This window comes from Schistocerca americana, chromosome 1 (genome assembly GCF_021461395.2).
Source record: "Schistocerca americana isolate TAMUIC-IGC-003095 chromosome 1, iqSchAmer2.1, whole genome shotgun sequence".
Lineage (NCBI taxonomy): Eukaryota > Metazoa > Arthropoda > Insecta > Orthoptera > Acrididae > Schistocerca > Schistocerca americana.
The window spans coordinates 192844393-193106815 of NC_060119.1; the positions used below are offsets into that span (position 1 = coordinate 192844393).

At 40.3% G+C, this 262423-nt stretch overlaps 1 protein-coding gene across 1 annotated transcript; it reads right to left on the reverse strand.

Moving 5' to 3' along the window:
* Nucleotides 1–85627: 85627 nt before the first annotated feature.
* Nucleotides 85628–222192, reverse strand: LOC124616675 (lysosomal alpha-mannosidase-like). Its single transcript, XM_047145044.1, has 33 exons — nt 222080–222192; nt 183837–183939; nt 182636–182717; nt 177459–177648; nt 175980–176181; nt 169797–169933; nt 169026–169161; nt 167967–168044; nt 167691–167806; nt 167518–167632; nt 167274–167455; nt 163817–163982; nt 162136–162288; nt 152271–152296; nt 152025–152169; nt 151841–151916; nt 151229–151400; nt 150779–150823; nt 150514–150693; nt 150291–150446; nt 149698–149810; nt 147819–147945; nt 144045–144178; nt 135330–135549; nt 135015–135214; nt 134684–134874; nt 108328–108533; nt 108034–108250; nt 100197–100314; nt 99837–100113; nt 92103–92354; nt 91619–91768; nt 85628–85852 (listed from the first exon to the last, which is right to left on the reverse strand). The coding sequence occupies exons 1-33, from the start codon at nt 222167–222169 to the stop codon at nt 85628–85630; spliced, it is 4980 nt and encodes a 1659-aa protein (XP_047001000.1). The 5' UTR covers nt 222170–222192.
* Between the last annotated feature and the right edge of the window lie 40231 nt (nt 222193–262423).

The window sequence follows — 262423 nt, forward strand, 5'->3', positions numbered from 1 at the left end:
TCCGCAAAACCAGTAACGAAGCCGTCTCGTTGTGGCCACTGTTGACACTTCCAAAAATCTACTTTACGATGCAACAATACGCTAACGGTTAAGGAAATTGCAACACCTGTAGTGATGCATCTGACTGTACGACACGCACAATATAACCTGGCACTTTTCTGTGACAGTTGGATGCCTTCCGACACTGTTACCGCTGACATTTTTAACTTCGTGCCACAGATTTGGTGAAAACTATAACTTGGCACGCAGACTCCCTAGGTTTGCCCGGCCGCTGTGACCGAGCGGTTCTAGGCGCGTCAGTCCGGAACCGCGCTGCCGCTACGGTCACAGGTTCGAATCCTGCCTCGCGCATGGATGTGTGTGATGTCCTTACGTTAGTTAGGTTTAAGTAGTTCTAAGTCTAGGGAACTGATGATCTCAGATGTTAAGTGGCTGTGAGCACTATGGGACTCAACTGCTGAGGTCATTAGTCCCCTAGAACTTAGAACTAGTTAAACCTAACTAACCTAAGGACATCACAAACATCCATGCCCGAGGCAGGATTCGAACCTGTGACCGTAGCGGTCTTGCGGTTCCAGACTGCAGCGCCTTTAACCGCACGGCCACTTCGGCCGGCTCAGATGTTAAGTCCCATAGTGCTTAGAGCCACTTGAATCCCTAGGTTTGATCGGTAGCAGTCGGTACACACAAAAACTGGTGTACCGATACACAGAAATAAGAGACCGAGAACAACAGGCACGCTTAAATGCTTTAACGAACAGTATTTCAAAAACAACATATGAAGAGTACCTGAGGACACGACATAACAAACATGCCTACATGGAGCGTAACAACAATCTCCGGAGAGTGGACAAGGGCACCCACACCACTGACAGCGACAACAGTGACACTGAAAAGGACCAGGAGGAGGAGGAGGAGGAGGAGGAGGAGGAAGACGAGATGGAACAGTAAATACGACACCTTGAATTATGAATCAGACATAAATTCCAAAATCCACTGACAAATTGTATATATCAGCCAAATAATAGTTAAGGATAGCGAATACTAGAGTAAATGTGACTGGATTCGTGATTTCCTGTCAGAAATGTCACAGTTCGTAGTAATAGACGGAAAGTCATCGAGTAAAACAGAAGTAATATCCGGCGTTCCCCAAGGAAGTGTTATAGGCCCTCTATTGTTCCTGATCCATATTAACGACATAGGAGACAATCTGAGTAGCCGTCTTAGTAGCCGTCTTAGATTGTTTGCTGATGATGCTGTCATTTACCGTCTTGCAAAGTCATCAGATGGTCAAAACGACTTGTAAAATGATTTAGATATCTGTATGTTGCAAAAAAATGGCAATTGACTCTGAATAAGGCAAAGTGTGAAGTTATTCACATGAGTACTAAAAGAAATCAGCTAAATTTCGATGACGCGATAAGTCACACAAAGCTGAAGGCTGTAAATTCAACTAAATACTTCGGGATTACAATTACAAATAACCTAAATTGGAACGATCACATAGATAATATTGTGGGTAGAGCAAACCAAAGACTGCGATTCATTGGCAGAACACTTAAAAGGTCCAACAGGTCTACTAAAGAGACTGCTTACACCACGTTTGTCCCCCCTATTCTGGAGTACTGCTGTGCGGTGTGGGGTCCAAATGGTTCAAATGGCTCTTGAGCACTATGGGACTCAACATATGAGGTCATCAGTCCCCTAGAACTTACAACTACTTAAGCCTAACTAACCTAAGGACATCACACACATCCATGTCCGAGGCAGGATTCGAACCTGCGACCGTAGTAGTCGCGGGCGGTTCCGGACTGAAGCGCCTAGAACCGCTCGGCCACACCGGCCGGCGTGTGGGATCCGCATCACGTTGGACTGACGGATGACATCGAAAAAGTACAAAGAAGGGCAGCTCGTTTTGTATTATCGCGAAGTAGGGGATATAGTGTCACAGACATGATACGTGAATTGGAGTGGCAATCATTAAAACAAAAGCGTTTTTCGTTGCGACGGGATCTTCTCATGAAATTTCGATCACCAGTTTTCTCCTCCGATTGCGAAAACATTCTGTTGGCACCCACCCACACAGGGAGAAATGATCATCACGATAAAATAAGAGAAATCAGGGCTCTCACAGAAAAATTGAAGAGCTCGTTTTTCCCGCGTGCCGCTCGAGAGTGGAACGGTAGAGAGACAGCTTGAAGGTGGTTCATTGAACCATCTGCCAGGCACTTTATTGTGAATAGCAGAGTAATCACGTAGACGTAGAATGTAGTATTAGGTGCTGGCAATCTAGCTAAGAAAGCACCGAGTCTTGTACAAGGATGTAGCATGTACCTAATGTAGTGTAGTGTCACAGACCGCTAGCGTTTATTGTTACTCTGTTACTAATGCATAGTGGTGGGGTAGGAGATTACAGCGCAGTGCAATTATTCTTTCCCGACGCTGCCTTGATTTCCATTGTCATTAGCCGCTTGAATATGTCGTGGACTTACACCATTGCTGCTTCTTTCGTGATATCGGTCTCTGAGACCACAACTGGGACTTTGCGTTATGGATACAGTGGCCAGGTCAGCGTCTACTGTTCGTGTTACGGACCCTGACTTTGAGGATGCTGTTTAAAATGGTTTGAGACAGTTTAGGAAGCGATGTTGGATCACATAGTGATAACGAAATTGAACGTGAATATAATACCGCCTAGGAACAGTGCGAAATGAGGACGAATTTATTTTGTCACCTGCGAATTCTTTGAATGAAACAAGTGATGAAGACAGAAGAAAAATCGTTGGTCGTCGAAGCCTCTTCCAACGATGGCCGGTGGCATTGTTTTTCCGCGTGTTAGACATAAGTGTGGTGAATGCATTTGTCCTTCACAATTCCTACAGAGACAATACTCATGTGAACTGCTTTAATTGTTGAAGAAACTTGTAACTTCGTTGGTGACACCGCAGATAAAAAGCGAGACAACAAGTATCACATACCCTGCGAACTTCGAACATCCTTTACCGTGTTTTGAGTTTAGCAGAACCAAGTGTACAAATACATGTTCGGCTTGTGACCTAAAAAGAAGATACAGATATCTTATATTTGCCATTGTTGCAAAGAAGCCAATCTGCCTTAAAATGTGCCCGAAAATTTCCAGCGAATGCAAAAAAAAAAAAAAAAAAAAAAAAAACTCTGAGAATGAACTTGAACACTAAAAAAGTACTAGTGTAATTTTCATTTTTTCAATGTTTTGTTTGCGCTTCTTGTGTTTTTATTATTACAAGAATAATAAACAATAAACATATAGCAAAAATTAAGTTTGGATGATTGACACTAACTCGTATTTGAGTTTCCATAGCGTTAACATTATCATGTAATATTATATTCATTTTGTACAGTTTTCTGTTCAAATGCGTTTTTTTTCTTAACAATTAAATTTAAAATTTATTGGAACACATTTTTTGTGTGGTATTAATGCATGTTTTTACGTAAAGTCTGAACTGTTCCACTGAAATTACTGAATACAATTTTTATGGCTATTTAAATTTAGCGGTCACTCAGACCGCACTTGCGACAGTGTGACAAAAAATGACCAATGCTTAGGATTGGCAATATACCTTCTCTACTGCTAACTATGAACTGGCGGTCTACTGTTCGAAGAAACGATTCCAAGGTATTCAACGCCAGTCACAATCGGTAATGACACTAACAAAACTCTCCTCTATCGTATTATCACCTACATTCTCCTTAAGACGACGACATTTTTTTATATTTAAAACTCTAATTATTTGTTATTTTAAAAAGAAATGAAAAAAATTTAAGCCAACAACATTCTCATAAAAACAATTCTAGGATATTCAGCCAAAAAAATTAAAGTAAAACCACCTGCACCATATTCAATATTAAAACCTGAAACCAATTCAGACTCGTCCTCAACAAAATCATTGAGTCCGATTAGTCTCAGCCAAACAAGAAGCAAAACAAGCCAAAGCTAAATTAAAATAAATAATGAAATAAATGTCAGTGTCAAATTCTGCAGATAAATACAAAACAAAGAACTTCAAAAAAAGATGGCAAACGAAAACTGTAATATGTATGATCTGTTTTAATATGTCAGGTAAGAGGTCTTTAAATTTGCGATGGTAAATAAATACTATTACCCGGTGTCAACTGCACTGTCATCTAATTTGCCGTTGTGGGACCCACCTTCTGCTCCAATCTGCAAAAGTGAGCTGGTTATCAGGAACTCGCGAAGGCTCAACACAGGCTTGTGTTGCATTCACTGCATACCTTTAGTGTTCACCTATCACCAAACCCCGCTCTCATCATTTGCCGGATGGCAAGTTATACGTTTAGCGAGAGTACCGCAAAACAGATGTGGCTAGAGTTTACAAATAGTACACGATCTCTAATTCTGATAATTCAGTATAATGTGAAGTTCTGACATGCCACAAAAAGAGCCACTAAATATTTTCTCTTATCCAGCTTAATACTAAAGGGGTATATGAAGATGTTACACACTCACTTTTCCGATGTTGTTTATTTTAATCAGTGCTTCTAATTTGTTGATACACTTGACAAGATCCGACTGGAAGATAGGGTCACTCTTGTTGAAACCCGTGAGCTGAAACATTTCTGGAAGTCTATTATCTGTTACATTTACGGTTTCATTTTTACATTTTCCAGTCTGCTGCTCTTCCGTGCACGGTAGCAACACCGCCTGAACTTCTGTATTGCCGTCCGTCGTATTTAGCTTCTTAAACGTACAACTCTTTGTCTTTCCGGAAGCAGCAGAATCATGCAATGCAAACAAAATTAATATGAAGACGAAATCGATTCTTCCCATGTCACGCAATCTGGTTTTACATATCACTTAATCACTAAACCTTCTCAAACAAAAATACCTATTAAACAATCTATTCGCGTCAGTGAAACGTTTCATCCTTGCATTCGACCAAAGATATTTCAACAAGTGACTGTCAAAGACAATCAAAGTAACATCTGTCACTTTATTTCATTCGTTAGTAACACAATCTACAAGGCCCCCTACGAGCTACGAATCGACGCATTCCGACGCTAAGTCGCGCGATCAGCCCCTGGATCGCACTTGTAATATGCAGATCGCAGCGATCGATCGCTGATCGCAAGTAATTCCCGAGCCGCCCGACGAATGTGGCAATATGGCTCTTGCTGGCTGTGAGCCATTTGTCTGGTTGAACGAGGTTTTGTAGTCAGTTTTGTTCCGTCTGCCTGTGGTCACCAGGAGTAAGGACTTCACTGTAAAAATTATATAGACATATTCAGGGGCAAGATTTTGCAGTGATCAGCCTTATAAAGCCTGCTCATCGCAGAACTAAAATCGCAATATGCAAGGCTCTAGCAGATTTTTGTGGGTATGCTTATTCATGAAACAACCTGACGCTCTATCTAATTTTACAGTTTTAAGCAGAATGACGTAAAATTAAGTGCGTATTTCAATTTACATATCTTTGGGGCATATCCATTCTAGCGCTCTACCAAAGTTTTTCATGTACGATAATCTCTCTCTCTCATTCAGTTTACGAGTGTAGTCGGAACCAGCAGCGCCGTCACTGATAGCATTTTACAGGACGTCGAGATTGCAAACCCATAGTGTAATTAAGCTGTATTGTAGTTACACTACAATACTAACTAATGAGAAAGAAAATGACGTGTATTTCCGAAATACATTCTGGAAGGATGCAGACAACAGACTTGGGCGTCAACTATTAAACTGTGGTATCAATGAAAAAAGCCGTTTATTCCATGACATATCCTACGCTTTGCAAGAAAAGCGACCCTCCAAAACAAGTGCATTGAATTTCTTTCCGGTTTCTTTACTACTTTTTTTACAAGTTCTAGTTGACATATAGGCATCAATGGAGGGGTATCTGTTGAGAGGCCAGACAAACGTGTGGTTCCGGAAGAGGGGCAGCAGCCTTTTCAGTAGTTGCAGGGGCAACAGTCTGGATGATTGACTAATCTGGCCTTGTAACGCTAACCAAAACGGCCTTGCTGCGCTGGTACTGCGAACGGCTGAAAACAAGGGGAAACTACAGCCGTAATTGTTCCCGAGGGCATGCAGCCTTACTGTATGGTTAAATGATGATGGCGTCCTCTTGGGTGAAAGATTTCGGAGGTAAAATAGTCCCCCATTCGGATCTCCGGGCGGGGACTACTCAGGAGGAAGTTGTTATCAGGAGATAGAAAACTGGCCTTCTACGGATCGGAGCGTGGAATGTCAGATCCCTGAATCGTAGGTTAGAAAATTTAAAAAGGGAAATCGGTAGGTTAAAGTTAGATATAGTGGGAATTAGTGAAGTTCGGTGGCAGGAGGAACAAGGCTTTTGGTCAGGTGAATACAGGGTTATAAATAAAAAATCAAGTAGGGGTAATGCAGGAGTACGTTTAACAATTAATAAAAAATAGGAATGCGGGTAAGCTACTATAAACAGCATAGTGAACGCATTATTGTGGCCAAGATAGATACGAAGCCCACGCCAACCACAGTAGTACAAGTTTATATGCCAACTGGTTCAGCAGATGACGAAGAGATTGATGAAATGTGTGATGAGATAAAAGAAATTATTCAGATAGTGAATGAAGACGAAAATTTAATGATGACGGGTGACTGGAATTCGATAGTTGGAAAAGAAAGAGAAGGAAACGTAGTAGGTGAATATGGAATGGGGGTAAGGAATGAAAGAGGAGGCCACCTGGTAGAATTTTGCACAGAGTATAACTTAATCATAGCTAACACTTGGTTCAAGAATCATGAAAGAAGGTTGTACGCGTGGAACAAGCCTGGGGGTACTGGAAGGTTTCAGATAGATTATATAATGGTAAGACAGAGATTTAGGAATCAGGATTTAAATTGTAAGACATTTCCGGGGGCAGATGTGGACTCTGACCACAATTTATTGGTTATGAACTGTAGATTAAAACTGAAGAAACTGCAAAAAGGTGGGAATTTAAGGAGATGGGACCTGGATAAATTGAAAGAATCAGAGGTTGTACAGAGTTTCAGGGAGAGCATAAGGGAACAATTGACAGGAATGGGGGAAAGAAATACAGTAGAAGAAGAATGGGTAGCTTTGAGGAATGAAATAGTGAAGGCAGCAGAGAATCAAGTAGATAAAAAGAAGAGGGCTAGTAGAAATCCTTGGGTAACAGAAGAGATACTGAATGTAATTGATGAAAGGAGAAAATACAAAAATGCAGTAAGTGAAGCAGGCAAAAAGGAATACAAACGTCTCAAAAATGATATCGACAGGAAGTGCAAAATGGCTAAGCAGGGATGGCTAGAGGACAAATGTAAGGATGTAGAGGCTTATCTCACTAGGGGTAAGATAGATACTGGCCACAGGAAAATTAAAAAGACCTTTGGAGAAAAGAGAAACACTTGTTTGAATATCAAGAGCTTAGATGAAAACCCAGTTCTAAGCAAAGAAGGGAAAGCAGAAAGTTGGAAGGAGTATATAGAGAGTCTATACAAGGGCGATGAACTTGAGAACAGTATTATGGAAATGGAAGAGGACGTAGATGAAGATGAAATGGGAGATATGATACTGCGTGAAGAGTTTGACAGAGCACTGAAAGATCTAAGTCGAAACAAGGCCCCGGGAGTAGACATCATTCCATTAGAACTACTGATAGCCTTGGGAGAGCCAGTCCTGACAAAACTCTACCATCTGGTGAGCAAGATGTATGAGACAGGCGAAATACCCTCAGACTTCAAGAAGAATATAATAATTCCAATCCCAAAGAAAGCGCGTGTTGGCAGATGTGGAAATTACCGAACTGTAAGTTTAATAAGTCACGGCTGCAAAATACTAACACCAATTCCTTACAGACGAATGGAAAAACTGGTAGAAGCTGACCTCGGAGAAGATCAGTTTGGATTCCGTAGAAATGTTGGAACACGTGAGGCAATACTGACCCTACGACTTATCTTAGAAGAAAGATTAAGGAAAGGCAAACCTACGTTTCTAGCATTTGTAGACTTAGAGAAAGCTTTTGACAATGTTGACTGGAATACTCTCTTTCAAACTCTGAAGGTGGCAGGGGTAAAATACAGGGAGCGAAAGGCTATTTACAATTTGTACAGAAACCAGATGGCAGTTATAAGAGTCGAAGGGCATGAAAGGGAAGCAGTGGTTGGGAAGGGAGTAAGACAGGGTTGTAGCCTATCCTCGATGTTATTCAATCTGTATATTGAGCAAGCAGTAAAGGAAACAAAAGAAAAATTCGGAGTAGGTATTAAAATCCATGGAGAAGAAATAAAAACTTTGAGGTTCGCCGATGACATTGTAATTCTGTCAGAGACAGCAAGGGACTTGGAAGAGCAGTTGAACGGAATGGACAGTGTCTTGAAAGGAGGGTATCAGATGAAAATCAACAAAAGCAAAACGAGGACAATGGAATGTAGTCGAATTAAGTCGGGTGATGCTGAGGGAATTAGATTAGGAAATGAGACACTTAAAGTAGTAAAGGAGTTTTGCTATTTGGGGAGCAAAATAACTGATGATGGTCGAAGTAGAGAGGATATAAAATGTAGACTGGCAATGGCAAGGAAAGCGTTTCTGAAGAAGAAAAATTTGTTAACATCGAGTATAGATTTAAATGCCAGGAAGCCGTTTCTTAAAGTGTTTGTGTGGAGTGTAGCCATGTATGGAAGTGAAACGTGGACAATAAATTGTTTAGACAAGAAGAGAATCTACAGAAGAATGCTGAAGATTAGATGGGTAGATCACATAACTAATGAGGAGGTATTGAATAGAATTGGGGAGAAGAGAAATTTCAAAAATGACTCTGAACACTATGGGACTTTTACTTCTGAGGTCATCAGTCCCCTATAACTTAGAACTACTTAAACCTAACTAATCTAAGAACATCACACACATCCATGCCCGAGGCAGGATTCGAACCTGCGACCGTAGCAGTCGCGCGGTTTCGTAATGAAGTGCCTAGAACCGCTCGGCCACCGCGGCCGGCAAGAGAAATTTGTGGCACAACTTGACTAGAACAAGGGATCGGTTGGTAGGACATATTCTGAGGCAACAAGGGGTCAACAATTTAGTATTGGAGGGCAGCGTGGAGGGTAAAAATCGTAGAGGGAGACCAAGAGATGAATACACTAAACAGATTCAAAAGGATGTAGGTTGCAGTAGGTACTGGGAGATGAAGAAGCTTGCACGGGATAGAGTAGCATGGAGAGCAGCATCAAACCAGTGTCTGGACTGAAGACCACAACAACAACAACAATATAGGCATCATGTGCCACATCTGCTGAATAGAATCTAACGATACTGGCGTTCTAGATATTACTTGGGGAATCGCTCGTGTGGGGGGGGGGGTGGTCAAAGAGAGTCACCAATTGCAGGCGATACCGGTGCCAAGATTGCCAGCGGTTTACCACTACTGTTTCTGGAGGGAGAGCGTTATACCACAGTCTAACATAACAGTCGCGACACTTCGCCTCGATTTTGTTGGCTACAGCGCTAGCAGCGCCCCAAGCGGTCGGTAGGTTGAACTGTGAGTTCGGCGTGATCGTGAAAGCGAATAGTGATTATTTATTTTGATTTATACAATGGTTTTTACCATCGGGAGCGTTTGTAGCGCAATAAATTGCAGCAACAACAGGAAGAAGACACCACAGCTGTCTTTTTTTAGGTTTCCTAAGGATCCTGAGAGGTATATACCATCATGTTACTAAACTGTATCGTCAGGATTTACTTGCAAACTATATGTGAATAAATGATGAATGTTTCGTTTTAGGAGCAGAAAATGGCTAGTTAATAGCAGACGAGAAGACCTTATGAAGAAAGACCCAGTTTACCTGTACAATAATATTAGGTTTTGTCCGCTACATTTCGAACAAAACCAATTCGTGAACGCAGGCAATAACAAACTCTGTGGAATGCAGTACCCACACTGTTTGACATTCCAAATAAACCACCGCAACTGACGATGAAGAGGAAACTGCCACAAAGATTCGACAGTCAATCTAAAGCTGTAAAACAGTCCTATGACACAGAAGCAGCCAGTTCAACCCTCCATGTATCAGTGCCAGATTCGTGTGAACATCAACACAGACATGCTTTGGCGATGAAGTGGTTAGATTAAGTGCAGCTGTTCGTGTCTTACAAAAGCGTGTGAAGTGTCAGAATGCGCAGATCGAGCGAAACTATTACGGGACAAGCAAAGTGCCTACAGACAGATTGTTTGAAAATTATTCAAATATGTGATTTTTCGTGAAATGTAATGTAATCAGCTAATTATAATATTTTCAGCTTATTTCTCCCACTATTTGGCAGTTGCTTGTCCCACTTAGAATAATATAGAGGTGAAGGTCGTACTTGTGGCAACAGGCGGCAATGACACACACAGTAGGCCTACGGAACGATAAACGAGCTGTCGATCGCTTTTGCATGTAGAGGTACATGTCTGTGCTTCTTAAATGTGAATCTGTGTGTTTATATTCTTTTGATATCAACGTGGTAAGCTGCAATTCTGTCCAATGTCACAAGTGTTTCTTCACGAATGTGTTGTAGCTTGCCAGTCTATTCATGGTTTTTGTCCATACTTGCGCTTATTTTAGAATCACTTTTAGAAACATATATGCCTCCTGATACTACACAAACTCTTGTAGGCAAGAAAATAACTCGAATAATTCGGAAATTACGTAGGAAATGGATGTAAACAAACATTATGCTTACGACGCGTCTGACGGTCACCTTACCTGCCACTTGAGCGCTAGTGTCGTTCCATCTGTCAAACGGCAACAATTTTTACAGCAGTGAGTGTCGCGACTGTTATGTTAGACTGTGGTTATACTAGAGACAGCGGTATTCATGTTGATTTATTGTTTTTTTGTTTTTTTTTGTTCCAGGAGCATTTGTTACGGTGCCTGTGTCATAGCAAATAAACAACGTGCATACAGAATATCAGCACAGATATGCAATTATTCTGAAGTCTTCTCGCTTCCAGAAATGTAAGTATGCCGTTCTTAATGGGTTAGTTAGTGTGTAAGCTCCGTACCGAACGAAACGAGTCCATATTGGGACGGGAGTTGTGGGATTCCGACCAACGCGAGCAATCATGTCGCGGAACGATAAACAGCAGTTTCGCCGGGCCACAATTCTGCCGCCCTCCTATTTCAGCGCGACTTACTGGCAGGCATTTGTTCGTGGCAACACACACACACACACACACACACACACACACACACACACACACAAGAGTTACGCTGAAATGTTAATCAAATGCATATCCAAGCACAGCCAATTTTGTGGCAGTTTAATGTTTGTTTCATACCGTGTTATGACCTGCATGACGGATATATCCTTCCAAACCTACTAATTCACAGTGAGTTCAACGGAATATAGCCGCCCACTTCGTTATGCGACTAGTAGCTAGTGGGAATGACGAGTTTATCGGCCTGCCGTTGAAACTGTGGTATTAGTTGAGCTTCGTTCACAATAGAGGTGGCAAAAAATAACGTAACTGATAGAAATAACCGGTTACTGAGAAGTAACGGTTACTGCGATAACCGTTCCTCTGATTCTGGCAGTTATTTCAATAACTGTTTAGTGTCAACAATGCCTCGCGCCATCTGTTGACCGAAGATCGTACTGCGCATTTGGAAGGCGTTCTATAGACCATGGGAATAACTGTGAGACTGCGCGCCATCTGTTGATAAGAACTGTGTACTATTTCGTGGGCCTTCGTTACTTTTAGAATAAACAATTAAATAAAGTTAATGTCCGAGCCGTGGCTGATAGGAGCTGCAGTACAGGCATTAACAAGTACGGTCGTTCCCTTAAGCCACCGCCTTACGTGTTAATTTAGCTTGGACGGGTAGTACAAGGAAAGTTACTAAGGAATTCGAGCGACTATGGAAATAACTGTCAGAGCCGGTATTCTCCTCTGGCAGTTATCGTTATTGGCTCGTAGTTCTAGTTCTCTGGTAGTTATCGGGCTACCACCACAGATAACCTGGAAGCTGGTAACGGAATAACTGTGTGTCTAGACGTTCCTGACTCGGTGACTCCAGTTAAAGGTCGTAGTTCCAGGTGATATTTCCAGAGAGGATAGTAACTGGAGCGAACAAATATTTTCGTACTGCTACGGAAATAGCCGCTGGCCATCGCGAATGACAAATAACATGTCAGAAAGTATAACATAATACAGTGGAATATAATAATTATTATCCTCATCATTTGTCAGGAGATTGTCAAAATACGTGAATATATCATAGTAACTGCTAATATTTACAGAATTGGTACACTGACAGAATAAAACACAGTTACGTACTTTTAATAAATTTATCGTACACAGAATACCCGATCTTGACTGTTGCAACCAAGTGCTGTCAAAACTGAAATATAGCAGAATTTTTACCTGAGCTGGTCTATCAGTCTCTGTTACGATATTCATCTACAGAGTAGAAGGAGGGGTCACTGGAAGCGTCTGATTCCACCCGTCTGCTTCGACGTAAAGGTGTTGTGGTGTGTGAATGTCATTACGGCACGGTGTTTATGAGTTGGTTTTTGTGTGTGTGTGGGGGGGGGGGCTGTCGATCTAGGTTGCAGTGCCGGAATTTGCTGGTGGTAATTAATTTTTTTTTTTTTTTTTTTTCTAGCTGTGATGTTTTGTGTATTTATGAAGTATTGAATGTGATTTAATTTATGTAGGGATGATTGATTTGTGGACTTTTGGGATTGTGGTTTTATTTTTCGCAGTTGTAGGTGTTGGTTTTTTGGCATCAGTAGCTGTGGTGGACCTATATAGGTCACCGGATAATGACCGATTCCCATTTTCATAATTGTGTGTGTTGATGTTTTAGTATCGTCATCTGAGGTTGACCTATGTAGGTCAAGGGAAATGTCTGATTCCAATTTTCGTACTTTTAGTTATGGGTATTGGTGTTTTGGTATGGTCACCTATAGTTGACCTATATTGTTCAAGGGAAGTGTCCGATTCCTGCAGATTTTTGTTGGTGTAGCAGAATGCTGTATTTTTTTTCTTTTTGTTCTTCATTTTGTGTTTTGGGATCATGGTGTGTTTTTTTTACTAGCTTGTCCTCACCCTAAAACCCCCAACTTCCCGCAGTTGTCCCATTGGTTTGATTGTATTTTTGGTGGGAAATGTTATTGTATTATTTATACGTATCTTCGTGTTTGTTGCCATGTGTATGTAGTGACGTCATAGACACACTTAAAATAGACATTTCCGGCATATTGATGATGGGTGGAATCAGACACTTATGTATCAAATAGTCATTCAAACACACTGTAAACCGTGCCTTATCTGAAACCAAGTTTTTAATGGTTGCTGACTTGCTGGCAGCTTATTGAAAATGCATGTTCCTGAATATTAGACCCCTTTTGGACCAAGGTAACTAATTTTAGGTCTTTATGTAGATTGCTGTTCCCATTTCTAGTACTGATATTGTGTATTAAGCTATTGGTTGGAAATACTTGTAACAAATTTCATTAAGGAATAAATATACTAGGAAGCAGTGGTTAGAATACAAAGTTCCTTGAACAGGTTCCTACATGATGTTCTTGAATTGATACCACAAACGATTTTTATTACACGCTTTTACATGCGAAAAACTTTTGCTACGTTTGATGAGTTACCACAGAATATGTTCCCTTATGAAATAATAGAATGAAGAAATGTGGTATGCCCTTCCCAACTGAATTTATTATCGAGTTGTAATCCCAGAAATGTAACACTGTCAACCTTTTCGATCTGCATGTCTTCATATGTTATAAACATGCTGTCGCTGGAGAAATCGAGCAGTTTGCAAATCTGACATAAAACTTGGATTAGCGTACTCACACTTTCCCCAATAGGACTAGCTTTTACAGCACAGGAGTAAAAGAATCTGTCACATTACGTATATTTTGTTGTATTACAAGGCTGTACACTTTATTCTATTATGTGACCAGCACAAGAAATTAAGCTTCGAATTTAACCTACAGTACTCAGTTTACATATTACTTCATACTTAAAAACGCACGTTGTTAACATTTTACTTAAACAGTGCTTTGGCGAAGTTCCGCGTACTTTCTGCCGCAGCTGCGAAGATAATATTTCTAATAGCGACCGATAACCTACAAACATAAAATCTGAAACACTAATAATCGTTCTAACATCAACTAAAATGTACCCGGAGTTAATAAGCTGAGGTTATGACACGATTCATACGACATTCCTGCTATTTCACACTACTCGCAGTTATACTGATAACTAAACTGATGGATTCCCACTACGTCGTTATTTAACTGTCGGAGTTATCGGTATTCGCTAGCGAAAAATAACTTGGCAGTTATTAATAACCGTTAACAATAACGGTTATCAAAGAATAACTGGAACTGTGATAACGGTTACTCCAGAATAACCGTTTGGCCCACCTCTAGTTCACAAGATGGCAGCTCTCGTCAAGCAGCACAGCGTGTTTTAGGCTAGTTATAACATTGTCTACTTGAGCGCGCGTCGACAGATGCGTCCAGCGAAGCAGCCGCAAAAGCGGACCTTTTTCGTCTGTGTTTACCGCCGCGTTAGTGAGTGATCTTCTGCAGTGCCGGAAAGATGTTTATCGGAGTCCGAGATTGAGCAGCTGCTTTTAGAAAGTGACGGTAATTTCAGTGACAGTTCTGAAAGTTTTCAAGATACGGATATTGAGGCTAGTGAAAGTGACTTCAAATGGTTCAGATGGCTCTGAGCACTATGGGACCTAACTTCTGAGGTCATCAGTACCCTAGAACTTAGAACTACTTTAATCTAACTAACCTAAGAACATCACACACATCCGTGCCCGAGGCAGGATTCGAACCTGCGGCCGTAGCGGTCGCGCGGTCCCAGACTGTAGCGCCTAGAACCGCTCGGCCACTCTGGCCGGCTAAAGTGACTTCGATTCAGAAACATCTGACGACAAGACACTACTGCAGCAGGCAAAACCTAGTGCATTTGTGAGTGCAAGTTCAGTTCGTAATCAATATTTGTTCCATGATAGTAGCGGTGTGGATATGCCTGTTAAACAATATGATGTGATAACTTGTTTTATGTGTTTTGTGGATGATTCTTTCTGCACAATAATAGCTGAACAGACGAACTTATATGCAGAACAGTTCCTAGCTTCTCATCCCAATTTAGCAGCACACTCCAGGGTTTGCAGTTGGTAGGATACTACAAGTGACGAGGTAAAAACACTTATTGGAATGCTTATACTTCAAGGAATTCTTCACAAAGCAGACCACAAGACGTACTTTTTAAACAGGAAATCAGTTGACACACCTTTCTTCATGAAACTGATGAGTGAAAAGCGGTTTCATCTTTTATTGAAATTCCTCTACTTTGCTGACAATACCTCGCATGACCCACTAGGCACTATCAGCAGAAAACTATTCAAAATTCACCCCATTCTGGAGCATCTGCAGCGTAAATACGTTCCAGAAAAGAGCATCACCGTCTGGAATCTGTTGCTCCGGAAAGGACGGCTTGGATGGAGGCAATATATTCCATCAAAGCATAGCAGATTTTATTGTTTACACTTGAAACGATACTAATTATGGTAGCCACTATCCAGACGAAAAAATAACCTCTCGAATTATTTTGGAGCTTGCACACGATCTACTCTACATCTATATATATACTCCGCTAGCCACCAAGCGGTGTGTGGCGGAGGGCACTATTCGCGCCAAAGCCATATTTCCCCCCTCCGCTTCTGTTCCACTCTGCGGATCGCGTGAGGGAAAAAAACAGCTGTCTGAACTCCTCAGTACGAGTTTCCCTTATCTTTGACTGGTGATCATTGCGTGATTTGAAAGTTTGTGGTAATACTATATGCTCTAAATCCTTGGCGAAGATCGGATTTTGGAATTTAGTGAGCAGCCCCTTCCGTTTAGCGCGTCGTCCATCTGCAAGTGTGTCCCACTTCAAACTTTCTAGGAGATTTGTAACGCTCTCGTGATGGCTAAATGTACGAGTCACGAATATTGTCGCTCTTCTTTGGACCTTCTGAATTTCTTAAATCAGACCCAACTGGTAAGGGACCCATACAGACGAACAATACTCTTAAGACTGGACTAACTAAAGTATTCTAAGTAATGTCGTTTGTTGAAGGACTGCATCACTTCAGGATTCTACCAATAAACCGCAATCTAGAGTTCGCCTTACCCGTTACTAGTGTAATCTGATCGTTCCATTTGAGATCATTTCGAATAGTCACACCCAGATTCTTGACCAGTGGCGGCTCTAGAAGTCGGTGAAGGGGGGTGGGGGGTGGAGAGGGTTTGGGGGAATGTGATACCGCATAACAAAAGGAGAGCTGGGGTCCTCACTGACAAACTGGTAAAATTTGGTGTTGCTTAAAGTAGTTTTTGGTAACTGTTTTAGAGTTCAGGGTAAAAATGTGTCTACAGAAGCGGTATGTGTGACCGGAAAAATAATACGATTTGACAGATATGTCCGGCAATTTGGAAGTTTTTGTCTGGGGTCAGCAGTTTAAGTGTTGGTAGGCATACCCGCATATTTAGCTTTCTTGATTATTGTAAGTGTTCCTTGAACATTAATATACATCCAATGTATATTAATAAATAATCAGATGCCCATTTTAAGTTAGATGATATTCATTGGTTTAGGTAGTAAGCTATTTGCCTCTCTTATTCTTTTGTTAAAATGTGTTTGAAATACATTGCAACCTATATTGCCACATAATTATAAAAAATGATTGAATCTGTTGTTATATATTCACTTATTTCTGAAGTCATTTTATCCAGTGTAATATGATACTTCATTGGGGAGGGGGGGAGCTATAGCCCCCAGAGGCACCCCCCCCCCCCTTGCCACCGCTCCTGTACTTGACAGATGTTACCGCTTCCAAAGACTGGGCATTTATTTTGTACTCATAGATTAATGGGGATATTCGCTTTGTTATATGCGGTAAGTTACACTTACAAATATTGAGAGATAACTGCCAGTCATTACACCACACATTTATTTTTTTGCAAATCCTCATTGATTTGTTCACAACTGTCGTGTGATACTACTTTTCTGTAGAGTAAAGCATCATCGGCAAACAGTCTCTTGCCGCTGTCAATACCATCAACCAGACCGTTTATGTAAATCATAAAAAGCAGCGGACCTATTAAACTGCCATGGGGCACACCTGATCTTACGAAAGACCACCGCATTTATCTTGACAACTGGAACACCAGTTCAGATTTGGTAGATGAACTAATCAGCAATAACACCTATGTTGTCGTCACAATGCGGCAAGGCAAGAAGGGGTTCCCAGACTTCATAAAAAAAGGAAAAACTAAAGAAAGGGGAGTACATAACAGGGTGCAGAGACAAGCAGATGGTAATGAAATGGAAAGACAAAAGGGGTGTTGTTATGGTCAGCACCTTCCATGATGATACGTTTTTAAATATAAAGTCAGCCCCCGGTAGCTGAGTGGTCACACTGTCACAATACATAGAGTTCGCACGGGATGTCTGCACGGACAGTCCGCCTTCTGTGAGACCGAGCCTACACAATTTAAACTTCTTAATAATTTCACATAATTTACACTGATTGTTGATATTCTGTAAAATAAAATGGAAAAATGTCAGATTTGATCTAACTTAGTTTATAACAGCTTTACGAAAAGTATCCCGAGGCCTAAGTAAAGGAAAGGAGAAAAATTGATTTGAAGTTTTGATCTAACTTAGTTTATAACAGCTTTATCGTCCACCCCCCCTCTTTTCCAAAGACCCCATCTTTTGCCCCAATCCCAAATTCAATCATGCAGGACTTATCAAAGACCTTCTCTCCTTTTCCTGGTCCCTACAGTGGAACCACTTTTTCACCACGAACCCTACCAATCAGACATAACCTATGACCCTGGACCCTGTCTGACTCAGTTCACTCCTACATACAATTGTGATCCACTCCCACTGCCCACAAATGACCCCTTGTTAACTTCCTAGGATTTTTAGCCTTGAACCTTGTGTCACCATCATTCCCCAAATCCCACAATATGCGAGCTAACTTTATGTCCACAGAAAGAACTGCAATCCACCATCTACAAACTGAACCTGACCTGGTATTCCTACCTGTTGAAAAAGGCTCCACTATTGTTGTTTCGAACCGCAAGGATGACCTGGCAGAAGGACTCCACCAGATGTCAGATTCATCAGCCTACAAAGCCTGCCAAAGTGACTCCATTCCAGAAACCCAGCAGGATCTGCAGTCTCTCCTCAAATCCTTAGGCCCATCCCAGAACCTCTCCCCTATCTCCTAACCCCTTCCACTCCCTGCACTCCCACTTTCCATATGCTTCCTAAAGTCCATAAACACAACTACCCAGGACACACTATTGTGGCTGGTTACTGTGTTCCCACTTAGAGGATCTCTCTTCTCATAGACCAACACCTTCAGCCTGTTACCCACAACCTATCCTCCTGTATAAGAGATACCTACCATTTTCTCCCCCGACATTCCACAGTTCCTGTTCCTTTACCACATGGTGCCCTGATCGTCACTATTGATGCCACCTTCTTTTACACTAACATCCATAATACCCATGTCCTTGCCACTACTAAACATTACCTTTCCCTTCCTAGTCACAATGACCAACTATAGCCTCACCTACAATTATTTCTCCTTTGAAGGCATCACCTGCAAACAAATCTAGGGTTTGGCTATGGGCACCCGCATGGCACCATCCTATGCCAACATACTCATGGGCCATCTAGAGGAAACCTTTCTAACCGCCCAGAATCCCAAACCCCTCGCCTGGTTCAGAATCACTGATGACATCTTTATGATCTGGAATGAGAGGGAGGGCACCCTATCTACTTTCTTCCAGAACCTCAACATCATCTTCCCCATTTGCTTCATGTGGTCCTCCTCAATCCAACAACCCACCTTGCCCGATGTCGACCTCCACCTCAAAGATGGCTAAAACAGTACTTTGATCCACATCAAACCCACCAACCACCAGCAGTACCTCCACTTCAACAGCTGCCACCTATTCCATACCTTTCCATACGGCTTAGTCACCCATGGCTGTTGCATCTGTAATGATGAGCAGCCCTCTCAAAATATACCAAGGGTCTCACTGAGCCCTTCCCAGACTGTAATTACCCTCTCAAACTTGTACGAAAACATATCTCACGTGCCTTATCTTTTCAGTCACCCACCACCTCGTAAAGTCAGACCGTCTAGCCACAGAGGAGCATTCCCTTGTGATTCATGACTGGAGCAACAGAACTGTATTCTCCACCTCAATTTTGACTACCTCTCGTGCTCTCAAATGAGGAATGTCCTACTCAGTATCCTTCCCACACCTCCCCCAGATGTATTCCACCACCCACTGAACTTACAGAATATCCTTAGCCATCCCTACAAATCCCTGCTCCCAACCCCTTGCCTCATGGCTAATATTGCTGTAATAGGTCTAGAAGCGAGACCTGCCCCATACATCCTCCCACCAGCATCTACCCCAGTCAAGTCATAAGCATCATCTACTCCATCAAAGGCCAGTGAAACCAATCGTGATCTACAAGCTAAGCTGCAACCAATGTGGGCATGACAAACAACAAGTTCTTTCCACATGAAAGGCCACCGACAAACTGACCATGAAATAGTTGGATCAGCCAGTTGCTGAGCATGCTGCCCAATACGATGTTCTTCGTTTCAGTGACTGTTTCACAGCCTGTGCCAACTGGATCCTTCCATGAACACCAGCTTTTCCAAATTGTGCAGGTGGGAACCCTCCCTACAATATATCCTATGTTCCCAAAACCCTCCTGGCCTGAACCTTCGTTAGTCGTTGTCCTTTACCCACATATCCTCTTCCCTGTTCCCATTTCCCATTCCAACACTACACAGCCTTCTGTTTCACCAATACACCCACAGTCTTCTTACTTCTCTCCTTCTCCACTGCCTCCCCCCCCCCCTCCATGCCCTCTGTCTAACCTCCAGACTGCACATAGCTGCCCTACTCTCTCTCTCTACCTCGCCCCTGTATGCTCCAACAACCGGGACTTCACCATCCACCACTCCTATCCTGCTATCCATCCTCTTTCCTGCTCCAACCTTCTCCTTATGCTCATTACCCAGTTTGCTTCCCCCATCATGCACTGCTGCTCACAGTCTGGCCTTGGCAACCAGAGACTGTGGTCATGTGTGTCTGGTTGCATTTGCTTGAGTGTTCATATGTATGTGTCTAATTATGTTGAAGACCTGTTTGGCCAAAAGCTTTGTTTGATAGTCTTTTTGTTGTCGCCACTTGTGACTCAGCATCTCCGTTATGGTGAGTAGCAGCTATCCTTTTCATAACATTGGCATTATTCCATCCTGGATTTTCCATTGTATCATTTTACAATTGTATCATTTACTGTTATGCTATCTGCTCCTCTAGTTCTGCCAGTCTCCTCTTATCACTATATTGCATAGTTACCTGATACAATTAACTATATTTAGTAACACATGTGCTTTGATGTTTGTATTACTTTCTTCAACATTTTGCAGTTTGCCGTGCAATGAGTGAAATCATTATCATCAGAGATGTATCTGACAAATACAATTTCCATGTTATCCTACACAATACTTTATACCTCAAGTAGTGTATAGCATTTTTTTATTTTTATTTTTGTAGACTTTGGTCTAATTGGGTTAGTTTTAGGGAAAACAGTTTTCATCTGTAAATTAATTTATTAATAAATAACTAAAACACATTATTAATAGTGTTGTGTTTTTCATTTTTGTCAGGAGTACTGCACTCCTGTGAATGTATGTGAGTTTCCTAAAATAATCAGTCAACTACAGCACTTAAAATGAGAACAAACAAATGTAAACATGGATGAATGTTTCTTTTATGGCATATGTCAAATCCAAATTATGTAAGTACTCAGTATGTACGTATAGATCTTCAACTGTAGTGTTGTAGTGGATATATTTAGAAATGATACGTACACATCTCATATAAAACTTCTGTTATTAACTGCTATGCTTGGACTTCGTACCATTGGCTCCTGTCAGTTCCTTCTCTATAGAATGTGTTTGAAATTTTGTTACAGGCAATATATAATATTCTTACTTTGTTCATCGTTCTACATCCAGGTGACGTATGATGTGGGCAGTGAGACTAGAGTGTTGCTCCTGAGTACAGAATAAATGAGGAAAAAGATTCAGTATTGATCAATTTAATTAACAATACATTTTATTTTTACGTGTTCCAGAGAAATTTCCTCAAAGCTGTGTATGGTGTGTCTTTTGATGATCAATTTCTATTACAAATGTGCGTATTTCCATGGGCTCCAGTGTCACATTAGGTATGTCTTCCTTGGACTGTCTAGTGGTTGATGCAGTACCCTCCTTGTCGACCCATATCAACCGTGTGTTGTCCTCCAGCCACTGATTTCCACCCAGCATTGTTTCTCTAATTGATGAGATACTGAATGGTGCAAATAGGGCCTGAAACAGATAAAAGTATGTCTCAAATTTCATGTGAGATGTTGAAGAAATGGAGTTTGCAGAAAGTTACATCAGACAATAATTACATTACAGTTGTGCACACTTCTTTACCATTGTGAAACATACAACTTTTTCTCTGTGTTTCAGAGTTGAAACTCTTATACCATAATTTACAGTTACATATCATATGGTTTCATTCTTTGGGTAAAAAATATAAGGTAAGAATTTTTAATTGCAACAGAAGAGAGGAGTGTTTCTATAAAATACTACACCAGGGTGGTCACAATACAAGACAAAGAAATAATTTTCATGAAATTGCTCCTCCTTGTTTATAGTTCAGAGTGGAGTTACATACACTATGGTCAAAGGTATTCAATAAGCTCCCATCTAACATAAAGAAAGAAGCAAATAATTCTTACCAATTAAAAAGAAAATTGCAAAAATACCACATCAACCACTCTCTCTGTGAATTATGTGGGTACCTGTATTCAAGTGTTGAAATGCTTATTAGCTACATAGTAAGTAACAATGTTCATTGTAAATCTGTATGACAAGTAGTAGTGTATTTGTCATAACCTTTAATCACCACTTAGAAACAATAGCTGGTTACATGATAACAACTCAGTATCTCTTATTCGACTGCCATGCCGTGACATGCGGCTGGTGCCGTTCGTAGCTAGGTGGCGCTCCCGCGCTCAGCCGAGTTGCGGAGCGCCTCTATCGCTGTTTGCGCGTACTGTTGTGGCACTGTCACAACACTTTTCCCCCCTTGAAAAAAAAAGCACTCACTTCCTTGGAGACATTGACAGTGCGGAGACATCCATGGCCTCTTGTGAGGCCCCGAGAAGATCTCGCAGAGAGACACGAGAGTATGGTCGAAAATGCACAGGACGGAAGCTTGTGCGTGGAACGTGCCTCCTGGATGAGATGATGGGTGAAAGCTCTGGAGCAGCATCCATAGGTATCGTGGACCTGGGGGTGTGCTCCAGCGAGATGGGTCCTGGAGAAGGCAGCTTTGCAACTGGGGCTGGTTCCGGCGTACTCGGAAGCGGTAGCGACGTCGGCTGCATCAACACGTACGGTAGATCGGCAGCAGTGACAGGACTGGCTTCTCGGGCTGGTGGAGGCGAAGGAAAGGGCAGTGGCACCGGTGTGGCCACCACTTGTGGGCGCATCTGGTCATAATGGCAAACAACCATGCCGTCGTCCATACGTATTTCACAAAGCCGGCGGCCGCGAAGAGCCTTGACCACCCCTGGAATCCATTTAGGGCGAGATCCATACCCTCGTGCCCACACGTCGGCGCCCACCGAGTATTTTCCCACACTAGGGGACACAGCACAAGGCCTGACAGGGTGAAGCAGGTGCAGTAGAGTGCATGGTTGGTGGCCATGCAAGAGTTCAGCAGGGCTGCGATCACCCAGAGGCGTGAAGCGATAAGAACTCAGAAATTGCAGCAGAGCGTCAACTGTGGAAAAATTACTAAGGAATTTTTTCATCTGGCTTTTGAAAGTGCGGACAAGGTGCTCGACCTCCCCATTCGATTGCAGGTGGAAAGGCAGTGCTGTAACATGATGAATCCCTTGTCCAGAACAAAACTCACGGAAGGCCTGCGAAGAGAACTGAGGGCCATTGTCCGTGACGATCGTGGATGGAAGACCTTCTAGCGCCAAGATTTTGGACAAAGCCAGCGTCGTTGCCGCAGTGGTGGGCGACGGACATCGAACAACAAACGGAAACTTCGAGAAGGCGTCAATCAACCGTAGCCAATATGTACCGAGGAAGGGGCCGGCAAAGTCAGCGTGCACCCGTTCCCATGGCTGCACCGGATCAGGCCACGGAGAGGGCATTGTACGAGGTGCAGCCAGTTGTTGAGCACACTGACCACACACAGCAACCATGTGGTCGATGTCCGAATCAATACTGGGCCAATAAACGTGCCTGGGGGCCAGGGACTTAGTCCGAGACATACCCCAATGGCCTTCATGCAACAGTTTGAGAACAACTTTGCAAAGAGAGGCTGGCACCACGACCCGTGGAGATGCGCCATCCGTGGCCAGAAGAACAACACCATCACGAACAGACAGACGAAGGCGCAACGCATGGTAGTTGTGAAGGGGATCCGATGCCCGGCCCTTGGTCCCGTCCGGCCAACCCCGTAGAACAAAACCGATCACCTGACGCAGGACTGGGTCCCGCGCAGTAGCTGACGCGACCTGCGAACCTGTAAGTGGAAAACCCTCGACCGCACGATGTTCTTCCTCATCAGTGTGGAAACAGAGTAGTTCATCATGATCGAAAATCGGGTCGGGGCCCATCGGCAATAGCGACAATGCATCAGCGTTGGCGTGCTGGGCCATGGGGCGATAGTGAATCTCATAGTGAAAACAAGACAAGTATAAGGCCCAACGTTGCAGGCGGTGAGCTGCCTTATCTGGAAGCAACGCCGATGCGCTGAACAGAGAGACCAGCGGCTTGTGGTCGGTGATGAGGTGAAACTTAGAACCATACAAAAAAACGCTGAACTTTTTTAGAGCATAAATGATAGCGAGCGCCTCCTTTTTGATTTGAGAGTAACGCCATTGCGCATCGTTGAGGGTCTTGGAAGCATAGGCGATGGGTCGTTCCGACCCATCCTCATACCGATGGCCGAGAACAGCCCCTAGGCCATACTGTGACGCGTCAGTCGCCAGAACCAAGTGCTGACCCGGACGGAATGTGGCAAGACAAGACGCAGACTGCAAATGAGCCTTCAGGTGGACAAAAGCCTGCTCACACTCGTCGGACCAACAGAAAGGGACGTTTTTACGTAACAGCTGATGCAGAGGATGAGCTACCGCCGCCGCAGATGGAATGAATTTGTGATAATAAGCAATCTTGCCTAGAAATGCCTGAAGTTCTTTGACCGTAGACGTCCGGGGTAGAGCGTTAATGGCCGCAACGTGCTGACGTAGAGGACGTACACCCTCATGGGACAAGTGGAAACCAAGATACACAATGGAGGGTTGGAAGAACTGTGACTTGCCCAGATTGACCTTAACCCATTCGAATGAGAAACCCGAAACAGTGAACGCAAATTGCGTAGGTGCTCCCCAGTGGAGGCCCCTGTGACAACAATGTCATCCAGATAGTTTATGCAGCCGGGAACGGAAGCCGTGAGCTGTTCCAAAAACCGCTGAAAAATGGCCGGCGCACTAGCTACGCCAAATGGTAACCGCTGGTACTGATACAACCCACAAGGAGTGTTGATGACGAGAAATTCCTTGGAAGAAACATCCAACGGCATCTGATGGTACGCCTCCGATAAGTCAAGTTTGGAAAAGAACTGGCCCCCGGCGAGCTTGGTAAATAACTCCTCAGGACGGGGAAGAGGATAAGTGTCAGTGAGGCTCTGAGCATTGACAGTGGCTTTAAAATCACCACACAATCGCGGACTCCCGTTTGGTTTAGAAACCACCACGATTGGCGATGCCCATTCGCTGGAGGTAACAGGAAGGAGAATCCCTGAAGCTGTTAACCTGTCTATCTCAGCCTTGACAGGTGCACGCAACGCCACCGGAATAGGGCGTGCCCGGAAAAACTTAGGGCGAGCTGTAGGTTTAAGTGGGCTTCAAAATCCTTGGCACGACCCAGACCAGCAGAGAACACGGACGAAAATTCAGAACACAATCCATCCAGCTGTTGATACGGAATATCCTCAGATATGAGGTGTACATCATCATCATCAATGGAGAACCCGAACAACTGGAAAGCATCATAACCGAACAGGTTCTCAGTGCCTGCATGATCCACCATATAAAACATGAGGGGCCTAACAACAGACTTGTAGGCAGTGGAAGCATCAAACTGGCCAATGATAGGGATTTTCTGTGTATTATAAGTTCTCAGATTTCGCGTAACTGGAGGCAAGGGAGGGGAGCCCAACTCCAAATACGTGCGAGAATTAATGAGAGTTACTGCAGAGCCAGTGTGCACTTGCATGCGAATGTCTTTATCCAGAACACGAACAGTAACAAACAACTTATTTGTTTGAGAAAGCACACAGTTAACATCCATGTCCGATGCCTCGTCCTCGTTGACAGGAACTTTAGAGGACTGACACACAGAAGCAATGTGGCCTTTTTTCCTACATGAATTACATGTGGCCCAACGCTTTGGACACGCAGCCCTGTCATGCTGTACGAAACAACGTGGACAAGAAGGAAGTGCGGAACGAACCTGCTTCTGTGGTTGCTGTTTTCGCTGCGAGCGTTGCGGCCCAACGCGACGTTGTTTACGCAAGTGAACTGCCGCCACATCTTCGTTCTCCTGTGAAACAGGCAAATTGTCCGTGTCGAAAGTTGACTGTACAGCGCCTACATCACACCACGCGTCTATTTGCGCGCCAGCAGCGTGAGACACTTCAAAGGATTGAGCGATGCTTAGAACTTCCGACAACAGCGGGTTTGGCAGTTGTAGGGCACGTTGCCAAACTTCTTTATCAGGAGAAAGCCATAGAATAGCACCCCTAACCATTGAATCAGCATAAGACTCATGATGAGTGTCCGTGACAAACTGACATTTCCTACTCAGACCGTGTAGTTCCCCCGCCCAAGCCCGGTAAGATTGATGGGGCTGTTTATGACACCGGTAGAATGCCACGTGGGCAGCAACGACGTGGGTGTTTTTTCGGTAATAGTTAGACAATAAGTCACACATTTCTTGGAAGGACAGAGAGGCAGGTTCCCACAGAGGGGCTAACTGAAATAGCAGCTGATAGATCCGTGGGGAAATCCAAGACAGAAATAACGACTTACACATAGGAGCGTCGACTACGCCGAAAGCCAAGAACTGTTGCCGCAAACGCTTCTCATAATCCTCCCAGTCTTCAGTGGCCTCATCGTAAGGAGGGAATGGAGGCAGAGAAGAGGAAGACAGACGATGAGTAAGCGATGTCGACAACGCCTGAATAGCAGCCGTCAGCTGTGTTTGTTGTTCAATGAGCGCTTGCATAAGCTGTTCCATGTCTGCCCCATCACGAACACACAAATCCACAATGCAGTGAAAATATCCCATCCTCGTCACCAAAAAGTGTTATAACCTTTAATCACCAATAATTGCGTGGATATTCAAACACACTCACTTAGAAACAATAGCTGGTTACATGATAACAACTCAGTATCTCTTATTCGACTGCCGTGCCGTGACTTGCGGCCGGCGCCGTTCGTAGCTAGGTGGCGCTCCCGCGCTCGGCCGAGTTGCGGAACGCCTCTATCGCCGTTTGCGCGTACTGTCATGGCACTGTCACAACAGTATTGTTGACTGACTTCTGTTGTTACTGATGTAACAGCAGCTGTTTATGATAACTGAGCTAGCAGCAGCAGCTTATTCCCAATTAAAGGCTGTTGTTCTAAATTTTAGTTACACTTACCCGTCATTTATAAATGAATGAAACTTGAAGACAATATTATGGAAAGGGGAGAGGAGTGGATGATGATAGGATGAGGGATGTCACACAGCGAGAAGAATTTGATGGAACACTGAAAGGTCTAAGTCAGAACATGGAGCCCTGAGTAGACAATACCACCATAGAATTATTAAGATCTTTGGGAGATCTAACCATGACAAAAGTGTTCTCCTTGGTGTGTTGGATATTTGAGACAGGCATTCAAGAGGAATGTAACAATCCCAATAACATGAGTGGCAGTTGATGATAGGTATGAATAATACCAGACCAGCAATTTGGTTGCAAAATACTAACAACTTATCCACAGAAGAATGAAACGTCTAGTTGAATTTGAAATTTGGAGGAAATCAATTTGAGTTCTAGAGAAATGTAGGAAAAACTGAGGGCAAAATTTATAGCATGTATTGATTTATAAAAAAAATATTTTACAGTGTTGACTGGAATACACTCTTAGATATTCTCTAGGTATCAGGTTACGATGTGAGGAATGGAAGGTTATCTGCAATGTTTACAAAAACCAGGCTGCAGTTATAGGAATCAAAGGGTGTGAAAGGAGTCAGTAGATGAACATGGAATGAGACCAGATTTAGCCTATCCATCATGTTATTCAGTCTGCTCATAGAGCAAGTTGTAAAAAACAGCAAGCAGAACTTTGAAAAAGGAATTAAAGTTCAGGGAGAAGAAATAAAAACCTTACAGATTGCCAATAACATTGTAATTCAGTCAGAGATCAGTCGAACAAAATGGATAGTCTCTTGAAAACAAATTATGCAATGAACATCAACAGTATTAAAACAAAGATAATGAAGTCTAGCCAGTTAAATCAGGTAACACTGTATAGATTCGTGCAGAAAGGTGCATTGAATCAGTCTTCAGATTGGAGATTACAACAACAACAGCAAACACAGACAAATAATATTAAGGAGTGATATGTTAGTGTTAATATAATAATACAATGTACAGATTAGTCAAGTGCTGTTTTCAATACATTACTGCTTGTAGTGGAGCTTTAGAATGAACTCTGCTAGCAATGATGATGTAACTGACAGGAATTGACAATTCCTGATGCCATATTGCTACAGAAGAATGCTGAAGATTAGATGGGTAGATCACATAACTAATGAGGAAGTATTGAATAGGATTGGGGAGAAGAGAAGTTTGTGGCACAACTTGACCAGAAGAAGGGATCGGTTGGTAGGACATGTTCTGAGGCATCAAGGGATCACCAATTTAGTATTGGAGGGCAGCGTGGAGGGTAAAAGTCGTAGAGGGAGACCAAGAGATGAATACACTAAGCAGATTCAGAAGGATGTAGGTTGCAGTAGGTACTGGGAGATGAAGAAGCTTGCACAGGATAGAGTAGCATGGAGAGCTGCATCAAACCAGTCTCAGGACTGAAGACCACACCAACCAACCAACCGATGCCATATAATAAGATAATTTGTAGAAGTAGTGCCTAATGAGATTTGTTTCTAATTTTCTACTGAACTGATAAGACTTCCCAATTTCTTGCTTTATATTAGATGGAAGCTTGTTGAACGGCTTTGTATCAGAGTACATACTCCACACTGAAGCCTAAAGAAGCAGCCAAAATAAATACTACTTCTACTACTATTACTACTACTAGCACTACTACTACTACTACTACTACTACTACTACTAGGCTGTCCTCTGTAGTGTAACATGGAGTTCTACAGGATAAGATGTTATACTTTTATCCTCTTAGCCTGGTGAAAGATGTTCATGCAGGATGCAAGCTTAGTGTTAGAAAGTTGTTAAGGGTGGGACATTGCATTATGCGTGCTCTGGTTTTATGAAAGTGCAGGTGAAGTGTAAGTCAAGTCAGCTCTGGACACTTCCAGAGTGCTACAGCACGTAAATACCTCCATCTAGTGTGGCAAAGTGCTTGTTCTTTGGTGTTGTGGCTTGACAATTACTTGGAGATCAAGGAGCAAAGCAACACATGCAACAATATAAATCGTTAAAACCAAGTTCAAAGTTTGTTGCACAAAAATGTCATTCACTGACTGAATGGACTTGATAGCTGATATCAAAGCTAGTCACATATATGTTGTAATCTGTACACTGGGCTACGAAGTTAGATAAATCTGTTCATCTGCTACCATAACTGAAACATACAAGAATAATATTGTGCGCAAAATACAGGAGAGTTGACACTAAATTGTTTAAGTCATTTGGCAGTTTGGACAGATTATAGCGCTCTTCCAGCACCAAGGTAAGGAAGTCAAACAACGTGGCTCTGTGACACTGCATGGCAGGATCACAAAAGTGATTAACCACAAGATTGGTAAACAAATTTATTCAAGAGGTAAAGTGAACATACATGCTCCTGGGTGGCAGATTCTTCATGAAATGCTAAGTTTCATTAACCCAACACTAATAAACACCTCATCACACAATCTGTGATCAGTTTTTGGCTTTGTCAATCAGCCTCCCCATCTTCTGTGGTCCATGTATTCTTCTTCAGCTAGTACGAAGGTAATCCCAAAAGTAAGGTCTCCTATTTTTTATAAGTACATAGACCTGTTTATTTCTGCAATGGTTTACATCAGTTTACAGCTTGAACATTTAGCTATTTTTTGACATAATCACCATTTCTGTCAATGCATATTTGTAGATGCTGTGGCAGTTATTGTATGCCATGCTGTTTAGAAAGTTATGAACCTCTTCTTTCACCTTGTCGTCAGAGCTGAATAGCTCTCATGCCAAATGTTCTTTTAATCTAGGGAACAGGTGATAGTTACAGGGCGCCAAGTCAGGACTATAGGGTGGGTGGGTGATTATGTTCCACTGAAACTGTTGCAGGAGGGCAACGGTTTGCCGAGCGATGTGTGGGTGAGCATTGTCATGGAGAATGTGTACATCCTTGCTCAACATTCCTCTTCTCCGGTTCTGAATTGCCTGTTTGAGTTTTTTCAGAGTCTCACAATACATGTCAGCATTAATTGTGGTCCCAGCAATTCAGCTCCGACGACAAGGTGAAACAAGAGGTTCATAACTTTCTAAACAACGTGGCGGCGAGCTGGTATGACAGGGGCATACAAAAACTGCCACAGCATCTACGAAAATGCATTGACAGAAATGGTGATTATGCTGAAAACTAGCTAAATGTTCATGCTGTAAACTGATGTAAACCATTGTAGAAATAAACAGGTCTATGTACTTATAAAAAAAATAGGAGACCTTACTTTGGGGATTACCCTTGTACCATCATACTTGTATCCTCTCTGATCTCATCAATCCATCTCAGCCATGGTTTTTCTATCGCTCTGCTCTTCTTCCACCACCTACCTGGTGATTGGGCCTTCTTGATGCATTACATGCCCATATCATCTCAGGCCCCTCTCTTTAATCACAGCCACAATATCCAGCAATTTGTACCACTCCTCCTATTCATTGTTTTTCCTTTTTCTCCATAGCCTGGTCCCAAAATCTGTCTGAGAACATAATTCTTGAATGTCAAGAGTTTTCTTTCTGTGGTTTGTGTCAGAGTTCAGGTCTCTGCTCCATACAGGATGACAGGTTGTATTACTGTCCATAGATCCTAGTCTTCATGGATATCAATAGTACCTGGGCATGAGCAGCTTTCAGAGTGCAAACCTTGACCTGTTTCCTGCTTGAATTCTTGTCATTACTTCCTAGTCTACCTCATTCTTTCCACTGAGTACTGCCCCTAGATATCTGAATTTTTTTACCGTTTCAACAACATGAAAAATATTTTTTTGTTTTAAACTCTGCTTATGCAAAGCGCAGTTGAACTGACACTGATTTTTACTATGAGAAACAAAATCACTGATGACTAAATGTACTGGGAACTTAGTGTAGGAATTCAAAGGCCCCTAAAGAAACCTGTGCAAGATGTGTGATTTATCTATTTAAATCAATATTCTTACTGCTCACTTCTGCTGAATAAACACTTTCACTACCTTATTAACTTTTTAAGGTTGATTGCCCCAAAAAATAATTCCATGAAACAAACGCATAACAAGTGAACATATACAAAGCAAGGCAACAGATTTGTATTAAGGCCCACACAGTGTGATATACTGCTAAGAGCAAAACTTTACTATCTGAGCTACTTTATTAGATCTGTATGTGGACTCCATTTTAAGTTGCAGTGCAGCTGGACACAATTTACTCACATTGTTTCAGTTAGTGTATGATCATTAACATTTACCTGTGATTCTAGAGTGGGCCTCTCCACAGTGATTAAAAGTGCACTTATGGTGTCGGTGGCCGTTGAACTGCTCGCCAATGTTATTAAAAACTTATATTATTAATAACAGGAGCTGAATGCAATGAATCAGGAGTCTGTTGTTGGTAGTGAATCAGAATATTCATTCACAATTTCCTGTTGTTCATAAATAAAGTGATTTTTTATTGTTCATAAATAAAGTTAGCTTGTATCTTGTTCTATTAGGTTAGAGTGTAATCACAGTGTCACAATTTTTGGCAAACTTGGAAATTAGACATACAAGTAGGTTACTTCCATGACAAACATATACCTTAGCTACACTACATATCATTCTATTACGACAATTGTATCACAGCTCTGAGAGTCTTTGGCTGCACTAATTCACAAGTTATGGCTACTGTATTACAGTGCTGAGATACTTCAGCTGCACTAATTTACACGTTTCAACATAACCTAACTCTCGGGCTATGTTACAAGTCAGTCTGTCAGAATATCTAGTTTTATTCCATTCACATTCATTGGCTTTGCCAGCTTGCAACCAAATATCACAGTCCAACCTAATCTAGGTCACTACAGGTCAGTCTGGCAGCAAATCTCGTTTTTTCCCCTTCACCAAATAAAAACAAAAACCAACTGTAAAATTCATAATAATCAGACAAGTAAAAGTTATTCTGGCATTTGGTATCAGAAAGAAATGTGATCAATTCATACGAGGGTAACTCCAAAAGAAATGCACACTATTTTCTTTTTAATCCATATTTTATTCTACATGTTTGAAAGTTTTACAGTGTGTAGATACATCCTTTAGGAACAATATTTTCATTTCTCCACATAATTTCCATCCCTCTCAACTGCCTTACGCCATCTTGGAACCAGCGCCTGTATACCCACATGGTAAAATTCTGGACCAATCTGTTGGAGCCACTGTTTGGCAGTGTGCGCAAGGGAGTCATCATCTTCAAACCTTGTTCCATGAAGAGAGTCTTTCAGTTTCCCAAAGAGATGATAGTCACATGGAGCCAGGTCAGGACTGCAAGGCGGGTGTTTCAGTGTCGTCCATCCAAGTTTTGTGATCGCTTCCATGGTTTTTTGACTGACATGTAGCCGTGCATTGTCGTGCAACAGCAAAACATCCTGCTTTTGCCGATGTGGTTGAACACGACTCAGACGAGCTTGAAGTTTCTTCAGTGTCGTCACATATGCAGCAGAATTTATGGTGTTCCACTTGGCATGATGTCCACAAGCGAGAGTCCTTCGGAACTGAAAAACACCGTAGCCATAACTTTTGCAGCAGAAGGTGTAGTTTTGAATTTTTATTTCTTGGGTGAATTTTCATGATGCAACTCCATTGATTGCCTCTTCACCTCTGGTGAAAACTGATGGAGCCATGTTTCATCACCTGTCACAATTCTTCCAAGAAATTCATCTCCACCATTCTTGTACTGTTCCAAAAGTTCACTGCATACCGTTTTTCTTGTTTCTTTGTAAGTCACTGTTAACATCCTGGGAATCCACATGGCACAAACCTTTTTTAACGTCAACTCTTTCAGTATTCTGCAAACACTTCCTTCCTCTATCCCAACGTAGCATGACAATTCGTTCAGTGTGATGCGTCTGTCAGCAGTCACCAATTCGTTAACTCTCTGCACATTGTCTGGCGTGTGTGCAGTACGAGGCCTGCTGCTGCGAGGACAATCCTCAATATTGCCGTGCCCGCTTTCATTACGTAACCTGCTTGCCCACTGACTAACTGTATTGCAATTGACAGCAGCATCTCCATACACTTTTTTCAACCTCTTGTGGATGTTTCGCACCGTCTCATTTTCACAGCACAGGAATTCTATGCCAGCACGTTGCTTCTGACTAACGTCAAGTGTAGCAGCCATCTTGAAGACATGCTGTGATGGCGCCACTCACAGGAACAGGTTGAACTACGTTTGAAAACAAGTGGGATGTATCTACACACTGTAAAACTTTCACACATGCAGAATGAAAACAGTATTTTTGCAAAAATAGTGTGCATTTCTTTTGGAGTGACCCACATATTTTATGCTAAATAAAGTCATTAGATTCAGTGATTCTCACTGGATGCCAAATACTATCACCTGACTGGCTTCAAGCAACATCGAGAAATTCCCAACTTCAATGTGCAACACAAGATCTGCTGATACTATACACACCCTTTAGCACAGCTGCCTCCCTCCAGCCTTATACACCTGAAATGTGTTCCTAATGACTTTATTGCCAAGTTGACAGGAACCCCTTTCCTTTGGTTGCAACAACAGTGACTGTATATGGATAGTTACTGACTTCTTCTGTTACTGTCTCCCTAACATCAGGAATCACAAAGCTTATGGTATACGTTCTCACTCTGCAGGGTGAATGGTGGAGGGTCATTAAAATGTAATAAGTCCACAGGTGCAAACCTAGAATTAGATCCTGTGAGACTCCACTGATAATTTTTCCCCTGTCACTAAATATTCAAGTTCTTCCTGGATTGCTGCATTGACACAACCTTCACTTGTTAGCTACAGTTTCTCACTTCCAGGTTTATTGTAGCAGGCTGAGATAAATTTGTGTCTTCTTCCTTTTCCAGCATATGGTCCAAGCGCAGTAGCAGTGAGGTGTCTTTCCATGGTTCCAATGTTAATATCTTCACATTTTGGGGAAGTTCTTGTCTCCCACCTGAGAACTAGTTTAAAATCACACAGGAATCATTTATTGAGTTAACAAAAAATGTCTTACACGAATGTCTTCAAAAATGATTAGTTATTGTTATAGTAAATGTATCAAAAATTAGTAGTGATTGTTATATGTCTTTCTTAAGAGATATATACAGCTCAGGCGTACATAGTTATTACATTAAATGGCCCCATTAACTCAAGTGAAACAAGAGATTATATAAAAGATGAATATACATTAATGTGTCACTGAGAAATAGGTATTTTTAATTTATTTTAAAACCTTGTATGTGAAAAGCATATCCATGACATATTACACCCTGTACAAACCTGAGTTTCATGTGAATTTGTCCATTCTGTGAATGGTGTATTGCCAGCGTTACTAAGCAGAACCCAAGGAGACAAGAGTTTCTTCTCAGCCAGTTTATATTCTTGACATGACAGACTACATCCATCACTTCCTGTTATGTTGCCCACTAACAGCCAGTGCTTACCTCTGGCAACTAAACCCCTGCTAAATGCTTCTTCTTGTAACGCTTCTGCAACTACCATACCATCATCACAGAGTAGCCTACGATGGACCTGAGTTTGGTGATCAATATGCAGAACATTATGTTACAGATAAAGGATGAGATAAGAAAATGATTTAACTTTGAAATAAAGTTATAATGCAGAAAATAATGAAAACAAAATCTTATATCAAAGCAGCATGCATGTTCCTGTAGCTTTTCAAGTTGGAGACAGGCACAATTAAAAGACACTTGATTGTGCCTCTTTCTAACTTGACATGTCTTCTTTATGGTAAGCAGCAATCTGTCTTTTCCTACATTATTGATATTCCTACCAGTAGTTTCCATTGTTTGATTCCTGCAGCATCTGTCATACTAGTTAATTTAAATGTGAAATAGAATCAAAATATTCATTATAACCCTTTTACAGTGCAATAATGTTGTTGTTGTTGTAGTCTTCAGTCCTGAGACTGGTTTGATGCAGCTCTCCATGCTACTCTATCCTGTGCAAGCTTTTTCATCTCCCAGTACCTATTGCAACCTACATCCTTCTGAATTTGCTTAGTGTATTCATCTCTTGGTCTCCCTCTGATTTTTACCCTCCACGCTGCCCTCCAATGCTAAATATGTGATGCCTTGATGCCTCAGAACATGTCCTACCAACCAGTCCCTTCTTCTTGTCAAGTTGTGCCACAAACTCCTCTTCTCCCCAATTCTATTCAATACCTCCTCATTACTTATGTGATCTACCCATCTAATCTTCAGCATTTTCTGTAGCACCACATTTCGAAAGCTTCTATTCTCTTCTTGTCCAAACTATTTATCATCCACATTTCACTTCCATACATGGCTACACTCCATACAAATACTTTCAGAAACGACTTCCTGACACTTAAATCTATACTCGATGTTAACAAATTTCTCTTCTTCAGAAACGCTTTCCTTGCCATTGCCAGTCTACATTTTATATCCTCTCTACTTTTATATCCTCTCTCCTCAAATAGCAAAACTCCTTTACTACTTTAAGTGTCTCATTTCCTGATCTAATTCCCTCAGCATCACCCGACTCAATTAGACTACATTCCATTATCCTTGTTTTGCTTTTGTTGATGTTCATCTTATATCTTCCTTTCAAGACATTCTCCATTCCGTTCAACTGCTCTTCCAAGTCCTTTGCTGTCTCTGACAGAATTACACTGTCATAGGCGAACCTCAAAGTTTTTATTTCTTTTCCATGGATTTTAATACCTACTCTGAATTTTTCTTTTGTTTCCTTTACTGCTTGCTCAATATACAGATTGAATAACATTGGGGAGAGGCTACAACCCTGTGTCACTCCCTTCACAACGACTACTTCCCTTTCGTGCCCCTCGACTCTTATAACTGCCATCTGGTTTCGGTACACATTGTAAATAGCCTTTCGCTCCCAGTATTTTACCTCTACCACCTTTAGAATTTGAAAGAGAGTATTCCAGTCAACATTGTCAAAAGCTTTCTGTAAGTCTACAAATGATAGAAATGTTATTAGGAAGTGTAAATTAATGTATTAAAATAGCTAAGAAGAACTGAAGTCTTAAATTCCAGAAATAAAATTCCATTTTTCAATGAATCCATAATTAAATTTTATGATATTCAATCCTTTCATTCCAGAGATATCATTGAAAGCTAATTAACAGTGTTCCAGTATTTCATCATGTTTTTGAGGGTGCAAATTTGAGCCATTTTCAAACAGTTCCTGCAAACTAAAAGTTAATCTATGTGAGGTTGAGCATCAATTAGCATGAAATAGGCTTTGAATGTGCCTTGATAAAATATTAAATTCTTTCTATTTTTCAAACTCTGAAGTGAAGAGATGACTGTAGCTTTAGTTGCAATGTAATACTTTCATAGTTGGTACTCATAGTGAAGTGTTACCACGAAAGTTCAATCTGATATCAATGAAATTCAGCCCTTTAATTGGAGAAAAAATTCTGGTGATTGATATCATAAAGCACAAAAAGACAATAATCAGTGAGTAAAGGTCCAGTGAATTAGGACTGGGAGTAGCAGTGAAATAAAGATATGTAATGTAATAATCCACTGTTTCATAGACAGATAAAAAGTGTCATACTTAGTTTTATCCATAAGATGTTGAAAATCAGATCTCATATGGTGTACTAAAAGAGTTCCTAAAAAACTGGCAAATGATTCTGTCCTAGAAAACTATTTAATTTAAAACTTTGAACATAGCTGCTAAGGTTCAGTGACCGTGTCAGAAGTATATTAGAACAAATAAGCCCTCAGTCACAAATATTAAGTCAAAATTGACCTGGTCAATTTTGACTTAATATTTGTGACCGAGGGCTTATTTGTTCTAATATAACTATTTAATTTTTTTGAAGATAATTCATGGGTAGACAGAAATACTTGATGCCTCAACGAGTGTTCTAGCAACCTATCTATTGTCTCAGTCAAGTTCTGCCAAAATTTCTCTTTCTCCAGTCTGACTCAGCAGGTCTTTAAAAATTTTCAAATCTATCCATCTGATCTTCAGAATTCTTCTGTAGTGTCACAGTTCAAAAGCTCCTATTCTTGTCTATACTGTCTGTTGTCCACATGTGACTACATAAGCCCACACTCTGGAAAAGAATTCTTAACTCTTAAATATATAAAAGATATTAACATAATTTTCTATTTAAGAAGTGGTTTCCTAGGTATTGCCAGTCTCCATTTTATATCCTCATTATTTCCAATGTCATCAGTTATTTTGCTGCCCAAATAGCAATATTGCCAACAGCCTTGCCTCAGTGGTAACACTGGTTCCCATCAGATCACTGAAGTTAAGTGCTGTCGGGCTGTGCTAGCACCTGGATGGGTGACCATCCAGTCTGCCAAGCACTGTTGGCAAGTGTACTTGTGAGGCAAACTGAGGAGCTACTTGATTGAGAAGTAGTGGCTCCAGTCTCGTAAACTGACATATGGCTAGGAAAGCAGTGTGCTGACCACATGTCCTCCATATCCGCATCCAGTGATGCCTGTGGGCTGAAGATGAGATGGTGGCTGGTCGGTACCATTGGGCCTTCATGGCCTTTATGAGCAGAGTTTTAGTTTTAAAAAAGCAATATTCATATACTATTTTCAGTGTCTCATTTCCCATTCAAATTGCCTCAGGATCACCTCATTTAATTGTATTACATTTCATTACCCTAGTTTTACTTTTGTTTACATCTGTTTTGTTCAACTAATCTTCCAAGTTCTTTACAATCTCTGACAAATTTCAATGTCATTGGCTACATTAAAATTTCTTTTCTTGTCTCCAAACTTTAGCCCCTTCTCCAAATTTCTCTTTTGTTTCCTTTACTTCTGATCAGTGTACAAATTAAATAACAGGGGGATAGGATAAAAGTATATCTCACTTCCACTTCTGTTTTTCATTTCCTGCCTCCCTCTCATGTTCTTCAATTCTTGTAACTGCAGTCTGGTTTCTGTATGAGTTGTAGAAAACCTTTCACTTCCTGTGTTTGGTAACATCTGTGATAACCAAAAGTTACAATACAAATAATATGAATGTCAAAGAATGAAAACAAGAAAAAAATGGTTTGGTGTCTTCTTAATGGTAATAACATTAATATTGACGGAGATATGGGTGCCAGCACTGTTTAAGATTTCATATTGTGGCTATTGAGCCCTTATTGTTCAAATTAGATAAGCAAACAGAACTAGTATATTCATTCTAAAACTATCTGAGTTTATTGTGTACTTGTTTTTGAAAATAATTTTTCTCATATCTTACCATTAGTTTGACTTCACCATTTTGAAGGCTGTGTTGGAATTATGTAATACATTTATATCGGATATGAGAAAGTTCCAGAACATCGTTCTAGAATAAGTTATATCGAGTATGTTCGAGAAGTATCGATTGTGGTGACAGCTATGTTTGTGTATATATGCGTGAGTGATGAGGCGCAATAGATAGTCTTTCTGTGTGTTTTGTAAAGTGAACATATGTATATTTTAATAAAGTATTTTATAAGTAAAAGTGTGAACGTGATTCAAAACATGGTAGCAGAGCGTGGTTCTTGAAAAGAAAAGTAGAAGTTAAATATTGTATTGTGGCCGTCGCGTGTTATTCAGAAAGTTCGACATGGCTGATATAACTATTCCTGTATTTGATGGCGAGGACTATGGGAACTGGAAGCAGCGGATAATCATGTACCTAAAAATGAAGAAATGCCATACAGTGACTATGAGGGCAAAAGTGAGCTCAGAAAACGAAACGTGGGATGAAGAGGACTTGAAGGCTATCAACTATATTTATGGTGCAATCACAAATAAACAACTAGAATTCGTGAGTGACAGAGAAAGTGCTTTCGAGATCATGAAGAAATTTGATGAATTATATTCGAAAGAGTCTACAGCCCTTCAAATATTATGCAGAAACAAGTTGGGCAAATTGAGGTTAAGTGATTACAGTGATACGGGGACATTTTTCAGTGCATTTGAAAAAACTGTAAATGAGCTGAAATCTGCAGGCGCTAAAGTAACGGAAAAGGAGAAGTTAAATTATATGCTGCAAACGTTACCAGAGTCAATGAGCTATATTGGGGACTTAGTGGACGTCTTGAAGGAAGGGGACCAGACAGTTGAATACGTTAAAAGTAAGATTCAATTATTGAATGCAAAAACTGGAAATGAAGAGGTAAAATCAAATGCATTTCACACAGAAAGAAAACTGAATTCAAGAAATCAGGAGCAAGTATGTTATCGATGCGGCAAAGCGGGTCACTTCAAATGTGATTGTAACCAGGGAAGAACAAGTAACAGAGGCACATGGCATCATGGAGTACATTTTCAAAGTAGCGACAGAGGTAATGGAAATATCCAGCGTGGAGGCTATAGCAATGTACAGCGTGGAAATTACGGCAACATGCAGCATGGAGGTTATGGCAGCAGGCAACGTGGTCGAGGAGAGCAGCATGGTTTTAGCAGCGGTCGGCATCACAGCAAGCAAAGTTACCATCAGAGTGATCATGGTATGAGTAGTTTTATAACAGAGGTTAATTCTATGATAGGTCAAAATAGAACAGTAGAGTCAAGTAACAACAATCAAATTCAAATCAATTGCTTATTAGACAGTGGCTTTACTGATCATGTTATTAATAATGAGGAATATTTTTCTAAGAGTATAACTTTAAAACAACCTATAAATGTAAAAATTGCTGATGGAAAAATTTTGCAAGCTACTAAAGTTGGTAATGTAATTAGTAATTTTCCTGTCTATGATCAAATGGTTCCAATTAATATGCGAGATGTTTTCTTTGTAAAAGACATAGACAAAAACTTAATCAGTTATGCCAAAATTACAGATAATCACAAAATTGTATCGGTAGGGAATAATGCTAAAATTTTTGATTAAGCTAATGGATTGATTGCGATTTCATGGAAAGAGAGTCGGTTGTATAAAATGAGTAGTACTATTAATAAAGGAGAAGTTAATATTAATGTTATGAGTAAAGACAATAATATGACAACAAAGGAAAAATGGCACCGCATTTTGGGACATGTTAATTTCAATTATCTAAATACTTTATGTAAACATCAATTGTTAGATGGGGTTCCTTCAGAACTAGAATCAGAATTTATGAAATGTAAAATCTGTATCGAAAACAAAATGCATAATGTTCCTTTTAAAAATAATAGAACCAAAGCAAAAGAAATCTTAGAAATTGTTCACACAGATCTAAATGGGCCTCACTCAACTACTGGAATGCATGGGGAAAGATATTTTCTTTCTTTCATTGATGATTACAGTAAGGCAGCTAGTGTTTACACCATAAAATCTAAAGATCAAGTATACAATTGTTTTGTAGAGTATATTAATGAAGTTGAGAATCTCACTGGGAAAACTGTTAAAAAGATAAGATGTGACAATGGGAAGGAATATTTAAATGAAAATGTCTATGAATTTGTGAGACAAAAAGGAATTGTATTGAATGCTTGTCCACCTTATGTGCGTGAGCTTAATGGTACTGCTGAAAGGTATAACAGATCCATCATGGACATGTCTCGGTGTCTGCTAGCCGAAGCGCGAGTAGACACAAGATTTTGGCCTGAAGTGGTTTGTGCAGCAGCGTACCTCAAAAACAGAACTTTAGCTAACACCATTGAAAAGAAAACTCCTTATGAGATATTACTGGGGAAAAGACCTAATGTTAATCATTTGAAGTTGTATGGGAGTAGAGTTTTTGCAAGAGTACCTGAGCAACTGAGGAAGTCGAAATGGGATAGGAAAGCCGATTTGGGGGTTTCAATGGGTTATTGTGAAGTAGGCTACAGAGTGCTAATAAATAATAAGATAGTTGTTGCTCGACATGTGGACATTGTTGAAAGTGGTGTTAAATGTATTGGGTTTAAAGATTATGTTTCAGTAAGTGAATATTCTAGTGATTCTGAACACGAAAGTATAGAAAATGAAACTGAACTAATAGAAAAACAGAAGGAAATTGAGAAAAATGAAAAGCTTTCTGATAATCATGAACCAGAGAAAGTACTTGAGTTGAGGAGACCATCTAGAGAAAGAAAACAAAAAATATTAAATGATTATGTTTACAGCAATTTTATTTATGTAAACTTTTGCAGTGCAAATAGTCCGGAAAGCTTTGAGGAGGCGATTAACAGCGCCGAATCAAATTATTGGGAAAAAGCGATGAATAAGGAAATTGATTGTTTGAACAAAAACAAAACATGGGAATTAGTAGATAAACCAGTTGATAAAGAAGCCATTGATGTAAAGTGGGTTTTCACAAAGAAATCAGAAAGTGTTTACAAAGCAAGATTAGTTGTCAGGGGGTTTCAACAAAAAGAAGTTGTTGAGGATATTTATTCTCCAGTAACCAATACGCAAACATTAAAGATTTTGTTGTCATACTGTTGTCAAGAAGGTTTGGTTATAGAACAAATGGACGTAGAGACTGCGTTTCTAAATTGTAAAGTTTTATCTGAAGTTTATGTAAAGCAGCCAAGAGGATATGATGATGGTACGGATAGAGTCTGTAAATTGTATAAAGCATTGTATGGTTTGCGAGAAAGCTCACGAGCTTGGTACAATTGTCTTGACGAGTTTTTAAGAAGTTTAGGTTTTAGAAGGAGTAAATATGATTATTGTCTTTATGTATTGCGAGATGGAGATGTCTTGATTTATTTGATTATTTTTGTTGACGATTTGCTCAATTGCTGTGTGAGAAAAGAAAAAATTGTTAAGATTAAGAACTTATTGTCAAAACGATTTAATATGAAAGATTTAGGTGAGGTAAAAAGATATCTTGGCATCGATATTAATTATGATTGTGAAACAAGAGTTATGAGTTTGAGTCAAGAAAAATATATTGATTCGTTAGCTGCGAAATATAAAATTGAAGATTCGATCTTGTACAAAACTCCAATGGAAGTAAATTTAAAGTTAGAACCAGCGTATGAAGATTGTAATGACGTTAGATATAGAAACTTGATAGGTGCACTCTTGTACGTAAGTTCAGGTACTAGACCAGATATTAGCTATAGTGTGAATTACTTGAGCAGATTCCAAAGTTGTTACAGTAGTACTCATTTTAAATATGCTTTGAGAATTTTGAAATATTTATATTTAACTAAAGATTTGTAATTAAACTATTGTAGGAATGAAAGTGCTGAGATATTAGATTGTTTTGTGGATTCAGAATGGGCAGGTGATAGTGTGGATAGAAAGTCAACTCCTGGTTATGTAATTAGATTATTTGGTAATGTTGTATTTTGGAAGTCAAGAAAACAAGCGAGTGTTACAAAGGCTTCAACTTTCGCAGAATATGTAGCATTGTCTGAAGCTGTAAGCGAGGTGAAACTTGTACATGATATTTTAGACATTTTTAATGTTAAATTTGAAAAACCTATTGTCATATATGAAGATAATTCAGGAGCATTAAATATAGCGAAGTTCGGTAATTTTACAAAGAATTCAAAATACATAGAAGTGCATTACCATTTTGTGAATGAGTATTATTTACAGGGACTCATTGATATTGTTAAAGTAGATTCAAATGAAAATGTTGCAGATATATTCACAAAGTCGTTATGTAAAGAAAAATTCATTAAAATTAGGAATATGTTAAACATCGCGATATAAATGTAAGGAGATGTGTTGGAATTATGTAATACATTTATATCGGATATGAGAAAGTTCCAGAACATCATTCTAGAATAAGTTATATCGAGTATGTTCAAGAAGTATCGATTGTGGTGACAGCTATGTTTGTGTATATATGCGTGAGTGATGAGGCGCAATAGATAGTCTTCGTGTGTCTTTTGTAAAGCGAACATATGTATATTTTAATAAAGTATTTTATAAGTAAAAGTGTGAACGTGATTCAAAACAGGCTGGAACCGCCCTGTGCTCTGTCATTCAGAATTGCCATTTCTAGGCCCTTGTTCTCATCCTTTATTACTATTTTGGATGTTATAGGATAATAATTTCCTGAGACAGGTTCTTCTACAACGTAATCCCATGTTGATTGGTAATTAACTCACCTCTTTATCATTTCTCGCCCATTCGAGTCAGTGTAAAATGTTTCATTATTGACCAGGTTTGTATTAAAACGGGAAATTATTTCTTTTCCTTTCATATCCCTGTAAGCAGATGAAGAATTATATACTAAGTTAGTCTCAGTAACAGAAAATACATTAACATTCAAAATCAGAACAATACGTACTCAGTGGGAATGGATCCAACCAGCCATTCAAATTCAATGTGTTTTTCGGTTTTATATGCCCTGATAACTTGGCTGATCCAGTCACTAAGGGTTTGATGCACTTCTTCCACAAGATCACCTGTTTCAATTGAAATTAAATGTTAAGTAAATGATTCAATATTTGCTATCTTATTATTACCTGATCAATGCATGACAGGACAAACAAATAAGAATGAGTATAGGTAAACATCTTGTCATTTGGAAACTTATTACATATTATGCATTAAATTAGACTGGACAACAATTCAAAAGGAAATGAGCTTTGGCTTTGTTGAGGAAATGTTCCAATATTCACTTCAAGTGGTTTAGGGAAGGCACAGGAAACCTAAACCACATAAACTGGAATTTATGTGGTCCTTCTCTTTAGAAGCTGTTCATTTTTACATTTAGACTGCTGATTCTGTCTTTAAAAACAAAATAATAGTTCATTGTACTTCTCTGTGTTTTGATGAACAGTCTGAGTGTTTGCTTTATTGAACCACATTAAAGCCACAGTAAATTACACAAAAGCAAAAGTAATTGTTTTTACTGTAATGCTGGACTCAAGAATTGGTATGTAGCCAGATAAATACCTATTAGTCCTTCGAATTAATATTTTTAGCAACACTGTACTCTCCTTGAAGTTTGTACAGTACCAGAGCTATAAAAAAAGAACAGGACTAACAGGATTGTATTAACTTAACCAACAAGAAACTTCACAGCTAATGTTCACTTCCAGTTTGCTCTAGATCATAATCCTTCTTCCAGCAAAGTGCCCACACATTAAATGGTGACAACAGTGTCCAAATATTAATGAAATATTGAAATAATTTCTGAGCCATATAATTTTTATAACAAATAAAATATGGTCTAACACTGTACAGTGGGTAGTATACTGTGAAGGAATAGTTGTACTTTTACATTGAGTAAACAATAAACACCAAAAGTGGAACCTATTTGTTAGAGCATACTTTAAGTACAATTTATTCACAAAGGCCTCTACTTCCACTTTTATGCTCTGAATATAGAAATTTAGTAAATACGTAACATTCGTACATCAACATTTTGAGTAAAACAAAATGCATTTCAGTAATTAGCAAGATTGGGCTATAAAACTATTAAATAACATTTTGAAAGCTACTGAGTTCCATAGAGTTCAAAATGTGTGAAATACAGCAAGCTCCTAATTATCTGAGTTAATGTGGACCCAAGATTGAACACATGACCGGAAATCACAGATAATTCAAAATTAGTGTTTGCTTCAGCCAGAAACATTAAAGCTGGTGTGGACATTCCCTCCCAGTGCACTCCACCTTCATCAGTATTTTACATCTGTTTTGGAAGAAAACTGTTCTGTTCAATATCACCAAAGAATTCGTTGCAAAAAGCATCAGCTACGTCTTTATTACTACTCAGTTTCTTGCCCTAGACAACAAATTCTCTAATCCTGTAGCAATGTTTAAATTGAGTCAACTATCCTGATGAAGCATTATACTTTCCTTCAATCTTCAGAGCTTCAAGTAACTTTCCTGGTTTAACTATTTGCTTCAGACACCTGACAGGGAACATCTTCACCTAACTTGTCTTGGAAACACAAGTTCAGTACCTTATCTAGTTTAGTTTTCAGACACTTACATAATGACACTCTGGTTTGGTTGTCAGATTTGCTTGCAAAATTTAAAAGCTCTCCTTTAAGTCTCTCACTGTTTGCATGCTTATTCAATAGCCCCAATAAAATTTTACTGAAGATTTCTCCTCTTCTAACTTTTCTATAACTTCTAATTTCTTTTTGATCTGAGAGCATGTTTGCATCTTCCATCTTCCTAGACCATATTAGTCATCTGGAATTTCAGCAATAAATTGATATAGGTCAACATCCATTGCCAATGATCCACTGTAGAAGCTACAGTATCATTGAGATCTGTCAGCAATTAGGGATGAGTGATCAACAATGCATTCATCCTGCCAATATGTAACATTATGCTTTCATTTCATATTAACACAGAGTAAGAATTCTGAAAGAAATTGTCCCTGAAAGAAACCTAATTTTTTTTTCAGACACAGAAATATTGCAAGGTCAGAGTCTCCACATTTACCTAAGCTGGACTGGGAAACAATGGAGAAATATTTCAGGTGTGTCCGATGATGGAACTTGTCTTCTGGCCATAAAACATAAATCACATAAATAATACTGCATTCCAAACTAATACAGTCATTCTAATTATATAAAAACACTTCAGGTTTCATTTCCTAACATTCACCAAACTATGCACGGATAATTTGTTCTGAGATAATTGGGACCATACTATGTTAGATGAAAAGAGAAAAAGAAATTTTGGTATGTCAGTATAATTTATGTGCTAGTAGATTTAGCTCTGATGCATCAAGGTGGACCTGGGTTTGAGCCCTGCCAGTTCTGAATACAAATGCATTATCTCAAACAGAGGACTATTCTTGCCGTGTTTTGGGCAAAATGTACACAAAAAAATTTATTCAACAATACTGTGAAGAAAAGCTAAAATAACTGCTGATGACTGTAGTATCTTGCTGAAGTACAATAAATCATGAACTGAAGAAACATGGAACATAGCATGGTTATGAGACTGACTATGTATTAACTTCATATTTATCTGAGCCTCTCAAAAGTATTCTGACAACCTTACAGATTTTACAGCTAACCTTTGTATATTTTGACTGTTGCAGTTCCAGACACCATGGTTGCTTCGGATCCTATTGGTCGGAAAATGTAAGCACCAGATGATCTGTCATCAGTTCCAGCATTAGTTCCTGCCCATCCTTCATAGTAATAAAAATTTTGGCTAAGTGGCAACTCTGTTCCATTGTTTATTACAGACTTTACAGTCCCTTGAGTTTCATGTAAAATTACCTGCAAGTACTACAAAAACATACTACATTAGATCATTTTAAACCATAGGTACCATTTCTGTTCATTCAATATTTTGAAAAACCTTACATTATTTCCAATGGATGTTGCATTTTCTGACACAGTGTTTAAATAACTTCTTTCTTGTCTTGTACTAGACACATAGTATGAGTGATACCCCAGTGCTGGAACATCAGTGGCTTGAAAGAAAATTTCTTGTGTTGCATTACTGTCTCTTCCAGGAACTTTGTAAATAGCATCTGGTATTGGCACCAACAGTATTATCTGCTCATTACCTGCAGTAAAATAGTATTTGAAATTAGATACGTTAATGACAGACTCATTAAGCAAGAAATTCATAAAAGAGAATATAATTAACTATCTGATTTCATGGTTATCAAAGATATGGGTCAATTTCCTAACAACTACATTACATTTTGTATGAAAAGAAAAATTCACAAGAGAAAATTGTAAAAATACAAGGAGACACAATGACTGCCCAGTCCTTATCTTCAGGAGGCTAAATTCCAAGTACTACCAACAGTCACAGGTAACAGAACAAAAACAGAGACAGTAGACACTCTCTGATGCCACTAAATTCATCAGTTGTACATATGTGTTACAGTTCCCTAACTCTGTCCATTTCTCCCTTGGACTCAGACTGCTGTGTGGATAACTTCCAAGTTACAACATTCTCTTTGCATTGATGTGGTCATGTCTTAAAAGCAGAAAATAAGGGTTCACTCAGAAAAAACAAAAACTAAATCCCTAGTGAGGAGTCATTAAATTTGGTGTCTCACAACATTCAGTAATTGGCTTGCTCCTGTCCTTGACCTACATTAATGATTTACCCAGAGCATTGTTGGGTTCCTGAAGAACTGTAGGTCTATAGCCGACACAAGTATACTAATAAAGGGCCCAAATATATCCACACCAGTTACAGCCAGGAGATAATGGGACAGGCTCACAACTGCTTCACAGCAAAGAGCTTAATGGTTGATCTTACAAACATTCATATTACACAACTCAAAATGAATGAAGAGATCAACATGCATATATTGCATGAGGCTCTATGAATGAAGTTATTAGAAATCTAGATAGATAACAAACTGAGATGGCATTAGCACATGGATAAATTAAGCAAAAAGCCGAGTTCTGCTGTTTTGCACTAATGGGATTAACTGTAAAATTCACAACTGAAATACTAGAAGTAAGAATGATTTCCATACAGATTATGCGTCCATTTTCAGACTTCAGAAGGGCATTTTAAGTTCTGGTGCAATAGGAAAGTCTATAAGAGGTTGTCAGTAGACATTGGAGAGGAATTCATAAATTCCTAGATGTTTGAGAACAAAGTAAAACAGTACTTTATGAGATACTCTTCCTATAATTTAACAGAAAAAAATGTTTCAGTGGTTGATAGAAAGCACAGGTTGCTCCTGCTACAAGAAGAACAGCAGTTTCACAAAATTTCTGTGCGTTCTCATTGATGTCAGTCTGTTGTAGAATCATATAACATATTCAGAGTTCAAATTTAATGAGTTATCTCACATGAAATGATATCTTCCCTGCCAACCAAAATGGATTCCAAAAATAAGTCACACGAAGCCCAATTTATGCTTTTCTCATATGATATCCTAAGAAGAATGGATCAAGGTGACCAGCTAGATGCAGTATTTTTTGACATCTTAAAAGCATTTGACATGGTGCCACTCCAGCATTTATTTACAAGAGAATGACAATATACGGTATTAAACTAAATTTGTGACTGGATTGACAGTCTATTGGTAAGGAGAACACGTTGTGTTATCTTTGATGGAGAGTCTTTGACAGGAGCAGAAGTAGCTTTAGGCATACCCCTGGGAAGTATGATGGGACCCCTGCTGTTCATGTTGCGTATTAACAACTGGGCAGACTTTTGCAGATGATGCAGTAATATATAATGAAGCAGTGTGTGATGAAAGCTGCAAAAATATTCAGCTTGATACTGATAAGATTTCAGAGCAATGTAAGATTGGCAACATGCTTTAAATGTGCAGAGATGTAAAACTGTGCACTCCACGAAACACCTGGATGCAGTATCAGGGAATCATTGTTGGAATAAGTCAATTCATACAAATATCTGAGTGAATCAATTTGATAAGCTATGAAATAGAATGACCATATATGTCCAATTATAGGTAACACAGGTTGCAGAACTCAGTTCATTGGCAGAAAAGTGGGCAAATGCTGTCATTTAGCAAAGGACACTGCTTCTCTGCACACTAATAAATGAAAGGATTGTCTTCTTTTGGGAACTGCATGCAGTATAACAACTTTTACACTCAGGAAACGACTTCAAAAAATTTTCTGTCTGCTTGGTAAGTGTATTTCAAATACAGCCCTACTAAATCCAAACTGCATTAAATGAACTTCATTCAGAAGAAGACACTTACCATTTGTCAGTTCTAAATACCCTGTGCAACAAATCACTTTAACAACGTGATATGTTACGCTATACTACACACCACTGGCAAGTGTGTAAATGATTGAGAGTGGCAGTTCTCTGTGACAGATAGAATGGTCACCAGAATTCGTTACTGTTGTTTATATTTAGAGTTGTTACCAGGCCTGGCAGGGTATATAAGTTGTGTGAACAGTTTCAAATGCTGATGATCTCTGCGAAGGCTATGGAGGTGCCACATACTCGTATGAGATGGCATTATCACAACTGGCAGAGTTTGAAAGGGGTCTCATTGTGGGTCTCCATTTGGCCAGTTGGCAGAATCATGCAGTATCCAGATTTGTGGGGCATTCAGATGTGACTGTGGCCTGATGTTGGACTGCATGGGAATATGAAGTCAGGCATACTTGTTGTTAAGCTTCCAGTTGACCACTACTGACCAACACAATGGAGGATTACCAATTTTTGTACCAAGCACATCATAACCCATTAACATCTGTGGTTCATAGCCAATTCACTGTAATTAAACTTTGAAAAGACCCACTATATGCATTTCAGAACTTCCAAGAGATTTCCTTTTGGTGTGCGTATAAAATATGATGACATGGAAATAGGAGAAGTTGAGAGTGTAAAATTCTTGGGGTTACAACTTGATAATAAATTCAGTTGGGAGCAACATACTAACGAACTGCTAAAGCACCTAAACAAGTCTGTGTTTGCAATGTGAATGATGTCAGACATCGGAGATATAAATATAAAAAAACTGGCATATTTTGCTTATTTTCACTCCATTATGTCATATGGTATCATATTTCTGGGTAACTCCACAAACAGAGAAAAATTTTTTAGAGTACAGAAGCGTATAATAAGTGTAATGAGTAGTGTAGATCCAAGAACATCATGTCAAAACCTATTCAAAGAATTGGGCATAGTAACCACAGCTTCTCATTATATTTATTCCTTAATGAAGTTTGTTGTAAATGATACATCTCTTTTTCCAACTAACTGCTTAGTACACAGTATCAATACTAGGAATAAGAACAATATACATAAAGATTTAAAATCACTTACTCTTGCCCAGAAAGGAGTCCAGTATTCAGCAACGCATATTTTCAATAAGTTACCGGAAACCATTAAGAGTTTAGTTTCAGACAAGGCACAATTTAAACATAATTTAAAAGAATTTTTGGTGGCCAACTCCTTCTATTCCATCCATGAGTTTCTCAACAAGTGCAGTAGACCATTCTAATGAAAATTTATTATACTTTAATTTTTGATAATTTTTGGTTGTAACAGCCAAGTAACTACCTTCTGTGTGAATGACAGATGTATGGAAAGCAGATATAAATCTTAATTCTGTAAATAGTGGAAGTTTAATTTTAAATCTTGTACATAATCTGACTGTTATTAACTGAGGATCACTGAAATGAATAATTTACTTTAATTTTTGACAATACTTGGTTGTAATAGCCAAGAAACAAGCAAATGTCTGAATTATGGATTTAATGAAAGCAGATGTAAGTATTAAACCTGTAAATATTTAATTCATGTACGTAATTTTACTGTTTATTGACTGAGAATCATTAAAATTAATGAAACTCAAGTTTTTCTAATTACATTTTTGTAAGGTGTTTATCTAACATGTTCCACACCCAGGAGGATTCCCTTTTTTATGGGTCTATGGAATGAATAATTAATATAACTAATCCTGCTGCCAGAGGGCAAGTAATGGACTCCCTGCAACACTGTGTCTCATCCCATACCAATAGTTCGTGGCCAGCAGCAGCCAAAGTAGGGTGTTACTGTCTCATGCATAGGCTATCATTAACACTACAAGACAAATGGTTGCCTTAGGAGTGGTGTCCTGTTGGGGAACCATGGACTACTGATGAATAACGTCACACCATATTCTATTATGGATTGCTGCTCTGCATTACTCTGGGTGACCATTATTGGTGAGTATGGTCGTTACCTGGGGATAGATCTCATTCTTCCAATGTTTCAGAGAGGCACAGTGGCATTACTCCTGGTGTCATGGTGTGGGGAGCCATTGGGTATGACTTAAGTTCATGGCTGGTACTGATAGAGGGAACTCTAATGGCACAACGGTATGACATGGACATCCTGCAACCTCATGTGTTCCTCTTGTGCGATGGTATCGTGGTGCCATTTTCCAATAGGACAATGCTTGTCAATACATGGCACATATCTCTATGAACTGTCTGCATGATGCTGAGGTACACCCATGGCCAGTAAGATCTCTGTCTCTTATGGAACTTGCATGGCACCAACAAGGGTGTAATTCTTTCATAGTGTGTGTATCCAAGATATCAAGGACCAGCTACGAGAGCTGTGGTCAAGCTTGCCTCAAAAGTATATACAATGTTTTTACAACGTACTTCCAAACTGGATCAGTGCATGCATCCAGGACATAGGGGTTGCAACGTCATACTGAAAAGCAGGCTCATACTACCAAGTTCTTCGTAACTTTGACTCAATTTTGTTATCACTGAAATAACAACATATACCCCCTCAATCCTCAAGTTTAGTTTTGTTTCCTCTTTCCTTTCTTAGTGTCTCATTTTTGTTTTATTAGGCAGTGTAATTCAGGAGATTACATGGAGTTGGATGAAATACTAGGTTTTATTGAAAAGGACCTGTTTTATACATGGGAGTTTGAGTCTTTAAAGAGTGAGGAGTGACAGTTATTGGTACTCTACTATCTAGACATGATACATGATCTGTCTCATAGAAAACTAACATTAAGAACTGACTGGTTTTGTGATATTAATCATGGGTATTTGCTGTACTTTGTGTGTACTTATGTAAACTATCAATAGAACTAGATTGTGGAAGGAAAGAAGTATACCTGTTTCTACACCTACACAGTCCAGTTGTTGTTTGTTTATTGGTGGGTAAGTATGTGGGACTACAGGAAAATAATTGTTTCTTCTCTGTACAGGTGAGAATGGGAGGAGATCAGGCTTTAATATCTCATTGATGATGAAATAATTAGAAACAGAGCACAAGCTCGGATTCAGAAAGAGTGGGAAAGAGAATGTCCTTTTCACAGAAATCACCCAGAATTTGCCTTAAATGGTTTAGGGGAGCCACAGAAAACCTATTTGTTATTTATTTATTTATTTTTGAGTTCCATGGATTCTTGACATGAATGTATCACTTGGATGTAGAACGTGTCCAATTATTACAGTAATAACCACATTTAGTCATCAGGCTTACAATTTAAATCACGTGTAAATATGTACATGAGGTTCAAGAGTTCAGATAACAACACTGATTCTAGTAGTAGCAATGATTAGACAAACAAATTGTAAGGTTTACATTATAATTCACATAAAAACATTCTGTCAACAATTGATATACCAGTGATGTATAGCCATTTCTAATAGAAATGCTTAATATTAAACACATTTCGCTAATTATTATACTTTCTCTAAAAATTCCTGTAAAGAATAGAAACAACTACTCAAAATATTAAGTTTTAGCTGTTTTTTGAATTTAATCTTGTCCCTAATGACTGATCTAACATGAAGTGAAAGTCTGTTGTACCCTGTTATGCTTGAATAATGAACTCCTTTCTGTACCGTGCTGAGATTTCTTATATATTTTTGAAGATCACGTTTACTTCTTGCATATTGATAATGAACAGAACAAGAACAGTAGTAGATATGATAGTGGTGTGATATAATAGCAGATGGTTAAGAAGATGAAGAAACAGCTGGTTTTTACGTATGATGGAGGTCCAGACGGATGGAGTTCGAAGCATTTTACGTAAATCAACTACACTGTCAATTCTAAAGTATTGTTCTAGTGTCTGCGATCATTACCAGGACGGTATTGATAAGAGAGAACACAAACACACACACTCCTAAGACTACACAGTTCTGCACTTAAAATGGGCTATAATGTTAGATCTTGCACGTTTCTCTACGATAAACCATAGTAGCAAACTGTAAAATGAAAAGAATACTTCCTTAAAACATCTATTCTGTGTGATACATGCATAATATAGCTCTCCAGAGACGTATAGTGTCCACTGCTTACATGCGACCACAGTTCAGAAATTATACCATGCTCATATCAGTCCTTTATAAAATGATCATTAGTAACAGAGACAACCTCTTTCAAGGAAACAGATACACCCATAGCGTAGGTGTCTGACTTGTGAAATTACACACCATGCTGCCACTAAGTCGCTAAACAGGACATCTGCCAAGCACATGTGTACACAGGGATTGTGGTGCTTTACAGAACCCTGTCGCTTACTTAGATTCACATTAGTTATGAAACTGAAGTCTCGATTTTATGCCCAAGATGCGACAGGGGAATGGAGAACGTCACATAAATCTTCCTTCGTGAAGAGGAACGTCTCGAAACAGGGTGCTCACATTTCATCACACATGAGATGGAAGTTCTCTGATGACAAAGAGGTTTGCTGTTAATAATCGTAAGTAGACTGTGCTATAAGTCACACACAGAACACGCAACTGTATACGAGTCAAACAAATGTTATGTCACACAACGCATCCTGATGGAACAACGGAAAAATGGTTAAATGACCTGCAGCAACATCTCCCTCACTCTCTAGAATGCATCATCAGCCTAAGATGGTTTAAATGGCTATGAGCACTATGGGACTTAACATCTGAGGTCATCAGTCCCCTAGAACTTAGAACTACTTAAACCTAACTAACCAAAGGACATCACACACAATCATGCCTGAAGCAGGATTCGAACCTGCGGCCGTAGCGGTCGCGCGGTTCCAGACTGAAGCGCCTGGAATCGCTCGGCCACAACGGCCGGCCCATCATCAGTCGACCATTAAATCGTACCTCATTTCACTTCCATCTTAACTGATCACTGCATCCCCTCTCTGTCGTCCTTTAATGCAGATGCATGTAAATTTAGAGGCAGATGGTTCTCTGTTTTTCTGGTAAGCGTCAAATACAGTAGTCAAATCGCGTGTATCACCGTTAGCTCAATAGATATACAGTAGAATGTTCCCTTGACGGAAAAAAAAAGTGACTGTTTCCCTACTTTGCGGCGCTTTGACATCAAAGTTTTCTCGTATGTCTCTTGCTGTCGCATACTCGTTCCCATGTACAAGAATTGTTCTGGGCGAACCAGAAGAAACGCAAGTACTTCCTCTATTTCCCTGCATTTTGGTGTATTTTCCCTCAATTTATACTTATTTTCCGTCGTTTTTCGTAATTCTATCGATTTTATATCACTTCTACCCATGTGATCAAGACATCACTGCTCGTTCCGTTTTCTAAAATTGCTTGTAAATGTAGTACAGCTGCCAACACCTGGCGCAAATGCACTATTTTTTCTGGTCAGGCGGCATAATATAGCACTGAACTCAAATGCATCCAGTCACCAGTGCAGTGCATTTGCTCTGTTTTCTGTTTGTCTTTGTGAGTGGATGTATCGCGGATGGCTTCCAGGACCTGCAGTAGACCCGAGTTAGTGTAGAGTGTGGATCCGTCGTGCGTCATATCCAGAGCGATGGTGGGATGCGGATCCACAGTATGCCGTGTCCGTGGTAGGGTTTGAAGGTGGATCCGCCACAAGCAATGTCCGGAGTGATGCTTGGATGCAGATCCACAATATACCACACCTGGATCTGCCACGCATTATATCCAGAGCGACGTTCAGAGGCGGATCTACCACATCTCACATCTGGGATAGGGCTTGAAGGTGAACCAACAACGCGTTACGTCCGAAAATGTGTTCTATGTTGGAAATTGGGTCCACCAGAAGGAGGACCAGGTCCTGGGAGCTGTCTGTGACACATGCACATACACAGACATACAGAAAACAGAGAAAATGCGCTGCAAATGTAGAATATGTGGATGGAGGCGACTGGATGCATTCGAGTATACTGCTAAACTGTTCTAACATATTGATAAGCGCCGAGATGAAGATGAGCAACGCAAGAGTAGAGAAGGCGGTAAGACGTCGTCAGCCAATAGCTCGCTGAGTAGGAGTACACCATACAGGAGCGGCCTCTACAAGAAGAGAATATAAGCGCCGCTGCTGCCAGTATCAGCCGCACAGTATTAGGATAGTACAAGACCAGCACTGTTAGCAGACTGGCACAGTACTGGCCCGGCCCTAGAAGAGAGCACTACGATAGCCGTTGTTAGTAATCCACAAACTGTGTGACAAACTTGCTGTATATAGCAGAGGACTCTGACTTGTTTGCATGTCACACGTCGCTTGCGAGACTGTTGTAAATTCAAAGTTAAGTATTGTCAATATTACTTTATTGTAACAAAAACTGTTAATGTGATTTGCTTGAATTGTTGTATAGCTACCCAAGAAAGCAGCATCCTGCAGATGACAGTCGCCACATTTGGCGACGAGTATCCGCCGAACCCCGCATCTGACGGTCATGGAATTTTTTGTTCGCTGGCGCATTAATTCTCTCTTGTATTTACTTTGCAGGGGCGCTTATTTGCTTTAACAGTTTCTTGTCGTTTTTGCTAATCAGTGTTTTCAGGTGGGCGTTTCAGAAGATTTCTTTGTTGAAATAAGCAGTTCACATAATATGGAAAAAACTGGTGATTTCTCAAACTGGAGAACAATCAAGAATGTGGTGCCGCAAGGTTCGGTCTTGGGTCCTTTGCTGTTCTTAATATACATTAATGACCTACCATTCTATATTCACGAAGATGCAAAGCTGGTACTTTTTGCCGATGATACAAGTATAGCTATCACACCCAACAGACAAGAATTAACTGGTGAAATTGTAAACGATGTTTTTCAGAAAAACATTAAGTGGTTCTCTGCAAATGGGCTCTCATTAAACTTTGACAAAACACAGTATATACAGTTCCACACAGTAAGTGGAATGACACCATTAATAAATATAGACTTCGATCAGAAATCAGTAGCTAAGGTAGAATAATCAAAATTTCTGGGTGTATGCATTGATGAGGGGTTGAACTGGAAAAAAACACACTGAGGATCTGCTGAAACCTTTGAGTTCAGCTACTTATGCTGTTAGGGTCATTGCAAATTTTGGCGATATACACCTCAGTAAATTAGCTTACCACGCCTATTTTCATTCCCTGCTTTCGTACGGCATCATATTCTGGAGTAACTCATCATTGAGTAAAAGAGTGTTCATTGCACAAAAGCGTGTAATCAGAATAATTCCTGGAGCTCATCACAGATCATCCTGCAGACACTTATTTAAAGAGCTACAGATCTTCACTGTAGCCTCACAGTATATATATTCACGTATGAAATTTGTTATTAACACTCGGAACGAATTCAAAAGTAATAGCAGTGTACATGGCTACTACAACACTAGGAGAAAGGATGATCTTCACTACTCAAGGTTAAATCTAACTTTGCCTCAGAAGGTGGTAAATTATGCTGCCACAAAAGCCTTTGGTCACTTACCTAATAGCATCAAAAGTCTGACAGATAGCCATATAGCTTTTAAAAGGAAATTGAAAGAATTTCTTAATGGCAACTCCTTATACTCATTAGATGAATTTATGGATATAGTAAATGGGTAATTTCTCCAACTCCCACCAAAAAAAATTAAACGTATTACGTGTCATGTAATATTTTGTGTAATGTAATATCTTGTATAGACACGTTCCACAGCATTACGAAGTGTCGTATTCATGATCTGTGGAACAAGTACTATCTAATCTAATCTCTTTGTACATATTTTGCTTGCATGTCTTGTCTGTTTGTTGCATTTGTGTCTTCCAAAATGCCCACCCCGCCCATCCCGCTCCATGTTCAGGTGCCACAGCCGCAAGTGTTAAATGCTACACAGCTAATGCAGATGTTTCATTTCCAGACGCAACAAATCTCTATGTTCCTCAAAATGGTGCAGCAGCTACTGACCAACGCTGCGCACACATTGGAACAAGCACCACCTACGGCAACACTACTGCTATGCTGCCTTTTCGACAGTTTTGAGAACAAGACGAGGAAAGGCTCGAGGGATTGTTCCAGTTTGAAGCGCTCATCATCGTTCACAATGTACCAGATACAGTGGAACTTCCATATCTGTTATCGACAGTAGCAAGTGCAATGTTTAGGCTCCTATAAAAACTTTTTCCCAACACCACTCCAAGTGACCTGTGTTATGACTAAGTACTTGTTTCGCTAATGAACTACACTACTGGCCATTAAAATTGCTACACCACGAAGATCACTGTGCTATAGACGCGAAATTTAACCGACAGGAAGAAGATGCTGTGATATGCAAATGATTAGCTTTTCAGAGCATTCACACAAGGTTGGCGCCGGTGGCGACACCTACAACGTGCTGACATGGGAAAAGTTTCCAACAGATTTCTCATACACAAACAGCAGTCGACGGGCATTGCCTAGTGAAACGTTGTTGTGATGACTCCTGTAAGGAGGATAAATGCGTACCACCACGTTTCCGACTTTGATAAAGGTCGGATTGTAGCCTATCGCGATTGCAGTTTATCGTATCGCGACATTGCTGCTCGCATTGGCCGAGATCCAATGACTGTTAGCAGAATATGGAATCGGTGGGTTCAGGAGGGTAATAGGGAACGCCGTGCTGGATCCCATCGGCCTCGTATCACTAGCAGTCGAGATGACAGTCATCTTATCTTCATGGCTGTAACGGATCGTGCAGCCACGTCTCGATCCCTGAGTCAACAGTTGGGGACGTTTGCAGGACAACAACCATCTGCACGAACAGCTCGACGACGTTTGCAGCAGCATGGACTATCAGCTCGGAGACCATGACTGCGGTTACTCTTCACGCTACATCACAGACAGGAGCGCCTGCGATGGTGTACTCAACGACGAACCTGGATGCACGAATGGCAAAACGTCATTTTTTCAGATGAATCCAGGTTCTGTGTACAGCATCATCATGGTCACATCCGTGTTTGGCGACATCGCGGTGAACGCACATTGGAAGCGTGTATTCGTCATCACCCCGCGTGATGGTATGGGGTGCCATTGGTTACATGTCTCGGTAACCTCTTTGCATTGACAGCACTCTGAACAGTGGACGTTACATTTCAGATGTGTTACGACCCGTGGCTCTACCCTTCATTCGATCCCTGCGAAACCCTATATTTCAGCAGGATAATGCACGACCGCATGTTGCAGGTTCTGTACGGGCCTTTCTGGAGACTGAAATGTTCGACTGCTGCCCTGGCCAGCACATTCTCCAGATCTCTCACCAATTGAAAACGTCTGGTCAATGGTGGCCGAGCAACTGACTCGTCACAATACGCCAGTCACTACTCTTGATGAACTGTGGCATCGTGTTAAAGCTGCATGGGCAGCTGTACCTGTGCACGCCATCCGATCTCTGTTTGACTCAATGCCCAGGCGTATCAAGGCCGTTATTACGGCCATAGGTGGTTGTTCTGGGTACTGATTTCTCAGAATCTATGCACCCAAATTGCGTGAAAATGTAATCACATGTCAGTTCTAGTATAATATATTTGTCCAATGAATACCCGTTCCCAGCGACCGCTACGGTCGCAGGTTCGAATCCTACCTCGGGCATTGATGTTTGTGATGTCCTTAGGTTAGTTATGTTTAATTAGTTCTAAATTCTAGGTGACTGATGACCATAGAAGTTGAGTCGCATAGTGCTCAGAGCCATTTGAACCATTTGAATACCCGTTTATCATCTGCATTTATTCTTGGAGTAGCAATTTTAATGGGCAGTAGTGTATTATGACCAACAAGTGAATGTGATAGCAGCTCGGTATCAATTTTTTTAATTCCAAAATACAGTCAGAACAAACTCATCTCGAATGGGTCACAGAGTTTCAGAGTATGACACGAAAATGCAAATTCAAATGTGCTTGCGGTACTTTATATTTAGATGTTATGTTGCGTGATGCAATCGTGTACAGTGTACCTGATGTCAGACTCAGAGAACAGATTTTGAAACTGTCTGATCCATCATTTCAGCAGGTAGTGCAAATACTAGGCCAATACGCTCCGGTGCCCTTTTGGCTCTTAAATTTGAGCGACCAGCTATTTGTCAGGTGGAGTCCCTTCGTTGCGTTCGTTCCATTCGGTGGTGGCAGCAGCTCGCCACCCCGAGTAAACAACCTTCCACTTCGCATAAGCAGTTCGCTAAACAGGCAGCTATACAGGCAAACAGAAATAAGTCTTGCCCTCGGCGTTATTCGTGGTACAAACGCCAAGACTGCCCTCCTGACAGACTCAGTGCTACACTTGTGGTAGGAAACGACATGTACAATCCATATGTTTGTAATGGAACAAACATAAGAATTCGGCCCCCTCACAAAAATCTAGTCACAAAGCCAATGTCATTAATGCGGAGTGCTTACACGACAATAACATCCCTGTAAAGGACTGGCCTGCGCAGAGTCCTGACCTGAGTCCTATAGAAAACCTTTGGGTTGTTTTGGAATGCCGACATCGTGCCAGGACTCACCGGCCGACATCGATGCCTCTCATCAGTGCAGCACTCTGTCAAAAATGGGCTGCCATTCCCCAAAACAACCTTCCAGCACCTGATTGAACGTATGCCTGCAAGAGTGGAAGCTGTCGTCCAGGCTAAGGGTGGGCCAACACCATACTGAATTCCAGCATTACCGGGAGGGCGCCACGAACTTGGAAGTCATTTTCAGCTAGATGTCCGGATACTTTTGATCACATAGTGTACTTTGCCTGCTATATGTCGCTCGCATACGCGAACAGTGACTTTTACAGAGCTACAATCACGCAAGTGTGAGAACATATTTGCACTTGATTCTTTTGATTTGTTTGGCTTTAACATTCAGGACAATGTGTTGTCTGTCTCTGCATTCAATGCAAAAGACAGTGAAATTAGCTTGCTAAAAGAATTTCTGGAACCTTTTTCTGAAGCTAAAAATTTTGTTGCACATATTACGCTGAAAGACAATGCTCAGCAAAAAATTATGCCGGGCCAGAACTGTTCCCATCACATTATGGGACGAAGTTGCTGCTGAACTTATAGAATTGCAAGATAATGGAGTTCTTGCTCCCATAGCAGCTAGTCAGTGGGCAAGTCCACTGGTTTTGCTCCCCAAACCTCCAGGTCGCATTTGCCTCTGTGTTGACTTAAGTCTACAGTCAAGCCACAGACTGTGATTGATACTAATCCATTGCCACGCCCAGAGGATTTCATGGACAGATTAGGCGCTGGACGCTATTTTTCAAAAATTGATTTGCACGGCACGTATCTCCAAATACCACTTGATGGAAAATCTGAAAAAGTGTGTATATTAATACTCATTTGGGCGTGTTTAAATATTTGCGTTTGTGTTTTGGCAGTGCTTCCGCACACTGTATTTTCCGACAGTTTTTGGAACAGCTGACTGCGCAAGTGCCAAACTGTTAAAACAATTTGGACGATATTGTCATAGCAGATTCTACACCTGAAGAACATATTGCAAATCTACGTTACTTGTTTCATGTGTTGTCTGATGCAGGACTAAAGTGTAGACTGGACAAGTGCGATTTTTTAAACCTGAGTTGCAGTATCTTGGTCTTGTCATCAACAGTCAATATGTACATCTTCTGCAGTCGCATTTGTTAGCCATGCGAGATTTGCGAGTTCTTCGCAATATCACAGAATTGCAGTCCATCTATTGTATTCGGTTCAAATCGAACGCTGCACAAATCGCAGCTCCATTGCATCTCATTCGTCGCAAGAATGTCCCCTTTGTTTGGACAGATGAGTGCCAAGAAGCTTTTCAAAAACTTAAAGAGGCATTGCTCAGTGATCGATGCTTAGTGCACTTTGATCCTGACAAACCAGTTGTACTGCAGGTTGGCGCCCCCTCTTACGGAATCGGTGGAGTGCTTTCACACTGAATTGGTGATAAAGACAGGCCTAATGCTTTCGCATCAGAAGTGTTGTCCAAAGCTCCGTGTAACTATTCACAAATTGAAAAAGAGGCTTTGGCTATTGTGTATGGTGTCACCATATTCCACCACTATTTGTATGGCAGAAAATTTTACTTAGTAACGGATCACAAGCCTTTGCAGTCCTCGTTTCATCCGGCGAAACCGGTTTCTGTACGAACTGCTCTAAATTACAAAGATCGGCTTTGTTGTTGTCTCAATACCAGTACGAGACTGTGTGTCGTCCGACAGCTCAACATGGTAATGCGGACGCACTTTCGCGTCTTTAGATTGGCCCTGATACAGACTTTGATGCTTCTGCTGCACTTATCGTCACATAGATGCTCAGAATTCTGAATTGTTTCAGTCTATTCTGCTGAACTTTAAGAAAATGGCACAGGCCACGGAAGTTGATTCCGATTTGAATATTTTGCTAAAATACACTCCTGGAAATGGAAAAAAGAACACATTGACACCGGTGTGTCAGACCCACCATACTTGATCCGGACACTGCGAGAGGGCTGTACAAGCAATGATCACACGCACGGCACAGCGGACACACCGGGAACCGCGGTGTTGGCCGTCGAATGGCGCTAGCTGCGCAGCATTTGTGCACCGCCGCCGTCAGTGTCAGCCAGTTTGCCGTGGCATACGGAGCTCCATCGCAGTCTTTAACACTGGTAGCATGTCGCGACAGCGTGGACGTGAACCGTATGTGCAGTTGACGGACTTTGAGCGAGGGCGTATAGTGGGCATGCGGGAGGCCGGGTGGACGTACCGCCGAATTGCTCAACACGTGGGGCGTGAGGTCTCCACAGTACATCGATGTTGTCGCCAGTGGTCGGCGGAAGGTGCACATGCCCGTCGACCTGGGACCGGACCGCAGCGACGCACGGATGCACGCCAAGACCGTAGGATCCTACGCAGTGCCGTAGGGGACCGCACCGCCACTTCCCAGCAAATTAGGGACACTGTTGCTCCTGGGGTATCGGCGAGGACCATTCGCAACCGTCTCCATGAAGCTGGGCTACGGTCCCGCACACCGTTAGGCCGTCTTCCGCTCACGCCCCAACATCGTGCAGCCCGCCTCCAGTGGTGTCGCGACAGGCGTGAATGGAGGGACGAATGGAGACGTGTCGTCTTCAGCGATGAGAGTCGCTTCTGCCTTGGTGCCAATGATGGTCGTATGCGTGTTTGGCGCCGTGCAGGTGAGCGCCACAATCAGGACTGCATACGACCGAGGCACACAGGGCCAACACCCGGCATCATGGTGTGGGGAGCGATCTCCTACACTGGCCGTACACCACTGGTGATCGTCGAGGGGACACTGAATAGTGCACGGTACATCCAAACCGTCATCGAACCCATCGTTCTACCATTCCTAGACCGGCAAGGGAACTTGCTGTTCCAACAGGACAATGCACGTCCGCATGTATCCCGTGCCACCCAACGTGCTCTAGAAGGTGTAAGTCAACTACCCTGGCCAGCAAGATCTCCGGATGTGTCCCCCATTGAGCATGTTTGGGACTGGATGAAGCGTCGTCTCACGCGGTCTGCACGTCCAGCACGAACGCTGGTCCAACTGAGGCGCCAGGTGGAAATGGCATGGCAAGCCGTTCCACAGGACTACATCCAGCATCTCTACGATCGTCTCCATGGGAGAATAGCAGCCTGCATTGCTGCGAAAGGTGGATATACACTGTACTAGTGCCGACATTGTGCATGCTCTGTTGCCTGTGTCTATGTGCCTGTGGTTCTGTCAGTGTGATCATGTGATGTATCTGACCCCAGGAATGTGTCAATACAGTTTCCCCTTCCTGGGACAATGAATTCACGGTGTTCTTATTTCAATTTCCAGGAGTGTATATTCGCACATCTTGGCCTTGTTCCTTGCATAGCGTACAGAACTCTGTAGTGCGTCGAAACTTTGCCCGTCAGCATAGCCTTGCTGTACAGAAAGGTGTAATTCTTGTTCAAAATGACAGTGAATAGTCACGTGTGTTGATCTCTAAAGCTTTGCAAAAAGAAGTGTTGCAGTTACTCCACCAAGAACACTGGGGGACTGTTCGTACGAAACAGTTAGAGCATCAACACTGTACTTTGCAGGGTATGGACTCCCCTAACACAACAGATGACGCCACAGTGTCACACATGAGCTGAAAATCGGTCGGCTCCGCTACAAAATTTCTTTGCTTGGCCTAAGTTGCAGTCACCATGGCAACGTGTGCAGATAGACTTTGCGGCACCTTTTTGGCATACTCAATGGTTGATTGTGGTTGTCTCATATAGCAAGTTTCCTTTTGCTGTGCCAATGAACTCGACAACGTCAAGTAGCAAAATTCAGTTGTTGCCATCGATATTTGCCTAGAAGGTTTACCTGAAATGATAGTGTCAGACAACGGCCCTCAGTTCACGTCAAATGAGTTTGAAAGATTCTGTGAACGCAATGGCATACAGTATCTGACTAGTGCACCGTTCCATCCACGGTCAAACGGCGAAGTGGAACGTTTTGTCAGAACCTTCAAACAGCAGATCGCCAAACTTCGCTCTGCACACACCAGGGGTCAAGCATTGCTCCTGTTTCTCGTCTCATATCATTCGCACTCGAGATGGACCTTCGCCGGCGGAATTGCTTCACGGACGCCGACATCGAACACTGCTCCACCTGCTTCACCCTCCTCAGCATCCGGTACCGAAGAAAGGCCGCAAGTATCGCTTCGTGTGGCATGTTATTGTCTTTCACATTTTAGCGGCAACACACAATGGGCGCGAGGCAAGATCGTCCGTCGACTTGGCGTTTGCATGTGCACTACTGGCCATTAAAACTGCTACACCAAGAAGAAATGCAGATGACAAACGGGTATTCATTGGATAAATATATTATACTAGAACTGACATGTGATTACATTTTCACGCAAATTGGGTGCATAGAGCCTGAGAAATCAGTACCCAGAACAACCACCTCTGGACGTAATAACGGCCTTGATACACCTGGGCATTGAGTCAAACAGAGCTTGGATGGCGTGTACAGGTACAGCTGCCCATGCAGCTTCAACACGATACCACAGTTCATCAAGAGTAGTGACTGGCGTATTGTGTCGAACCAGTTGCTCGGCCACCATTGACCAGACGTTTTCCATTGGTGAGAGATCTGGAGAATGTGCTGGCCAGGGCAGCAGTCGAATATTTTCTGTCTCCAGAAAGGCCCGTACAGGACCTCCAACATGCGGTCGTGCATTATCCTGCTGAAATGTAGGGTTTCGCAGGGATCGAATGACAGGTAAAGCCACGGATCGTAACACATCTGAAATGTAACGTCCACTGTTCAAAGTGCCGTCAGTGCGAACAAGAGGTGACCGAGACGTGTAATCAGTGGCACCCCATACCATCACGCCGGGTGATACGCCAGTATGGCGATGACGAATACACGCTTACAATGTACGTTCACCGTAATGTCGCCAAACACGGATGCGACCATCATGATGCTGTAAACAGAACCTGCATTCATCCGAAAAAATGTCGTTTTGCCATTCTTGCACCCAGGTTCGTGGTTGAGTACACCATCGCAGGTGCTCCTGTCTGTGATGCAGCGTCAAGGGTAACCGCAGCCATGGTCTGCGAGCTGATAGTCCATGCTGCTGCAAACGTCGTCGAACTGTTGACTCAGGGATCGAGACGTGACTGCACGATCCGTTACAGTCTTGCGGATAAGGTGCCTGTCATCTCGACTGCTAGTGATACGAGGCCGTTGGAATCCAGCACAGCGTTCCGTATTACTCTCCTGAACCCACCGATTCCATATTCTGGATTGGATCTCGACCATCGCGTGCAGCAATGGCGCGATACAATAAACCGCAATCGCCATAAGCTACAATCCGACCTTTATCAAAGTCGGAAACGTGATGGTACGCATGTCTCCTCCTTACACGAGGCATCACAACAACGTTTCACCAGGCCACGCCTGTCAACTGCTGTTTGTGTACGAGAAATCGGTTGCAAACTTTCCTCATGTCAGCACGTTGTAGGTGTCACCACCGGCGCCAACCTTGTGTGAATGCTCTGAAAAGCTAATCATTTGCATATCACAGCATGTTCTTCCCGTCGGTTAAATTTCGCGTCTGTAGCACGTCATCTTCGCGGTGTAGCAATTTTAATGGCCAGTAGTGTATCTTATTTCAGGCCCACATGGCTTGCAGTGCCGCCATCAAAATCAACTTCGTCTCTGTCACGTGCATGATGATCGTTCAGTGTCTCTTCCCCCAGATTCGCGGATCCAGCGGACAGCGCGGCCACAGCAGCCGCCAGAGGGTCTCATCACGATACTGCCGGACGAAGTGTCGGAAGTTCCATGCGGCTATTCGCGGATGATGCTGTAGTATACAGAGATGTTGCAGCATTAGAAAATTGCAGCGAAATGCAGGAAGATTTGCAGCGGATAGGCACTTGGTGCGGGGAGTGGCAACTGACCCTTAACATAGACAAATGTAAAGTATTGCGAATACATAGAAAGAAGGATCCTTTATTCTATGATTATATGATAGCGGAACAAACACTGGTAGCAGTTACTTCTGTAAAATGTCTGGGAGTATGCGTGCAGAACGATTTGAAGTGGAATGATCATATAAAATTAATTGTTGGTAAGGCGGGTGCCAGGTTGAGATTCATTGGGAGAGTCCTTAGAAAATGTAGTCCATCAACAAAGGAGGTGGCTTACAAAACACTCGTTCGACTCATACTTGAGCATTGTTCATCAGTGTGGGATCCGTACCAGGCCGGGTTGACAGAGGAGATAGAGAAGATCCAAAGAAGAGTCACAGGGTTATTTGGTAATCGTGATAGCGTTACGGAGATGTTTAGCAAACTCAAGTGACAGACTCTGCAAGAGAGGCGCTCTGCATCGCGGTGTAGCTTGCTGTCCAGGTTTCTAGAGGGTGCGTTTCTGGATGAGGTATCGAACATATTGCTACCCCCTACTTATACCTCCAGAGGAGATCACGAATGTAAAATTAGAGAGATTCTAGCGCGCGCAGAGGCTTTCCGGCAGTCGTTCTTCCCGCGAACCATACGCGGCTGGAACAGGAAAGGGAGGTAATGACAGTGGCACGTAAAGTGCCCTCCGCCACACACCGTTGGGTGGCTTCCGAAGTATAAATGTAGATGTAGATGTAGACCCCATGGAGGCGGAACCTTCGCCTCTCGTTCCACCGATGGAGCTGGACCTGCCCGCACCACAGCAGCCGCTGCCTTCTTCATCTGGTTCATAGCAGCAGAAGGTGGACGCATACCAATCTGCTCGTTTCCCAAGAAACGTTTCCACCGGAGTGAAGGCCAGATTGCGGGGTACGGCTGGAAGCTTGATGTTCCCTGCAGCCACAGCTTCCAGCCCAGCGATGCGCCCACGCTGCTGCCTCCCCGGCTGTAGTCTCACTCCCTACACGACGACGGTCCGTCGCTTTGAGGGAGAGGAATATTCCGGCATATCGGCAAGTGCCGGCACTAAGTTGAAGTACAAAAGAGTAGAGAAGGCAGTGAGACGACATCAGCCAATAGCTCACTGACTAGGACTGCACCATGACAGCAGCAGCTGCCAGCGACGGCCGCACAGTATCAGGACAGTACAAGATTGGCACTGTTAGCAGACCGGCACAGTAGTAGCCCAGCCCTAGAAGAGAGCACTATGATAGCCATTATTAGTGATCCACAAACTGTGTGACAAACTTGCATGATCATTGTATACAGCAAAGGACTCTCACCTGATTGCATGTCGCCCATCACGTGCAACACCGCTGCAAATTCTAAGTATTGTCAATCGAACTTTATTGTAACAAAAACTGTTAATGTGATTTGTTTCAATTTTTGTATAGCTACCCGAGAAAGCAGCATCCTTTAGGCACCCTATAAGCGACAAGTGGGAAGGATCCCACATACAGGGTGAAAAGTATTTAAACCGACAACCTCTGGGAGGTTGTAGGGGACATCAAAACAAATATTTTTCCCGAATGTCATTTTTTCCTATGAGGATTATTTAAACCGGTGGAGGTTGTATTACGCTCTTCAGTTGTTAGAGGGCGTATTACGCTCTTCAGTTGTAGGCAGCTGCTGTCCACCAGTGTAGTAGTGCATTGTCTCTGTTTACTAATGGAGCAATACACATGGAGTGAGTTCACTGATATGGTTGGTGCGTACTACGTACCGCACCACAACGGACGAGCTGCACAGCGGGTTTACCAACAACAATATTCTAATCGCCGTGTCCCGCATCATACGACCTTTGCTTCTGTGTACCAAAGTCTGCGTGAGACCGGGTCATTTAGCAGATTACCTGGACAGGGACGCCGTCGCACGCTAAGAGCGCTGCAATTTGAGGAAGCTGTCTTGCAGCATGTGGAGCGGGATCCTTCAATCAGCACTCGTGCAATTGCACGCAACATGGGGACGAATCAGACGAGTGTAAGAACAGTCCTTCGAGAGCAATTGTTACGTCCATTTCACTTACAGCATGTTCACAACCTGGAACCAGTTGATTATCCACCCAGAGCACAGTTTTCCCAGTGGTACCTGGAACAGTGTGAAATGCGCCCTACATTTCCATCCTGTGTGTTGTTTACCGATGAAGCAACTTTGGGCGTGATGGAGTCTTCAACATGCAAAATTCGCATGTTTAGAGTGAGGATAACCCACATGCCACAGTTAGTAGCGACATCGAGTGCGGTTCTTCGTTAATGTGTGGGTCGGTATTGTTGCGGACTGTTTAATTGGGCCGTATCTGCTACCTATGCATTAAATGGGAGGCACTATTACAATTTTCTCGCCAGAGCATTGCCAGAATTGCTGGAAGACGTCCCGCTTCCTCCAAGACAACTCATGCGGTTCCAACATGACGGGGCGCCGGCACATTTCAGTCGTCGTGTGCGTCGATTCCTCGACCGACGGTTCCCAGAAACGTGGATTGGCAGAGGTGGTCCTGCACCAGGGCCTGCTCGATCCTCAGATATGTCCCCTCCGGACTTTTTTGTTACAACTGTTGTTTACGCAACTCCTGTTGCCTCAGAAGAGGATCTGGTTGCCTGGAGAGTAGCAGCAGCAGGAACAATTCAGGATACTCTTGGGGTTTTTTCCCGTGTCAAACAGAACATGATCCGACGGTGTAACCTTTGTTTACGTGTCAATGGAGGCACTTTTGAAAATCTACTGTAATTGAAATTGGGTTGTGTTAATGTGTTGTCTCTGGTCATAAAAAAAATGGAAAAGTGTTTGTTGCCGCCAGACAAATCTTCCTCTACCGGTTAAAATATTCCTCATGGGAAAAAATGACATGAGGGGAAAAATATTTGTTTTGATGTCCCCTACAACCTCCCAGAGTTTGTTGGTTTAAATACTTTTCACCCTGTATACTATGCCACCTGACCAGAAAAATAGTGCATTTGCACTAGGTGTTGGCAGCTGTACTACATTTACAAGCAATTTTACAACACGGAACGAGAAGTGATGTCATGCTCAAACAACGACACAGGGAACCTCTTTTGCTACTGATAATAAGTCTGTGGGATGTGGTCTTCCTCCTCCTATTGTACGGCGCTGACACTTTACACTGGTTTGTGCAAGCGACTTCGATCACTGGCTGCCTGCTGCTGAGGATCAATACCTGTATATTTAATAGGATCCCCACATGTGCTTGATACTGACACATAGACTGCATTTGTTTTCGATATATCGGAAGAGAGACAGAGATGTGCTAAAAATCTTATCGAGTTCTATATCTGATGAAGTTATCGGAGCTTTTATAGTTTGTAATTTTTCTCTGTTGGATGGTACAGAATAACGATGATAGAATATTGGGGTGATAGACGTGAATGGACCCTGAGGGATGCAGATCTGCTTCGGACTGCAGTACCTGTATGATGTTAAAGTCTTCCTAATTTTCCCGATAAGAAACACCCCCGTAATTGTTCGTACTGTCTTTATACTACGTCATGTTGCACGAGCAGGCTTCGTTTGGTGCTGACCTTACACATCGTACACGGTTGGCAGAGCTACGACAACATGTTCGCATTTTCATTAAATAGTCAAAACACAGCCCTTTCGCACTAACTCAGCTTAGCCTGTTTCTACTTGGGCTGCAGAATGTGGTAGATAAACCCCTCTCTAATTCCTGCTCAGTTCGACTTAAATTGGAACGTTCACATGTGCATAGCTGACAGGGTGGTAGGACAGAGTCTGAGGAGCAGTTGGAAGATGCACAGGGCCTATCTAAAACCACGTTGGAAGTTTATTGTAGCAGATAGGCTCGAAAAAGGTGACTCGTTTCGAGATATGCGAGTGCCAGAAATATGATTCAGTAGTGGCTATAATCATTAAAAGACTTTTCCATAGAATCCAACGCGGGTATGTGGTTGAATGGAAACACTTGACTCCAAATTGCAGACAGCATTTCTACTGGAAAACGTAGCACTAGAGATCTCTAAAGCCTGTGTACATTTCTTATGACCTCAATCAGCACACCATCTACTGTTTGTGATCATTCTCGATGAACTGTCGCCTATAACCCAGTCGATATATCGCAGAACTTCTGACATGGCATCGAGACAGAATGCATTACAAATACTGGAGCAACATCTAACAGCATCATGAAGGAGTTGCAAATACCGGCTTCAAGCTGCGTTCCTTAGCTGAACCATTTTCTGAATTCGGTGACTGTGTTACGAGCTTACGCCGCCGGCGACGTGTAGCTAAAGCTGCACTGTTTGTCTGGTAATATACACTCCAGCGATCGCTACCGATATTCAGTGTCACGGTATTTGTCTGGAAAAGCCACTTCATTCGGAGGTAATGTCATACCTCTACTTATAAGGCTTGTATAGTTTTTAATATGGATGTTGTTAGCGATTCTTGTTAGCGCCTGTAGAACCAAGATCGAATGTGATAGTAACATGGTTGTTGCGATCGTGATTTAAACATCATATTATGTATATAATCTTTCACTTTCTTGTAGAACTTCAACATACATAGGATAAGCTGGCATATCCATTCCACTATATCGTCGCTAGGCAATGAAAACATCGTAACTCCATCTGACAATGAAATCCACGTAACTCCATTACCAAATGTAGACAATTATGCCACATAGCCTGTTGAAACCTTCCTTCTTTGAGTTGAGCGGTGTCACCATCTAGCGGCAACTATGAAAAACTCACATCTCCAGCGATATGTAGTTTGTGCTGTAAACCTCGCATCTCCAGTAATCGCCATTGTTAGTGCGCAGGGCGAACACATGCTTCGAGATTAAAACGTTTTTTGATGTGATAGTAACCTTTTTCACTGACAGACCCAACACTGCTTTATTGCTACAGGTACGTGTTGGTATTTCTATGTATTCATGTATTGTATTTTAATATACAGAATTAATTATGACCTCGTTAAATACAATGTTGACTTACGTGTTTTTCATCGTGCGGAAAGCAGACTGTACTCAGTACATACGAGGTTCTAATTTTAGAACTTAACAGAATCCTATACATTCTACAGTAACTACTTTGTTTTCAGCTATGGGTAAAAAGAGTAAATTCACTCTTCACCTTGTCAAAAAATCCGACAGCGGATCATATCGCATAAAATCACCGGAAGAAGATTCTAGTCAGGTTCCTCCTTGTCCTACCCCAAAAGAAAGAGTAGACCTACAAAATGAAGGTGAACCGTAGTTCATATTGTTGTAACTTCAAGTAAGATCCTTGTTTAAAAGATGAGGTGATTAAATTATTTAAATATTATTGATGACATTATTGTTTACACTACAGATAATGCGGAAAAAGAAGCCAATACAGAGGCGAATTCCACTTCTGAGTTTGAAAGTCTTTTCGAACACAGCAGCGAGGATGATATCTCCAGTGGCAGTCGTGATGTGTATGATCCAGATAAAAACAAAAATGACCATAGCAGTAACAACAGCACGGAAGACGACGATGACGAAATTGATGAGGGAGTAAAAAGTACTAAACAGCGCCGTAAAAGGAAAAGCAATCAATCACTTCAAAGTTTGCAGAAAGAAAAACGTATGAGGGGACAGGATTATTTAGGAATGCAAAAAGATGAGTTTGGCAAAAAGAGACAACAATGAGCAGAAGTAGGAGGGAAATGAAACCACGATGTACTTGTAAACATTCTTCCTTAAATCGGAACAGGAATTGCAAGGATAAAGAGCAGAGACAGCTAATATTTAATCATTTCTGGCAGCATATGTCTTGGGGTGAAAGAAAAATTTCTGTTAGAAGCCATGTCTACTACGTTCCAGTTAAAAGACGCAGAAATAATTCACAATCTAATCAACAGTGGTTCTAAAACACTAATTACAATTTTGTAATAGAAGAACAGAGAAAAACTGTCTGCAAGACTATGTTTCTGAATACTTTGTGCTTAGGCGAATGGAGTGTCAGACCATGGGCATCTAGTGCATCAGGAAGAACACTTGCAGAAGGGCCTCAAATGCAGGAGAGACCAACGACAGTTTCAGGTGAATGACAATCAGCATCAGATTTTTTTGCAGAGTTGCCGAAACTGGAATCGCATTACTGCCGTCGTTCTTCCACAAAACTCTACTTGGAACCTAACTGGCAGAGTAAATCAGAACTACATACGGAATATATAGAATTTTGCAACAAAAGAGGACAAATCCCAGCTGCTTACAAACAGTTCTGCGAGATATTCGATGAAATTGATCTTAACTTATTTTCTCCTAAAAAGGACCAGTGCAATCTTTGTTGTTCACACCAGACAGGGAATCTCTCAGACAATATTCTTTGCTTATGGCCCGAAAAACTGAGGCAAGGCAAGGGAAGCGCAAAATAGTGATAAATTAGAACCAGCTAGAGTGTTTACAATGGCCCTTCAAGCACTTCTGCTTTCTCCCAGACTAACAGCATCTGCACTGTAGTATAAAAGCAAACTAAAGGTCCACAACTTTACCATCTATGATTTAAGAAGTAACGATGGTTATTGTTATCTTCGGCACGAGAGTGAAGGTGGACTGACAGCTTCGGAATATGCCAGTATACTCGTGCATTTTATAGAAACGTACGTCCAAAATGATTCAGAAGCTATTTTCTATAGCGACGGATGCACGTACCAGAATCGAAACTCAGTCATGAGTAATGCACTGGCTCATCTCGCCAATCAGAAAGGCATTACAATAGTGCAAAAATTTCTGGAGAAAGGTCACACTCAAATGGAGTGTGATTCTATGCACTCCACCATAGAAAGGAAGTTAAAAAACAGACACATTTATGCTCCTGCTGGCTATGTAGAAGTTTGTGCTACCTGCAAGACAAAGTCCTAGACCTTATGTTGTCAATTATTTGGACCACACGTTTTTCAAGTCCTACGATAAACTCTCGTTGTATTCGTATATTTGGCCAGGATTCAAAATTGAGGCTCCAACAGTGACTGATATCCGGTGTCTAAAGTATGATCCCTCCAGAAAAATGGAATATAAATTGAAATTCAGCGATAGATGGAAGCCACTTCCAAGAAGGATTTCAAACATACCCAGCTCACTTACAGTGCCCCCTCTCTAAAGTTCACCACTAAAGATCAGTGCAGAAAAGTTTACGCATTTGCAACAGCTAAAGCTGGTCCTTCCTAAGGATGTGCATTCATTTTATGACACACTGCGTCACATTTGTAATGAGAGAACATATCCATGCTTAAAAAAATGCAGCTGAAAATAAACTTGTTTACAGCCACCTATGACGGTGATAGTAGCAGTAATAGTAACAATAATAAATGTTAATAAACTGCACAAATGTTTACAGTAATAAAAGTTTAATTAAAGCTAACGACATTGTTTCTATGTTTTTAAACACTGTACCTTATCAACATCCAGATTCCAATATTTTGATCAATGTGAAATTATTCATTTCACTTTATATCTGTAACAACGTATCCTTACAGATGTTTCATAATACACAAATAATGCGAAGTTTAAGTAAGTATTTTTTAAAACATTAAACATTCATTCATTTCAATTCTTAACCGTGCACTCATTACATGCCTCTTATCTCCATCACTACCAAAAAAATTACCGTGAAAACCTCGTAGCTCCAAAAACCGGCAGGCAATTTGAAGTGCATAATAAAGTCTTATGTACCAATGACCGGATCCATATTCTATAGCAGAAACCACTACATTTGACTAATCAGGTCCGCATGCAATTTCTATAATTAGTTTTTTGTTTCTCCTGTAAAATTTGACCAATTTGAGTTACGAGGTTTTCATTGCCTAGCGATGATATAAAAGAGAAGCCGACAAATAAAGGGCATCGACCCCCGTCTGCAAATGTAAATGTAAACATGTACATGCAAAAACGCTGTATGTCTCCACACCATGTCATGGTACAGTGTGGGGGCAATTGTGTAGGTACATGGTGAATGAGCCCCCGGTTATGGTAAAGTCAAAATTTATTTTTAAAAAAATGAAACAGCAATCAACCATAAGTGTTGGCAAAGACATTAATTATGAATGCGCGGTAAGGCGTAAACAAATAAAAAAAACCATCATTCATATTTCTTTGTACAGGATTTTGTTTCACTCTCTCGTATGTAGAAGGATGGTTAAGATGTATAGCTCTAAGTATGAAGTATTACGAGTGTTATGTATTACATGTGAGTCTGAATAAGAGAAGACTTAACAATAGTATTAAGTATTTTTGTTGAAGTGAAGGATTTTCTTCATTTTTTGACTTGCACTAGTGTCCTTGAAATCGGTTACCTGCATCTACAATTGAAATGTAAAAGAGGAAGTCCCAACAGCGTAAATTCGTACACATGGAACATTTCTAATAATGCAATTGTACTATACTTTAAATTTCTTTCCATTTATTTATTTATTTGATTATAACACAGTGGTAAGGGCTAGCAGTGCACACCATAATCCGTTCACATTGCTTATCAAATCCGTATGTATTTGGGTCGTAAGGCAATTACGTCACGCCAGTTACGCATGTGCAGAAGCTCCTTAAAATGTGCACAAGTGAAGGCGTGCTCGCGACCCTTATGCCAAGTTTCACCGAATCTAGAGCAGCAATATGTAGCACAGTGGTAGATTTAGCGCCATGTATTTCGGATTACCGCATCTACATTACAAGATGTCAAAAGTTAGGGTGTTCAAGTGCTCTTAGCAGCCACCACTGACTGCATCAGCAGCTTTATTTATTTTACACAGACTCCATTTCCTTTGATCAACCCATCCTATTGCCCTTATCGAATCAGCAAGACAATAAACGTGTATACTAATACAGGAAGACTTTAAAAAAGTAAGGAGGTCCAGTTCATATGACTAAAGCCAACGTTTGGTAGCAGAATAATTTTGAACCCAACATCTAATTCAAAACGTAACAAGGTTTGATACAATGACGTCTTAGAAGTACAATAGATACGCCATGTGTGAATACCGTCGAAGTACAATAGATATGCTGTGTGTGAATACTGTATCAAACTTTACGATGAGAAATACCAATTTTCCATGTAGTGTTATGCATTTACACTCTGTGCAAAATAAGTGCACTTCATATAATTTATTTGGCGCCCATTTGATAGTATTCACGAAGTACGGCGTGTTTTTACCACTGCACTGCAAATCGAGGTGATATGAGTGAACCTTTGTTGTGAAAGGTACGTAATTAATTTATGTCATGTATGTGTCATAAGTCTCTGAGCTCAATATTGATTGTTCTTAGTAGTTCTTGACAAACATACGTGGAATTATACTCCCACATTTCTAGTGGGACTTTCATGGGAAGGGGGAGCTGTAGCGTACACTTAAGTTATTTACAAAAAGATGTCAGTTATTTCCGACACAGTGGAAATGCTTTTGAGTTGATGGGGGAACCAAATCTCAATGCAAAAGCGACAAAACAGTGCCTGGATCTACACTAGAGTATTCAGAACTCGCTTCACTATCCGTATCAGTGGCAAACAGGTCAGCCCCAAGGATTCAAGCAGGAAAAAGCGAAGAAATATTCCAGAAACAATTAACAACCCTCGGTGAGTAGGCATTCCCTACCACTACATAAAAGCAATAGAGGTTCAATCAACAAAAGTTGGTAATCACTACGTAACAATATAATTTAAACTCCTACAGAAAGGTGCAAACTATATACATATAACATCGTATCGAGAACTAAGATGACATCATTCTTGTAAATTGCAAGAAAACTAGTATTTGGACACACGCGTTTAAGATAGACATAGTATTGCAAGAATCCCTCCATAACCCATTGCAGCTTGTCCTGAAATTAGACAACAGTGTAGTCAGTTTATCCTTTTATTCCGCAACAAGAGAAAGTCCACTGCTGTTGCAGGATCAGAAAAGTGAGATATATTCCGTAAGATTACTGTACAGCAAGTTATGACACACACCAATATGAAAATTCTACTAGTTACAAATATCCCATAGGACTACATAATACATACATGATTTGACACGCTGCTTTGTTTATGGACCACATTTCTCATAGTCAACCTTGAGATAGTAGTTAAGCAATGCTTAGATAATGTCTTTAATGCTAAAACCAGCCATCAGTTTACTAAAGCTTCATATATAATTTTATCCAGAGTCTAGTATGCACTGATTTATTGTCTAGACTCATTATCGCTATTCGTTATTCCTGACCCATAGACGCGGTATTATTGTTGCGGACTATTTGTGTAAAACTCATTCACGAGTGGAACAAGGAAAGCAGCCAATGACAGGGTACACTGCGCCACACAGCACAAGATGGGTTGTGGAATACAGCTGTAGATGTAGAATCTTACAGTCTGCAGTGAGCTATGTGGCAGTGCCAGATCAGGGCATGAACCAGGAACCTTCCTTTTGTAGGCTATACTCGTACATACCAACTGGGATGAGCAAGTCGGTGATTTGTTCTTTTGCTGTTGTCAGAAACTAAGCTTTCTTTATCACTTTGTAACTGTGTACAAAAGTTAGTGTTAAAGTGTGTGAAAGCTGTGAGATAACAAAAGACAATAATGAAGATAATGGCATTCTGGATGTCATTTCAGATGAGATGTATGAAGCTATTTCAGAAATGAAGAATAGAAATAGAAGATGATGGTGTTTCAATAGAAATGATTCAAGCCGGAGGAAAAGTTGTAAAAAAAAAAAAAAAAAAAAAAAAAAAAAAAAAAAAAAAGACTTTCAAACTAATGACCCTACAACTTATGTTAGAAGAAAGACATTCTCATTATTTTGTCACATAAACTTCACTGTTGGATTTCATCTTTTATACAATAAAAACAAGTTAGTGTGCATGTTTTTAAGCTTTATGGGGATTTCAGATTAAATTAAATTAGATGCACATTTTGTTCTGTAGATCCATGGTGGAGAAACCCTCAAGAGTGTAGAAAATGGGGTCTAGTGTAGCAGGGGATACAACCCGTCGGCTTTGGACAATGTCACAAGTCGCCAGAGAGCAGTTTACCATTTTCGCTTTTGCTGTTATGTTTCAGTTTCGTTTTTTTACTAATTGCTTAATAAAGTGGATCTGTTTATTCTATCTCGTGAGATTTTTTTTTAAAAAGCCAAAAAACACTTATCAGCTACTGAAGGGAGTTACAACACTAAGAAGAATCGCTTCTCGTTTGGCGACTTGTGACGTCATTGTCCAAAGCCAACGGGTTGTATCCCCTGCTACACTAGTCCCAGAAAATGTCATAGAACAAGAATAAAAACTATATTTACAGTAAGAAATAGGCAGCGCTCTCCCAATAACTTGTGTGTGAAATATCTGGTTTGCAGATTATTCATGAATTAAAAAATGAAAAATAAAAATGGTAAATACAAACTCAGTTTTCTGATGTTAATCTACATATAAGAGTGTCAATGTAGAAATTTAAAAGAAATTTGTAAAAGAGATGATGAGAAATGAAAGAAAAAAATGTTGGCATTAAAACAAAAATTAGAATTAACTGAAAGATTTGAGAAGGGGGAAACTGCTGCAGAACGAAGTGCTGATTATGGTACTGGAATTCAGACTGTTTGGGACATTAAAAAGAAAAAACAGAAAATATAGGATTTTGTCAGAAAATGTGATTCCAGTTCTGGACCATCTGCTTGAAAAAGTGCAAAGAGCTCTACATTCGATGGATTACATGCTGGTATTTTGCAATGTTTTATCCAAAAATGAGCAGAAGGTTTCATTATTTTCAGGCACAATGTGTGCCAAGAAGACTAATTTTTTTTCATGAAGCTCTTAGGTTGGAGGGAGAATTTAAGCTCTAAGGTTGGAGGAGAATTTAAGCTCTAAGGTTGGAAGGAGAATTTAATGCTACACCTGGATGGATAACCAGATTCAAACAATCTAATGGCATTTGCAAACTTACTGTGCAAGGAGAGTGGCTTAATTCAAATGTTGCAGCAGCTGATTCCTTCTGAGAAGAGTTCCAAAACTTTGTGAAAGAAGAGAATTTCATACCAGGCCAAATTTATATATAATGCAGACAAAAGTGGTCTGCAATGGAAATGTCTGCCAACCAGAACCCTTGCTTTTAAGAGCAATGTTAAGAAGTGTGAACAGGCAGTGAAACTTTCAAAATCTGGTTCCACACACATTTTGTACCACAAGTCCAGCGATTTCTGGAAGCGAAAGGATTGCCACAGAAGACTGTTCTATTGTTTGATACTGCCCCTTCACATCCTGATTAGAGGTGATGGTCCCATAATAACTAAGTTTTTACCTCATAACATGACTGTCATTGTAAATCCAGTTGATCAAGGCAGAATTGCATTGGTAAAATGGTGCTACTAGGTTGGTCTACTGAGAATGTTAGTTGATTAGGATAATTTGGTGGCATTCTGGAATAAGCTGATAATTTTGGATGCCATTCATGGGATTTCTGGTGCCTAGCAGGAAGTCCATCCAGTTACACTAGTTTGATCATGGAGAAAAATTCTTCCAGATATTGAAGAAAGTGATTTTCAAGGTTTCAGTAATAAAGAAATAACAACTGTACAAATTATGAATCGGGCAACAAGTTACAATGGTTTTGAATATGTTGATGAAGAAAAATTGAATAAGAGGCTGAAAATTGATTAATGTGAACCGCAGGGGCCATTGTTATTTAATGTGTTTGTTAATGATATAGGTGTTGAGGAGGAAGAAAAGAAAATATTGTATGCTGATGACATGACAATACTAAATTGTGACCAAAATATGGAACAGCTTGAGAGAAGAGCATACATATCTGCAAATGTCACAGCTCAATGGCTGTTGGAAAATGAACTGGTTATAAATCTAAAAAAGGCTATGTATGCAGTGTTTAAAAACAAGGAAAAGGCTGTAGACATGGATTTAGAGGTTGATGGAACAGGGCTGGAAGAAGTAGAATCTGCTAGATTCTTAGGTATTCTTGTGGATAATGAACTGAAATGGGAAAAAACATATTAATATTGTCTGTAAGAAACTGAGCTCTGTCACTCTGTCATATTCTTAATGATGCAGCTATCACAATATTCAGACGAGAACCTTCTGTGTACAGTGTATCATGGACTTTTCGAACTATACTTACAGTATGGAGTGACTGTGTGGGGAAATTCAAACAAACAAGAGACAAAACAAGTGTTCACATTACAAAAAAAAGCAATTAGGACCATTTTAAGAAGAAAGATCTCTGAAACGTGCAGAAACTGTTTCAAGAATTTAGGTATCTTAACTTTTTCATCGTTGTATATATATACAAAACAATAATGTACATCACAAAAGGTAGTGAGGATTGGATAACAAATGCTAGTGTACACACCCACAATACAAGGAAGAATGAAGTATGGGGCATACCTCACCGACTGGCAATGCTAGAAAAAGGACCCCAGTACTCTGGTATCAGACTACTAAGAAGTCTGCCTAAAAACCTGCAAGATTGTGTACTTCACAATGACTTTCCAAAGAAATTTAAAGACTATCTCATTGAAAAAGAGTTTTACAGTGTTGCAGAATACTTATGCCATTAAATTTGTATATATTGTTATTCATTATCAATGATGTAAAAATGTAAGCTAAAGGTATAGAAAAATAAGTGATAATGAACAGTAATACTTTGACATGTCCTATATTACATTTACATTTACTGTACACAATGTAATATTACATGATCAAATAAAATTCAATTCAATTCAATGGCTTCCAGTACAGGAGTGGTGCCAAAATTGTGACCACTCCTTCATAATAAAACAGACAAGAGGACTGTGAATGTGAAAGTGAGGTTGAAGACAGTGACCTTGTTAGTCATAACACTGCATTCCAGTGTGTTGATACTCTTTTGAATTGTAAGGGCCAGAGGGAGTTTCAATGCCCATGACTTCATTCTACTTTTGAACAAAGAAAACATGTTTGAAAATATCTCAGTTATTCATGTTTTTTGTTTGTTTGTGCCCCTTCTCCCCCATATTACCCAAATAATCAGAAGTGTACTGTAGTAATGTTTTTTCCCCAGAACCTAAGTTAAATGGTTCCCATGGATGTGGAATAATTGGGAAAAAATGTGATTCCTTATGCTCCTTTTGAACCAAATTTTATTAATACTTACACTTTTTATGGCTGTTGATGACTTATTGAAAATATGTATTCCTGAACAATGAAAGCATTTCCAGACTGAAGTAGCCTAAGTGACTTCTGGTGTAGTTAGTGCCATTTTCATACAGGTGAAGTTACTCAGAATGGTAATCTTAGACATTCCATGGCAAAATCTACTGAACTTGACAAGCCTGTCATTTCAGTAAGAATTATGAAAGATTGTCAAAAAGTTCTGTAACACTGCACACATGTTACCAATGTTTCATTTACTCTTAAACTATCTGCCACTCTTCAGCTCCAGTTCTGCCTGTCTCCTCCTTCACTATATTGCGTATAACTACTTGATGTAATTATCTGTCTCTAGTAATACGTATAGTTTGATGTCTGCATTACCAGGCTGTGCCTTTGAATTTTTTATTCTTTTCTCAATATCAGTGGAGGTTTTACATGTCATACAAATTTCTTAGGAGACTTTCCCACTTTGCTGAAGCAAGTTACAACCATATGCTGCTAGAAGGCTCTGAACTGTAGCATGTAACATGGCAGTATGTGTAATGTAACTTGTCAGTGCATGAAAAACAAATCCTCAAAAAACCAAAGGTATGAATTCAAAGACTACATCTACACATGGAACACCCTCTGCTTCAGCATGACAGTCCCATACTACACATGAGTGCAGGGACATCAACAGCAATTCCATGCCTCAGAGCACTGGCATCAGTCATCCTCCATACAGTCCCAATTTGTCCCCATCTGTTTTTCATCTGTTTACAAAACTGAAAGAATACCTCAAATAGTGATGAAATGGTGCAAGCAGAGATGAGGTTGTGGCTCTGTCAACAAAGACAAACATTGTACAGTGATGGTATGAATAAACTGTTCTCTTGTTGGGAGAAACATGTTTCATCACCAGAATGATTATGTTGAGAAATAAATATGTAGACATGAAGAATAAAGATGTATAATGGGTGTTAGTAAGGCTTTTTTTATTTAAAAAACTTTAATAATTTTCACACAAAAAGTTCAAAGGCGTTACTTTTCAGCACACCGTAGTACCTACTTAAATACACTGAAGTGCCAAAGAAACTGATATAGGCATTGCATATTCGAATACAGAGATATGCAAACAGGCAGCAATGCCTATGCAAGATGACAAGTTTCTGGCACAGTTGTTAGGATGTTTACTGCTGCTACAATTGCAGGTTAGCAAGATTTAAGTGAGTTTGAATGTGGTGTTATAGTCAGTGCATGAGCGATGGGACACAGCATCTCCGAGGAAGCGATGAAGTGGGGACTTTACGACCATTTCATGAGAGTACCATGAATATCAGGAAACTGGTAAAACACCAAATCTCTGACATTGCTGCAGCGGGAAAAAGATCCTACAAGAATGGGACCAACTTTGATTGAAGAGAATTGTTCAGTGTGACAAAAGTGCAACCTTCCACAAATTCTACATCTACATCTACATCCATACTTTGCAAGCCAACTGACGGTGTGTGGTGAAGGGTACTTTGAGTACCTCTATCGGTTCTCCCTTCTATTTCAGTCTCGTATTGTTCGTGGAAAGAAAGATTGTCAGTACGCCTCTGTGTGGGCTCTAATCTCTCTGATTTTATCCTCATGGTCTACATCTACATGATTACTCTGCAATTCACATTTAAGTGCTTGGTAGAGGGTTCATCGAACCACAATCATACTATCTCTCTACCATTCCACTCCCGAACAGCGTGCGGGAAAAACGAACACCTAAACCTTTCTGTTCGAGCTCTGATTTCTCATATTTCATTTTGATGATCATTCCTACCTATGTAGGTTGGGTCAACAACATATTTTCGCATTCGGAAGAGAAAGTTGGTGACTGAAATTTCGTAAATAGATCTCGCCGCGACGAAAAACGTCGTTGCTTTAGTGACTTCCATGCCAACTCGCGTATCATATCTGCCACACTCTCTCCCCTATTATGTGATAATACAAAATGAGCTGCCCTTTTTTTGCAGCCTTTTGATGTCCTCCATCAATCCCACCTGGTAAGGATCCCACACCGTGCAGCAATATTCTAACAGAGGACGAACGAGTATAGTGTAAGCTGTCTCTTTAGTGGACTTGTTGCATCTTCTAAGTGTCCTGCCAATGAAATGCAACCTTTGGCTCGCCTTCCTCACAATATTATCTATGTGGTCTTTCCAACTGAAGTTGTTCGTAATTTTAACACCCAGGTACTTAGTTGAATTGACAGCCTTGAGAATTGTACTATTTATCGAGTAATCGAATTCCAATGGATTTCTTTTGGAACTCATGTGGCTCACCTCACACTTTTCATTATTTAGCGTCAACTGCCACCTGCCACACCATACAGCAATCTTTTCTAAATCACTTTGCAACTGATACTGGTCTTCGGATGACCTTACTAGACGGTAAATTACAGCATCATCTGCGAACAACCTAAGAGAACTGCTCAGATTATCACCCAGGTCATTTATATAGATCAGGAACAGCAGAGGTTCCAGGACGCTTCCCTGGGGAACACCTGATATCACTTCAGTTTTACTCGACGATCTGCCATCTATTACTACGAACTGCGACCTTCCTGACAGGAAATCACGAATCCAGTCGCGCAACTAAGACGATACCCCATAGGCGTGCAGCTTGATCAGAAGTCGCTTGTGAGGAATGGTGTCAAAAGCTTTCCAGAAATCTAGAAATACGGAATCAACTTGAGATCCCCTGTCGATAGCGGCCATTACTTCGTGCGAATAAAGAGCTAGCTGCGTTGCACAAGAACGATGTTTTCTGAAACCATGCTGATTATGTATCAATAGATCGTTCCCTATGAGGTGATTCATAATGTTTGAATACAGTATATGCTCCAAAACCCTACTGCAAACCGACGTCAATGATATAGGTCTGTAGTTCGATGGATTACTACTACTACCTTTCTTAAACACTGGTGCGACCTGTGCAATTTTCCAATCTGTAGGTACAGATCTATCGGTGAGCAAGCGGTTGTATATGATTGCTAAGTAGGGAGCTATTGTATCAGCGTAATCTGAAAGAAACCTGATCGGTATACAATCTGGACCTGAAGACTTGCCCGTATCAAGCGATTTAAGTTGCTTCGCAACCCCTAAGGTATCTACTTCTAAGAAACTCATGCTAGCAGCTGTTCATGTTTCAAATTTTGGAATATTCCATTCGTCTTCCCTGGTGAAGGAATTTCGGAAAACTGCGTTCAATAACTCCGCTTTAGCGGCACAGTCATCGGTAACAGTACCATCGGCACTGCGCAGGGAAGGTATTGACTGCGTCTTGCTGCTTGTGTACTTTACATACGACCAGAATTTCTTCGGATTTTCTACCAAATTTCGAGACAATGTTTCGTTGTGGAACTATTAAAGACATCTTGCATTGAAGTCTGTGCCAAATTTCGCGTGTCTGTAAATTTTAGCCAATCTTCGGGATTTCGCGTTCTTCTGAACTTTGCATGCTTTTTCCGTTGCCTCTGCAACAGCGTTCGGACCTGTTTTGTGTACCACGGGGGATCAATTCCATCTCTTACCAATTTATGAGGTATGAATCCCTCAATTGCTGTTGCTACTATATCTTTGAATTTGAGCCAAATCTCGTCTACATTTGCGTAGTCAGTTCGGAAGGAATGGAGATTGTCTCTTAGGAAGGCTTCTAGTGACACTTTATCCGCTTTTTTTAAGTAAAATTATTTTACGTTTGTTTCTGGTGGATTTAGAAGGAATGGTATTGAGCCTAGCTACAACGACCTTGTGATCACTAATCCCTGTATCAGTCATGATGCTCTCTATTAGCTCTGGATTGTTTGTGGTTAAGAGTTCAAGTGTGTTTTTGCAACCATTTACAATTCACGTGGGTTTGTGGACTAACTACTCGAAAGCATTTAGGACAATCTCGGAAGATGTTTTCTGCCTACCGCCGGTTTCGAACAAGTATTTTCGCCAACATATCGAGGGAAGGTTGAAGTTCCCACCAACTATAACCATATGAGTGGGATATTTATTTGTTACGAGACTCAAATTTTCTCTGAACTGTTCAGCAACTATATCATCGGAGTCTGGGGGTCGGTAGAAGGAGCCAATTATTAACTTAGTTCGGCAGTTAAGTATAACCTCCCCCCGTACCAATTCGCACAGAGATCTACTTTGACTTCACTACAAGATAAACCACTACTGACAGACACAAACACTCCACCACCAATTCTGCCTAATCTATCTTTCCTGAACACCGTCTGAGACTTCTTAAAAATTTCTGCAGAACTTATTTCAGGCCTTAGCCAGCTTTCTGTACTTATAACAATTTCAGCTTCTGTGGTTTCTATTAGCGCTTGAAGGCCAGGGACTTTCCCAGCACAACTATAACAATTTACAACTACAATTCTGACTGTTCCTTGATCCAAGCACATCCTGTATTTGCCATGCACCCTTTGAGATTGCAGCCCACCCTGTACTTTCCCGAGGCCTTCTAACCTAAAAAAACCGCCCAGTCCATGCCACACAGCCTTCGCTACCCATGTAGCCGCCAGCTGAGTGTGAAGGTATGTTCTCGAAACTTCAACAAAAGCCCATACAGAGCTACTGAGCGTCTCTCCTGCAAAGTCTTCCACTGGAGTTTATCTATCATCTCCGTAACACTTTTGCGATTACTAAATGATCCTGTAACGAAGCACGCTGCTCTCCGTTGGATCCTCTCTACCTCTTCTATCAACCCTATCTGGTACGGATCCCACACAGCTGAGCAGTATTCAAGCAGTGGGCGATAAAGTGTACTGCTGCAGATTTCAGTGCTGAGCCATCAACAAGTGTCAGCATGCAAACCATTCAATGAAACATCATTGATATGGGCTTTCGGAGCTGAAGGCCCACTCATGCACGCTTGACTGCATGACACAAAGTCTTATGCCTCACCTGGGCCCATCAACACTGACATTGGACTATTGATCATTGGAAACATGTTTCCTGGTCAGACGAGTCTCGTTTCATATTGTATCAAGCAGATGGACGTGTAGAGGTATGGAGACAACCTCATGAATACATGGAACCTGCATGTCAGCAGGGGACTGTTCCAGCTGGTGGAGGCTCTGTAATGGTGTGGTGCAAGTGCAGTTAGAGTGCTATGGGACCCCTGATAAGTCTAGATATGACTCTGACAGGTGACACACACATAAGCATCCTGTGTGATCACTTACATCCATTCATGTCCATTGTGTATTCCGACAGACTTGGGCAATTCCAGCAGGACAATACAACACTCCATATGCCCAGAATTTCTAGAGAGTGGCTCCAGGAACACTCTTCTGAGTTTAAACACTTCCGGTGGCCGCCAAACTCCCCAGACATGTACATTATTGAGCATATCTGGAATGCCTTGCAACATGCTGTTCAGAAGAGACATCCACTCCGTCATGCTCTTACAGATTTATGGACAACCCTGCAGGATCATTGTGTCAGTTCCCTCCAACACTACTTCAAATGTTAGCTGAGTCTAAGCGATGTCATGTTGTGTCACTTATGCTTGCTTGCAGGGGACCTACACGATATTAGGCAGGTGTACCAGTTTCTTTGACTCTTCAGTGTATTTTGCAGTATACCTTCTAGTGAGTGACATCATTACCATTAGAGATGTTTCAGACTGACAAGTACAGTTTCCTTGTTGTCCTACAAGATACTTTTATGCTTCAAGTATTCCATGGCTTTTTTGTGGACTTTGGTCTAATCAGTTTAGTTTTGGGGGGAAACAGTTTTCAGATAAGGTAAGGACTTCATTAATAAATGTACTGCATTTTTATTCATTTTATGAGCATTCATTTTATGAGCACTGTATACATCACTCCAGTTAGTCTATTTGAATTTCCCAGGAGAGTGTGGACTGGGCTAAATACAATAAGAGTAAACCACAGACATTGTGAGGGCTCCATGTATAAATGGCAGATGGTTACTTTTACTGAGTGTGATTGCAGCGCTGAAAGACAAAAAATTCAACACATCATTGAGGTATACTGTATTAGAAAGTACCACAGTGAGAGTTTGGATTTCCTGAATGGGACCAAAGAGGCCACTGATTATAGTAGCAATTTGAACATATGTTTGTGATGGGTATCTTGTTTTCTTATACAGAGATTAAGACTTTTGTGTCTTTGTATGTATATTTATATCTTTATTCATATTTATAGATATATTTTTCTTTGCATATTTGTGATCTGTCTGTAACTTTTGTTTGTATTCTTCTTCCACATTTACAAATTTATGTACCTTCCTGGTGTCCGTTATAAACTGTGATTCGTGCTATGAGCTAAATAAATAAATTTGAGTTCTCTAAAATAATCAGATATGTAGGGCACATTAAATGGGCACAAATGAAGGTAAATTTTGATGAATGTTTCACTTATGGTGTATGTCAGACTCAAATGATGCAGGTACTCAGCTTGTACATGTACGTCTTTAACTGGAATGCTATAGTGGGCATATTTAAAAATGATACTTACACACCTCATAAAATACTCCTGTTGTTAACTGCTTTGCTTGAAATTTGTATTATTGGCTTCTGTCATTTCTTTCTGTATGAAATGTTTGTGAAATATTGTTACACCCATTATATAACATTCTTATTTGTGTTTATAGTTCTACAGTCAGGTGATACTTGATGTGTATATTCAGACTGAGTGGTACTGCTGGGCACAGATTAGTTGAGATTGATTTCAGTATTAATCAGTTTAATTAAGAACAAACTTTATTTTAGTCTCCCCAAAGAAATTTACTCAGTGTTTATTATGGTGTGCTTTCTGATAATCAATTTCTATTACAAATGTGCGTATTTCCATGGGCTCCAGTGTCACATTAGGTATGTCTTCCTTGGACTGCCTGGTGGTTGATGGAGTACCCTCCTCATCAACCCATATCAGCCGTGTGTTGTCCTCCAGCCACTGGTTTCCACCCAGTGTTGTCTCTCTAATAGATGAGATACTGAATGGTGTGAATAGAGCCTGAAAGAGATGACAGTATGAGTCTCAAATTTGATGCGAGATGTTGAAGAAATGGAAGTTGCAGAATGATACATCTGACAAAAATTATAATACAAACAATGGGAAGTCCAGGATGGAACAACAATAATATGAAAAGGATAAATTGTTACTCGCCATATAGAGGAGACATTGAGTCACAGACAAGCACAATAAAAAGACTGCTGTATGTATGCACAGATATATAGCAGTGTTTTCTTTGTGCCTGTGTGCCACTCAGTGTCTTATCTACATGGTACATAGCCATCTATCATTTTCATATTGCTTTAAAATTTATGTTACCATTGTGCTAGTTTCTTTGCTTTATGAAACATATGACTTTTCCTCTGTGTTTGAGTTGAAACACCTGGTTTTACCATAATTACATATCATATGATTTCATTCTGTCAGTAAAATAATATGAAGTAAGAATTATTAATTGCAGCAGAAGAGAGGAAGAGTTCTTTAAGTACTACACCAAGACAGTCACAGTACAAGACACAGAAATAATTTTCATGTAGATATCTTGTCCTTGTCTATGGTCCAGAGTGGAGTTATGTAGGCTATGGCCAAAGGTATTCAACAAACTCCCATCTGACATAAAGCAAGAAACTGAGAATTCTCACCAATTAAATAGAAAATTGCAAGCAAACCTTACTAACCACAGAGTCCAAAAATTATGTGGATGCCTGTATTCAAAGGTTGAAAATTCCTGTTACTTACACAGTAAATAACAACGTTTATTATAAATTTGCTTGACAATTAGTAGTGCATTGTAAACTAGCTTCTGATGTTACCGATCTAAGTAACTACTTCTTTTGAAAAATATTAATATTAAGCTACCAATTAGGAGATAAACAGCAGCTGTTCAATATAACTGAGTTAACATAAGCTTATGAAATTTGTTGTTAGTAATCCAACCCAGAGAGGTTAAACTGGAAGCAATACATTGATGGACTGCTGAAACGTCTGAGTTCAGCTACGTATGCTATTAGGATTATTGCAAATTTTGGTGATAAGAATCTCAGTAAATTAGCTTACTATGCCTGCTTGCATTCACTGCTTTCGTATGGGATCATATTCTGGGGTAATTCATCGTCGAGTAGAAAAGTATTCATTGCTCAAAAACGTGTAATCAGAATAATTGCTGGAGCCCACCTATGGTCATCCTGAAGACATCTATTTAAGGATCTAGGGATCCTCACAGTATATATATTCGCTTATGAAATTTGTTGTTAATAATCCAACCCAGTTCAAAAGTAATAGCAGTGTGCATAGCTATAACACCAGGAGAAAGGATGATCTTCACTATACAGGGTTAAATCTGACTTTGGCACAGAAAGGGGTAAATTATGCTGCCACAAAAGTCTTTGGTCACCTACCAAATAGCACCAAAAGCCTGACAGATAGCCAACTAACATTTAAATTAAAAATAAATTAAAAGAATTTCTAGATGACAACTCCTTCTACTCATTGGCTGAATTTTTAGATATAAATTAAGGGAAAAAACTTAAACATTAGTGTCATGCAATATTTTGTGTAATGTAATATCTTGTACTGACATCTTTTATTAACCTGACACGTTCCACATCATTACGAATTGTCGTATTCATGATCTATGGAACAAGTATTAATCTAATCTAATCTTACTTAAAAATAACGGCTGTTATTCTAAATTTTAAGTTACATTTAATTGCCATTTATAAAGGAATGAAACTTGGAGACAATATTATGGAAAGGGAAGAGGAAATGGGATAATGGTGAGATGGGGAAAGCCATACTGCAAGATGAATTTGACAGAGCACTGAAAGGTCTAATATAAGTCAAAACAAGACATCTTGAGTAGACAACATCACCTTAGAATTATTAAAATATGTGAGAGAATTAGCCAAAATAAAATTGTTCTCCTTGGTATGTAGGATGTATGTGACAGGCCAAATGTCTTCAGCCTTCAATAGAAATGTAATAATTGCAAAGACAAGAAAGTGAGTTGTTGACTTGTGTCGGTATTACCAAACCATTAGTTTAATAAGCCAAGCGTGTAAAATACTAACAAATTATCTACAGAAGAATTAAACAACTAGTCAAAGCTGATGTGGTAGAAAATCAATTTCATTTCTATAGAAATGTAAGAAAAGATAGGGGCAACTATTTCCCCTATGACTTACTTTAGAGTGTAGACTGAAGAATGCCAAACCTACATGTATTGATTCAGAAAAATCATTTGACAATATTGACAGGAAAACACTCTTAGAAATTCTGTAGTTATCAGGGATACAATTTGAGAAGTGGGATGTTATCATCAGTGTACACAGAAATCAGACTGTAGCTATAAGAGTCAAAGTGTATGAAAGGAGTCAGTAGTTGAAAAGAAGTGTGACAGGATTGTAGTGATTGTAGCCTATCCCCCATGTTTTTCAATATGTTGATAGGGAAAGTTGTAAAGGAAACCAAGAAGAACTTTAAAAAAGAAATTAAAGTTCAGGTGAAGAAATAAAAATCTTACAGTTTGCTAATAACATTGTAATTCTATCAGAGATGACAAAGGACTTGGAAGATCAGGTGAATGAAGTGGATGTCTTGGAAAGAGATTATACAACAAACTTCAACAGTATTAAAACGAAGATAACAGAGAGTAGCCAGTTAAACCAGGTGATGCTGTATATTAGATTAAGAAATGAGACTCTGATGGTAATATAGGAGTTTTGCTATTTGAGCAGCAAAATAATTAACCATTTCAGAAGTAAAGAGGATTTAAACTGCAGACTGGCAATAACAAGAAAACTTTTCTGTGTAAGAGAAACATTCTACCATTAAATATGAAGTTCAAGGTAGGAAGTGTTTTCTGAAAGTATTTGGAGCATAGCCATGTATGGAAGTGAAATATGGACAATAAATAAATTCAGGCAATAAGAGAATAGAATCTTTGGATATATGGTGCTTCAGAAGAAAAATGTAGGGTAGACTGGTAGTACATTTTGACTAACAGGAAAGATAATTTGATAGGTTAAACTTGAAGCATCAAGGAATACTTAATTTGGTGGTGATTGGAAGCTGAGGGGAGGCAGGAGGTGGTGAAAGGGGGGGGGGGGGGGGGGGGGTTTACAGACGAAATCCTGTGGTCTGACTACAATAAGAAAGTTCAAGTGGATGTAAGTTACTGTTTCTGAGGTAAAGAAAGTTGCACAGGACAGATTAGTACAGAGAGGTGCATCGAATCAGTCTTTGGATTAGAGATGACAACAACAACAACAAAAACAGAAAAATAATCTTAAGGAATGTTAATGCAATGTACAGATTAAGTTTCTGTAATATAGAACAAGTCGAGGGCTGTTTACAGTGCATTACTACTTGTAATGCAACTTTACAGTGAACTATGTTAACTACCATGTTGTTGACACAAATGTGCAATCCTTGATTTTATGAAATAAGATAATTTCTGGAAGAAGTGGCTAATGATATATGTTTTTAATTTTCTATTAAATTGATTGGACTTCCCAACTTCTTGCTTTAGATGGAAGCTTGTTGAGTGGATTTGTACCAGAGTACACAACTCCACACTGAAGCCTACTACTACTACTACTACTACTACTGGGATGGCCACACAAACTGCAGTCAGTCTTTGACCTCACCCGTAACCCTCCTCCATTCCTTCAGCCCATGTATTCTCTTCCAGCTAGTCCTATTGTACTCATATCCCCTGTCTGCTGCCTCTGATGTCTTCTTCCATGACCGGCCTGGTGATCTGGCCTTCTCTATGCATTACATGCTCATATCACTTCAGTCTTCTCTCTGTATTCACAGTCACAATGCCCCACAATTTGTACAACTCATGCAATTTGTGTTCTTTCCCCTCCCTCCAGTTGTGTCCATCGTTCATTGCTCCAGAGATCTGTCTCAGAACAGTATTCTCAAATGCCAGAAGTTTTCTCTCTACCTTTTGTGTTAAGAACCCAGGCCTATGCTTTGTAAAGGATCACAGGTTGTATTTCTGTCCTGTAGATCCTAATCTTCATGGATCTCAACAGGAACTGGGACTTGAGCAGTTTTCTGAGTGCAAACCTTTTCCTGTTTCTTGCTTGAATTCTTGCCATTATTTCCTTGTCTGTCTCATTCCTTTCACTGAGTACTACTTCAAAATATTTGAACTCTTTTACCCTCTCAAAATATGAAAGTTATTTTTGTTTTAAATTGTGACTGCACAAATCGTGGTTGAATTGAAACTGATTTTTACTATGAGAAACAAAATCACTGAGAACTAGATCTCTGCAATATTCTTACTGCTCACTTGTCCTCAATAAACATTTTAACTACTTTATTAACTTCTTTAGGTGCACTGCCTCAAGAAATAATTCCATAAAACAACAGCAAATGGCCATATTGAACATATGCAAAATAAGGCAACAGTCTTGTCTTTAGATCCACACAATGAAAGGTACTTCTAAGAGCAAAATATGGCAGTCTGAGTGTCATTATTAGTTTGTCTATGTATTTGACCCATTTTAAGTTGTTGTTCAGTTGGACACATTTTACACTCAGTTACTTCATGACCTTGTGATTCTAAAGTGATCCTCTCCTTCACCAAGCAAAAGTGCATTTATGGTGTCAGGAGCAGTTGTGTTGCGTGACAATGTTGATAACAACTTGCATGATGACTGGTGGACACTGTATACAATGAATCATGCTTCTGTTGTTGATAGAGAATCAGAATGCTCATTCTTAATTCTTACTATTCTTAAGTAAAATAATTTTCTATTGTTCACAAATAAAATAATTTTCTATTGTTTGTTAATAAAGTTAGCTGCTATTTTGTATTATTGGCTTAGAATGTAATCACATAGTCATATGTTTGGCAAAATTATAAATGAGACATAAAAGTAGGCTATTTTCATAATGAACGGATATCTCAGGCTATGCTACACATCAATTATGGCAATTGTATTGTCGTGTTGAGTTTCATTGGCTTCATCATGCCACAAGCTAGTTGTCACATTCCAATATTATGTGGCCACAGCCTACACTACAGGTCATTCTGTCAGGATACCTAGTTTTCTTCCATTTGCTTTTATTGGGTTTTCCAATTCACAACCAAAGTACCACATACCTACTTAATCTAGGCCTTTGATTTGGCTGCAGGTCAATCTGTCAGCACATATATTTTTTTCCATTCACCAAATAAATATAAAATATAAAATTCATGGTAACTAGATGAGTAAAAATTATTCTGGCATTCTCCACACCAAAAAGAAAAGCAATCAATTGATATTTTCTGCTGAAAGAAATCATCAGATTCAGCAAATACAGTTGGATATATATAATATCACCTGATTGGATGCAACCAGTCTCAACTTAAGTATACAAGGGCTACTGATACTGTAAGTGCCCTGTAGCATCCCCCTCCCCCCCCCCCCCCCCCCCCCCGCCCCCCGGACTTCCATAACTGAAGTACGGCAGTGGCCCTAATGATCCTGTTACCAGATTGATAGGAATCCCTTTCCTCTGGCTGCAACAACAAAGGCTTTATATGAATAGGTACTGATTTCTTCTTTTATTGTCTCCCTAATATCAGTAATTACAAAACTTGTGTTATTGTAGTTACTCTGCTTGACATATGTTAAATGGAAGACCATTAAAATAAAATATTTTCACAGATGTATGCCTAAAGTTAGACCATTTGAGACTCCATTGATAATTTTTCCCCAGGCAGCAAATATTTTAATCCTTGCTGGATTGTCAACTGTAGTTTCTAACCTCCAAATTTACTGTAGCAGGCTGAGATAAATTTGTGTCTTCTTCGTTTTCCAGTATGTGCTCCAAGCGTAGTAGCAATGAGTTATCTTTCCATGGTTCCAATGTTAATATCTTTATATTTTGTGGAAGTTCTTGTCTCAGACCTGAAAACTAGATGATAATACACAGTTAAGAATTACACAGGAATCATTTATCAAGTTAATAAAAAACACATTAAAAGTAGGTGTTCAAAAAGCAGGTAGTTATTGTTACCTCAAATGTTCCAAAAATACATAGTGATTGTTAAGTGCATTTCTAAGAGAAGTATGCAGCTGAGTCATATAAAGTTATCCCATTAAATGGTCCCATTAATCCAAGGGAAACAAGTGACTACATGAAAGATTAGTTTGTATTAATGTGTCCCTGAGAAATAAGTACTTTTCTATTTATTTTAAAATCTGATATGTGAGAAGCATATCCATTACATATTTTTTTGCATACAAACCTGAGTTTCATGTGAATTTGTCCATTCTGTGAAAGCAACATTGTCAGCATTACTGAGCAGAACCCAAGGGGACAGGAGTTTCTTCTGTGCCAGAAAACGTTCTTGACTTGCCAGACTCCATCCATCACCTTCTGTTATGTTGCCCATTAACAGCCAGTGCTTACCTCTGACAACTAAACCCTTGCCAAATGCTTGTTCTCGTAATGGTTCTGCAACTCCCATTCCATCATCATAGAGCAGTCTACGATGGATCTAAGGTTCATAATCAAAATGCAAAATATAATTCTGAGATAAAGTTATAACTCAGTAAACAATTAAAATGCAATCGTATATAAAATGGCACACTGATTCCTACAGATTTTGTTTAATATTCATTGAAATATGAAACAAAATGGAAAATATTCATCATAACCTGTAGTGTGGACACACTTGCCACACTTTCTTGGTTTTGACTGTGCTAATATAAAAAGGTTTATGAAAATTTTAATTGTTGCTGTTACAGTGCTGTAATGGAATTTGTGAAACAATATGTGAAAAGAGCTAAGAAGAAGTGAAATGTTAAATTCCACAAATAAGACTCCCTTCTACAAAGAATGCATGATTGAATTTTAATAGTGTAAGGAAAATATAGATTGCTACTTATTGTAAAGATGAAACATCAAGTTGCAGGCAGAATATGGTCTGAGATGTTGGAGTTGGTGGTCATGTGTGCTGATGTGTTGCTTGCTTGTGTGAATGAGTGGTATGTGTTTCTGGCAAAGGCTGTCTGTGGCCAGAAACTAATGCACAAGTGTCTTTTAATTGTGCCTTTCTGCAACTTCATGTGTCATCTTTATGGTATCAGTCTATATATTTCTTACAGTGTTGATATTCCAACCTGGAGTTTCCATTGTTTAATTGAATTTTTCAATACTTTCATTGCAGAGATAGCTCTAAAAGCTAGGTAGAAACATTCCAGTATTTCATTACGTTTTTGAGGATGCAAATGTGAGTCATTTTCAAGCAATGCCTGAAGACTGAATGTTTAATCAATGTTAGGTTGGTCATCAGTAAGCACAAATGTGCATGGTTAAAATAGCAAATTCTTTCTATTTTTCAGACTATATAGTGAGGCTATAACTGTAACAGTAGCTACAATGTAACAGTTTCATAGCTGGTACTCTATCTATTGTCAAGTATTATCACAAAATTTCAGTCTGATCTAAATGATTTTTAGTGAAAACCAGGAAGAGGAGGAAGCTTACAAGAGAAACAGAGATATAGCCTTATTTAAGATGGGAAAGCAGAGAAATCTACAAAATTAAAATAATCCACCAGAATGTACAAGGCCTGAGCAATAAATATATACAGTTAGACGTGTTTGTAAATGAAACTATGCCTGATGTGCATTCTATTAGTGAACATTGGTTACCTGATGCCAAATTAGAACTTTTTAAACCTCTAAACGTGGTACTAGCTAATAAGTTTTGCAGATCTTCCATCAGAGGGTGTGTGTGTCAATGTATGTAAAAAGCACATTTGATTTTAATTCTGTAAATGTAAGTAAATATTCATTAGATGGGGCTATTGAATTATGTGCAGCACATATAAAGATACCAAGTGATAAAATTTATGTTATATGTTTATATAGACTGCCAGATAGAAACTTTGAAGTTTTCTTAACAAAGTTTTGTGACATGATAGAGAATGTTTTTATATCACACCTGAATAAGTTAGTAATTATAGGAGATTTCAACATAAATGTATAGTCTAGTGTGTAACTTATCTGCTAAGTTACACACTAGACTATTCAAATATACTCAGCTTGAATATAATGTAAAATACCTGATAAACACTGCAACCAGTGAGACTGAAACATGCCAGTCTGCAACAGAGAACATAATCACTGGTATTCATCTTTATGGTCTTACATCTTCTGCTATTATAAGTGCTTTGTCAGAACACCATGCAGTAGAATTAGGAGTGAACATAAAAAAGGTTCCTACATACAGTCACCATAGATATGTTCAGATGAATACAGACCAAAATATAACTCATTTGAATAACATGCTAAGTAATGCTGATTGGAACAATATTCTAATGACACATTACAGTTATGGCAAATCCTCAAGTGAAGTATACTACATTCTCAACAGAGCCTGCCCATTAATAAAAAAGAGTCCAGTCACACGCTGTAATCCAAAACTGGATATCAAGTTCAGTCACTGAGGCTAGAGACAAACTAAGATTGTATGAGTATGCTATGTGAAATGACTTAAAAGAAGGGTTCAGAATGTATCATAAATACTATACAGACCTCCTAATCTCTGAAGAAAGTATCAGAAGTGCTATGTAGACCTCCTAATCTCTGTAAATCAAGAACACTTTGAAAGAGTCATTCAAAATTCAAATAATATTTCCAAAACATCATGGTCACTAGTATACAGAGAAATTGGTAAATCCGGGAAACATACAACTGAAAATCACTTGCTGATAAATGGTGCAATAGAAACTGATCATAATAAGGTAGCAGATCTCTTTAACAATTACTTTGCTTTGTTGGCTCCAGCATAAACAATCAGCTTAAAAATCATAAATACAAATTCAGAGGAACACCAGTGTCAGGAAGTATATTTTGACACCAACAAGTGAAGAAAAAATAATTAAAATTGCATCACTTTTATCAGCAATAATCAAATTTCATATGGAAGTTGGTCTATTTCAAGATGAGATGAAAATAGCCCGAGTTGTGCCTATTTTTAAAAAAGTAAACAGAAATCTAGTAGAAAACTTTCAACCCATATCTATTCTTCAATAATATCCGAAATATTTGAGAAAGTAATATACATAAGAATCTAGAAATTCCTGGTAAGCAAAAAAATGATTTCTAAGGGGCAGCATGGGTTTGTCAAGGGGTCATCCACCATTACACCAGCATCCAACTTAATCGAAAATGTCACTCAAGCAATAGGCAATAAAGAACATGTATGTGGAATGTTTCTAGACTTGCAGAAAACATTTGATTGTTTTGATATGATCATATTGCTTGACAAACAGTGGAACTATGGCATTCAAGGTGCAGTCCATAATTCGATTAGATCGTACATGACAAATAGGAAGCAGGTTGTGTCTATTAGCACTACTGAGGGAGCATACAAATCAAACACCACTGACATTAACTTTGGTATTCCACAGGGGTCAATATTAGGACCATTTACTTTTATTATTTATGATAATGATATTCTGTCTATAACAAACCACATTAATATGCAGCAGTCTAAGCCATTCACAGCTTGAAGTGGAATCCAATACTGCAGCAGGCATAATTCTGCAGTATTATAATGAAAACAAACTAAAATTAAATCCAAATAAATCTGTCTATATTGAATTTGATTTTGGAAGCCTAAAAAAGAATACTCAGCCAAATTTCTTGACCTGATAGTTGATGCAGAGTTAAACTGGTCTGATCATGTCAATGATTTCTGCAAAAAGCTGTCTACTACCATATATGCCCTAAGCAAACTGACACCTTTTTATAACATTACCACTCTGAGGCAAATCTATTTTGCACTATTTGAATCCAATCTAACCTATGAGAGAGAGGTATAGAGATCCAGCAGTAAAGGTAATATGAAAAGTGTGTTTATCCTACAGAAGAAGGCACTTAGAATTATGGGAAAGAAAGTCCTGCAGAAATTTGTTTAAAGAATTAAAATACTAACTATTCATAATCTAGATATAGTTAATATAGTCATTATGGCAGTAAACAGTAACAAAACGCTCAATAAAGAAATACACGATCACAACACTAGAGGTAGAGAGAGACCCCACAATATCTCTCGTAGAACAACACTTTATGAGAAAAACCCTCACTATGCTGGCATAAAAGTATGGAATTGCTTCCAGCCTAAAGTCTAAAAACTTCCCATTACAGAACAAAAAAAGAAATTAAAATTATGGCTCCTAAACAATTCTGTGTAATCAATACATAAAAAAATGTGTGTGAAATCTTATGGGACTTAACTGCTACGATCATCAGTCCCTAAGCTTACACACTACTTAACCTAAATTATCCTAAGAACAAACACACACACCCATGCCCGAGGGAGGACTTGAACCTCCGACGGGACCAGCCGCACAGTCCGTGACTGCACCAATAGATGAGTTTCTAGATTTAGTACATTTGTATGATGGAAGACCATCTATCTACAGATATAAGAAACTCAGATCTTAGACTGTTCGACAAACTGTAAACATCTGAATCTCAGATCTGAAGACTGTATCGCAAACAGTAAATTTCTTAATCTATGTATTTCAATAGCAAATTGATTTATAAGCGATTTATTGCAGCAAAATAGCCATTATAGTTATACATTAGATTACAATCATTTGAGAGTGAATTACAAGGATGTATTGAGTGTCTGCATAATTCTTAGTAGTAGATTACATTCAGTGCAGGTATTATAACAGATTATCATTTGGACCATGTATTGCATAGTCTCTAATTGATCTGGTCCTCTTGTTGCATATTTTTATATGGTATCCCTCACAAGACTGTCCACATAGTGTACACTTGCAAAGGTTTGACGGTTTGTGGTATGTTGTATTTGCACAAATTTCATGGTTGAATCCGTGTACTGCAAGTCTTGTAAGTATATGTCTCATCTCAAAATTTGCTGCTGTCCAAGTGCGGTCGATCATGGCCCCGGATCCATAGAATTCCGTTGGTACTTCCTCTCTTTTCTTGAGTAGTGATCTTAGTAGGTTCTCCAATGCTGTTGGGAAGTAAGAACCTTGTGCGTAGATCCTCTATGAGGAAAGATTCTCGGGCAAGAAGGTAGACTAATCTTGATCTTGTGGTTTTTGCTACCCCTAATGCTCTTTTGATATAGGTTGCTTTTACTCTTTCCAATGTTTCTAAGTTCTTTTCATTGAGGTTTATCCATATGATTTCTATACCATAAGCCAGTATCGGTATTATTTTTGATTTGAAGAGTGCCATAGCTGTGTCTAGATTTAGTGTTCTGATGGAACTTATTTCGTTTATCGCTCTGATGGCTTGTGTTGCTTTCTCTGTTGTGTGTTTAGTGAAGCACTTTGGGGACGGCTGGAGTGTTATCCCTAGGTATTTGTAATCTTTTGTGATAGATATTTGCTTTCCTTGTAGTGCAATTCTTGTCGTTTTTGGAATTTCCCCGCCTGGTCTGAATACCATCATTTCCGTCTTGTCGGTGTTGATTACCAACTTCTGTTTTGTGCACCATTTTTCCACCTCTTCTATAGTCTCCTGTAGTTTCTTTAAGGTTTTTAAGTCTATCACAATGTCGTCTGCGTAGGCATATGCTTCGACATCTTCGTCTTGAGCGATTTCCGCAATGTCCTTTGCTGCCAGAATGAACAGGAGCGGGCTTAGTGGGTCTCCTTGGAGTACTCCAATTGTTTGCCTTATTGGTTCAGACAGGTCGGGGTTGTCCGAGATCCTTATCTCGTTCCATTCATTTATGGAGTTTATGATCCTTGTCCAGACGCTGTCTCTTCCCAAGGTTCGTCAAGCATCCTTTTTACTAATGATCGATCAAGAAGGTCGAAGGCCTTTCTGAAATCTATGAATACAGCATAATATTTTTGCTTCTTATTGATGGTTTCCCATATGTTTCTTAAAAGCAGCTCCACTGCTGTGATAGTGGATCTGTTTTCCCTGAACTCGAATTGAGATTCTGGGAGGTGGTCTTCCAAAGTGTGTCTTATTCTTCCTGTGATTAGTTTTGTGAATACCTTAAAAGGGTTGTTTTCTAAGGCTATTCCTCTGTATTTGTTTGTGTCCTTTGGGTCGCCCTTCCCTTTGTACATTACCCTTACTATTGATTTTCTCCAGTGGCCTAGGATTTTTGCTGTTTCAATTCATTTGTTATAAAGTTTTGTCCAGGTTGGTGCTAGCAGATGGGCTGTGTCTTTAAGGTATTCATTGTAAAGCATGTCCGGTCCCGCTGCTTTCTTCCTTTTTGTTGCTCAATGATGTTTCGGACCTCATTTGGAGTGAGTGGGGACCAGTCTGGCATCTCTTGTGGTGTGAGCTCTTGACTTGCTACCTGTGCTCCTTCTCTACCACCTTTGTTGAGAATGTCTTTGAAATGTCTCATCTATTCTTCCATGCTTTTATGGAATTGCAACGAATGGGTCTCTCCTGGCTTCTTCAGCTCGTCTTCTTCCCTCTTCTTCCCTGTGTGCCATTCTCTTCTCCCTTGTTAGTGTTTTGTAGGATCTTCTTTTCTCAGCATATGTTTGTAGTAGTGAGTAATTATCTGTGTATGTTTTTAGTCGGTGTAAAGCTTGGAGTACTTCTTTCCTTTGCTGATAACAAATAGATTTATGTAGTACCTATATGTAACATTGTTCTCTCAACTAAATTTAGAAAAAGTTGTGTAGTTAATAACGCCAGGCAATAATATTTAATTCTAGTAAGGAAGGCTCTGACTTGACCAGAAGACTGGTACAAAAAGACTTGCTTTTGTAATCAGTTAATGTTGGAGCAAAATAAAGAAATAAAGAAATACTGAAATTAAGCTCTTTAATTGGAGAAAAATTTCAAGTGATGGATATCGTAAAGTATAAACAGATAATAATGAGTGAGTAAAGGTCCTCCCATTTAAGACTGGAAATAATAGTGAAATAAGATAAATCAGCAAGTGTTCTAGCAACCTATCTCTTTCTTTAGTCAAGTTCTGCCAAAATTTCTTTTCTCCCAGTCTGATTCAGAAGCTCTTTATAAGTTATCCAATAAACCCATCTGATGTTCAGCATTCTTTTGTAGTGTCTCATTTCAAAACTTTCTACTCTTTTACTGTCCGCATATGACTCTATAAAAGGCCACATTCGGGAAAAGAATTCTCAACACTTAAATTTGTTTGAAATATTAACATATTTCTCTATTTCTGAATTGGTTTCTTGCTATTGCCAGTCTGCGTTTTATATCCTCTTTATTTTTTCTGTCATCGGTTATTTTGCTGCCCAAGTAGCAAAACTCACCTATTATTTTCAGTATATCATTTCTCAGTTGAATTCCCTTAGCCACACCTTATTTAATTGGATTAAATTTCATTACTCTTGTTTTAATTTTGTTTATATCCATTCTGTTCAATTAACCTTCCAAGTTTCTTACACTCTCTAACAGATTTCAGTGACGCTGTCTACCTTAATGATTTGATTTCTTGTCCCTGAACTCTAAAGTCCTTTTCAAAATTTTCCCTCTTTTTTTATTTATTTTTTTATTTTTATTTTATTTTCTTTAGTTTGTGGTCAATGTACAAATTGAGCAATGGGGGCACAGGATACAATAATGTCTCACTTCTTTTTTCATTTGCTACCTTCCTTTCATGTTCAATTCTTATAATTGCAGTCTGGTTTCTGTACAAGTTGTAGATAAACTTTCACTTCTTGTGTTTGATGACTAAGAGAGGAAACATCACAGCTGTAGCAATGGAAAGTTATACTACAAATAGTATGCTTGTAAAAGAATGAAAACAAGACATTACAATTGTTTGGTGTGTTTTTAATTAGAACAACATGAATACTCAAATAATATCATTAATACTCACGGAAACAGTAGCAGTAGCCAGTGCAGTTTAAGGCTTCATATTGTGGCTATTGATTCCTTATTTGTTAAATTAGTAAGCAAATAGAAGTAGTACATTCATTCTAAAACTTTCTGAGTTCGTTACACACTTGGTTTTGAAAATTGCTATTCTTGCATCTTACCATTAGTTCAACTTCACCATTTCGAAGGCTGGAACCTCCCTGTGCTCGATCATTCAGAACTGCCATTTCTAGGCCTTTATTCTCATCCTTTATTACTATTTTGGATGTTATAGGATAATAATTTCCTGAGACAGGTTCCTCTACAACATAATCCCATGTCGGTCGGTAATTGACTCGCCTCTGTATCATTTCCCTGCCATTTGAATCAGTGTAAAATGTTTCATTGTTGACCAGGTTTGTATTAAAACGGGAAATTATTTCTTTCCCTACCCTATCCCTGTAAGCAGATGATGAATTATATAATAAATTAGTCTCAGTGAAGTAGGTTCTATTAGCATTTAGGATCAAAGCAATACATACTCGGTGGGAATGGGTCCAACCAGCCATTCAAATTCAATGTGTTTTTCAGTTTTATATATCCTAATAACTTGACTGATCCAGTCACTAAAGGTTTGATGCACTTCTTCCACAACATCACCTGTTTTAATTTAAATTAAATATAATATAAATATTAAACATTTGATATCATATTATTACCTAACTAGCGCATGACAGGATACACAAATAACAAAGAGCATAGGTATAGATCTTTTCAGTTGCATACTAATTAGATATGATGCATTAAGTTAGATTGCCAAGGATGGGAAAGAAAATGAGCCTTGGGCTTGCTGAGGAACTGTCCCAATATTCACCTCAAGTGATTTAGGGTTGTTGTTGTTGTTGTTGTGGTCTTCAGTCCTGAGACTGGTTTGATGCAGCTCTCCATGCTACTCTATCCTGTGCAAGCTTCTTCATCTCCCAGTACCTACTGCAACCTACATCCTTCTGAATCTGCTTAGTGTATTCATCTCTTGGTCTCCCCCTACGATTTTTACCCTCCACGCTGCCCTCCAATACTAAATTGGTGATCCCTTGATGCCTCAGAACATGTCCTACCAACCGATCCCTTCTTCTGGTCAAGTTGTGCCACGAACTCCTCTTCTCCCCAATCCTATTCAGTACCTCCTCATTAGTTATGTGATCTACCCATCTAATCTTCAGCATTCTTCTGTAGCACCACATTTCGAAAGCTTCTATTCTCTTCTTGTCCAAACTATTTACCGTCCATGTTTCACATCCATACATGGCTACACTCCATACAAATACTTTCAGAAATGACTTCCTGACACTTAAATCTATACTTGATGTTAACAAATTTCTCTTCTTCAGAAACGCTTTCCTTGCCATTGCGTCTACATTTTATATCCTCTGTACTTCGACCATCATCAGTTATTTTGCTCCCCAAATAGCAAAACTCCTTTACTACTTTAAGTGTCTCATTTCCTAATCTAATACCCTCAACATCACCCGACTTAATTCGACTACATTCCATTATCCTCATTTTGCTTTTGTTGGTGTTCATCTTATATCCTCCCTTCAAGACACCATCCATTCCGTTCAACTGCTCTTCCAAGTCATTTGCTGTCTCTGACAGAATTACAATGTCATCGGTGAACCTCAAAGTTTTTATTTCTTCTCCATGGATTTTAAAACCTACTCCAAATTTTTCTTTTGTTTCCTTTACTGCTTGCTCAATATACAGATTGAATAACATTGGGGAGAGGCTACAACCCTGTCTTACTCCCTTCCCAACCACTGCTTCCCTTTCATGTCCCTCAACTCTTATAACTGCCATCTGGTTTCTGTACAAATTGTAAATAGCCTTTCGCTCCCTGTATTTTACCCCTGCCACCTTTAGAATTTGAAAGAGAGTATTCCAGTCAATATTGTCAAAAGCTTTCTCTAAGTCTACAAATGCTAGAAATGTAGGTTTGCCTTTCCTTAATCTTTCTTCTAAGATAAGTCGTAAGGTCAGTATTGCCTCACGTGTTCCAGTATTTCTACGGAATCCAAACTGATCTTCCCCGAGGTCGGCTTCTACTAGTTTTTCCATTCGTCTGTAAAGAATTCGTGTTAGTATTTTGCAGCTGTGGCTTATTAAACTGATTGTTCGGTAATTCTCACATCTGTCAACACCTGCTTTCTTTGGGATTGGAATTATTATATTCTTCTTGAAGTCTGAGGGTATTTCGCCTGTTTCATACATCTTGCTCACCAGATGGTAGAGTTTTGTCAGGACTGGCTCTCCCAAGGCCGTCAGTAATTCCAATGGAATGTTGTCTACTCCGGGGGCCTTGTTTTGACTCAGGTCTTTCAGTGCTCTGTCAAACTCTTCGTGCAGTATCGTATCTCCCATTTCATCTTCATCTACATCCTCTTCCATTTCCATAATATTGTCCTCAAGTACATCGCCCTTGTATAGACCCTCTATATACTCCTTCCACCTTTCTGCTTTCCTTTCTTTGCTTAGAACTGGGTTTCCATCTGATCTCTTGATGTTCATACAAGTGGTTCTCTTATCTCCAAAGGTCTCTTTAATTTTCCTGTAGGCAGTATCTATCTTACCCCTAGTGAGATAAGCCTCTACATCCTTACATTTGTCCTCTAGCCATCCCTGCTTAGCCATTTTGCACTTCCTGTCGATCTCATTTTTGAGACGTTTGTATTCCTTTTTGCCTGCTTCATTTACTGCATTTTTATATTTTCTCCTTTCATCAATTAAATTCAATATTTCTTCTGTTACCCAAGGATTTCTACTAGCCCTCGTCTTTTTACCTACTTGATCCTCTGCTGCCTTCACTACTTCATCCCTCAAAGCTACCTATTCTTCTTCTACTGTATTTCTTTCCCCCATTCCTGTCAATTGTTCCCTTATGCTCTCCCTGAAACTCTGTACAACCTCTGGTTCTTTCAGTTTATCCAGGTCCCATCTCCTTAAATTCCCACCTTTTTGCAGTTTCTTCAGTTTTAATCTACAGGTCATAACCAATAGATTGTGGTCAGAGTCCGCATCTGCCCCTGGAAATGTCTTACAATTTAAAACCTGGTTCCTAAATCTGTGTCTTACCATTATATAATCTATCTGATACCTTTTAGTATCTCCAGGGTTCTTCTATGTATACAACCTTCTATCATGATTTAGGGATGCCACAGAAAATCTAAATCACATAATTTGAAATTTATGTGGCCCTTCTATCTATAAGCTCTTCATTTTTGGTTTTGGACTGCCTATTCTTTTCTAAAACTAAATAATAGTTCATCTGATTCAGTGATAGGCTACTTGTATTTCTCTGAGTTATGGTGAACAGGCTGAGTGTTTGACTCATTTAATGACATTTAAAACAAACAGTGTGGTGAAGTCACATTTACATCTGTAAAAAGTTACACTAACAAGTGGAACTTCCAGTCTCGGAAATTGTTTGGGATGAGACTTCACAGGTTGGTAGTATATCTCATGGGCAACCACTCATAGAAGTCTTAAAGCACACTACCAAGAAAATTCTGAGAAAAAGGGCTCTAAAATTTTCAGCATAGCTCATACGCAAGTCATACGGTCAGAAGTACTGTTCAACCATATAGGTGACATAGCTCAGTCAGCAGTGTGCTAGAACATCATATGGCTTATCTGGATTTGATCCTACATGCAGACTCGATTTTATTTTGTTTTCTTAATTGTTATAAATATTATAGTAATAGTAGTAGTAGTAGTAGTAGTAGTAGTAGTAATAGTAATAGTAATAGTAGTTTATTCATCCATATACAATTTACATTGCATGGATTTCATCAGAAAATACAACAAACACACACACACACACACACACACACACACACACACACACACACACACATATGTACAGTATCCTACAAATACAAGGGTGCATAGTACCCCACACAGTTTTACAGCTGACACAACTTTGATTAATTACATAAAAGATATTTTTTCATGGATTACTTAGTTAAGATTTAAGTAAAAACATTTTAATTATAACATTTCTATTCAAAATTCTAATTCAGTTCATAGTAATTATTTGACTGAAAATACTATTAACATTGATTATGGCATGCAGTATCAAAATACACTACTGGCCATTAAAATTGCTACACCATGAAGATGATGTGCTACAGATGCAAAATTTACCGACAGGAAGAAGATGCTGTGATATGCAAATGATTAGCTTTTCAGAGCATTCACACAAGGTTGGTGCCGGTGGCGACACCTACAACGTGCTGACATGAGGAAAGTTTGCAACCGATTTCTCATACACAAACAGCAGTTGACCGGTGTTGCCTGGTGAAACGTTGTTGTGATGCCTCATGTAAGGAGGAGAAATGCGTACCATCACATTTCCGACTTTGAGAAAGGTTGGATTGTAGCCTATCATGATTGCGGTTTATCGTATCATGACATTGCTGCTTGCGTTGGACGAGATTTAATGACTGTTAGCAGAAAATGGAATTGGAGGGTTCAGGAGGGTAATACGGAACGCCGTGCAGGATCCCAAGGTCTCGTATCACTAGCATTCGAGATGACAGGCATCTTATCCGCATGGCTGTAATGGATCATGCAGCCACGTCTTGATCCCTGAGTCATCAAGACAACAACCATCTGCACGAACAGTTCGACGATGTATGCAGCAGCATGGACTATCAGCTCGGAGACCATGGGTGCAGTTACCCTTGACACTGCATCACAGGCAGGAGTGCCTGCGATGGTATAGTTGTTGGTGTACTCAATGACGAACCTGGGTGCACAAATGGCAAAATGTCATTTTTTTGGATGAATCCAGGTTCTGATGGATGCATCCGTGTCTGGCGACATTACGGTGAATGCACATTGGAAGCATGTATTCGTCATCACCATACTGGCATATCACCCGGCGTGATGGTATGGGGTGCCATTGGTTTCTCGTCTTGGTCATGTCTTGTTCACATTGACGGCACTTTGAACAGTGGACATTACATTTCAGATGTGTTACAACCTGTGGCTCTACCCTTCAGGTCCTGTACGGGCCTTTCTGGATACAGGAAATGTTCGACTGCTGCCCTGGCCAGCACATTTTCCAGATTTCTCACCAATTGAAAATGTCTTTTCAGTGGTGGCCAAGCAGCTGGCTTGTCACAATACGCCAGTCACTACTCTTGATGAACTGTGGTATCGTGTTGAAGCTGCATGGGCAGTTGTACCTGTACACGCCATCCTAGCTCTGACTCAATGCTTGGGCGTATCAAGGCCATTATTATGGCCAGAAGTGGTTGTTCTGGGTACTGATTTCTCAGGAGATATGCACCCAAATTGTGTGAAAATGTAATCACATGTCAGTTCTAGTATAATATATTCGTCCAATGAATACCCGTTTATCATCTGCATTTCTTCTTGGTGTAGTAATTTTAATGGCCAGTAGTGTAGTACTTGAGTATAATTACTTTTAAATAAAGTTAATGACTGAAGGCATTATCAACTAAATCATAAATAATTTTATTTTGTTTATGAAATGAAATGGGTGTCACTGGCTACTCAGAGGCTGAATTATACTCATCAATACTTTCTTTTTAAAAATTTGAATAACTTAAAATGCATTTTTAATGGAGGTAAATTAAAGCATTAATTACTGTCATTACAATCTTATTACAAAATTGTGCAATATTATAAGCAGTGGAAAGGTTGTAAATATTCACTGTAAATTTGAGGAACTAGTGTCTTCATGGAAAAGTGAAGTATAGCTGTTGCCCTGTTGTGTATAAAACAGGCTAATGGTTAGGAATTGCTAAGACTGGCATGGAACTAATTGAGCAATGGGTCTTACCTGCAACAGTGCCTTTTCATTCCTGACTTTTGCAGAGATTGGAGTGTTCTGCACTGTGAAACATTATTGTAATTTTTACAATATTGTGAATTAAAAATGTCTGTCAATGAAGACATCACAAAAGTATCAGAAGCTGCAAATTCATTATGCAGTGAAGTGCCAAAGATGACGTTAAAAGATGCAGTTGTTTATTACAAAAGCCTGCTTGCTGCATATAATTTGATTACATTGGAATATTCAATGACGCCTTCTCGTGAAGCAATGTCGATGGTGAAGAAATTTACAGATGTACTATGGACATGTTGGCTGAAAAAATACTTGTGACTTGTGATGAACTTATTCATGAAAATGAGAGCTGTGAAGGCAAACCTTTTGAAAAGCCGAAGACACATCTCATTGGATGAATATGAACCAGAAGAAAAGAATTCAAGAGAAGTAGATCATCTTTCTTCGAATTACAAAATTATCTTTCTTAATATCATAAAGGCTCATCCCATATGGAAACTGCAAACATTACAAAACAAAAAGGTGCAGCTGGTTAAGAAAGAAGGAATATATACCCCAATGGGAAGAAGACATAAAAAAAGAGGCAATCAATTCAATAAATACACAGCAATCAGTTCCCAGATGTATGATTGTCCTGTTGACGCCCAAGAGAATCATCAGCAAGTAACTACACAGAATTTACAACAGTGGGGTTCAGCAGCAGTACTGCAGTTTACAGATTTTGAATTTAAAGCTTCTGACGAATGGGTTCATAGATTCATAAATAAGCACAGAATTTTTCACTGAAAAGTGACAAGATTTGTTTGAAGAAAAGAAACAAAGACAATCTAAGAAACCTCGGCTGCTGCACCCAGATATTAAAATTGATATTAAATTTCAACAAAGATTTTGTTGTTTACACTGTCAAGGTAGGTATTTATTGCAGGATATTTAAAAATTCATTTTGCTCTGTATTTTTATGATTTCTTTTTTCCAGGAAGTCAGTGTCACTCAATGTACAACAGGACTCTGACTGTCAATGGAAGCAAAACTACATTTGTCAAAATACACTACATGAATAAAGTGATGTGTGTTACTACCAAGCTACTTGCTCTGAATGACAAATTCTCTAATCCTATAGCAATGTTTAAATTGAGTCAGTCATTCTGATGAAGCTTTTATTTTTCTTCAATCTTCAGAGTTTCAGGTAACTTTCGTACTTTAACTATTTACTTCTGACCTGATAGGGAACTTCTTCTGCTGGAACCACAAGTGCAGTGCCTTATCTAGTTTAGTGTGAGTTGAAATTTTTAGACACTTATACATTGACACTCTAGCATGGCTCTCACATTTGGTTACAGAATTTAACAGCTTGTCTTTGAATCTCTCACTGTTTTTACACCAATCCCACAGTCCTGAGAAACATTTGTGAAGATTTCCTCTTTTTTCTGACTTTTCTATAATTTCTAATTCAATTTTGATTTATAGAACAATATGTTTGCATCTATTATCTACCTTGAACATATAAGTTGTGTGGAACTTAAGCAATAAATGTGATAGGTGTTAACACTTGTTGTCAATGATCCACTTTAGAGAAGCTATAGTATTATTGAGATCTGTCAGCAATTAGAAAAGTGCAGTTAACAGTGCATTCTTCATGGCAATGTTTAATGATATGCTTTCATTTCATATTAACACAGAGTAATAATTCTGAGAGAAATTACTCCTGAAGAAAACATAAATCGTTTTCCTTTACTCTTGGCTTTAAGCGAGTGGTAAGTTATCGATCTTTATCTCCAAGGGAGAGGCTAGGTGAACATATGGACAGAAAATTGGCCACAGACCTATCCCAAGGGCAGAGTCACCACATTTACCTAAGCTTAAAGGGGAAAAAATGGAAAAATAGTTCAAGGATGTCTGACTGGTGGAACTTGTCTTCTGGTTGTAACACATGAATTACACAAATAATACTGCATTCCAAACAAATATATTCATTCTAATTATAACAGAATACAACAGAAATCATTTTCTTTTCCCTAGAATCACTGAACTATGCATGGATAATCTACAGTCAGATAATCTGGAGCTTACTGCATTACATAAAACCAGAAAAAGAAATTGTAATATGCCAATCCAAGCTATATCAAAATTATTGCAAACATGCTAGTAGATTCAGCCTGCTTCATTTCAAGCTGAACAGGAATCTCTACCCAGCCAGTCCTGTATACGATTTCAGTGGCTCAACCGGTGGACATATCTTGCAGTATATTGTGCATAATGTGAGCAAAAAACTTTCAGTTTTCCTACAACAATAATACAAAGAAAAGCTACAATAATTGCTGATGACTGAAATATATTACTGAAGTACAATAAATCATGGACTGAAGGAACATGGAATACAGTATGGTTACAAGACCGGCTATGTAAGAACTTCATATTTAACTGGACCTTTCAAAAGTAATTGACAAGTTTACTAATAAGTTAACAAAAATAATTTTGAAGTTTTGTTATTACATTTTAGAGCTAACCTTTGTATATTTTGACTGTCGCAGTTCCAGACACCATGGTTGCTTCAGATCCTACTGGTCGGAAAATGTAAGCACCAGATGATCTCTCATCAGGTCCTGCATTAGTTCCTGCCCATCCTTCATAGTAATAAAAATTTTGGCTAAGTGGTAACTCTGTTCCATTGATTATTACAGACTTTACAGTCCCTTGAGTTTCATGCAAAATTACCTGCAAGTACTACAAAAACATACTACATTAGATCGTTTTCAGCCAAAATGATCATTTCTGTACATTCAGTGTTTTGAAAACCTTACATTATTTCCAATGTATGCTGCATTTTCTGATATAATGTTTGAATAACTTCTCTCTTGTTTTGTACTAGACACATAGTATGAGTAATAGCCCAATGCTGGAACATCAGTGGCTTGAAAGACAATTTCTTGTGTTGCATTACTGTCTCTTCCAGGAACATTGTAAATAGCATCTGGTAGTGGTACCAACTGTATTATCTGCTCATTACCTGCAGTAAAATAGAATTTGAAATTAAATACATTAATGATAGAATTATTAAGTACAAAATTCATAAAAGAGAACAATATATGCAATTATTTTAATAACTGTCTGATTTCATTGCTGTAAAAAATATTGGGCAATTCACTAACTACTACATTACATTTTGTATGAAAAGAAAAATTCACAAGAGAAAATTGTGAAATCACAAAGAGACACAATGACTGGCCAGTTCTTATTTTCTTGAGGCAAAATTCCAAGTACTAACAGCAGTCACATTTAATAGTACTAAAAGAGAGACAATAGACACACTCTGATGCTATCCGTTTCATCTTGGTCACTCCTCTTCCTCACAGCAGATAGGTCCCTCACAACCTGGAGTCTGTGAGACCCGTCCTTATTTTCCATCCTTCCCCAACCCATTCCACATTCTTCTCTGAGGAAGGAACTAAGTGCTCTGTGGGTAGTATGTAACATTTCACCTCCTGAACATCTTTGATATCCTTATAAAGTTATCTTGTTACATTCCAGTGCATTGACGTAAAAGTGAATAAGAAGGTTTAATAACAGACCAACTTATGCAAGACATTGTGGGATTCCTGAAGAACTGTAAGGTCCACTGATGACACAAGCATACTAATAAAGGGCCCAAACATATCCACACCAGTTGCAGCAAGGTGAATAATGAAATAGGCTCACAACTGATTCACAGCAAACAGCTTAACCCTTAATCTTAATAAACCTCATATTAAACAACTCAAAACAAATAAAAGTGACTTACAAGTCCAGAAGTAGAGATCAATGAATGTTTACTGTTGAGGCTCCATGGGTGAAGTTCTTAGAAATCTAGATGGATTGTAAACTGAGACGGCTCCAGCACATGGCTAAGTTAATGAAGAAGACAATTTCTACCTGCTGTCCACTGAGTAATCTCATCCATCATGTTGACCTACAGTCAGGATTGCTAGCATACTTTCACCTAGTACTGTCCTATGGCATAATTTTCTGGGCCAATGCAGCACACTTCTACAGAAGCATGCGGTAAGAATATTGTGAAGAGTCCCTCTTCAGAGACGTTGAAACACGTATGTAACGCAGCAGCGATGGCGAGGCATTGTAGCATCTGTGACCAGAGAGTATGCGCTTGACCGCGCGAGTGTTGCGAGCGGTTCTCAGTCAGTAGTAGTCGTTGCGAGTCTGTCGAGCAGTCGTTGCGAGTCTGTAGCTCTGTCTAGTTGAGAGCAGTACTCAGTCTGTAGTCGTCATGCAGAGCGGTCGGTCAGTAGTAGCAGCCCAGTGCGGTTGTGTGATGTAGGCGGTCGGCAACAATGGTCAAGATGAGGAATAAGGTATACTGTTAATTAATATAATCATTAGATAATGAAAAATTTTATTTATTGTAATTATTCTCCAACAAGTCTCCCAATAATAATTTTTTATTTCAAAAGCATTTTTTCAAAAGTTTAATTTTTTTTGAACTAAAGATCTCGTTGCACTTCCCATTTCATTCCACTTCTTTTTGAAGAAAAATTTCACTAGAATTACAAAAAAAAAGGAGAATATTATTATTCGCAATGCAGTTCCTCCAAGTGGTGCGCAACAACAAGAGCAGATATGTGACATCCATTTATTCTGAGGTAAGACTTTAATTCTGATTGTTTTTACACAGGGCCAAAGACCGATATTTCGGTTTAATTGAATTTTCTTGTCACTGAATGGACTTTAATTTTTTGAAGGATTTATAATTGAGTCAGATTGCGAATTTCACATTTGTTGCCATTGTCAGTACATTTGATTGTGGGCAGGTTACGCATAGAGCCATGTCCATCAGCATTTCTAATTAGTATCGTCCTTTTTCTTTTAAAATTTTTGTAGGGAGGTTACACTCGGCTCCCATTTGTATTGAGTATTGTCCTTTTTTCTTTCTTAGAAAATTGCGGTGGGGAGGTTACACTTGGCGACACCCAGTCCAGGATCGAATTTCGTTGAGAGTCTTTTGAGCGACAGTCAGATATCTGCTCTTGTTTGCTTAGATATAATTAGGATTTAGCGCAACGCTTTTAATAATATTGTGACTTTCTCTCTACAGGTCAACGGCAATTTGTTGCTTTGTTGTATTTGTGTGTTGCTTTTGCATTGTGTTGATTTGTTTTGTGAAAAATTTTGACTATTGTAAAAATGCCGCGAAAGACTGTGAATAGTGTATCGCGAGGTATTACGAACGAAACTACCGATTTAAACAATTTTACCGATAGGACATGTGACACGCAGTGTAATCATGACATTCCTGCGTTCACTAACAATCAATGCATTACAACCACTAATGATGACTTTTACCTTGATAATGAACAAACGAACTCAATTGTCTCGTCTGTTAACTTGACGACAATTGATGACGCGGGACGCTCTATTGTAATGAGCGCTGTCGAGCTTAACACACCCGATTCAGAAAATCCAAGTAATGTACAGACAAATTTGTCTAATGAAAATGAACAGGATACACAAAGTACGACGGATTTATTTAATTCCGAAATAATGTCTGACCGTGTACATCCGACTGACAAACCTTTTTCTAAATTACAGAATGACCAAATGGTCACGGAAAGCGAGAGAGTTCTAGATCCACCACTGAACAGCACAGAGAATATAAACGCTAATTTTGACTTGGTACGAATTATGACAAGTTTGATACAACAGCAAAGTGAGAAAATGGAGAACAATTTCAAACAACAGAACGAAAAACTTGACAAGAATGACGAAAATCTCAAACAACTTAGGGAAGATAACAAACAACAGAATGAAAACCTCAAGCAACTTAGTGAACAGGTCAGACAACAAAATGAAAAATTTGACGACAATTCGAGGCAGCTTAGTGAACAAATTAAAGCTGTTGCCGCGCAGTGTCATGACACTAAGGAACAGTTGCGCGCGGAAATTGAGGCGTGTTCACAAAAAAATAGCGAAGAAATTAAATCTGTTGCGCAAGAATTAAGAGAAATGCAAACAGTCGCAACAGAAACACTCAGAGACGAAATTAGCGGAGTCGCTAAACAATGCTCTGAAAAAGCTGCTCAATTACGGGACGAGTTTAAAGCAATGACGGTAGAACTTTCGCGCACTATGGACGCAAAGATAGACGCGAAATTCGAACAGCAGAACACTCAGATTAACGAGCGCTTTAGTCAGCACATACAGAACAGTAATACGCGTTTCCGCAGATTTATTCAAGATCAAAACAAAGTAAAACGACAAGTCATGGAAACAATCACTGCACAGAGACAAGAGGACAAACGTAAAATATTCGCGAAAGCGAAGACGTATGTAGACAATAATATTACTACAGTGTCCGACAAAATTAATACCATAGAACAATTGAACGCGGAATTACGGGATGAAATTTCTGATCTTAAAGCAAAAACGGATACACACACAGTAAATATTCAAACAGTGACAGATAGATTCGAACAACTAGATCTAACACAGGATTGCGATGTCATCAAAGCTGATGTTAAAAAACTGAGCGAAACTACGCGCAAGTTGCAAAAACAGATTAATGCGTCTGATTGTAAAACCGATGATCAGGTTAAAATACTGACTGAAAAATGTGATGAATTGGCCAGTCGTATTGATGTTATCGAAAATACTAATGACAATAAATCAGACGATACTGCACCGGTTTCTTTTATCCAAACACCTGAATTTCAAAATTTACAGCTGACAATTAATGAAATCGATTCATCTAACAACACGTTACGTCGGAAGTTATCAAATTTACAACAAGAAGTAACAGAGATGAAAAACATGTCAGTTAATAACATACCACAACAGACGCCACTTTATGAACATGTGTCAGACTCACGCAGCGCGTATAATTTGGGTAATCTACAGAGAGTACGGGACTTAGATTCCGATCAACCGCAGTTCAATAGATTCTCTTACGATCCTGAACCTGTTTCATTACACAGAGATGATAATTTCGACTATAAACATTTTCTGTCAGTAAGAAAGTTCAAAATATTTAAAAACGATAGAACGCAGATTCACCCACTGGATTGGATTCAACAGTTTAGCTTTGCTCTTCCACCGACTTGGCCTGTAACACATAAACTTGAATTTATTTGCAGTTTTTTGGAAGGCGAACCGGCAACTCGTATGAGACCGATCGCGAGACAGTGTTACTCGGTAGAGGAATTTCAGAATGCTTTTCTGTCAGCGTACTGGTCGAAGACGACACAGCGCGGAGTTAAAGATCAACTAATTAGTTTGCCAAACTATGAAAACTCAAATTTTCCCAGTGTAACGCAATTCTTTGAGCACATGGTACAACAAAACCAGTACCTAAGTGAACCGTACAGTGAATCCGCACTTATACAACTATGCATCTCTAAATTACCACGGTCATTACGAGTGTCACTTCTAACGGGCCAGCAAAAAGAAAACATTTCAGCATTCAGAGATCTTTTACAGCTCTTGGAAGTACAGCAATCCGATTATTCTTTTGTAAACAAAAACTTTTCGAGTAACAACCAAGGTCAACAACAGTACTGCAATTATGATCAGGGACGTAATTTCAATCGGAAAGATAACAGACGCTTTAGGAACGATAACTACCAGAAATTTAATAACAGGCAAAATTCTAATTATCAATACCGTCAAAATTTTCAGCAACAGGAACAACACTTTAGTAACAATAGAGGTGTTTCACAACAACAACATCAAAACCAGCCGGTTAGGATACCTAACCAACAATGGAATACACAAGGTCAACCAGGCTTTAATGTTTCGCCGCGTGGACGCATAGTCCCTGGTCCAACAAATAGTAACGTACGTCAGCAAGGAAACAACTACGTACAAAGAAGACAGTATTTCAATTCCTATCGTAATGCACCGTATAGGAATGACTATTACGACAGACGTAAAAATAATGAAGACAATTTTCAGCGAACATCTAACAACAGTCGGTCATACCAACAGCAAAATCATACGCAAGAACATATTCTCATGAATGAACCCGACAGTAGGTACCATCCAGAGCGTAACACGCCTGGAAGAAGTAATAGGACAGTTCAAATAGTCGAAATGCCACAGAATCCTCCTAATAATAATAACACGTCAGATAGAATCTGACTAGATAATGTACAGGACGCATCTTGCAATAATACAAGCACTACCTTAGACACGCAAAATGTTGTTCACGAAAATGTAATTACTTTTGACGACATCAGAGACACTCTTTTACAGGAAAGACCAGTTATTCAGAAAACCATTTCACATCCTGTTATCGAAATTAAAATTGGTTCATCGAAATTCTCAGCAGTAATTGATTCCGGATCACCTATATCAGTAATAAATGAGGAGACTTTTAATGAGTGCAACAAAGAGAATACTTATCCGACGTTACCTTTAGGCAAAACAAAAGTGAAAGGAGCAGTATCGAGTAAAGGAGTAGACGTTAAATTACAGACACATTTATCATTTTGTATCGCAGGTCACACGTTTCACTCTAATTTTTGGATTGTTCCTTTATTGACAACAGACGTTATTTTAGGCACGAATTTTCTGGTACAACACGAAGCAGTCATTGATTTTCAGAATTCTTATTTAATGTTAAAGGATGAAAATGTACAACTTGCTTTAGAATTTCAGCACTCATTATCTGCGGAAGAACAAACAATTAACCGCACAGAGGTCATTTCCGCAACACGTGACATAGACTGTAATCCCACATTGTTAACGGATACGTACGTACACAACTATAATACTCCAGACGAAATGGACTACGACGTAATACAAATGATTTCCGATAAAGTTAAAGAGAGTAGTGCAATTACAGACGACGAACGAACGCAATTACACAAAATTCTTTTACAGCAAGCTCCAGTTTTTGACAACATTCCTGGTACTATGTCCGGCTTTATGTATGAATTTCAAGTCAAACCGCATGACACATTTAAAGCAAAGCATTATCCTATTCCATACATTCACAGAGAACAGGTTAAAAAAGAATTGCAGGATATGCTCGACCAAGGAATTATAGAACCAGCAGTTAGTCCGTACATAAACCCGCTACATATTGTTAAGAAAAAAGATGGCTCACTTCGCCTTGTACTTGATTCACGTCACATTAATGACATTATTATTAATGAAACAGATCGACCACAGACATTAGAGGAACTTTTACAGAAATTTCACGGTACAGCTATTTATTCCACATTAGATTTGAAATCGGGATTTTGGCAAATTCAACTTCATCCGAATTGTAGAAAATATACAGCTTTTCTCTGTTTCGGCGACTGTTATCAATTTTGCAAACTACCGTTCGGCTTAACTATTTCTTCTGCAGCTTTTATTCGCGGTTTGAACACAATACTTCCGACAGAACTTAAAGACAGAATTACGACGTATGTAGACGATATTCTTATCGCAGAAGCTAACTGGTCTGAACACAATATGATTCTTGAACAACTGTTACAAACTTTTCATGCACAAGGACTCACAGTTAACCTCAGTAAATCGCACTTTGGCAAAACTTCTATAAAATTTCTTGGACACGTAATTTCAGCAGAAGGCATTGCACCTGATCCGGAAAAACTTCAAGCTCTACGTGACATTACTGTTCCTACAACAAAAAAGCAATTACGCAGTTTTTTGGGCTTAATTAACTTTTTTCGTAAATTTATTCATCACTCTGCTTTAGACACGCCTAGATTATGCCAATTAACAGGTAAAAACAGTATTTGGTCTTGGGATAAGCAAGCACACTCTGAATTCATGAACCTGAAACATGCTCTGTTGAATGCTCCACTGTTATCGCACCCCGATCTTACTAGAAATTTTTCCATTGCTACCGACAGTTCCAACACCGCCTTAGGCGTACACATTTTCCAGGAAATAGAAGAAGATGGTTCTACAGTAATTAAAAACATCGCATTTGCAAGTCGCATTTTGTCACCTGCTGAACGAAATTATTCCGTCACAGAACTTGAAACATTATGTGTTGTATGGGCTTTCACGAGATTTAGGCACTTTCTTTACGGCAGACATACCACCGTCTACACAGACCATAGAGCGATACAATTTTTACTTTCAGCTAAATTCACTCACGACAGGTTAAGCAGATGGAAACTATATTTACAGGAATTTAATTTTACAATAGTTCACATTCCGGTACGCAAAATGTTATAGCAGACGCACTATCGCGTTCTCTCAGTAACAATCAGCAAGACGTAGCAACCAACTTCTGCAAAGCAAATTTCAGTGTCATGTACATTCAGCAGGTTGCATTTGAAAATTTTATTTCATCGTCATTACAGGACATAGCACAAGAACAAAATAAGGACAATGTGTGGAAAGAAATTAAACACCTTTGGCAAGATAGGAAAAATGTTACGATTAGGAACCACTACACTGTACGCAATGACATTCTGTTTCGCCGCTCTCATCCTGACAGCAACATTTGGTTATTATGCATTCCTGACGAACTGGTTAACAAACTAATTTGGTACACTCATTTAAGTTACGCACATTACGGAGCACGAAAATGTTTTCTTATACTGAGACAGAACTGTTATTTTACCAACATGGAAAAACGTATACGACGAGTTTTAGCGTCTTGTAAAATTTGCCAGAAAGCTAAATCAGACACCACTTCACATATTCCTCCTTTATATCCCATTATACCTGTGAAATTAAGACACATGGCCGCAGTAGATATTTTTGGTCCGATTCCCAGAACTAACAGAGGTTTTTGCTACATATTTGTCGCTGTTGAGCTCACTTCAAAATTTGTTACTTTCACTCCGTTACGCAAAGCTACTGCTAAAACTGTTTCGAAAGCATTTGTAAAACATTTTCTATTTCATGTAGGGCATGTAATGAAAGTAATTTCTGACAATGGATCTCAATTTCGTAGTAGTGTATGGACACGCATGTTACGAGCTAGAAACATTTCTCCGATCTATATATCCAAGTACCACGCTTCTTCGAACCCTTGTGAAAGATTAATGAAGGAAATTGGTAAGCTGTGCAGAATATACTGCCACAAAAGACATATTGATTGGGATACACACATACTCTCATTCCAAGATGTAATTAATTCCATTCCAAATGAATCCACTATGCTATCTCCGACTGTTATACTGAAAAACGTTGAACCACCGAACAAAATTAAAGAATTAATAGAATTCCCCAAAAATCGTCGCCTACGACACCACGAAATAATTGACATTGCGCTGAACAACATCAAACGTGCCGCAGAGCGCCGGAGAAGACAGCAAAAACAGGTTTGTACACGCCGCGTCTTTCACGTTGGACAGAAGATACTAGTACGTACACACTATTTATCCAGCAAATTAAAAGGTAAGTGCAGTAAATTTGAACTTCTATACGCAGGTCCGTATCGGATTCGCAGCATCCCTCACCCCAATGTTGTACACGTCGAAACTTTGAGAACCAGAAAATCGAAAGGCAATCACCATATCTCAAACATTAAACCGTTTATTGAGTGAAACCACTGTATGATTCAACACACTATGATGCCATTTACTAATGCAATTAATTCACCTGACTAATTATTGATGATTATCGTATTTTTTCTTGGCAAGTGCCCGGCAAGGTAAGGTTAGCAGGTCGCTTTTCTTGTCGTCACACATCAGACCATGCATATTTTCCAGATGAATTTACACATTTACGACTATTTCTGCAATTATATTTATGTGACTACTTATTGATGATTATCGTATTTTTTTTTCTTGGCAAGTGCCCGGCAAGGTAAGGTTAGCAGGTCGCTTTTCTTGTCGTTACACATCAGACCGTGCACATTTTTCATTTTTTTGTGTATATGACTGTACTCCAGTTTTGTTTGTATGCACTATGAAATAGTTAAGATATAACACACACCAGTCGACTTTGACATTTTTTTTTTGCCTTATGACATCTCAACATCGTGACTGTTTCACATTTTTTTTGCTACTGCATTGTATTATTCTGTGTACATTTTTTCGCATCCGAACACTGTCAATGTCTTGGACATATTACGTTTTCTGTCATGTTATGCTGTATGGTTAATTGTGTCACCATAAACCAGTCATTATTTAGTGGGTATAGGATTTAAATGCAAGACATTAATCTTTGTTCATCAATTTCAGAAAGGAATGATGGTTCTAAGAAATAAATTTAACATAAATGGGAATTTCACCTACGGAATAAACGAAAGGAGATGCAATAACTTTATGAGGAAGAGTAAATGGATCAGGATTAACAAACATTAACAAGAATATACTATACTCATCGAAGAATAGCAGTCTTAACTAATTTTTTCTTTCAGAATACAAGGTGATTGATGCAGGCTGTCAGAGAGAACTACACATCTTAGTTTAGTGATGAAATATGCTAGAGATAAGGAATAGTTATGTAATGAGTAATGAAGTGATTTTTTGCAGATGATAATGAATACTGATGAATAATGATGAAGGATATGATGTTATGAATAATGAAGTTTTTCTTTACAGGTGATGATAATGGTGAAGTTATGATGATATGGATAATGAAGTTTTTTTTTCTTTACAGATGAGAATAATGTTGAAGTAATGTATTTATGCTACGTAGTTATTTAAGTATTTGTTGCAGTTTGCTTTGACAGCAGGTGTTACATTGCATAGTAGGATGACGGAAAGTTTTGGAAAGGACAGCTATGGAACACATTTTATACACATTTCACTACTTGTTAATTCGAAGTTCACTACTTTTCAGCATAGTGTGCGTTTCTTCTTTCAGGTCAATAATCCGTTTTTGTATTTTTTCCAGGAGAAGTTTTTCATGACACTTACTAAACCTGTTACTTATTATACCTGTTCTAGTACTTGCATTTTTATATTTTTTACCCATTTGTGTTTATCATTTATAAATGTGATCACATGTACTGCCTTGTTACATAATCTTGCTACAGCTGACTCATGACGAATGACGTTACCTATCCTCATTTGCAGCAATAGGTCAAAAGCAAAAAGTATTATGCCTCAGCAATTAATTATCGATCCCAACGCAATGCATTGCTACCAAAAAAATGTATTACCAGTCCCACATAATGTCACTAGTTTATGATAATTCTGAATAATACTGATCAACTCTGAATAGCATGTCACTCGAGTAATGACCTCTTAATGAGACTATATTCAAAATAATGCTTTGTCACTAGCTAATAACTGCCACTGTTTATTGTAATGCCTGTGATTACTAATGATTTGACTGTAATTAACTGATTTTTAATAATGACTTTGTAATGATCTGAATAATACTGAATGATGAACTATGTTTTATTCTATTCAATACTTGATGGCCACTGAGTGCCAATAATTAATGTCAATCAACGAAATTGTTATTAATTATGCCATTAATTAACTCTTGTTTTCAATGTTCATACTTTGTAATTGGAAATAAATGTGACTGTTTCATAATGCTTTGTAATTAGGAAAAGACTAATGATTCTTAATAGATTGGAATGACACATAATTAATTAACTATGGTACTGTTTAATAATGCTTTGTAATTAATTAAGGCTACAAATGATTAATTAATTAACTGTAATTAGACAAATGATTAATTAACGACAAATAATTAATTAACTGTAATTAGACAAATGATTAATTAACGACAAATGATTAATTAACTGTAATTATACAAATGATTAATTAACTGTAATTAGACAAATGATTAATTAATGACAAATGATTAATTAACTGTAATTAGGAGAAGGTTAATGATTCTTAATTATACTCTGTAACTGAAAAGGATGCGATTATTTCATAATGCCTTGTAACCAGGAAAAGAAGGCTACTGATTCTATGTAAAACAATTAATGAACATTTTTCTGTAATACTACATACTTGGTACAGAAATGTTCAATAACTGGGCTATGAATGCCACGAACTATCAATGAAGACTGTAATTGTCAATATTATGTGACTTGATGTCCTTCACCTCATAAGCTGACTACCCTGAATTACTGCAATGTCCATTTGTCCTGTTTATCCCAGTGATCATGGAGCACTATATTTGGTTTTGCACTAATTCTACGTTGGTGTGCCTTGGAAGAGTGTGGTGTTGACACGACATGCTGTCCACCACCATGAGCGATGAAGACATTATTATGGTCCCACTGTTTGGTGTACCTAATGTACTGCCAAAATGAAAACATGGAACATTACTACGACAGTTCAGTGTCTTGGCTACACTGATAAATTCTGATGGGAAAGGAACTTCAAGTTGTGTCACTTGGTGTTGTACTACTGTGGAAAGATATGGACTTTCAGAGCAGCTGTGTGTAATCTAAAGTGCTACAACCATGATGCAATCCTTCCCTTCCTATCCTGATTCTTGTCACATAAAGAAAAAATTTTTTTTTTGGTAACATCATTTATGTTCATAGGTTATACATTTTTCGATTCGCTAAACTCCAGTGTGAGTACACTTATGTCACTGGTCGACATGATGTTTGCCATTATGTTTATTTGTTGTGAAAATACTAAAGACATTTTTCAGTGCATGTGCACTTTGGACATGATTTTTTTTTGCCATTATGTTTATTTGTTGTGAAAATGCTAAAGACATTTTTCAGTGCATGTACACTTGTCAACATAATATTTTTTGCCAGTCTGTTTATTTGTTCTGAATATGCTAAAGAATTTTTTCAGTGCCTGTGCACTTTGTTATCTGTCAAATAATTTGTATATACTTTTCTGATTTGCTACTATGTTTTGTACTCACATTTTGTCTTTGTCTGATATATTTTGTACTTAGTGCGTGTGCACAACATTTACTTTATGTACTACATCTAATTATTCTTGCCAGTCTGTTTATTTGTTCTGCATATGCTAAAGAATTTTTCAGTGCCTGTGCACTTTATCTGTCAAAAAGTTTGTATATACTTTTTTCTGATTTGCTACTATGTTTAGTATTCACATTTTGTCCTTGTCTGATATATTTTGTACTTAGTGCGTGTGCACAACATTTAAATATTCTGTAAGTTGTAGGATTTTGTTAATTAAAGAAAAATTTTGCCGCGCTTGGCAAGTCCAAATGACTCACCATCGCTGCCAAATTTTTGCCCCCCGAGTGGAGGGTTATGAAACACGTATGTAACGCAGCAGCGATGGCGAGGCATTGTAGCATCTGTGACCAGAGAGTATGCGCTTGACCGCGCGAGTGTTGCGAGCGGTTCTCAGTCAGTAGTAGTCGTTGCGAGTCTGTCGAGCAGTCGTTGCGAGTCTGTAGCTCTGTCTAGTTGAGAGCAGTACTCAGTCTGTAGTCGTCATGCAGAGCGGTCGGTCAGTAGTAGCAGCCCAGTGCGGTTGTGTGATGTAGGCGGTCGGCAACAATGGTCAAGATGAGGAATAAGGTATACTGTTAATTAATATAATCATTAGATAATGAAAAATTTTATTTATTGTAATTATTCTCCAACAAGTCTCCCAATAATAATTTTTTATTTCAAAAGCATTTTTTCAAAAGTTTAATTTTTTTTGAACTAAAGATCTCGTTGCACTTCCCATTTCATTCCACTTCTTTTTGAAGAAAAATTTCACTAGAATTACAAAAAAAAAGGAGAATATTATTATTCGCAATGCAGTTCCTCCAAGTGGTGCGCAACAACAAGAGCAGATATGTGACATCCATTTATTCTGAGGTAAGACTTTAATTCTGATTGTTTTTACACAGGGCCAAAGACCGATATTTCGGTTTAATTGAATTTTCTTGTCACTGAATGGACTTTAATTTTTTGAAGGATTTATAATTGAGTCAGATTGCGAATTTCACATTTGTTGCCATTGTCAGTACATTTGATTGTGGGCAGGTTACGCATAGAGCCATGTCCATCAGCATTTCTAATTAGTATCGTCCTTTTTCTTTTAAAATTTTTGTAGGGAGGTTACACTCGGCTCCCATTTGTATTGAGTATTGTCCTTTTTTCTTTCTTAGAAAATTGCGGTGGGGAGGTTACAACGTCATGGTTCTTAATACATATGTGTCAATATATGAACTTTCTAATAGCACATATGGCTAATAATAAAATTTAATTAAGGATGATGTGTAAAATTCAAAATTGTAATGCTAGAGGTAAAAAAGATTTCCTTACAGATTATGCATCCCCGTCCGGGGTTCAGAATGGAGTTTTAAGTTCTTGTCTGTAAGTTAAGTCTATAAGATGGTGTCTGTAAAGATTGGAAAGGAATTCAGAAATTTCCAGATGTTCAAAAACAAAGTAAAAGAGTACTTTATGAGATACTCCTCCCACAATTTATCAGAATAAAGCTGTACCACTGAAGGCAACAGAAGTGTTCCACAAAGCTACCGTCCAATCTCATTGATGTTAATATATCAATATAATAGAAGGAAACATTCCACGTGGGAAAAATTATATATAAAATCGAAGATGAGGTGACTTACCGAACGAAAGCGCTGGCAGGTCGATAGACACACAAACAAACACAAACATACACACAAAATTCAAGCTTTCGCAACAAACTGTTGCCTCATCAGGAAAGAGGGAAGGAGAGGGGAAGACGAAAGGAAGTGGGTTTTAAGGGAGAGGGTAAGGAGTCATTCCAATCCCGGGAGCGGAAAGACTTACCTTAGGGGGAAAAAAGGACAGGTATACACTCGCACACACGCACATATCCATCCACAGATACAGACACAAGCAGACATTTTTAAATATGTCTGCTTGTGTCTGTATGTGTGGATGGATATGTGCGTGTGTGCGAGTGTATACCTGTCCTTTTTTCCCCCTAAGGTAAGTCTTTCCGCTCCCGGGATTGGAATGACTCCTTACCCTCTCCCTTAAAACCCACTTCCTTTTGTCTTCCCCTCTCCTTCCCTCTTTCCTGATGAGGCAACAGTTTGTTGCGAAAGCTTGAATTTTGTGTGTATGTTTGTGTTTGTTTGTGTGTCTATCGACCTGCCAGCGCTTTCGTTCGGTAAGTCACCTCATCTTTGATTTTATATATAATGATGTTAATATATTGTAGAATTGGAAAATATATTATGAGTTCAAGCTTAATGAGGTATCTCTATGCCAATCAAAGCTGATTCTGAAAACAACGTTCACATGAGACCCAATTAGCACTTTTCTCATATGACATCCTGAAAGTCATGGATTAAGATAACCAAGTGGATGCAGTATTTCTTGACATCTGAACAGCATTTGACTTGATGCCACTGCAGCATATATTTATGAGAGTACCACCATATGGGGCAATGGCACCTAGTTAGAAAACATGTAGTTTATGGAGATGGATTAGGACTTGCAACCACAGGACCCAGATTTTTATGACATAAAATACCACAAAAAGTATCACTAAAATGCCCCAAAAATATCAATAAAATGATGTAAAGATGATATAAAAACATATGTAATATGAGTTATAAAATAAGAGTACTGAAAAACTTTGTATGAAGAATAATTTATTTAAAATTGCTATGTTTTTCTTTAAGAAATCTCATTCTTTGAAGATGTATGAAAACTGTTTTAGAACCATCTCAGAGCTATCACAGTATATGACAGTAGCATGCAGAGGTTCTTGAAAGTGAGGAAAAGTATGTTGTCAGACAAGGAAGTTAGCTGAAAACACATTACTGGCTCCAAAAGTAGCACAAAAAAAGAAGAAATGTTTCAACAATACATGCAAAATGGCAGTAGAAGCTAGCGTCACAGCCAGCAAGGAATGGCTACAGAATAGCATAAACCAAGAACTAGAACAGGGCCACAGGTGGGCACAGATGGAAACAAGCAAGACCCTATGAAGAGACAAAAGGTTGTACCTCGAACTCACTCTACAGACTATTCAGAAGGACCAGAAAACATCCACAAATTATATGGCACCATAAATAACATAAGCAGGGGTACAACTGGACTGCAGCTATTCATGATATCAATGGTAACATTATGAGTGAATCAGATGATATAGTACAGGCTTGGAAAGAATATTTTGATGACTCACTGAACTGTCCTGAAACAATAGCTAAACTCGAGCAAAGTTTCTTGCCAACTGCTGAATCTTCTGTTAATGACAACACAAGAACATATAATTAGTAATTTGAAAAAAATTAAAAAAACACAAAGCAGCTTAATCTGCCAGACCCTAGTGGAGTGATCATAAACTCCATGAGAAATTGTTTCGTATTATTCTTAAAATTTGGCAAGATAGTAAAATACCAGATGACTGGAAGGAATCAATCTCTGTCCCTACAACAAGAAAGGAGATAAATGAAACCGAAGAAATTACAGAGGAATTTCCCTACTAGACACAGCATAGAAAGTACTGTCACATATAATATTGCAAAGACTCAACACTCTATACCAAGGACAGAATGGGAGACTACCAGAATGCTTTTTGCAGAAATAGATCAACACTATTTTGCATCAAGACCATAAATGAAAAAATATGGGAACATAACTAGAATATCTATTAGCTGTCCATTTTGTTTCAGAAGGCAGCAACAGAGTGCTCATTGAAACTGAATGTGGATCTAGACTGAAAATAGAGTCTCTACTAAGCTCATCAGCCTGGTCAAAATGTGTATGGAGATGGCAGTGAGCAGGCTGATATATTGTAGGTCATTACTAAACTGTTTTGAGAAGAAAACTGGACAGAAGCCAGGTGAGGTGAGATCCTCACTTAGTTTCAACCTTGTAATGGAGAAAGTAGTAAGAGAAACCAAACAAGCAACAAATGGAAACATCACAGATAACCATCAAATATAACTACCTACATAGATGACATAGTTTTAACAGGAAGTAACAGTGGTGAAACTGAAACACTGTTTAAGATATTAAATGAAATGTCACAAAAATATGTTTAAAAATTAATGAAGAAAATTAAAACACATAATCATACAAAGGGAAAAACATGACTACAAGACAATGTTGGTCTTTAAATATGTCTGCTTGTGTCTGTATATGTGTGGATGGATGTGTGTGTGTGTGTGTGTGTGTGCGAGTGTATACCCGTCCTTTTTTCCCCCTAAGGTAAGTCTTTCCGCTCCCGGGATTGGAATGACTCCTTACCCTCTCCCTTAAAACCCACATCCTTTCGTCTTTTCCCCTCTCCTTCCCTCTTTCCTGATGAGGCAACAGTTTGTTGCGAAAGCTTGAATTTTGTGTGTATGTTTGTGTTTGTTTGTGTGTCTGTCGACCTGCCAGCACTTTCATTTGGTAAGTCACATCATCTTTGTTTTTAGACAATGTTAAGACTTTCACATAGAAAACTAGGCTTTCAAGAACACTCCCAACATCAAATATCTTAATGTAAATGATTGCAATAGAACACATCTTGATACCAAATTAGATTACAGAACACAGACAAAGTTTACTTTTACTGTCAAACACTTCTGCCCTCCAAACTCATGACCAGGAAAAGCAAGCTGAAACACTACAACACAGTCATTAACCCAGTGCTGCTGTGTGGAGGGAAACATGGAGCATGAATAAAAGAGAAGAGCGCCATCTCTCAGACTTAGAAAATAAAGTGCACAGAAAGTGAAAAGTTTGTGGGCCAACACTTGACCAAGCAACAAAAAGATCTGTTTGGAGATCCAATGAAAAACTAGCTAAGCTGGCTGAGCAACCCTTGGTAGTGAACATCAACAAAGTAAGACGTTTACAATGAGGAGGCCATATTGTCAGAATGGACCCTGACAGAATTGTCCATCAGATATATAACAAGAAGATGGAAACTCAAAACCCCTGGGACTACCAAGAAGCAGATGGCAAGATGAGATGACCCCAGACTGCAGAGTGAAGGGTATCACTGAATGTAAGGATATGGTGCCAAACTGGAAGAACTGGATAAATGAAGAAGGAAGGAATATTGGGTTTAACATCCCATGAACATCAAGGTCATTAGAGAAGGAGCACACTCTGATTGTGTCAAGGATGGGTGAGGGAATTGGCTGTACTCTTTCAAAATAACCATCCTGCGATATGCACAGAGCGAATTAGGGAAATAATAGAAAACCTGAATGTGGATGGGTGCATGCAAGTTTGAACCATCATCTTGCTGAATGCGAGTCCAGTGTGCAAACCAATGCACCATTTTGCTTGGTAGGAAGAACCGGATGCAGATAGTGGAGTGGCACAGGATCACCAAGACCCAAAGATTCTACCGGGGTGACTGGTAGTATAAATTGCCCATGTACTAAAAGTGCACTTTAGAAACTAATATTAGAAAACAATGAGCAGATAACAATGTCCTCAAAATTTCTAAACGTTATGTATGGAGAAAATGTTTTGCCCCTGCTGAGATGAAAACCTGCTGGCATCCCTTTGCTAGTAGTGGTACAAGATAACCTACACCATGCACCATACGGTGGCTTGTGAAGTATGTCTGCAGTTGTTGAGGTAGCTAGTGTGGTAAACTGATTGTTGCACAACATCTACAGTATCATGAATGATGATCTCCACCTAGGAAAGTATTCTGTATTCCTGGTGTGTTTTACAATCTCTGTGGCCTCTCTGCATAGCCTTTCTTGGTATCCACTTCTGGCCACCAGTGCTTGACTCTTATCAACCACCACATTCATTTTGAGAGGACTCAAGTACTGGCAGCCTCAAGTGGATAACATGAAAGGCTATACATAGAGACCATAGAAATTGTAAAATATACCAGGAATTTCAAGAGGAAAGAGAAGGACATGGAAGTAAATGACATTTCAGTCTCTGTGATGAATAAAGATGTGTACCAGTCTTCCACCATAGGGCGACAGCACAACGGATGAGGGCAATCAACAATGTCTAATTGTGCTTGAGTATTCAAAATACGTGGCTCATCCTGCTGCATGGGAACATGTGTAAATGAAATTTTGCTGCAGTCAGCAATGAGCCAGGGTGTGAATCAGACATATGAAGAGGCCAAGATGCTCCTTGAAAATCCCTCCAGAGGTGGGGATGAAACATTGGGTCTAAATGTGAAATCCATTAGACCATGACATTGTACTGATCACATGTAATCCCGCAGTTCATGTCAAAGGCAAACATCATATGAATTGTTTGCTTATTGTAACTAGTGGATAAATATGATAATAGAGGAGATACTGAGTTACAGATAGACACAACAAAAAGACCTTCACACTTAAAGCTTTCATCCAATGGCCTTCATCAACAACACACACACACACACACACACACACACACACACACACACACACACACACAACTCACATACACAACTGCAGTCTCAAGCAAATGAAACCACACTGCATTTCCATCCTGCATTTTCCATTCTTTGATTTATATGATAATAAGTAGTTTTTAATAATTTAGTAAAAAGTTGAAGTAGTAGATAAGTACCTTCAGATTTTCTGGACAGATACAGTTGCATCGGAGAAGAAGTCTTCCTTCAGAAGAACTACATGGTTTAGTAGAATGGCAATTCAAGAGATATTGGTTCACAATTTAAGATCATTGTAGATCATAAGCCAAACTCATATCCATTTCCTCAAATAACAAGACCCTTCAATAGGCTTAGATTTAGGTAATTTAATTCGCAATTTCAGTACATTGTAAACATACTGAGAAAATGCAGTCAATCAGCAAAGGAACTTGCTCACAAAACACTTCTGTGTACCATCTTGCAATGTTGCTCACTTGTGCAGAACGTATAGCAAACAGAACAAATGGGGAATAACAAACATACTCAAAGATGGGAGCCACAGATAGTCACAGGTTTGTTTGATTCCAGGAGAGCATCACAGAAATGTTAAAAAACAGGCACTTGAAGATAGATGCAGATTATCCTGGTAACCTCTAATTGTACTTACAAAGATTCAAGAACCAGTATTAAGTGAACAATCTAGAAATATATTTCAGCTCTATACATATTGTTTCATAGGGACTACAAGTACAAGATAAGACTAATTATAGTGTGCACGGAAGTCAGGGGCAGCAAAGATTTCAGCTTGGAGGCCATGCCCTGGACCCAAGTGCCAAAGCACTCAGCCTTGTTTGACATTTCTCCCACACCGCATCATGCCGTTCAAGTGTGAGGAGGGGGAAGAGGGAAAACTGCAAACTTGCTGCATTTAAGTGGGACTGCGGTTGCACCGCATACTACTTTGTTTCATATTTGGTCATTTTTCAACAACATATGTCAAAACAGAACTAATTTTCAGTATCATTTAATTATTTTCAGTGCACTGAAGATATAACATAATTTTTACCTGGTACAAACTGTCGGCATATGGACAGATACAGACAGTTTTAGAGTTTCACCCTCAAGTTGCCATGTAATCATGGCTTATTTAGGTTTATAATCAAAAAAAGGTTTTTCACACAAATATATCAATCAAATTATTGCAGTGCTTTTGCAATCTTGTTATGGAGACTTGGAAACTCTACTAGAGGAAAGCAATGTAGATGTCTTGGGAAGTTTTAATGTAAAAAGATTTGCCATTAAAAAGGAGGTACCTCATTGGTCATTCAGTTACATCTGCACATGCACAGAAAAACTTTCAACTGAAATGGCAAATGATCTTGAAAACAGCTCAGTAACAGATGAAAGATTGACAGTGTCCTCAAAATCTTTATGAAACTATCCTTACAATTCTTTCAAGGACACAATGAATTCTTGAAACCTCATGTTTTCTTTAACACCAGTGAGCTTAGGGAACTGGACTGTCTTTGTCAGAATGTGTCCCTTCGACAATGTGATTTTCTTTTTCAAAGCATCACCTATCAAATCAAAAAGAGGCTACCTTGCAATGTCTTACTGTGGGCAGTGTGCAGTCAAGTCTGCTTCAAATGCAAAGTCTGCACTCCATTCCAGATGTTCTACTTTTTGTTCCTGCACTACTTTTTCCTTCATAAATTCAACATTAGTGAGTTTGAAATCAAAAAATTCCAGGTATTCTCCTTGACTTAATCAAAGTCTTTTGCAGTAATATATGAGGTCTCCACAGTCTTTGTTCAGTTCCATTGAAAACTGTTGCAACTGACAATGGAATAACATATGCGATTTCGGAAATTTCACTATTTATACCATCAGTTTCTTCATGTGCTCCAAGCCTGCAAATGTAGCACTAAGGCTCTTCAATGTATAGAATAATGAACCCCATCTATCAAGTATCGTAATTATTTGCTCTTTCATTGTCAACTAAATCTTTAAATTCTTTCTGCTTGATCTTGTAATGTCCTCTCACAGCAAACAAATACACAGTATCTGTCTCTTAAGTGAACTGAGGAATCTCATTGCTCTCTTCTGTCATTCCCAGCATTGTAAGGGATTGCAATGATAGATTGTTAGATTGTCTGTTTTTGTGTGGACAGCCATGGACCAGTCAACACTCTTTCATACTATGAACAAATAGCAAGCTTTAAATAGTGCAGAGAGCGCAATTCTGCTGAACTCAGAGAGTAGTGCCAACTGAAAAATGCCACACCAGAATACTAAATGAAATATCATGCTGTAACAGTTACTTCTGGGAGGGATCGTGCAAAGCCAAGTGACAGTCCTGGCCTTGACCCACCCGCAACCCATACAGTGCATGCATGGAGTTTCGCATGCCGTGGCTGGCTGATGTAAGTAGTCATTCTTCTGCCCTCCATACACAACTGGAATAGAAAGGAATACCAACAGGTGGCACAATGCTAAGTTCACTTCAGAGTGGCTTCCAGTGTATGTATGTAGCTCTGCTCTTTTCTCATTTGCTTTATATAATTTTTCTATTGTTCTCTTTTTCTCTGACTATTTAGCAGATTATTTATTTATGTTTTACATGGATCATAACTGCAACTTCCCTCAATGGTGTGGAAGAGCCGAATCTTTGCAATTATGGTACACATTCTTCAGTAAAATTAATTTTGTGTGATGCCTTCTTTAAATCTGTATGTTTATTAACCATGAACATTTAGGTATCTTCGTAAGATGTATAAAATATATATATCAAATATGAACATTTTAAATGAGTCAGCTGTGTGGGTTCAGCATGTGAAGTGTGTTGATGAAGATTTAGATGACACTGGTTGAGAGTATTTTTCCAGCATTTTTCAAAATGTTGTTTGTCATGGATCTCTGTAAGCAATACAATAAAATATTGGTATTTAACACTGGATTTAACATTTTTGAAAGAACTTAAATGATCTGAGCATTAAATGATGTGTTCACTGTTAGTTGCAGTATTAATAAGCATGAGAAACTATGTTAGAGGGTGGGAGGAGATCATTAGGCTTTAATATCACATTGATGATTGAGCAACTAGAAATGCAGCACCAGATCAGATTGGGAAAGGATGAGAAAGAGAATTGGTCATGTCCTTTTCAAAGAAATCATACTAACATTTGCCTTAAACAGTTTAGGGGAGCCACAGAAAATCTATGTCTGGGTGACATTTATTTATTTATTGTTCTGTGGGACCAAATTAAGGAGAAGTCTCCATGGTCATGGAACAAGACAATACATGAAATTATAACACGATAGTAGAAACAGATAAAATGAAATATAAGAAACATATTCAGGTGACAATTCGTAAGTTTAAATAAAGAAAATCAACAATGTAACACTGGAATTTGCTTAATTTTTCAACTCTTTGAGGAGCTCCTTGACAGAATAGAAGGAGTGAGCCATGAGGAAACTCTTCAGTTTACACTTAAAAGTGTTTGGCTACTGCTAAGGTTTTTGAGTTCTTGTGGTAGTTTATTGAAAATGGATACAGCAGAATACTGCAATCCTTTCTGCACAAGAGTCAAGGAAGTGCATTCCACATGCAGATTTGATATCTGCCTAGTAGTAACTGAGTGAAAGCTGCTAACTCTTGGGAATAAGCTAATATTGCTAACAACAAATGACATTAAAGAAAATATATACTGTGAGGGCAATGTGAGAATTCCCAGACTATTGAATAGGGGTCGACAAGAGGTTCTCGAACTTACACTACACATAGCTTGAACAGTCTGTTTTTGAGCCAAAAATACCCTTCTTGAACCAGAAGAATTATCCCAAAAAATAATACCTTATGACATAAGCGTATGAAAATATCTGAAGTAGACTACTTTTCATGTTGAACTGTCACTTATTTCAGATACTGTTATAATGGTAAATAAAGCAGCATTTAGTTTCTGAACAAGATCCTGAACATGGGCTTTCCACAACAGCTTACTATCTATCCGAACGCCTAGGAACTTGAACTGTTCCATCTCGCTTATAACATACCCATTCTGTCTGATAAAAATATCAGTTCTTGTTGAATTGTGAGTTAGAAACTGTAAAAACTGAGTCTTACTGTGATTTAGCATCAAATTATTTTCCACAAGCCACAAACTTATTTTATGAACTACATTATTTGACACTGTTTCAGTATTACACACAAGATCCTTCACTACCAAGTTGGTGTCATCAGCAAACAGATATATTTTTGAATCACCTGAAATATTAGAAGACATATCATTTATATAAATAAGAAGCAGCAGTGGCCCCAGCACCGACCCTTGGGGAATGCCCCACTTAACAGTGCCCCATTGGGACTGAACATCACTACCACTCTCAATATTGCGGAGAATTACCTTCTGCTTTCTGTTCTTAAAGTAAGAGGTGAACCAATTGTAAGCTACTCCCCTTATTCCATAGTGGTCCAACTTCTACAATAATATTTTGTGGTCAACACAGTCAAAAGCCTTCATTAAATCAAAGAAAACACCTAGTGTTCGTGACCTTTTATTTAATCCTCACAGAGAAAAGAGAATATAGCATTTTCAGTTGTTAAACCGTTTCTAAAACCAAACTGTACATTTGACAGCAAATTATGTGAATTTAAATGCTTCAGTAACCTTATATATACAACCCTCTCAATAACTTTAGCAGACACCGATGGCATAGAAATAGGGCTATAATTGTCAACATTATCCCTGTCTCCCTTTTTTTTAAGTGGCTTCACTACCGAGTACTTAAAACGGTCATGAAACCGACCACTCCTAAAGGAAAAGTTACAGATATGGCTAAGTACTGGGCTAACATACATAGAACAATACTTCAGTATTCTGCTAGATACCCCATCATATCCATGAGAGCTCTTGGTCTTTAGTGATTTAATTATTAACTCAATCTCCCTCTTGTCAGTATCATGGAGGAGCATTTCAGATAACAGTCTCAAAAGACTTTTTTCTACGAGTGCTATATGATTCCCTGTTGGGACTAGGTTTCTATTTAGTTCACCTGCTATAATCAGAAAGTGATTATTAAATACTGTACATATATGCGATTTATCAGTAACACGGACGTTCCCACTACGCACTAATTCTATATCCTCGACCTGTCTCTGCAGACCAGCCACTTCCTTTACGACTGACCATACGGTTTTAACTTTATCTTGAGACTTAGCTATTCTATCTGCATACCACATACTTTTTGCCTTCCTAATAACATTTTTAAGCACCTTAGAGTACTGTTTGTATTGGGCTGCTGAATTTAGATTTTGACTGTTTCTAACGTTTTGATATAATTGCCACTTTGTTCTACAGGATATTCTTATCCCTCTAGTCAGCCACCCAGGCTGCCTGTTTGAGCTAGTACCCTGTTTTGAATGTTCTAACAGAAAGCAATTTTCAAAGAGCACGAGAAAGGTCTTGAGGAAAGCATTATATTTATCGTTTACTGTATCAGCACTATAAACATCTTGCCACTCTTGTTCCTTGATAAGGTTTACAAAGGTCTCTACAGCAACTGGATCAGCTTTCCTAAGAAGTTGATAACTATATGTAAAATGTGTTGCAACACAAAAATCTTTTAGAGTTAAAATTTGTGCATCATGATCTGAAAGGCCATTCACCTTTTTGCTAACAGAATGCCCTTCTAGTAATGAGGAATGAACAAAAATGTTGTCTATGGTTGTTCTACTGTTCCCTTGCACTCTCGTTGGAAAGAATACGGTTTGCATAAGATTATATGAATTAAGGAGGTCTACCAGCATCCTTTTTCTTGCACAATCACTTATACAATTAATACTGAAGTCACCACATATAACTAACTTTTTGTATTTCCTATAAAGTGAACCAAGAACCTCCTCTAGCTGTAGCAAAAATGTTGTGAAATCGGAGTCTGGGGATCTATAAATAACAACAGTTAGAAGTTTAGCTCCACTAAATTTAACTACACCTGCACAACATTCAAACACCTTTCAGTACAGTACTTTGAAACATCAATTGACTCAAATGGGATACCATTTTTCACATACATGGCTACTCCCCCACACTGCAAAGAGCTCCTAGAAAAGTTGCCAGCCAACCTGTATCCTGGTAAAGGAAGCCTCTGAATTATCTCCTTCTTTAACAAGTGTTCAGATATACCAATAATTTCAGAGTCAACATCTATAAGCAGTTCACTAACTTTATCTCTAATACCTTGTATATTTTGATGAAATATATGAATTCCCTCATTACTCGGATACCTAAGCTTTGTCGAAAGTGGTTCCTTTGTTAGAGAGACTTCCCTTAAGCAGGAATACCTATCAGCTGACTTCAGTCTAAAATAGGTACAGCTCAAAGACCCACTACTACAGGAATTTTCCCATGAGTGATCCCACCAACCCCACCTATGCTGTCACCTATAAGCTTTGCCAACCTCCCCTTTCCATACCTGTTGAGGTGCAGGCGATGTCTAGTGAAACCTGTCTTGCTGATAGACTCCACCGACACCACTGAAATGTGTCTCATGCCTTCTGTCATCAGCGCACCCCAAAGTCTCATGTTATTATGCCTGATGGCTGTATTAAGATGAGGCTGATTGTGACGCTGAAACAGTTCCATGAAATGCACATTCGTGTTGCCAGTCTGAGTGGCTATCTTTTCCAGGTCACCATCTATGTCATACTCCCCATCCCTATCAATAGTATTGCCAGCCCCACCCACAATCACTACCTGATCTTCTTTAGTAAAATCCCTACTTAACCCCCCTATGTTAACAGTCACCTGAGCCAATCCTGTGTTAGGCTTCACAATGCTGGTGACCTGGTACTCACTTCCCAACACTTCCTGCAACTGCTGGCCTACACCTCTACCATGAGAACTACCTAACAGCAGAACCTTCTTCTTTCTCTTAGACTTTGCAACTGTCCTAGCCACTGTAACTGCTGAGGTCTGTTGCATACTTCCTACATCTATAGCTACTAGAGATTCCTCTCCACTAGATTCTGACAGTTGGTCATATCTATTGCAAACACCAATAGTAAAACTATCTGAAAAATAGTAAAACTATCTGAAAATCTCCATAAGACATACATAACAAAGATTTCTTAAGTGCAACAGCCACAACTTTTGGGACCTTCCAAGATGACAAACCAGTAATAGACACGGACCTTCATTCATTATTTCACATATATTCCACAAACAGTGAAAAGTGTGGTAACACGCTGACCATTTACATGATTTTTATTCATACCAATTTATAGTTAATTATGTTCAGTCTATCTCCATCTAACTCCCCTCCCCACCTGCACCCTGCTCTCTCTCTCTCTCTCTCTCTCTCTCTCCCCTCTCTCTCTCTCTCTCTCTCTCTCTCCCAGTTGCACACACACCATATTATTAAACATTCTGAAATTCTTCTTCAGTGTAGAAGGATTAAATTAGTCCAGTAACACATTAACAGGCAGAAGCAACCACTGTTGGCTATTTCTGTGAAGTATACTAACAACAAATTATGAGCAGTGCTAATCAACTCACACTCATAAATATTGGAAGTACTCCTCTCTTAGTTTATATGTGTATATCAATAGAAAAGTAATGGCCTTAAAAAAAGCTCTACCCCTCCACTTACTCCTCTTACATCTTTTGTTTAATGCTTCAGACAAAGTGTTTATGTAAATTTAAACAGGCCAATAGCAGTTGCTTATATTCTGGTAAAATTAAATAGAAACATTAAAGTCGTGTGGAATTTACACCCCTGATCCACATATTCTGGAAATTGTTGGAATGTCTAATGTGCTGGTGGTGGTTGGAAGTGGGGGTGGGGGATGACCAGGGGACCTGTATAAAGAAGAAAATGTCAGAAAGCAAATGAAATTTATAATTGTGCCCCATTTGGTTTATCAGTGAAATAATAATAATAATAATAATAATAATAATAATAATAGACTACCACCATTGCTGCTTAATAATAATAGAATAATCCTATTGTTACTTACCATTTGCATCTGTCACAGAGTATGTGCCATCCTGCACAGGAATACGGACATAATAGGATGTTGCTTGGCTTAAAGGATTATACACAGTCACTACAAAATTCGATGAACTCTCAGATATATCACACTGGCTTATGTTGCTGAGGAGGCATGATGAGAATGAAAGTGTGGAGACACCACCTGCAGATATCTTACTGTAAACAGAAATGTACTTACATAATAACAAAGGCCCAAGTTGTTCTATGTTTATTGTAATGTTACTTCCAGATTATATATTTTCTTCCAAAATCATTCACTGTTTGAACAATGAATTTCAAACAATTGCATTACTTACTTCAATGCCCTATCGACAATTTTTCCACAATGCTGAAATCCATCATAAAGCATGAGATTGTAGTCATCACACACATTCTGTTTTTCTGTCCCTGTAATGGCATCATGATGTTGATAAATTCCCATAATATCTTGTAATTTTTCTAAGTCCTCACTGTATGTGCCCTCAACATCTGCTAATGCATACAGCTGTTTGCATACCTGAAATAATTTAGTTTTCATGTAAGACATATTTCCTTATGAACAATGTTACTACAATATTTAAAAAAACTAATGTAATTATCAGAATTATCCTTCAAGCTGTACTTGTAATTACCTGAAGAAAATTATTTCCTTGTCTCTCAAAATATTTGCTAGTTGCTCTTGATGTGAAATATCCTGTCCAGTACTCATGAGCATCACCAGCATATGGAAAGAAATCATCTTCTTTCAGTTCCCATTTTATGTTTGCATCATTCACAGCTTTCAGGTAGCATGATGGTGTTGAGTATAATGCATGCAGTTTACTTCCTTCTGTCTGCCGTTCATTCACATACCTAAAAGCAATATTTTCACATGTGCATTTTTCTTCAGAAATGTTTTCCTGTTGCTCTCACATTTTCTGTGCACAAAAAACAATTTTGTTTCCTGATTCATATGCCTTAAATGTACGTTAAAAAACATTACATTACACAAATCGTATTCCCTGAAGAGAATTCTCTGAAAAATGGAAGAAATATGTTTTATTCAAGAGCAGTACTAATGATGTACTTTGTGTGATTTGAGACTGATATAGCTAAAAAAATGTACAAGATGGTTACTGAGTTACTCAAAGGCAGTGTTCCCAGTCTGTGTAAATTAATTAATACATTACTGTGAGAAAGAAAGCTGCTTCTCACCATATAGTGGAGATGCCAAGTCACAGATAGGCACAACAAAAAGACTCTCACAATTATAATACATTCCATCCTGGATTGTCCATATTTTAATTAATACATTAGTTTCAACAAGTCTTCTGAAGGAAGTAAGCCAACATAGAATTCCTTAATGCACTTAATCTCCACTATTACACCTAAAAGTGATGTCACACATTGAGATACAGTGTTGAATAGATACACATGCATGTGTCTAACTCCATATGTACAGACATTAAATTCTTGAAGTGTTTATGGGGATAAATTGTGGGCCATGTGATCCTCAAAAGTAAGCTGCAACCACGTTGCCACTATCTACATGGGCAAGGCAACTAACAAGCTATCTGTCCTCATGAGCAGCCACTGCCAAACTGCAGCTGTACCACCCACCTGCTGAACGCACTGCCCAGCATTATGTGCTTCACTTCAAGGACTGCATCACAGACTGCATCAAGTGGATTCTTCCTACCATAGCAACTTTTTTGAATTGTGCATGTATTGACTCTGCCTGCAATATATCCTTCATTCATGTAACATTTATGGCCTCAGCCTTTGCTAGTCCCTGTCCTCCACCTACCTATGCCCTTCGCTGCTTCCACTCCAGCAGTACACATGCCCTCTATCTCACCAATGCACTACTGCACTACTAGTCTTTTCCCCTTCTCTACTTCTCTCTTCCCCCCCCCCCCCCCCCCCCCCCCCCCTCCCTCAAGCATAGCATTCTCCCCCACTCCTACCTGTTATCCCTCCCCCTCCCTGAACTATGCCTCCTCCTTACCCCCCATCCCCCCCAAAACACCAACCAGCCACCCCAAATTGCTGATAGTGTCAGACACAGTCACAGTTCAGTCACGCCCCAGTGCCCGTAGACTGACTGTGTGTGTGTGAGTTGTGCTTGTCTGAATGTGTGTTTTCTGTTTCAGTAGGAGGACTTTTTTGTCCAAAAGCATAAATGTTTAGCATCTTTTCATTGAGTTTGTCTGCAACAAAATGCCTCCTCTATATGTTGATTAGCAGTCTATCCTTTTCATAGTATTGTTATTTTATCCTGGGCTTTCCATTGTTTGAAAATTTTTCTAAAAGTTAATCTTTTCTCATTAGTGAATGAAGATATGTACAATAAAGAAATACAATCATTGTCGCTTATCAATAGTAGCTGTCATATATACAAAGGACATTCAAAAATGTTTGCACAGTCTCTAGTTTTTTTATTTTTTGCAGGAGGATAATGAAATTTTTGTGAACGTACTTGGAACATTTAGCTATAAGTTGTTGTATAAAAGTAGTTTATTTTATTTACAGGTGAGCCATAATGGCTCGTGAAGTAGATGTCGGGTTGCGACAACGTTCGGTGATGGGGTTCCTCTTCAAGACTGGCAATGACTCTGCCACATCGATCCACAGGAAGTTGCTCCCTGTTTATGGGGAGGACACAGTGGATCACAGCAGTATTCAGCGGTGGTTTCAAAGGTTTAAACATGGTGATTTCCCTCTACTGGACAATCCATGATGCAGTAGGCCATCGACAGCAATGAGTGATGTGAATAAGGAGACTATTGATCAAATCATCCAAAATGACAGATGTGTGATGACACGACAGCTTGCTGAAATGACTCGTTTGTCATGGGTAGTGTGTTTGTCATGGGCAGTGTGTTTGTCATGGGTAGTGTGGTATCATTGGTACAGTTACTAGGGTACAGAAAAATCTGTGCACTTGGGTGCCTAGACTATTGACAAGAGAAATGAAAATGATAAGGATGACCTTTACTGAAGAGTGAAAATAGTGTTTTGACGGCGTCATTACTGAGGATGAAATGTGGTTGTTTTGTCCAAACCTGAGAGCAAAACCCAATCTATGGAGTAGTGTCATCCGGGTTCCCCTCAGAAGAAGAAACCAAGACTTTCATGAACAGCAGGCTGAAAGGTGATGGCCTCCTTCTTCTGGGATCAGTGTGGTGTCATTTTCATTAACATTTTGGAACCTGGCTCCACAATTAACTGGGACTGTTACTGTTTGTCATTGGACAAGCTGCAAACTGCCATCAACACCCATCAATACACAGCTTCAGGGTTAGCTCTTGGACTACAACATGACAATGCCAAATCCCATACAGCCCTAATGACGTACGAGAAAATCAGGAAAATGGGTTGGAAAATTGTTCCTCATTCTCCCTACAGTCCGGACTTGGCTCCGTCTGATATTTACCTCTTTGGTCATTTGAAGGCCCATCTGCATGGTAAAACATTTGATAGTGAGAAAGACCTTATTTCCTGTGTAAAGCGATGGTGTAAAAGTCAATTTGCAGAATTTTACCAATGTGCATTTACATCATGGAAAGAACATTGGGCCAGTTGTGTCACAGCTGATGGAGGCTACATTGAGTAGGCTCAATGTATAGCTTAATGTTCCAAGTATGTTTACAAAAAATTTCATTCTCCTCCTGCAAAAAATAAAAAAATTAGACGAGTTTGCAAAACTTTTTGAACGCCCTTTGTACTGCAAATGAAGCTGAACCAAGTTGCTTCATGACTTGTAGATCACAGGTGTTTCAATTCAATATGTGTAGTCCTTAAAACTGAACACTGTCTTTTTTTGTAATTCATTATTTAAGTGGATTAAATTTTTAGCTTCTGGCCCTCTGTGTAATTACTGAACTGAATTTATTGTCATTCCAAAATCTGTCTATAGTCATTTTGTCTAGAAACAAATGATAATATTTTGAAATATTTATTAGTTGCCCTTGCATTAAGGGGTCTAACTCTGTTTCTTATATGTATACTTGTCTCATCTGCAAAAGATGTATGGCATTGCAAGTGACAGATCAAAAATGTATATCAAGGAACAACAAAAGACCAAATACAGAATTTCTTAAAACAATATGTCTGAGGCTTCAAACTGAGAACACCCACTGCAATGTAATGATCATGAAAGTGGTAAACTCTGCTTTCTGTCATGCAGATAAGATATAGAAAATGTGTAGGCAATGTCTGGTATCAATTATGCATTGTTATATTTAGTACTAACTGTTTGCCATTGCCTAGTTACTACCAATCCCAATTTTTTATTAGATAGCATAAGAAATAAAACACACAAAAAGGCAAGGATCAATATGGCACAAAATAATTAGATAATGGAGGCTAATTAATAAGGGATCAGAAATTAGCTGACTACATAAGTAACTTATTTGTAATCATTCTAGCAACTACTCAAACATTGCACCCAAAAAGGCAGTAAATTGACTACACGAATGATCAATGTTATTTTTATTTTGCTATATCGATGACACCCTTATTTTTTTCAAAATCTCAGGAGTAACACAAATCTCATTTACAGCAAGTTTTTCATGACTCCCAGAAGCTGGCTTGATGATCAGTTTAGACAAGTGTGTTTTTTTTGACAGAATGAAGTAAAGTTCCTCGGTTTTATGATACCAGCAGATGAGTTAACTTTAATGATGGAGTGTGTGTCAGCCATACAACAGATTCTGCTTCCAGCAACATTTGTGGACTTCAGGCAGTTTCTGAAATTCTTAATTGTTATTGCCAGAATCTGTTCCAGGCAGCAACACTGTTGGAACCATTAAAAAAACTGCTCAAGGGCAAATACGTGGTTGGTATAAAAATGGTTCCTTGGGGCAACAGGCTGTTAGCAGTATTTGACAGACTAAAGGAGTATGCTGTGAGGGTAGTACTGCTCACAAGTCCTCAGATTAATGTGCCACTAACCATTATGGTGGACACCAGCCAGTGTGGGGACAATACTTAAGCAACTTGTTGACAGCACTTGGCGGCCTCTCAGCTTATTGCTTGTTGCTTACACCTGCACAAAAGGCTTGGAATACTATATAGAGGGAACTTTTTGAGGCACACGCAGCTATCTATCACTTCAGAGATTTAACACATGGCTGCACTTTCGCTATTCATGCAGATGATGCACCAATAACGTCTATCCTCAGCAAGGGAACTTCAAAAGATTCGCCGAGACTCCTCAGACATGCCAGTTTTATTTCACAATTCACCAAGAATGTCTGTCACATTTGCAGTAGCAAAAACATTGTGACCGATTGCTTATAATGGTGTTGTGCAAGTGTAAAAACAGTGAACTGGAACCACATGGCCCAAGCACAAACTCTTCAGCAGAATTATGTGAATTATGAGCAAATGGACAATTTTGTCTGACACTCAAGCATTAAAAATGTCAGTAGGATATTTAACATTGTGGTGTAATGTCACACATAGTATAACACATATGTTCATTCCCAGAAATTTCCACCAAACAGATTTATAGGTATTCCTGGCCCTTCACACCAGGGAGTGAGAGCTATGATGCAACTGCTGATGAGGATGGTGGTGTGCCCAGGAATGAAACAGAAAACCCCAAGTATGCAGAACAATGTGAGAGATGTCAACAATTAAAAGTGGTGCGACACATCACCAGCCCCACATGAAACATCATCATGCCCTCAGCAAGATCTGGTAGGGGCCCCACCTTACTCAGATGGCTATTTAGTTACTGTAGTAGATCATTTTACAATATAGCTGGAGCCATGTCCAGTCACAGACATCGCTGACACAACAGCTGCCATGACAGTACTCAGTGGATGGATTACAAGATTTGATGCACAGTAAAGTATTGCAACTGACAGGGCAGACAACATGCAACAGCATTATTGCAGGAACTTCTTCATATCTGTGAGTGCAACTTCATCCATACAACTAATTATCACCCTTCCAGCAACAGAATGTTGGAAAGATTTTGCTGTACTGTGAAGGTGACACTGATGTGCACTATTGATACAGGAGCAGACACCCAACTGCTGGTCCTGCTAGGACTGAAGTCAACGCTCAAGGAGGACTGGGGCACACTCCTGCTCAATGAGTCTATGACAAAATGTTGCAGCTACCAGCAGAATTGCTGTTGGACATACCAATGGACTTCTGTGTGACAGTGGCGTTTTCAGAGTTTAGGTGCCACATATGTGAAACTATGGCACTTCTCCATCTGACACTACCCAAGCTGCTAGAGGATAAAGCCATTTTTATGGATAAGGACTTGTTCAACAATTCCCATGTGTGGCTTCAAGATGAGTGAGACCATCCTCCATCTACACGGTGTTATTTGGGTCCGTTTCCAGTTAAGCAATGTGGCCCCCACAGCTTCAAGATATGGGGCAATAACTGGGATTAAGTGGTCTCCATTGAGAATCTTAAACTGGCACTCCCGCAAGTGGCCAAGACAAACACGACTACCAGTCCACATCCTCACTGCTTGTTGGTCACTGCACGCGAATCCTTCTGCCAGTCCATGCATGACCGACTGCCAACAACAGCAGCAGCCCAAGCAGCAAATACCAGCCATAGCTGCTGGAAGTACCAATATTGAGGACTTGTGCAGGGTGAGTGGTAAAACACCAGTTCCCTGACGTTTAAGGGGCTCCGGATTTTTGAAAAATGGTTGGAAACCAAACAATCAACTATAATAAATGCCTTCAACTAGGAAATGTGTCATCTCTTTTATACTTTTAATCTTTGATGTTATTTTGGGTTTAAGCGCCTATTTCTGTTAGTATTCTGATTTTGTGCTTTTGCAGTTGTGATTGTTATAAAGGTGTACAACACTATCTACGGTGTTTGCATCCAGCTTACTGTCACACCAAGCATTCCTACATATTTTGCAGCAATGAAAACTTTCATCTGTAAAGATGATTCACCATTGAACATTATTCCATGTCACACCACTGCATAAAAATATGCAAAATATACCAGCTTTGGCCGAGTGGTTCTAGGCGCTTCAGTCTGGAACCGCGAGACCGCTACAGTCGCACGTTAGAATCCTGCGTCGGGCATGGATGTGTCTGATGTCCTTAGCTTCGTTAGGTTTAAGTAGTTCTAAGTTCTAGGGGACTGATGACCTCAGATGTTAAGTCCCATAGTGCTCAGAGCCATTTGAACCATTTTTTTTATGCCAGCTTGCTGATTTGTCTTTTATCAATATTTACCATGATTCAAAGTACAAACGTGGCTGAACTAAGTTGTTTTACGAGTTCTAAAGTGTGTTTTTTTCAGTTTAAATTCTCATTAATATTAGCATGAATAATTTTGATGTTCCCACCTTAGTTATTGTTTCCTCACTGTAAGCTACATGTACCCTTGGTGTAGTACCTCTAAGAGGTGCAGAATGGAATACGTTGCATCATTTTGAAATTGCAAGTGAGACCATTTGCAGAAGCCCACTCAATAATACTTTTAGAATCTTGTTGGCTATTTCTTCTGTTGATGTACATATATTTGGATTGATTCCAGTACTAGTGTCACCCACAGAAAAATTAATTCTGCATGTTGCATGTTAGATGGGAGGACATTTACATACATGAAAATAACCATGGACCACATCTGAACTTTGCGGAGCCCCATAAATGATTTATACACTTAAAAGACTCTCCCTTGCTTCATTGGTTAAATTGTTATGTATAACTTTCTGAGTTCTTTTGGTTAGATATGACATTATCCATTGGTTGGCTATAACATCAAGTTCTATAAAACCTCATTTTTTCTACAAGTATATTGTGAGTCACATAGTACCTTGTAAATTCCACTTGACCTAGAGTTCTGAGAGACATTTATGCCCATTTTTTTATTTTCAGTGGTTTTACATAGATTCATCAGTTTTTGGATCCAGAAGTTCAATATCCACTTAGATAGATCACAGAAAGTACCTACCATTACTAGTTAATGATTTAAGGTTTGTAAAATTTTGTGAAAGAATGCATAAATGGCATTCTGAGTTAGTAAATCTTCTGAAATCCAAACTATGACTTACTGAAGATATTATAGTTTCTGAGGTCAGATACTATTCTAGAATGAATCAACTCTTCAAAAATTTTGGAAACTGATTTTAATAGTGAAACAGATAACTAGTTATTCTGTATACCCTGTTGTGTTTATTATATTGTAATATATCATTATTAAGTCAAATTATTGTATCTTAATGTATAGGTCTATACTGAAATATAGCTCAATAATCTTAATGTACTGTAGGTTCTTAACTGTATCAAATTACATGTACATTTGATGACATCCCTATGATACTGCAGTGTATATGAATGACCAAATGAGATAAAGTTATAGGAAAAGGAATGAATCTGCCTAGGCTTATAGTGTAAAAATGAATTGAGTTTAATTACATGTTTTAAAAACTATGGATTCAGCAGTTATGCCATTAATTTTTGATCCATTTTATCTGGCATCCCCTTCACAGCTGCACCTCAACCCTAGATGTGCTAGGAGCATTTTATGTCCACAGTGCATTTTGTCAGACATTAAGCCGCATATGTATTATTTTGGTTGGAATTTCTTCATGTGTTGCAAAATTATGCATACATGAGAATTACAAGAATTATTGCGTTGATCAAAAAGCTATCAATAAAACTAAATAGAAAAAGAAAAGCAAACTGAATGCATTCTAAAATAATTAACAAATCCATGCATGTGAATCTCTTTATTAATAAAATGTACTACATTATCAGAAATAAATGGACATGTCCATTCAGATGACACAATGACCACACATCTGCTGAAAAGTGTATCACACAGCAGGAAAACTGTCTTAAGAAGCCTATCAATTCTCAGGTATTCAACCAATAAAAGTCCACAAGCGAGTCTGCAGGCCAGCATGATTATCCAAAGATGACTACCAACTATGTTGTCCAACAACAAAATTACTGTATAAATGGTTACATAACTAAATAAAGAGACATGTTTCAAGTGGATATTTATCTGAAAAACTATCTGTAATGAATGATAGGACTGTAGTTGTTTTTCATATTAACATCATAATATACAACTGCAGATAAAATTGTTTAATAAGCTCATTATCATCTTTTCTAATTTTTTGTTTTAAATTGTATTTCATAGCCTTCATATTAAGAATGTGTGTAATCAAATGAGATTTTATAGCAACCAATTTTTGTGCTTTAAGAATGTACTACTGTAGCATGAAATTTGCTTTTCAATAACCTAAAGAACTCTTTAATTTGTGTAGATGAACACTAGATCCTATTCTGAATTTTTTATTGTAGTAAATATTTTATCTTAGTTAAGAATCATCAAATTTTGTTTGACATATAATTGTGGCTTACTTTATTAACTTGTCGAGGTTGACAAACCAAGATGCAGCTTCCTGATAATGGAAATCTCCTCCCATTGTGACAAGGACGTGATCAGTCTTCATATAAGATGCCTGTTCCTCTATATATGCAATGAATTCTGTTACCTGTCATAAATAAGATAATGTCATTAATTTTGCAACAGTATCAGCAACAGCTTCACACTGAAACTTTAAGCATTTTAATGAAGAATAGTGTTTCATATTTCTCTTTGTTTCAGTATGAGTAGCCAATGTGTTCAACACACAATTTTATTTTTGATCTTGAGATTATGGTGCTATTTTCAGATTTATTAAACAACTGCAGTGAATTGCTCGATATATTTGTAATATGAAGTAAATATTATGGGGAATAGTTTTCTTGACCAGGCTAATGTAAACAGAAATGCTGCGCCTTTTTGATCTGAATGCTGTATGGATAGTGAGCGTCATGACACCCCTCCAATACAAATTTTTGGAATGAAGGAGAATTGTCCACTGTAATTTACTGTATGAATTGGCAAAAATATGACACATTTAGTGCATATCATTGTTTTATGGATACCGTAGCTGAAATAAGGGAATAAAACTGCATCCAAATCTTTTCTGTATCATGGTATTATTTTCATTATCTCCTCTACCTTGTAAATTCCACTTGACCTAGAGTTCTGAGTGTCATTTATGTCCATTTTTTTATTTTAAGTGGTTTTACATAGATTCATCAATTTCTGGATCCAGAAGTTCAATATTCACTGGAAGTTTCTTTATTATTGCTGTATAACTAAAACATTCTAATTATATGCAAGATAAACTTATGGGAGATCAGTTTAAGTAAAAAGAAATAGGGGTGGCAAAGAGAAATGGGCTGTCTTAGAAAGACAAACCAGTACAAAAGATATTATCACATCTCAATCCTGTTACAACAGCGAGAGCTATTATTTAGTAAAGTAGTTTCCACTTATCAGCTCAGAAACTGTGTTACAGGGAGAAAAATTCAGAATGACTGTAGCAGTGAGCGAAACAATCCTGCACACATGCTGCTAAAATAATCTGTTGTTTATTGCATTTACAGATGATCTATAATACGTATTCTTTTTCTTATGAATCCACTAGTACTAATGCTAGTGTAGTTTGTTGGCTGCAGAATGCTTCTACGTGGGATACAAGCTAACAACTTTCTCTTAATCAGAGGTATACAACAATGACTTCCTGAGAAATACACTCCTGGAAATGGAAAAAAGAACACATTGACACCGGTGTGTCATACCCACCATACTTGCTCCGGACACTGCGAGAGGGCTGTACAAGCAATGATCACACGCACGGCACAGCGGGCACACCAGGAACCGCGGTGTTGGCCGTCGAATGGCGCTAGCTGCGCAGCATTTGTGCACCGCCGCCATCAGTGTCAGCCAGTTTGCCGTGGCATACGGAGCTCCATCGCAGTCTTTAACACTGGTAGCATGCCGCGACAGCGTGGACGTGAACCGTATGTGCAGTTGACGGACTTTGAGTGAGGGCGTATAGTGGGCATGCGGGAGGCCGGGTGGACGTACCGCCGAATTGCTCAACACGTGGGGCGTGAGGTCTCCACAGTACATCGATGTTGTCGCCAGTGGTCGGCGGAAGGTGCACGTGCCCGTCGACCTGGGACCGGACCGCAGCGGCGCACGGATGCACGCCAAGACCATAGGATCTTACGCAGTGCCGTAGGGGACCGCACCGCCACTTCCCAGCAAATTAGGGACACTGTTGCTCCTGGGGTATCGGCGAGGACCATTCGCAACCGTCTCCATGAAGCTGGGCTACGGTCCCGCACACCGTTAGGCCGTCTTCCGCTCACGCCCCAACATCGTGCAGCCCGCCTCCAGTGGTGTCGCGACAGGCGTGAATGGAGGGACGAATGGAGACGTGTCGTCTTCAGCGATGAGAGTCGCTTCTGCCTTGGTGCCAATGATGGTCGTATGCGCGTTTGGCGCCGTGCAGGTGAGCGCCACAATCAGGACTGCATACGACCGAGGCACACAGGGCCAACACCCGGCATCATGGTGTGGGGAGCAATCTCCTACACTGGCCGTACACCACTGGTGATCGTCGAGGGGACACTGAATAGTGCACGGTACATCCAAACTGTCATCGAACCCATCGTTCTACCATTCCTAGACCGGCAAGGGAACTTGCTGTTCCAACAGGACAATGCACGTCCGCATGTATCCCGTGCCACCCAACGTGCTCTAGAAGGTGTAAGTCAACTACCCTGGCCAGCAAGATCTCCGGATCTGTTCCCCATTGAGCATGTTTGGGACTGGATGAAGCGTCGTCTCACCCGGTCTGCACGTCCAGCACGAACGCTGGTCCAACTGAGGCGCCAGGTGGAAATGGCATGGCAAGCCGTTCCACAGGACTACATCCAGCATCTCTACAATCGTCTCCATGGGAGAATAGCAGCCTGCATTGCTGCGAAAGGTGGATATACACTGTACTAGTGCCGACATTGTGCATGCTCTGTTGGCTGTGTCTATGTGCCTGTGGTTCTGTCAGTGTGATCATGTGATGTATCTGACCCCAGGAATGTGTCAATAAAGTTTCCCCTTCCTGGGACAATGAATTCACGGTGTTCTTATTTCAATTTCCAGGAGTGTAGTTTCAAATTGTACCAGCCATCTGGATGGAAAGAAAAAAGCGAAACATTAATGGTTCTGCATGGTAGTTGTGGAAACAGAATACAATATTGGTACACAACTGTACTGATAATTGAAAGTAAACATGTTAGAGAGCAAGTTCGAACCAATTTTTTAGTTTTTGTATCACTCCTGGCAGTGCAATAATTGTTCTTCATTTGATTTTATTTCATGATTAACACGCATAGAACTGTCACACAAATTAGCTACTTTATTATATCAAGCATGGCTTCATTAACTTTTATAAATCATGGTGTAATTTCCCAATTACTGATGACAATTGTCTAATTATTTTATCTGAAAAATATTTCATAGCGAAATTACATGATTTAAGATTTGTAAGTAACACATGGAGGTGAAGTTCTTAATGGGCAAATGGATGTTTGTTGTTAAAGTGATCACCACATCTGAAAGCACTCAATTTCCTATTCTCTCATAAATCTTACTTTCTCTAATACCAACTTATTATAAAAATTATTCATAATCAAAGCCCTCATGTTCCAGAAAGTTTGAACCTTAAGTGATGCTTATTTCTAAAATACAGCATGATAGTTTTCTAGCCATGATTTTTATGGTTTTAAAAATGCCCACTTTTTATAGATGCCATTGTTAAGTTACTAACTATTTGATATAGAAAATTTCTTTGTTATCTATTTTTGGTGAGCTCTGTGAACTCCCGTGGAAGTATGAATAATATCTATAAAATAATACTCATAATTTTACCTTTTTTCTAAATATCTAGTTCATAGTTAAACAGACTTGCTGTTTTGCTTACTATATTTGTGTGTCCTATAATTTGCTTCCTTTTCTGGTAATATTAAAAGTACAATAATAGATTTAGGATTTTATTCATATGGTATCAGTCATGACTAATGCATTAACCACAGTTCCTAGTTGTAAGTCCCCCTTCACTCTGGCTTTTATAAAGTATTTTTAAAAAAATTTACCACTTTCTCATCCTAGATAGGACCATACATTAGACTGTGTTTTATGTATTTTTCCCATGCAGAGATTCTGAAGATGCCTCAAAAAAGTGACACACATCAGTACAGCTTCCGCTGTCACTTCAGCATGACTGTTTTTATTACTGAAAGAATATCACCAAGGTTGCTCCACAATGGCCTCAGCATGTGAGAATTTATATATCCAATAGTTAAACTGTACAATACTATGTGTAAGATGTAAAGATTTATTGTGTGGGTTGGCCTGCGTAAGCTTCACATAATTAGTTATATTGTGTACAAACAATACAGACTAAACAGTGACTAAGTGCAGTTGCTGTGTAAGTAGTAACTGATTTAAACACAAAATTAAAATCCTTTCTATAGAAAAATGATTAAATTCACTCCACAAATTTTAAAACACTGACTGCAACATGAACCAGTAGCATATCAGTCGTAATGTAATGTGTACAAAATGTGTATGAGAAGCATCAACTGCTATATGTAACATATGTTGTAAGTATAATAGAGGGAAACATTCCACGTGGGAAAAATATATCTAAAAACAAAGATGATGTGACTTACCAAACGAAAGCGCTGGCATGTCGATAGACACACAAACAAACACAAATATACACACAAAATTCTAGCTTTCGCAACCAACGGTTGCTTCGTCAGGAAAGAGGGAAGGAGAGGGAAAGACAAAAGAATGTGGGTTTTAAAGGAGAGGGTAAGGAGTCATTCCAATCCCGGGAGCGGAAAGACTTACCTTAGGGGGAAAAAAAGGACAGGTATACGCTCGCACACACACACACACACACACATATCCATCCACACATATACAGACACAAGCAGACATATTAAAAGGCAAAGAGTTCCCTCTTTCCTGACGAAGCAACTGTTGGTTGCGAAAGCTAGAATTTTGTGTGTATATTTGTGTTTGTTTGTGTGTCTATTGACGTGCCAGCGCTTTCGTTTGGTAAGTCACATCATCTTTGTTTTTAGATATATATGTTGTAAGTATAATTATTATGATACAATTATTTCTAATGCTTGCAAAAGCCATCACTGTGATGGCTCCATGCAAAGACAATGCAAATAAATAAACTGAAATCTATGTCTTGTTGTTTGATTGATGTATCTTCACAGTGAAAGAGTACTATAAAATGTTGCCACTCTGGCACTACATTTGCATTGTTGGTGCTCTACTGTGATATATGAACTGTTAAAATTATTTATTGCATTCTGATCATCTTTAAATGACTGAGGTTGATAAATGTGAAAAGATCACAACTTATACAGCAATTTCAGAATGAAACAACTTGGCTGGGAAAGAGAAAGGCTCAGTCAGTAGACCACTTGGACGTGAAAGGAAAAGTTCCTGAGTCTGACTCTTGGTCCGGCACACAGTTTTAATATACCAGGAAGTCTCATATACAGTATTGTGTTCATCATTTAACAAACTGATCACTGAACCAAATTACTGCAAGAGCCAAGACACTCATGAATAACAGTGCTACTACCGAGGTAAAATCCGGGTCAGTAACTTAACATCTGGTGCCTGTTGGATGAGGATCACAAAAAGACATTATCCACAATAGTAGTGAAAATATATGGACAGTGACATCAGTCTTTTATGCAGATTCAGTTATACATATTGAAGCAAGCAACTACTATTTATTAAACAAAGTGACTACATACTGTGGTAGGATTGAAGAGTGCATGGACAAATACAGTAAATGGAAATAAGTGTAAGTTTTATGGTTTGCAGGCAAACTGTACAAGCTTTGCAAAAACAGACATAATGTCTTATGGGATAACAGCAATCAGTGATTTTATAATGTTACTTAAAATCCATCTTGATTGCAAATTTTTCATTCATATTACCAGTTTCGGTTCATTCAGAACCATCTTCAGATCTGATAAATATCAGATCTGAAGATGGTTCTGAATGAACTGAAACTGGTCATATGAATTAAAAATTTACAATCAAGATGGATTTTGAGTAACATTAGAAAAACTGTACAAGGATGGTGGCATGTTTAAAATCAGCCATTGGACAACTGAGGAGGTGGCAGCCATAGCTGAAGCAATCAGCCAATTGAAACTTGGATATGTCACTGTAATATTAGAATAGACCTTAGCCAATAGGGAACCAAATTGATATTAACAAACCTGCTTGGTTGTATGAGTTGAAATCATTATCATAGCAGCAAACAACAGAAAAAAAGTGTTTATGTTATTAAGTGTGTAAGGACACAATCAGCTACATAGAGTACGCATACATGGAACACCAGTGTAAAAAATTCCACTATATTGTACATAGCCACAAAATACATGTGTGTGTAAACATTAGCAAACAAAACAGAACAGGAAGCAAAAAAGAGCAATGAACATGAGAATATAAAGACACACTGCACTTTTCAAGGTATTGATTATGTCTGGGTTGCCTTCCACCCCTGTCAAGTGTGGAGAATTTGGTATGAAGGGGAATTTGAACCTGACCCAGCAGCCAGCCTCTGTTTGGATGGTTGGGCATGATGGACACATAACTGAAGTAGATGACACAGCTCTGGTTCTGTGGAATGGTGGTGGGATGGAGTGTCATCGGTAGGAGACAGAAGGAGGAGTGGCAGCATTAGTGTGAGGTGTTATTTCCTCTGATGTCATCATGATCACGTTGCCATCAGAAGTTGGTGGTAAAGTCCGGGTGGGCTTAAGTTTTCCAATCAAAACTTTGGTCTTGTATAGTTGTTCTGGCACAGTCCAACAGACCTATGATGGAACCACCATACTAAGGTTGGCATGAGTATGTCACACATCATTGTGTGAGTGGCCATGCCCCGTAGCTTGACAATCCACTGTGTTTCTGAGGACACAACTGCCTGAGAACCACATTGCACTGTGGGGTGTTGGTAAGCCCATCTAACGTATTGCAGACCCCTTGTAATTTGGAGCCTGTTGCCATCAGATTACCTTCTAATACACTGTTCTCCTCACGTAATTTGGTGGTATCACTTGACTGTATCATACACTAATCTGTTCAAAACAGAAGTACTTCAGTTGTCTACCCTGTGAGGGATGTGTGTTATCGAGTGATCCTTTACAGTGGGAAGATTGTGACCATAGTCAGAATGTTTCAGGTGATCATTCTGAAAATTCATTGTCAAAGTGGCTGAACAAGCTGAACAATGTCAGTTAACACAAAAGGCCACTTGCAATGATCAGCGAGACCAATGTCGAACACCAAAGTAACTGTAATTGCGTTTATGGAATTGTGAACTGCCATTAAGGATTCTGGCTGGCAGCATGGCGATGTCTAATCCCATATTCATTAAAAACACTCAGTCTGAAGAGTGGTCGGTGACAAACAGTGTTTGTGCCGTAGTGGAGTGTAGTCATGTTAGTGGTGACTGTGTTCTTATAATAGTGCAGCCTTTAGCACAATGAGTAGTCCTATGAGGGTTGTGAATCATAGAGTATTGATTGGTCTTCTGTGGTAGGCATTGTAGATGAATGTCATTCTGTGTTGTGCCTGAACCAGAATGCATTTTGACCTTCAGATGTGAACTTGTTATTTTCCTCTTTGTAGCCTTAAAACCTAAACATCTGTGATACCAGCAATTAACTGCCTGAGGTAGCTCATTACTGCAAGACTTGTGCAGAAGAGCATGGTGTGTATGTCCACCATCTGCTGCCATGGAAAGGTGCTCAGGAACACTCGACAGTCTTCAGGTGGAGGCAGCATTGCAGCAAAGCAGTAGTGTGTCGGGATGTTCTGGGGTGGCTTGGCTGTCTTTGGAACAAGTGAAAGTTGCTGAGGCAGCCACCACAACATGTGAACTGGCAAAGGTATGTGCTCTAATGGCAACTTGTATAATGCATGAGTAATTAAGGTTAACTGCACTTGGGGTACCAACTGTTGTTGCCAAATGTGCAGCAGCAAAAGGTCTGAAATGATATTGGTATCAATCATTCAGTGCAAATGTCTGCAGAGTTTGAATGGTGTATTTTCACCATGTCTCTTATGATTCAAGATTTGTGTGAGTGTTTGAGCCATTGGTTTTGTGAAATTAGAAATCAGCACCATCTTGAGAGCTTTGTAGGCATGAAAGAAGGGTATAAGATAATATACAACATCAAGGTTGTAACTCATTTATTGAGGTTACTGCCAAGGACCACTGAAGCCAACAAACAAAGTCTGTTGCTCATGAATGTGAACTAGCATGAGTGATGAACTGAGAGCTTGTTCATATTGGGTTCAGTGTCACTTAACACTGCTGCATTGCTCTGTGAAACATTGTTATGTGGTTGCATCACTGTAATCAATGGCATGACCAGTGCGGTTGTTACCTTGATATTCCAAGTTGTCCAGCATGTGGCACTGATCCAGTGATTGAGATAGAGGAGATAGGAGTTGTAAAACCTCATTTTTGTTGTTAATCTCACGGATGGCATTGTCAATGTGTACAGTAGGTTGTGTGTGGTAGACATGTATCTGTGTGAATCCCAGCAGATAACCCATCCACAAGAACACAATTTCTTGTTCAGTGTCACCAATTATGTAGGGACACTATCATCTGTATGTAATACACTTACATGGACTAACAGCCTTATAAGTTCCACTGTATTGTACATAGCCATAAAATATACGTGTGTAAACATTAGGGAACAAAGCAGAACAGGAAACAATAAAGAGCAAGAGAAAATAAAGAGACATTGCATCGATTAGTCAATTATTTCATTCCCAAAAGCATTTTATAACTAATGACTAAATGAGTGATGGGGAACATGATTTGAAAATAGACAATAAAATTGATGGAGAGAACCACAAAGAATATATAAGAAATGAGAAAAGACATCATTCACTTAAAATAGTAATGATCTTAAAAGTGAATTTAACAGTTGTATATCAGAGATGAAAGAAACTAATCTCAAATTTGCAGTCACTTCAAAAGTGATATCAGTAGTTTACAATTTAAAATGAGCAGTAGTACTGCTGATGTTAAAACTGAATTTGTTCAGAAAATGGATTCATTACATTATAATGTAACTACTTCTATACAAGTTGGTGTAGGGATGTGAGTTATCTGAGAGTGTGAGTAAAATATATCTGTAGTTTTGTTGTAAAAAGACAGCAATAAAATAACTTACATATTTTTAATCTGTGTGTATAACAATATTAGCAATAAAGAGAATTAACAAAAGAAAAAATCAACATGGTAATGATGAAATTTTGCACAAAATAACAAATCCCTTTCAGCTAAAAATGATATATGGTAAAATTTGAGGTAAGGCAAAATATGAAAGACCACAAAACTATTGAAAAACATTATTGGAATGTAAACTGTGAGAATATAAAAACATTGGAAATTTGTACAATGGGAGTAGAGAAAGATTGTTCAGATAGTAAATTCAGTGCCATTTGTGTAAGTATTAGTTCACTATAATAATAACTGTTCTGAGTACAATTTGGCACAGTGTAGCCCTCTCAGACCTGAATAAAGAAACAGACCTGAATAAAGAAAGTGAAGGTGAAATAATTTTTGTTTCCTACACTAATATTTATCAAGAGAAAAGTTTTTGTATTATATTTTTATAGAACAATGGTCAGCTTTGTATTCACCATTTAATCTATGTTTTTTGTAAAAAAAATTTTGTGCTATATGTTAGTATTAATTTCAACTTTTTGTGATCAGTTATTAAATTCTGGCTATAAAAAGTGAAGGAGCAATTAATTTTTCTTTTACAAAGACATGAGAATCACTGAACAGGAGGCAAAGATTTGTGCCCTTCAGGATGAATTAGATCATGCAAAATTGGAACTAGATAGATTTAAAGGGGAAACCGATTGCGGGACTGGGTAAAGGTAACAAGCAATGGACAAAAGGGGGACAGCTCATCAACTGCTTCTACATTTGAGCTATCAATATCAAATAAATTTGGCTTGTTACTTGAAGTAGGAGGGGAAGAGCCTCATACAGCTGTACGTTACAGTAGGGTGAAGCAGGCCTCTATCAAAGAAACTCTGTGTAGGTTGGTACCAAACAAAAGTAGGAAGAAAAGAGTGTTGTTGCTAGGTAGTAGCTATGGGAGGGGTGTAGGCCAGATGGTACAGGAAGAGTTAGGAGCAGGGTACCAGGTCACAAGTATTGTGAAGCCAAGTGCTAGTCTTAGTCACATGACAGAGGACATAGAAAAATTGTGCAAAGGTTTTGGCAAAGAGGATCAAGTTATTATAGTAGGTAGAGCAGAAAATAACCTGGCTAAGAACAGTAATTACAGCATTAGAGGTGACTTGGATAAAATAGGAGTAGCAACTACACACACAAATGTTTCATCGAGGCCCTGCAGCACTATAACCATCCCTGGGTTAATACTGCTGTGGGCTGTGTTAACTCTGAGTTGAGCAGATAACTGCTAACTGAAATAAATTCTCATAAGGTAGAAGAGCATCTACCTGCTTGCAAAATTTAGAGGGAAAAGATAGACATCTTGTGCCTATCTGAGCACCACATAACCAGGGCGTTACATAAGTGTTATATAAAAGATTGCAGTCTAGCATCTTACTCATGCAGAAGTAAGATGGGAAAAGGTGAAGTTGTTATATATATTAAGACTGAACACAGTGTCAGAAGCATTGACACACATAGATTTTGTAGTGATCAGCACATAGAAGACTGTGCTTGTAAATTAATGCTGAAAAACAGTTCACTTTTAATTGTAACAGTGTATAGATCCCCACTGGGAAATTTTGAATTATTTATGAGGAACCTGGATTCCTTACTGTGCTGTCTGTCAGACATCAGCAAGCAGCTAATCACCTATGGCGACTTCAATGTAGATTTTATAAAGGATTCTGATAGGAAAAATGATCTGGAAACTTTATTTGGATCCTACAATTTGCTCTCAATAGTTAACTTTCCAACACAGGGGATAAAGACAGTAGGTTCCTAATTGATAATGTTTTCTTTGATGAGGCACAAAGCCAGAAAATAACTGTTTACCCAGTAAGAAATGATTTCTCTGATCATAGGCACAGTTAGCCAGGATAAATGACATAGTGCCTTACAGTCCTTACAGTGTGGATACATCTCATCGGAAGTCAGTTAGAATTATTAATGACTACAGGACAAATGTTATTAAGAGTGGTTTACAAAAAACAACCTTGGATGAAATTTATAAATAACCAAATTCCAATATAATAAAGAACCAAATGCCAATATAAAATTTCATCTATTCCGGACCACCAGCAGCAGCGAGTACTGTTTGTATAAAGCGTTTTTGTACTTATTTGCTGCGCTTAGCTTTTAAATAGTTTTTCTGGGAAAACCTAGCGTAGTTTTCGCGTCTCGTATTTCAGTGAGTGTTTCTTGATTATCAGACTAGCTCATCAGAAGATTATCTTGGGAATTTGTCACCGTATAGAGTAGGGTAAACATAGTCATGTGTAGGGACTGTGGTTGTTGTGAGCGGTCGCAAGGAGAATTGGCCACTCTTCGGGGGCAGGTGGAGGCTTTGTCTGTTAGGCTCATCGAGCTCGAGGCGCAGGCGTCGGCTCGTAGTGGCGTTGGGGCAACTGTGGTGAGACCTATGCCTACTTCGGTGGCCTTGGAATCACATGGAACCCCTGATGTCGCTGCGTCTTCCGGCAGTGAGCATCTTACCGGTCAGCCATCACTCCAGGGTGAATGGCGGACAGTGGTGGGCTCGCGCGTGCCTGGCCGAAAGGCGAAGGTGGGATCTGGCCGCGTGGCAGCTGCCTTACCCCTTTCCAACAGGTACGGGGTGCTTCCTAGTGGTGATGACATCGTTTCCGAGCCACCACAGGATGCCTCGCCTGTTGGGCCAGTGGCCGATTCTCCGGCAAGGTCCCGACAGTCACAGAGGGCGGGCCTATTAGTTATAGGGAGCTCCAACGTTAGGCGGGTTATGGAGCCCCTCAGGAAAATAGCGGGTAGGTCGGGGAAGAATGCCAGTGTGCACTCAGTGTGCTTGCTGGGGGGTCTCGTCCGTAATGTGGAGGAGGCCCTTCCGGCAGCTATTGAACGCACTGGGTGTGGCCGGCTGCAGATAGTAGCACATGTCGGAACGAATGACGCCTGCCGCTTGGGTTCTGAGGCCATCCTTGGTTCCTTCCGGCGGCTGGCTGATTTGGTGAAGACAACCAGCATCGCACGCGGAGTGCAAGCTGAGCTTAATATCTGCAGCATAGTGCCCAGAGTCGATCGCGGTCCTCTGGTTTGGAGCCGTGTGGAGGGTCTAAACCAGAGGCTCAGACGACTCTGCGACTATAATGGTTGCAAATTCATCGACCTCCGTTATTGGGTGGAGAACTGTAGGGCCCCCCCTAGACAGGTCAGGCGTGCACTACACACCGGAAGCAGCTACTAGGGTAGCAGAGTACGTGTGGCGTGCACACGGGGGTTTTTTAGGTTAGAGGGACCCCCCCTTGGGCGAAACGATAAAATACCTGACGGCTTACCAGAGAGGACATTATCATCGTTGATAAAGAACGTCCGTCCTCAGAGACCAAAAACAGGAAAAGTTAACGTAATATTGGTAAACTGCAGGAGTATCCAGGGCAAGGTTCCTGAATTAGTATCTCTTATTGAAGGAAATAGTGCGCATATAGTATTAGGAACGGAAAGTTGGTTAAAACCGGAAGTGAACAGTAACGAAATCCTAGACACAGAATGGAATATATACCGCAAGGATAGGATAAACGCCAATGGTGGAGGAGTATTTATAGCAGTAAAGAATTCAATAATATCCAGTGAAGTTATTAGCGAATGCGAATGTGAAATAATCTGGGTTAAGTTAAGTATCAAAGGTGGGTCAGATATGATAGTCGGATGCTTCTATAGACCACCTGCATCAGCAACCGTAGTAGTTGAGCGCCTCAGAGAGAACCTGCAGAATGTCGTGAAGAAGTTTCGTGATCATACTATTGTAATAGGGGGAGACTTCAATCTACCAGGTATAGAATGGGATAGTCACACAATCAGAACTGGAGCCAGGGACAGAGACTCTTGTGACATTATCCTGACTGCCTTGTCCGAGAATTACTTCAAGCAGATAGTTAGAGAACCAACTCGTGAAGCTAACGTTTTAGACCTCATAGCAACAAATAGACCGGAACTTTTCGACTCCGTGAATGTAGAAGAGGGTATCAGTGATCATAAGTCAGTGGTTGCATCAATGACTACAAGTGTAATAAGAAATGCCAAGAAAGGAAGGAAAATATATTTGCTTAACAAGAGTGATAGGGCACAAATCGCAGAATATCTGAGTGACCACCATCAAACGATCATTTCTGAGGAAGAGGATGTGGAACAAAAATGGAAAAAATTCAGAAACATCGTCCAGTACGCCTTAGATAAGTTCGTACCGACTAAGGTCCAAAGCGAGGGGAAAGATCCACCGTGGTATAACAATCATGTACGAAAGGTACTACGGAAACAAAGAAAGCTACATCATAGGTTTAAGAGTAGTCGAATCATAGCTGATAAGGAAAAGCTGAACGAAGCGAAAAAGAGTGTAAAGAGAGCAATGAGAGAAGCATTCAACGAATTCAAACATAAAACATTGGCAAACAATCTAAACAAGAACCCTAAAAAGTTTTGGTCATATGTAAAATCGGTAAGCGGATCTAAATCCCCTATTCAGTCACTCGTTGACCACGATGGCACCAAAACAGAGGACGACCGAAGAAAGGCAGAAATACTGAATTCAGTGTTCCAAAACTGTTTCATTGCGGAAAATCGTAACACGGTCCCTGACTTCAGCCGTCGCACGGACGCCAAAATGGAAAATATTGAAATAAACGATATCGGAATTGAAAAACAACTGCTATCACTTAGTAGCATCCGGACCAGACGAGATACCCTTAAGATTCTACAGTGATTATGCTAAAGAACTTGCCCCCTTTCTATCAGCAATTTATCGTAGATCGCTGGAAGAACTTAAAGTACCTAGCGACTGGAAGAAAGCGCAGGTCGTTCCCATTTTCAAGAAGGGTCATAAATCAGATGCGAATAATTATAGGCCTATTTCGCTTACGTCAATCTGTTGTAGAATAATGGAACATGTTTTGTGTTCTCGTATTATGACGTTCTTAGATAATACAAATCTCCTTCATCATAACCAACATGGATTCCGCAAACAGAGATCATGTGAAACTCAGCTCGCCCTATTTGCCCAAGAAATTCACAGTGCCGTAGACACTGGCGAGCAGATTGATGCCGTATTCCTGGACTTCAGGAAGGCATTTGATACGGTTCCGCACTTACGTTTAGTGAAAAAAATACGAGCTTACGGAATATCGGACCAGGTTTGTGATTGGATTCAGGATTTCCTAGAAGAAAGAACACAACATGTCATTCTTAACGGTTCAAAATCTGCAGATGTAGAGGTAATTTCGGGAGTACCGCAGGGAAGCGTGATAGGACCTTTATTGTTTACAATATACATAAATGACTTAGTTGACAACATTGGTAGCTCCGTGAGGCTATTTGCAGATGACACGGTTGTCTACAAGAAAGTAGCAACATCAGAAGACTCGTACATACTCCAGGAGGACCTGCAGAGGATTAATGCATGGTGCGACAGCTGGCAGCTTTCCCTAAACGTAGATAAATGTAATATAATGCGCATACATAGGGCCAGAAATCCATTCCAGTACGATTATGCCATAGGTGGTAAATCATTGGAAGCAGTAACGACCGTAAAATACTTAGGAGTTACTATCCGGAGCGATCTGAAGTGGAATGATCACATAAAACAAATAGTGGGAAAAGCAGGCGCCAGGTTGAGATTCATAGGAAGAATTCTAAGAAAATGTGACTCATCGACGAAAGAAGTAGCATACAAAACGCTTGTTCGTCCGATTCTTGAGTATTGCTCATCAGTATGGGACCCTTACCAGGTTGGTTTAATAGAAGAGATAGACATGATCCAGCGAAAAGCAGCGCGATTCGTCATGGGGACATTTAGTCAGCACGAGAGCGTTACGGAGATGCTGAACAAGCTCCAGTGGCGGACACTTCAAGAAAGGCGTTACGCAATACGGAGAGGTTTATTATCGAAATTACGAGAGAGCACATTCCGGGAAGAGATGGGCAATATATTACTACCGCCCACATATATCTCGCGTAATGATCACAACAAAAAGATCCGAGAAATTAGAGCAAATACGGAGACTTACAAGCAGTCGTTCTTCCCACGCACAATTCGTGAATGGAACAGGGAAGGGGGGATCAGATAGTGGTACAATAAGTACCCTCCGCCACACACCGTAAGGTGGCTCGCGGAGTATAGATGTAGATGTAGATGTAGATGATAAATTCATATAAGTATATACAACAAGCTTTCTGTATAAGTTAAACAGAAGGGACATTAAACAGCCATGTAAAAGACCATGGGATTAAATTATCTTGTGAAAGGAAAAGGGAAATGTGTCGTTTGGCAAGAACAAATAGAGACCCTTTAGTAGTTGTGCACTACAAAAACTTCTCATAATTACTAAGAAGGGTTATTAAAAAATCAAAAAACATGCACATAACTCAGAAATCAGTCCATCTGACAACAGATGTAAGTCAATATGGACTGTAGTGAAGCAAGAGACAGGACAACAAACCACAGAAGAGGATAACATTACTATTGAATTGAATGGAAGGGTTATAAATGACAATTCACAGATAAAAAATGTATTTAATAGCCATTTGTTAAACATAGTAGAAAGCATAGGGACCAACAGTTCAAGAGAAAAATCACAACAACATGTTGAAGAAGTAACACTCATAAAATTACATCATTTGAATATACCACCAACTTCTACTACTGAAATTAAGAGGGTCATACATTCTCTCAAGAGTAAAAGCTCTTCTGGTTTTGATGGTGTTTCTAATAGATTACTAAAGATTTGTTCCCATATAAGAAGTCCGGTATTGTCCGAAATATGTAATGCACCACTAATACAAGACAAGACTAAAATATGCCGTTGTTAAACCCCTCTTTAAGAAAGGTAATAAGAGAGACATCAGTAACTACCAACCTGTTTAACTGCTGACATCATTTTCCATAATTTTTGAGAATGTCATAAGTTCTAGAATAGTATCTTACCTTGGCAACAATAATATCCTCAGCAAATCACAGTGTGGGTTTCAGAAGGGTTACTCTACTGAAAATGCCATTTACATGTTCACACACCAGATATTACAAGCATTAAATAACAAAATAGCACTGGTAGGTATTTTCTGTGACCTATCCAAGGCATTTGATTGTGTGAATCATAGTATACTCCTAGATAAATTGAAGTTTTATGGAATTGACGGTATAGCCAACCAATGGATCATGTTATATCTAACCAAAAGAATGCAGAAAGTTGTACTTAGTAGTAATTCAACCAACAGAATCGGGACATAATTTTGACTGGGGAGAAATCATGTATGGGGTTCACCAAGGCTCAATCTTAGGTCCACTACTGTTTCTCACACATGTAAATGATCTACTGTCTAATGTACAACAAGCAGAATTAGTTCTTTTTTGCAGATGAAACCAGTATTGTAATTACTCCCAGTGTACATAGAGAAATGGAAGGAATGATGAACAAAGTTCTCAAAAGTATCATTGACTGGTCTTCTGCAAATGGTCTCACCCTGAATTTCACAAAGATGCATCACATTCCATTCTGCACCTCTAGGGGTACTGCACCAGTGATAAGTGTAACACACGGTGATGAAATAATACATAGGGTGGAAACTTCAGAATTCTTAGGTGTCCATATTAATGAGAATTTAAATTGGAAAAAATATATTTTGGAATGCCTAAAACAAGTCAGTTCAGCCACATCTGCACATAGAATCATAGAAAATTTTGGGGAGAGAGCAATAAATAAGTTGACATATTTTGCTTATTTTCATTCAGTAATGTCACATGAAAAAATGTTCTGGAGTAACTCATCATTAAGAAGGAAGGCCTTCATTGCCCAAAAAATATGCTGTAAGAATAGTATGTGGTGCTCACCCATGATCATCTTGTAGACATCTGCTTAAAGAGTTAGGCATTCTGGCTACTGCTTCACAGTATATTTATTCTCTTATGAAGTTTGTTGTAAATAATCCACTACAGTTCAAAATAAACAATGAGGCAAATAACTACAACACTAGAAGAAAAAATGACATTCATTACTCAACATTAAGGTTGTCTTTATCACAGAAAGGGGTGCACAACGCTGTAACAAAAATTTTTGACCACTTACCCAGTGATATAAAATGTCTAACAGACAGCAAGGTAAAATTTGAAAATAAATAGAAAAAGTTTCTCCTTGACAACTCCTTCTATTCTATAGAAGAATTTCAATGTTTGTAATGTGTAAAAGGTGGTGGGTAGGAATTGCTAAATCAATCTGTATATCTCGTTTTCATTTTGGAGAAAAAAATAGTTATATGATGATGTTTAGAGTACAAATAGACGTACAAATTAATTTACAATATGAATGTAAATAATAGAGGGAAACATTCAATGTGAGAAAAATATATACAAAAAACAAAGATGCTGTAACTTACCAAACGAAAGCAATGGTATGTTAATAGAGACCAAAAAACACACAAACACACACACAAATTTCAAGCTTTCACAACCAAGGTTGCTTCATCAGGAAAGAGGGAAGGAGAGGGAAAGACGAAAGGATGTGGGTTTTAAGGGAGAGGGTAAGGATTCATTGCAGTCCCGGGAGCAGAAAGACTTACCTTAGGGGGGAAAAAGGACAGGTATACACTCACACACACACACACACACACACACACACACACACACACACACAAACACACGTATCCATCTGAACATATACAGACACGGGCAGACATCTGTAAATGCAAAGAGGTTGGGCAGAGATGTCAGTTGAGGCGGAAGTACAGAGGCAAAGATGTTGTTGAATGACAGGTGATGTACGAGGGGCAGCAACTAGAAATTAGCGGAGTTTGAGGCCTGGTGGGTAACAGGAAGAGAGAATATATTGAAGGGCAAGTTCCCATCTCCGGAGTTCTGATAGGTTTGTGTCAGTAGGAAGTATGCAGATAACCCGGACGGTGTAACACTGTGCCAAGATGTGCTGGCCATGCACCAAGGCATGTTTAGCGACAGGGTGATCCTCAATACCAACAAACACTGTCTGCCTGTGTCCATTCATGCGAATGGACAGTTTGACCAGCAACAGTTGTTGCAAGTTTCATTTGCCATCAATGAGCATGCATCTACACTATATGCCAGCACTCCGAAGTTGAGGGGCACACCTATGCACCCATCGGCACATTTCTAGATGCAATACATCTTGCACATGTCCGTGTGGGCAAGGTAGGCCCACTCCCTCTGTCGCAATGCAAGCGTTAGGTGCTGATGATGGTAAATCCCTTCACACACTGCCTGGAGCCAACATCCATTAGGAAACATCACTGGAGCCAACATCCATTAGGAGGCATCATCACTAAGACCTTGCTACAACCTTCAACAACATCTAGGTGGCACACTTTGGGTGCCCCAGTCATGTCAAAACGGACTTTGGTCACCCATTTCACTGTGCGCTGTTGACACAAGTCGCCCAATTGTGTGGCATGCACTTACACAGAATTACAGCATGGTTGAACGGTTCCATTGAACAATAGAAGCCTCGCTAACTTGTCATGATGCCGCCTGAGTAAGTATTCCCACTGGTGCTTCTCGGCCTGTGAGTAACACTGAAAGAAGAGATCAGCATTTCGCATGCCGACCTAGTCTAGAGATGATTTCTCATCATCCTTGGTGATTTTATGGAGAAGGTATGGCCACCCTGCGATGCATCAGTTCCTCCACTGGCAGAACGTCTGTGTCCCACATGGTTCACCCCTTCCTGCAGATATTGATGCAGCATGGCACCACCAAAGCACTGTACACACATCATGCTGCTTACTGATGTGGTGTAGCCAACACTTTGGCTGCCATACTCGGGGCCACACCGTGTCATCAGCCATGGCAAGAGAACACTCAAGATTGAGTGCAACAGCAAATTGACCAAAGTGTCAACTGACCGGCTCAAGTCAGCTTACATCTTGACTGCACCTACCATCATTCACTTCTTCAACTCAGTGCAAGACCTGTTAACAGATGATGCTTCTCTGCCACCAGTCAGCCAGAGCCCAGCTGTGACTACCCATGATGCATGGTCTGCAGCTTGTGGTCTAGTGGCTAGTGTTGCTGCCTCTGGATCATGTGTTCTTGGGTTCGATTCCTAGCTGGGTTGCGGATTTTCTTTGCCCGGGGACTGGGTGTTTGTGTTGTCCTCATTATTTCATTATAATCACCATCATTTGTGACAGGGGCTAGATTGGATTGTGAAAAAATTGTGCTTGTAAGAATTGGGACTTTGTACAGGCACTGATTAACATGGAGTTGAGCACCCCACAAACCAAAAATCAACCAAACCTCATCCCCATGATGCATGCATGATGCCAGCTGTCATTGTACCCCCACATTTGAGGCAGCCCCACACTATCTTGTCAAGCCAGCCAACTCAGCTGCCCATGCTGCACTCACCACAAGTGCCCAGGTCACCCCAACCAGAACTGCCAGCAGACTACATCACACGCTCTGTCCGTCATCTCTGTTTCAAATGCCAATACTGCATCATTACAATGCACCAGCTGTCACTTGCTGTAGACCCTGCCGTATCATCAGCACACTGTCTCCAGTTGAGCTCCAGAAATGGTCTCTCACATAACTGGTGGCTTATTCATTGCACTCCTGGACTCGCATTCACATCCCTGTGCCTCTGCCACGTTGGTCATTGAGGACAGATTAACTTCTGTGCCAGGTTCCGGGTCCTCTCTCATCAAGCTCCAGGCAAGTTCCTCTGTGCCACCATTCATGTGACAACATTGTACTCATGCAAGTATAGACACTCTGCATGGTTATAGACACTTTGCATGATCTCCGTGCATATGATGTGTCATGTCCAGAATGAATTCTGCGTCGGGCCTCCGGAGTGAATTCTGCGTCGGGCCTCCGCATCTATGTCAGTGAACTTTGAAGGTCGCAACTCATGAACACTTTACCTCATTTCCCTTTTACCATTAGTGTTTTTTGGGATGACATCCTTGCACATCACTCACAGCCTTGAGGCCAGCCACTCATTATTACTGACAATTCACAGCCAGCACTGCGAGCCACTACTGTCACTAGGCAGCTGCATGAGGACGCACCCACCATGCACCCACTTGCTGATGTCATGCACCTGACCCAATCACTGCTAATTGGCCTGGCATCATCACGCTCGGGCTGGCATCAAAGCAAAGCATGCGAAGCCAAGATATCTGTCACACAAGCTAGATGCCTGCACTTTCTCACAGATTCTTAGCTCCACCTTCCAATGGGGTATATGCATAGCAGCTGTGTCACAAAAATGGTGAATGGACCTGAGACACTCAAAGCCATCCCTAGTTAGCTGCGTAAAATATCTGTTGGTGTGCATACCTACAGACAGGCAAAATTCTTGCAACTTGTGTCACACACAGGGGCAGGTCAACAAAAACTTATGGCAATTTGAACTGAGCCACTGTACAATACAGATGTGTTTTTTGAGAGCCTATAACTTCAGTTCGCAGACCACATGGCTTGTGCTTAACATGAGCTCCCCACAGGTTGTTGTTGTGGTCTTCAGTCCTGAGACTGGTTTGATGCAGCTCTCCATGCTACCCTATCCTGTGCAAGCTTCTTCATCTCCCAGTACTTACTGCAACCCACATCCTTCTGAATCTGCTTAGTGTATTCATCTCTTGGTCTCCCTCTATGATTTTTACCCTCCACGCTGCCCTCCAATGCTAAATTTGTGATCCCTTGATGCCTCAGAACACGTCCTACTAACCAGTCCCTTCTTTTTGTCAAGTTGTGCCACATACTCCTCTTCTCCCCAATTCTATTCAATACTTCATCATTAGTTATGTGATCTACCCATCTAATCTTCAGCATTCTTCTGTAGCACCACATTTCGAAAGCTTCTATTCTCTTCTTGTCCAAACTATTTATCATCCACATTTCACATCCATACATGGCTACACTCCATACAAATACTTTCAGAAACGACTTCCTGATACTCAAATCTATACTCGATGTCAACAAATTTCTCTTCTTCAGAAATGCTTTCCTTGCCATTGCCAGTCTACATTTTATATCTTCTCTACTTCGACCATCATCAGTTATTTTGCTCCCCAAATAGCAAAACTCCTTTACTACTTTAAGTGTCTCATTTCCTAATCTAATTCCCTCAGCATCACCTGACTTAATTTGACTACATTCCATTATCCTCGTTTTCCTTTTGTTGATGTTCATCTTATATCCTCCTTTCAAGACACTGTCCATTCCATTCAACTGCTCTTCCAAGTCCTTTGCTGACTCTGATAGAATTACAATGTCATCGGCTAACCTCAAAGTTTAAATTTTTTCTCCATGGATTTTAATACCTACTCCGAATTTTTCTTTTGTTTCCTTTACTGCTTGCTCAATATACAGCTTGAATAACATCGGGGAGAGGCTACAACCCTGTCTCACTCCCTTCCCAACCACTGCTTCCCTTTCATGCCCCTCGACTCTTATAACTGCCATCTGGTTTCTGTACAAATTGTAAATAGCCTTGCGCTCCCTGTATTTTACCCCTGCCACCTTTAGAATTTGAAAGAGAATATTCCAGTCAATATTGTCAAAAGCTTTCTCTAAGTCTACAAATGCTAGAAACGTAGGTTTGCCTTTCCTTAATCTTCCTTCTAAGATGAGTCGTAAGGTCAGTATTGCCTCTCGTGTTCCAATATTTCTATGGAATCCAAACTGATCTTCCCCATGGTCGGCTTCTACCAGTTTTTCCATTCGTCTGTAAAGAATTCGCGTTAGTGTTTTGCAGCTGTGACTTATTAAACTGATAGTTCGGTAATTTTCACATCTGTCAACACCTGCTTTCTTTGGAATTGGATTTATTATATTCTTCTTTAAATCTGAGGGTATTTCGCCTGTCTCATACATCTTGCTCACCAGATGGTAGACTTTTTCAGGACTGGCTCTCGCTCACCAGATGGTAGACTTTTTCAGGACTGGCTCTCCCAAGGCCATCAGTAGTTCTAATGGAATGTTGTCTATTCCCGGGGCCTTGTTTCGACTCAGGTCTTTCAGTGCTCTGTCAAACTCTTCACACAGTATCGTATCTCCCATTTCGTCTTCATCTACATCCTCTTCCATTTCCATAATATTGTCCTCAAGTACATCGCCCTTGTATAGACCCTCTATATACTCCTTCCACCTTTCAGCTTTCTCTTCTTTGCTTAGAACTGGGTTTCCATCCGAGCTCTTGATATTCATACAAGTGCTTCTCTTTTCTCCAAAGGTCTCTTTAATTTTCCTGTAGGCAATATCTATCTTACCCCTAGTGAGATAAGCCTCAACATCCTTACATTTGTCCTCTAGCCATCCCTGCTTAGCCATTTTGCATTTCCTCTCGATCTCATTTTTGAGATGTCTGTATTCCTTTTTGCCTGCTTCATTTACTGCATTTTTATATTTTCTCCTTTCATCAATTAAGTTCAATATTTCTTCTGTTACCCAAGGAGTTTTACTAGCCCTCGTCTTTTTACCTCCTTGTTCCTCTGCTGCCTTCACTACTTCATCCCTCAGAGCTACCCATTCTTCTTCTGCTGTACTTCTTTCCCCCATTCCTGTCAATTGTTCCCTTATGATCTCCCTGAAACTCTGTACAACCTCTGGTTCTTTCAATTTATCCAGGTCCCATCTCCTTAAATTCCCACCTTTTTGCAGTTTCTTCAGTTTTAATCTACAGTTCATAACCAATAGATTGTGGTCAGAGTCCACATCTGCCCTTGGAAATGTCTTACAATTTAAAACCTGGTTCCTAAATCTCTGTCTTACCATTATATAATCTATCTGATACCTTCTAGTATCTGCAGGATTCTTCCATGTATACAAGTTTCTTTCATGATTCTTAAACCAAGTGTTAGCTATGATTAAGTTATGCTCTGTGCAAAACTCTACTAGGCGGCTTCCTCTTTCATTTCTTAGCCCCAATCCATATTCACCTACTATGTTTCCTTCTCTCCCTTTTCCTACTCTCAAATTCCAGTCACCCATGACTACTAAATTTTCGTCTCCCTTCACTGCCTGAATAATTTCTTTTATCTCATCATACATTTCTTCAATTTCTTCATCATCTGCAGAGCTAGTTGGCATATAAACTTGTACTACTGTAGTAGGCGTGGGCTTTGTGTCTATCTTGGCCACAATAATGCCCACAGGCATGTATAGAATTTTGTTCGGCATTCTTCGGCTGTTTACGCTGTCGCTTCGTCGCATCCACAAATTACACATTACCTCACGATCACAAAAGAAATTCATTTCCTTCCAGACATGATTGGACAATATGCTCATCACCAAAGAGTGTACAGCCCCCCCCCCCCCCCCCCCCCCCAAAAGATTGGGGTTTGAGTCGAACAATTATGCAAACACAATTATCGTGATAACTGGGTAATGGTCATTGCAATCTGATTTCATTTTGGTCAGTTGTTCATTTACGCATTTATGCAGAATAAATATGTTTGCAGCAAAAGTGTACCTATCAGTTCCTCTTACCACACTCTCACCATAGCCTACACATCCTGAACAAAGTTTTTGGGTGTGACAATAAACTTGTCTCACTACACTGACATGTAAGTGATGATACCAACACATTCCTGCTTCAAGTTCACAGAACTTGACTAATTATGGGAGAATTAATTAATGAGTATCAGTGCAAATTCTTAATAAAACATGCTGTTACCATGGACCTGAACTACTCTAAAGTTGCTTTGAGGCTGTGTGATGTAACTGATGACATGATGACGAATAGGGTCTTTAGTTGGCACTGAAGCAATATGTTTTGATTCTGGTAATGACTTGAACAAAAATGTGCAATATAGGCCTGAACTGTTTTAAAGTTGTTTGGTGCTATACGATATAAGAGACTACATGATGACAAATGGGATCTTCAGTTGGCACTGAAGCAACATTTTTTAATTCTGGAAATATCTTGAATAACATGTGTAATATTGTTGGCATCAGTCTCCCAACTGGTGGTTAGTGAATGATACTCAAAAAAACCATTATATTAATACATATCATGTTCTCAATATAATATTACCTATTAAGGACCGACAGGTAGGTGTTATTCAATCATTGATAATATGCACAAAAAATTATTTGGTGTGTGTATTTGTGGTTTAAGTGCACTTGTCAACAAGGTTATCAGCCCCCATAGGTTATTTGACAATGTGATAATAAGGGATATAAAGTAGGATGCTGCGTGCACTATGAAATAATGCATGAAATTTTAAATAAAGTTAAGACATGCAAAAGTATTTAAAATATGTGTGCATGAGACGTATTTGCTTGTGTGAATGTGTGTGTGTTTTCTTTGCTAAAGAGTGCTTTGGCCAAAAGCTATGTGTAACAGACTTTTCATTGTGCCTGTCTGCAATTCAATGGGCCATCTTTACAGTGAGAAGTAATCTATCATTTTCCTAATATTGTTGATATTTGATCCTGGAGTTTCCATTATTTAATGTTTTGCAAAGTTTTTTATAGAGATAGTTTTCTTCGCAACCTTATTTTCTTTTTTGGTGGGTTAATATGTTGTATTTAGTCTGAACATGATAAAGAGTTCCTGCATATGAGGCTACTATTATTCTATTAAGATTTAGTCACTATATAAACAAAGTTAAAGAGATCTGGAAGATCTTTAGTATCTGCATGAAGTTTTTGGAAATGCATGCTTGAAAAAAGAAGAAAGTAAAATTTGTTTTAATAGGGAAACATTGTCAAAATTGAAACCAAGTAAAACTGTAAACTAACTTGTAGTGATCATGAGGATATGCTATGCATTCAGGTGCAATGATACATATGCAAACATCACCAATTTGGAAGAAAGATATATAAAAGATTTTTGTAACAATAATGGAAATTCCTCTATTGAGCAATACACAAAATAGGGGAAGACAACCATTCACCTGTAGCAGTTCGATACATGGAATACAGACACCAATAATGGAAAATACTTATTAGAAAACAGTATTTTTTTATTAGTGCATGTGTCTGTGCACCATGCATCAATCCACTACCAGTGAGTGGTTTCCTTTGCCTTATTTTACAATAAAATATTTTCCTCTTAGTGGTTTCCCTTCATAAGCTTAATTTGTCTTTTTCAGTGTGGTGTAAAAATCAGAATAATTCCTTTGTTCATCATGTAAAAAAGTTAAAACTGAAAAATATTTCTTTATTTATAAGTCAAACAGAAATTATGAGTGGAAAATGGGAAGTAATGTAGTTTCAGTTGCATAAGTTTTGAAAAGGTGATATTGTAAATAACTATCAATGTATGTGACATAGTAACACTGAACAAATTCATGTTAATATATTCCAGTATGTGCTATTGTGACATATATCTATGTATAATACATCAGTTACCTTGTCAAGACCAACATGAATAGTATTTTCTGTTCTTCTTTTGGTCTTCAGTTCAAAGAATGGTTTTATGCTGCTATCAATGCTATTCTATGCTATGCAAGGCTCTTAATCACTTCATTATTATTGAAACTTACACTCACTTCAACCAGCTCACTGTAATCCTAGCATAGGGTTCCTTCTATAATATGTTCCTTCCATTACCAAATTGACTACTGCTTGATGTCTGAGGATGTGTTCTATCAACCAATCCTTTCTAGATATTATGATTGTTGCTGTCAATTCGGTGGTTAGTTAGAAAATTGGGGTATCTTTGGCTCTAAGGAATGTTTGCACATCTCTAAATCGTATCAAATCTAAATTTTGTCTTTATACATGTAACATCTCAAATTGGCTGCAGTAGGTTGTGGAAGCGTAAGAGTTGATATTTTATGTTCATTAAAATTTTCCCCTCAATATTGTGTGCATGTATATATATACCACACACACACACACACACACACACACACACACACACACACACACACACACACACATGTGTACATACTTAAAGTAATATTATCTAGTGGTTACAATATTGCTAAGAGTCTGTCATCTTACTTTAGCATCCACATTGTACGAAGGACTTTGCGGATCATCATTGATTGGGATTCCACCACAGTTGCTATCAAAACAAAATCCTTCTGGTGGGAAATAAGAGTTATTAAAAGTTGCTGCAAACAGCCTGGATGATATTCCTGTAACACGCATTTCTGTCAGCAGACTGAGGCAAAGCAAGCAAAACATGACAGGAAAGACATAAATTATGAATACGTGAGAAGCGGAGAGTGTTGTACATTGCTGTTAGTGTACCTAGGGACATGATAATTACTGGGCAGTGTTTCTGATTTTACAATCACATGAAGGAATGTATACTAGAGCCTGTCATAATATGTTTTCAGCATTTTGTACTGTTTTTGTTGTTGTGAGATGTGAAGTTGTGTTTTGTGCAGCTTTTTCAAATATTTTGAGTTTTACATGTTAAAATGCTGTGTAATATATTAAAACTGTGTGGAAGATACTATTAATTTTTCAGTTACAGAATTTTATGGTGAGTAAAGTTCTATATATTTTTAAAACTAGTTATATAGTTTATGGATAGTTGAGACATACTTCATCAGTCACGCACCATCTCGTACCTTGAAATGGAAGAAGTCATCTGTCATGGAACATGTGATATATGCAAATCAGCTGAGTTTCTTTAGTGTCCTAACAATTTTACCTGTGTTGAAAATGGAAATTTGTACTAGTTTCCAATAGTTTCTGTTTCAAAATGTACTTTGCTTGTAACTGGCTTTTGATAAAATTTCTGCTTAGATTAATTTTACTTTTTCATTATTTGAGTGTAGTAAAGTAATAACACAACTGGTAGATTAATAAATACAGTATTGACAATATTTTCCTGATTATAACAGTTTAAATTTCAACAAAATATTTGTTCCTAGGTACATGACCATGTTGTACCTTGGAACATTTTTTCACATTTCAAAAACCTTACTTTCCTGTAAAAAACGAAAATAATCAATTACTGATAATATAATATAATTGGATAGATAAAAAAACTACTCGCCAAGCAGTGGCAGGGGAACACTCGCACAAAAGGATTAACTATTACAAGCTTTTGGAGCTGGCGGCTCCTTCTTATAACAGAAGAGTTTGAAGGGGAAGGAAGAAGGGTGAAGAAAAAGAATTGGAGAGGTTTAGGGAAAGGTTTTCAAATATTTTTCCTTCTCGTCCTGTCCAGTAAGTCTCCCCTGACCCAGGGTTCTGGGTGACTTTTCTGGACTGAACCCCTTTCTTTACACCTCTGTAGTCCTTTTCCTTCATCCCTCTTCCCTCCAACTCTTCTGCCAAAAGAAGGGGCCATTGGCTCTGAAAGCTTCTAATAGTTAAACCCTTTTGTGTGCATGGTACTCTGCCACTGCTTGGTGAGTGGATTTCTTATGTTACTTTCCTATAGTAATTTTTGTGATTTCAGAAAAAGTCTGCAGCACATAAAAGGTCAATGGCCTAATTTAAAATGGAATAAGAAACATATCAAACTTCTATTACAGGGCTGGCTAGAGGCCAAAACCTAAAAAGTGTTCCATGGTGCAACACTCCCCCCTGGCAAAACAGAATGATTTTTAACCAAAGAATGTATATGTTTCAATATACTCATCTCCATGTTTAATTCACACATCACTAAAAATTTATGTGAAGGTAAGTGCCAATAATTAAATAACAGAAATTTTAATACAACCTTTTTAAAAAGGTTAGCAGAAATGTATGTGAAGGTAAGTGCCAATAATTAAATAACAGACATTTTAATACAACCTTTTTAAAAAGGTTAACAGAAATTTATGTGGAAGGTAAGTGCCAATAATTAGATAACAGAAATTTTCATATAACCTTTTTAAAAAGGTTAGCAGAAATAGCTGATTCCTGATTTTCCAGCAGTCATCCTGATTTGCAACATATCTCTCAACAAGACTGTGGATGCCCAATAAAGGGATGGTCTGTTTAAAATGACTCATAATTGTCTTTGCACTGTCTCCATGACTTTATCATCATCTGAAAATCTAATGGCCTAAAGTCTGGGTTGTATGGTGAATGTTTCAACACTTCATACTTTAGATCAGATTATATATACTTAGTATACACATCTGTATGAAGTGTTTACTGCCATGGACACCTTGTTAAAAAACTTTAGGTAGCATAGTCACATGGTATCATTAGCTTCAGCTGCCTTACCAACTTGTCACTATAGTCAACACTAGTCACTCCATGACCCTTCCCATAAAAGTGCATCAATAACATGTTCTTTACATCCCAAAAGTTTATCTATGTAACTTCCCCAGTAGGTGCATGGATGTTGCACTTTTTCTTGATCTTCCACTCTATTGATTGTTTTTTAGTCACTTGTTCATAATTGTGTATCCTAGATCGATCACATGTCTCAATTCATTTGAAAGAATTTCTTTTTCACATGAATAACAATTCATGTCCTCCTGAGTCATTGTATACAGTGTGCCTTTACAGTAATTAGACATCTACACTGGCATCCATCTCTTACAGTTTTCTGCAGTGGAAATCAACATGGATAATACTGTTTGTAGAACCTTGGCTCATTTTGAGCTATGTGGTAGAGTTATCAATTATAGCACCATCTTACTGACTGATCTTCAATTTCACTATTATAGTTTGTAAGCACACAGTTCTCCCATCCCGTTATTCATATCTGCCATTGCCTCTTGAGTCACTGATCTTTTCACTTATTCACACACACTCCCATAAGACAGTTAGCACATCATCATTCTTGTACAGTGCATTTCAACATTGGCATGGCCAGTTTGTATGTATTACATCCACATCTACATGTGTATCAATACTTGACAAATCACTATGCAGTGCACCACAGTGGGTATTTCTAATTATGCCACATACTGCAGTTCATTTTCATTTCATCCAAATATGTAATGTGGGAAGAATGATTGCTTAAATGCTTCTGTGCCCACTGCATTCATAGAGGGCTGTAGTACAGGGTGCATCACCACAATCTGCACAAATTTCAATTTTATGCCACACTACTGTTTTCATTGCTGTTCGCATTCTGCATTGTTAGGCTATTATAATATAAAAATAGCTATGTTGCTGAAATGAAGTGCAGAGTATGATAAAAGAGTCATTACTATTGATGACCTTCACAGCAGATATAATTTGTTTCTTTAAATACTTAAACTCCAAAGTTTATGATTCAGCTTCAGAACATTCAAATGATGATTACAGTGTATTGGGAAGGAAGTGTCACTCAGAAAAACTTCTTGTGATGACCCCAGATGCTATCAAAAGAGCTCAATTGCTGATTTCACATAAATGAAGACAGTAATTGCAATCATTAGTGAAAAGTATTGGTGTATGCAAACTAACAATACTTATAATTTCATAGGATGATCTTTGATAAAAATCTGGCATATATACATATATAAAGTGTGTGTGTGTTTTATTAATTTATCAATGTTAAAGTGGTTGAACCCTGTGGCTGCAGATTGAATTACTTCAAGAAATACAGCAAACAGCATGTTCTTTTTTTTTTGTATAGTTTTATTTACAACAAGAGCTTTCACCAATCTTCATTTGGCATAATATATTTACATTTTCATCACAATTATTTCAATTGAAAATGGGTGAAAGCCTGAAATGCAGCTTATTATGTCCGGTAAAGCAGGTATCTCTCTGACGACATGGCTGATGTATATGTTGTGTATGAAAAGAGGTACGGAAGGGAAAAGGAATGGGTAGGTGGGAAATTAGTAACTTCCAACTGCACAAGGAATTGTGGAAATGCAATGGTGAAAGTTAAAATGTGCGCCATACGAGGACTTGAAGCTGGATTTACTGCCTGTAATGAATGGCTGCCTTAACTGCTTTGATCATCCAGGAACAGTTCGTAATCGGCCCATGGTGTGTGTGTGTGTGTGTGTGTGTGTGTGTGTGTGTGTGTGTGTGTGTGTGTGTGTGTGTGTGCAGTAATTTAATTTCCACAATACCCTTTCACTTTCCTTCCCATTCTTCTGTTTCATATACAACTCATGAATCTGCCTTTATAAAGGAACGTTTGAAGACAGAGATCGCTATTTCTGATTCTGATTAGGCCTCTCAGTTTCTGTTCCTGTGTCATTCATGAGTGTCTGGACACTTAACTTTGGTGCCCCAGATTTTGACGCATGACAAGGTTTTATTTGGGTTTTGTGAGAGATCTTTTAATAAGACTCTCCTAAAGTAGTTGTTTGAGGTGGTGCCATGCATGATTCCCCTTCATAAGCAAAACACACTTCATTCAGCATTTCTAAATTTATGGCCCTATGCTTTCCTTTGCTCATTTTGCACAGTAATTGTCGTTTCTGTAAATGTTTCTTTACAGAGAACTTGTACCATGAAGGGTTGGTATTGTCATTTATAATGAGAATCCTGCACAAAAGCAGAACTAAGAGGCTGTTAACAAGTTCTACTCAATTAAATTAGTCACCATTCTGTCATAGGCTATCTTTTGAAAGAATTTTGAAAAGAAAAAAGAAACTCTTTGCCTTTACAAATGTCTGCTTGTGTCTGTGTATGTGCAGATGGATATGTTTGTGTGTGTGCGAGTGTATACCTGTCCTTCTTTCCCCCTAAGGTAAGTCTTTCCGCTCCCGTGATTGGAATGACTCCTTACCCTCTCCCTTAAAACCCACATCCTTTTGTCTTTCCCTCTCCTTCCCTCTTTCCTATATTTTTCCCACGTGGAATGTTTCCCTATATATATATATATATATATATATATATATATATATATATATATATATATATATATATATATATAATGTCAATATTATAGAGGGAAACATTCCACGTGGGAAAAATTATATATAAAAACAAAGATGAGGTAACTTACCGAACGAAAGCGCTGGCAGGTCGATAGACACACAAGCAAACACAAACATACACACAAAATTCTAGCTTTCGCAACCAACGGTTGCCTCATCAGGAAAGAGGGAAGGAGAGGGAAAGATGAAAGGATGTGGGTTTTAAGGGAGAGGGAAGGAGTCATTCCAGTCCCGGGAGCGGAAAGACTTACCTTAGTGGGAAAAAAGGACAGGTATACACTCGCACACACACACACATATCCATCCACACATACAGACACAAGCAGACATATTTAAAGACCTTTGAAGACCTTTAAATATGTCTGCTTGTGTCTGTATGTGTGGATGGATATGTGTGTGTGTGTGTGTGTGTGTGTGTGTGTGTGTGTGTGTGTGTGTGTGTGTGTATATATATATATATATATAACATGATAAATGACTTTTTCCACCTCTCACAGATAGTGCTTGACTTATGTTCACCAATAGAGATTCTGCACTAACCGGTAATGCACATTTTGCTTATTCAATTGACCACTATTTGTAACAGCTTATTCGTCAGAGAAAAGTACGCGTGAAATAAAATCATCATAGCTTCTAGTTTTTGTTGTATCCAATTGCAAAAGTTCAAGTGATTTTGAAAGTCATCCTCATATAGTTCTTGATGCAATGGTAAGTAATGTGGATGGAATTTGTGTTCATGCAGCAACTGCACAAAACTTCTTTTTAAAGTTCCTGAACTTCATGTGATTTGCCAAGAACTAATGTATATTTTGATGTAAAAAATAGGTTTCTCATTAAATATTTTGTAATAAATGCCTTTCTGACCTCCTGGGATCTAAGTAAGATATTTGTTTCTTGAGATATTACGATTTTTAACTTATTTTGGTTTTTGTCAATTACAGCTTCATCTGTCACACTGCAACATGTTAAATACAAAAGTTACATATTTTTTCCTGGAGAATCCATATCCACAATGAAAAGTGTGTGTGTGTGTGTGTGTGTGTGTGTGTGTGTGTGTGTGTGTGTGTAAGAGAATTCCAAGGCTTCTACAGTCATGCATCTGCGAAAAACAAAAATGGTTAGGAAAGGTGTGCTTATACAAACTGTGTTATGAAGCTGTGCAGACGTCAAGCATTGGCCACAAGTAAATCCTTCAGGGTGTATATACATAAACTTTACTAGAAGTTTAAAGTTTTTAGGGTTGCAGGCCACTATTGAAAAAAAATGTGTCCTGAAAAAATGAACACCTATCTGAGCCAAAGTGAGTGACTAGTTACACTTATTTAAAAGGAATGGAAATCTGATAATTCAAGATGGTCATACAGATAAGCAATGATTGCTTGCCATATAGATTCCATACCAAGATTAGCACTGCCTTGCCATATCATCTCAGTGTCCTTTGTCTGGTATCGTCTCTGACGGTCTTGATAGTCTGATCTTGCAAAGAAGACACCATCATACCCAAGCTGAGCAAAAATGGATGCCATCTCTCTGGAATGTCCAAATGGGTCAATTTGCCAACCTACATGGGGGCGGCCACATGCACCAAAGGAATCATTCAGCTTCCTGAAAATTTGGTTTGAAAATGTTAGAGTCCACATCTGTGAAGAGGGAATCACTTATGTACATCAACAGAAAAGGAAGAAAAAAATATTCTTCTGCAAAGGAAATGCTTCAAGGAGCAAAATAATGTTGTCTAGTTTTCTAATCAGTGAAAATTAACTAAATGAATAATGCTATAACTAAGTTCATTTTTGACCATTAGTTTACAGAATAACATGAACAATATTTCATAACAGGAAGGAGGACCTGATGGCCAACTTATGAACAAAGAAATACTACTTTCAGTAAAACTGAACTAATGTCAAATAATCATCATTCACTTTAGGCAGTGGAAATTCCCAGAGACTTGGTGCAAAATCATTACAGTCAACAAATAAAATTATAACTTAATTTTGCAGTATGTCATCTTTTGCCATGATACTTTATTTCTCTGTGTAGGTAAACAGCATTATTGAGATAGAATTCCATTTTCAAGAACTACATTGCCATTTCTGTGCACTACAGCTGTCTTCATTTATAAATGAATGACACAATTGGTTGGATGAGAAAAGAGCCTCATATGGGATTAACAAACAAATAAAGCCTTATTAATGGTTTCCTATATGGTTTAAATTATCCTCTTATGCTACACAGCTCCTTTTTTTATCTATTATTTCAAACAAAGCATATGCATTATTTTACAGAGAACACTATAAGCTGTTTTATGTATGCCTAGTCAGAAGCCATTCAGTACCAATAATAAACAGAAATTACATGCCCATAGTCAGAATATTCTATTTAATTACAGAAGGAGTTGTGCCAAACCAGCTGGATTTTTGCCATCTGTTATGATTTTCAACCCCCAAAAATAACCAATTTTTTTTCACAAAATTTTATTTTCAATACATTTATGTAGTATTATGGAGCACCTACAAAGTCCTGTTTACACCACATTCCTCTGGAATTTCTTATTCATAAGTAAAATATCTCAAACAAATGGTAAACTGTAGTGATGATGTTGGTGTTAACATACTTAGAAATCTGTGAATTTAAATGTGTAGGTACAGGAAAATACAACAGTAATGTTTTATCTTTTATTATTACTGGTACAAAATAAGTTATTGGCACAAAACCCTAGAAATCATTTCATTAATTCTGTATACATTTCTATGTATGTCTTATTTTACTAATATTTAATTCAACATTGCACCTTTGCAACAGGTCACTTCTGACAAAAGACAGATAATGAAGATTGAAAGGAAGGAAGGCAAATAAAAGTGAGTAATATCTATTTAACTTGCCTGAGGGCAAATGTAAACTGATCAATTATAGACTGGTAATTAGTGGCTGCCTCATCATTCATACTCCAGGCACCTCCAATGATTTCCAGCTGACCTGAGTTAATAAGGTCCCTCATTAACTGTCGTCTGTCTTCATCATTTTCTAGCCACCACTTCCAAAGAAAAGCTGTTTCAACATAAATGAATCTGAAATTCAAAATAAACATTTAACTTTAGAAAGGGAAATGTTACTTATAATTCCCATATAAACAATTCACACCCTTACACTATCACAGATATATAATTTAAGTTCAATTAAAACCACTGTAAACAGAGCATTTTTATAAAGCACAGCAGATACCAAAAACCTTGAAACAAGGTCTTTTGATTGGCACTGATAATATACAGTTCAGTAAAAGGGTAGTAAAAATAGCCTGTTCAGTGGACTTCTGATTCCTAAGACATAATAAAGAGCCACACCCTTAGTTTGCACCACTAGGTTTGGCAGACTACTTGTGATCCTAGGTTCTCTACATGTCTACAGTGTGTGCTGTTATCAGATTGCTGCAGCTTGAGAGGGTTGCTTTATGCTTGTGCACTCATGTTTTGCCCCAACATTTAACTACCTGTTGGGATCTTTCACCAGTGGTATATCATCCTGCAGGCTGGGGAGGGGGCAGTCAAGGATGAATGCTCTTGGTGTTTCTGCCCTTCCCCCCCTTCCTCCCCCCCCCCCCCCCCCCCCCACCAATTGCAAATACACTTAGAGATCTACATGATCTGCAGAGGCAGAGACAGCAATAGAAATTATGCTTTATTTCAACAAATACAATATTAGTATAACTGAATCAAACAGTTGCATTCTTGAAATTACTATTTCTCAAACTAAGTTAAACATCTTAAAACTCCAACTACATTCTGTCCTGTGCAATCATAGATTCCTGGGATGGAAATTTCTGCTATGACTGCATTAGGTTTATCCATGCAATGAGCCAGAGAAGACCACAGAGACAAATGCCACTTTTTAAAAAATAAGTTATCTACAACTGGAAAAAAACTACCAAAAAGTTCAAAATACATGTGAAGAATCTTTTCTATAAAAAATCTGTTCAGTTATTCAGCAATGTGAAGATCAGTCAAACTGCACCACACTGAATATGAGAAGAAACCTAGAACTGCTTTACTGGTAATAACCAGTTTGCTAAGGCTCCTGTGTCAATCAGGAAGCGCACTGAGAGGTCATGAAATGAACATTTGGAACTTCATGACACTTCTCAGTAAGAGGAAGAATGAGGTGCTAGAACTGAAGATCTGAATGAAGCACTGCATTACGTGAAGGGTGCAATTATATGACACAAAATATTGGAAATTATGACTCACATGATACACTGTGCAGCAGATAATAAATTCTCTGTTTTACAGACTTATGGCAGATCAAACAATGGACATGGCTGGTCAGAGGTTTAGGCCTACTCTTTGTGTACTTTGTGTCAACCTGGAGATGCTCAAAGTAAATTACTTTTTCTGGGCATATACAGTCTGCCATATTCCAACACACAACAGCTGGAGTGAAACGTTTTGTAGACATAGTAAAAAAAGCTCTGGAAATTTTTTTAGGAATGTGGTAGTGTATGATATGTTGTTAGAGAAAGTGAAAGATTATTCTACGAAACTAAGTCTGAAAGACCCAAATACATCAAAGTCACAGAAATATCAGTGAGATTGAATCCCACAGCAAAAATAACTATTCATGAAGATTTGCATCATGAATGAAAATTTAAGAAAGATGTGTTTGAATTTCTTGATCTCTTTCTGAATGAGATTGACTCAAGAATCTACCAAGAGAACCTAAAGTTATTTGGATCTTAAGTAAGTTGGTAGAAAGGTAGCTTTAATGTTGAAAGTAGAATATGCTTGTTGTCCACAATCAGCTGTCACGGCACCCACCATGCTAACATTTTCATCACTAACTTATTATGACAGGAAAATTTTGCATAAACAATAAAATAAAAAGTAAAGTGCAATCTGTGATTTTTCATGATGTAACAATGGTCACAAAATTTGGCATTTGGAAATGTGATATATCTGAGGGTAGCAGTTTACTATTATTTGTAACTGATAGGTTTTGAATGCTTTAGTTGGAGTTTGACTTTTTCCCTCAACTCCGAGAACTGGCTATAATCTTAAAATGCCAGCCAATTTCCTTCAGTTCTACATATGACATCAAATGAAAATCACTACAACTGACAATGAACTCTACAAAAATACCATAAAATGGGGCAACTTTGCTCCTGCAGGGGTAACTTTGCCCCGGCTTTGAAAAAGTATTCAATCCTACCTAGCACCTATTCTAATAAACTTTTTAGAACAGTTTTGATTCTTTACAACAGTTGAGAGCTTCTACTTGCTGTGGTGGGGTGGCTTGCATGCCTTAAATAAATGTTGGTTGACTACGGTCCTATACAGTAACACAATAAATTGTAAAGGGGTAATATAGCCGAAAGGTATTATCCTGTCTTAAAATAGTTTTTATATTAAACTGCACAAAGAAACTTGGGCTACTTTGGTCCAATTATGAAATAATTATAAATTTTCAAAAATATATGTTTGATGTATTTCTTTTTTATTAGGTGGTAAAAAATATGACTGACGTTAAGATTCCAACAAATGGAAAATTAGTCTCTTTTGATGTACACAGGTTGTTATCAAACACTCTTGTGAAACATTCTATAGATACTAATATAATGGAAGGAAACATTCCACGTGGGAAAAATTATATATAAAAAATTATATATAAAAACAAAGATGAGGTGACTTACCGAACAAAAGCGCTGGCAGGTCGATAGACACACAAACAAACACAAACATACACACAAAATTCAAGCTTTCGCAACAAACTGTTGCCTCATCAGGAAAGAGGGAAGGAGAGGGGAAGATGAAAGGAAGTGGGTTTTAAGGGAGAGGGTAAGGAGTCATTCCAATCCCGGAAGCGGAAAGACTTACCTTAGGGGGAAAAAAGGACAGGTATACACTCGCACACACGCACATATCCATCCACACATACAGACACAAGCAGACATATTTGTCTGTATGTGTGGATGGATATGTGCATGTGTGCGAGTGTATACCTGTCCTTTTTTCCCCCTAAGGTAAGTCTTTCCGCTCCCGGGATTGGAATGACTCCTTACCCTCTCCCTTAAAACCCACTTCCTTTCGTCTTCCCCTCTCCTTCCCTTTTTCCTGATGAGGCAACAGTTTGTTGCGAAAGCTTGAATTTTGTGTGTATGTTTGTGTTTGTTTGTGTGTCTATCGACCTGCCAGCGCTTTTGTTCGGTAAGTCACCTCATCTTTGTTTTTATATATAATTCTATAGATACTGTGTCACAATCATTGTATTTGCACAACATTAATCCAGATAAACAGAAGAGCATAGTTAGTATGGCAGAATGTTGCTTAAATCAAATTTATTTTTGTTTTCAAGGGAGCTGTTATAACCAGGCATATGGTCTAGCAGTGGGCTCGCCCTTATCCCACTTGCTAGCACAAGTGTTTGTGGGAAATGGGAAACTGATTTTCTTAAGAGTGAACCCCACTGTCAAAACATTATTACAAATATGTTGATGATATTCTCTGTATGTGGAAAGGTTCCATTAGACAACTCCGGAAGTTCTTGGAAAATATGAACCAGTAGCATACTAATATAAAGGTCAGAAATGAGTTAGGATGTTGCACCATTAATTTCCTAGACATGAATAGATAGCAAAAAAGCAGCCATAAATTTAAAATCTACTGGGAAGACTCTTCACCCCACCTCTCTCTCTCTCAACATCCAACAGTCAACAAAAATGCGGCATCCACCATCTACTTTCTATCCCCGTGTCCCAAAACTATGATGAGGACCTTAATACAATAAAAATAATTGCTAAAAATATAATGGATTTGAATCCGAAATTATTGACAACATTCTCAATTAAAGCAAGCCAGATCCCTATTGCATACAGTGAAGATGGCAGTGAGACTGAAAAGGAAATGGTGCAGTTTACATTTTATAGGTATTTTATAGATAGGTATTTTATAGGATATGATATGAGACTCTACTTAGTGTGAAGTAAAGAAGAAAAATAGGAATGTGCCAGTGTGCCTCCCTGAAAGCACAACTCAGTTGAAGGTGGAAGAGGAATCCTCATCCTTTCACCATCCACACCATGCTGTACAACAGTTTTCTCTACTTTAGAAGGAACCAGAAGGACATAGCCAAAATTGCAATGCGCAGTGGTTACATACTCCACAATGTAAGAAACAAACTTTTCTCAGTGTTTTAAGGCAGAGTTTTTGGGGCAATGATTTCACATGGATACTGTCACAGTGTTTAGAGTGACAGAACTGCATGTGGTGTGCTACCTGGACCACAAAACAGTGAAGACTCTGATCAAAAAGGTTATGTAAGCACACATAACTCACACACTTTCTATGTTTTCAGTTGTCTGCATACTAGCATATGTTTTTTATGTTAGTCAAGTCAGGCATACTGCTGGTGGTGCTAACAACTTACAGCATGTGGTGCAAACAACTTACATTTTCTTATGTAGTACAGGAGAACACAACATGCTGCTGACAATTCTGATACTTTACTGAAACATGTGCAGCTATCTGAAGATGGGTATAATGGACCCAAAACTGATCATTGTAAAAAAAATAAAGCTTCTTAAAAATATTTGTGGCTGGTTGAGTTCTCTCCCAACAATTCTTAATTATATGTTTACTTGTTGACTAAATCTAGTGAAAATCCCAAGCAGAAAAGGGTATAGTTATAATGAATCCCATATCCTAACATTTGTAAGTTTGGTAACAATTAACATCCAAAATGATTTCCTAAACTCCCACTGTTGATTTTTCAGTTTTTTATAAGACATTTAGTCACTGTTATATCAAAACAAATAAAATTCACATTGATTGTTGTGACACAAATGGGATGATGAGATGTATCATACCTTACCATCTTAAATAAAATTGCTTATGTGGAAGAGAATTTTGAATTAATTATATATTTCTCAGTTTTAAGTACAGTTTAGATGCCTTCAGGTACATGTAGTTTCAATTTAATGAGCATTTCCTTTTAATATTAACTTCATATCCTTCATTCTGATATGTCATTTCTTTTAAATGATATGTATGACTATTTTTTCTATTTTACCTTCTGTCAGAATTCTTTTCAAGTTCATCCAGTGCTGTGTCAATTATATCCTTCACTTTAGCTAGCTGCACATTCTGCTTGACTGAAAAATTTAAATCATTATTATTCAACCAAGAAGTTGTTATGACAAAAGTAAACAATGGAATGAGTAGAGACAATCATTCACCATATAGCAAAGTCAAAGAGTAGTGAATGATTATTTACACAAGAAAATGAGCATTGTAGCTTAACTTTCTAAGTTCCACCCTTTGTGGAAGTCATCATGCCATGCTCTATATCAAGTTGTCTATAGCTGCTGCACAGCTATTTATCCAGTCATGATCTCCAACAAATGAATCTGTGGCAGAACTGCCAGAAAATATTAATATCTTTGCTTTTTTGTACTTCGTTTTTACTTACTTTGGTTGTTGACTAGTTGGTGTGAGACATTCGTCATGACTGTTACCGTGATTGTTGAAATCTATTTCTTTGTGTTTTGATTTATCGTGTGCCAATAAAATATTACGTAGTGAAAGTAAATGGTGTTTTCTGTGTTATAAGTATAACACGTGCCATAAATCAATTGTGTGAAAGGCCATTGCCAAAGTGTGTCACCTGTGATTGACAAACAAGAGCCAGGGTATGACACTCAGAACAATATGACTGATAACAACTCCTACTTTACAACCCACTCTAAATGGATCCTCACCCCCCAAAACCAGCTTCTTTGATATTCAGAGGTGGGGACTGTATAGCTACCTTCTCATTCAGGCCCATGAATCTCCTATACAGCTTCAGTCTTTGATAGTTGTTGTCCTGTTACTACACTAAACATACCTTCAAGTCCCTGTATGTGTGTATGAAGGAAGGTGCAAGTGCAATAGTACAGTGGTCAACTTCTTGATCTGTCTGCTGCTCAATGCCTCCACTATGTAGTAACTGCTTGCCTTTATTCATCCCATTGTTATTGTATTAACTATGAAAAACATCAGTATGTAGTACATGACTACAGTTTGTCTGTAGGCATTATAATATAACCACAGTTCCTTCAGTTTTGTGCGGGCGCTGATAACCTCGCTGTTGTGCGCCCTAAAACACTAATCATCACTAATCATTCAGTTTTGTGTGTGCATAGCTTATTATTTAAAACATAAAAGTACTTGTTCTGGTAAGTGTGTAATTGTATCAGCAAATTGTTTCTGACACATAACAAGCAACTTACGTCCATAATAGTACTGATCAACTGTTTTTAGCCACCCAACATCATCATGGGAATGAGGTATGATATGTATATTAATGTATCCTGGTTCAGTAGCATGGCATGCCTGGAATGAGAAAATATTACAAAGTAAATAAAATAAATTTCTTCCAGATACAATACTGTTTATGAAAACGGTTAATCCCAGTCTAATAGGGATAAAATTTATCATTTGGTATATTCATTATAAAAAGTGAACCTTATTTTGTTTTAGGAGCTGAACAAGCATTTTGGTCTCAATAAATTCATAGCATTTGTCTTTTTAATGAATGTTGTCGAGATCTGGACTAGCAAAGACAATAAGGAAGTGACGATCCCATTCTGAGGCAGAGACTAGCAGCTTACTTTAATATTAGTTTTCAGTTTAGTAGACGAGACTGACTGTTTCACCTATCAAACTAGCATGTGTAAATAACTGCCATGCATATTTTGTTAGCCATGGTGTGACAGTAATCATTGTTTTGGAAGATTTTGTAATGGTCTCACAAATTCTTCACTTAAAACAGGATCATCATAATTCAGAACATGATACTTCTCCTCAACTGAACACTATTATTCATTCTCTCTGAAAATGTGGGGGCTGATTTCATAGCTTTCTCTATACTAGTGAGTCTGGGTTAAGCACAGTAACTAACTAAAAAATAATAAACGAAAAAGAAATTAATTCACTTGATATTGCTTTTAATTGTATTATATACAGTGAAAAATTTGGTATGTGTGGCAGATTAAAACTGCGTAATGGGCATAGACTCAGATGCCTGCTTTTTGTTGATAGTTTGCTCCCAGCTACACCTGAACACGTCTTGTGGATTGACTTAGAGGACCAAATAAACACAGGCTTCTGTCCTTTTCTGGTGCTGTGTCCCACATTGATGCAGGGTTTACTTGTTTGATTATTTATTTTGAAAGATTATAATTTTTATGCCAGGTACCCCATTTCAAATGAACTAATTCACAGATATGGTGTTAATCTTAATTTGAAGGACATGTTACCATTGTATGGGAGATGTGAACAACATAAAAATCAATATATAGTTTTTATCCATCTTCAGCAACTGTATTTGTATTTATTGAAATAAGTGGCAACCAGTTACACAAAAGACATATTCCCTTTACCAGTTTTGATACCTAGTGACCGCCTTCAGAAGGCTGTACAAAAAAGTATACCACAAATAGTAGAAATTAAGTGAGAATAAAAAAATTTAAGAGGGAAAATTTAAAAAATTTAAAAATTTGAAGATAAAAATGGTACACACTTATAATTATCACATTATTTGTGAGTGTCAAAAATAAGATGCATGTAGCAAATTGCCGTGGTCCTAAAAAATACAAGAACAACATGTAATACAATAATGGATCCATAAATGCTTGTATGTGGTACCTAGTGCCAGCACAAAAATGGTATAAGAAAGCCAAACAACAAGTGCAAACATCATGACCAAAGTTGTGCTAATCAGCTAATGACACGCAATACTTGAGGTTGGTCTCAGGGTGGGGTAAAAGTTTGATAAAATAATAAAACAAAATCTTACACAATTGCAGTTGTCATAAGGCATAAACGAAACTGTAAGTGTGCATTAAGCAGTATAATAAGCAATACATATAGACACTGATGATAAATAAAGTAAGAGGATTCCAATGACAAATGGCACTATGGATGGGAAGTTTGGGAACTAATCTCAAAACAGCTGTAGTGAGGTCAGTAGTATGCTAGCAGAGAAGCTATCAGCAAATGCCAAGTGTGAAGTGCATCACAGGGCTGGAAACTGAAACTGTAATAAGTGGAGAGATAATCCTCAATTATTGGCTAATATTAAGTGTCACGAAGTAAATTATAGAAGAAAGGAAGCATGGGCACAATTGTATACTTATATTATAGTGAAGACTATATTGTTTCACTATAACAGAAGGATGCCAGGAGAGACTGATGTGTGTATGTCTATTACTACACTACAGTGCAGAAAACTGTAGTGTGCAAAATTATGTTCCATGTTGTGAAAAATGACAGCAGTGCTTAGAACCAATATGATGAACTGCACATTAGGGCAGTTTTGAGCTTGCAGTGAAACTGTTCTGCCACTTCATTGATGGCTAGATGGTAGCTTGTAGTGTGAAGATGGTTGCATCCACACGGTAGTAAAAGTTCATAGAGAAGATGGCTTTCAGTCTACTCCCACGGTAATATCTTGCTGAAAGCTAAACCTGGAGAACTTTGCATGCACTAGTGTCGTTATGACTGACTCAGCAGATATGTCTTTGATTACAATGACTTCTCAGCACCTGATAAAATGATCAATGATCATGAGCGAATGACTTTCTCCCATGGAGTATGGTGGTGACCCTATGATATCCCTATGCATGTGAAAAAATCTTGCTGACACAGCATTGGGAAGTGAGCAATAGGCATGAAGACGTGCCTGTTCCAATGTGTGACAGTTTTTTAGTAGTCTGGACCACATGACTGTGGTAAAAACTAACTTGGCTGTGGGTCATATTCTTGGAAGTGTTAGATTATGTAGGGTCACTGCTTTCCTTTCACTACATCACACCAAACATAGTCTGGCACATTTGGGACTGAAACACATCTGAGATGCAATGCTGTTTGCTGTTCCTGTATAAGATGGCACAAGAGAAGATTTTCTTATTCCTTTGACATTAACTTTGCCCAGTGAATGGAGTTTCAACAGGCACAATTTTGAAACAGGCAACCTGCAACCAAACTGTCCACTCCTGCTATGTGACACACATCAGTTGAGAACTGTGCAATATACTTGACCTGCGTGCGCTGCCATTGTGAACTAAGATCTGTATCTTACTGAAACATAGCTGCTAGTAGCCAGTGGTCTGCAGAAATTGCAAAGTGTCTCCCTTCAATAGATGTGTGGAAATGCTTGATAGCTAACTACATAGCAAGTAACTTGTGATAAATAGCACTCCATTTTTGCTGCTTTTGAGTCAGATTATTATACATAAAAGCTTGAAACTGCCATTTTCTATCAACTTTTTGTTACAGAGCTGCACCCACTGCTGTCTGGCTTGCATCTACCATAAACAGTAAAGAGGTGCTCAGTCTTGTGTGTCCCAGCAGCGGTACCTATGATAGATGTTTCTTTAGGTCATGGAAATCTGCTTCAGCGTCTGAAGTCCACTGTATTTTACTGATTCTGTAGTATTTCTGCTGGAGAGTAATGCTGTAAGTGGCTCTTTGATGGCAGGAAGTTTAGGCAACTGATGCTGGTAATAGTTCAGCATGCTTAGGGATCTGTGAAGCCTCTTGTAACTTGTGGGAAGGGGCATTTTTGTACTGCTTTGACCCACACAGGCAATAGTGACAACCCTGCCACAGAGACCAAATATCCCAGGAATTTAATCTCACATTTCTGCAATGCACATTTTGATTCTTTAATATTTATACCATATGCCTGTGGGTATCATAAAAGCTGTTCACATCTGTGCAATATGATACAGAAGTAGAAAATACTAGAATGTCATTCATATAACAAAATACAAGTGGTATACATCTCGAAGTATCTTATGCATTAGATGTTGGCAAGTTTGGGTAGCATTTCTGAGGCCAAATGTCATAAAATTGCACTTGAATAAGCCAAATGGTATGATCGCTGCTGCTTTTTTCAGATGGAGTCATGGGAATTTGGGAAAAGCTTGATACCGTCTACTACACTGAATGTTTTGGCATTGCTAATGGTACTGTTAAAATCAGTCAAGTTTGGTATTCTAGCACTGGAATTGTGTTGGCATTGAACACCCTATGGTCTCCACATACTCGCCACGAATTATCTTTCTTATGAACTCCATGGACTGAGGAGGCCCATAGATTATCTGATCTGGTCACAATACCTGCTTTCAGTAGTCAGTCAAACTCTATTTGCACTACAAGTAGGATTTATGGAAGCAGACACTGTGGGTGGAACGTGAAGGGTTCTTCATGTGGCTTGTGGACGTGGTGTTGACTGTTTTGTGAGCATTTCTTGGTGACACAGGTGGGATGGTGAGTGCTCAAAAGCCTTGAATCAGGGAATCAAAATATGGCTCCTCAGATAGTGCTATGACATTGCCTACAGTACACAAATTGCTAATATTCATGGAGTTCACTTGCATGACACACAGACACATGTGTGTCCCATGTTGTGGTATGAAATTGGATAAAAATATTCCAGCTCCCATGACATGGTAAGGTGCTGGACAACTTTGTGTGGATCAACATACTGCGGCTCAAATGGCGCAGAAGAGGTGCTGGATATCTTTGTGCAGAAAGTCTCTGGCACGTCGTACTGTACTTGGCTGGGCGTGGAAGATGTTGTAGATGAAATCTTTCCTGTGGATACTGGAAACAACTGGCTACTGACCATGTAGGGTGTAAGTCAATAGTTATGTAAAATGTCTGCTCCCGTTATGTGATCAGGCACGTCTGAAACCACAAAAGTCCGTGGTAGCTGGAAGTTGGGATTCAGGTGTAATGCTAGGTAGAGATTCTGGAGTTGTTGACTGTAGTAAGCACATGTTGCATTGTTGCTGTCAGTGTGTGACCAGACATTCTTGGATAGATCCTACTTTGAAGTTGCGTCACTAAGAAACTCTTCATCCTGATGACTGATCCTACATGAACAATTGCTGTGACTGGTTGACAGCACATAACGTGACATTGACACATCTTCTTATCACGCTGTGGTCTGGGCACCTGTGCTGTTGCTGCACGATGTTAGCTCTCTTTGATGCCCATCACAGAAGTTTGGATAGTTGCTGGGCTGAGAGCACTGATGGGCACAATTGCTGAAACATCTATGCTACCAGCAATATTGTTCCAGCGAGTTCTGTACGATGAATTTTTCAGTTTCTTCCCAACAGCGACTTTGTAGCTGCTGTTTGTACTTGCACATTGAATTTTGCCACTTGTGCTGTTAGCTACTCCATGGTGGGCCCAGTCGATGCTTGTTGTTGGTGTGAAGTATTCATGAGTGTTCTGGGGGCAGTGATGTCCACTTCCAAAACTAGGCACATTCTGGGGTCTCCACATTGGCTGTTGTTGATTCTCGCACTTGCCGGAACTTCACTTAAGTTGTTTACAATCGTGTCTGGGTTCTTTGCAATGGCAAGTCTGTTTGTGCTGCAATGACTGTGGATGTTGGCTGGAAGTTTACAAAGCCATAAAGTACATAAAGATTGTTCAGACAGATACTCATGGCCTGCTAATGTACGCAGAGTTTTGAGTGCTAGTGACAGAGTTTTGTTTGACACATTTTAACCTCCAAAAGTTTTTTTTGTAATTGCAGCTCTGATGATAACATGTAATGATGTGTGAGAGCTTCTTTCAGTGCAGCGTAACTTTATTGTGACAATGTTTCTTCTATTTCCCCTATCACTTCTAAATCCTGATATAAAATATTAAATCTATCAGTGGTATTGGACATCCTACACTGTTGAAATATTCATTCGGCCTGCAAGAACCAGAGCTGAGATCACGTCAGCCAGAATACAGGAAGCCTAACATCTCCACATCATACGCATGTACTCTCATATCGTCCATTTTCACCTATCATTCCATATTGTGGCAGATTAATAATTGCAGATGATGATCCTGAGTCAAGCAGTAAGTATTAGTCCATCTTGATTCCAGTTTCCAGCACTTGTGTCGATGAGTCCGTCGTTCCCGAAGATATGTTCACATCGTCATTCTTTTTCTTTTTTGGGGTCACCCCTATGGCATCGTGTATGTTACATTTTTTCCGCATAAATTTTTTGCTCAGTTATCTTACAAATAAAATTTCTTGGATTCACGTAAGATATAACGAAACGAGTGGAAACAACTGTAGACAACTGTAGCCATGTTGCCTGCAGCAAAGATATGAGTACCTCTGTATAGTTCATGGTGAGTTCACTCACTCATTGTGGTGAAGTGGATTGGGGATGTCGCCAAGCTATTTTTATATGATCTTCAGTTTCGAACATGCTTTGCCAAAGAACTAAATCAGAGGTGGTACCAATGAGCTCTGCAGTTGGTTTAAAAATGCTAGTTAGAGCCTACCTGGTAATCACTTTACCAGTTCTTACACTCCCCTCACGTGATTGACGCGCAGCAATAATACCTTCCTGCTCTTCCTAAACTTTTTCGTCTTAGACTTAACTTGTACTTGTTACCGTGTCCTGTCAAACTGCTTCTGAATTTCTAGGATTGTCTGAACACTTTTGTCTAAAGTCTGCACAGCACTGACGCCACTGAAGATAGCTAGACTGAAGGCAGCGGCATCAAAATTTTGTAGTGTCTAGTGCACCTTTTCACTGATTTACAAAGTTTGTATGAGTTATATCTTCCTTGCACGCTGTGTGAATCCTTAGTGGACACAGGAGCGTGGAACAGATGCCATCCATGAACAAGGGACTCAAATATTAATTTATTCTATAGCTAATATCTAACTAAAACAATGCATGACTTCGTTGCTGAAGCAGCAGCGTCAGTTGACCCCACGAACATGCAGAAGTGCCATAACACGACGTGGCATGTCTGAAATAGTGCTGGATGGAACAGACACCAAGAATCCTACAAGGCTGTCCATAAATCCGTGAGAGTACGAGGGAGTGGAGATCTCTTCTCAACAGCACATTGCAAGGTATCCCAGATATGCTCAATAATGTTCGTGTCTGGGGAGTTTGGTGACCAGCGGAAGTAAAAAATGGTTCAAATGGCTCTGAGCACTATGGGACATAACATCTGAGGTCATCAGTCCCCTAGAACTTAGAACTACTTAAACTTAACTAACCTAAGGATATCACACACATCCATGCCCGAGGCAGGATTCGAACCTGCGACCGTAGCGGTCACGCGGTTCCAGATTGAAGCGCCTAGAACCGCTAGGCCACAACGGCCGGCCCCAGCGGAAGTATTTAAACTCAGAAGAGTGTTCCTGGGTCTACTCTGTAGCAATTATGGACATGTCGGGTGTCACATTGTCCTGCTGGCATTGCCCAAGTCCGTCAGAATGCACAATGGACATGAACTGATGTATGTGGTCAGACAGGATGCTTACGTCCGTGTCACCTGTCAAAGTCGTATCTAGACGTATCAGGGGTCCCATACCATTCCAACTACACACGCCCCACACTATTACAGAGCCTCCACCAGCATAAACAGTCCCCTGCTGACATGCAGGGTCCACGTATTCATGAGGTTGGTACACGCCCAACCGCTCGCTACAAATTGAAAAGTGTTTCATCCGACCAGGAAACATGTTTCCTGTCATCAACAATCCAATAGCGGTGTCAACGAGCCCAGGTGAGGTTTGAAGCTTTGTGTCGTGCAGTCATCAAGGGTACACGAACGGGCCTTCGGCTCCGAAAGCCCATATCGATGATGTTTTGTTGAATGACTCGCACGCTGACGTTTGTTGATGACCCAGAACTGAAGTCTGCAGCAGTTTGCTGGCCGGTGTGGCCGAGCGGATCTAGGCGCTACAGTCTGGAACCACGCGACCACTACGGTCGCAGGTTCGAATCCTTCCTCGGGCATGGATGTGTGTGATGTCCTTAGGTTAGTTACGTTTAAATAGTTCTAAGTTCTAGGGGACTGATGACCTCAGAAGTTAAGTCCCATAGCGCTCAGAGACATTTCAACCATTTTTTTTTTTTTTTTTTTTGCAGCAATTTGCGGAAGGCTTGCACTCCTGTCACGTTGAACGATTCTCTTCAGTCGTCGTTGGTCCAGTTCTTGCAGGATCTTTTTCCGACCGCAGTAGTGTCGAAAATTTGATGTTTTGCCGGATTCCTGATATTCACGGTACACTCGTGAAAAGGTCGTACTGGAATATCCCCACTTCCTCGCTACCTCCAAAATGCTGTGTCCCATCGCTCGTGCGCTGAATATGACACCACTTTCAAACTCACTTAAATCTTGATAACTTACCATTGTAGCAGCAATAACGGATCTAACAACTGCATCAGACATTTGTTGTCGTTTATAGGTGTTTCAGACCGATGCGTTGTCTCCTGCCTGTTTACATACATATGTATTTGAATAAGCATGCCTATACCAGTTTCTTTGGTGCTTCAGTGTAAAAAAGTACAAGTAAACTAAAAAAAGTAGGGACCTGAGGGTGTCCTGTCGTTAGGATTGCCGTATCTAGCTGGGACCTCGTTGGGACGCTCTTGAGATGGGGGTGCAGAAATAAAGTAAAAAATTTATTAAATATAATTACTTTTTATTTAGGACACAATTAAACGGAACTTGTTGCGGCAGAAGTAGTTGGTACATTATATTTTTCGGAAGATTTCATCTTTTTCAACAAGTCTTTATTCCCTTTTACGTATTTATAAAACTCCGTGCAAGTCAGGCTGTAGTTAAACTGGCGCTGTTAAGATTGATTCCACAGTCCCTGGCGGTAGTCGATTTCTTTCACTGGCCGATATCAGTGAAAATACTCTTCCCACAGTGGCGCTATGTGCGGGAATAGAAAACAAATACTCGCATGATTTTAGCAGTTGGCATTTGCGTTCAGGATTTTCGATTTCATTAGGAAAGTAAATCCACCTTTCTTCCACGGAGTGTTTAGACTACTACTTTTCCGAGTCACGTATAGTTTCTAAAAAGCTCTTTATATACCTATATTCCTGAAAACAATTGTTGCCTGAAAACTTCACACCACTTTTGGTCATGTATGTAATAGTGTTTTCAATCATCATCCAATCTGGGATTTCTCATAGCGTTATCCAATCAAAGACTTGATATTTATTAAACAGATGGCGTTACTTCAGTACTTGGGCCCATTTCGTGACAGTGTTTTGTGAAATCGGTACAAAATTTGGTCTTGCACAGGATGTCGAGGCAGGAAGCTCCTTAAAGGTGACTGTCTCGATATATCGGGGCGGATGGCAACCATACATGTCATACTCATGTAGGGGCAAGAGGCAGTTATAGAAAAGTAGGGACGATCCGTACAAGATCGGTACAGGTGGCAACTCTAAAGGCCATTTCCTTAACTGATTGTATTACAACACTCTACATGAAAACAAGAGTGACATTCCTTTCATTGATTCCTGACAGTTCTGCAGCAGTTTGTAAAGCTGGTCCATTTGGAAAATCAATTTTTGTTTAACTCTTAGCTTCCCAGGTGATTTTTTTTGACATTCTCTGTCCCAAGCGCAGTCTAACATACTGCTATGTTTAAATAGCCATAAAAATTGCATTCAGCCGTTTCAGTGAAGCAGTTCATTTTTTTGTGTAAGAGATTACGTTAATACCACACAAAAAATATATTCAAATAAATTTTAAAGTTTATTTTTACGAAAAAACGCATTTAAACAAAAAACCACAAAGTCAACATAATATTACATAATAATGTTAATGCTATGAAAACTCAAATATCCTGCACTATAAATTTTACTTTTTGATATATTTTTATTGTTTATTATACATGTAACAATTAAAACATAAAAAACACCCTTAAAACATTGAAAAAATTAGAATCACACTAATAATTTTTAGGGTTTTAGTTTTCTTTGCAAAGGTCTTCTTTGCACTCGCTTGAAAGTTTTGTAGAGAAATCAAGTTAGATTGGCTTCTTGCAACAATGACAAATACACACATTAAAAAAAGTTTTGCATAACCCTGGTTCTCAGAACTCCTGATGTTGACTGTGATATTGTATCACAGACACAGTTCCTTAGACTGTTGAGGGATATCACTAACCCCCCCCCCCCCCCAAAAAAAAAAGATGTAAACAACGATGCATGAGCAACGCCACCTAGAGAGAAGGTCTGAGTGCTCCCTTCGAACAGCATGACGGGTAGCCAAGAGTAGTCATAACAAAAGGAAGCAAGAAGTGTGTTATAACGTTGTGCTGTGCATGGGAGCATGTGAATGCAGCACAACGTAACTGTTTTCGAACGTTTTTAACGTTATTTGTGTGATGCACAGTTCGAATTTGTGTTAGTGACAGACAAAATGCCATACAGATGTTGTGTGACCGGGTGGAAAGGCAATTACCCGACGGGACCGAAAGTGCAAATTTTTTCATTTCCAAAGGAAGAAAAATTATTAGAAAAGTGGAAACGGGCTATCCCAAGGGAAAATTTAACAATCAGCAAAACAACGAAGGTAACTAATTTAAGTTCATGTACGATTATACTGTAATATAAAGTAAACAATGTGAGCCATAACCTTAAATTTACACATCCTCTGGCACTTACTGTGTTAATCTTCTGAGAGTATTGTATTATTATTGTTATTACCGCCACTAATGTACCTTAAATTCTGTAAGGGGAAATTAAAGCTCAAAACGTATCCATTGCAATTTTGATTTTCTACGTTCTCGCTGAATTCTCAGAAGTTAAAGGACATTAAACGCCAATTTCTGTTGAGTTATGAGCGTAACACTAATATTTACTTACTTGTTTTTATTTCCTGTCCGATTTTAGTTGTTTGCTTTCCATGAAAGTGAAGCCTAATATGGAACAAGAGCGAATCATTATGTGGTTCGGCATTTTCCACGTAATGTGTTTAAAGAGATTGTTTTGTTATTGATTTAGAGAACTGCATTTGAGGAGTTACATTACTATGTCAGCAGACCTGCTCTTCTAAATCTAACAAGGCGTTGTGTTTAGCAGGTTTAGATGTTTAGGCCTGTTAGCTTTTCACCATGTTTATCATAGCTTCATCAATTGAAGTTATACATGTATGCAGCTCTCTGTGATTTTAAATAGGCTACTATAGGGAGAACTGATATTGGTCTATAGTTACCTTGTATGTCCCTGTCACCATTTTTGTGTATTGAAAGTGTAACTATAATTTTAAGGCATTCAGGGAAAGGATTATCATCAATAATTTTATTTACAAAATGGAGCATTGGCTTTCTAATTTCCATAAGTATACATTTTAGAACCGAGTTGCTGTGCCCATGGTAGTCCTCTGTTCTGGAGCTGTTCAGCTTGTTTTCTGAGTTGGGAAGATCTGTAGCAGTAGTTTTTCTCCAACTGATTCTTTTATTTGTTTTACTCTGTAATTGCAAAAGGAAGGCCCCCACTTAAGATGCATCATCACTTTGTGATACAAGGAAACTTTCAGAGTTCACAAAATATCCATTGAAGTTAATTGGGATAGTGATTTCTTCCCTTCCTATGTTTGTTTCACTTTTTATGACGTTCCAGGATGGTTTACATTTCTTTTTAGAATTTAAAATGTACTCATTGATTTTTGCTGCTTTGCTGCTTTAATTTCAAATATGTACATTTCTCTCAAGCTTATAGAGTTGTTCTTGTTCTTACAACTGTCAGCAGTTACGTTCTTCACCAGCAGTATGATATCCTCATTTTACTGAGTTGTGGTGTGGGTAAATTTTTTAGTGTGTGGTTAGTGATTATGGTATTGCCAGTGTGTCATCTTTAGAAACAAGAGAGCTGTTACTGCCTAGTGTGTGCTTCATGATGGAAATGAATGTGTAGAAGCTGGTCAGTGTAATGGACCATTCAATTAGTTTGAAGTCATTTCTCATTCTTTCAGTGTTCTCTTCATTGAGAATTCTGTATTTAGTTAACATCTTGAAATTATCAGTAGACAGTTTTCCATCTTCGAGCCATATGCCATCATGTCATATATTCCTAATTTGATGGTATCACATTCTGCTTATTTCTGCTCATTGCCATGCCATGCTTCCATCCTGGTTGGTTTTTTATTTAAGCAACATAAATTCATTGAGCTTACCACATTCAGCAAATACCATTTTTTCTCTTTACTTTGTGGCGACGTCATTTATCCACTGCGCCAAAAACAGCTGGTGAAAGCTGCAGCTGATAGATATTTATCTTTGCCGTAGTCGGCTTGGTTACGAGTTGTTTATTCTTGTTAGTTTTTGATCTGTGCTTGAAAAATAAAATGTTTTCTCATCTCATGAAAAAGCTGCTACTTCCTAAAATATAAAGGCTCCCATAGTGGTGACCCCGAAAAATCGTAGCAGAAGCATAAAGAAAATATATATACCGACGAGAATAATGAATTCAGAGACAAAAGCATGGGGCAGTGGAATCAAGATTGAAGACTACAGTCTGTTCGACCAAGGATCGCGGTCCACACCCTTTGATTCGCCACAAAACGGAACGACAGATGTTAACGCAAAAGATGGGAGTACCTACGCGCGACACGGAAATGTTAAGCTTTCCGCGTTCTGGCCGACGGGCCCACAGCTTTGGTTTACGCAGGCTGAATGCATATTTCGGCAGCGTGGGGTGTCTAACAACATTGACAAATTTAATGTAGTGGTTTCACATCTAAATTTGGAAGTGATAGAGCAAGTAGAAGAAACCTTGTCGCAACAAAATTACTTTTTGCTAAAGGAAGCTCTCATACAGCATTATACGTTGTCACCAGATTTGCGACTACAAAAAATTTTCGCATACGAAGATTTGGGCGACAAGACTCCGTCACAAGTACTCAAAGCCTTACGTACATTAGCCGGCCCGGAACTCCTGCCTGAAGAGTCTTTACGTCTAATATGGCTTCGTAAACTTCCTGCCAACATCCGTGCTGTCATTGCAGCAGAAACAGACTTACCATTGCAAGTCTTAGCAAAAAAGGCAGACACCATCGCAAACACCTTAACCGAAGTTTCTGCGTGTTCCGAATTCAACTACAGTCAGGATAGAGGCCCAAGAACGTGTAGTGTGATGGAATCTGACGTCAGTGAGCTAGGAACATGCAATAATACTTCCCAACAGCAGTGCTCATCGACCGAACCCACCATACAGCAACTGGCAGCACAAGTGGCAAAACTCAACGTGCAAGTAACTTCACACCACCAGTAGCTACGAAGTCGCAGTTGGAAAAGACGAATAAATGCTATCCAACAGGATTTGACAGATCAATGGTGCTGGTACCACAGACGCTTCGGTAACACTGCCCGTCAATGTATTCAACCCTGCAGCTACCCAAATTTAAAAGGCGGGCGTTAAGGGGCGCTAACGTTCGTCAACAACAACATAGGCGCCCGAGTCATAGCGTGATTCAAAGAGGTGAAAACGCCACGGTATCTCCAGTCAACCAATCACACCGATTGTTCGTGTTGGACCTCTCTTCAGGTGAGAAGCTTCTGATTGACACAGGTTCAGAAGTCAGTGTTTATCCAAGAAAGAGAGGTGATATACTCACTTCAACAACGCAACATTTGCTGACTGCGTCAAACAATTCCAGAATATCTACCTATGGTGAGAAACAGTTGGCATTACATCTGAATACCAACTTCCATCCAAAATGGACTTTTGTGGTTGCTGATGTGACGAGTCCTATAATTGGAGCGGACTTTTTACGGAACTACCGACTTATGCTCGACCTGGTTAACCGTCGTTTGGTGACAGTTCCCACAGAAGGGATATTACCTACTGCGTCTTCCGCGTCGGTTCAAGTTCAGTGCGATGTGGCCGTGTCTTTCCGCACGAAGATTTCCGGCTCCTCTACCGCGTCATCCGCGTCGGGATATTGTGATATGATTTCGTACCCACAACTAAGCGGGGCGCACACGTGTGCGTCACGCAAGGAGACACCCGACAGTCGTAACGATTCGTATACTGTAGGCAATATCAGAGCACTGTCGGAGGAATCACTTTTTCGTACACTGCTTCAAGACTTTCCAGCACTTAGCGAACCCGTCAACGCAACCAGGAAATGCAGACACAATACTCAACACCACATCAGCACGACACAAGGTCAACCCGTTGCCTTCCGCCCGCGGCGTCTGCCTCCAGAGAAGCTGCTCGCGGCGCGAGCTGAGTTCGACAGACTTCTAAAAACAGGTATTGTAAGTAGGTCTGATAGTTCATGGGCATCTCCAATTCACATGGTCCGTAAAAAAGACAATTCATGGAGAGTATGTAGAGACTACAGGGCGCTTAATGCCCGCACAATTCCGGACCGCTACCCAGTACCCAATGTGACTGATTTTAACAGTACGATTAGCAATGCCAAAATATTTAGTGTGATTGATTGCGCCAAAGCATTTTTCCAGATTCCCATGGCTCCATCTGACATTAAAAAAACAGCAGTTATCACACCATTCGGTTTGTTTGAGTGCAATTTTATGCCATTTGGCCTCAGAAACGCTGCCCAAACATGGCAAAGGTTCATGCATGAGGTGCTTCGAGAATTACCATTCGTATTTTGTTATATGGACGACATTTTAGTATTCTCTGGTTCTGTATATCAGCATGTCCAACATCTGCGGCAGCTTTTCCGCCGTCTGACAGAGTATGGCATAATTATTAACGAAACAAAGTGCACGTTTGGAAAACGCGAGGTTAAGTTCCTGGGATATTTGGTTTCAGCAGCAGGCCTGTCACCTTTGCCTGAGCGGGTTGAAGCAGTACAACAGATGCCCCTTCCCACAACTTACAAAGGACTTCGCAGATTTTTAGGCATGCTCAACTATTACAGACGTCACTTACCTAAATTAGCTGCCGCCCAAGAGCCACTCACAACGTTACTTGCAGGTAAAAATACAACAGGAAATCGTAAAATTCCATGCAGTCCAGATGCTGAAGCAGCTTTCCATGACTTAAAGAAATGTCTTTCTCGGGCAACACTACTGGGACATCCAAGATTGAGCGCTCCTTTAGCGCTCATGGTTGATGCGAGCCAAACAGCAGTGGGTGCAGCGCTACAGCAAGAAGTTGATGGCAGATGGCAGCCGCTCGCATTTTTCTCTAAAAACCTGACTCGACAGCAGCAAAAATGAAGTGCTATTGACCGTGTGTTGCTTGCTATTTACTTAGCCATAAAGCATTTTCGCACGTCTGTCGAAGGGAGGCACTTTGCAATTTTTACTGATCACAAGCCGTTAGTAGCTATATTTCAACGAGACACAGAGCTCAATTCACCATGTCAGTGCAGGCAAGTCGAGTACATTGCACAGTTCACAACTGACGTGCGTCACATTTCAGGAAAAGACAACCTGGTCGCAGATTGCCTGTCTAGGAATTGTGCCAGTTTAAATTCAATTCGTTGGACCGAGCTAGCGTCTAAACAACGAGAACATCCTTGCGCCGTCTAATAGAGGAACAGAGAACTGCGCTGCAGCTCAGACGTGTGCCTGTCCCAAATGTTCCAGGCGGAATTTGGTGTGATGTAGCAAAAGGAAAGGAGCGACCTTACATACCAGAACAATATCGTCGCGAGATTTATAGTGCACTGCATAACCTATCACATTCAGGAGTACGAGCTACAGCCAAGTTAGTTTCCTCCAAAGTAGTGTGGCCTGGAATACAAAAAGACTGTCGTGCATGGGCGCGTGCATGCCTAACATGCCAGCGTAATAAAATCAGCAGACATGTCTTTGCACCTATTGCTGACTTCCCGACGCCATCTGCAAGATTTTCACATGTACATGTGGACATTGTGGGCCCGCTATCATGCTCTTCAGAACAACGCTATTTGCTCACAATCATTGATCGTTTTACCAGGTGGCCAGAAGTAGTTGTAATACAAGACATTTCTGCGGAGTCGGTTGCAAAAGCACTGTTGCATTCATGGTTCTCCAGGTTTGGCGTTCCGCAAAACATAACAACAGATCGCGGAAGGCAGTTTGAAAGCCAACTTTTCAATGAACTTTTACTACTGTGCGGGTGCAACCAACTACACACCACAAGCTATCATCCATCTAGTAATGGAATGGTGGAACGACTACACCGCACTCTCAAAGCTGCATTAATGTGTAGTTCCACTTCATGGCCTGAAGCACTACCGCTGGTCCTACTCGGATTGAGAACGGCCGTGAAGGAGGACTTACAACGCTCTTCCGCAGAATTGGTTTATGGCGAGCAATTGAGGGTTTCTGGAGAATTTATCGTTCCAGCATCTACACAGCCGTTCGCCCCTGAGCTATGCACGCAATTCGCGAGACAACTCAGCGTTAGAATGAGAAACATCAAATCCACTAACCCTGTCAGACATGGAGACCGGAGAGTGTTTGTACATAAAGACCTGCAAGCAACGTCCCACATGTGGCTTAGGGATGTTACGGTGCGCCCGCCGCTTGTTTCGCCTTACTCTGGACCATACAGGGTAATCGCAAGAGGAAGCCACAGCTTCAAAATCGATAAGGATGGTAAAGAAGAGACAGTCTCAAATGAGCGGCTTAAACCTGCTTACACCGAAGAGGGTACACTCCTTCCTCGGTCTGCAAAATCACCCTCAAACGTGGAGGCCAAAGAAACAACAGATAGTCTCGCCGAGCCCTCGGTTTCAGAAGAGGACAACGAAGCAGCAAGTGCAGAACAGGAGCAGCCATTGCCTGCACCAGATGTTTTCACGAGAGCTGGTAGAAAAATCAAGTGCAAGTTTCCCCACATAGCTGGTGCACCCGGTTTCAAAAGGAGGGGGGCTGATGTGGCGACGTCATTTATCCACTGCGCCAAAAACAGCGAGTGAAAGCTGCAGCTGATAGATATTTATCTTTGCCGTAGTCGGCTTGGTTACGAGTTGTTTATTCTTGTTAGTTTTTGATCTGTGCTTGAAAAATAAAATGTTTTCTCATCTCATGAAAAAGCTGTTACTTCCTAAAATATAAAGGCTCCCATAACTTTTTATTTCTGGGTTAATATCCCCAGTGACAAAATTTTTGTAATGGTGATATTTTGGAGTCATTAGAATTAAAGTGGAGAACCTTCTTGTGACTGTTTCTTCATCAGTAGCTGGCATTTGGTAAATAGATGCAATAAGAAGTTTGTGAGTGTGAAATGCCACAGCAGATGCTTCAAAAACATAACTTGTTGTCACTGAATAAGCAAATTGTACAAACAAGTTTTTATCTGTACTTTTAATCCAATGTTCAGTCAAATAGAGATTTCTGCACTTAATTTCATCCAGCCAGTACTGGAATTAAGTAACTATACTACTTAAGGATTGAACATTTACATGTAACAAAATTAACTCATTTTCGCTACAACAAGGAAGTGGGCCTAGTTTTTTCATTAAATTTTAGTGTGTCTTTTGTATTATGTTCTGATGTTCTTTGTCATTGCCAAGACTAATATATCTCTGGCTTTGTCAGGCTTATACATTTCTCTGATCAAGTTCTGATGGTTGAGACATGTGGTACTACTTGCTAGTGCAGGCCAATGTATTATTTCCCATGTTTTATACTTTTTGGATTAGTTTTAATAAATGAACTGCTCTAGAAAGAGAATGTAGTACTCACAGTGCTCAAGATATTTTCAAAAAGTAATGATGACCTCAACCAGCTTTTTTAATAACGTGACTTGGGAAAGAACAGGTAGTCTTATATGAATGGTCAGACAGTGAGGTCAAAGATAACTCAACTAATAGTTCCTAAATATCTGCCAGAAATAGTTATAAAATGTAATATTCAGTATTTACATATATGAAAGTTTCTTTTGAATTTAGTCCCTCAGTAATATTAGTTCATTTACTAAGATCATTGTAATTGGTCCTGCATTGTCATGTGGATTATTGGTTGTAGGTGTGTGAACAGCATTTTCACCCTCATGAAATTATAACAACATCTCAAGATATCAGAAGAAATGGAGACGTTCCTCGCACACTTGCAAGACCAAGTTTGCTTTCAACAGCAGTTCCTTCTGTTTTTCCAAACTGCCCTCACTATTTGAGCAAACCTTCAAGCTACAGAATTGGCCCTGAGGTAAAGAGACAGAAACTTGAAGAGCAAAATATTCAGGCAGGTGTTCAGGATAGTCTGAAGGAAAGGGAAATATATTTAAAAGCTCAGACCATTGCATCACTGTGTGAGTTAAAGGCAAAACTGTCAATGTTAAAGCTATCTGGTTTCTGGAGTATCATTACAAAACCTACATCTGTATTGTTTGCAAACATTGAGACAGTTCCTTCTCCTGTAATAAAATATTCTGTTCTTGTTAGTGAAGGCCTTGATGTATCAGTATTTGTCCTGAACAAGCAAAGAAACAAAATAGGACTAAATGGGGACAAGGTTTTAACAAGGGTTTCAAGCATTGTTGAATTAGGTAATCTGTTAGACTGTGTGGAAAAAGCTGACATGCAGATTAATGTTCCAAATAATATTGAACAAATTTTGAGTTATGTATGTGACATTCTGCAGACACTTAATTTATCTGAGTATGAAAAGAGCAAAACATACACTTTATCATTGAACAGTTGACATTACTATCATCAAAGAAAATTTCATACACTCCATCATTCATGATATTTTCTTGTTTACCTTACAGTATTTCCGCATGTGCTTATAGGTTTAATAGAGATTATGGGTTTTTTGTAGGCCCTCATCCATCAACAATTCAAAGAGTATGTTCTAATATTAACATAGGCCCCCAGAAAGAGCAATCTGAAAATAATTTTTTATCATATGCGAGAGGTAAATTTTAATTTCTTGAACCACATGAGTATCATGTCAACCTTTTAATAGATGAGATACATCTAAAAGAATATTTTGACCATAAAGGAGGAAGTGTTGTTGGTATGGTTAATGGTGAATGTTTGACAGCAAATTCTGCTTATGTTTTCACGATCAGCAGTATACTGAGTAACTTTAGAGATGTTGTCCATATTTTACCAGTCAAGAAATTAACAGGTGATAATTTGCATCAATGGATCAAAAGAATAATATTGGGTCTTGAAGATACAGGATTCAAAGTACTGTCTGTAATTTCAGATAATAATTGAGCTGCTCAGGGGAACAAAGTGGTAAGCGCCAAAATCGCAGTTTCGAGGTACAGCGCATCTAAAGTTTCAATTGACCTGCAAATCTGAATAATTTTTTTGAACAGTCCTTTTACTCTGTAGTGATTCTAACATCTATCTTCTACTATACAGACATAAATGAAACTCAGAACTGACTAAAACAAATGAAATATACAAAAATTATTACATTACCATACACCATTAACACCACATAGTGATAGAACATTACATATTAAATTTTACAGTAAATCTTCAACACTTTACTGAAACTGCAAAATCATTCATCACTCTCATTACTAATGTCTTTTTCATCCAAAACTGTTAGCTTTAGTGACAGGAAAAATCTATGGTGGACAGGAGGTATGTAATTTAGGAGCGACAGGACGTCAGCAACTTTCTTCTTTCCAATAAGCCTTGTCCCATTGTATTTAAGTCGAAGCGTAGGAACTGGTCCTTGCCTTCCACGTTTCCTGAAGCTTATTTCATGCCAAATATCACAACAAAATGCCTCGCTGATGAATAAAGATGATGGATTTTCGGAGGTCACCTTCCACATACATACTTTCCTTACGTTGACATTTCGACCATCAACTCTCTTCTTTCTGAAGACAAACGCTTCTCTAGAGTGTCGTATTTGATAGAAATCCTCTCTTTTCATATAATATACAAGCAATAGATACTTCTCAGCAGGCTTCTTGATGATCTCGCTCCACTGATCTGGACTGTACACATCTTGTACTTGTCGGCGAACGTAATTTTCAATTGTCGCGAAATCTCTATCGGACGGCAACATTGTGTGCCCGCTCACGGGGAAGTGGTGTTCAACTACACGACATCTACCAGTTTAAATTAGATATTTCCAAAACAGTACCATGTTCCAGTTCTTATTTTGGCCACAGCAGTTATCAGATATCGCAATGAGAGTCTCTCCTTTTATGTCGTTTTCCTCAAAGTAACGTAAAAGGCAGCTCAAAATTTCCTCTGATCCACGGGTAGCAGTAGTCTCATTCCACAAAAAGCAGTGCCATTTCTTCTTGACACAATCATGAACATTGAGATTGTACAACCAAGTCTTCATGTTGTAAAAAGCTGGACCACAACTTAGGAACTGGGAGAGTGTGCTGCAAGTCAAAAGTCACAACATGTAGATTACTGTCTGCTTCTGGTCGTTTTGTCTGGATGGCAATGTTAGCTTGCCCTGCTTCTGCCCGACGTTGGTGTAATTCCAACTGATGCTCCAACCTTACTTTCAGTTGGGGGCCATCAGTGCTCTCAATTTGCAATTTGAGCATGTCATAAGTCTTACACGTATCATTCTTTGGTGACTTTACTCCTATGTTATACTCTTCAGTGAAAATTCGCCTGTACTTGGCTGCAGATACAGGCTCATAGGACATCTCCTTGGAGAAAACATTCTTATAGTGCTCGTAACAGGAGGCGATTGTTGCATGTGTGCCCAGGTACGATCTGGCACGACTGTTTCAGCGTCTGTAATGACTCTCGTATTTCGGTATTTTGTCGTGTTCCCTGACATGGTTAACACTAGTTTCAGAGTAAGCATGCGGACGTACGGTATGCTTGCCTCGTTTGTCCTGGGGTGGCATGGTCGATCCGGATGCGATTTTCTTCTGTATATTTTCGACATGACCGCGATTGTTATGTAGACCATGAATGGCAAGAAAAGCTTTCTTGCATACTTTTATATCACTGCCACTAACTTTTACGCTGTCGGAAATAGTACAGTTTCTCTGGGAATTTTCTCCAGCTGCTTTTCGGCGACGTGCAACAGTATTAGATTTCATTGCACCAAATAAGAATGCATTTTGAATGTTAAAATCACCTACTTCCCAAAATGTTTTGAATAGTTTCATCACATTTAAATCTCCTACTTTTTCGAAACATTTACGAGGGCATTGGCAATTAGGTCCCACAGTTGTTTTACTTAAGGTTGCTCCTGTACGAGAAACATACTCTTCGACCAAATTACGCCTCTTCGGTTTAATTTTGCGTTGAGAATCGACTCTCAGCCTTTTCCGAGACGATCTTTTTGTCTGTTGGAGGGCCCTTCCTGAATGGTTTCAGCAGGAGCGATACACTGTTCGTTGGTTTGTGCAATATGATCTGATTCGCTATTAACCTGTATAACAACAAAAACTGCTATTACCGTTACCATTATTATTATTACACGTAACAATATAAATGTGAAATTCGCATTCACGCACCACTTATCCAAAAAAAAAAAAAAAAAAAAAAAAATGTAGCCATTTTAAAATAACCTCAAAATTAACGTACTTCAGGAACATAATGGTATGTACATGCACTTACCATTATGTTCGTGAAACGTACTAAAGACAGTATATTTACAAAATAACATACCTCTGAGTCATCTGAATCGTTAGGAATGTATTCTGGATCCCTCTCGAAGATATTAGTATCATTGGAAGTATATTCCTCGTCTTCTGCCATGTTCACTGTTGCCATAATTTCGGAGATGTTTTTACTTGCCGCCATTCTCGCTGTCACTTACCATTATGTTTCCGCAACAGATGGACAGTGGCGCTTACCATTAAGCTCCGCCCTGACATCTGTTGAGTGAATTTGGAACTACTAGTAAGTTTACTGCATTGTGCATCCCACAGGTGGTGTCATTAGCCATCTACCGCAAAATATACGGCGATGGCGCTTACCATTGTGTTCCCCCGAGCAGCTCAATTCCATTAATAGAAGGGCAGTGTCATCATTTTCAAATCCCTCTTCAGTCTCTTATGTATATAACCATCCTAAAGATTCAATGAGACCATTGTTTTTTGTAATTGACTCTGTACACATTATGAAGCGCATTTGGCATAATTGGTTAAAGCAAAAAAATAATTCCTGTATGACTTACCCCACATTTCAAAAAAATGATTCTTGCATACATTATGCCTGTTTTGATACCTTACTGAGGCTATATGACCTTGAACATGAAAAACTGGCAAAATATTGTTATGGTCTGACTTTGAAAGCTATGAGACCAAATAACTTTGAAAAACAAAATGCTAAACTAGCTCTGCAAATTTTCTGTGATGTCACAGCTAATGCCCTTCAAACACTGGTTCCAAAGCACTCCTTAGTTCACTGTATGGAAACAGCAAATTACATTAGTTTGTTTACCAAATGATGGAAAATAGCGAATGTGAAAACATCATTTAAGGGTAATAGGTTAAACGATGAATTCATGAGCCCTTTAAAACAATGTACAATAGATGACCCCAAGTATGCTTATCTTACAGGAATGTTAGAATGGCTAAGCAGATGGGAAAAAATAAACATCCGATATCCTGAGGGCTCACTAACAAAAGAAACATGTTCAGCATTAATTCAAACAACACAGGCCTTTATAAAATTGTCTGAATATTGTATTAACGAGTTGCAGTTTTCCTACTGCCCAAGTATGCTTATCTTACAGGAATGTTAGAATGGCTAAGCAGATGGGAAAAAATAAACATCCGATATCCTGAGGGCTCACTAACAAAAGAAACATGTTCAGCATTAATTCAAACAACACAGGCCTTTATAAAATTGTCTGAATATTGTATTAACGAGTTGCAGTTTTCCTACTTTTTACCTGGAAAATTTCAAACTGATTTGCTCGAAGAGAGATTTGGAAAGTATAGGCAGTTATGTGGAGGCCAGTACAATGTCAGTATCAGGCAGGTGTATGAGGTAGAAAAGAAGCTTCGCTTGCAGTCTGTAATTAGGCTAAATTTAAAATCAACTGCTTTTGGCGAAATAAGTATACAGTCCATACAGGATGTTTTCTCAGATGACCCAAATACTGACATTGAGATTCCTTCCATATATGATGAAATAGTAGTCAATCCATCAGAACTTACTGAAAATTCCAGTGAAGATTTGCCTGTTCTTACATATATAGCAGGGTATTGTTGCTACTCTGTTTTGAAAAATACTAAATGTGAGTTTTGTAAAGATATTCTGGTGTTAGATAACATTTTAGATGATCAAGAAATGTATTCCTTAATACAGAATGTAAGTAGAGGAAAACTACTCATTCCTTGCTCTCAGATTATCAGTGTGGTCGTCACTACTTACCTGACTGTTATGAAATTGTGTCATAAATTTGAAGCTGAGTTCCTTAAAGTACCAAACCAAAGAGAACTGGTTTTTCACCTGGCTTGGAATTCAGTTTTAATGAATGAACTGCTCTGAGAAAGAGAATGTGGTAGTCACAGTGCTCAAGATACTTGCGAAAAAGTAATATGGATATCAACCAATGTTTTTCTTAATAATTTTACCAAAAAGAAAAATCAAAGCATTGTGAAGGATGCTGTCCCTAGAAAGAAAAACATATTCAACAGAAGTAAGTGAAGCCTGAATTGAACATTAAATGTAAACAGCATGCTGAATTTATGCAGTTTTTATACATACTGTACAGACACATTGTAAGAATATTTTTATTCATTACTACCCTGTATTTCTCTGAAATATTGTGATTAATAAACCTATTACTTAAAAAAGAATACTGATTAATTGGTCAGTAAATGTGAAATCAACCATTGGTCTGGTTCTTGAAACCTCAGATTTTCATAAATTTTTTGTGAATTTTGTTCAAATTTGCTCCAGCTATCATTAATTTCCATTTTGATGATTTGAAACAAATGCAAACAGTAAGTATCCCACTAGCTCCAGCTTTAATACAATTTTTTGGCCTTAATACAGCATTTTTTGAGAATGCAATTTTATCTGGAAAGTTTGTACACTTCTCTTACATGTCTTAAAATTAATTTGTTTTCAACATACATTGGCTTGCTATCACCATCTTTTCCCATAGAAATGTAACCTTGTTAGTCAGGTGTTCACCTGCTAGTATTATCATTACAGTGAAATTTTTCACTAACAGAACAGTTTTAGCAGGCAAAAACTGTCAAGGTCTAGGGTCAGAAGAGCCGGCCCTGTTCTTCCACTATTTTTGTTTCACACCCTGCAGTTGCTTACTCCAGACTCTTTTTCTATATGAGTTGGGTAGGAAAGTCAACACTGAAAATTTTTCATTTTTACTAATTGTGTTTAAACTTGGCAATCATTTCTGTTTGTGTATCATCACAGCCAAGTATTTCCTGATTTTCACCAGTTTCTTCCTGAAAGAAGGTTTCACTTAATTTCAATGTTATTTTGCCAGCTTTATCTTTACAATATTTTTTGAGACGAAACATTTCTTTATTACTGAGGTTTTCTGTAATGAAGGCAGATGCTTTCAACAAATACAAGCCTTTTCAGCATCCACAAACTCAGGGCCATTAGACATACTTCAACTCAGTTGTACCTATACATAAGATTTTTTGCTTTTAATTATAAGTAGTTCAGGTTTTCTTTCATTACATGATTTCACTCTACATGAAATCTTTCTTAAATACGCAAGCTCAGATTAATCGTCCATGAGTTACATTTCCACAACATTTACTCATGCAGTGTAAGTTTCTTTTGAAGGGAATACATCAAAATTTTGACCACTTTTTATCCACAGTTTGTCCTCTTAAGAAATCATAGAAGGATCAATCACAATTATCAAAAAGATGAAACAGACAAAAGATATAAAAATTTAAAATTCATTAGTTTAAAGCAACACTTTTTTGAGATACCATTATTCAAACGCAGTAATGCCCGACAGTGAAGTTTAGTGCTGGAGTTTTCAGAATGTACTGAATCTTATTGCATTCTGTGTAAAATGCCACTACTACTATTTTAAAAGGCTGCTGTATGTATGCTTGACTCGTGCATTATAAGTGTTGCATTGCTGCAACCTGCTCCCCTTTCTCCCTCTACTGCTTTGCTAATTTTCTTTCAACAATTGTTATCTCTTGAAGCTCAATATTGTGTCAATAAAACTGAATGGTTTTGTTTTATTATTATTTATTCCATAGTATTTATTATCTGTTATGTTAGTTACAATTCTTAAGCCAAACAACTTTAGACGCTGATCTGACACCCACTGAAGACACCTTGTAAATAAGGCAAAATGGGTGTGTGTGCACAAGTTAAATAAAAAACACTTAATGTGCAGCTTGCAAAAGGCCTTTTTCTTTTAAACTACTGCAATTTATATACATCATCTGCAAAAACTGCTACCACAAGTAACTTGTTTATTTCATTTTAATGTAACTGTCATGAACCAGTCTGCAAAAGTTGTGATACAGCTGGCAAAGCAAATTGCAGTTAAATAAAATTTATTTCAAGAAACTCTAATTTTGAAATTTTAAGGATTAAAAAATTGGGTTTGGAAGAATTCAGCGTTTTTGTGAATCTAGTAAAGTAGCACACATCTTTAAACCGTAGAAGAAACTGAATAAAGTGGTACAAATTTCAGGTCTGTAAGTCAAATGGTTTTGGGGTTGTGACCTTTTTAAGGTTACAAAGCAAGACAAAAGTGGCAGAATTTTGGTCATTTTAAAAATTAAGAACTCTAAAATAAAAAGCACAAAAAAATATTCAATTATGGATTTTTCATCATTTTGATAGAATAAAATCATCAATGTTAAATTAAATTTTGTATTGATGGATTTCACATGGAGAGATCTTGATGTTTTCATTATTAAAAATGCTAATTTGTGTGTAGTTAAGAACATGTGTATAGGCCTAATGAAGCCATCAATCCCGTTACAAGTTTTGGATTTGCAGTGTAAAAACAGGTAAGTTTTAATCTATTAGTGTGTGAAATAATTGATATAAGACAAATTTGGTTGAAATAGCGATGTACGACACTAGAAATAAAACATGTAGCCAGAGAAAAGCGTTTCTAGAAGCTCCTGCCAGTAGAAGCCGCTCTTGAACGGACGGAACTTGTATGACTACTCTTGGCAGGCGAGCTGCTCAGCGCACAGGCCTTCTCTCTAGATGGCGTTGCTATTAGACGGAGGGTGTCCGACAGCCGATCAGTTCCAGTCATTCCATAAAGGAAGGATGAACACGGCTCGTGTTGTCTGTAGTTCAACCATGCCTAGGCGGTCAATACCGCGGTTCGATCGCTCCCTGGCCGGCCGCGGTGGTCTAGCGGTTCTAGGCGCGCAGTCCGGAACCGCGCGACTGCTACGGTCGCAGGTTCGAATCCTGCCTCGGGCATGGATGTGTGTGACGTCCTTAGGTTGGTTAGGTTTAAGTAGTTCTAAGTTCTAGGGGACTGATGACCACAGATGTTAAGTCCCATAGTGCTCAGAGCCATTTGAACCATTTTTTTTTTTTTCGATCGCTCCCGCATTGTTACTTTGTGCCAGGAATGGCTCTCAACAAGGGAAGTATCCAGGCGTCTCGCAGCGAACATGTCCAAAAGAACAGACACACTATCCATATAAGTATATAGGGTGGTCCATTGACCGTGACCGGGCCAAATATCTCACAAAATAAGTGTCAAACGAAAAAACTACAAAGAACGAAACGTCTAGCTTGAAGGGGGAAACCAGATGGCGCTTTGGTTGGCCCGCTAGATGGCGCTGCCATAGGTGAAACGGATATCAACTGCGTTTTTTAAAATAGAAACCCACATTTTTTATTACATATTCGTGTAGTACGTAAAGAAATATGAATGTTTTAGTTGGACCACTTTTTTCGCTTTGTGATAGATGGCGCTGTAATAGTCACAAACATATGGCTCACAATTTTAGACGAACAGTTGGTAACAGGTAGGTTTTTTAAATTAAAATACAGAACGTAGGTACGTTTGAACATTTTATTTCGGTTGTTCCAATGTGATACATGTATCTTTGTGAACTTATCATTTCTGAGAACGCATGCTGTTACTGTGTGATTACCTGTAAATACCACATTAAGGCAATAAATGCTCAAAATGATGTCCGTCAACCCCAATGCATTTGGCAATACGTGTAACGACAGCACGTAGTTCGCCTTCCGTAACGTTCGCACATGCATTGACAATGCGCTGACATATGTTGTCAGGCGTTGGCGGTGGATCACGATAGCAAATATCCTTCAACTTTCCCCACAGAAAGAAATCCGGGGACGTCAGATCCGGAGAACGTGCGGGCCATGGTATGGTGCTTCGACGACCAATCCACCTGTCATGAAATATGCTATTCAATACCGTTTCAACCGCACGCGAGCCATGTGCCGGACATGCATCATGTTGGAAGTTCATCGCCATTCTGTCATGCAGTGAAACATCTTGTAGTAACATCGGTAGAACTTTGCGTAGAAAATCAGCATACAGTGCACCATTTAGGTTGCCATCGATAAAATGGGGGCCAATTATCCTTCCACCCATAAAGCCGCACCATACATTAACCCGCCAAGGTCGCTGAGTTCCACTTGTCGCAGCCATCGTGGATTTTCCGTAGCCCAATATTGCATATTATGCCGGTTTACGTTACCGCTGTTGGTGAATGACGCTTCGTCGCTAAATAGAACGCGTGCAAAAAATCTGTCATCGTCCCGTAATTTCTCTTGTGCCCAGCGGCAGAACTGTACACGACATTCAAAGTCGTTGCCATAAAATTCCTGGTGCATAGAAATATGGTACGGGTGCAATCGATGTTGATGCAGTGTTCTCAACACCGACGTTTTTTAGATTCCCGGTTCTCGCGCAATTTTTCTGCTACTGATGTGGGGATTAGCAGCGACAGCAGTTAAAACACATACTTGGGCATCATCATTTGCTGCAGGTCGTGGTTGGCGTTTCTCATGTGGGTGAACACTTCCTGTTTCCTTAAATAACGTAACTATCCGGCGAACAGTCCGGACACTTGGATGATGTTGTCCAGGATGCCGAGCAGCATACATAGCACACGCCCGTTGGGCATTTTGATCACAATAGCCATACATCAACACGATTTCGACCTTTTCCGCAATTCGTAAACGGTCCATTTTAACACGGGTAATGTATCACGAAGCAAATACCGTCCGCACTGGCGGAATGTTACGTGATACCACGTACTTACACGCTTGTGACTATTACAACGCCATCTATCACAAAGCGAAAAAAGTGGTCCAACTTAAACATTCATATTTCTTTTTCCTATTTAAAAAAAGACGCAGTTGATATCCGTTTGACCTATGACAGCGCCATGTAGCGGGTAGAGAGCCTGTATAGGGACTCCCTACTAGCGGGCATACCATAGCGCCATCTGGTTTCCTCCTTCAAGCTAGACGAGTTTCGTTCTTTGTAGTTTTTTCCGTTTGATGCTTATTTCGTGAAATATTTGGCCCGGTCACGATCAATGGACCACCCTGTATAGTTCTGGCAATACCGGCCATGACCTTCCTCTTCTGTGCGGATGCACACATATTACCCGGACTCTTACGGGACTTGGTAAGAATGTCTTCCACGAGTAATGAGTGTGTTGGGGTGGGACACTACGAATGTAGTGTGTGGACATACAAGGTGAGAATGTGGGTCTCGCGGGAGGCATGCGCGAGATGATCCCTGCAGTCGCACTATCCTCTGTGCCCTAGGTGGCTCAGCTGCATAGAGCGTCTGCCATGTAAGCAGGAGATCCCGGGTTCGAGTCCCGGTCGAATAACACATTTTCACCTGTCCGCGTTGATACATCTCAACTCCCGTCAGCAGCTGAAGGTATTAAGATAAAATTCTAATTTCATAGTAGATATCATTGCATAGTGTCTCCACAACAGTGTTGCCACTATTTAAGTTCCAACCTACGTATGTTTATGGAGAAACTACGTTTCTGTAGAAGACGCTAATTGAATGGAGTATGTTATCAGAGTTTGTAATGTTGATAATTATACATGATTTGTGTGAAAGCTGGAATCGATATGCCTACAAATTTTGGGGTCTCTGCCGCGTCAGGTAAACGACTGATGACACAGTTTGGCCCTCTAACTCTTATGGCGAATTTTACTGAGTACCGTTTTTACCTACGTCGAGGATTCACATTTTAATGGAGATGAAGTAGCAGCAGATCGATGCGGCGCATGGAGGAATTTTGTACGTTGATACAAACAGGAGGAATAAACAACAACAACAAAAAACCGACAGACGAAACAAACGTCAGAATGGAACGCCGATTTGGAACTCGCAACGGCTGGTTTACCTATTCATTAATTTTTGAACAGTTCGTTTGTGCTATTATGAAACGTTGTCACGAGTTAAGCAAGTTGATAAAATACACAGAAACTGCAAGAGGGGAGATCGAAAATGTAAAGGAAAATGTGTACTCTGCACTGATTAAAGCCATTAATTTTTTACAAAAGTTAAGTATTGCAACAGTTCCAGATGTCAGAAAAATCGGATATACACCTGAGACAATTTTCTGGCAGTATTTTTCAGTCAAAAGGCGGTGAACATGAAGCTGAAAAGTTATTATTCTAGGAGACATTTTCAGAAACTGAGTTGGGAGCAACCTGCAATATAGTGTGTATAGATAGTGGAACTGAAAATGAAATGATTACGTAAATTTGTTATATTTTTATGCAATATAGAAACACTTACTCTGAAAATTAGTGGTGACGTAAAATATGAAGAGGATGATCATGATTATGATGTTGGTGATACAGAACAGAATGCAATCCAAAGGAGTCGCGATAATGGAATGAGTTTACTTGAGAAGAAAAATATTCCGATGTAGTAAAAACGCTAAAAGCGAAGGTCTGTTCTTACCACGTCCACATGACCAATGTAAATTATCTCTGTGGCTCTCTAACGTTAAGGCTGTTTTCAAGTTAATCATTGCACGAACGTCGGAAAGGTGGATACTGAGATAACCGATCGTGGAACAGATATGCAACTACAATCGCTAGTAGTGGAAAGGCATGAGGACCAGATGAGGTACCCATAAGATTCTACGAAGACTATGCGAAAGAACTTGCTCCCCTTCTAGCAACGTACATCGCTGGAACAACGAAGGGTACCTAGTGACTGGAAAGAAACGCAGGTCATTCCCGTTTTCAACGTCGCAGGACAGAAGCACGTAATTATAAATCTATGTTGTTGATGTCGCTCTGTTATAGAATTATGGAACATGTTTTAACCTGAAGATTTATGACGTTTTGGAGAACGAAAATCTTCTCTATAAAAATCAACATGGATTCCCGAAATACACTACTGGCCATTAAAATTGCTAAAGTTTCCAACCGATTTCTCATACACAAACAGCAGTTCACCGGCGTTGCCTGGTGAAACGTTGATGTGATGCCTCGTGTAACGAGGGAAAATGCGTACCATCACGTTTCCGACTTTGATAACGGTGGGATTGTAGCCTATCGCGATTGAGATTTGTCGTATCGCGACATGCTGCTCGCGTTGGTCGAGATCCAATGACTGTTAGCAGAATATGGAATCGGTGGGTTCAGGAGGGTAATACGGAACGCCGTGCTGGCTAACAACGGCCTCGTATCACTAGCAGTCGAGATGACAGGCATCATATCCGCATGGCTGTAACGGATCGTGCAGCCACGTCTCGATCCCTGACTCAACAGATGGTGAAGTTTGCAAGACAACAACCATCTGCACGAACAGTTCGACGACGTTTGCAGCTGCATGGACTATCAGGTCGGAGACTATGGCTGCGGTTACCGTTGACGCTGCATCACAGACAGGAGCGCCTGCGATGGTGTACTCAACGACGAACCTGGATGCACGAATGGCAAAACGTCATTTTTTCGGATGAATCCAGGTTCTGTTTACAGCATGATGATGGTCGCATCCGTGTTTGGCGACATCGCGGTGAACGCACATTGGAAGCCTGCATTCGTCATCGCCATACTGGCGTATCACCTGGCGTGATGGTATGGGGTGCCATTGGTTACACGTCTCCGTCACCTCTCGTTCGCACTGACGGCACTTTGAACAGTGGACGTTACATTTCAGATGTGCTACGACCCGTGGCTCTATCCTTCATTCGATCCCTGCGAAACCCTACATTTCAACAGGAGAACGCACGACCGCATGTTGAAGGTCCTGTACGGGCCTTTCTGGATACAGAAAATGTTCGACTGCTGCCCTGGCCAGCACATTCTCCAGATCTCTCACCAATTGAAAACGTCTCGTCAATGGTGGTCGAGCAACTGGCTCGTCACAATACGCCAGTCACTATTCATGATGAACTGTGGTATCGTGTTGAAGCTGCATGGGCAACTGTACCCGTACACGCCAACCAAGCTCTGTTTGACTCAATGCCCAGGCGTATCAAGGCCGTTATTACGGCCAGAGGTGGTTGTTCTGGGTACTGATTTCTCAGGATCTACGCACCCAAATTGCGTGAAAATGTAATCACATGTTAGTTCTAGTATAATGTATTTGTCCTATGAATACCCGTTTATCATCTGGATTTCATCTTGGTGTAGCAATTTTAATGGCCAGTAGTGTATCTTCCGCAACTCAGCTCGCCCTGTTCCTCCAAGAGATCCATAGCGCTGTAGAGAACAGCGCTCAGGTTGATGCTGTGTTCCTCAGAGAGGCATTTGACGCCGTCCTGCACTGCCGTTTAGTGCACAAAAAGAACCGAACTTACCTAATATCGGACCAAATCTTCTACTGGATTCGAGACATCCTTGCAGATAGAACTCAAAACGTCGCTCTTAACATAACTAAATCGACAGCTGAAAAGGTAATTTCCTGAGTACTCCAAGTAAATGTGATAGGACCGTTATTGTTTCAAATGGCTCTCAGCACTATAGGACTTAACTTCTAAGGTCATCAGTCCCTAGAACTTAGAACTACCTAAACCTAGCTAACCTAAGGACAGCACACACATCCATGCCCGAGGCAGGATTCGAACCTGCGACCGTAGCGGTCGCGCGGTTCCAGACTGTAGCGCCTATAACCTCTCGGCCACCCCGGCCGGCCCGTTATTGTTTACAAGTATACGAATGGTCAAACAGAAAGCGCCGGAGGCTCTTTATAATTGCTAGCAGATGATGCCGTTGTTTATAAGAAAGTAGCGGTGCCAGAAGACTGTACCTCTTGGCAGAATGACCTACAGACGACTGATGAATGGTGTAGGCCCTGGCAATTGGCCCGAACGTAAATAAATGTAACATACGCATACATAGAAATCCGTGACTGTACAACTACACTGCTGATGACAAATTGCTGGAAACAATATCTACCGTAAAATATATGGGAGTATCTATCCAAAGCGACCTTAGGTTGAATAACCACATAAAACAAATAGTAGGAAAAGCATGCCTGAGTGAGGTTGACAGAAAGAATCTTAAGAAAATGTCACTCATCCACGAAGGATGTAGCTTACTAGGTGCTCGTTCGACCGATTCTTGAGTGTCAGTTTGGATCCTTACCAAGTAGGACTGATAGAGGAGGTAAAGAAGAGCTGCATGTTTCGTCACGGGATCGTTTAATCGTCGCGGGATCGTTACAGAGATGCTCAACAAACTGCAGTGGCAGGCGTTACAAGAGAGGCGTTACCCATCACGGAAACGTTTAACTATTGATGTGGTGTCACCGCCAGACACCACACTTGCTAGGTGGTAGCCTTTAAATCGGCCGCGGTCCTTTAGTATACGTCGGACCTGGGTGTCGCCACTATCGGTGATTGCAGACCGAGCGCCGCCACACGGCAGGTCTAGGCTAGAGAGACTCCACTAGCACTCGCCCCAGTTGTACAGCCGACTTTGCTAGCGATGGTTCACTGTCTACATACGCTCTCATTTGCCGAGACGACAGTTTAGCATAGCCTTCAGCTACGTCATTTGCTACGTCCTAGCAAGGCGCCATATTGTTCAAGAATGTATTCTGAACAGATAATATTGTTAATCATGTACCGTCAAGAGCGACGTTCATCATTAATGGATTAAAGTTAAGTATCTAACTAATTACGTCCGATTTCTGAATTCTAATTCCTTGTCATGTTCCAGACCTCACGTCCAATGATTACCCTCCTTAAGCGAGGCGTCGTTTGGCATTTATCGGCATGATAAGTGGCTTATGAGCAGCCGCTCGACCATGAAAACCAAGTTTTCTCATCTCCCGCCTAACTGCCATAGTATTTGCAGTAGACCCTGATGCAGTTAGTAATTCCTATGTAATGGTCTGGACAGATGTCTGCCTATCACTCTTCAACTGTCGGCGGTCTCTGTCAGCCAACAGACGACGTCGGCCTGTACGCTTTTGTGCTGTACGTGTCCCTGACACGACTAACATTTCTAATGATACCGCCAAGACCCCAATAGCACTTATAGGAGGCAAAAAGCTCAAATTATCGTGTGGTTGATAACGAAGCAAATTAAAACACTTTCTGAAGTCTACACAGCAAACGATGTATTGCAAGCTTCAACTTTTAACAATAAAATGATAATTACAGTTCACAATTATATTATTAGCTGTCCTCTATTAGTGAGAACAATGCAGCTGTTTATTTTTAACTATGAACTCCAAATACGGTTCAAAAGATGTTATTTTTATCCTTAGGACTGGTTCAACTTCCAGGCGGTTTATATAGGCCTATTTATTTCTTCAGGAACACCAATGTTGAAAACTCTGATTCACACTGCCAAGTCAGACATCAGTAATGAGGGGGTGGCCATGCAACCCCATGACCTTGGTTTCGCCACTTGTTGAAGATACTCACCACAACACTCCTCGAACACTCGACAAGTTGTGCAGTTTTCGAAATGCTCGTGCCGAGCCTCCAGGTCATCACAATCTACGCTTGATCAAACTCAAATATGTCGTGCGCCTTCCCCTTTCTACACGCAGACAGCACGCTCACTGGTACTGCACACACCGTGCGTGTGTCTGACTCATTCCTCACCAGGTAACGCTGCTATCGTCTAGACAGGGTTATATGAATAATAAGATCGGTGGTCACAATATTCCGGCTGATAAGTGCACACAGTACAGTACTGCACTGCACTGGATTAATTCACGGACTGACATCGAGTCAGTGGATGAGGGAGGGGAAGCAGCATGGCTGCTGTTCCTCCGTTGACCTCTGGGGTGGTTTGATGGCCTCTCGTTGGAATTGGCATCACGCTACTTCCTGAGGTTTTCGAAGTAGTCTACTGCTGCTTGGTCCTCTGGGGCAGGCTTCCTCCTGCCGGAACGCCACTCTTTTTTTACCCATTTCTCCGCGACTTGATAGACGTGCACCCAGTCGCGGGGGTGAAGATAGGGTGGGCGTTAAGAATAAGCAGCCCCTTCCGGGACACCACCTCGTGCAACAGACCGCGGTTGTGGTGATGGTCGCACGGGTGGTGGGGAAGGGGAAGCTTGGGTATGTCCGGTGGCGTGAAGGGATATGGGAGTACAGTAACGTTTTACTGTGTGCTTTTAAGTGGCAGCCGCTTGGCGGAACAGCATTAGCGAAGTAGCAGAAAAACTGTGAAAGTTTGGTGACCCACTATCTAGGAATCTGATGAAGTTTGTTGACGTTCACCGAGAAGACACGAGTTGCGCTGCACTGTTATTTTGTTTCGTTTATGTTTAGAATTTGTATCCGTGGTAATAGTGTATTACCGCGACGGAAAAAAATCGCAACACCGAATAGTTGTGCGATGTAAATTAAAGGTGGTAGGCGTTTTTTGCATCTGAAAGATGATGTCTATTCACATTTCGAGTGAGTCGCATAAGAATGGTGCTAGCAGCACCGTTGTGACGATCCAAATCAGGTTTGCTTTAAACACGCGATGTAACGGGCGTGAGCGTTGGTTACAATTGTGATTGGACGTCGTGAATTGTTGTTAATCAACAATGCCGTTAAGGCGGCGAAGACGCCGTTATCAACTCCTCACTGAGTTTTAACGAGTGCATGTAAAGGCCCACACACACGCTACTGCGTGCTTGGCAGTCACGCTTGCGCAAGCGTGCTTGCTCAAGTGTGCACAAATTCCTCGCGCATCCACACGACTGAAGCACGCATGTACAAGCATCAGTTTGTTTACATTGGAAAATGTCGAACACAGACGACGATGCGCTTGCTGTTGCAGCCTTTTTGCCTGTTTTCGCGAAAAAACAAAAGAGGAAACGCGATATGTGGAGTAAAGAGTGGCTTAAAAACGAAAATCGTATTCTCATGCAAATTTACTGAGTGAATTGAAGATATATCCTCGTGACTGGCATAATTACCTCAGGATGAATGAGGAAACGTATTTGAATCTTTTGTACCTCGTTACGCCTTATGCCTTAACAAGAGAGGATTCTAATATGCTACCATTGCAAAGGTCTACTGCAGGAAACATTCCACTTGATGCTAAACATGTGAGGGAGGAATTTATGAACTACTTTGTGAATGAAGGACAAGTTCCTTGGCAACATAATTTTGTGCATCAGCAGTAAACAAAAATGTAAAAGATAACAATGTGTATTGCAGTATAGTATAAACAAATAAAAGCATAGGCATATATCTTAATTGTAACAGTGCTACTGTAACTAAATACCACTACCTCTATTCCTTGTAAATCACTCGAAGAGCATCTTCGTGTCTCTTGTTCACTTAAAAAGCTGAAAAGATCGAAGTACCACAGAACAGTCTGTAAACTTCGTCTGCTGCAGCCCCTGACTTGTAAGTGTTATCACGTTTCCTTTCTTCTCGTCTGTAATTCGTTCGTAATGTATTAATTTTCTTAATAACAGTATCTTTAGTTGCTGATGGCTCTATTTCTTTGTACTTTGTGAGAAGCACCTCATATGTCGCGTCTCTTTTCATTTTATCATGATATTCTTTGCTTTTATTATTCCATAAACATGGATGTCTTTAGTAGCACGTAATAAATTCCTCCAACACTTCCCGGTCCGACATCAGAACGAAGAAGGAAACGACACAAACTCTAAATAAACGCGCGCTCTCCACAGTCTGTGTCCGAATGACAGATGTATACTTGTTCAAGCCTCCCTTCTCTAGGCACACACGAGCAAACATCGACACGCTTGGAGGCTTGCACAAGCATGCATAATCGAAATTCGGTCAAGCGTCAAGCTGCCTATGCAATCCTGATGCTTGACCCTACACAGAAGCAAGCTTGCACAAGCACACTTGCGCAAGCGTGATTGTCAAGTATGCAGTAGCGTGCGTGGGGGCCTTAAATGGGCTACGAGAAGCTGGATGCTTCTTCTGCGATAATGCAGAAAGGCTTGGTAGGAATGTAGCCACTGTACATGATTTCTGGCAGCGGTGGTCAGCAGAATGTATAGTCGCAAGAAGTCCGGACGGCCACGCTGGATTACCGAGAGGGAAATCCATCGGGTTCACCTTATGAATCTGTCGCTTTGTATGGGATCTCCAGCAGCAATTTGAGCAGCAGTTGACACCACAGTGAGACAACGAACTGTTACAAACCGGATACTTCAAGGACAGCTCCGAACCACATGTCCTGTTGTGTGGATTCCACTGACCCCAAACCACCGCCATTTGCAACCGGTGGTGTCAATCGAGAGCTCATAGGAGGGCAGGATGAATGTCTGTTGTTTCTTCTTATGGAAGCTGGTTCTGCCTCGGTGCCAGAGATGGATGTGTGTTCGTTATAAGGAGTCCAGCTGAGGGCCTGCAACCAACCTGTGCACATGCTAGACACACTGGACCGACGCGTGGAGTTTACGGTCTGGCGTGTGATTTCATATAGAAGCAGGAGCACTCCCGTGGTTACCTCACGCACCCAGACTGCAAATCTATACATCAGTCTGGTGATTCGACATGTTGGGCTGTTATTCATGGAAAGCATTCCAGGGGGTTTCCCAACAGGATAACACTCGCCAACAGACAGCTGTTGTAATCCAGCATGATCTACAGAGAGTCAATATGTTGCCTTGGCTTGCTCAGTCAACAGATGTCTCTCCAGTCGAGCATGTATGGGGCATCATTGGACAACAGCTCCAGCGTCATCCACAAACAGCATTAAACGTCCCTGTATTGACCGACCAAGTGCAACAGGCATGTAATTCCATCCCACAAATGGCACCTAGCACCTGTACAACATAATGCATACACATTAGCGTGCTTGCACTCAACATTCTAATGGTTACCCCTTTTACTAATGTACTAGCTTTTCACTTTCGCAATGGCTTATCTCGAGCTTACGTTAATATTCGATCTTACAGTGTTAATCAATTAAATATTAATCACTTAAATATGTTATCTAGATAAGTGTATTCCTGAAATTTCATTGCTGTATATTAATTATTTTTAGGTGTTGCGATTTTTTCCGTCATTGTATATACTCCGATAGGGATGGGGTAAGGAAGGAGATTGGACATGTCCTTTTCAAAGGAACCATCCTGACAGTTGCCTTACGTGACTATTTTTACGGAAATTACAAAAACCCGAGATTCGGATAGCCGGATGAACGAGGCGTGAGAGCGACGGGGGAGAGTTGTCATGTGAAGCCTCCTAAAAAAGTGTTTGTATTTTACATACCCTAGTTTCCTAAACTCTCTATTAACTGTCCGAGAAATAGCTACCATGAGAATGAAGAGTCTCGAAAATGGCAAGGACACTGAAAAATATTAGCCATTTTTAACACAGAATACGTCTCATGAATAAAACAGACTCGGTTTTCCAGCCGCGTCAATTCGAATAAAATCCTCGAGCTTCCGATGGCCATCTCCGCCATTGTTGTCAGGAGTTCACTGACTGCCTGGGCTGCAACGGTTTCTCGCTAATATAGGCATGATGACATCATCAGCAGCCAATCAGATCGATCCAGTGTGGCGCGCGTGCGTAAGTCGACCCAGGCAGCTAGCGGAGCTATTGCCCGTGGCAGCACCGGTGACGTCGGGTGGCACCAGGGGCAGGTGCCACGTTTGAAACTGCCGCTCCCGCGTCGCGCTTCTGTCTCTGCTTTCTTTCGATGTCCAGCGCCCGTCCCCGTGCCCTGCTGAGTGTGTATTCCTGGTCTCTGATGAAATTGTTGTTGTTTAAACGAATCTCGGCCGCTTCCTTTAAACGGAGTCCCAATATGTAGACGCATGAGCCAACACTTTTGTATTTTATGTCCGTTTTCTAGGCAATGCTCCGCTATGGCCGACTTGTCAAGCTCCCTTTGTTTTATATGACGGTTGTGCTCAGTACAACGCTCCGCAACCGTGCGAATTGTTTGCCCAACATATATGCTGCCACATTCACAGGGCACACCGTACACCGGACACTCGTAGAGCTATGTCGGAGCATTATTTCAACGTTGCAAAATTGTGGCGGTTTGTTTACAGTTTTTAACTAATTTCTTAACATACGAGTTCGTCAAAGTTTTTAAAGAATCCCTTGAAACTATGTCTTTGAACGGTATTTTTTGCAAGTTGTATCATCGTATTAAACAGTTATGCACTTTATTGTTATTATTATTAGAATCCTAGGCATGTTGAAAGTGAAGGTGTCGGCAAATCACATGACACACGTACACACACTCCCAAGATTCAACCCAGGGTCCCTACTGGGAAGAGTGTGGGTCTAGTGTCTTACAACTGTGCCACATCGTTCAGTGTTTGTCTAAAATACGTATTTCTGTAATTTGATGAAGGTTTCTAATGGCATAATTCATAATTCTGAAATGGATCCATAATTCTGACAATGTAAATTGCTTTATAAATTTGATTAATGCTCGTCTTACTTACGCTATATCCACAAGTAGAATCGTCTACGGTGCTTCGAACAGGAAGAGACACTGTAAAAGCAGGTAATGCCAAAATAAAAATCAAATACATGTTTTTATGACGTGAACATGCGTCTCAACAACTATTGTCACTCAAGTAACATAGTTCCGAAAGAAACTACTGTACTTATATTGGCAGCTTATCTCCATGAATTGGAGGCCAAATGACAGTGTACATTTATCTTATCAGTGCCACTCTGAGGAACATTTTCATCATCCTGATTTGATACATTAATTAACATATTCGGTAAACCTAGTCATGTATGAAATTAACCTAGAAACGTCCGTCGCTTATCTCTCACTTCATCACCACATCCTTGTTTGGTACATTCATTGAAATGTCAGATAAATCTACTGATGTAAAAAACGTATCTAGCAATGTCCCTCACTTATCTCTCCACTACATCGCAACATGACGCTTGATAGCACAAAACAGGAAGTGGCTGAAATTTTAATTTCCACCTTTATTACGAAGGAGCCACTCACATTACCGAGTGCACAATTGGGATCATAAAAGTGAAAGACATTTGTAACTGTGACTGTAATTGAGGGAATTACTACGTAGTACAAGTTTATATGCCAACACTTGGTTCAAGAATCATAAAAGAAGGTTGTATACATGAAAGAAGCTTGGAGATACTGACAGGTTTCAGATAGATTATATACTGGTAAGACAGAGATTTAGGAACCAGATTTTAAATTGTAAGACATTTCCAGGGGCAGATGTGGACTCTGACCACAATCTATTGGTTATGAACTGTAGATTAAAACTGAAGAAACTGCAAAAAGGTGGGAGTTTAAGGAGATGGGACCTGGATAAACTGAAAGAACCAGAGGTTGTACAGAGTTTCAAGGAGAGCATAAGGGAACAATTGGCAGGAATGGGGGAAAGAAATACAGTAGAAGAAGAATGGGTAACTTTGAGGGATGAAGTAGTGAAGGCAGCAGAGGGTAAAGTAGGTAAAAAGACGAGGGCTGTCAGAAATCCTGGGGTAACAAAAGAAATATTGAACTTAATTGATGAAAACAGAAAATATAAAAACGCAGTAAATGAAGCAGGCAAAAAGGAATACAAATGTCTCAAAAATGAGATCGACAGGAAGTGCAAAATGGCTAAGCAGGGATGGCTAGAGGACAAATGTAAGGATGTAGAGGCTTACCTCACTAGGGGTAAGATAGATACTGCCTACTGGAAAATTAAAGAGACCTTTGGAGAAAAGAGAACCACTTGTATGAATATCAAGAGCTCAGATGGAAATCCAGTTCTAAGCAAAGAAGGGAAAGCAGAAAGGTGGAAGGAGTATATAGAGGGTCTATACAAGGGCGATGTACTTGAGGACAATATTATGGAAATGGAAGAGGATGTAGATGAAGATGAAATGGGAGATATGATACAGCGTGAAGAGTTTGACAGAGCACTGAAAGACCTGAGTCGAAACAAGGCCCCGGGAGTAGACAATATTCCATTAGAACTACTGACGGCCTTGGGAGAGCCAGACCCGACAAAACTCTACCATCTGCTGAGCAAGATATATGAGACAGGCGAAATACCCTCAGACTTCAAGAAGAATATAATAATTCCAATCCCAAAGAAAGCAAGGTGTTGACAGATGTGAAAATTACCGAACTATCAGTTAAATAAGTCACAGATGCAAAATATCAACGCGAATTCTTTACAGACGAATGGAAAAACTAGTAGAAGCGGACCTCGGGGAAGATCAGTTTGGATTCCGTAGAAATATTGGAACACGTGAGGCAATACTGACCCTACGACTTATCTTAGAATCTAGATTAAGGAAAGGAAAACCTACGTTTCTAGCATTTGTAGACTTAGAGAAAGCTTTTGACAATGCTGACTGGAATACTCTCTTTAAAATTCTTAAGGTGTCAGGGGTAAAATACAGGGAGCAAAAGGCTATTTACAATTTGTGCAGAAATCAGATGGCAGTTATAAGAGTCGAGGGACACGAAAGGGAAGCAGTGGTTGGGAAGGGAGTGAGACAGGGTTGTAGTCTCTCCCCGATGTTATTCAATCTGTATATTGAGCAAGCAGTGAAGGAAACGAAAGAAAAATTCGGCGTAGGTATTAAAATCCATGGAGAAGAAATAAAAACGATGGCATTGTAATTCTGTCAGCAAAACGAGGATAATGGAATGTAGTCGAATTAAGTCGGGTGATGCTGAGGGAATTAGATTAGGAAATGAGACACTTAAAGTAGTAAAGGAGTTTTGCTATTTGGGGAGCAAAATAACTGATGATGGTCGAAGTAGAGAGGATATAAAATGTAGACTGGCAATGGCAAGGAAAACGTTTCTGTAGGAGAGAAATTTGTTAACATCAAGTGTAGATTTAAGTGTCAGTAAGTCGTTTCTGAAAGTACTTGTATGGAGTGTAGCCATGTATGGAAGTGAAACAAGGACGATAAATAATTTGGACAAGAAGAGAATAGAAGTTTTTGAAATGTGGTGCTACAGAAGAATGCTGAAGGTTAGATGGGTGGATCACATAACTAATGAGGACGTATTGAATAGGATTGGGGAGAATTTGTGGCACAACTTGACTAGAAGAAGGGATCGGCTCGTAGGACATGTTCTGAGGCATCAAGGGATCACCAATTTAGTATTGGAGGGCAGCGTGGAGGGTAAAAACCGTAGAGGGAGACCAAGAGATGAATACACTAAGCAGATTCAGAAGGATGTAGGTTTGCTGTACTTACTGAGAGATGAAGAAGCTTGCACAGGATAGAGTAGCATGGAGGGCTGCATCAAACCAGTCTCAGGACTGAAGACCACAACAACAACAAGAACGCCCCATTTGCACTCAGCACGAAGCCTGCACCCCCTAAAAACCACAAGAAAATCTGCTGTGTGTCATTACTAGGGATTCTTGTGTGAAAAAGGCGCTTGAATTCGGGAGGTACCATAAAGGTCGGAAAAATCAGTACTTAGTACAGTGACTTAAAAACTTTTGTGGCGGCGTTCGTAGCGACAAGCAATTCGCTGTAGAAACGGCTTACGAAGTCACCGCCAGACTTTTAATAGCGGGCCGACCGGTCCGCTGGAACAGTGAACAGAAAGATGAAAACCCAGACACTCTGATTAAATAAAAGTCGGTACTTATCTTTATTAACGAAGATACAGACACACAGTAGTGAACTCCGTGTCCACAGAAATCTGTCTAGTTCGAGTCGGAGCGGCTAGGTCAGCGTCGGCTGACGACAAACAACAACTCTGCTGCGATGAACACACAACTGACTAGCAAGTACACAATTCGGTGGCGAGTATTCAACTGAGCGGCGAATACAGAACTGTCCTAGCGCTCGCGACTCCAGCGCTTAAGAAACCAGAAGCCAGCGGTGGCGCGCGCAGACTTGCGGCGATTTCCTGTCTCGCTGGCGCTGCTTATGCGGACGGCGTCCGGACTTTGATGCTGCCAACCTTTTGGCAGCGGGCTCGGGTGGCATTACTGGCTAGGATATAACACTCCTCCCCCCCCCCCAAATCACCGCACCGTCGTTGAATAATGACGTGGCGAGCGTCGACGGCGGGGGAGGGGTCTGGCCGCAGGCGTAGCGGACGAGACCGGGGCGGAGACTGTTGTCGGTGGCAGTCCCCGGTCCGCACCCCAGCATTGGCTGCGCGGGGCCTCAGGAAACACCGACTGAAAACCGAGGTCAGGGTGCACGCCTGTGACCACGGGCGCAGCTTCTGGTACTGGACGCGACGGGGCGTCGGGACCCACGAAGAGAGGCAGCGTCTGCTGACGCTGCGTCGACGGTTGCTGAGTGGGCGCCGGACAAGGCGCTGCGGTGTCAGACTCCTTGGGGGTGCCCAAGGAAAGCGGCTGCAGGACAGGCTGCACAGCCACCGCTTGGGAAGGCGGCCCGGCTGAGGGGTCGACGTCCATCAGCTCCGAAGGCGGTGGCGACTGAAGAGGGACCGCAGGCGCCGGAGCGACCACCTGGGACGCTCCCGGATGAAGCTGCGCGGGAGGCATCAACGGGACGGGCTGTCGGCGTGGTAGCGGCGACGGCTGCTGCAGCTGCCCTGGGGGCGGCAGCGAAGTTGGAAGGCGCGGCTGGAACCCGCCGCGGACCAAATCTGTGGACAAAGAACGAGCGGCAGAATCCGGGCTGCCAGCGCGGCGCAACTGGTTCTGATGCCTCCTGTGCACCCCAGTAGCACCGTGAACAGTATAAAAACCGCGACCCTGGACACTTATCACGGTACCACGTTCCCAACGACGGCGACCGTGATAAACTCTGAAAAAAAAGGCGTCGTTGCGCTGAAAACGCGTGCGATGCTCAGAAGCGGCGGGTCGATCCGGGGGGTGCAACAACCGTAGTAGGGTGCGATGACGACGGCCGTGGAGAAGCTCCGCAGGCGAAGGGCCGTCGCGTGGCGTGGTCCGGTACGACGACAGGAACGTGATGAGGGCCTGCTGACGAGAGTGCGTAGCACGAAGGCGGTCCATATGATCCTTGAATGTGCGTACAAAACGTGCCGCTGCACCATTCGATTGAGGGTGGAACGGCGGAGTAAGAACATGGCGAATGCCATTGGCAGAACAAAAACTTTCAAATTCAGCAGAGGTAAATTGTGGACCATTGTCAGACACTAAAACTTCTGGAAGACCCTCAATACAAAAAATTGAAGTCAACGCCTGTATAGTTTGTGCAGACGTTGTAGACTGCATGGGCACAACAAACGGAAAATTACTAAATGCATCTATCACGATGAGCCAACGAGAATTCCAATATGGACCAGCGAAATCAATATGTACTCGCTGCCAGGGACCGGCAGGGCTTGCCCACTCAAAATAGCGTTGAGGCGGAGCAGCTTGGTGTTCGGCACACGCCGAACAATCTGTAGACATCTGAGTAATCTGCTTATCAATGCCGATCCATGTACAATGACGGCGGGCAAGCTGCTTGGTGCGGTCCACTCCCCAATGACCTTGATGCAACAAGTCGAGGACCTTGGATTGGAGCACTTGGGGAACCACTACACGAAGCTGGTCATTCTCGGTGCGTAACAGCAAAACTCCGTGCAAAACAGACAACAGATGACGTTGCGCATAATAGCGACGAACCACAGGATCCGATATGTCCTTTGCCTTGGACGGCCAACCACGTTGAACAAAACGTAATAGTAAACTCAGATGAGGATCCGTAGCTGTCTCACGTGCCACCTGACGATAATCAATCGGAAAATCCCGGAGGGACTGATGCTCATCGGCGTCAATCTGATGGCAAGAGTCGTCAGAGGAATCGAAGACATCATCCGCAGCAATCGGCAATCTAGAAAGCGCGTCAGCGTTTGCATGCTGAGCTGTAGGGCGATACAATATCTCATACTGGTATTGTGATAACAAAAGAGCCCAACGTTGTAGTCTCTCAGCTGTCCGCTGAGGAACTGGTTTAGACGGATGAAACAGTGACGTCAGGGGCTTGTGATCTGTTACTAAATAGAATGGTCTACCATAGAGGTAGTGATGGAATTTTGTGACACCGATCACAATAGCCAACGCTTCCTTGTCCAATTGGCTATAATTACACTGAGCTTTGTTTAGCAATTTAGATGCGAACGCAATAGGACGTTCGGTGTTACCGACTCGGTGAGACAACACAGCACCGAGGCCGAAAGAAGAGGCATCACAAGCTAACACCAGAGGCTTGTTAGGGTCGTAATGGACCAGACAACGATCATTCAATAAAGCCTCTTTAAGCTGCTGAAAGGCTGATTGGCAATCAGCTGACCACACAAACGGAACATTCTTACGGCGGAGACGATGCAACGGTGCAGCAATCTGTGATGCATTAGGTATAAACCTAATATAATATGTCAATTTGCCAAGAACTGCTTGCAATTCCTGCAGATTGCGAGGGGCGGGCAAATCACGAATAGCTGCTAAATGTGACTGGGAGGAATGAATGCCTTGAGCATTAATAACATGTCCCAGATACTCCAACTCCGTAAGGAAAAATGAACATTTATCGATGTTGCAACGTAGGCCTGCCTCAGACAACACTGTAAACAAACACTCCAAATTACGGAAATGTTCAGCAGGCGTCCGACCGGACACAACAATATCGTCTAAATAGTTGCAACACGATGGCACATTAGCCAGAAGTTGTGACAAAAAACGCTGAAAAACAGCTGGAGCTGACGCACAACCAAAAGGCAAACGCAGAAAACGGAACAACCCCAACGACGTGTTTATGACAAAATACTGTTGTGATTGCTCGTCGAGGGGCAATTGCAAATATGCTTCACGGAGATCAATTTTGGAAAAGAAACGAGCTTCCTCTAACTTATCCATCAGCTCGTCCGGTCTAGGCAAAGGAAAAGAATCAATGACAGTCTGAGGATTAACTGTCGACTTAAAATCAGCACACAAACGTAACTTGCCAGACGGTTTCTTTATAATAACTAAGGGAGAAGCCCACTGGCTCGCTGAAACGGGTTGAATAACACCGTTATTTTGCCAACGACGAAGTTCATCTGCTACAGGTGCCCGGAGGGCGTGAGGCACTGGACGAGCACGAAAAAATCGAGCTGAGCATTATCTTTTAACGTAATATGAGCGGCAAAGTTCGCAGTACAACCTAGTTCGTCTTTAAATATGTCACTGTATTGTTTACACAAATCGGTGATGCGGTCTTGAGGAACAACAACAGAATTAATTTGCAACACATTGTCTTGGATAGACAGGCCAAACAAGTCAAAACAGTCTAATCCGAAAATGTTTACACTGTCTGTAGCGCGGAGCATTGTGAATGAAACTGTTTTTGTATTGCCACGGAATGTGGCTGGCACGCTACATACACCTAACACAGGAATTTGTTCTCCACTATAAGTAGCCAAAGAATGTTTTGCCGCTGAAAGTTTAGGGCGGCCGATAGCCGCATACGTAGCAGTATTTATGAGAGTCACAGACGCACCAGTGTCTAATTGAAAATTGAAGGTCTTATCCTGGATGCGTAGCTTCACAAATAGTTTATTACACTGTCTCTGGATCGGTGCAGTGGAGGCGGAAGACACAAAATCAGCGCGTTTAGCGCGTGTTCGCTGCTTACGACAACTCGTGGGTTGGGCGAGTGGAACAACAACTCCCGCTTCACTTGCAGTCTGTACATTACTTTTTACAGCGTTTGAATTACGCCTGGGTCGCATAGCAGAGGGCTGGGTGGGTGGCTTATTGCGAACAAGTTTATTACCCACACGAACCGTGGAAGAGTCTTTAAACGCGACCATCTGGGCGGGCTGGCTTTGAAGAACATGAATATCCATGGGCTGGGCAGCACTAGAATTGCTCTTGCGTTTACGCAAACAAACAGTCTGGATGTGTCCTTTCCTTTGACAAAAGTGACAAACCGCGTTTCTTAACGGGCAACGTTCACGAGGATGAGCAAGAACACACTTAGGGCAAGACTTAACTCTATCATTTTGCACACGCGGCTGACGAATGTGTTTAAAATGACGCGGCCGGCTAGTGTTTACAGTCTGACTCTGCCGGTGGGGCCGCGGGCGAGACATAACTTGCTTAGCACAGGCAATTTGAGAAATACATGGCTGATCTAACTCACACTCAGCATAGTCAAAGGTATCTTGGGCTTCAATGATGTTCATCACAGTCTCTAATGACGGGTCAGGCAACTTTAAGATAGCAGCACGAATACGAGAATCTGCAATGTTTTGAGTAATAGCGTCTCGTAACATGACATCACTGTAGGAAGCTCCACACACACAATTGAATCGGCACTGACGGGTGAGGCCCCGTAAATCTGTTAACCACTGCTTATTAGATTGATGTGGCAGTTTCTTCAATCTGAAGAACTTGAATCTGGCTGCTGCCACATGAACTCGCGACTCGAAATACTCAGCAAGCTTGTTAACAACAACGTCATAGTCTAAAGCTTCTGGCTTGGATTCCGGGAACAACTTACAAAGTAGTCGATAGACTTCCACGCCTGCAGTGGAAATTAAATAAAGCTGCCGCTCAGTACCCGTGATTTTATAGACTGTCATGTGCGCCTGCAACTGCGCGAAATATTCTCGCCATTCTTCTATTGATGCATCAAAAGCACGGAAAGGTGGTGCTGCCTGTGCTTGTTCCTTTTGTGTTGGAGGATTAGCCGCTTGTTTGGCGATTGCCTCCACCAGACTTTGTATTTGCTGACTCTATAACAAGATCAACTGTTGTAATTCGGCAGACATAGTGAACACAAATTAAACCAGCCCCCAAAATTTTATCGCTATAATTATTATAACCAAAAACAAGTTGAACCAGCCCTGCACACGAGTTCGGAAGCCCTCGTCGCCAGTTTTGTGGCGGCGTTCGTAGGGACAAACAATTCGCTGTAGAAACGGCTTACGAAGTCACCGCCACACTTTTAATAGCGGGCCGACCGGTCCGCTGGAACAGTGAACAGAAAGATGAAAACCCAGACACTCTGATTAAATAAAAGTCGGTACTTATCTTTATTAACGAAGATACAGACACACAGTAGTGAACTCCGTGTCTACAGAAATCTGTCTAGTTCGAGTCGGAGCGGCTAGGTCAGCGTCGGCTGACGACAAACAACAACTCTGCTGCGATGAACACACAACTGACTAGCAAGTACACAATTCGGTGGCGAGTATTCAACTGAGCGGCGAATACAGAACTGTCCTAGCGCTCGCGACTCCAGCGCTTAAGAAACCAGAAGCCAGCGGTGGCGCGCGCACACTTGCGGCGATTTCCTGTCTCGCTGGCGCTGCTTATGCGGACGGCGTCCGCACTTTGATGCTGCCAACCTTTTGGCAGCGGGCTCGGGTGGCATTACTGGCTAGGATATAACAAAAACAAACTTTGGTGCCTCGTTCGGTGGACAGATCAGCAACTGCACGATTGCGGGATTAAGATTGAATCCAACTTTCGGTACTTATGTTTTGTTTTACTGAATTAATTTGTTCAATACCTAGAAAACACGAAATGAAGAGAACAAGATTCTTTCATCCTTCAAAAGGACAAAACATGTGCTTACTTTACCATGCAGTATCCTGTCAAAAGGCCTTCCACTTCAGTGACCGTCTGAATCCTGCGAGGAAGGGAGTCTATGAGGTGAGCAAGAACATAGCCACGATTTTGTCAAAAGGGAGGGGGGGTCCAGTTTCTTAAAGAAGTCCTTAAAAAGACTTATGTTATTCACTTTATGCTGAAAACGCATATATTTATTTGTTATTTTATGTACATAATTTGCTTTCGTGAGAACTTCATACAAATTGTGTTTGGTCCATAAAATTGAGCAAGAAACTTTACTCCAAACAGTATTAAATATGTAGAATATATAAGAAATATCCAAATGCACAATTAAATGTTTGTTTATTTGGCGATATGATAACTTCACTCTACTGGCAAACGAATTATAATTCAAATATAACATATTGCTTCTTTGCTAACAAAATACAACTCAGTCTTCTAATATAAGATTCTCTAAGTTAGAGCAGAACTATACTACTGTTGGGCTGAATAACTTATAAAGTTAAATGGGTTCAAATCTCTTGACAATGGCTATCTTTATCCTCTTAGAATCTTTTATTTAAATGTATGACTCATCTGAAATCAACTCATAATTTCTTCTGCACATCTTAGCATCCCAATTTCCTAAATTCGATCTCAAATTTTATTAAAGAATCTTTCACTTCACTAAAATTCTTCCATTTTTTTACGTGATCAAAACTTATTAAAATGATCATATCAATAGTCAGCTTGAAACTATGGCAACCAAATTTATTCATAAAACAAAACAGAATACACAGGCACTATGAGTTACAGTTTTGGGATTTTAACACTGATTCGCGTATTGAGTTCAACTAGACCTATAATGTATGCGACCTCCTTAATGAGTTTGTTTTTATCCATGATAATACGTTTATGCTACATTTGATGGCAAAAAAACCATCTACGATGTACAACATAGGTTGACTTTTATATGCCAATTATTTACAGATCCCCTAGCGTTATGAAGTTTGGACTTCCAGTTCTAAAGATATTACGAATGAGACATTCCACAATAGAACATCGTTCTTGTAGTAAAACTTAAACATATGATATATCGCCGTTCCACAAACTGGCCATCTTTGTGCACAGATACATAGTAAAAAATGACGATCGCTTACAGCCGTCCGATGTAACTATGGCTTTTAGTGCCTGGAGTCTCCGTAGAGACGTTCAGCTCGCCTTCCATACAGCTCTTTTCATGTAAGGAGAGAGGCTAGATTTGTAAGGGAATTGGAATCTGCCAGGAGAAATAGAAATCGGAAGGAAGTGGTTGTGGGCTGTAGTAAGGGGCCATTTGCGGCATTTGTCTAAACTGAAAATGGGGAACCACAGAAAATCATTTTCAAGGTTGCTGGCGGATGGATTCGAACCATCTCGCCTCCCAATTGCTAGCTCAACGCCTCAAGGCGCAGAGGTCATACAGGAGCCTTGTGGGGGAAGGAAGGCAGATACGGAAGGCAAGGCAGAGCACATGGCGTTCAAGGATTTGGAGGGCCTTGTAAAAGCGGGTGGGTGCAGAGATCCAGGCAACGCTGGCATAACAGAGGATAGGACAAATGAGGGATTTGTAGGTGTGGAGGATGGTGGAAGGATGCAATCCCCATGTCTGGCCAGACAGAAGTTTCAGGAGGCGGAGGCGAAATGGGATTTCTCCTGGATGGTCAAGAGCTGAGGAGTCCAGGTGAGGCGACGGTCGAGGGTGAGGCTAAAGTATCTCAGGGTGGGGGTGAGCTGAATGGGATGACCATAAAGGGTGAGGTAGAAATCATGGAAGGAGCAGGTGGTGCAGCCTATAATGATTGCCTGGGTTTTGGAGGGGTTGAGATGAAGGAGCCACTGGTTACACCAAGTGATGAACTGGTCAAGGTGGGTTTGGAAGGTGTGTTGGGACCGTTGAAGGGTAGGATAGAGAGCCAGGAGGGTGGTGTCATCAGCATATTGGAGAAGATGGAAACGGGGGTGGCTTGGGCATATCAGCCATGAACAGGAGATAAAGGAGAGAGGAAAGGACGGCGCCCAGGGGGACGCCAGCAGTGGGATAAAAGATACGAGAGTTGGTGCTGTGAAGGATAACATAGGAAGGACGACGTGAGAGGAAGGAAGTGGCCAGATGAATAAAATTGATAGGCAGGACGTAGGTTTGGAGTTCAAAAAGGAGACTGGGATACCATACATGGTTATAGGTATTTTGGAGGTCGAGGGAAACAAAAATGGTGGAGCGATCGGTGTGGGTGAATGAGGTTAAGGAGTTGGTCTTCATTGGAGAAGGAGGGTCGGAAGCCACACACTGGGGGAGGAGGTGGTGTTGATTAAGGTACTGATGGATACAATGGGAGAGGATGGATTGAAGACCTTACTGAAGACGGAAGTGAGGCAGGTGGGACGATAGGAAGAGGCGACAGAAGGGGGTTTGTTGGGTTTGAGGAATAATAGGACGTGGGAAGTCTTCCACAGGTCGGGGTAGAAGCCGCTAGAAAGAATGATCTTATAGAGATGGGCAAGCACAGTTAGGAAAGAGAAGGGGCCTCCCTTGTCCACGTCTCGGTTCTTATATAGCCACAATGGAGTCGCACTGCATTGCACATGCGCTGTACCAGCGCCCTCAAACGGAAACCTTTTGATCGCCCCTTGTATCTTTTAGTTTCACTACGCGGCAGCTAGGTCGTGTGTATGGTGATAGGAGGGTGGGTCTGCCCCCCCCCCCCCCCCTACCCTTTTGGCTACGTCCTTGAGTTGAACAAAAGAACTTACATTTTCTTCTATCCCCAGGAAACTACAGCGAATTTCCGAGATCGTCGCGAGGTTGAGCCAGTTCTATTGCATGATCTGTTTTGCCTCCGCCCAAACGTTTTCAGTAGAGCTAATGTCTGGTGTAGGAGAAGGCCAGTCGAGAAGTCTTATTCTGTTCTGCACCATAGCTGAATAAGTATCACAGACCGATCTGTTGGTAACATAGTAATCCCTCAGTACATAGTTGTTGCACTGGTGGAATCATATTCCCCATAATACGGGAACATCAAGGGACATCTAGTCGATGTTTTGTGAAACATCCCAAGTACACAGGAACACAGTGTGAGGTAGCACTATTTTAGGTTTTCCAAAATTTCGTTGAAATCTGAGTATATTTTAATTCAATATTTGGAGATATACCGGGTTTTCAAAAAGAATTTACATGTTTCGAACGCATATATATATTTAACCGTATAATATCGATACTGGAATTCCTCCCATACTCGGGTAAGCATATCCTTCGTCGCTAACGTTACAGCAGTACAGATCTGATTCTTCAACTCTTCTAGGCCCAATGGTACTGTTTGTGCATAAACGTTGTCTTTAATGAAACGCCCTAAGGAAGAAGTCACAGGGCATCAGATCTGGTGATTGTGGAAACCAGCTGAGAAGTGGGTAAGATTTTCAGCTATTCTCTCATGTGGCAACGCTAAGTCGCCAGCTGTTTGATGACAAGTCCAATGGCTTGATAGAGTTTCACTCAGATATTCACGCACTTGGCAACTCCGGTGAGGGGATGCCGCGTCTTGTTGAAAAATGAACTTGTCTTTGTTCAACCCCGGAAACTACCATTTTTGTAACATGGCAGGATAATGCTTACCTTTAACCGTGTTTGCATCAAAGAAGAACGGGTCATAAACAGATGAGTGGGATATCGTACAAAACACATTTACTTTGGGTGAATCATTGTACGCATGTGGGTTCTGTAGCCCCCAAACTCGAACTTCGTGTTCGTTTACTTTCCCACTAAGGAGAAAAATCGGTCCATCACAGAGCACGATGCGCAGTGCAAAGGCGTCATCATTGTCAATAGCATTCTGCAGCCCGTCTGAAAACAGCCTACGTTTGCGTTTGTCATCGAGAAATACAGTCTGTAACAGTTGTAACTTGTACGGCTTCATAACCAACCGACATTTAAGTCACGCCAAATTATTGCTGTAGGAAATTGTGACTCCAGACTGACACGACGAGCTGACTTTATAGGATACGTTGGAAAGCAGTTTGAATTCTTGCGACATTTTCAGCTCGAGGACGGCCAGGACTCTTTCGTTCACATACACATCCTGTATCTAGAAATTGTCGATACCATCTGCGAATGTTCCATGCATTCGGAGGATCAGTTTGGTACCTCAACTTGAAACTTATTTGCACTGTAATCACGGAATTACACTTTGCAAACCTGATTTCTGCTGTGGAGTAGCCATTTTATAACGTTTGACGATAAACACAACTGATTCATCCATAACGAAAAGCAACTTTGTAAGAAATCAGAATCTTATTAATCACGAACACATCAACAGAAGATACCGAAAAGAAATTACGATATGGAAAGAAAACAACATACATCAGATTTTTAATATACACGCGTAACGAAGAACTCCAGAGAAAGCATTCAACATTCATAACTACGATCTGCGACATAAAAGAATAACATCATACCTTACGCCATTGGTCAAAGCCGTCGAATGAAATAGGAAACTAGAATTGACCCGGGAATTTCATGGAGGCAGTGTAACTGGTTTAAGTCACTTTGCAGAATGCATGAATGTATCCCAGCATCAGAATGCATCTTGAATAAATGCTGTTGTATTTTCCCCCACGCACCGAACAGTGGCTTGCCGAAAGTATGTGAGGAGAATGGCTGTAGAGTTTCTAGAACACACTGGTCGATGTCGAACTCTAGTGTCGGCACATGCGTTCATTGATTCTGAATGCATGATGACACACACGCATGTTGCCTATGATATCGCCTGCCCCCAATCTCTCTGTGAATGACTGCCAACTCCCCCTCCCCTCCCCCCCAACCATCGCCCTGTCCATCTCCTCCTCCCCCCTATGTTCATTTCCGTCTCAAAGTTCATTAGAGTATCGTGTAAAAATTGGAAGTACAGTATCACAGTTCGGTTTTAGTTGGTCTCCAAGAGAGAGTTATTGAAATGGCGTCGATGTTAACTGACACACACTACTGGCCATTAAAATTGCTACACCACGAAGATGACGAGCTACATACGTGAAATTTAACCGACAGGAAGAAGATGCTGTGATATGCAAATGATTAGCTTTTCAGAGCATTCACACAAGGTTGGCGCCGGTGGCGACACTTACAACGTGCTGACATGAAGAAAGTTTTCAACCGATTTCTCATACACAAATAGCAGTTGACCGGCGTTGCCCGGTGAAACGCTGTTGTGATGCCTCGTGTAAGGAGGAGAAATGCGTGCCATCTGGTTTCCGACTTTGATAAAGGTCGGATTGTAGCCTATCGCGATTGCGATTTATCGTATCGCGACATTGCTACTCGCGTTGGTCGAGTTCCAATGACTGTTAACAGAATATGGAATCGGTGGGTTCAGGAGGGTAATATGGAACGCCGTGCTGGATCCCAACGGCCTCATATCACCAGCAGTCGAGATTACAGGCATCTTATCCGCTTGGCTGTAACGGATCGTGCAGCCACGTCTCGATCCCCGAGTCAACAGATGGCGACGTTTACAAGACAACAACCATCTGCACGAACAGTTCGACAACGTTTGCAACAGCATGGACATCAGCTCGGAGACAGTGGCTGCGGTTACCCTTGACGCCGCATCGCAGACAGGAGCACCTGCAATGGTGTACTCAACGACGAACCCGGGTGCACGAAAGGCAAAACATCATTTTTTCAGATGAATCCAGGTTCTGTTTACAGCATCATGATGGTCGCATTCGTATTTGGTGACATCGCGGTGAACGCACATTGGAAGCGTGTATTCGTCATCGCCATACTGACGTATCACCCGGCGTGATGGTATGGCGTGCCATTGGTTACACGTCTCGGTCACCTCTTGCTCGCATTGACGGTACTTTGAACAGTGGATGTTACATTTCAGATGTGTTACGATCCGTTGCTCTACCCTTCATTCGATTCCTGCAAAACGCTACATTTCAGCAGGATAATTCGCGACCCCATGTTGCAGGTCCTGTACGGGCCTTTCTGGACACAGAAAATGTTCGACTGCTGCCCTGGCCAGCACATTCTCCAGATCTCTCACCAACTGAAAACGTTGGGTCAATGGTGACCGAGCAACTGGCTCGTCACAAGACGCCAGTCACTACTATTGATGAACTGTGTTATCGTGTTGAAGCTGCATGGACAGCTGTACCTGTACACGCCATCCAAGCTATGTTTGACTCAATGCCCAGGCGTGTCAAGGCCGTTATTACGGCCAGAGGTGGTTGTCCTGGGTACTGATTTCTCAGGATCTATGCACCCAAATTGCGTGAAACTGCAGTCACATGTAAGTTCTAGTATAATATATTTGTCCAATGAATACCCGTTTATCATCTGCATTTCTTCTTGGTGTAGCTATTTTAATGGCTAGTAGTGTAATTATTATGAAGGTAAATAAGGAAGGGAGATGTCGCTATAAAACGCTGCCTGTCAAGAACTTTTCGAGGTTTGTGGTAACAATGTTACCCCTTTATATATACATATACATTACAAAAATATGTAGCTTATCTGCGTATGTCCATCCGAATGTCAGACTGTCGAGTAAATACTTGATCGGGCAAAAACTTTTTGAGATTTGTGGCAGCTACGCTTCCTTTTTATGTACTGCATATAAATGTTTAGGTCACATGCATTACAAAAATATATACCCTACGTCCGTCCCAACGTTCATTGGAGCGTTACTTAAAATTTGTAGTAAATCGGTCAAGAACTTTCCGATGTTTTGGTTCAAATGGTTCAAATGGCTCTGAGCACTATGGGGCGTAACATCTGAGGTCATCAGTCCCCTAGAACTTAGAACTACTTAAACCTAACTAACCTAAGGACATCACACACATCGATGCCCGAGGTAGGATTCGAACCTGCGACCATAGCGGTCGCGCGGTTACAGACTGTAGCGCTTAGAACCGCTCGGCCACTACGGCCGGCTTTCCGATGTTTTCACTGTCAACGTTTCCACCTTATACATCGCATATTTATTTACAGATTATATTTATATATATTAAGTAGTCAGTTATATATATATATATATATATATATATATATATATATATATATATATATATATATACTCCTGGAAATTGAAATAAGAACACCGTGAATTCATTGTCCCAGGAAGGGGAAACTTTATTGACACATTCCTGGGGTCAGATACATCACATGATCACACTGACAAAACCACAGGCACATAGACACAGGCAACAGAGCACGCACAATGTCGGCACTAGTACAGTGTATATCCACCTTTCGCAGCACTGCAGGCTGCTATTCTCCCATGGAGACGATCGTAGAGATGCTGGATGTAGTCCTGTGGAACGGCTTGCCATGCCATTTCCACCTGGCGCCTCAGTTGGACCAGCGTTCGTGCTGGACGTGCAGACCGCGTGAGACGACGCTTCATCCAGTCCCAAACATGCTCAATGGGGGACAGATCCGGAGATCTTGCTGGCCAGGGTAGTTGACTTACACCTTCTAGAGCACGTTGGGTGGCACGGGATACATGCGGACGTGCATTGTCCTGTTGGAACAGCACGTTCCCTTGCCGGTCTAGGAATGGTAGAACGATGGGTTCGATGACGGTTTGGATGTACCGTGCACTATTCAGTGTCCCCTCGACGATCACCAGTGGTTTACGGCCAGTGTAGGAGATCGCTCCCCACACCATGATGCCGGGTGTTGGCCCTGTGTGCCTCGGTCGTATGCAGTCCTGATTGTGGCGCTCACCTGCACGGCGCCAAACACGCATACGACCATCATTGGCACCAAGGCAGAAGCGACTCTCATCGCTGAAGACGACACGTCTCCATTCGTCCCTCCATTCACGCCTGTCGCGACACCACTGGAGGCGGGCTGCACGATGTTGGGGCGTCAGCGGAAGACGGCCTAACGGTGTACGGAACCGTAGCCCAGCTTCATGGAGACGGTTGCGAATGGTCCTCGCCGATACCCCAGGAGCAACAGTGTCCCTAATTTGCTGGGAAGTGGCGGTGCGGTCCCCTACGGCACTGCGTAGGATCCTACGGTCTTGGCGTGCATCCGTGAGTCGCTGCGGTCCGGTCCCAGGTCGACGGGCACGTGCACCTTCCGCCGACCACTGGCGACAACATCGATGTACTGTGGAGACCTCACGCCCCACGTGTTGAGCAATTCGGCGGTACGTCCACCCGGCCTCCCGCATGCCCACTACACGCCCTCGCTCAAAGTCCGTCAACTGCACATACGGTTCACGTCCACGCTGTCGCGGCATGCTACCAGTGTTAAAGACTGCGATGGAGCTCCGTATGCCACGGCAAACTGGCTGACACTGACGGCGGCGGTGCACAAATGCTGCGCAGCTAGCGCCATTCGACGGCCAACACCGCGGTTCCTGGTGTGTCCGCTGTGCGTGCGTGTGATCATTGCTTGTACAGCCCTCTCGCAGTGTCCGGAGCAAGTATGGTGGGTCTGACACACCGGTGTCAATGTGTTCTTTTTTCCATTTCCAGGAGTGTATATATATATAACTGACTACTTAATATATATAAAACTTTCAAAACGCTGTAGAAATAACACCACTTGTCAGAATGACGTCAAATTGCAATGGAATATTATCGGAGAAGGGGGAAAATCTATGGCAAAAGAAAAAAAATAGTGTGAAAATTGACAATAGATGGCGCTGTATGTGTCAGAATACGTAAATGAAAACACCTGTCATGCGCATGACCCATTGAAGTTGGTACAAACACGCGACGTTCGTCATGACTGACACAATGCAGGATCGCGCTCCGCTTTTAAAGCTGTATTAAAACAGTGATGACTGTGTACACGTTGCTCTGCAGAAGTTCCGGACACTGAGGGTCTGAAGAAAGGCGTTGTTCCAATGACTGCCGGGGTCTGGAGAAAATGATTCGGAAATTCGAATAGACGTTTTCTCTTGGTGTGCAACCTGGTAGACGGGGGAAACGAATTGATTCGACGTCAGTGGAAGCAGTAACCACAGTAACGCAGGAGGAGACGAGTGGCGGTGTGCGAACGTGTAATGCACGGAGAATTGCCAGAACATTGGACATACTCGTGAGCACGGTGCGTAAAATCCTACGAAACATCCTTCTTTGCTATCCATTCAAAATTACCCATGTGCAAGAGTTGCTTCCTGTTGACCTGCCAGCAAGAGAGCTTCGATTTAGAATTTCTTGCTCGCATGGAAGTGGAGAATGATTGGCCGTGGAAGATTTAGTGGACCAACGAAGCCCACTTCCATCTGAGAGGATATGTCAATACACAGATTCAAATGGTTCTGAGCACTATGGGACTTAACATCTGAGGTCATCAGTCCCCTAGAACTTAGAACTACTTAAACCTAACTAACCTAAGCACATCACACAACACGCAGTCATCACGAGGCAGAGAAAATCCCTGACCCCGCCGGGAATCGAACCCGGGCGCGGGAAGCGAGAACGCTACCGCACGACCACGAGCTGCGGACTCAATACACAGAACTGTCGAATATAGGCAACGGAAAATCCACACGCAAATCAACTAGTACCATTTCATCCTGAAAAGTTACTGTCTCCCAGTCTTATATCAAATGATGTATGGCATGAAAACTTCTCAGAGCCCCAGCCATCCTAATTTGCGGCCCTTTCACCCAAGAAGCTTTCTTTACCTTATGTTCCCTTTCTCCCCCTCTATATACGCCTGGGAAGTCTTGAAAGATTGGTTCACATGGCTCTGAGCACTATGGGACTTAACAGCTGTGGTCATCAGTCCCCGTGAACTTAGAACTACTTAAATCTAACTAACCTAAGGACATCACACACATCCATGCCCGAGGTAGGATTCGAACCTGCGACCGTAGCAGTCGCACGGTTTCGGACTGCGCGCCTAGAACCGCGAGACCACCGCGGCCGGCGGTCTTGAAAGATCCCACTGATTCGGATCATTATTCCACTTGTGACTTTGGCAGTAATCCCGCCTACACCGCTACAGATAGCTGGGCCACGTAATCGGAAGGGGGAAGATAAGGCTTTACTGTCGTGTCATCAAAGAGGTCATTACAAACGGAGAATTCATGGATAACCTAAATCTGGATGGACAGACTGCAATTTGAACCGCCATTCTCTCAGATAAGAATCCAGTGTGTTACCATTGTGTCACGCCGCTTTGTAGTTACATGGAATTCTGGGCTTATTTGGAAGATTACTGGATATAGTGTAAAGGTACTTTGACTACCGCGCCTCCGCCAATACAAAGATACGATTTACGATCGCGCATGCGGATGAGCGCTGCGCCAGCAACCGATTTTTATAAATAATTTTGATCTTCTATTTTTTTACTTTTGCGTAGCTGTTTGTTTTTAACAACTAATTGATTATTCTTTCTCCCTTCATACGAAAGACGTGTATTTTTCGGCGCTGTGTTAAATATGCTTTTAAGTGGAAATTAAAACTATATTACGAAACGAAGTTATTTCAATAGTGATTCGAAATGGTTATCGCCAAATTTACGAATTAATCCTGACAGTGACAACTTAAAGAAATTTTCAACAGACGGAGAACAACGAAAACAGGTCACCCTACAACAAAATTAAGAAGACAGCAACGAAGACTATATTATAATTAATACTACGTTTCTAACAAAATTATAAGGTAAAGTTCAACTAATTTCTGATGGTATTTCCGTACAGTCGCTTTTTGTAGTGTTGCCGACCCGGTCTGCCATGCACGGTTAAATTACAGCACTATCTCAATCAGTAATACGAAGTCCGCCTTATCCGTAACTTATTCCATCAAAATTCAAAACCCAATCAGATTTTCTATTTTGTATTTTCACGGCAGAACCCAGAGGAAAGGAAACACTACAATAGATAACAAACACTAACAAGGGGAGGCCGCCAATTGTGAAATTCAGATTGGATTCATACTGCGCATGGCCAGAGGTGTAATGTGGCAAAGCACCAAGATGCACTTCTCAGCCGTTGTCGAGAAAATCGACAGTTAAAAGAAATCGTTCCGGTGAAATACTCTCTACGATTAATAGTTTTTTACAGCGTCGTGGCGCAGCGGTAAGCGCTCGGGTTCGTAATCCGAAGGTCGCCGGATCGAATCTCGCGCCATGCAATTTTTTTATTATTAGTTTTTTTGTAATTCATATATATATTCATATATATATATATATATATATATATATATATATATATATATAAACTATTAATGAATTGCTTATGCATGCTGGTGAAGGCGGATCGCTCTCCAATTGTACCGCCTCCATTTTTCCGTTTGTTTAACAGGGTGTACCAAAGCTCTCACGTACGCATTGATTTTCGACGATGTTATAAGTTGCGCTAGGGACCGCATCTACCTTATTTCGAAGTTAGCATGCAACTACGCTGTTATGCGGCGGCTCGTTTCGGCCTATTCAACATCTGTCCTTCAAGTGTAACGAGCGAGTAACGGAGTTTATATTTCATACTTGCCACAGCGAATTTGTGTTCGTGGGGTCTCTATTCTAATTCGAACGTTTGACTTACGCTATACGTATTCGTTTCGGAATATCGTTTCTACGTCTTCCGTTAACTATACGTGGTTAACATTATGAAGACAATTAATAACATTTGTGAAATACAACTTTGTTTGCGGAAAACATATTGATGTTCGAAGTCGCCAGTTTTTCCGCTACAAACGACTTTCAACAACTTATTATATGCATAATTGTTGCAACTGATTGCCGGGAATATATACATTTGAATTACAAAAAACAAATACTAAAAAAAAAAAAAATTGCGCGGGGCGTGATTCGATCCGGCGACCTTTGGATTACAAACCCGAGCGCTTACCGCTGCGCCACGACGCTGTGGTAAATTATGAATCTTAGAGAGTATTTCACCGCAACGGTTTCTTTTAACTCGATTTTCTCGACAACGGCCGAGAAGTGCATCTTGGTGCTTTGCCACATTACACCTCTGGCCATGAGCTTTTATTATGCGCAGTATGAATCCAATCTGAATTTCGCAATTGGCGGCCTCCCCTTGTAAGACCAATATCGCACCTCACCTCGGTGGATGTATGGCGTATGACTAGTTTATGGACGCGTTGGGAAAAGCAGCTTCCATAACCATTGCAAGCAAAACTGTTCACTGCGCCCACAATAAACAATCTATGATTGGTGAAGGCAGAAAGGCTCTCGTTCTGTTGCTTTTAGAAAATTTACACAGCACCACAAATAGGAAATAAGCCTAAAATACAAAATACGTCGGCGACAGATTTAAATTATTTTTGAAACAATGCGAAAGGGGCGCTTGGAAGTCGTTCTGACATGCGGTGCTAACATGGACTTTTAACAGAAATTAAAAAGGTTTATAAACACAGACAGTTGTTCACAGTATTGCAGATACTGTCACAGGCTATGTAGGAAACTTTACTGTCACTATCGTTTCTCAATCAGTTAACCCCTAAACAATTTCAGTTGATCTCACGATAAAGGATCACTTTCCATGTACGTACCCCCGTTGCAACGAGAGAAATTCAACTGGCAGTTCAGCTGAAGTCTAACAAAGCCCCTGGAGTTGACATTTGCCATCAGAGACATTATAACAAAGACTGCACATCGTCAATAAAAGTGGCGAACGGAATCACTCCAGCAAACACGGATCCTATAAAGCATTGTGTAAATAACGAAGCAACGAAAAGAGACTTGGTCACGCCGAATCTAGGCCAATCGCGTTAAATTCATGTATCAGTTACACTCTGGAATTTATTGTTGAAACACACTGGAACGGTAGCTGGAACACACTTACTGTTAAGCACTGAAAATGTTTTCACAGAAGAAAGACGACATATGACAATTACGCTGTATGAAAGTCTGATACCTTGGGCACATTCGTCCAGCATATGTTCCCCACCGCAGTCATTCTCGATATCTCAGCTGCGCACGTCAGTGTACAATCTCAGTCACCAGTATGTAAGATTTGCGCTCTTTGAGTAACACATTTTGTAGCCCACATATTCTGCTGGTTTTGAAACTCTATAGCGAACATATAAACTATTAAAATATGCTGGCAACGTGCGCCTACACTCATATTCCTCCAAAATTCCTGCCATAGTCTATTTAATAGATCGTGCTGCATATACAGGGTTATTACAAATGATTGAAGCGATTTCATAAATTCACTGTAGCTCCATTCATTGACATATGGTCACTACACACTACAGATGCGTAGAAAAACTCAAAGTTTTGTTCGGCTGAAGCCGCACTTCAGGTTTCTGCCGCCAGAGCTCTCGAGAGCGCAGTGAGACAAAATGGCGACAGGAGCCAAGAAAGCGTATGTCGTGCTGGAAATGCACTCACATCAGTCAGTCATAACAGTGCAACGACACTTCAGGACGAAGTTCAACAAAGATCCACCAACTGCTAACTCCATTCGGCGATGGTATGCGCAGTTTAAAGCTTCTGGATGCCTCTGTAAGGGGAAATCAACGGGTCGGCCTGCAGTGAGCGAAGAAACGGTTGAACGCGTGCGGTGATGGTGGTGGTGGTTAGTGTTTAACGTCCCGTCGACAACGAGGTCATTAGAGACGGAGCGCAAGCTCGGGTTAGGGAAGGATTGGGATGGAAATCGGCCGTGCCCTTTCAAAGGAACCATCCCGGCATTTGCCTGAAACGATTTAGGGAAATCACGGAAAACCTAAATCAGGATGGCCGGAGACGGGATTGAACCGTCGTCCTCCCGAATGCGAGTCCAGTGTGCTAACCACTGCGCCACCTCGCTCGGTGAACGCATGCGGGCAAGTTTCACGCGTAGCCGGCGCAAGTCGACGAATAAAGCAATCAGGGAGCTAAACGTACCACAGCCGACGGATTGGAAAATCTTACGGAAAAGGCTAAAGCAGAAGCCTTACCGATTACAATTGCTACAAGCCCTGACACCCGATGACAAAGTCAAACGCTTTGAATTTTCGGCGCGGTTGCAACAGCTCATGGAAGAGAATGCGTTCAGTGCGAAACTTGTTTTCGGTGATGAAGCAACATTTTTTCTTAATGGTGAAGTGAACAGACACAATGTGCGAATCTGGGCGGTAGAGAATCCCCACACATTCGTGCAGCAAATTCGCAATTCACCAAAAGTTAACGTGTTTTGTGCAATCTCACGGTTTAAAGTTTACGGCCCCTTTTTCTTCTGCGAAAAAAACGTTACAGGACACCTGTATCTGGACGTGCTGGAATATTGGCTCATGCCACAACTGGAGACCGACAGCGCCGACTTCATCTTTCAACAGGATGGTGCTCCACCGCACTTCCATCACGATGTTCGGCATTTCTTAAACAGGAGATTGGAAAACCGATGGATCGGTCGTGGTAGAGATCAGGATCAGCAATTCACGTCACGGCCTCCACGCTCTCCCGACTTAACCTCATGCGATTTCTTTCTGTGGGGTTATGTGAAAGATTCAGTTTTTAAACCTCCTCTACCAAGAAACGTGCCAGAACTGCGAGCTCGCATCAACGATGCTTTCGAACTCATTGACGGGGAAATGCTGCGCCGAGTGTGGGAGGAACTTGATTATCGGTGTGATGTCTGCCGAATCACTAAAGGGGCACATATCGAACATCTGTGAATGCCTAAAAAAACTTTTTGAGTTTTTGTATGTGTGTGCAAATCATTGTGAAAATATCTCAAATAATAAAGTTATTGTAGAGCTGTGAAATCGCTTCAATCATTTGTAATAACCCTGTAGTCTAGCAATGTAATTTCAAAAACCACAAGCAGTGATGTTATTTGGCAAATGTACGCAGCATCTTGCCCCTCAAATGAATTTAAGAAACCATGACAGTGAGGTCAGATTAGATAATGGTGCTATCTTCTGTCACAGTAGCTTCAAATTAACCCCTGCCGTATAAGACAATACACAGTACCGCTGGATTAGGATCTGTATCGGTGCGATGCCTTCAACACCGACCAACGTTCTGTTCTTGGAAGCAGCGGAGATGCCTCTTTATGTTGCACCAAAAACGAACACAGGTTAGTTACATATACAATCAACAGCACACAAACGCGAAAAAATAAAGAAAACAATCGTTTGAGTACTAATAAGTGATTCAAATATTTATTTATATCTTCAGCTGATTTTTAGTGGAATATCTTGTAAGCAGCTTTCTTATTGTCTGTAATGTATGATTTCTGAGTTATACTGTGGTAACAAGTGTCACATAGAAACTAATTGGCAGCGGAGTTAAGGTTAAGGCAGGCAACAGGCCCCATCTAAGAAAAAAAAAAAAAAAAAAAAAAATCAAACACAATCCGCTGATCCATCAGGTGAGGTGAATGAAAAGTGTCAGTCCCCGAAACGTGTGAAACAAATTGAAAGACAATTGTTTCCATTTGCTTTTTATATTCTGTATATACTAACATAAATTTATTGTCATCGTTAGATGTGCTACTAATGTAATATGGTGCTGACTGTTTGGTGGTGTACTAAATGGGAACAAAATTGAATTTAAAAGAAAATCTTAATTAGTCGGTTGCTTCAGTCAGCACTTCCTCCAGTTCACTGCTAGCTTCGTGGTCCGACAAAAAACCGCCACTGAATGATAGCAGCAACTTGGGCTGTAACACTCCACACTTGATTTTTTGAGACTTCACTGTCGATCAGTTATTACTGTAAGTAAGCTACCGCCGTAAAATCTCGCTAAAACGGGTGCTTTCGCTGAAATGATAAAGGTCGGCTATGATACTCGGAACTGCGATAACGCTCGGCGAATTTTTTCGAGACAGAGTGTGGGAACATTTCCATTGTGACGACTGAGACTTTAGTTCTGGTTCAAAATCTCTCATCCAGGTTTCTTCAAGGGCAACATTCCTTTCCAGGAACTGTTCTCCTTCTGTTCTATAACGTGGAAGCCGTTCTTGTGCGATTCTTTTGTGACCTGCTTTCGGCTCTCCACTCAGATCATGCGGAACCCATCTGGTACCAACTTTTCTCATCTTTAACTTTTCCGTTATAATTCTGTAAACTGAAGTTCAAAAATGGTTCAAATGGCTCTGAGCACTATGAGACTTAACTGCTGTGGTCATCAGTCCCCTAGAACTTAGAACTACTTAAACCTAAAGAACCTAAGGACATCACACACATCCATATCCGAGGCAGGATTCGAACCTGCGACAGTAGCGGTCTCGCGGTTCCAGACTGTAGCGCCTAGAACCTCCCGGCCACTCCGGCCGGCTGTAAACTGAAGTGACAGATATTCTGGCCTCATATACAGTTCCGTCGATCCTCTCTCAAAATGTCGCCAACAATAACCTGAGAGTTGTAGCCTGCTGCCTGATGGCCTTCAACTTCTTGAGTTGTCCTCAGCACGTATCCGAACTTCACGGAAACGAACAGACCATTGTGATACACTAGATTCTCGCTAATCCGGTCCTCAGTAGTCCAGCCTCTCAGTAATCCGGCGCACATCCAGAAACAAGTACACAATGAATTATCGCGCGCCAACAATGCTTAGTTAAACAATGCTTTATATATTGCATTGGAAATTGTAGCTCTCTTTACAGTTTAGAATCATGTCGTCTAAAAGGAAACACGTTACGCTAGGCCTCAAGCAGAAACCCGAAATTTTAGATAAGTTAGAGGTTCTTCGCAGAAAGCCATTGCTGTTGACTTAAATGTTAGACGATACAGAACAACGCAGTAAAATAAATCCAGTCAGTTGCCCAATTATAAATAAAAAAAGAGCTGCATTTAACAAACAACTTATTTGCAGCGAGCGAAGGTTGGCTATTAAACTTCAAAAGGTGCCACGGCATTCGGTAGCTGAAAGTCACCGGGGAAAGTCGCTTAGCTAACGATAAGAATGCTGATGAGTTTGTAAGCAAGATACGGAAGATAATAGCGAAAAAAGATTTAACTGCTGATGCCTTGTATAATGCTGATGAAAGAGGACTCTTTTAGAAGATGCTTCTTTCAAAAACATTAACTGCCAAGAACGAGAAGGAAGCTCGTGGTTACAAGCAACAGAAACGGAGCGTAACATTAATGGCGTATTGTAATGCAAATGGGAGTTATGAACTACCACTTATGGTGATTGGAAAATCCCAACATCCACGTTGTTTTCAACACACTGACACAAACACTCTACCAGTGCTGTATTGCGCTCAGAAGAAAGCATGGATGGACAGACAAATATTCTCTCGGTGGTTCCATGAAACTTTTGAACCAGCAGTGAGAAAAGAGCTATAGAAGAAAAAGCTTCCACTGAAAGCTTTCTTTATAACTGACAATGCTCCCAGTCATCCTTCAGATAATAATGAGCATATGGCATTGGTGGCCGGGAGACCCCTCGCGGGGCGGTTCGGCCGCCGATCCACAAGTTCTTTAACGCCACTACCGCGAGTGAATGAGGATGAAATGATGGTGAAATACACACAACACCCAGTCATCTCGAGGCAGAGAAAATATCCCTAACTCCAACGGGAATCGAACCCGGGACCCGGAGCGCGGGAAGCGAGAGCGCTACCGCAAGACCACGAGCCGCGGACGTCCTTCATATGTTTCGATGGTATACAAGCAATATTTCTCCCACCCAATGCGACAGCCTTAATTCAGCCAATGTACCAGGGAATTTTGGAATCAATTAAACGTCATTATCGACATTCACTTCTCGTCTCCTTGTTGAACGAAAGTGAAAACGACTCTATCGAGACTATGCTGAAGGCGTGGAAAGCAATTAACATTCGTGATGTTGTTTTCCGAACAGCTGAAGCACGGGTTAAAGTGGATGGTTGGTTGGTTGTTTTTGGGGAAGGAGACCAGACAGCGAGGTCATCGGTCTCATCGGATTAGGGAAGGACGGGGAAGGAAGTCGGCCGTGCCCTTTGAAAGGAACCATCCCAGCATTGGCCTGGAGCGAATTAGGGAAATCACGGAAAACCTAAATCAGGATGGCCGGACGCGGGATTGAACCGTCGTCCTCCCGAATGCGAGTCCAGTGTCTAACCACTGCGCCACCTCGCTCAGTGATTAAGTGGAGAGCGCTACCATAATGAAGAGCTGGAGAAAATTTTGACCATCCATTGATGCCGAATTGGATCCAGTAGTGACTGACAGCGACGAGTCAATCAATACGGAATTATCAATTACTTTGTACACTGACATGTTCCACAACCTTCCAGGAGGAGAAGAAATTGATGATGAAGATGTTACTAAGTGGCTGAATGAGGAAAATTGTGATATGGACCAAACTTTAACAGATGAAGAAATAATCAAAAGCGTGCAAGAAAGTAATGATGAAAGTGATGAAGAAGAGGACACAGGAGGAGAGAGCATGAAGATTTAACACACTGCTAGCGCTGAAGCAGCCGAGGTCTTCCTGGAGTACATTATGCAACAACCAGATACGTGCAGTACCGATGTAATGCTTGTAAAGCGGTTGCGTGATAAAGCATGCCACCGTCGTGTACCTTCATTGCGACAGTTAAAAGTTACGGACATGTTTCATAGTGAATGATACGACTGAACGGGGTTTCAAAAAGTCTCTCCGCAGTGCCGTACGATTTTTAGTCGCGCGTGCAGTATGATTGTTCGCCTGACTGGGTTTTTCAAACGAAACAATAAACGCACAACGATACTGCAGTGATATTCTGTACCCATTCATAGGAGAACTTAAGTGAAATACTGAACGGTTATTTTCGACTAGATGGTGCAACTGCGCATACAACTCACCTTTCAATGACTCTGCTTGCTGATGTTTTTGGTGATCGCATAACTTCACAGGGACTTTGGCCTCCACGATCGCCTGACCTAGTACCACCTGACTTCTTCTTCTGGGGTACAGCGAAAGCAGATGTCTATAAAAACCGTCCAAAATGCATCGATGAATTTAAAACTGCAATAACCACTTTCACTGCTTCTGTTACAGAAGAAATGTTACAGCTTGTGTTCAGAAACATGGTTAGACGAATTTAATTGTGTGTTCAACAACAGGGAGGGGGGGGGGGGGGGGAGACACTTTCAGCATTTAATGTTAAAATTTGTAAGTAAAAACGAATATTCAATAAATTAATAACTTGTATTTCACTGAGTTTCATTTCGGTATATTCACTGCGGCATAGCCCGCATCTCGTGGTCGTGCGGTAGCGTTCTCGCTTCCCACGCCCGGGTTCCCGGGTTCGATTCCCGGCGGGGTCAGGGATTTTCTCTGCCTCGTGATGGCTGGGTGTTGTGTGCTGTCCTTAGGTTAGTTAGGTTTAAGTAGTTCTAAGTTCTAGGGGACTGATGGCCATAGCTGTTAAGTCCCATAGTGCTCAGAGCCATTTGAACCACTGCGGCATACGGCACGCGCGGCTAACAATCATGCGGCACTGCGTATGTATAGTATACACTCAAGGACTAAGTTTTCCTTGAAAATTAATGTATTTTTCGATTTAATAAAGTGTATCATCTGTGTTTTCAAATTGTATCCTTCGGTTTAATACAGTACAGTACACTATAATCCCTATGTTTTCAAAATAAATGAATAAAATAAATTTCAGACACTCAATAATCCGGCACTTCCGCTGATCCGGCAGCTGTATGTGCCAGGAATTGTCAGTTTAGCGAGGGTTTAATGTACTGCGTTATTCCCACATACCTCTCTCAAAACGTTACAAATTTCCGTTGTATTGTTTTCGCGGAGGGATTCGATTTTAATGTACGAAAGCTGGTCACAACGTACAATCCGACCTGACTCCGTTTCAGCTTCTATTTTAAAAACTGATTTACTCACAGCCACGCGAACCAGAAAACATCTACCACCGAAACGCCTAAAGTCTCGCTCATAATTGAGATGAAAACATCACAGGATATCACTCGTTTATTGTAGTGATTCCTTTTTATTCTGTACGCTCTTTGTAAATTGGCTTTACTGTCAAGTCCAGATACACGATGATTTCTCCGAGAAGTTTAGAGGAAGGTACATATTAAATTGTCTCATAATTCGTTTGCATTGTGAATCTTTTCCACCAAATGAGTCTTCTCATACGATATTTCGAGTCTTTTCTTTGATATTCCCTCGTCTAACTCCTCTACGGCTTACTTGATTTCTTCATTAGTATTAGTAACGATAACTAGATCGTGAGCAGAAGCTACGCATTTCACCTTGATTTTCTCTCCCGAGGTCCCGTTGTTTATACCATCGAGTTTTTCTATCATTCTCTTTCGAAGTTGTCTAACACCATGTTAAAGGGAAGCCGGGAGAGGCCATCTGCATGTCGAACTCCTGTACGTACTTCAAAAGGCTCAATTATTTCACCAAGAAACTTCACTTGAGAAGTTGTGCCTTTGAAAATCTGGAAGATTAGTCCTCTAATCTTCCTGTCTATTCTGTGCACTTCTCAAGTGTCCAAAATGGTTTATCTGTCAACAGAGTCGTAGACGTTTCCAAAGTCCACAAAGGTGTTGGTACTTCGGCGTATCCTTAATATTGACGTCCGACACCAAACCTGCTCAGCACACAATCTGCCTTTTGTGAAGCCTGCTTGATACTCACCAATCAAACGATCTGTTTGATGTTCAACTCTATTTAAGAATGCTTTGGATAAAACCTTGTATGCAGGGTGGCAGACCAGACTCGAACAACAGCAGAGGCCTATCTCTTCTGCCAGTTTATACGGTGTGATAAAAGAAAGTATTCCATATTTTGCGAGTTGGTAGTATGGAACATAAGAACAAAAATTTCTAGTAAACGTGGGCTCTAAAATGCAGACCTTAAAAGATATGAAAACTTGTTCGCCTTTGCTAATGCATGGATAGCAATTATTGGGGACAGAGAAATAGTACTTTACGGCCTTGCCGCAGTGGTAACACCATTTCCTGTCAGATCTCCGAAGTTAAGCGATGTCGGGCTGGACTAGCACTTGGATGGGTGACCAACCGGTCTGCCAAGCGCTGTTGGCAAGCGGTGTGCACTCAGCCCTTGTGAGGCAAACTGAGGAGCTACTTGATTGAGAAGTAGCGGCTCCGGTCTCGCAAACTGACATACGGCCGGGAGAGCGGTGTGCTAACCACATGCCCCTTCATATCCGCATCCAGTGACGCCTGCGGGCTGAGGATGACACGGCGGCCGGTCGGTATCTGTGGATCCTTCATGGCCTGTTCGGGAGGAGTTTAGTTTTTTCAAATAGGACTTTACATACGGTACTTTCAAACAGGTTGACTGAGACAAGGTACCTTCCGTTCCTATCAACGGCTTACCTGTCCTGCTAGAAGAGATATCATTCCAATGGCGGGTAGAGTTGTAGTTCATCCATGATGGAGCACCAGTCCATTTTCCCCAAAATACCGAGAACAACTCACACTGACATTCAGTTGCAATGGAATGGTCGGAGAGGTCCAGCACTTCAGCCAGCTCGTTCTCTGATCGTAAGACCTTGAAGTTTTGGTTGTGGGACACTTAAAATCTTAAGTGTATGCACACCACATTAACGGCGTACAGACACCACAGGAACGCGTCATCAATGCCTATCGGTACATCCGTGACCAACCTGAAGTTTGTAAGTGAGTGCCTGGTTCCCTCAGACGTCGGTGTGTCCCAGTCTTTTCTGTTTTGTTGACAATTTTTAAGTTTTACAGGAATTTATTAGCCAAAATTTTCTGTTTGCTGTTGTCAGTGTCATGTGGAATGCCACTGAAATTAATCTGGGTAGATTTTAACAGCGCCTCGTATTTTAATTCCGAAATGAACAGATTAATAACTTACTCCAAATGCATCACAGTAACAGATTCCCAGTTCTTGTTTGAAATTGCGTTGTGTACCAAGGACGCAAATCCGTTCGAAAAGAAATGCTGGGAAGTGAAAACAATGTAATATCTATGTTATTAACTGCATCTAGCAGCAAGTAATTAGCAGGAAGTCATGGAACAATAACAGCGAAGAATGACTGAGCTTTAACAGAACCCAGTTCGTTTGATATCAGCCACCTTTTCGTCTCAGCATATCGTATGACGTACGGTGGGCGGCGCCGTATTGCTTAATAAATCTGAATTGGTAAGTAATATTGTACTTTATCTGTTAGGTTGTGCAAACATCACCCAAGGACACAAAACGCCGGTTGATGTCGAAATCTTTATCTTATTTCAAGTGCGATCTAAGAATGAGACTCAGAGCAAGCATTTTCAGCCACTCTGTATTGGTCTGCATCTACATCTACGTAGATACTCTGCGAACCACCGTACGGTGTGTGGCGGAGGGTACCCCGTACCACATATCCTTTCCTGTTCCACATGCAAATAGAGCGAGGGAAAAACGGTTTTCTTTATGCCTCCGTATGAGCCCTAATTTCTCGTATATTGTCTTCGTGGTCCTTACGCGCAATGTATGTTGGTCGCAGTGGAATCACGTGGCAGTCAGCTTCAAATGATGGTTCTCTAAATTTTCTCAACAGTGTTTCTCGAAAAGAACGGCGCCTTCCCTCCAGCAACTCCCATTTGAATTCCCGAAGCGTCGCTGTAACATTTACGAGGAGCGTTTGAAAAGCCCGTGCAGAGTCCGAGAGATGCCACCACCGGCACGTATAGAGGTCATGTTTAGTTAGTAGCATCTTTGGAAAGAACGCACTCCAAGTTTCAGCCATATTGGTGTATTCCTTTGTGTTTGGCATTAGTGTGAATCAAGGAAGCCGAGTGACTGTCAAAAATTGGACGAAAAAGAATTTCGTGTGGTGATTAAACATTACGTTATGAAAGGCAAAGAGCCTCAGGAGACTAAAGAGAAGCTTGATAAACATTACGGTGACTCTGCACCTTCGATTAGAACAGTTTATAAGAGGTTTAAAAATTTTCGGTGTGGCCATATGGGCAGTAGTGATGGTGAACGTTCTGGACGCCCTGTGGAGGTTACGACTCCAGAAATCATTGATAAAATTCATGATATGGTGATGGATGACAGAAGAGTTAAGGTGCGTGAGGTTGCTAGTGCTGTGGGCATCTCGAATGAACGGGGACATATTATTTTGCGTAAGCATTTGAACATGAGGAAGCTATCCGTAACGTGGGTTTCGCGATTGCTCACGCTTGACCAAAAACGGAATCGTGTGAAGTGTTGCAAGGATGGTTTGGAGCTGTTCAGGAAGAATCCGCAGGACTTCAAGCACCATTTCGTCACGGTGGATGAAACATGGATACATTACTGTACTCCTGAGACAAAAGAACAATCTAAACAATGGGTTACCAAGGGAGAAACGTCCCTCGTACATGTTTTTCAGACCTACCAATAACAAATCTAGCAGCCCTCCTCTGAATTGCTTCGATGACTTTCTTCAATCCGACCTGGTACACATCCCAAAAACTCGAGCAGTACTCAGGAATAGATCGCACCAGCGTCCTATATGCGGTTTCCGTTACAAGTGAACCAATTTTTCCTAAAATCTTCCCCATAAACTGAAGTCGACCATTCACCTCCCCGACCACAGTTCTCACATGGTCGTTCCATTTCATATCGCTTTGCAACGTTGCGCTCTCACATTTAAACGACTTAACCGTGTCAAGCAGGACACTGGTAACACTGTATCCGAACATTTCAGGTTTGTTCCTACTCATCCGCATTAACTTGCATTTTTCCACATTTAGAACTAGGTGGCATTCATCACACCAACTAGAAATTTTGTCTAAGTCGTCTTGTATCTTGCTACAGTCACTGAACTTCGACCCTTACTATACACCACAGCGTCATCAGCAAACAAACCGCAGATTGCTGCCCACCTTGTCCACCAAATAATATACAGGGCGATTCAAGAAGAATACCACAACTTTAAAAATGTGTATTTAATGAAAGAAACATAATACAACCTTCTGTTATACATCATTACAAAGAGTATTTAAAAAGGTTTTTTTTCACTCAAAAACAAGTTCAGAGATGTTCAATATGGCCCCCTCCAGACACTCGAGCAATATCAACCCGATACTCCAACTCGTTCCACACTCTCTGTAGCATATCAGGCGTAACAGTTTGGATAGCTGCTGTTATTTCTCGTTTCAAATCATCAATGGTGGCTGGGAGAGGTGGCCGAAACACATATCCTTAACATACCCCCATAAGAAAAAATTGCAGGGGGTAAGATCAGGGCTTCTTGGAGGCCAGTGATGAAGTGCTCTGTCACGGGCTGCCTGGCGGCCGATCCATCGCCTCGGGTAGTTGACGTTCAGGTTTCTTAACTAATCTTTTTCGTAGGACTCTCCATACAGTTGATTGTGGAATTTGCTGCTCTCTGCTAGCTCTGCGAGTCGATTTTCCTGGGCTGCGAACAAATGCTTGCTGGATGCGTGCTACATTTTCATCACTCGTTCTCGGCCGTCCAGAACTTTTCCCTTTGCACAAACACCCATTCTCTGTAAACTGTTTATACCAACGTTTAATACACCACCTATCAGGAGGTTTAACACCATACTTCGTTCGAAATGCACGCTGAACAACTGTCGTCGATTCACTTCTGCCGTACTCAATAACACAAAAAGCTTTCTGTTGAGCGGTCGCCATCTTAGCATCAACTGACGCTGACGCCTAGTCAACAGCGCCTCAAGCGAACAAATGTACAACTAAATGAAACTTTATAGCTCCCTTAATTCGCCGACAGATAGTGCTTAGCTCTGCCTTTTGTCGCTGCAGAGTTTTAAATTCCTAAAGTTGTGGTATTCTTTTTGAATCACCCTGTATGTATATTGAGAACAACAGCGGTCCTACCACACTTCCCTGGGGCACTCCTAACGATACTCATGTCTCTGATGAACTCACGCCGTCGACGACAACACACTGGGTTGTATTACTTAAGCAGTCTTCAAGCCACTCACATATCTGTAAGCTTATCCACATGTTCATACCTTCGTCACTACCACTAAAATTAACGAAATTAAAAATGCTGAACATAACATTATTACCACGCCTCTAACACTGCAATATGCTCCTACATCATCGGGACCTCTGTACTGACGAATGCTCAGAAGACGGTTTTCACTGTATCTTGCAACAGAAGGACGAATATATGTGTGATGTCTCCATCATCGTTCGACAAGTCACGCATTAGTGATTCCCTCAGTTGTAGCAGGAGAGCTTCTGTAAAGTTTGGAAGGTAGGAGTCGAGGTACTGGCAGAAGTAAAGCTGTGAGTACCGGCCGGAGTCGTGCTTCGGTAGCTCAGTTGGTAGAGCACTTGCCCGCGAAAGGCAAAGGTCCCGAGTTCGAGTCTCGGTCGGGCACACAGTTTTAATCTGCCAGGAAGTTTCAGGTGGACTGACAATTCACCGTTATTTAATCGCTTGTCGGTTAACAGTTGTTTTGCATCGCCTACTTCTGATCTACAACGCTGACCACTGACGCGATGGTTCCTGCGACAAAACTGGCAGGAAATCAGGCAAAAATGGTTCATATAATTTTTGTTACCTGTTACTGCCTGTTATTAACTCAACTAAAATAGTCTACTTTGATTTGTTGCTGGCCAGAGTAAACTTTGGTAATGTCATTGAGTACGCTCCTCGTTCTGTGATTCACTATTTGTTAAGATAGATATGAAAGTGTGTCGTGTAGGTTTTCGTTTCAGCATAGTAATCGTTTCATTAAACTGTCCACAAATTAATTTACTGAGGAATCAACCGTCACCTGGAATCCACAAAATATTTATTACCTACTATTTCTTCTTGTTCACTGTAACAACGCCTTTAAAATTTATTTAAAAGTTTTTAGTTTGTTATATTGTTCACATAATAACGTATATAAGTGAAGGCACACATGGTTTTACATCAGTGTTTATATGACTCTACAGCACGCTTAGAGATCCGATTAATATTACGACACTGCTCCTGCAATATTTTCCATTTTTACTGCTTTTCTAAGAGGGCGAGCTGAAAAGTAATGGCTCCGAAATTTTTATGTAAAAATTCTTGAAGCTTTTTAAATTAACGGTCGATATCTTTGTTTTTCGTGTCTACGTATTTAATTCTCTACATAATCACCTTGGCTACGAACACATTTCACCCATCGAGAGACCAGTTTATTGATACTCTCTCTGTAGAATGTTTGACTTCGTTGACGGAGCCACAACCTCACCCGTGCGTGCACCCCTTCGTCAGTATAAAAGTGAAGTTCTCAAAGGACTTCTTTAAGTTTTGGAATAGATGAAAATCATACGGGGCCAAGTGGGGCTGTAATCGAGGATGATAGAGGACAGTGAACCGAAAGGCGTCAAACTGTTGCAGATGTTGTGTGTTAAGTCATTTGTCATGCTGAAAGATAGGATGCTTACTCGTATGGACGAACTCTTCGAATTCGAAACTCAATTACAGCACGCTGTTTCTCACGCACGGACACACAGTTACGTTACACACTTCCGTGTTACACGCTACAGTTCGGAGCCCTCTAGCAGCAGTGGCTTAAATTAACCTGTGATCTTGCAGTGTTAATCACTTAAATCTGTTACCTAGACAAATGTATTCCCGAATTAGCATTACCCTACATTATTTTTTGCCGTTGCGATTTTTTTTCTGTCAGAGTAATACATTGTCCCACATACGTAACGCTAAGCTCTAGTGAAAGCAAAAAATATATATTTATTTGTCGTGTCAAAAGTATTGATATAATTTTACACAAAAGAAGACCAAAAATTGGACACTTCAAGTGCTCTCATAAGTTCTTGCATGGTGCAGGTGGTTGGTGATGAAGAACATTGAAGGAAATGGCTGTTAGTCTGCTCAACGCCACACTTGCAAAGAACTGAGTCCACAGAGAAACCCCAAGTTCGCAGACTGGTCTTGCATCTCGTTGTGTTTGATCGAAATCTATTGAGAGACCTCCATATTGACCACTTCTCCGAATGTCCAGGGGGAAGTTCTTCCTTTGGAGCCATCCATTCTCCCAAATACCGACACTTCTCCCGCCATCGCGAGATCCTTGCCGCATGTGGATTCTCGATGAGAGCCTCAATAGTTGTCAAGAAGCTCTTTCTTGATTTCAGCCTGGGATGTGCGGGCTGACGACCATATAGTGGATGGGCTTCCTTCGTTGTGGCCTTACTTTTTTCATATCTTGCAGCTACCTCACGTCTGATTTCAGGAGGAGCTATGCCAGCGAGGCAATGGAGTTTCTCCACAGGAGTAGGTCTTAAGCAACCTGTGATAATCTGGCAAGACTCATTTAGAGCCACATCTACGTTCCTGGCATGACTGGACTTGTACCATACCGAACATGCAATTCAGCAGTGGAATAACATGGATTTTTCTACTGAAAGAAGTAAATTAAACATGATCACAAATTATAAATCGGAAACAACAAATTACTTGATATGGTGACCAGCAAAACATTCAATCGGTTTGTGCTGATGTTTTACAGTTTCTTCCAACATCGCCTTCTTTTGAGCTCCTGTGTTCTCAGAATCAGGTGGTTCGTTCCATTAACCGGAGCTCATCTACTACAGTATTGGAGTGCAGCGTTGGTCTATGTCCTTTGGGTGACGCCGCATCCCTTATCTAATACACCTGCTAGGTTTCTCTTCGAAAATTTACGTGAGGAACTGTATTTCCACTTTTGCGATACAGTATCCAGGCTTTGTACGCAGTGATATATCCAATAACCAACTGAGACGGATCATGTACCATTTCCTGTTTGATCCGTTCAGTCGCTTCCATCCATGTGCTCGTTGTATTGTTAGTATAGAGGGTCAAGAAACTTCAGTGGGTTCCCCTACCCGCCGAGAATATCTTTTAACATTAATTACTGGGTTCACACCAGTTATATTTGACGTTACATAAACCACGGAGCTGTCATACGAGTTACAAAGAAACAGGCCATATTTCTTTTGTATGTCTGGAAGAGTAGTAGTTCTTTCATCTTTCTTCTTTAGAGGGGACTAACAGTCCAAGTGTCGTTCCCCCACCCAAAAAATACAAAATTACAACAGCAAAAGGCATACTAGGATAACACGTAAAAATTATTAAATTGCGGTCATTAGTGTTTAGTGCTACTTTTATCTAACGCTGGGAAAGTAGCATATGGCCCTGCAATACAATTAATGTTGCATAAGTACAGTCAGTGGCGCGATAGACATCTAATCTGTATTGCACATCTCTCCAAGTGTTTTGGGGGATTGCAGGCGTAACATTTGCGATAGCTGCATGAATGCGATTGCGTACATCTTGTAGATTACGAACTGCCGTCTGGTGCACTTGATTCTTTATAAACGCCCACAGAAAAGAATAAAGTAGCGCTATGCCTGGACTTCTAGGGGCCAACCAGTCGAAGAACTATCTCTCACAAACCAGTGTTTAAGTGACCAAAGCATTTACGCGCATGTGCACGTCGTATCAACTGCCTCAAGCAAACACAGGAAACATTTTGAGTTACCATACATGTAGAAGGAAACCACCAATACATATCTCAATTACGTCTCAAGTTATTACATATTATGTTTCTAAATGCGTAACCTGGGCACCCTGTATAAATAAATGTCATGTGATTGTTGGTGTACAAACGAACTATTTACACTTTTTGAACCTTAATGAGGGGATATTTTAATGATGAGATTCAGGCTGTAGAAAATAAATATTTAAATTCACTTACCACTTGTCCCCTGTAGTGGACTGCTTCTCGTAACTACTAACGCAAGAACGAAAGAACATATCCTTAACAATCCTTTAACACTTACAGCACGGTGCCCAAACGCTATAAGGGCGCGGCCACCCTGACGTTGGCGACGCCGCCCGTATACCCTGCGGGCGAGCCTTCATTTGGCTCCGTAAGCGCATTTAGCGGCTCTCCGAAGCAGTTTCGTCAACTAATGTGGAGGTATTTCATTCTTCTTCCGCAAGAGGCAAGCACTTAGCAGCTATCTCATCCTGGGAGCGGTTGTGAGCACTGCAAAGACGAAGTTACCTGCAGTTTATTCACAGGTGTTTACGATCGTGAAAATATCGCGCACCGAGTTGACGGAGCCAGAGATCTTACATATTCTATATGGACATGCAGGATCTGAAATTGACCATTCTGACAAAGAGGATTCGTACTCTCCAGACGAAAGTTACTTATGACAAAGAGCAAGATTGGTCGGAACTAATTATAGACGATCAGCCAGTACTGCCGGATTTCCAGGAAGTACGAGGTGCATTCAAGTTCTAAGGCCTCCGATTTTTTTTCTAATTAACTACTCACCCGAAATTGATGAAACTGGCGTTACTTCTCGACGTAATCGCCCTGCAGACGTACACATTTTTCACAACGCTGACGCCATGATTCCATGACAGCGGCGAAGGCTTCTTTAGGAGTCTGTTTTGACCACTGGAAAATCGCTGAGGCAATAGCAGCACGGCTGGTGAATGTGCGGCCACGGAGAGTGTCTTTCATTGTTGGAAAAAGCCAAAAGTCACTAGGAGCCAGGTCAGGTGAGTAGGGAGCATGAGGAATCACTTCAAAGTTGTTATCACGAAGAAACTGTTGCGTAACGTTAGCTCGATGTGCGGGTGTGTTGTCTTGGTGAAACAGCACACGCGCAGCCCTTCCCGGACGTTTTTGTTGCAGTACAGGAAGGAATTTGTTCTTCAAAACATTTTCGTAGGATGCAGCTGTTACCGTCGTGCCCTTTGGAACGCAATGGGTAAGGATTATGCCCTCGCTGTCCCAGAACATGGACACCACCATTTTTTCAGCACTGGCGGTTACCCGAAATTTTTTTGGTGGTGGTGAATCTGTGTGCTTCCATTGAGCTGACTGGCGCTTTGTTTCTGGATTGAAAAATGGCATCCATGTCTCATCCATTGTCACAACCAATGAAAAGAAAGTCCCATTCGTGCTGTCGTTGCGCGTCAGCATTGCTTGGCAACATGCCACACGGGCAGCCGTGTGGTCGTCCGTCAGCATTCGTGGCACCCACCTGGATGACACTTTTCGCATTTTCAGGTCGTCATGCAGGATTGTGTGCACAGAACCCGCAGAAATGCCAACTCTGGAGGCGATCTGTTCAACAGTCATTCGGCGATCCCCCAAAACAATTTTCTCCACTTTCTCAATCATGTCGTCAGACCGGCTTGTGCGAGCCCGAGGTTGTTTCGGTTTGTTGTCACACAGTGTTCTGCCTTCATTAAACTGCCGCACCCACGAACACACTTTCGACACATCCATAACTCCATCACCACATGTTTCCTTCAACTGTCGATGAATTTCAATTGGTTTCACACCACGCAAATTCAGAAAACGAATGATTGCACACTGTTCAAGTAAGGAAAACGTCGCCATTTTAAGTATTTAAAACAGTTCTCATTCTCGCCGCTGGCGGTAAAATTCCATCTGCTGCACGGTGCTGCCATCTCTGGGACGTATTGACAATGAACGCGGCCTCATTTTAAAACAATGCGCGTGTTTCTATCTCTTTCCAGTCCGGAGAAAAAAAAATCGGAGGCCTTAGAACTTGAATGCACCTCATAGTGGCGTAGCATCGCATTTTTCAGATGCCACTGAGAAGCTTCAATATTTTAGTTATTTCTTTGATGACGACCTTATTCGGCTCATCAAAAGTGAAACGAATCGGTACTCTGGTAACGTTATTACGGCAATGAAACGCAAAGGTAGCCTGAAAACAAACTCTGTTTGGCGTAAGTGATCTGCAGTAAAACTGCAAGAGATTTACTGGTCTCTCGGTATTATTTTGCATATGTGCGTCGTCAAATTGCCGAAAATCAGTGGTTATTGGTCAACAGACCCGTTTTCGCAGACAGGATTTGCGAGTAAATTGTTGAGTCGCGATCGATTTTTCGCTACATTGTCGATGTTACACTTGAATGACAATGCTACGTTCATTAGCAGAGGCGAAGAAAAGCACGACCCACTTCACAAAGTGAGGCCCTTGTTTGATTTCTTTGTGGAAAAAGCAAAATTAGTTTTCGTCCAGGCATGAATCTGACAATAGATGAGGCAATGTGTCCCTTTCGTGGTAGAACAAGCTTCAGAGCATACATGAAAAACAAATCCAGTAAATACGGAATAAAGTTGTATGCTCTCTGCGATTCATCAACTGGTTATATGCTAAACTGTAATGTATATACAGGTTCTGCAGGCAGTGTTGACAATAGTATCCAGGACCATGTAAAAAGGTTGTGTTCACAGTACTTTGGCAAAGGACATTGCATTTATATGGATAGGTACTACACCAGTCTATCTCTTTTGGACATGTTGTGGGAAAATAAAGCTCTTGGAGTGGGAACTGTAATGAAAAACAGTTTATTCAAAACACTAAAACTAAAAAAAAGATAGTTTTTCAAAGGAAACACCATCTCTTGGCAG

Excerpts from the sequence above, each read along its gene's own strand:
- LOC124616675 (XM_047145044.1), bottom strand. The coding sequence starts at position 222,169 with ATGTATTTGATTTTTATTTTGGCATTACCTGCTTTTACAGTGTCTCTT. Across the intron at positions 151,917-152,024 it reads GGACAACTTGGAATATCAAG|CTCTCAGTTCATCACTCATG; the intron begins GTAACAACCGCA and ends AATATGAACAAG. Across the intron at positions 100,315-108,033 it reads GACAGTCAAAATATACAAAG|GTGATGTTGTGGAAGAAGTG; the intron begins GTTAGCTCTAAA and ends AAATTAAAACAG.